This window comes from Manis javanica, chromosome 10 (assembly GCF_040802235.1).
Source record: "Manis javanica isolate MJ-LG chromosome 10, MJ_LKY, whole genome shotgun sequence".
Classification (NCBI taxonomy): domain Eukaryota; kingdom Metazoa; phylum Chordata; class Mammalia; order Pholidota; family Manidae; genus Manis; species Manis javanica.
The window spans coordinates 69,322,697-69,602,891 of record NC_133165.1 but is presented as its reverse complement, the minus strand read 5'-3'; the positions used below and the strand labels follow the sequence as shown (position 1 = coordinate 69,602,891).

General features: G+C 40.5%; 1 protein-coding gene and 1 pseudogene across 1 annotated transcript; one reads left to right on the top strand and one right to left on the bottom strand.

Annotated features, from left to right (window-relative positions):
• Positions 1 to 156,937: 156,937 nt before the first annotated feature.
• Positions 156,938 to 273,878, bottom strand: TPH2 (tryptophan hydroxylase 2). Its single transcript, XM_036999606.2, has 11 exons — positions 273,523 to 273,878; positions 271,287 to 271,439; positions 267,643 to 267,826; positions 267,434 to 267,534; positions 262,690 to 262,757; positions 229,902 to 230,098; positions 225,771 to 225,906; positions 200,163 to 200,289; positions 170,324 to 170,419; positions 161,551 to 161,684; positions 156,938 to 161,422 (listed from the first exon to the last, which is right to left on the bottom strand). Exons 1-11 carry the CDS (start codon positions 273,625 to 273,627, stop codon positions 161,248 to 161,250), a joined length of 1,476 nt encoding a protein of 491 aa, XP_036855501.1. The 5' UTR covers positions 273,628 to 273,878; the 3' UTR covers positions 156,938 to 161,247.
• LOC108400666 (shugoshin 1-like) lies at positions 203,554 to 211,528 on the top strand (annotated as a pseudogene).
• Positions 273,879 to 280,195: the final 6,317 nt, after the last annotated feature.

Genomic DNA, 280,195 nt, shown 5'->3' with positions numbered 1-280,195 from the left:
AAGAAATGAAGCTTGTAATTCCACTAAATTCTGACCTTTTGCCTTTAAATTTTGAACAGCTACTTCTCACAAACATAGAACAAAGGAACTTAACCCAGGAAACACAGACACTGAAAATATTATTTTAAAAAAAGTACATAAGAAGCTCATTATTCAGTTTGCAATTCTGATATATATAAGAAAACATTTTGATGTTGTCAAGATCTTTTATTCTAAGATAGTTTTCAACCTCAATGACCAAAACTTATGCCTGTTTATCTGACAAAGATATTGATAATTAAGGTAGAAAGTGGAAAAGAACTGAGAGTTAAGAAATGAACTTAAAGTTGAGATGCCTATAGGACATCCAGATGGAAATGCTGAATATCAATTACAACAAGAGTTTAGAGCTCAAGAAAGAGGTGACTGGAATGAAACCCATGCAGATACAGTCACCTAGGTTTTTACAAGAATGTCAAGAACAAACAATGGGGAAAAGGTAGTCTTTTCAATGTAATACTGGGAAAACTGGATATCCGCATGCAAAATAATGGAACAGGACCCTGATTTTACACCACTCACAAAACATCACTTGAAATGGATCAAGGACTTAAAATGAAAGGTCTGAAACCATAAAACTCCTAGAAGAAAACAGAGGAAAAGATCTTTAATATTGCTCTTACCATGATTTCTTGGATTAGACATCCAAAGTACAGCCATTCAAAAGCTAAAATAAACAAGTGGGACTATATAAAATTAAAGAGTTTCTGAATAGCAGAGGAAATAATCAATAAATTGAAAAGGTAACCTACAGAAGAAAATATTTGTAAATCATATATCTGATAAGGAGTTAATATTCAAATTATACAAAGAACTCATACAACTCAATAGCAAAAAGGCAAATAATGTGATTTAAAAATGGACAAGGGACCTGAATAGACTTTCTCCCAAAGAAGACATACAAATGCCCAAAGAAGGCCATACAAATGGCCGAAAAGTATTTAGAAAGATGCTCAACATCACTGATCATCAGAAAAATGCCAATCAAAATCACAGTGAGGGTATCACCTCACACATGTTAGGATGGTCATTACTAACAAGACAAGACATAACAAATGCTGGTGAGGATGTGGAGAAAAGAGAACCCTTTGCACTGCTGGTGGGAATGTAAATTGTTACAGCCATTATGGAAAACAACATGGTGGTCCCTCAAAGAATTAAAAATTTTATTACTATGTGATCAACAATCCTACTCCTGAGTATATGTATATGAAGGAACTGAAATCAGTATCTCAAAAAGATATTTGCACACCATGTTCATTTCAGCATTATTAACAGTAGACAAGATATGGAAATAACCTAAATGTCCTTTGAAAGATGAATGGATAAAAGAAAATAGCTAAACATACACACGTTTATAGATATATATTGATACATATTATATTATATTATATTATATTATATTATATTATATTATATTATATTATATTATATTATATTATATTATATTATATTATATTAATTATATTAATATTATAACATTCCATCGTGAATGTGTGTGTGTAAAAAAGAAGGAAATCCTGCCATTTGCAACAACATGGATGAAAGTTGAAAACATTGTTCTATGCAATCATTTATACGCGGAATCTGAAAATAAACAAACAAGGCTGATTTCATAGAAACAAATAATAGAATGGTGGTTATCAATGGATGGAAGGAGGAGAAAATGGGGTGATGTAGATCAAAAGGTACCAATTTTCAGTTACAAGAAGAACAAGTTCTGAGCATTATAGTTAGTAGTCAACTATAATAATATGGCTATAGTTAATATAGATATTATTGTATACTTGAAAGTTGCTGCAAGTGGATCTTATGCATTCTCACCATGCACACCAGAGTTAATTATGTGAATTAAGGGCTGTGTTAATTATCTTGATCTTGATAATCATTCCATAATGTATATGTATACAAAATAACCTTACACACTGTACACTTTTTGTTAAAACATTTTTAATAAATTTTTAAAAATTAATTTAAAAATCTTACTAGTTTAGGATTTGACACACCAACAAAGAGAAAACAATGTGTCTGGGGTGTGTGACATGAGAAGTTACAGCTGGCAATTCTCATAAAGTCAAGCCCCTCAAAGTGTTGTAAGATGAGTCAAAGGAGAGAGTAGGAAAAACCCACCCACCGCACAGAGAGACAGTGATGTGACTTACTAGACTCAGTCTGAGCTCTGAGTGGGTAAACAACCAAGAAAATTCTTTTGAGATATCAAAATAACTGTCCTGTGTTAAGTGTTTGGTGTCCAGAACCCCAAAGGCAAGAAGTTAACCTAAAATGATTTTACTTCTGATATTCCTGAGTCTCCTGGGAGAAACAGAAGCTTTTTAGAGACTCTCCCACAATGTACACCACAAAGCCATTCTCTCTGTCTCTCAGTCTCTCTCTCTCTCTCTCTCTCTCTCTCTCTCTCTCTCTCTCTCTCTCTCTCTCTCTCTCCTTATGTAGACATCACATGTTTATAAAAATTTACCAGGTACTAAGCCACAGAGAAAATCTCAACAAAGAATAAAGATTGGATGTCATACAGACCACCTTCTCTAATTAAAATGCAGTAAAATTAGAAATGAGTAACAAACATATAACTCCAAAAGACTCAACATTTGAAATATTCAAAATGACTTCTACACAATTCATGGATCAGAAAGAATTCATGAAGGAAATCAGAAAACATTTAGAATAAAAAGTACTCATTACTTAACATTTATGAATTTGGCTATTATAGTATTTATAGGAAAAATTACAGCCTTAATGTATGTAATAAAAAAGGAGAAAGCTTTCAATAAAATTAGGGGGAGTGGCAAATAAAGAGTTGTGTTTTGGCCTTGTTAAGTTTGAGATAAGTATGAAACATCTAGGTAGAGATTCCAAAAGGCAAATAAGTACAGGTGTCTAGTGCTCAAATCTCAGGAGATAAATGTAGCAATCTTCTCCTTATAGATGCTATTTTAAATCAAGGCTATGGGTGAAATTCCCCATAGGAAGACTCTATAAAAAAAGATAGGCAAGGACAGAGCCTTGGAGCACTCCAGTACTTAGCAGGGAGGAAGAGGGTGAGAAGCCATCAGAGGAGGTGGGAAAGTTTCAGGCAATGAAAGAGGAAGGGAATCAGTAAAGTGTACTGAAAAGGGAGACAAGAACAAAAAGTATTTCAAGGAGGAATTAATCAACTGACTCATATGTTCCTAAGACGTAAAGTGAGATGGATGCAGGGAATTGATCATTGCATTTTGTAAGATGAAAGTCATGTTTCAAAGGCTTGGAGGGAGGTGGGCGCCTCAATTGACCACTTGGGGAAAGGGGTTCACTTTGCTTAAGAGCAGGGCCCTAACTCCACCTGTGGCTGGAGAAAGGCAAGGGTAGGTATAGACACAGGGGCAAACAAGTTAAAGAGAAGATATAAATTGAAGCTAAATTAAATTGACAGTAGTAGATTGTGAGGGATATTTATTTGGCACACGACATACTATTTGGCATCTTAAACTATTTTAATTATTCCTATAAAGAAATTAAGAGTTTTGTTGAGAGCTTACATGTGCCCAGAACTGTACCAAGTTTACATCATTTATGCTGTTCTCAACAACTCTATGATATATATTATACACCCTGAGAAATCCAGGGGATTAAATACCTGACCCCACTCTCTCTTCCTTCAGCACTCCTGTCAGAACCAACAGCTAACCAGAGGACAAGGCGTCACACTGAGGGAAAGAGTCTTAGCAGCTGAGAAACAAGCAGAACCTGGGCACATGCTAGGCCCATGGAGATGGAGCCAAATTAGAATCTAAATCTGATTTCAATCCTCTCCCCAAGCAACCATCATGACTAACTAGCTTCCCATACAGGTTGCTGGTGCAGAAGAGGCAGCCCTATCGAGGCCAATGCAAATACCTCTTCCACTTGTTATTTTATATTCTCACTCAGAATCAATAGGACAGTGCTCTGGAGTTATTAAAAATGGAAACTCTATGAACTGCTGGTTATTTCTTAGTGAAAATTCATAATAGCTCACATAGCTCTCACAGTGTTATGACTAATGATGCATACGACAGGACGTAGCTGTGATATCAACAAAGACAAAGAGCAGAGGAAAGTGTATTTAGTTGTCGATACTATACAAAAGGGAAGATGTGTCAATACCAGGCAGGGGGGCTGCAGAGCAACAATCAGCTGGAGCCCAGGAGCTGCTTCTCCCTTTAATGGCACATGCTGGTCCCGGTTGCTCCCGTCCCAGGGCTCTTCACTCCATTAGGGTAACTACCCCCTCCTACAAATGCCCACATGCTTCCTCCTGTGGTCCATCTGAAATCATCCAGGAGGGCCTGGAGCCTAGAGGGGTCCCAGATCATCCCTTGTGATTCCATATCCTCCTCTGCTCGTACATGCAACTGACTTGGAACTTAACAGATTTAGGCTAGACGGGGGAGAATCTAACTTCAAAAACTTAGCCAAAAATATTGATCTCTCCTTATTCCACCTTTTTTCTTTTGATCTTTCTCAGCTCCCCTGCAATCATTTTCTAAAAACACTTGTAAGTACAAGCTATGGATTTGGACTTTATGGTTCTTTTTGTTGTTATTTACAGTGTCAGCACTTTATTTTTCTCCTTTAATTATTTCCATTGCACTTAGATTCCTCCAGCTGGTTTTATGAGGCCTTCATGGTCAGGACTCTGCTTACTGCTCCAGCTGCATTGCTTTCCATTCCTTCCTTGTTCTACTCCCACACTGACCTCCTCCACAGGACATCAGCGAAGGAGAGAGAATGAATCTCCAGGAACACTAAGGCAAGTAGTTAACCACATGCAATTCTCCAGAAGTTTACCTCCAGAAGTGTGGGTCTGCACTACCTCTTCATCACTGTCCTACTCCAAACTGCCTGCTAACACTCCATGTAGCTCACGGCCCCTCCCAAATGCTTCCCTGATGTCCAGGCTCACAGAGTTGGGTTATGCTCCCTGCCTCTCATAAACAGCCTGCACCGTCAGGCCCTGCTTCTGTTCTAGGCATCCGTCTTCTTCACCAGACAACCAGATCTTTGTGAGCAAGACAAGCTGCACAGTGCCTGGATTAATGGCTCAGGCTTAGTCTAGGTTGCCAGTTTGGACAATTGCATCTTCACTGTGGTGCTAGGTATTCACAACAGAGCCTGAATCCTAAAAGTGATTTCTCCATTTCATTCCTCTTCATTCCCTGCCCATTCTGATCCCAACTCAAAGCACACTTTCTAATTACTATTTTAAATATTTTTCCAACTGCCAAAAGCCTCCACTCAGGCTCAGAGAATGCATGTTCTGATTTCATAATAAACGGTGTACACCATTATCACAAATGAGCCTTCTGTGGGAAATGTAGCTGCAAATGAGATGTCAGTTTTCTGAGGCAGCAGGTGTTTGTGCTAACAAGCATCCCTGGGACAGTTTACTAAATGGGGCCTTTTTATGACAGAGTTCAAGCTCCCTAAATACATAGAGGTTTTGCAACTACTTTAGAGCCTCTCCTCCTTACTTTCTCTGCTACCCCACTTTCCCTCTTCTTAACACATAGAAAAGCCACAAGCAATCCTTACTGCACAAACCTACTTGTGACATCTATTACATGAAATGCCAGCCTAATGGATTGGGGCTGATGCTGTTTCTATTCCAGTCCATAAGAAATAAATCTCCACCCATCAACATGCTAGAATTCAGAGGACTCTTGGGTCATGCTGGTATTCACCTAGGAAAACCCTGGAACTCAGTAAAACTACTCAGTGACACCCTAAATTCAGAGAGACACACACTCCTCCCTGCAAAAACGATTCGATGTCAGCTAACCACTGAAGGAGCTATAAGGAGTTCAGGCTTAATTTCACAACTGACCACATTTAGTACAAAGGAGAAATCTCAAACAGGCGAGCTTTTCAGAATTTAAATTCATCCTAGGATCTGAACACCAAAATGGTGTGAGCTCCCTAATCAGAATGGACTGGTGCACAGAGACAGGAGAATCTTCACCTCATCCAGGAATGAAATGGCAAGCCCCCAAACCACTGAGTGAATAATGAACAAAGTAAATTAATCAGATTACCTGCCTCTTGAAGGCTTATTTCAGTTCCTGGTGTAGTCTGTGACTGCGCTTTTTCTTTATTTCCTAAAGGCCATTTTTATCATGTCACTTCTTTAAACTCCCATAGTGGCTCCTTAGTATTTGCAGGAGTTTGTAGGCCCCAACATCACCCCGCATCCAGGACTTCCACAACCCAGCCCTGGTCTATAGCATATTCTCATCCCCCAGGGGGTCTTTTCTTTGCCCCTGCAACATGCTGCCACAACGTGGCACATGTGTTTCCACACAGTTTTGTCAGCCCAATACACCCTGTCCAAATTTACTGTATGTGAATTATATTCAATTAGAAAAGGGAAAAATGTAATCATGATTCAGAGATGTGACTAGGGTACAGTGGTAGAGAATAACAGAGGAAAATGTAGTAAACATGCAGGCCAGGGAAAGCCATTCTGAAAGGTAGTAGCTAATCTCATACCTAAAGTATAAGAAGGATCCAGATACATATAGAAAGAAGGAACAGTACTCCTGGAAGAAGGAACAGCGACAAGACCTTGAGGCAGAAAGGAGCTTGGTGTGTACTAGGAACTCAAAGCAGGAACAAGGCCGAGAGGGACACAAGAAGTAAAAGAGGAAGGAATGCACAGATCACAGAGTTTGGAGGCCATGGTAAATATTTTGGATTTTATCTTAAGTGCAGTAGTAAGTTATTTATAGTTTTAAATAAGGGAATTACACCTGTTCAATCATTCAATAAATTTATTTATCATCTACTATGTGCCATACACTGCTGTGAAACAGGAGGCACAGCCGTACACAACTTCACAGTCCTTTGCCCTCATGGAACTACCATTCCAGTGGAGGGGAAAGTTACCCAATCAGTAAATAAGTAAAGCTTATCATAGGTGATGGGGAGTGTGCTTTGGAGACAAGAAAGTCAGGGACAGGGACAGAATACGCCAGCATATGGGTTGCCATTTTAAATAGGGTGGTGTCATGGTCATCTTAATGTGCCACTGTGACTAGGATATCAGATGCCCAGACATTTGGCCAAACATTATGTCTGTTTCTAGATGAGATTAACATTTGTAGACTAAGGAAAGCAGATTGCTCTCCCTAATACAGATGGGCCTCATTCAATCTGCTGAAAACTTGAATAGAAAAAAAGACTGAATAACAGGGGACTTAGCCTGCCTGAAGTCCACCTTTGCTTGAGCTAGGACACTGGTCTCCTACTCTTGGGTTGGGATATATATACCATCTCCTGCTTCTCAAGCCTTGCAACTCAGACTGAACCTACACAACCAGCCTCCATGGGTCTACAGCTTGCTGACTGCAGATGGACTTCTCAGTCTCCATAATGGCATGAGCCAATGTTTATAATAAATCTCTCTCTCTCCCTCTCTCTCTGTCTCTCATAGATATATATCTTCTTGGTTCTGTTTCTTTGGGAAATCCTAATACAAGTACAATAAGAAAACCTCACCATGATGTGATATTTTAGCAAACACTTGAAAGAAATAAGGAAGCCAGACATGAGTGTTTATGAGCGAATCCAAGAAGGAATTGGATTGCCAGGGAGGTAGGAGGAAAACTGGAAATCATATTGGCCCAGAGTTTACTAAAGATAGTATTTCATGGAGCAAGGAGTGATCAGTTGTGCCAAATGCTGCCTGTAGCTCTGTTAAGATGAGGACTAAGAACCGACTGTTGAAAGTAGTGGTGGGTATTGGCCTGATTGGAAGGCATTCAGAGACAGGGAGAATGGGAGGAAATGAGATAAATTATTATTTAGAAGAATTTTTCTGACATAGGGGCAGGAAATGGGGTGATAGCAAAAGGAGGTTTTGTTAGATATGCTCATAAAAATAATCCAATGGAGAGAGAAAAAGCAATGGTGCTAGAGAGAGAAAAGAGAATATCTGTGACGGGATGGTGTCTCATCCACAAATGGAGGGCTGGCTTTGGGAGGGAGAAGGACGAAAGGGAGGTTAGAGTGACACAAAGTAGATGCATAGATGGTGGGAGGAGCTTGAGGATATAATCAAAATCAAGTTTAGAAATTAATTCCGACAGCTCTGTGGCCAATGGACAAGTGTGCAACCAGGGATACCAGAAAGGAAGGTGGTGTAATTGTAGACAACGGCAATAAAATCTTATATTATGATTAAAAAGCATATATGTTACCTCATTTCTGTGTATCATCAATAATCTTTCTACACAAGTATGTAGGTGTTCATTTATTTTGAAAATGAACTCAAACCACTAAATTATGCCCCAGAATGAAGACATAAAGAAAATTTTAAGCTACTATCACAAATACAGCTAGAAAAGAACTTTCCCATAAGTTTTTATGTTCCGTTGGATGTTTATCAAATTCCTACTTCAACACGATATTCTATAGTAAGAAAAGAAACAAGCAAATAATAGATGACAATATTTCTGATTACTCTCATCTCCCTCTTACTTCCCCCAATTTCCACAATAATAGGCATGTGACAGAAATAGTCTCTGCTTTTCAAGAGATGTTACTATATATTATTGAAATTAAAAGGTTACTGATGGGAGGAAAGGTGTAGATTCTAGTCATAAGCTTTGAAAGGATTATTATTCAAGGCAAAAATTTCTGTAGAATTGAGACTGAGAAAATATATCTCCTATTTTTATTTTCTATATATTCTTGATCATTTTGAACTCCTCCATAATGTGCATTTATTCCTTATTCTTTCTGCTGCTTGTAAAGTTTCAACAAATATGTTTGTAACCATTTTGCTCTTTAATTTAGTCCTGATGTGAAACCACCTCATATACACAAAATATAAGATTCAACCCAACACTTCCCAGTGAGATTTGAAACATGCCTAGACTCTCTGGTAGAAAATAGGTAATTCCCAGTGAGGGAAAATGTTATGCTGTAAATAGCTGCCTCTTGTATTAATCCACAGCCTTTACTATTTGCTCCATTTTCTTTCATAAGATTAACATTTAAAAGCTTCTTTGTCACAGACTGAAATTGAATTGTGAAATGTGCTCCTGAATAAATAATTTCTTCCTGAATGTTAATTACATAGGCAATTATACTGAAGTGTAATTTTACATAAATACAGTGTTAGAAGTTCTACAGATATGAACAATTGCACAAATGCCTCCTCGATGGAAAAAAAATTTTCTGAGGTTGAAAGTGCCTAGCATGCTGGATAATATGGAACATTTGATGTACCAAATATTAATCTGTGTATATTAGAACTCCTCATAAGGCTCTAGAGCAACTATACAACTAAATATTCATAAAGACAAAATATACATCCTTTTATTTTCCTTATATATTCATGGCACAAAGATAAGTATACTGACAAAGGTAAGTATACTGATACTTAAGAATCTAAGCCAAAAGTTATAAATGAGACAACTTCCAATTATAGATAACATGAAAACAAAATTCAGCCAATTTTTATCTGCACAATTTCTTCCAAGTGAAGTAGTTGATATGTAATTATCAGCTTCTTATTTGTTAATGATATGATGACACAATGATGATGGCCCAGACTGGTTTTCACAAGAAGTCAACTTCATTACCTGGTGATAGCCAACAGACTTTCAGTCGAGAATTCCTGTTCCAATAGAGTCACAATCTGACTGGACCTAGACTGTTTGATCACTGGATAGTTACTGATAAAGCAGGTAATATTTATTAATCACTTCCTATGTGCAGGCACTCTACAAAGCTTTACTTGCACTGTTTCTTTTAATCTCACTGCAACTCTGTGACTTTATAACAACCACCCAAGGAAGTCAAGCATAAGAGTTTTTTAAACTTGCCCAAGTTCACACAACACTAAAGTTCAATCCAGGATCCAAATCCAGGTCTTGCTTCAGCTCCAGAGCCTACACTATGAAGCAGATTCTGCTTGGTGACACAGAAAGAAAAGCCTCAGAGTCAGCCCACAGTTGAAAATTTGCCAGTATTTGAAATCACTACTTTAAATTTGCTGCCTCTTTTCTTCATTTATAAATATTTATCCTGTGTTAACACTGAGACTAGGTTAAGGGCAGTATCCAAATAATCTGTCTGAATTAGAAGAAGGAACCAATTGAATCATTGGGAGACTTTTAGGCAGACAGCTTTTACTACTGCTCAACTTCAGCGGAAGGATTCTGTTTCAAAGTATTTCTGTCACTGATTTTAAAAAATAATGAATAGATAGGATTTTTACATGATTTTAAGGCTTGCTTATACCTCTTCTGTAGCACTGTTGTAAGTCATAAAATACCACATTAGTATCTCATAACTGTTTTATCACATGTTTAAGAAAATTAATTGTTATTCTAAATTTGCAAAATATTCGATGCCCTGTCCACATGGTTGCATACCCAATGAACATCACTATTAATACCAGTTTAATGTTACATTTTTTTACTTAAATTCTCAAAGAATTCACACCAATACTCTTCTTTCCCTTCCTCACACTTGCTTAGTTCTAAGACAACAATGAAATATTTTGGGGGTATATTATAATCAGCTGTTATTGAAACTTTCTCAAAATACTCCATGTTAAAAGTTCCAGGTTAAAATTGCCTTTACCTGTGCATAGAGTCAGTTGACCACATAACTCTAGGATTTAAGGAAAGACTTAAGTTTCTATGTGGCAGTCAGGGCTCGGTTACAGAAAACAGAATCAGTTCTAGCTAACTGAAGTAGTATGGAAATGACTTAGTCTTTAGGAGTGCTACAGAAACTGAATGTGGGCTGGTGTTCGTGCAATGACTCCCAAAGTCCCATCACAGAACTTGGACGCTAGGGGAGTCACTGTTTCTGACAGAATCAGGAACCTGGAATGAAGCTGCCCCTTGAAGAAGCTGCTGGAGGAAGCCACTGCAATAGCGAATGACTTGAGAATCACACCACTTCTGCCAGGATCCAAACTAAGCAGTCTTCAATAGAATCTGTTAAGCATTTTACAAAGCCATTGTCAAATGGATCCAGAAAATGTGGATTGTTCTCAGAGTATTATTAGGCCTTAAAATTTAAGAAGGAAATCCTGCCATTTGGGACAACGTGGATGACACTGGAGGGTATTAGGCTACGTGAAGTGAGCCAGACAGAGAAAGACAAGTATTGCATAGTACCACTTATGTGCAGAAGCTTAAAACAAAGTCAAACTCATAGAAACAGATCATACAAAAGTGACTGCCATGGCCTGGAGGTGAGGAAATTAGGTAACTGGTAAAAGAGTAAAAAATTTCAGTTAAAAGATAAGGTCTGAAAAGTAAACTCAAAATGGATCAAAGACCTGAATGTAAGACATGAAACCATAAAACTCTTAGAAGAAAACATAGGCAAAACTCTCTTGAATATAAACATGAGCAACTTTTTCCTGAACATGACTCCTTGGGCAGGGGAAACTAAAGCAAAAATGAACAAGTAGGACTACATCAAACTAAAAAGCTTCTGTACAGCAAAGGACACCATCAGTAGAATAAAAAGGCATCCAACAGTATGACAGAATATATTCATAAATGATATATTCAATAAGGGGTTAACATCCAAAATATATAAAGAGGTCACATGCCTCAATACCCAAAAAGCAAATAACCCAATTAAAAAATGGGCAGAGGATCTGAACAGACACTTCTCCAAAGAAGAAATTCAGATGGCCAGCAAGCACATGAAAAGATGCTCCAAATCGCTAATCATCAGGGAAATGCAAATTAAAACCACAATCAGATGATCACCTCATACCAGTTAGGATGGCCAACATCTGAAAGACAAGCAACAACAAATGCTGGCAAGGATGTGGAGAAAGGGGAACACTTTTGATGGGAATGTAAATTAGTTCAACCACTGTGGAAAGCAATATGGAGGTTTCTCAAAAACTAAAAATGGAAATACCATTTGACCCAGGACAAGCAACAACAAATGCTGGCAAGGATGTGGAGAAAGGGGAACACTTTTGATGGGAATGTAAATTAGTTCAACCACTGTGGAAAGCAATATGGAGGTTTCTCAAAAACTAAAAATGGAAATACCATTTGACCCAGGAATTCCCAAAGAAAACAAGATCACAGATTCAAAAAGACATATGCACCCCTATGTTTATCACAGCACTATTTACAATAGCCAAGAAATGGAAGCAACCTAAGTGTCCATCAGTAGATGAATGGATAAAGATGTGGTACATGTACACAATGGAATATTATTCAGCCATAAGAAAACAAATCCTACCATTTGCAACAACATGGATGGAGCTAGAGGGTATTATGCTCAGTGAAATAAGCCAGGTGGAGAAAGACAACAAGTACCAAATGATTTCACTCACCTGTGGAGTATAACAACAAAGCAAAAACTGAAGGAACAAAACAGCAGAAGACTCACAGAACCCAAGAATGGACTAGTGGTTACCAAAGGAAAAGGGGTTGGGGAGGATGGGTGGGAAGGGAGGGATATGGGGATTAAGGGATATTATGATTAGCACACATAATATAGGGGGACACGGGGAAGGCAGAATAGCACAGAGAAGACAAGTAGTGACTCTATAGTATCTTACTATGCTGGTGGACAGCAACTGTAATGGGGCATGAGGGGGGGACTTGATAATAGGGGGGAATGTAGGAACCACAATGTTGCTTATGTGAAACCTGAGCATAAGACTGTATATCAATGATGCCTTAATAAAAGTAAATAAGTGGATAAACGCTCCCCTAAAAGATAGGGACCTCTGTCTACCTTGACTCTGGCCCACTCCTCCCTTGGAGTATATTCAAATAAAATTTTTGCTCTTCTTAAAAAAAAAAACATAAGGTCTGTGCCTCTAATGTATAACATGGTAACTATAATTGATAACACTGTATTGTATAATTGAAATTTGATAAGCAAGTAGAATGTAAATGTTCTCTTCAAAAAAAAAGTAAATATGTGAAGTGATGTATGTGTTAATTAACTCGATGGGGAGAATCCTTTCACAATGCATAATGTATATCAAATCATCATATGTTATACTTTAAATATCTTACAGTTTAGTCAATTTTACCTCAATAAAGCTGGAAAATAAAATCTGTCTGTGAGCAATAGAGTATATGTTACAATTAGTGTATTCCATAAAAGCTACCCACTGTCTTTTATTTTTTCTGTAAAATAAATTACTTGGTCAGACTTGTTCTTTGGGATACTGTAACAGAGGTTAAGACCTTCAGACAATCCATAGATTATTATACTTGCAGAAAAGATGGCAACAGGAAGGCAAAATAAAATCTAGAATAAATAAATACAACAGTGAGAACAAATTGCTGTCCCCTCCTCTAACAGAAAGGGTCTGATTTAATGGACCTGCCACCCAAGGGGCTTCCAGGTGTCCATCAAGTATGCCACAGACCAGACGTAAGGGCAGGCATTAGCCAGATCAGATCAGGTGAAGGGAACTCTGGTTTTGAGCCCATGCATTACTTCCATCCCCTCCACCAGAATCACTTGCTCTTTAGCCCACTGTCACTAGTGTAGTTAGTGACAGGGACCTACGAAATCTACAGGGAAATTAATCTTGTACACACAGTTACTGAAAGGAGTATGCAGTTACTGAAAATGTTTTCTATAGAGGGGGTACTGGAGTGAATTACCACAGGAGATAACACTCTTACCTTCTGGGTCCCTTTGTAGAGGTCTATCCGTATGTCTTTCCCAAACCAACTCATTGCCAATCATCCAATCATGACCTTTCTTTCAAATTCCTGACTATCTGGCCAAACCTCTGTCCCTGAATTGGTATAGATCCATGATTCTGACCATGTATCCTTCCAGCCAAACAAAATGGAAAATCAGTTCCATCTCACAAACTTCTGCCCACTAGAAGGATCTTTTCTTCCTTGTTGTCCTTCAGGTCCACCTCTCTGTGGGGTCATGTTGCTGTAGCAGGTCACTTGTGCAATGCTGTATTATTAGACAGAGCCATCTGCAAACCAGAATTGAAACCACCCAGCCTGGGTGGTTTGATAGTAAGGTGACACTGCAACAGAAGGAAGCATACTGGGGATGTGAGCCACCTGCTCTTAAAGCTTATCAGTGGCTACATGAGCAGGCCTGCTCTCACATGTTCATATATGCCATTTCCACCCAATGATGGAAGGTTGGTAGACAGACTTAACATTAGTACTCATGGAGTGGAAAATGCCTAGGTCATTACTGGAGGCTAAGTTCACCTGGTCGGGCTTTCAACGTCTAACAGGGCATATTTGCAAGCCAAGAATCTATCAACAGTAGAATATTTATTTCCAAATATTACAAGCTTGCCTTGGATATCATGTTCCAACAGGTGTCTGCTAAAGGATGCACAGGGCATCGCCAACTGCCACAGACATGTGAAGCCCCAGGGGGCCTGCTGGCTCAGAAGGACTAAATGACAGAGCTTTGCTCTGAAGCCTGGACCAGCTGTAGCGGCTTCTCTTCCTCTTGGCATCACTCAAGCCGGCTAAATTTATGGCTTCTTTTAGTAAATGGATTCCAAATGTGGAACGTGTGGCCTCAAAAATCCAAAATGGTCCTCAATGCATTGTGCCTTCTCAGAAGTACTTTGGAGAGGATATTGCTTCTTAACCCAGATTGCTAGTCTCCCAGAAACTCCACCAAGTGCCTGAATTTGCTTTGTATTTTTTTCCCACTCAAGTCACATATTTCCTAGCAGAACATCTAGAGGACCTCCTAATGCCTGTTTGCCAGGCCCTACCATCATGAGGTCACCAGGGACACAGGACAGCATGCTTTCCTTTGAAATGGTGAAATGATCAAGACCCTGCAGAATAAAGGTAGTGAAGACAAGTTTCAAAATCCCCATTTTAGATAGGAGAAAAAATGAGTAGGAATATATAAGTTTCTGGAATGACAGATCTGCTTGTCCCCAAAGGCTTTTCTCCTGACCATTATGGGGTGAGCATCTGAATGGGGAAGAGATTTATAACTTTAGCACAGCCAAAATGAAAGGGAGTCTCGGTGAGATAAACGGGATGAGTACTAAGGGCACAGACAGTCCCCACTGGTGTCTGTTGACACATGGCCCATCACCTTTACTTAAGTAGCCCACAGTGCTCGTATAGGTACTTAAATTTACTCTTACTATCTCAGCTCACTAGGTGCAGAGTCAGGGAAGTGGGGAGGAGTGGGGCACAAGTAATTCCATCCAAGCGAGATCTTGATAGCTGGGATACAGAAATACTCTCTTCTGATTTGTTGCCAATTGTTTTAGGGATCCATTTTCATGGTGGCTTGCACTATTTAAATAAACTGCAACTTGTCTAGTTTGATTCTAAATATCAATGCAATTGAGTGAATTTATTTAAAACTATAATGAATTCCATCTTGTTCAAGACATTTAGCTACTGACTACTGAAACTGTCCCCAAAATCATAATAGTATTAATTTAATCAGTCTCCACATTTGTTTTAGCAATCCTTTTAGATTATATACTCAACAATATACATCATTGTTGCATAAATTCTGCTTAGTCCTGCTTTGCGGAAGAGTATTTATCAGGAGCCACCACTGTTCACTACATTTATCAAACATCAGAACATCTGTTCATTTAGCCAGTGTTTTCTGTTCTCCTCTTCTTTGTACTGATTATTTTCTATCACTTCCTTAGGTTTATGTGTATAATACAGCCCTAAACTTTATTGACCTAAACTTGAGAATTGTTAATTTACATTCTTAGCCCATTTAATTTGGTAATACTGTACACAATAGTCAAAGGCAGGGGAATCCCGGTTCTGTCTCTCAGAAGTAGGGGGTCTTGATCAAGTTACTTCAGTTTTCTGAGCTCTAGTTATCTGTAAAATGGAATAACTTATATTTCACAACATAACTCAAAGGTCAAATGAGATAATAAAAATTAAAACACTTTTCAAACTGTCATAAACTAATTCTATATGACTTTAAAGTTACCTCACTATTAAGGTCTGGTATTGAGTACCTAAATTCTGCTTTCTGGCTTGTATACTGCTTAGTACAAGATTATATAAATGGTTGTAATCGTTGAGTTCTGTCTAGACTGTGAGCTTTTTAAGAAGTAGTTTCATACCTTATTCTTCTCTGTATCACCATGCCAAATATAGTTCCTTCCACATAAGTGGTAGTATAAAATGATAACACAATCTCTCTGTCCTATTTCTATTCAGTCAGGAGTTTTAAAAACCTAGTGGAAACTAATTGGAACTGGTGCCACCCCTCCAGACTGGCAAATGAGAGCCATTTAAAACTACAGTCCAAGAAAGAGTCAAATCTTTTTAGTAAAGCAATCCTACTTGTTGATATTGTTTTGTAATGGACAAGGTCACATCATGCTAACATACTAATAGAAGAAATATATTTCACTCATTTGAGGTAATACTATATTGTCAAAAAAAATTAATTCTTACCTTGTTTCTTAGAGAAAATTGCTAAGAAAATCAACCACCACACCTGCTGGAGAGCAGACTGAACCAAATTTAGAAGATCTTATTTTTCCCCCATGCATAGGGCAAAAAGCCATCCCATCTCCAAATCAGACACAGTCATGCCTGAAGCCCCCAAGAAGCAAGAAGAAATGGGGGATGTGGGCATGAGAACTCTATTCTATGAGGGAAGAAATTGCAGAAAAAGAAGGAACCTTAGAAAAGTTCACTGCAAAATATTGAGGAAAGAGAAGTCAATCAAGAGAGAAGGAGGCCTTCTGAAGGCTTAAAGAAGATTCTTAATTAAAGGCTACCAATTAAAGGAAGCTAACTCCTTTCCATAGGAAAAGGAAATGAGATAGGCTTCACCTCCATTCTTCCTTTACACTTCTGGTATTTTGAGACCCACAGACTCTTCATTAGAGAACTTGACAAACCTCTGCAATAATCAGGTAAGTGCTTGTGCTGGGAAGGGAAGGTAGGAGGGAACAAGGATAAAAGGGTAACTTCTCCATAATTATCTTGCTCAGGTGTCAAGGGAGAAGGAGCTGGAGGGACATTGCCCTCAAACAGTGGATCACAAGGTGGAGCTATGCCTGTTTATCAAGCAGAGGGAAGATACAGGGACAGCAACAGAGAAGACCTCAGCACTGAAGATATTTTTCCCCTAAGGATAGCAAGAAATCAGCTTTGACGCTCCAGAGGTTAATCCACGAATAAAGAAAGAAGAAAGAATTCATGATGGGTGAATGGCCCGTACAGCCTTCAATTTTCGCTAATCGCCTGTGTTTGTGTCATACCGCTTCTGGTTATTTTGTTTGCTCTGGTTGGTTCCAAGGCATTTGGATCTTACAAAACAGTGAAATAGCAAGAACCATCTTCAATGCTGATTTGCACCTGCCATGATTTTTTCCAAGTAGATTTTTAAAATACCCCATCTACTAAAACATTAATTTGTTAAAGAAAAGTTATTTTAAGTTTCTATGATCTCTAAAATTCTATAATCTCAGGATTTTAAAATACAAGAAATTTAAATTTCTTGGAAAAATCTTCATACTGTTATTATTTATTTATCTCATTTTGTACAGATAAGTTTTAACTTACTCATGAACTTAGCCATGAACCACTTCCCTAGGCTTTGGACCAGAGGCTGGACATTTCTCTGCACGAAGAGACACTGTATCTCTCAGATACACAAAACCATCAACACTATCCTGGTGAATAATGAGGTTGACTGACTAGAAATTGCCTATACTTGACCATTTTGATCTACCAAAATAAAAATAAGAATTTCATATGGCTCAACATAATATCATGATCTTTTTGTCTGCACTTGATCATTTTATAATGTCAAATAAATGTTAAAACTATTACAAATATATTCAAAGCAATTCTGTGGAATTATATCTTTTCTGAAGAAAACATTCAGTAATTCTCCACTCATGTACTAGTGGTTTTTTTTGGGGGGGTTAAATTTTTCTAAGTGGTACTTATCATACTCTACACAGTTGCTGGAGTCTATATTAGGGCAAAGGAACTATTAAAATACTAAATATTTTAAGTATCAAATCTCAAATTACTAAATCTTTGTTTATGTACATTATAATAAATCATTCTTTCACCAAATTAACTAAAGTTTATCAGGATTGAACACAAAATAAACTTTCTAAAACCACTAAAGATTAGTTAGTGTCTTAAGGTTGGGAAGCTCATAAGCCAAATAAAGTAACAAAGTTTGTTGTAAGGAGTCAGAGCATAGCAAAAACTCATAGCAAGAAGGGGCTGGCCTCATGAGAACAGAGATGTCAGGCAATTAGTTCCTCCACTTTTTCTCTCAGCTGTATGATCCTTCCCCTCTCCTGCCCTCCTCTTTCTCTCTGCATATGACTAATTCCTACTATTCCATAACATTGGCTTACAACATGGTCCCAAGGTCACACAGGAGAAGTGTCTTCTGTCCACAGACTCCAACCTTGGCCCATAAAACTGGAAATGTTTCCAGTCTAGAGAATTTGGGAAAGAAGCACACCCTCTCATGAAAACCTTCTCTCACTCCTATTCCTGGGAGTAATGATCTTTCCAGACCTGCTGTGCCCATATATTTTGCATTCTTTCCCTCTACAGAACCCTCATCCAACCAAGCCTGGCCCCTGGGGCTGGGGGTCATAGAATTCAAACTGCTTTCTGTTGCCAGAAGGAAATTTCATCTACAAGGAGTCAGGAGGAGGAAACCAGCCCATTTTGGCTTTGGGTCCCGATGGTATTTTCCAGCTCAGACTTACTAATAAACAAAGCTAGTATTTTGATACCTATTTAAGTCCTGAGTCTCTTTCTTGGCATAATTAGTTGAACCATTCATTTCCTAACAACAAAGACCTCTGGAATCTCCAACTATCTAGCTCAGTCTCTACAGCTCTTAGTTCATACAAAAGACAGTGAGATAACTTGGTTGGCTAAGTTTAAATCAACTATCTATTCCTATTATGGATAGTGACTTCGGTTATGGCCAAAGGGGTAAGGTTGGTTGAGGCCAGTTCTACCTCTTCAGCAGAAACCAGGGGAAAATTCCAAAGAGTAGTAAGTTGAGTAGACCCACCAGGAGCCAAAGGTCTTTTGGGTTCTGATGTCCCGGAACTCTAACAGAGCATTCACCCATAAAGCTGTTATTATTTAATGGGTTCCACATAATGAATTCAGTAAAAGCTCACTCTCAATTTGGTATATTTTCATCCAAACTCCACATTTAAGGGCTTTCAAGTATTCACTTTTATTGCAATGTGTTTCTGAAAATTATGTCATAAAGTGGACTTCTATTAAACAAGCTATAAAAACAATACTACAAGTAGGGATTGTATGTCATCAAGTACATTATAGCCACATATAATGCATCAAAGGTCAAATGGATTGGCTTGTTTTTATCCTCCACAGTAGTAAGTTACCTGCATAGTAGAAAGAAGAGCAACTAGAAATTTCTAGACCTCTTTCCACAGAGGCCTGCCTTGATGAATACTTCAGACAGTGATGATAGAAACGAGTCTCTGGTCAATTAAAATAAAGCTTCAAATCTTATAAATGGGTATGATGTTCTTTGCACAATGATTATGATAAGACCAATATATTATTAGCATATGTAAATACATAGTTCTAAGTCATGTTGTACATAAATAATCAGTTTTAGAGCCTCAAAATTTGACCTAAAACTAATATGCAAAGTAGAATAAACATCAAATACTTAATTTACACTAATTTTGTTTGCAACCTAGTAATTCAGAAAGACCTAAGTGAAATGGTTTGGCTAGTTCAGGGCTGTGTATGTAAGTAGAACCTGAGGTTTTCTTTTTCTGTCAACAAATTTCAATAAATCTAGCAGAGAAATACAAAATCATTCTATCGACCTTGGAAATGAATTCAAAGCATTAAACCAGGTGCTCAGTAATATTTGCTGTTGACACTAATGATAGGGCTTCTCTGAATAGAAAGCATTTTAAAAGTCAGGGATTGCCCAACATCTTTCTCCCCTTACCCTCCTGCTACCAGACTTTATCAAGAGGACCTGCACACCGGGCACTCAGAACCAGTAGTGCACCAGGAAAGATAAGTCATTCATTCTCATTCTTCCTCTGCCTACTTAACATTCATTACCAAGGATCAGATGCCATGAACAATTACTAGGTTTTAGAACACTGAAATACTTAGGGTAGGCTAACCACAATTTTAAAAAAAGAGAAAGAGAAACACCTTAAATGAATAAATTTTACCATAGAAGAGTATTTCTTCTGTGCTACTTTAAACCATAAACCTATATATAATTCCAACAGCTATAAAATAAAAGACTAGAAGTCATAGTACAAGTCTAAGAAAAACATAACTATAATTTTCCATCTCTCATACATATTAAAGTTTAAAAATTAAAAAAAAAAAAGAAGAAGTATATCCTTGTTCACACGACAGTTGGAGCGATAGCAGCCAGTAGGTGAGCTCTCCTGCAGACAGCCACTGAAGGATCCAAGCTACTTCAATTTTGAGGCTCTGCCAATACATAGGGCCTTATGTCATCTGCATCTAGCTATTTGGAGAAAGACAATAGAGAAGTATGCATGGAAAGTTTGCATGGAGTAGGCTGGAGAGTGGCATATATTACTTCTCCATTTGTAGGCTACACAAATCTCATGACCACATTTAACAGCAAGGGAAGCAGGAAAAATAGTCTAGCTCCATGCTCAGGACAAAGAAACTGATTTTAATGAACAGCCATTAAGTAGTCCCTGCCACACCCTGTATTTTCAAAAGAAGCTTCAAAATAGCAATAATGAACTCAGAGGCCTACAATGGCCAAATAAAGAACATAAATCAGTGATAGGGGCCTGGTGGAAACTGTCCAAAACTAGAAAGGATTCCATGTCCTCATATTGAAATCCAGCAGATTGTTGCTCTGAAAAAATGGGGACAGAGTATTGTCAGATTCAATTTTTCAAGAAAAGCCAGAAACCCAGTGTTTCTCTTTAATTGTGAATTCTTCCAATATTAAAATGTTGGCAACCACTCAGTGTTTTGAAAAAATAATATGCAGATCATACAAATGTTTCTGCATGCCCTATTTGGCCCAAAAGTATGTAAACTGCTAACTGCTTTACAAATGTAACTAGGCTCTAAAAACAAAACTTATGTTTAAAAAAGATACGACTTAGTACCATGAATCATATTTGCATAGGCTGAAACTAATAAAAAAAAAACAAATAAACTTCAAAATGAAAGCTTGAGTATTAGGTAGCATTGATGAGCTACCATGTACTACACAGGTAACATAATTTCATATAAAGCAACAAATGGTGGAGACCACCCATACCTTTATGAATCCTATAAATAACTAGAAGAATCATAAGTAGACTCAATCGTATTTCTTTGTTTACTAATTATTTGGAAATTGACTATGATTTGTTTAATCATTTAATAAATGATTTATGTACTTACTATATCCTGATTATCTACTTGATATGTACAAGATATTTTTAGCTGCTGCAGAGAAAATAAGAATGATTCAGATTAAACTCTTTCATTGAGGAGTTTATGTTTTAATAAGGCAAGGGTATAAGTACATAACCAGCCACAATTTGAGGTCAAAAGCAAAAGAACCGTGAGTTATGACTGTAAAGTTCAGACAAGGAAGAAATTATATCTGGATAGAAATTATCAGAAATGGCCTCATGGACAAAGTGAAGGTATGTGAAGGTAAAATTTGGAGAAGTAGAAATGGGGAGGTAGGGATTCCATAAAAGCAGAGATCATTAGCAAAGTCTGGGAAACGGAAAGGTGTGTGGGAGGTGGTAGTTTGGCTCAAAAATGCGGTACCTTAAGGCAAATAAAGAAAGTCTATAATACTTTAAATTATTTATTCTTTCAGGAATTAGTAACATCCTGGAAGCTTCTCAATGGGACAAGTATTCTGTAGCAAAACCAATTGTTACAGAAAGTAGGTGTAATGTTACTGATCTATATTTCAGTGACTTCAAAATAGTGTTACTTACAACTGTTAACTTGTTTTTTAAGTCTTGTTAAATCCAGTATTCTTATTTGCTCATGATAAATCGTGCAACAACTTCAAGTGTTGTCATGAACTTCTTGTACCAGAAATCTGCAGTAAGTCAAGACCTGAGCTTTCTGGTTACAGGCTGCTTTTATTACATCAGTCACCTCCTGTTCAGATTTCCAGTAGGTGACATTTGCATGATTCCATCTGTCTAATTTATTTCTTCTCAAGGCCATATTGTTTCAGCGACATTTGGGAACCTTCCAAATTGTGGTTTCCATATATCTTCAGTGGGTGGAAATTACTTCTGTAGTCAATTTCCCATGATTAGTCTCAAATATATTTCTTTTCTCTATTTTAAAGAAACATTTTGATATTTCATGGCCTGATTTTATAATTTATATTTGTTTTTGCAGTTGAGATAAATCTGCTCTCAACTCAATTTAATAGTACTAACCAAATATAATATCTTCTATTGGGGTTAGAAATAGTCTGATGTATGACAAGTAGTAGGAAGTATAACTTTTTAACTGTTGTCACAGTGTGATAGATTCTCAGTGTGTAAGGTTTCCCATTAGCCACTCTGAAAACATTCCACTCAGCAAGATAACTACCTCAATTTTGCTATTTCTCAATTTCCATCTCCCATCAAATCTTATGTCAAACCCACAGGCTATACTAATATGGTTCCCTTCAGTTATTGAGATGTTTCTATTTTGAACAGTTATAAATGTAGGTTCTTTTATATTATTAGTTTTGGGAAATAAAATATTCAGTCTATTGGGAAAGATTTTTTAAATCAGCTTTTGTAGTGCTAAACCAATAAATTTATCGTCATTACTTCTTTTTGCATTTTAAGTGTTGGGCTTCATATTATCAATGCTGTTGTTATTGTTGTTATTATAAATATTATTATTTATGATAGCAATATGTTATCTCACTATTCAATAGCTGAGCGTGAATTTCTTGATACAGAATACAGTATATGGTCCTTAGAGGACCATCCGCTAAACTAAGTTGAAATAAGGACCCCTTCTATGTATTTTTCAACTTAAAAACATAAACTATTTAATCAAAAAAGCTTCTGGATCAAGTCAGCGAGGCAAATTTATCAAAGCAAGGGCACAAACATTTCAATTAATGGTGCTTGACATCATACAAATTGCTTATTTTCTGAAATGTATATTAAAAAATCATCTTCAAAAAAACTACATAACACTTTTCTTGTCTATCTTTGGCAATTATAACCCCCAGACTTATCTTTCAAAAACATCTTTGTTTTTTCCTTCATGAGAAGGCGGTGGGGCTTCTTTCCTCTGCAATGACTGGCATATATGTACCTTGAAGCTTACTCCGACAAAATATGCTACTTAGTAAGGTTAGAACACAGCTCTGAGTATTCAGTATTAGTGTAGCCTGTGGATTATATTTCTTTGTTTTCCTCTCGTAGGCCTCTCAGAGAAGCAATAATTGCTGGTTAATACAAATACATAGTCTCAAATGATAGTTTATCATTTTACACATTTGAGGCACAGGTCAATAGCTGTCTGAAGCTTCAAGGAGCTATGCAGTAAAATACTCAGATTTTTAAAAATGAAAAAAATCTTTTCATTGTCTAAGCCCACACCTCATTGTGGCATTCCATAAGCCTAATTTTGGCAATTAGTCTTTGTTCCTTGTGTAGAATTTATAATGTATATTTACCTATGATACTATTTACAGAAATTTCACGATTTTGTCCCTACTAGTCATAGTTTTGCTAAACTGTGGTTTAGAGCATTTTTACTGCAGCTACTTACTTCATCTCCTACATGCCTGTGTTTAGTATACATTACTGGATAAATGTCACTGAATTACCTGAATTTATGAGACCTCTTGGTATCAATGTCCAGGCACAATGCATATTTGCCAAACTGTATTTATAAAATCAAGTCTCAAAAGTACTTTATTTTAATATATTTTGAGCTAACATGCAATATTGTAGAATTGTTGCAAGTGGAAACCTTCCATGTTTGGTGCTTTTGAAAGAACTATAAATATAAGCAATCCAATTTAGCAATGATAAATGCTGCCTTCCAAATTCCAATCATATCTGTCCTTAGTTATAGCAATTTCCAATAAAAAAAAAACCTTTTGGTGATGCTCAGACACATATCATTTTTAAGACCTAGAAATAAAGACCTGGACTAAGGCCAGTCACTTGAATTGTGGGGATATTCATTCCAAGAATATCTTTTATTGTTATCACCACTCACTTCCCGCCATGATGTATTGGACAGCCCAAGCTTCCTTACCACTGGAAAAAAAACTTTTTTATTTTCCATTATTTATCTTGTTCTTTTTGCATGCTTTCTGCCTCTCTGTAAGGTAGTATTCAGTATGCTCTTTTAAATAAATCCACAAGAACCTTGGTATCAAAATATCAAAATGACCGTTTTGGTTTTGCTACTATCATTTCCTTTGAATGAGAAGTAACTCTTTTAAAAGTAGTTTTCAGAGTTCCTTTATATGCTATGAAATAAATGGAATAGGAGAGGAAATTTTCAAACAAGTGAATGACCACTTTTGATTTAACAACTCACTCCCCATTGCTGTGTCTTTGCCTTTTTAAGCTGACATTAGAGATGCATACATCATAAATTCAATACCAGCTCTAGAGGAAAAAAACCTACCTCTACATTCACTCACGCAATTAATTTTAACTAACGGAGGACAGCATATGTTTACTCATAGAAACACATGCCCCTCATATTTTGAGTATCTTTGTGTGGTAGACACAGAGATGAACTGCCCACAAAGACTTACTGCCCAGGTATCAGGAGGGTGGTCAGCAGACAGCCCCCAACTGACAGCTCCTTTAGGATATGCCTGAAATGCAGAGTCACTCAACCTGAAGTCACACCCTTCTCAGGCTGCAAGTATAAAGGACCAGCAATTTTGGTCCAGCCCCAGACTCTCTGTTAAGCAATACTCAGATGGTTTGCACGCTTAGAGGTTCCTGGGTGAAATCTGAAACTAGCCCCCATACATGAAAGGTAACAATATATGGGAAAAAAAGGCAGATCAGATTGGTGGGAGCAAGTTTAATAAGCAAGGGAACTTACACACCCGACTTGTCATGAGTGGCCACACAATGAGTAGATCTCGGCAATGCCTGTCAGAATCTTGAAAGTCCATAGAGAGTTCTCAGCTGAGTTCAGTCCCACATACCACCCAGAGGGTCTCAACCCCACATTGCTCTTTCAAGGCTGCATCCTTGAAAATGGCTCCCACTGTGGTACAGTGAGTAAAACATACATCCCAAGGACAGGGGAGAGGGTGAGGGTCCATTTTGCAATCCATCATACTCTAATTAAGAATGTTCTTGTTCTTAGAAAATACACATTGAAGTATTTAACGATAGAGGTGTCTAGTGTTTGCAATTTACAAATAATCGAGGACAAAATGATAAGTGCACGTGTATAGAGAGAGAAAAGCAAATGTAGCAGAATGGTAACAACTGCTAGGACTGCATGATGGTATAAGTGGTAGAAGGGAGTCCCCGTACTATTCTTACAACTCTTTTTAAGTTTACAATGCTTTCATAATAAAAACGCTTTCCTAATCCCACTAAAGTACTGGATCACCTCAGTGTGACCCCAGGATAATAGGATCTCTGTAATAAAAAGACAGCGCATATAGGAACAATGTGGTGATGAGAAGTAGGTCCTTGAAGGAGAGCCCTAGAGAGGCCACTAAAAGGGCTGTGCTCTGGGTTTGGGGCGCTATCCTTTTTACTTAAACTCATATTTGCATCTTTTTCCTTTTTATGAATTCTGTGTCTCAAGAAGTTGATTTTTAATGTCTTTAAAACCTTTAAAACCATCTCTCTTTAATGCCACTTTGAAACCTTTAGTTAGAGAGTTAGTCTTTCTATAACATCTTCCTGTGTGGACAGATAGTAACTGTACTAGTCAGGGAGAAGATTTAACAATATGGGTAACTGTTAAACCACTCTGTTGTATACTTAAAACCAAATTAAGGTTGTGCATCAACAATACTTCAGTACAAAAGAAAACCTTAGTTAGATAGCTGGTGAGCACCTGAATGATAGCCCTTCATGCTCACTTTCAGGTCACACCAACCTCTCCCAGCTTTGTTTCCATTTCAGTTCTGCTGGCCACAAAAATCATACCATTTCTACCTCACCTTATTCTACCCAACTGTAGCACCAGCATAATGATTACAAATGCCACTGGGGTCCCTAAACATATACATCTAATTATTGATACTTAAAGATATTATTTAATTATTCAATTGAGTATTAGAGAAACAATAAAAGAAGTAGTTAAAATGACTTACTTTGATATGAACTATTTATAGCTCACTAGTCAGGAGCTTAAACATAAATTTAAAAATAAAAATTCTAAATGCAATACAATAATAAAAGATAATATTCTGATATAACCTCAGCATGTTTCTGAAGTTGTCAGTTAATCTCATTTCACAAGGGCAGTAGAGCCTTCTGGGGAATCAGCTGTTGAACATAAAAGAGATCTGCACCTTAATATGTTTGAAAAATGTTGGGTAAAACCAACATTAAACAGGTTCTGGTAATTAGCTAATTTACACTGTGCATCTTTAAGCAAGAGCTATCCTCTGAAGCATCCAGTAAGTGTGTTTAACAATGGAATTCTTTTTCTATGAAGCTTCTTGTGGGACTGATTATTAGGACACCGATGAAAACATTACCGTGAGTGGCCTTCGTATTATCTTGGGTTTGGTTCTACTCCATGTCACTCTCTCTCTTTTCATCTTGTGGACTTGTAACCTTCTTTGGCCTATTCCCCCCTCCCACTCTTGTTTGCAACCCTCTCTCATGAATAGCAGTCCCTGTCATGTCAGTCATACCCTTGACTCTAAACTAGAAGACAATAATCTCCTGGTGCTGTGCTCCAGAGTCAGGCAGACCTGAAATCTGGCTCCATGACTCCCCAGCTGTGTGACCTTCACAGGTTACATACATGACCTAACCTCAGTTCCCCCACATTTAAGATGAGAAAGTTAAAGCATGCAATGTCACTGTATAGGGTTGCTGGAAAATTTAGGGAGATGATACTCGTAAAAGACTTATTAGCATCATGTCTGGCACGTAGTAAGTATGTTCAATAAATGTTAGCTTTCACAAAGTGTTCTCAGTCTGTCTGTCTGCAACCACACAAAGACCAGTACATCCCCAGTACTTCAACCAAACGAGATATTCTGGTGCTGTATGCTACTGAATAGATGAATGAAATGGCAAGATTCTGGCAATGCAGTTATTAACATGTAACAGAGACATGCCCTTTTCCATCTGTATCTTTCTTGGATGATACTAATGTGTCCTGCCCCCTGCCCCAGTGGTAGAGATGCAGTATCCTTCCCAACCCTTTACTAAATGTTCAGGGTCCTCTTGTAGCTTAAGAGGATTAATGCATGTTGCAGGAAAACATCTTCCTAGAATAGCTGAACAGCAGCTATGACAAGACTCAAGGTTCCTGCAGGATTTTACTCCAACTAGTTTGCTGACTCTGCATATGGGCAGCTTAAGGTCTCACATAGTCAACAACTAGAAAATTGACAAGTCATCAGACATGAGCAGGGCGATGGCATGACTCAGACAAGGGTAGGACAATCAATAGCAGAGCTCTTGGAAGTCATAGACACCTAACTATCAGTAACTGTGAATGCCCACTTCGGGTAAGCTGTGCCAAGGTGGTGGATTTGGCTGGTCCTCTGGTCCCACTCAGCTCTGGAACATGAGGGAGGTGCCTCTCCCTTTGGTCCTTCAGACCATTCACTTGGCAACTTCTGGGCAAGAAAACAAACATGAGAGCACTCCCAGAAACAGGGTCTGGGCATCTGGACAGTCACATGAGACTCCAGTCCCTCTCTCTTCTTTGCCTCACCAATTTCCCCTCACCTGAGAGTCTGCTGGGCTTGCTAGCCCAACTACTGTCTTCATGAAAATTAAGCAAAGGTCCTCTCCTTATGATATTTTTCCTGCCATCTTTCAGAAAATTATGCAAATAATCGTTTAAATCTAAGGTATGTTAGAAAGAGCACCCCTTGCATTTGCACAAAGCAGAATGGGCATCTTTGTAAGCAGAAGCCCTGGGTCTTATCTCCACTTCTTTCAGCCCTTGGACCAACAAAACTAATCCCACTCTTTTCCTTGGACATTTGGACAATGTCCTTTTTTCAAAGGGGCCTTCCCTAAATCCCTAATCTCCCCATTGAAGAGAGTGTGTCTTTGGTGTTTTAAAGAGGCTGACCAGGATCAAAGCAAACACCCATTAGCTTGTATCAAATAACTGATTAGTACTTGCAAAGGGCCTGTAACCCCTGTGAAAACATGCCACTACCGTTAGGATAGGAGAGGTTCTGCGGGCCTCCCTGGCTTCAGGGAGAAATAACAACTTCTTAGTTGAGTGTTACCGGGACGATTCTTTCCCATTACTCAGAAGCTCTAGGATGGATTTAGGTTCCTGAGTATCTATATAGCATCTGGTTTCCCATTATCAAAAGTTACCCTCCTGCCTTTCTGAATTGAGCTATTTATTTAAGGGGAAAAGAGAAATTACAGAGACAGGCATGTATATCTGACGGCTTACATTTTAGAGAATTTACAATGTTAAATTCTAATATATGCAAATAGAATAAATGATTCTCAAAGTAGTCCCCAACCAGCAGCACCAGGACCACCTGAAAACTTGTTACACGTACAAATTCTTGGGCCCCACCCCAGACCTACTGCACCAGAAACTTTGGAGGTGGGGCCAAGACATCCCCGTTTGAACAGCCACTCCAGGTGATCCTGGTGCTTACAAAAGTTTGAGAACAACTGTTCTCAATACTAGACTAATGAGGGCCACATTGGAGGTTAAAAATAATTCTTTGCTCCACTAACAAGTGAGATTCAGCAACAGTCAGCAGTTCCCACATCAGTTAACCATGGGGATAGACTAAGGTTCTGCAGGCTTTCTCTGACCTCTCCCTCTGGGCCCTGCTTGGTTCCTGAGTCTTCAAGACTTACTATCTAATTTCACACAAAGTCAAAAACTTCACCCTGGAAACCAGTTTGCAGGACAATGCCTCCATTTCCTACTGCTGCTCTTGGACCCTGATTCTCATATTCTTGTTATTTACTTCAGGATTCATGACCCTTGCTCTTACAAGTCTCAGTGTTGTAACTCATGCGGGGCTATAACACCTTAAATACCTTATGCCAGCTTGAACTGGACTTGAGTGAGCTATCCTCAGACTAAATGCTTAGCTGAGTAGGTTGGCTAGCTCCTGTCCTCATCCCATGCTTTTCCCTACTTAGTGCTACTTCTCTCAACAGAAGTTGCCAAGTTGCCACATAGATTAAACCTAGCACATCGCTGTGATTTGTCTGCTTTTTCTTATGTCCTAAAAATCTACTCCACAAACAAATGATTCCACCAAAAAGTGATTGGCACTCACTATTATTATACACAGAATTGTGTCCACCCCAAAATTCCTATTCTGAAGCCCTACACCCTAAGGTGGCTGTATTTGGTGACAGGCCTTTAAGGCGGTTACGATAAGGATGGGGCCCTAATTCAATAGGACCAGTGGCCTTATAACAAGAAGAACAGACACCAGAGATCTCTTTCTCTTCATGAGCACACAGAGTAAAGTCCATGGGAAGATATGGTGAGATGGCAGCCATCTACAAGCCAGAAAAGAGAGGCCCCACCAGAAACCAATCCTGATGGCACCTTGATCTTGGACTTGTAACCTCCAAAACTGTGAGAAAAAAGCTGTCGGTTGGTTAAGACATCCAGTCTGTGGTATTTTGTTATGGCATCCAGAGGAGACTAATACAATCATCTGTGGAGGTTTTTTTTAAAAAAAAAAAGAATGATTACATTTGTCTGAGCTGTGGTTCTTGCATTAGCACTTTCTAGAATCTTCTTAGATTATTCTGTAGCCAAGTATTAAGAACCACTGGGACTGTCCTTGGTTTGTAAAATTGAACCCTTTAGGCTTATATTTTTTTAAGTCTGTCCCATTGACATCATTTGAGAGGATATCTTTGCGTTACATAAATCTGCTTTCCTATTTCAAGGAATCCCCAAATAGATAAGGAAAACATGGTTATGGACTGCCAGCTTGAGCAACAGAATGCAAATTGAGCTTGAAATTAAAATAATTTAGGAAGAAATCAGTCTAAGGTTTTTAATATAATAACTTAGTAAAGAACGCTTATTTTTCTGCTGAAAGTAACTTTGAAAGAAGCAAAATTAGTAAAGAAACCCTTAACAACCCTGTAAACAAACAGGGTCCACACTTTAAAGAACAGTATTTGAGAAACATTGTCTAAATTTGGCCTAAATTTTAAAAAGTTTACAAATAATGTACATAATTCACCTTCTCAAGAGACTAGTACAGCATGGTTAGAAGTAAGTGGAAATTTTTCTGGGGAAAAAAATACCACCAATATCTCATATTGGAAGGAGAGTATATTGGATGGATTCAGTTGCAGAATATAAAATCCACTCCAGTTAGTTGAAGCAGAACAAGATTTGATAAAGGACTTAAGTGCTTACAAAATTGTTGGGAGGTCAGGAGAAGCAGGATTGAATCTGGCAGCTCCCAAAGCCACATTGCCTCTGCTATAATCAGGAAAGCTGCTTCTGCAGAAACATGCTGAATCAGGGATCCACATGCTAAATTAGGAAGCTTTAGCAGATGCCCCCAGAACCATGCAACCTCTAGAATCCTCTATCTATATAAGCAAAACACTGCTCCACATCCCATCTCTCTATCCATGTGACTCAATTACTAATCAGTGTATCACAAAAAGGCTTCTGATTGACTTAATCTAAATCATGTCCAGAACCCTAGCTGCAAGGGAGCCTGGGCAATGTGGCTTTTAGGTTTGCAGTCTTTGGTTCTAGAAGAAGACTGGAATATTAGTTTATAAAGCCACTTTCTGTATACTTCACATACATATTTAACCTACTTTCCATACCTGTATTTTCAAACAACAAAATAACTTCCACAACTTGCCTATCTGCTGCAGTTTCCCAGCTGTAGACTAGCTATCACAGGAGGCATTCGAGAAGATTACTAGTGTTCCAAACATAGTCCTCTGGTTCCCCCTGATAAGTACAATCAATTATGTTAGCTAACACAGGCTTAGCCTCCTTTTCCTAAAATGGCCAGTTGGTAGTCTCATCTTCCAGTTAAATTCTTATATCCCCTGGATAATGCAATCCTCTCTTAGACACCAAAAGCTCTCAACCAGCAGAGGCTAAAGCTTCAGCAAGAAGAAGCAAAATTATATAAGTAAGTTATTTGGTATAATATTGGTGTCACAATTAGGGATGCCATTCCCAAGCCTCTCCTTTTGTTTTCAGATGTTGTGTATCCCCCATAAAGACAAAACCCCTGTAAGATAGCCCACCAGACTCACAAGGTGCTATTCCTTAGGTGCTGCCATGACTGAGTCTTCAATAGTCCATTCCACCATTTTATAAGAGCAACTGACTCTGGAAGAATATTTCCAATGAATCTCATAATTATGAACCTGATGTCTTATTTCTTTTGCTATAAAAGTTCATTTTATGATCAAAAAAATGTATTGCATGGGATATCATAAATAAGCTATTTACTAAGTCCTCAGATAGTTGGTGGCAGAAACATAGTAAGCAAAGAAGGCAAATCCAAATCCATATTGAGTAATCCATCCAGTGAAGTAAATCACTGCTCTCTCCATGATGGACAGGGTTTAATGTAATCTTTCTATTAAGCCACATGGACATTACTCTGTTTCTGGTAGTTTGGACACTTAGTTGATATGTAGCCACATCAACTATGATAGAGGAAAATTCTTGTTATTGAGCTGATATAAAACACCACTTGTGTCACCACAACCACTTTATTCATTAAACCATTGAGCAAACACTGGAGTGGCTGGAGAAAGATGTTCTCTCTCATCTACTGAGTGACCATGATTTCACTTGATCTTGATAGCCTCATCATCAAAGTGGACTTTCTGGGAAGCAGTCCTAGAAGACACATGACTCAGCCTCCAAATCCATCTGAAAGGTCCATCTACCAACCTTTTAATTAGGTTTCCTTGTCACCAATCCTCCAATCTTGTATTTTCCAACCTCCTATCTTTCAGTAGCACCCCTGAGAAAAGCTGTCATGCTTCAGCAGACAGTCCACTTACAAAGAACATGCAGACTTAATTTTTTCTGTCTCAGGTCATACAGAACTTCCCATGAGGGCTTGAGGGTGGGTTGAGGGAAGAATGGACTGCAGGGAAAGGACTTGCACAAGCCATTTATTACACTTCCACTTGATGATAGAGTGCTGCTGGATGGGCCCTAATTTACACCTTAACAAATTGGACACCACTCAGTTCATGAGAAGCAGCTCAGTTTGCATATGTATCTGGGTCCTGTGGCCATATATCCAATCTCTGTTAGAGGCTAGTAGCATACCAAGAGCTGTTTCTCAAAAGAATAGTTACTTGCCAGAGAGAGAATGGCATGTGATGATTCTGCTAGTTGTTATATATATAAAATTCTATGCTCAGGAATTGGAAAAATAACCACTGTATATATACATATACCCACCAAAAATACTCTGAGGTGAATACCCACCAAACACATTCTGAGGGGCAAAATACCATTTATAGCTGGAACTGACAAGCCACCACTCTGACCAGTAGACCATAGTGGTCACTGGGTCCCCATGGACTACTGTTATCTCAGAACTTGAAGTATCTGAGGTATCAATAATATCTCAATAGCTTAATATCAGTAATAACTTATTATCAGTATCAATAATAACTTAAAGTTCTGGTATCTTCCTTTACCCCAAACACCAGTACCCTGTTATCAGCAATGGGAGGAGCATGTACAGTCTGTCCTTGCAATGCTTTGGCTGTCTTTCTTCAAGTATACTGAGCATCGGTTGACATAATGATACCCAGGATGAATGAAGTAAACATGCCGGAAATGTCTGGTTGTAATAAAGAAGGAGGAATCCAAAATCACAGGGAGAGTAAACAAAAATTCCCCTTCACTTGTGAGGTGCTGGTTCTAGGTACTGTCAGGTCTGAGAACTGGTATGGGGGCTGTGGTTATCATGATACCATGGGTTCGGCCTCTCTTCTCAGACCTTGAATTTTTAGTGGGATGTCCATATATTTCATTCCCAAGGCTCCAAAATCAATAAGTCAACACTAAAAATGTCTGACATCCAACAACTTCTGTCTATTGAGATAACTATGTTCAGCCTCTCTGACATGGTAGGTGCCACACTTGGCCCCTACCACATAAAATTTTATCATTCCCACTGACATGGGATTCTGTCTGAATGGTAGCATGTTCTTTCTTCATTTTCAGCCTATGGAGGACAGCTGTGGCTGTCCCTCATCAATATATACCCATGATTGGGTACTCTTGAGAGACAGTAATGGGGAAGTTAAGTTGAGCATACATGTTAAACCCATTCTAACATTCCTAATTCCCTAAGGTTGTAATTAACTAAGGAATTTCTGGCAGCTCAATTTCGTTTAGCCTGAGCCTCCCCCCCCATTAAGTCTAGGATTTGGTTAGCCATCAGGCTGAACAGAAATGCTCTCAGATGTACAAGCTATACATTAAATCCAAAATCTCTGATAACTGTGTCCATATCAATAAATTCAGTCTTATCAAAGCCTTGTTCCAATATATTCCAAATCCATTTCCTACACATAATCCCCAGCTTTCTGCTGTTATAAACATGTTCTCAAAATCTTTTAACCCCTTTTTTTTGTAAGCCTTTTTCTTTAAAGCTTGATTTGCAATTGTTCCCTAGGACGTTCAGGGATCTGATCTGGCTCTAGGTGTGGAAGCAATAAGGGTCGTAAGTGTGCTACAAGAGAATCGTCATCCCTTTGCAAGGGACCTGCCTCAGAGAAGGCTCTTCAAGCAAGATCAACACCATCTGGGGATGATGGGCAAGGCAGGAGCACTTTTAGTGGCAAGGGAGCCTGAGTGAGGTTCAGGGGTACAGAGTACACAGCCCAAGTCCTTCTAAATGACAACATTTCAACAATAGAGTCTAACTTTTTCTAAGACAATGTTTTCAAATTTGTGAAAAATCACAAGCAAGACTGTAAATTCAACCTACCACACAATTCAACAACCTGCAGCATTAAACTTTCCATAGGATTCCCATCTAAATTAGTTTTCAACCTGCAAAAGATAAGGGATTAAGGACAGTTACAAAAATTTCTCAATAACTAGAGCTGAGAATATTAAATACTGAGCCTATTCCACTCCTTCTTTTACCTCAATTTAGAAAAAAAAAAATCGCACTCCTGTAAGATAAATTCTAGCTGAAATAAGCAGGCAAAGAGAGGTAACAAAGGGCCAGGTAGTTTATTTGAACACAAATTCCCAGGTGATGTTCCGTGGTCTGGCTATCACAGGCCGGAGAAGTCACACTCAGCAGTGCAGGCAGTGAGTTTTTAAAGAAGGTAGGGGGAGGCAGAGCTTAGATTTACAGCGGCATGAGGATTGGCTAGCCTAAGACACATTTTTCAGGTTGGGAGGGGGCAGCAGCCGGAGACTTTGGCACGTCATCAGTGTCTGACATGCTCACCCCTTCCCCCGGTGCCTCCAACCTTACATTCCAGCCTTTTGGTCATAATGGGTGATGACTTGATCTGGCTACTTCTGGCTGACAAGAGGCGTCGCAGGGAGTGGGGGGGGTGTTCATAGCATGTAGTTACATTGCTCTGACTGCAAATATCTTGCCTTGCCTTCTCCAGAGGCCTCCACCCCACTCTGTCTAAGCTCATGGTCCTTGTCTCATTTTCTCTTCTATAGATAGAGACTTTAGCTGCTGCCAAGGAAAAGGGGCGATGGCCACTCTGGCTGCTTTAGAATGGGGTACAGCTGCAGGGCCAGCTGCGGTGTGCTGGGGCTAGAGCTCCCTGTGGACATGGTGCTTGGAGGCACCACTGGAGACTGGGACCCCGAGGATGGGCTCTGCCCATTGGTCGCCAGTGGGGCTGCATGGAGGGAAGGGATCAAGGGTCTGAGGACCTCCCGGTGCTGGCTGGCCACAGCCAGAGTGCAGCAGCAGGGGCAGAGCCCTGTGCCTGGGGTGAGCTCTGACGCTGCCTAGTATCTGCACACCTGGGCCCGGGGGCTGCACCGCAGCGGGAAGTGAGTGCGACTGCCCAGCAAGCAGGAGCCAGCAGTGACGAAGGTGGCACCCGCTCCAGTAAGCGGCCTCGCGGCCTCGGCCCATCCCTGAGAAGCACTGGGGTGGCTGCCCTCCGCCCCTCCGGTGAGTGCCCTAGAGCTCCTCGTAGTCCCCACTGGCGACACTGATGACATGCTCACCCCTCCCCCGGGTGCCTCCAACCTTACAACTCCTAAGTCCTTTTCTTCCTCATGTTCCCACAGTGGTCTGAAACAGAGGTAATTCTGCCTTTCAAACCTTCACCTTCAATAGGCATATTATTTCAAATGACCCGAGGGGATAATTTAAGAAGTCTCTTACTCTGTGCCACAGTGACCTTTAAACACGATCAAGTCCTATTCCTTAGAGGTTTCATGCCCATAACCACTTCTGGCACTAATTAATTACTCAGGTCTCAGTTGCTCACAACAGTATCCCCTTCAACTGGTTTAAGCAGAAAGGATTTTATATAGAGAGTTATGTGCTTCCATAAATTTTGAGGAGCTGGATGAGGAGGCTTCAGGCTAATCTCTTAGGACCAACTCCCAGCTGTGAGGACCACTCTGCCTCTGCTGTGACTGAGAAAATGATCATCATCACTGCAGTAACGTAGCAAGTCAAGAGTCCATATGTGTAACTGCTGACTGCAAAACCATAGCTGACATGACAGGGAGCACTCCACTACTATGGCAGGGAGTAGCTGATCAGGAAGCCACCTGCCCCATTAGATGTCACCATTTCACATGTTGGCTACAGAACCTGTCACCTCTCCCACAACTTGTGCTTCTACACTCTACTTCTCTTGCCTGTGTTCATTTTTTAATAAAGTCTCAGGCAATGCTCTTGTATATTTATTGCAGCATTATTTACAATAGCCAAGTTATGGGAGCAACCTAAGTGTCCATCAGTAAACTAATGGGCAAAGAAGAGGTGGTATATATATACTGTGGAATATTACTCAAGCATGAAAAATGATGAAACCTTGCTATTTCAACAATATGATGGACCTAGAGGGCATTATTCTAGGTGAAGTAACTCAGATAGAGAAAGACACCACCATATGATTTCACTAATATGTGAAATCTAAAACAAGCAAACAGAAAAAGAAACAAAACAGAAGCAGACTCATAAACACAGAGGAGGGAGGGTGGTAAAGGGCTGGGCAAAATAGGTGAAGGGCATAAAGAGGTACAAACTTCCAATTGTAAATAAAATAGCCACAGGGATAGAAATACAACATAAGGAATAGAGGCGATAATATTGTCATTTCTTTGTATGTTGACAGAGACAGATGGTAACCACATATATCATGGTGAGCAATTAGTAATATATATAATTGCCAAATGCCTATTTTATACATAAGAAAACAATATAATATTGTATATCAGCCACAAAAAAACAAGAACACACACACACAAAGGCTCAGGCAACAGCATCTGGTTGGTGAAACATAGATCATATCTGAAATTCTGACTTCTGGAGATCTGGAAATATAATTTTAGCTTTCCATTCTCAGCATCCGAGAAAGGACTTGGGGTGAATGTTGAGTTAACCATCATCACTTGTAGTTCACCTTTTCACTGGGTATCAGAAATAATCAAAATCATGATGATAGGACTAGAAAATCCCTCACATCATGTCATATTTTTTCCTCCTCCTAATGAATAAGTGGGAAAACAGGTAAAATTTACTAAAAGCCATAGTTAGAATCAATGGTCCACAGCCACAAACTCAACTGTAAGGTAAACTATACTGACTGGTCTACAAAACCCCTGGTGCTTTTTTAACAGCTTTATCATAGCATAACTGATGTGCAATATAGTATATATATTTAAAGCACAATATGAGTTTTGATATATGTATATATCTATGATAATTGACATATCAGGATAATGAATATGTCCATCAACCTCAAAAGCTTCCCCAGATCCCTTTATGATCCATCCCTTTGGGAGTTCTTTCAAGTTTACACTGCATCAAATTAGCCAATTCATTCTCCTTTTTTATTTTTTTATTGAAGTATAATTAATATACTATATTATACTGGTTTCAAGTATACAGCACAGTGATTCAACAGTTACATGAATAATTAAATCCTCACCTCAATGAGTGTAATTACTGTCAACATAGAAAGATATTACAGAACTATTGATTATATTCTCTATTCTGTACTTTCATCCCTGTGGCTAATCTATATTATGACTGAGATTTGTGCCTCTTTATCCCCCCTTCACCTATTTTACCCTTCCACCCCAACCCCTCCCCATGGTAATCACCAGTCACTGCTCAGAGTCTACTGCTGTTTTGTCCATTTTGTTTTGTTTTGTTTTGTTTCTAAATTCAAATTAGCCAATTCATTCTTATATAGGGGAGAAAACCAAAACCCCCTCCCAGCAGAGTAGGATATGTTCTCAAATCCAAAAAACTCATCTCCCAACACAGAAGTTCTAATTTAGTCATAGATAATCAAGAAAAAAGCTCAACATGTTGGGGCATAACCCTAGTTTTCTCCTTACCTAAAAAAAAATCAATATAATTAGACATTCAATATAGACCACTGGCTCTTAAATGTGTTTAAGAGAAGACTGTGTGTAAATGTGTTTAAGAGAAGACTGATACACAGTTAATGCCACAGATGTATCTCCAAATTTGGATCAGTATGAAAAAAATTGTATTTGTTACACCTGAGAACACATACTATTGACAGCAATGTCTACCAGCCCCTGAAATGAGCAGGTCATACAACAGAGGTACAATTTGCAACCAGTAAGACATAAAGATACAATAAATGATAGATGAGAAGAACCAAAAAAAGATTTTGCATTTACTAAAACAAACCAAAAATTTATGGTAGTAAGTATATGAGAAAGAATGCCAGGGCAGCACACAGTTCTACTCAAAACAGCAATATAACACTGAACACTACCAAGGGAACAGTGCAATACATTTCAAATATATTGCCCCAAAGTTGTAGTATTTAGAAATGTGACATGCCATAAATAGGATGGGAACCTGGGGGCAGGAAGGTGGGGGAACAAATCTAAACTAGTGGTTCTCAGACTGTTCGTTTCAGAATCACCTGGAGGATCTCTTAAAATACAGAATTCTGGGTACTACTCCAGAGATTCTGATTCAAGAGATTTGGGGTGGGGACCCAAGAATTTGCATTTCTAATAAATCCCCAAATGGTACTGAAATGCTGTTGGTTTGTGGACCACACTATGAGAGCCACTGACTGACCTAAATTTCCAGTTTAATGGCTAGAAGTATTCAACGGGGGGTCAGAGAGGCAGGGTCAGAGAGGCTGTCAACAAATCTTGGTCAATGATGTAAACATGTAACATAACCATAGAGACTGTCCCCCAATTAAGGAATAAAAAGCTGAGTAAAAAAGAAAACAAACATGGAATCTGTGCAAAAATTCCATCCCCCAATAAAAAATAAGTAAAAGCATAGCACCAAATTGATAGAAAAGAACACGATTGGGAAGCAATTCAGGTGAAGAAAGAAATGTTTGAGAAAATAACTACCTTTGACCTCCAAAGGAAATTAGAGAACACCAGAACTCTATAAAACAGGAGACGAAAGATAAGATGACCTGACAGAAAAAGATGGAGTGGGTACTGGCAAAGGAAAGTGAAGAAATTAGGAGAAAGAAACACCACTGGAGAACTTAACATCACCTTCGAAGCAATGAAAAGCAGAAGAAAAGTAGACAAAACAAAACCCATAATGTAGAGGACAGGCTTGAGAAAGCCACAGAGAAATAAAGAGGAACAAGACAATGAAAAAAAAATTAAGAGAAAATGGTGGATATCAAGTAAAAGCCACAGAAATCCAATACATCGCTAATGGAGATGCCTGAAGAAAACTACAAAATAATTGGAAAAATGAAACTTTTTTCAGTAAGCTATGCTGCAGTTAGATTTCTGATTTGACCTTGACTAGGTCCAAAATAATTACACATTCTCTTGAAGAAATGAAAATTCAAGATTAAAGAATATATGAGCTCCTAAGCAGAAGAATCATGTCCCCTCCAAGCACATGACTGAATCCAGACTTGGGGTTCTGCCTCAGCCCCATCTCTTCCCACCCAGCTGAAGTCATGCAGATGGCTGGGTCATTCTCATCCTTCCGGTTCAGGTCTAAAGTCAAACTCCCAGAACGCTTTCCTGACCTTCATCTGTAAAGCAGACTGTTGAATTATTATCATTTCACCCTATTTGCTTCCTCACAATTAAGGGTGTTTTTTTCAAAATATATTATTCTGTTAATTATCTATAACTTCCCAGAAGAATTTAAGCTTCACAAAGACAGAAATCACGTCTTTCTTGTTTGCCTTTGTGTCCCTAACATCTACTACAATTATTGGCTCAGAGTATCTAGCCAATAAAATTGTTGAATGAATGAATGAATGAATAATTATAAAGCCACTGTAATTAAAACCATATTTTAGACTGTCGGAACTGCCACATGGAAAAATTAACAAGTCTGGAATTCGATCCAAGCATATCTGAGAGTCCTGAATACATTAAAATGGCTTCTAAGTTGGCAGAGTGGTGTTCAGTACCTGGCACAGTCACTGGTCATCTGGGAAAATGAATAAAGTGCAATCCCATATGTGAATGACTTTTGAGGAAATCAAGTAATGGAGAATAAGTTGGCATAGAGCAAAAAGAAGAAAACAGACTCAGAAAATGAGACGTGCATGAAGTTAAAAGTTTAGTGAGGCAGGAATGCAGAAAATGCTATGACATATAAGCCATCAGGAATTTGCAGATGTTTTAGGAAAGGCTTCCCATGGGACATAGAATAGAGGATTATACACATCTTATTTAATTCTGAAAGGAAAGCTGACATCTGGATTACATGAACATAACACTGAAGCAAGAACTTAAAAAGGAAAAGATGGATAGTTTTTGACTCTTTGCGAGTTTAAAACTCTTACACTACAAAAGTAATGTTCACCACAAATAAAACTGAATAATAAATGACAAACCAAATGAAAAGTTGTAACATATTTGGTAAATGATTACTGTTTCTGATGTGTTCTCCTGATCAAACTTTCCAATCTCTTTCCACTATGTTTAAAAGAAAACCAAAATCCTCTCCATGGCCTTCAAGACCCCTAGCTCCCACTCTGAGTTCATTTTCTAGCAGTCCTCACACACTATGCACTGAGTCTAGCCACTCAGTTCTCCTGAAGCGTTTAGGCCTATCAGCCAGATCATTGTATTCCCTGATCCCTCTGTTCAGAGCAGTCATCCCCCAGATATCAACTTGACTCACTTTTCATTTCTTGTAGGTGTCTGCTAAGTTTCATCTCTTCTAAAAAGATTTGCAGACTACCCAGGTAAAGTAGCATGTGCACACACATGCACACATACACATATACCACTATTGTGCTTTAATTTTCATAGACATTGCTAACTGACATTATATTATATGAAGCTACAATGTCAGCTTGAAAAAGGCAGGGACTTCCTCTCTTTGGGACATTATTGAGTCCCTGAATCCTCTATATTCTAGGGCCTAGAGCATGGTTTGCATGAGACAATTGCTCCATAAATATTTGATGATGGATAGCCTGATAAATGAATGGTTCTCTTGTTCCTTCACCTAAAATCAGTGCCCCCACCACACTTAAATTCCTCAAACAGCATTTACAGCTGAAAAAAAAAATCTACTCAACAATAAAATCTAACTCCTAATTACCCATGAGATCCTAAAGGATAAGTCTCTGCCTACTTTTCCATTCTTATTTTCATCCTCTTCTCTCTCTCTGCAGCTCACTGCACTTGGAGGCACACCAGTCACACGTCTATACTTCAGACACTCAAAGTCATCCCAAATCAGGCTGGGACACTTGCCTGGAAAATTCTCTGTTCTTGGCTTGGGTTTGTGTTTCTGATAAGATTGCATTTCCTTAAAAAACTTTTCTTAACTACACTAGCTGATGTGCCCTCTCTCTCATTCAGGTACTATCATATTTACCTATTTTTGTTTCCTTCATGCACATATCACTATCTGTAATTATCTTGGTTACTTATTTGACCTCCTCTCAAGAATGTTAGTTCCATAAATGCAGCGGTCTTAAATGTCTTATTTGCTACTATATTACCAACGCTTAGAATAATAGCTGGCACATAGAAAAGACCCAATAAAAATGTATTGGATGACAGACACATGAAAAGGTGCTCCACATCGCTTTTCATCAGAGAAATGCAAATTAAAACCACAATGAGATATTACCTCACACCAGTAAGGATGGATACCATCCAAAAGACAAACAACAACAAATGTTGGCGAGGTTGTGGAGAAAGGGGAGCCCCCCTACACTGCTGCTGGGAATGTAAATTAGTTCAACCATTGTGGAAAGCAGTATGGAGGTACCTCAGAAAGCTCAAAATAGAAATATCATTTGACCCAGGAATTCCACTCCTAGGAATTTACCCAAAGAAAACAAGATTGCAAATTCAAATGACATATGCACCTCTATATTTATTGCAGCACTATTTATAATAGCCAAGATATGGAAGCAACCTAAGTGTCCATCAGTAGATGAATGGATAAAGAAGATGTGGTACATATACACAATGGAATATTATTCAGCCATAAGAAGAAAACAAATCCTAACATTTGCGACAACATGGATGGAGCTAGAGGGTATTATGCTCAGTGAAATAAGCCAGGCAGAGAAAGACAAGTACCAAATGATTTCACTCATATGTGGAGTATAAGAACAAAGAAAAACTGAAGGAACAAAACAGCAGCAGAATCACAGAACCCAAGAATGGACTAACAGTTACCAAAGGGAAAGGGACTAGAGATGATGGGTGGGAAGGGAGGGATAAGGGCAGGAAAAAGAAAGGGGGCATTACGATTAGCATGTATAGTATTGTGGGGGGTGGGGGAAAGGGGAAGGCTGTACAACACAGAGAAGACAGGTGGTGATTATACAGCATTTTGCTATGCTGATGGACAGTGATTGTAGTGGGGTGTGGGGAAGGGGAATGGTGAGGTGGGGAGCCTGGTAAACAGAGTGTTCTTCATGTAATTGTAGATTAATGATAGCAAAAATAAATAAATAAATAGAAATAAATGTATTGAATGAATTGTACAATGATATATATATATATATATATACACATATATATATATATATATATATATTTGTGTCTTTGAACCAACATTATTTATAAAGGCTCACAACTGAAAATTATTTAAAATCCATCAGTGGGGAATTAGAGTATTTGTGTAGTACTCATATACTAGAACACTCCGCAACAATTAAAAATGGTGATACAAATGTAAATTTCTTGATATGGAGTAATGACCCCAAAACACTAACAAATGAAAAAAAGATTGTGTATTTTGTTTGATCCCATTTTAGTACACACACTTGTATTTGTCACCGTATAGTCAGTCATATGTCTGATAAGATATTTGCCAAAACATTAGCAATTGTTGTCTTTGAGTGATAGGACTTCACATACTATTTACTTTATATATGCAGTATGCAGTTCAGGTTTGTTTACAATGAGCTGATATTATTTATAATCAGCTTTTATTTTGAAAGAGGGAAAAGTTCATGTATTCTTCCCTGTGAATATACAACACAACTCTAATCTTCTTGCTTTATAACAACATACAAATGCCAAGCTGAGTGACTTTGATTTTTAGAAATAGAGAAACAGCAGTGGAAATTTTTTTAATATATACCATTTTCTATTTGAAACTGTATTTGCTTCAAAATTAGACACTCACTGGATGGCTTATATACAGTGCCTTCTTCTTAATCTATAGTGACTAAAGAGTTGAATGGAACATTTCATAGTAATATCTTTTTTGTCTCATTCTTACTTATATGAAAGTATGAACTATAAGACTTTTTCACCAGCTTTGAGTTTTCTTAGTACACATCACACATCTTCATGCAGTGCACCTACTAAACTCCAAATTACATGTTAGAGAAAATATTTAGGTCCCTGGACTCTTTTCAGCAAGGTCTGTAGTTTACTTGGAACTCAGAGAGGTTTTTTCAGGTTTGTTTATTTATAAATTGTTTGTTTGTTTATTTATACATTCATTCGTCCATTCATTTCTTTATTGCAATTGCTTAGCCACAAAAATTAATGCCAGAATTCACCAAAAAGAAAGCACAAAGCAATCAGACCGCTTTTAGTCTACATTCAATAATAGCCATGTAATTACGGAAGCAAAAATCTCAGGAAATTTGAGTAAAACCATTTTTGTAAAAAGGCATTTGTGCATATACACTGTCATAGATGGAGGTGTCTACTCATCACAGCAGTATCACAGCAGTTCCTATAAATCATCCTGACACACTTTGTTCTAGTCCAGCTTGCAAGAGAGCTGCTTTCTCGACATCCCAAAATCACAAAACAAGTAGCAAGATGTAGTCAAATTACTTTTCTGACAAACAAAACAGAACAAAGAAAACTTGCAAGGATGAATTCATATGAGATTGGAACGTGCTTAGAAGACCAAAAACAGAGAGGCCCCTGCGATTCCTGTGGGCGCCATGATATGCCAAGATTGTTTTATGACACTTAGCCATAATTGCAGCTAACCACACTGTTGGGGCTCTTTTCTTGGCAGGAGCAGAGCCTATGAATATGCGTGTGTATTTGTGTGTGTGTATAAATTAATTTCCTTGTGAAGATGTGATGGCTCCACCTGTTATAGTCTGTCTACATCTTAAATTTTCATCAAGTGTTGCCAATTAGCTCACAAAACAGAACTGAAGAGTGAAAATTGAGGCACAAAATGTCTGATTTATGGAGGAAATTTGTTATGCCCAGTGATTTTTGTGGCTGCTTTAAATATTCTGTTATTAAATCGATTAAATAATTAAAGTTGCTGCAAACATGTCAGATGGAATTTCACATCAAATGTCAACTGGTGCCTTGGAAATGTCATATATTTTCTAATGCTGTGGGATTCTTTACATTTCTGGAAAGTCACCTGAGGCTTTCGCCGTCATATGGGAGACAGTTGAAGCAAGATGAAAGTTATCTCCTAGGAATTAGAAGTGCTAGGTTTTGTAATTTATAAGGACCGTGACCCTGAACAAGTAACTCACCTCTCTAAGATCTTCTTTTGTCACATCTAAGAAATGGAAATAAGATTTGTTCTGCCCATCTCATAGGATTCTTTAAAGATTAAATAAAGTAAGCCATGTCATTTGAAATGCAGTTTGAAAACTGTGAAGTATGAAACAAATTCAATAACATTATTGTTTAAGAGAAGTCACTGTAACAGGAGCTAGTTTGAAGTAACCACAAAAGAGCCATTCAGCACAACTGATACCACTCAATGTCTACTGAACAACCACTCTTTGGAAAACACTTCAGGTGTCCAAAAATGCCAAAAGCTCTGTCTTCCTTCAACAGCTTCACATGCTAATGAAGACCACATAACAGAACATGGCAATAAATAAGTGCCAAGTGATGGGTATCCATGGATAGTGTTGGGAGGTGGAAAGTGAAAGATTTCACCACAGCCATCCATGGTGAGAAAAGGGTTCAGCCTTGCTGGATAGAAGTTTTATATTTTTCCTTTTTTTTTTAAATAACTTCTTGGGCTTGGATGCTGATATTTTAGACTGATACATAATCATATTCTTTTCCTACTCCAAGTGCAAAGCCAAATGATAGGTAGATGCTGCTATGAGAGCATATTTTTTTTAAATCAGCTATATTGCAGATAATATAAAATCATAAAATGCAGTTTAACCCATTGCCACTATGCATTCCCTTACATAAACTTAACATCCAGCTCAGGCAGAGTTGGACAACTGGGGCCTCCCTAGCAGTAGCAAGGCAGAATAGAACTTGTACATCCTGAGAACAGACCACTCCACACATGAGAGGGGCCCTGAAGGAGCTGAACTGAGCCTGAGCCTGCTTCTCTCCTTCCCATAATTCCTCCACCAGGTAAATCTCACCTTCTTCCAGGGGGAGGGGTGAATGGAGCAGGCCAAAGGGGGCCAGGAGGGTTGCGCTATAGAAATAAATCCTCTCAGGAAGCACGGGTCCAGATAAATAGGGGTTCCTCGCTAGAATGAAGATGAGGTAAAACTATAGCTTTATTTTTCCAGGTGAGTAGCCATGGGAATAACCCAACCTTGACCATTTACTGTGAAAGCTACTTTTTCACATAAATAAATTTTCTGTGTATTTGGATCTACCCCTTACCTTTCTTTTCAATGCCACTGATTTAGTTTTCTCATTTCAAATATATTTAGATCTGGAAAGACTAGATTCCCCATGTTATTATGTTCTGCCTTGAGAAATAATTAGGAATGACAGATGGGACTAGATTCGGGAGGCAATCCAGACGGAGGAGATGGCAAAGGGAACAAGACGTGCGACTGGACATCACGGACTCAGGGAAAAGGGAAGCGTCCACACTAACTAGAGAAGAGTTTCTGGGAAAGAGTTGGAAACGTTAAACTTAGAGTAGTATGTGAAGCATTAACATGACAGAGTAAGTAATGTTTCCCTATAAATACTGAAAGTTTTTGAATAAGGTACCAATGTGACCTGAAGGGTAGGTGTAAAGATTGTTGCTGTATTATTTCCTCAATAATTTACAAATGAAAAATAGAGAATGCAGCTTATTAAAATAGTGTTAAGAGTAAGAAAATAAGGGCAGGGGTGAGGCTGAATGTGTTTCCTTGAATGTTAAACAAGACAAGAATTTGGTTTCTCAATGTAGTCTAGCCAGTTACACAGCTAAGGTATAAATACATCTCACTCCTAAATACCTCTAACAGCACACAGTCCTTACTGTAAACTGTTTCCTTATTGTGGCACACTTCTAATAGTGAGAAGTACCTATGAAGAGGGAAAGAATTTTAAAATACGATTAGTACCAGGAATGTCCTTAGAGGAAACTTCAAAGTAGGAAAAGTTTACTTTTAGGAGTCTTCACTTTACCTCCAAAAGCCCATAAAGAAACCATGCTTGCTTTGGGTGGAAATCATGTATTATTACTTTTTGTGTTTAAGATATTTGAGTATTCCTTGACTGGGGGAACAGCTAATAAAATAAATTCTCAAAGAGAAATTCTAGAGCTGGGATGAATTAGTTCTCAGAACTAGAAAACTTCCAACTTGCTGACTTCTGTCAACCAAAGGAAAGCAAAGCTATAAAACAATCAGTTGTGTTTATCTGGGGCCTTAGGGATTGTAATTGAGAAGACACAGATTAAGGGAGTGACCCAAACTGAGCTCCAAAGTGTTGACAAAGTTTAAGATTTTTAAAGGTGAACAGTAGGAAATTAATTCATTTACGTAAATGGTTTTGAATGTTTTGTGACTGGAGCCAGCAGAAAAGTTTGTACATTGTTTGGTTTCAAATTAGTTGCTAGGGCTAGAGTCAGGCAAGTGTCCACCCAAGTCCCTAACAAATGGTGGTCTCGGGAATATTGTTTGGCAGCAAGCTATGTCTGGCATTCTTCTGAGATATGAGACTGGATATATGTGCAGACCCCATCTCCTTAATGCCCTCCTGGCTCCATCTTAGTTGTGTCCCTTAGCAATGCTGACTCCATTTTGATTTTAGTCTGTCACATTTCACACTTCAAAACTCACCTCTACTCCCCAAATGAGCTGAGGACCGAAAGAAGCTTTCATAAAGGAAACAGAATGAAATGGATCCTATGGAAGAGATGGGGTCTTTGAAACAGGAGGAACCAAGGAGTCTTCTTTTGGCTGTTATGTAAAATTGATGCTGTGAAAAAACAGAAGTTCCAAAAAAAATGGTATTTCCCATCAAGCTCTTGGGGACTATTAGTGAGAATTCAGAAAGGTACAAGCTTCAAAATAGATCTATGAAACTTCAAGGGACTAATCCTCAGTCAATAGTTTCAGATTATACAAAGATGAAACTATACTGATGACCACTTTAGTATTTTTATAAGTGTTGGAATTAAATGCCCAAAACAAAAAGAGAGGTTGAATAAACTATGGTTCCTCCTTAAAATGAAATCCAAGACATATTTTTACATGATGTGAAAGAGAAACACTCTTGAATGGTGGTATTAGCATCTCTGTGGACCTTCTCCCCAGCAAAACAACCATACTTGGAAAAAATCATATTTAAAAACAATAGTTTAAAGTCTGTGGAAATTGTCCTAAAGGCATATAGCTAATGGAGAAACACTTATCCAAGAAAATCTAATAAATCTTAGTAAGAACAGCTGTGTGATTGAAGCTCTAGTCTAGGAAGGTGGAGCCAAGAAGACTGGGCTCTTCCCCCACCTCCCAGGCTGGTGGTGGTGGAACACATTGTGTTTCCACAATTCTTGTCTTCTCAGAGGGTTGAGAGACCAGATAGCAAGAAAAAGCAGCAAGGAATGTATTGGGTTAAAGTGAAAAGTACACTTTCCAGACAGGAGAGCGGGCTGTCTGGAAAGCAGAAGCAACCTGGCTAAGTTGGCTAAGTTGTCTTTTATTTCTTCTTAAGATGCAAGAAGTCCTGCCCTGCATCTTATGTCCATTGATTGACAGATTGATTGACAGACCTAGTTATATAACCCTCTACTCCATGCACAGGCACCTTACCCGTAAGTCCCTAAGTGAAACACATAGAGGGCCAAATCCACAGTGCTAATTAGATTTAGATGTCATTTTAATGAGATAGGGTTACTTCTGGACAAGGTCTTCAGACCCTGTGCATGCCCTGTAATCAGGGAAGCCGCTGTGGCCCTGGGCCTCCTGACAATCTAGGTGCCCTTGACTATGGAGCTGGGAACTCAGGAGGGCTGATGGGGTGTCAGAGAGGCGTCTTCCTTGTTGGTGGGCTGGCCCCTTCCTCCTGCACAGGGCTAACTGCCTGCCTGCTCTAACAAGGCCAGAGTGCTGGCTTTGCCTGGGAGGGGAAGCTTGGCAGCATTTATCACACATACCTATCCTAACTGCTGAACTGTACTGCAGAAACTCTTTTCCAGGCAAGAGTGGCAGAGAGGTCTAAAGCACCCTTCCTCTGCCAGCCCCCACTAGCAGTGCAGAAGCTCTACCACAAGCAGGCAGGCAGGGAATGCTGGGCCCCAATCACCTCCCATCTGCTCTCTCATAGGGGAACATACTACAGCCACTACCACACATCCCATTGCCCTCTGGTGGAACAGGGTTATCCCTCTGAGAGAAGTGAGCCACTGTTCCTGACCCCAGCTCCAGAATAGCTGTATAGACATTATTCCCAGAGGGAAGGGAAGGCCATTGGAACAGAGAGCTCTGTAGTTCTCTCTAAGAGGACTGACTTAACTTGCAACAGAATGAGATGATTTCAAGCCTAGAGGCATTTTTTTAAATAATGGAAATCTTGGTGGTAAGCAATTAAGAGGAAATTGGTGGCTTCCTTGACAGCCACAGGTGAAACACTAGACTAGCTAGAAGTTTAACAGAGAGAACAAGGGAATGAAAAAGATAAGTAGAGCTCTCCTGGGGCCAGAGAAGATCTCAAATACTACCTGGGCAGAAAGGCCTGACTTTAACTGGATCAGACTATGGAGCAAGTTGTGCTCCAAGGCATTTGTCCAAAAACATAGTACAATCAGCTAGCAATTAACAGAAGCTAATAGCTGGATGTGATACTAGTAGAGACAGAGCAGCCAAAACCTTAACAGAGAGAACAGAGAAAGAGGGACTCAGAGAGTGTCAAAGAGAGCCTTGCAAAAACCACTGTCATCCCACTGCATCTTGCCATGGCCCTCCAGAAATTCAGCCTCCCCAACTTTATGTCTTCCCTAGAGCAATGCATGCAGCCTGTCCCCACTATGTCTTACCTGGATGCTCCAGAAACTCTGCTTCGAGGTTTGACAAAATGCCACAGGTCAAAACTTTATAAGAAAATAGAAAACTTGAACTTCCCAGGACTGGGTCTAGGAAATTGGCTAGAGACTGTTCCTTAAAAAGTGTTCATCTGTCCACTCTCTAGTTCCAAAACAGGTGATCAATTTAAGTCTCAGTAAATTCATCAGCAGTAGCAATGAGTCTGGTGATTGAACATGCAGCAGTAGTGAGCCAGGAAAGACACTTGAAAGGTATTTTTGGGACGCAGGGTTGGGTTTCTCAAACCTACACCGACATCAGGGCCAAACCCTGCAGTTCAAGGTAGGACCCTAGCCCACTCCTAACCCTACCCCTGGCCACCCATGCACACACACACACACACACACAAACAACCACAACTGCCTTCATGACCAAGGAGAGATGTGAAAGAACCAAGCAGAATGATACAACTCCTACCAAAGGGATTAGAACAACACTCTAGCTACCAAGAAAATTGCCAAAAATACTGAAGGGGAAACTGAGATGGGCCTCATCAGTCAATTTGAGGTGGAGCAGGGATATGGGACAAACATCATGATTAATTTTTCCTTCCTATAATGAAAAATGCCAAGATATAAACAAAATAGTAGGAACAGGATCTCCATCTTAGGGCTAATATTCCTTTTTAAAAACCAGGGAGTTAGGAGGTAAAATTCCCAACATATTTTATGGTAATCAGCCAATAACCGACCCTATGTTAAGGCAGGGAAAGCAGTTCTAAATGATATGTTCCCAGTGCTTGAGGGTAACCCCTATCTTAGAGAAGAACAGGATCAAGAAACTCCTTGTGATGTTTCTTACAGTATATCTAGAGGACTGGCGATGGATGGTGACATAATGTCTCTCACTGAAGATTGACATCATGAGACCATGAGTCAAGCCTATGCCCACCTCCCACCCCCTGGCCCTTTGCCACATTCCTGGAATCCTTAAAAGACAGAATCCTAAACCCTTAAGCACGCCTCCTTTATGAGGCTGCCTGCACTCCCCTTTCTTCGGATATGTACTTTGCCTTAAACAAAGCCTCCTCACTGCTCAACTTACTTTTTGTCTCTGCACTCTTCCAGTGGTAAGTGTCTTTGTTACTTCATGATTTCATTCTGTTTTCTAGACTTAAGCACGAGTCTTCCTCTCTCTCCTAGGGATGGGCTACTGAGATCTCTGATTTGGGCTTGCAAGTTCCCATTGCCTGGGGGACCCAGACAGGACTGCAGTTGTAAGATTGTGCTTTTTAGTAGCCTGCCCAAAAATATCCTTTCTTTGCCTTTGAAAAGTTCTCAGAACATAATCTCACTCCAACCAGTGCTCTGCGACTCCCCCAAATCCTACATTTGTAAGGGCTTAGTTCCCATGCCATGAAGATTCAAGTGGATACTGGATGCTAAGTGACCCAGGCTTTAGGAGTTGGCAAGGGATCTGCCTTATGCTGAGCTTCCCTTTCTTCCCTTTGTTCTTTCTTGCACTCTGATACCTGCACAGCTGCTACCATTAGCTACTATTTCACTTCAAGGATTTCCTTAGTTACCGACACTCATCCCAACAATTCAAGAATTCTTTCTCAGACCAGAGTCAATAACTCTCCCCCATCCAGGTTGAGGTTTCACCTAGTGCACAGGGAGAAACGCTCTCCCCAGATGCAGCTGCCTGACAACAAATTCAGCACGGGAATGGTGCATAAAGAATTCTCAGCACAATAAAGCTATCCTCATGACTATCTCCTGCTAGTCCAACACTACCTCTCAATACCCTGTACCCCAAATCTAATAGACACCCTAGATCTCAGCATAACCCACAACTTTATTTCTCTGAAAACATATTTTCTCCCCTTTGTTTTCCTGCATGTGCTAATCCTTGCTTAGAAGGTCGTGACCTCCTTTCCCACCCTCACCTGTCCAATTTCTAATCATCGTTTGAACTCTGTTGAAACATTAGCCTCTCCAAAAACCTTCCCTAATACTCCAGTCTGGCTGGGGGTTCATCTCACATATTCCCATGGCATCCTAACTTCTATTGTAGTCTCTGTATTATAGCAGTTTTCCATTATTGATGTTTTTTACTATAAATTTACTAAAGACTAGGACTATTATTCATTAGTCCCCCTTATCTGTAATACTTAGTTTAGCAGAGCGTCAGGCACAGAAGGTGTGGACAGTGAGCAATAGCAACTTCAGGGACACAAAACTGCCAAGACACCTTTAAAGACCATGACCACAAAAATAATTGCAGAACCCCCACTGGTCATTCTAAGCCTTCAAATATACTGTCTGCCTTCATCAGGACTAATTAACAAATGGCCAAAGCTAAGCCTACTGGTCACAAGAGAGCTATGGGAAACTGTAGAACAGAGGGGACTCACAACATGAATCACTAGTAAACTAAATGAAAATAATGTGCTAATGTGACACATTTACATTTAAACAAAGACACCTTGGATATTATGCCTTAATTCATAAAAATGGTTTAACAGTGGGATTTCAGGTACAAGAGCAGCCAGTGAAAAAGATAATATTTTATACATAAAAACCTTCCTTGAGAACCTGCTTGAATCTCACTTCACAGGTGACTGCCTTTTAGGGTCACCAGATAAAATACAGGGTGCCCTAAATTTTGGTATAAATATACCCCAAATATATAAATTTATATCCCAAATATTGCATGGGATATACTTACACTTTTAAAAAAATTGTTGTTTATCTGAAATTCAAACTTAAGTGGGAATCCTGTATATGTATCTGGTGAAAAAAATTTTTTTGAAAAGGCATACTATTTTATTATAGTTTACTGATTAATTTAAGCTCAGACCATTACATCAAGAGTTACTACCCCTTTCTCATCCTCCCCCCCAGGTTCAATTAAAAGTTTAAAACATTTTATATTGTATACCCTCTCCACTGACTGCTTCTGCCAAAACTCTTGTGCTATCCATTGAAATGACTGTCCTAGCATGTTGTTGAGAAAACTAAAGCTTGTGGAGAGTGGGCAACCGAGATCTCCCAGCCTGATTACCAAGCCAGCCAGCTCCTTAGCACACTCTGTCACTCGTATTACGGTTGTTAGTAGTCATAATAAAAATAATTATATTCTCATTAAATAAGACTATTTCTCTTAATAGCCTAATTTGCTCTCCAAGAAGGACCTGATCCAACAGTGCTTTGGAAAACACAGTGCTGTTGATCTCAGTCACAACCTACTTGGCACAAGGCACAGAGAATTATGTCTTCCTGTTCAGCATCACCACCACCTGTGACATTCCTAAGACTCCGTTATAAAAATAAAATCTGCTCTGGCTGAAAACATTCTTACTTGAAATAGTTACATGTGGACACTGAAGAGGATCCAATAAACCCCAGTTTCCCTTAGTGAGGTTTTCTGTGGCTTTCTTTAGATATATTTTGTGCATCTTGATATTTTTATCACTCTATTAAGATTAAAGTCATGACAGAATAACTATTATCATCTTTATGAACTTTTCATCACCATAAATTTTTCAAAAACCTAAATGTTGTCTGCAAAAAAAAAATTGTCTTTTGAATTTACCCTTAAAAGCCATTTCTCCACATTAAAAATAAGAATCAGTTCTGCCACTGAAAATTCAATGGTGGAAGTGGAAACATTGCCACTGCCTTCATTTGTCTCTCTTCCTTTCACACTCAGTTCTGCTAGTTATAATTTTAAATGTTCTTTGAAAAAGAATACCTCAATTCCACCCAGCTGGAGAGCTAAATCCTAACATATGCCCAGGTGCAACAAGCATTGTTTCAAAATCACCATGGTAACCCCTAATTAGGAGAAAGAAACGCAAGTCAAAGGCTGTATTCACACAATTCACTTTCTAACGTAAACCTAGTGCCCATCATTTGATTTTATTGATACGTTCTTCAGAAAACAAGAGTGAGTTTCAACTTGGTCTGGCCCTGCCACCTCCAAGTTCAGGTGTTGCCCTTTGCATAAACCTCACCTTGCCTCCAAGTTAACTTCCTTCTGCTTCAGGGCCAACGAAAATGGGAATGTCCCCCAGGGAGGTCTGGATAGGACTCAGCAATGTCCGGGTGCAGGTGAGTGCCACTCTTACTGTTCAGCTGAGGATGACCTCCACACACTGAACTCGGGAAAGTCCTCTGCAGAGAGAGAGGAATACAACTAATGTGACTCCGCAGAGAGTCACACCATCCAGTGACATTATCACTGGCCTGTGGATGTTGCCTCAACTCCACACAATTACCTGATGTTAGCAGTACATGCACTTGGACAGTTTTTTATTGATCCTCTTTACAGGGTCTGCCCAGACCTTCTCTCCTGATCTCAATCCCTCTGAACACACACATTATCGTCTCCCAGATCAAAGCAATCTTGGTATTCTGTTTTATTTCTTCTCAACCCTGGCAGAAAATCCAGAGAGTTTTATTTATTTGTTAGGTTTGTTTCATTTTGTTTAACTACCGATGCCCAGTGACCACGCTGAGAGATGCTGCCTCATTTGGCCTGGGGCAAGGCAAAAGAACATTTTAATAGCTCCCACAGATGATTCTAACATTCAGCCAGGGCTCAGATCACTGCTTCTTCCCTTTCTCATCTACTGTTTTGGCACAAACTATATGCCAAACTTCCTTCAAGGTCTTCGCTTTGGAATCTCAAGATGTTTTTCTTACGTTGTGCAGAAATTGGCTCTTGAAAATAGAAAGCTTTGACTTTTAAAACTACCGTTTCTCATGTGGACTTGAAGGGCCTGTTTTGGGAGTCACAAACACAACAGTGGCTGTTTTTGGTCTCTGGCTTGCTGCTATCACAATCCTAACCCTGAAGGAGGGTCCTTCTGGTTGATCAGGATATGGTCATATCCTATGAAGGGCAAGAAAGAAAAGCATAAAGATGAATCCTCAAAGATATGAATCACTCCACGCTCACTCCCTTACTTAATTTCCTTTCCCTTATGCACCCTTCCATGGAGGGAAGATTCTCATATTGATATTCCTCCTAGCGAACATTACCAGGTTAGGCGGGCACCAGTGGTTCTCTCCTAAGGACAAGCGAAATGATTATTCAGGAACTTCAAGGTTCTTAGCTCCCTGTTACTAAGGGTCCCTCAGAAAGAAAATGAAGACATTTTTACAAGCATATAAGGAAATGAGTCTATCCCATAATCGATCTTACTTATTAGTGCAGTGACCTATGGTGAGCACAGTTACTAAAGGGAGCCTGCCTCACATATGGACCTTACCAAAACGTCTCACAGGCTTGGGGTTCAAAATCAGGCCACTGCTCCTAGAATATGCAGCTTTAATGCTCTGTGTCCTCAGCTTGCTACCTTGAGAATGTCTTCCTGTGATAAGCCCCCATTCTATGGTTTTACCCTTTCCGAGGGGCATGGACCCCAGAAAGGAAATGGAAAATCTGTTCTCTTCCACTTTAGTACATCACGGTGAAAAACAGGTGGTCCAGAAACCTGTTGCAGGAGCCACAGCCCATACCACAAGCATGGTGACGTGTGCTCAGGCTGCAGAAGGAAGACGCTTCTCCCCACAGGTCTGACGATCCACGGGTAACACACCTGAGAACACCCAGCAGCAGGGATGGGTTTGGCCACCGCATATGCCATAAAGCGGATGCTGGGAGCCTTCCCTCCGTGCAACTACTGCCCCCTAGCGGTCAAGGAACCATGAGGGGGCTTGTCAGTATTACAAACTGGTAGTTGACCCAGTTCACTCAACTGAGACGCACAGGAAACCATTTATTTCCGAGCATATACCCACAGACACACCAAGTGGAAAGGAGTTTTGAGCTATAGGCACATCCATGTGCAGACTGGTCTCCCCACAACCTCGACGATGGAACACTGTTTTCCCTGGGGATGGAGGCCAGTCATGGCTTCTTTCTGAACTGTCCTGTAGGGCTAGATCCAAGCCATGCTCCTTGTACATGAAGGCTCAAACACGGAAGTTGCTTCTTCCATGACTGGTGTCCAAGGGAGGAAAATAAATGTAAGAATCCTGGAGGGTCAGAGTTTGCATGACTCTACACCTGCCCTCAGAGACCCTGCTCCCCCAAGGTCCAACCCCAAATTTGTGCCTGGCCAAAGTCTACAGCCCCAGGCACCTAAGGTAAACCTCTCCTTGCTCTCCCTGCAAGCCTCCCTCTCACCCCAAAATGACAGAATCTTAAATTCCACTGCTTTGTTCCCAATCACTCAACAGATGATCACATGACAACTTGAAGTTGACTGTTTTCCCAAGACCCAGACCAGTAAGTCTTAGCAATTGTCACCTTATTAGATGTCACAAAAATGGTAGAATAGAAAGCAGATGAAAAATACTGATTTAGGTCAACTCCAGTAATGTATAGATGGAGAAACTGAAGCTCTAGGGAGTCTGTAAGAGTGCGTGCAAATTTAGTACATTAAACTGGCCCTTTCTCACCCAAAAATATAGCTGTCTGTCTGTAAGAAAACTCCCCTTCGACTGCATATTCAATTGCATATTCCTCACTGTGGAATTCATTTGTGCCTATGAAACGACTTAATGCTATAAGCAAATTGCATTGCCGTACACAAAATATTTACCGTTAAAAATTTTACACAAACTCAGGTATGGTTAACAAATATCTGTACCATTACCAACCATATACTGGCCAATCAATCCACTAAGTTCATTTTCTTTCATCCCTTTTTTTTTTTGTTTTTACCCTTCTATAGGTTAATGGGCAAGTAATAGCCTTAATTTAAATTCCCTGTTACTTTGGACATACATGCTCTACTTCATATCATTTCAGCATAACCTGTTTAATTGTAAATTATGAGTTCTGTGAAGAGAACTTTATTGCACTTCCCATTTGCAGTTGTTTACACTTTCCTATCAATATTTTCCCACCAATATGCAATTCAGAGGCTGTTATGCTGACACTAATGCTAATGGGTTATATCATGCTTCTGTTCCACTACAGTGCACGTTTTTTAAAAGACATAAAGAGCCCATTTTGCAGATGTTCATATAGCCTTACAGCACAGACTTGCTTATTTTCTGCATGGAAAATAAACCTAGACATCCTCCCTCTGTCAACCAGCTGCAATTCAATTCAGAAATTTCAGAAATAACAAAATGAATTGAGTCCTAACTCGTTCACGACATAGTCATGGTCCGAACGAAGGACAGGCGTTGGTAACCCTGTCCACATGAGTGGATGGCATGCTTACAGAGACATCAAACAAAGCAGAGAGGCAGATGTCTCCAGAAAGAAAGAGCCCCAAGTTTACCATTACCGAACCATCCGGTGCCTCGGTGTCAGTACTGATCACAAAATAAAAAGGAATCGTAATGAGTCAAAGCCACAGGGGCTGCAATCCGTCCCAGCAGCAGATCTCAGCCAAAGACCTGGATGTAAGCACAAAGCTCCTATGGGGAGACAATCCTCAGCGAAGGCAGAACAAACCTAATCTCCCCGGGATTCGGCGGGAAGTCTACAGAACACTACGTATTGATCTCACCCCATACGAGGCACTTGTATCTTATCACCAGTAAATAACCCTTGTGAGTCTTTTCATGAACTTGAGGCAGCTAAGATAACACATTTTTCCCCAGTTCTTCTATTGAAAAATAACTTGTAGGTTAAAAATCATACACATGCCAGAGAAAAACCATGACAGCAGGATGTCCTAGCGGCCAGGTACAGGGCAGGCGGGTCCACCCACTGGGCTGAGCTTTGTCTAGGATGTGGATAGACTCTGAGACCTAAGAGGAGCTTCTTTACCTCACCTTGTCTCCACATCACCCAGGGAGAGGCCGGGCTGACAGAGCTGGCAGGGTACCTCATGCAGGTTCTGCCCAACTCATAATGAACAGAAATGTGCCTCAAACGAGAAGATGGTGTGGAAATGCTTGGAAACAACATGATGAATTAATAATAAACAGAAGAGAATTGACAATGCTGAAAAGGCTATGGAGACGTGGTCATTCCTATTGGAAAATGATGCTTCAGTGCCCATTCTGAGTGACTGACCTAAAGTGCAGCCCCCGTCCAGGTGTTAGGCCTGTTGCTGGTCCTCATCTCCTTCTTAGCTGGAGCTCAATGCATTTTTACATCCATACTCCTAGCCTTGTCTTTCTTTTTCCCTTTTCCTTTTTTTTTTTTTTAACAGCACTGTACATGTTGTGGTGACTAATTTTGAAGCTCACACAGGTATCCAAAATAGGGCAAGCATAAAGAAAAAGTCTAGCATCAAATGACATATTACCATTTGTCAGTTTGAAATAATTAAAGCAGTATCACAGTAACTATTAGTCATAGCTTCCACCATTTGCTTATCTAGAATCATGCAATAACAGAACCAAATCGGCCAGCTGAAAAATCTATGTCCCGCTCCCTCCTCTACACCGGACCCCCAGATGTCCCTGCTTTGAAAATAGCTGCATTTAGAACTGTAGGATGATAGCGAGCCAGATAAAGCTAACATGTAGTAGAGAAGGAGCACAAAGAACTCTTATATATTGGGATTTTTTTCTTTCTCTTCTTTTTCCAGGGCTATAAATTAAGAGCAGATCCAGGTTCTACGGAGCCTATAAATTATGCAGTTTGGGGGCCCTCTTTGAGAATGAGAATATAGAGTTTTAAAAACATATATGTCCATGTCAACACATGGCTAGAGCCTCTCCCAGAACCTTGGAAGGGGCCCACATAAGGGAATAATTCTGAAGCTTAAAATAAACCTGCCTCTAGCCTTGTGCAACAGGGCTGGCAGGACTCCCAGGTTCTTCACTTGCCCGCATTGCCTTTTGCCTACTCACTATGGTCCGCTCCCCCTTTTATCCCCATGATCCTGTCCCCTTTACTCTGTTTTTTTCTGGAGCCTGGGGATAGATGAATTCTGCAGGTATGCCAGAACACACCCTATTTGTGGGATGAAACCTATTAGGGACCAGCCCTCTTTCCAGAAACTTCCAAGAAATAACCTTAAAGTAAAAAAGGACCAAGAACAATGAAATTATTTCCTTGATTTGAATTTTCAAAACTATGCCTACTTTTCTGACCCAAATTCTACAGGGAAGAAAATCAGAGATCAGCCTGTGCCAGTGACAATTAAAGAAACCTGTCGGCTCCATCACAAGCTAGGCGTGTTTATTCCGACAAAGAATTTGACCAAGGACCTGGCAAATTCTAATTTTAATTAGAGTGAGGAATGAATTAACAACTTCAGCTGCCAGCACATACAAAAGCCTAGAGAAGCCAGTCTGCTCCCCTTGCAGTCAGCAACGTCACCTGTCACTAGCGCTTGCTGTCTCTCTGCATATAGAACAGCCACCCAGGGACAAACTGAGGAGGAGGTGAAAGGAGGTGCAGCTGTCGTCAGAACAAGGGCCGCAGCAGCTTTTGCAGTCCCAGCAGTGTACCTAGCCCAGGACCAACCAGGACAGTAAGTCACTTAAATACTGACAGAGAGCCCAGCATCCTCATTCCAGCACAGGTCACAGATGGGCAGCCTTTTGGGTGCGACCAGGTATACCTCATGGTGCAGCTCTGGCCTCTGAATCAGCATCCACGCAAGTTCAGCATCCACGCTCTGACGTCAATATCATTTTAGTCCACCTTGAAATTCCACCAACAGATGGCAAAATACTCTAAGAGGTTGGAAAACTGTTGGAGTGCTTAATGTTCCAGCCCAGGGATCCTACAATAGGACTTCTTCTGGGATAATGAGATCTCCTTCCCCGGCACATCCCTGCTCTCTTCAGAGCCTGCTCTTCTTGTGATCCCTCTCTGTCCTCCCCAAGGCAGCAGCCTCAGCGACTGCTGCTTCCTCCCTCTCCTACCCGACACATCCAAATTGTTGTCAGACCTTGCCAAGTCCATCTCTGATCTATCCCATGAATCTGGCTCCTTCCTTTCTATTTTCACTGCTTCTGGTCTCATTAGGACCCATGCTACTTTTTCTCTGGACTGTGGCATTAGCTTCCTATTGGTTTCCCCTTTTTCATTCTTATTTCTCTAATTTGTCTACAAATTGTCAATAGCTATTTTCTGAGGCTCAGATCTATGTGCTTGGCTCTATGTGTATATTTACAAAAAGTTCCGTGGCTCCGCATTGCCTAAAAATAGAAATCCACTGTTTGTCTTGACTGCAATCCACCTCTGCAGACTCGCCTTATACCACTCGCCACCACGCTCTCTGCTTTGCCCAGATGAGGCTCTTTCTGGTTTTTCTTCTTTTTATTTCCATGCCTTTGCTGTCTCTCTTAGAAAATCTCTCTTCTTTACCAAGATCTATTTATAAATGTAGCTTTTTCTGGGAGACTCATCTGGCCCACCCCTCTGCTAGCCGAGTTAATACGTCTTGCCTCTGACCTCTCTTGTAGTATCTGTCAATCTACCTTAAAAGATAATTATCTGTGTTCATGTCCACAGGAGGCAGGTTCCATCCATCTCTGTGTCCCCGTCACCCAGCACAGAGCTGACACTCCATAACTACTTACAAAAATAAATAATCTCTCCAAACACCAGAGACTGGTGTGTAGAGCAGATTTACAGCTGAGGACTGTGCTCACTTTTTTTGTGACATTGCTTTTGTAGTGTTGGAGTACGAAGGCCAGGGTGTTGGGTGGTGGTCAGAGTCACTCACATCCAAAGAACTTTCATCAGAAAAGGTTGGAGGACTGGCAACAGGAGCTGCTTGCAGCTGGAGGCATGCTCCTTTTCTTGTTTTTGTTTCTGTTTCTTTTTTAAAATCCTGTACCCCAGCATGTCTGACGTGACTTTCTAGTCTGGTTCCTGTTGGGCACCAAAGTTCTCTCCAACTAGTGCCCCCTGGAAACCAGAGAATGCCATTATCTCCCACAATTGATACATCCTTTAAGACCTCAAAGGCCTTCTTGGCTATGAAACTCCAGCTCCTTTCTTCAGAGGTTGTTAATTGCCAGGACTTCTACAGTCAGCCAGCTGGCTCACTGGTCTCCAGCAGAAGCACCGGCAGGCTTACCACATATCCTGCTTCAATTGAACAGCCCAAGTTAGCTTCAGGCTGCCAACTCCAAACGCTACAACAGGATAATCTTACTGTTCAAATATACTTGCCCAAGTCATTCCTGTTCCATTATTACATCCATGCAAGGTATAAAATTACTAAAGTTTTTTTTATTGATATCTGTAAATAAGCTGTGTATTAGGGTACACTTTTGTTCCTATCATTCATTACTCCATTCCTGCTGATAGGATTATCCAGCCCCACCCACTGCTACATGACTTCCTGGGGAACCCTATAGGTGAAGTATTATTTCCCCCTTTGCTTTGGCTAATGATATAGGAGTACACATGCCAGATGCCAGTTCAGAGCAGAAACATGAAGAGCCAGTATATATCTCCACCAGTTCTCTTGATTTTTACCCTCCACTGCAAAAAAAGACCTGCCCCAGAGTGGGGCTGCTCCCTGAGCTGGGGTCCTAGAATGATGAGCATGTGTGGAGCAGAGCCTGGTAAATCCCAGAAGAGCTGTCACCAATGGCAGCCAATGTATAACTGATATTTTGGGGTATTTATAACTCTACATAGTTGACAGATAAAACAGGTCAAAATATTTTGATGCAAAGATATCAAAATAAAAATGCATTCTATATGAAATCTCATAGGAACCAATAAGAAGAAAACACCAAGTTCCCAAAAAATAAATGGATAAAGGAGAAATCTATTAATTAACAGATTGTAAAATATTCAGGTTTGCTATTAATTTAAAAATTAAAGGAAAGTAACACTATGATTTTTTAATAACTTAAAATATATATATATATGTTAAAAATAGTACAAAAGAAACAGTACCAGACACCACCAGGCATTGCACTTTTGGGAAACCAGTTGGCAATGTATAGAAAAAGCCCTAAATTCTTATTTCTGCCGCATTGCTTTTCAAAATGCCATCTCCAATTTATAAGCCCACAGGGAGTACACAAAGGTTCTAGTTTCCCTTTTTCCTCTTCAGTTACTGGTATCTCCCAGCTTTCTTTTTCACACAGTGGTATTAAGTACATGCTCACATATTAATTTCCATTTTTCTGATTAGTGGTGAGGTTGACAATTTTTCATACGTTTATTAGCTGTACACTTTGCTCATTTTTCTATTGCACTTCTGGATCTTTCCCTGTTACTTTACAAATATTTTCTGTTACCCCATTGTTAACTTGGTAGTGTTCTTTGTTGGACAGAAATCTTACATTTTCATGTAGACAAATGTCGCCTCTCCTGGTTTTGTTTGTTTGCTCTCATACAGCAAATCCTTCCACTTCCCAAGGCCACAGAGATACATTCTCCAACATCTTCTGTTCGGTTTCTTCATCTGTTTGGAGACTTTTTCTGAATAATCTACCCTCTTCCCTCTTATACTCTAACATATATCAAGTTGCTATCAGTCTGTTTGTTGGGTTCAATACCAGTACCATACTGTCGTTTTAACTATGGCTTTGTTTTATTTCTTAATACCTAGAAAGGCAACCCTGCATATCTGTTCTTCTTTTTCAATATTATCTTAGCATCAAATTTATAGATTCATAGCAAGTAAAACTTAAGTCTTTAAAATGATGACTTGTGCCAACTCTAAGTATGATACCTCTTTCCATTTGCTATTATTTATGTTCCTTAATAAAAATTTTTTATGTTTCCCTACTAGGGTCTGTGTTATACTTTATTAGGTGATTTACTAAGTACTTTATAGTTTTTGTTCTCCTGAAAATGGTATCTCGTATTTTTAATTGGTCTTTCTGATACAGGGAACTACTAATGAGTTTTGTATCCAGCAATCTTACAGACCTCTGTTGGGTTGTCTATGAAGTAATTGTTTCATCTGCCTCTTCAAGTAAAAGTCTTACTTACTTTTTCTTTACTTATTACACTATTCAGAGCCTATACTGCTCTGTTGGAAGTAGAAGTCAAAGTACTCATCCTTGTCTTTCTCCCCAACATTAAGAGGAATGTATCCAAACTTTCTCTGTTAAATATGTAATTCTTGGTAAAGACAGCTTTTATCATCTGAAGTTTCCTTCTAAATCTATTTTTCCAAGTAGATATCCTAGGGAAATCTTACACAGACACACAAGAGAATATGAGGAGCTTTATCACAATTGTCAGAGTATTGGCAAAGTGTTGGAGGCAATCTAGGTATTCATCCCTGTAGGAATGAATAAGTAAATATGGTTTAAAGACATTTAGATAAAAAATCAAAACTCATATATTTGCCCATGTTACCATTTTCAGTGCTCTTTATTTCTTTGTGTATATCCATATTTCCATCTGTAATCATTTCCCTTTTGCCTGAAGAACTTGCTCCAACATTGCACTTAGTTCAGATCAGCTGATAATAGATTTTTTTCAGCTCCTGTATATCTGAAATAGTCTGTACATTTTCCTTTGTTTTTAAAAGGCATATTTGCTGGGTATGGAGTTCTAAGTAGACATTTTTTTTCTTTCAGTACATTAAAGATGTTACTCACACTCTTTCCAAAGAAAAATCTGCTGTCATGCTTAATTTAGTTCCTCTGTATGTACATACATGACATTTTCTCTGGCTGCTCTTAATGTCTCCTATTTAACACTGATTTTGAGCAGTTTGATTATGATGTGTGCTTCCTCTTTCTTTTGCTGGGGTTGAGCTTCGTAGATCTGTGGGTTTACAGTCCGCCTCAAATTTGGAAATTCTTCAGCCATATCTTCAACATTTCTTCTGTTCCCCCTCCCCCTCTAGAAACACCCATTACATGTTCATTAGACTTCAAGTTGTCTCACAGCTCACACTATGTTCTTTTAATCCCTTTTCTTCTTGTTTCTTTTTGAAGAGTTTCTGTAATAATGACTTCAAATTCATTAATCTTTTCCTCAGCAATGTCTCATCTGCTGTTAACATCATACAGTGAATTTTCATCTCACACATTTTCGTTTTAATCTCTAAAAGTTCAGTTTAGTCTTTTTTTTATCATCTATGTCTCAACTTCACTTTTGAACACATGATATTGTTTTGATAACCGCTTTGATGTCCTTGCCTAGAAATTTTAATAACTGTCGGTTCTTGTTCAGTTGCAGCTGATTGATTATGGGTCGCATGGTCCTGCTTCCTTTGCATGCCTGGTGATTTTGATTGGACGTCAGGTATCCAGTTCTATCTTACTGCATATTGGATGCGTTTATATTCCTGTAATTGTTGCTGAGTTTTGTTCTGGAATGCAGTTATTTATAAACACTTTGATTACTTCAGGTCTTGCTTTTAAGATTGTTAGGCAGGGCAAGACAGTGATCATCTTAGGACTAATTATTCCTCACTAGTGAGGCAAGACCTTTCTGAGTACTCTACCCAATGTCCCGTGAATCATGAGGTCTTCAGACTAGATGGTGGGAACACTGTTCTTGGCCCAGGGTGAGTGCGAGGCATGGTCCCCTCTAATTCTTTCTGTTGGTCCTTCCCCTGGCCTCACACCCATGCACTGATGTAGGGGCATCCTCTGCAGACTCCAGGGTTCCGTTTCTGTGCAGCCCACTCCTCGTCCTGCAAACTAAGCCACCTTGGTCTCCCAGATTCTCAGCTCCATCTATCCAGCTCAGGGAGTCTTCCAGGATCCACCTGGGTTCCACCACCCCTGCAGCATGGTCCAGGCACCTCATTTGTTTCCCCATCTCTCAGAATTACTCTTGTTTGTTGTCTGATGTCCAGAGTCTTGAAAACCATTGGCTAAAATATTTGTCTGTTTGGAGGGTTTTTTAACTGTTTTTGTTGTTAAAGGGTGTTACTCTTGTTACTCCATCTTTGGTCAGAAATTATGTGAAATTTAAAAGCATAAAAAGTACATATATATATATATATATATATATATACTTTTCAAAAATGAAAATACATAAATGCCTGAACAATGAATGGAAGAGCATATGTTAAATAGGAGTGAATGTTGGAGAGACAGGGAGGATCAGAGATGGGACATGAGTGATGTTCTTGCCGGCTGAGGAGCACTTGCCCTGCCCCCAGGAATACAATCAGCTCTGTGATGATTGGCACCCGAGGTCCAACTTTTTAATGAGGTAAGTATTCAGCACAAGTAACTAGAAAAACAGAAACAACTGTAAGAAAGTACAAGTGAAAGAAAAATTAAAGATAGATTAAAACAATATGAAAGGAATCTCCCCTACTGTCAGGATCCGGGACAGAGGACTAACAGGTAAGCTCTATCACACTTTCAGAAGAACAAAACTCTCTCCCCAAAACTATTCCCAAGAATAGAAAAACAGAGGAGGAAGCCACCCATTTTATGATGACAGATTAACCTTAATACCAATGCTGAAAAAAAAATAGCACTGAAAACTGAATTATAAATCAATTTGATTTTTTTTTAGTAAATGTAAAATCTTAGATTAAAATATAACAAATTGAATATAACATTATTTTTTAGGAAATAATATCACATCCAAGAAGGAGTTGACCTCAGGTATACAATAACGGTTCAACACTTAAAAATCTAAAATAGTACCAGGAAGAAAAAAAATGTTTATGTCTTTGTTCATGCTCTCAAAATCTGTCCTAAGTAAACAATACACAAGTTGAAAGCTTTATTCACAATGATGTTCATAGTGATATTATAAATAGCAGTAAAAATTAGAACTAATCTAAATTTCAACTATAGCTCTAATTAAGCGAACTATGGTATAACCATTCAACCAAATATTATGTGGCTGTATAATATTTACAGTGAAGTATATAGAAAATGCTTTGATAAATAGATCCTTGATACTGTCAGATTTTAAAACTCAGACCTCACTGAGGCTTCCTCTGGTCACTCTACTTATCTTACAACCTACTTCTGTGCCCCTGAAGTACTCCTTGTTCTCCCCATCTGCCTTACCCAGCTTTTATGTAAAGCTTACCAACTTCTAACAAACTGGATGATTTACATTTTTACATTTAATATTTATTAGAAATACAATCTTCTATCATCTCCTATTGCAATATGATCTCAACAAGGAAAAGTCCTTTGGTTTCTGATGTATCTCAAGAACCTAGATGTGCCTAGGGAATTTACATATCTCAAATGATTAAATGTATGAATGAATGAATTTAACATTAGGGTTTTATTATTTGTAAGTAACCTCAAATTCTGTGACTTATGGAAATACATAATTATGTTGAATTTAATTCACAGGCACTATGAATCAAGTATCAGAGGTGTCTGGCATCTGAATCTCAGTGTTGTTTTGTTGTTATCTGCACGCTTTATGGAGAAAATTACATGTTATAAACAACATACCACTAAGTAATAGAAAGGAACAAATTACTGATACATGTAACAACATGGGTGAGTCTCAAATGCATTAGGCTGAAAGAAGCCGGACAAAAAAGAGCATATACTGTAGAATTCCTTTCATGTAAAATTCTAAAAAGTGCACACAATGGAAGAAAGTAGATCAGTGGTTGCCTGGGGATGGATGATTGTAATAGGGCACAGTAAAATCTTTGGGGGTGATGGAAATGTTCAATATCTTGATTATGATGGTAGTTTCATGTGTGTATATATATCTGTTTTAAAGCTAATGAAATTACCTACTCACATCTGAGAAACTTATTGTACAAAATTATACCTTAATAAATTTGTGACAAAGAAAGGTACAAATATATGCTTGAATGATATTAATGAATTTAAACATTATCAAAGATTTCCATATGAATCCAATAAATTTCAAAGGTATTTGACAATATTATATTTTTATAAATCATGGTAAAAATCACATACATATCATTATTACAACTATGCAACCATAAACAGGAAAAAAATTAAAAGAAGTATACCAAAATAGTTTGAGCTTCCGTGATGACGACTTATGGCATTTCATTTCCTTCTTTTAATTTATGTGAGTTTTTCAAGTCTCCTCTAATGAGAATATATTATCTTTTCAATAAAAAAATATTTTAAACTCTATTTAATTACTCTTCTACTCAAGCATCATTTCAGACCTATCTTTCATGTCTCTACAGGACTAATCATCCTGAAAAATTGCTTTCGCTTCTCTGCTCAAGAACCTACAATGTTGATAAGTGTATAGATTTTAAATGTTATCACTGTAGAAAACAAAAAAGAGATAACTATGTGAGATGATGGAAGTGTTAACTAACCTTATTCTGTCAACCCCTTCACAACATATATGTGATTCAAATCACTACATTGAACAGCTTAACTTATACAAGGTTGTATATCAGTTATATCTAGATAAAGCCGGGGGATAAAAGAACCTACAGTGGCTTTCCATCACTCAGCATATCCAATCCAGTTCACTCTGGTGCACAGACCTGTGTTAACTTGTTTCCAGTAAGTTGGCTAAGTGTCAGATTTTTTTAATTAACAGGACCCTACAGTATTTGTACACTATAAAATAAACTTAATTTTTAAAAAAATTTTAAGCCTCAGATGCACAAATGTTGGGTTGTCCACCAGCATAACAGTTGCAACGAGACATTAGAACTGAATATTTTCCTTTTTAAAATGTATAATTCCAGACAGTATTACCTTTTTTCTAGCTTTCACTTTCTTCCCCCACCATATTCTTTAAGGTAAGAAATATTTGTGGTTATATTTTTAAAGGTTGTTCATTATCTTCTTAAATATATTTTTAAACAATATTGCAGTTTGAAATTCCTTCTGAAAAACTGGAAAAACCTAAGTTCAGGATCAGAAATTTCCATGTATAAAAGACCGATTTTAGGAATATATAGTGAATACCATTACTGCCACAGTAATGGGTACATTAGAGCTTTCACATACCCAAAGAAGAGACTTCCTTTCAAATGTCACCATATGATGCTTTAAATATTTTGAGTTTGGCTAACAGTGAAAAATCACATTCTTTAATAAAGCAATTAAAATATAAACATTATAATGGAAATACATCCCATGCTCACAGGGTAGGAAGAATTAATATTGTCAAAACAGCCATCCTTCCTAAAGCAATCTACAGATTCAATACAATCCCTATCAAAATACCAACAGCATTCTTCAATGAACTAGAACAAATAGTTCTAAAATTCATATGGAACCACAAAAGACCCTGAATAGCAAAGCAATCCTGAGAAGTAAGAATAAAGCAGGGAGGATCTCGCTTCCCTACTTCAAGCTCTACTACAAAGTCATAGTAATCAAGACAATTTGGTACTGGCACAAGAATAGACCCACAGACCAGTGGAACAGAATAGAGAATCCAGCTATTAACCCAAGCATATGTGGTCAATTAATACATGATAAAGGAGCCATGGACATATAATGGAGAAATGACAGCCTCTTCAACAAATGGTGTTGGCAAGACTGGACAGCTATATGTAAGAGAATGGAACTGGATTATTGCCTAACTCCATACACAAAAGTAAACTCGAAATGGATCAAAGACCTGAATGTAAGTCATGAAACCATAAAACTCTTAGAAGAAAACATAGGCAAAACTCTTGAATATAAACATGAGCAACTTTTTCATGAACATATCTCCTCAGGCAAGGGAAACAAAAGCAAAAATGAACAAGTGGAACTACATCAAACTAAAAAGTTTCTGTACAGCAAAGGATACCATCAGTAGAAAAAAAGGCATCTTACAGAATGGGAGAACATATTCATAAATGACATGTCCGATAAGGGGTTAACATTCAAAATATATAAAGAGCTCACACACCTCAACACCCAAAGAGCAAATAACTCAATTAAAAAAATCGGCAGAGGATCTGAACAGACACTTCTTCAAAGAAGAAATTCAGATGGCCAACATCACTAATCATCAGGGAAATGCAAGTTAAAACCACAATGAGCTATCACCTTAATACAATTGCAACCAGACGTTAGAACTAAATATTTTCCTTTTTAAAAATATATAATTCAAGACAGTATTACCTTTTTGCTAGCTTTCACTTTCTTCCCCCACCATATTCCTTAAGGTAAGAAATATTTGTGGTTATATTTTTGAAGGTTGTTCATTATCTCACACCAGTTAGGACGACCAACATCCAAAAGACAAGCACCAACAAATGCTGGTGAGGATGTGGAGAAAGGGGAACCCTCCTACGCTGTTGGTGGAAATGTAAATTAGTTCAACCATTGTGGAAAGCAGTATGGAGGTTCCTCAAAAAGCTCAAAATAGAAATGCCATTTGACCCAGGAATTCCACTCCTAGGAATTTACCCAAAGAAAACAAGATCACAAATTCAAATGACATATGCACCCCCCTATATTTACTGCAGCACTATTTATAAAAGCCAAGATATGGAAGCAACCTAAGTGTCCATCAATAGATGAATGGATAAAGAAGAGGTGGTACATATAGACAACGGAATATTGTTCAGCCATAAGAAGAAAATAAATCCTAACATTTGCGACAACATGGATGGAGCTAAGAGGGTATTATGCTCAGTGAAATAAGCCAGGTGGAGAAAAGACAAGTATCAAATGATTTCACTCATTTGTGGAGTATAAGAACAAAGCAAAAACCAAAGGAACAGAACAGCAACAGACTCACAGAACCCAAAAATGGACTAGTGGTTACCAAAGGAAAAGGGGTTGAGGAGGGTAGGTGGGAAGGGAGATAAGGGGTTTAAGAGGTATTACAATTAGCACACATAACATGGGGGGGGGGCATGGGGAAGGCAGTATAACACAGAGAAGACACGTAGTGACTCTATAGCATTTAACTATGCTGATGGACAGTGACTGTAATGCGGTGTATGGTGGGGACTTGATAATAGGGGGAATCTAGTAACCACAATGTTGCTCATGTGAGACCTGAGCATAAGACTGTATATCAATGATGCCTTAATAAAAAATAAAACATTATCATTTTTGAGAAAGAGCTCCCTGGAAAATCTTTTTTCACAAAAGTCACTTTCTTGGACTTGACATTCTACTACAGAAAACATTTTTTATTCATTTTTTTCTGCAAAGAAATTGCTGCTTCTGATTTGTTCAAACTGTCCAGTATATTTATTCACGTCTAAAATTCCTGTATTGAGCAAAATGTTAATGTCATAACTAATCAATGAATCAATTAAACCTATAGATGAGTGCCAATTTAATAAGGAGCTATGTCAGCGTTCAATTGGAGGAACAGAAGCCACAGTGAATGATATAGATAAGGAATTGATTGTAGAGATCAAAACCCATGCACTTGTGTGAGCTGTCGCTTCTGCCTTTGGTGTTGGGCCTGAAGTCAGTAGGGCTGGTTGTACAGAAGAAAACGTGGGTGTGAAGTGCAGAGAGCAAATGCGAGCTGGAAGCTGCGAGGACAAAATGGTCTAACAACAAACTGGAACCTTCTCGTCTCTCATCCCCTCCATCCTCGATGGTATGAGTGACATGCAGCATGATCAGTAACCTTCACCACAGAGCCCAGGCTAGGATTCAGAGAATCTAAAGGAGGGCAGGGAAGGGAAAAATGAGAGAGGAAGCAGAGCTGACCTTGCTACTGCCCCACCCCACCGGGAAAGCCTGCAAATTAGGCAAAAGAATCTGGCCCTAGAGGGACATCTAGCTATTGCAGCGATCCCCCTCCTTCCAAATCTCAGATTTCTCAGGCGATTAACACTAACCTTGCTGGAATCATGCCAAGAAAAGAATTTTGGGGAATGTAGTTCCAGCCTATTTAGGTTGCCAGGGAACAGTCCACCACAGAAGCAAACTCCTTAGCCTGTTTTCTGCACCCTTATCCCTACATTCTTTACTCTCTCCCCATCCTGCACTACTTAATAGGTGTCCAAGCTGGATCTGCAGGCCATCTTCACTCTCACCTCTGAACCACTGCACATATTTTGGCATGCTAATCAGGTGTCTGTGAAATACTTAGGGGAACGTTTGACAGAGAGTTTGATACTGGAGTCTAAACCTGGAGAAAACGTTGGAGGTGAAGATTTTAGAGTCAATCAGCACAGACGGCAGCATCCTCCAGGGACACAGATGCTAAGCCTGTCCAGGAAGAATGTGTGCCCAAGGGAAGAACAGTGCTGAGGTTTTTAAGAGCACCAGCACCACGGGGAACAGGGTGGCAGGAAAGGGGAAATAGTGCTGTCATGTAGAATAATCTGGCACACCCATATTTGGGAGTTCAGTAAATTATGGCAAATGTGTTCTAACATTTGACCCTCACAACAGCTCTGTGAGGTAGATAAAAGCTATTCCACACATTTTACAGACATGACTCCAAGAAGTTAAGTAGCTGGTGGCTCCTGACAACTTTCTTTGGTTAAAGCAGCACTGTCGCTTTAAGGCTACTGGACAGCCAGAAAGGGACACACTGAGCTAACAGAAAGTAAGCTCCGTACCATGCCTTCCTCTCCTTTATCCCCCACGATGAGAGTTCCAGGAATCCTTAGCATGTAACTAAGCCTCTCAGAAGCCAGAGGGTATCACTTTGGGCCCCTAATTTCCCCAAATTCATGATGTTACAGGCACATCTGGTCTGGTACCTCAACCACATGGAGCCTGGAAGATCCTGTTCCAAGAACTCTAAGGTAAGGCCTTAGCAGATGACTATCCACTTGGAACATAAACTGCTGGAGGGCAAGGATCCTGCTGTCAGCCCTATGCTGAGCAGCACCTAAGCGCTGTGGTGGACAAGGAAAGGAGACCCATGTCACAGATAGTTGATGCCATCTACAAGGCAATTGCTTACTTCCTCCTCCCAAAGCCATGATGTCATTTGCTGCAACATCACACCTGGGGAGAGAAGTTCAGGCCCATCATCCTCTTATGAGTCACTATTTTCATTGGCAAATGTGTGTCATCCCAACATCTCTTGGACTCTTTTGATGGCAAGGAACAAGAAGCCGTTTAAGTCACATCATGAAATAAAAGGGTGCATTATAAAAATGCACACAGGTAAAAAAAAATGCACACAGTGAAAGAGGAAGTCATCACAATAATTATTTCTTTCTCAGAGACCTTCCATTCTCATTGGCACTGTGTGATGTCTCAGATTCTCTGTATATTTTGTTCCCTTCTCTTCATGACCAAGCAGCTTTCCCACTCAGGTCTGCCAAAAGCATCATGTGGCTCTGGCTTGCTACTGCCAGCAGCTCTTTCTTAACTCATGCCCTCATCTCCTTTTCAGCTTCCCTGATAGCTAGAAACTTTTTTCCATGTTTCTGATCTCAGATTCTTAAGAGAAAACCCACTTCACTGGACTCTTCTTTGGAAACAGAGACACAGGTCAAACATCCCTGGCCAGCCTTTGCAATGGCTGCCCTTGGGTGATGGACCTGCTCCCAAGGCCCACAAAATCCCAAGAAGCTGACTAGAGAGGCAACAAAATAGAAAAGGATCAAATGGTTTAAAACATGGCTTGATAGGCAACGAGGTCTCTGAACCAGGCAGTGACCCACAGCCTCAGGTGTGAGCAGGGCAGACTTTGGAAGGTTTATCCATCTAGGAGTACGAGTAATGGCTTGCCATAGAGAGATAGAAATGATCTTATTATGATGAATTTCTCACATTAAATTCTTCTGACACTAACAATATCAAATGAAGTCCATGATAATATCCATGAAATCAAAAAAGTTGGTATCTATGAAAGTACATTGAAAAGTACCCATCACCACATAAATGTAAAGGCTATTATAAGAGTGCAACGATTTTATTCATTCATTTAATAGATAATGCCTACTGTGTGCCAGGCATGGCTGCATTGGCTGGAAAAAATCAGTCAACACTTTTCAAATTCCAGTTACACCAATGCTGGGAATGTACATGGTTTTTTTTTTTAGCAATTAAATGATTTTATTTATTTTCAGATGAAATTTGAATGGCTAATCACAGTTACTTATCAGCTCCTAAAACCTAAACAGCAGGCATGGCCAGTCCTTGAGTGAGATCTGAAAGGAAAATAAAGCATGCTACAGGAAGTATATTGCTAATTCAATGAAGTGGTGTACATTGCTTTGCATCAGTGCTGATTGGATGCCCCAGTCCAGCACCAGGAAACCCTGCTGCTGACAACACCATATTTCAAGGGTACTTTAAAACCAACTTCACAATCCCCTCCTGGTACCCCGATATTCCATGGCTCATATATTAGAAGCAAGGATAGGTATATGCTGAGCAAATCCTTCTGCATATATACACATTTCTGCCTTCCAGATTCTTCCTAGAATATTAGCACTGGGTTTTAACTTTAGGGGTTTTTTTTTCTTTTCTTTCTCTTACTTTATACCCCTCAAATGCTGTGTAGCTTTGCTGGATAATACTGAACAGCTGCAATGTACTACCCAGTGGGATTGCTGAAATTTTTGGCGATTGTTGAAATGACTCTGTATAGACACATATTCACACATGTGGAGTTAGAAAAATTGTTTAAAAACCAGGGGACCCATCAGAATGAAAGATGCTAGCTAAGTGATAAACATTATTATTTCATCTGAAAGAAGAATGAGGCAGAGAAAAAGAATTTCTGATAAGGCTAAAAATGCCTCAGAAGTATTATGTTAATTATTACCGCAAAAGTTCAGGAGCCTTCAAGCTCAGCAAACTTGATCAGAAACCCATTTCCCCACTGACAGGCCCTCAGCCTGTACTACCACTCTTGCTTCTAATTACTTCAATTAGAAGTACTTCATAATAAAATGTTGTCATTTCTCTTCCTCAGACCTTAGAACTTATGGAGATAATTGTCAAAATGTTCCTTCACACCCTTAAATGAGATTTTCTTCCCAGCACAAGGAACTGTTTCATCCCACTGTCTACTTACAAAGACTCAGGAAAATAAGTAGCCTTTTTTAATTACTGAGGGAAAGTTTACATTTTTGTCTATTTATTCTTAAATAGTATGAGAAACAGAGCAGAAACTGTTAATACACAGATATATTTCTCCTTTTATTGCCAGGGGCTGTCAAACACACTCACACTCAGGTATCTAGCATAAGCCATCAGGATGCAGAAATCAAGTCATCAATAGAACCAGTCTTCCCACTCTCTGAGATGGACTACTTCATTGTTTCAATCACATCTGTAGTGTGAGTTAATGTTCAGCAGCAAGCAAACATTTGTTCTGTGCAAGAGGGACTCTAATAACTGAACTGTGCCACAGAGTCCTTGCAGAGGACAAGGACTAGCTGGTAATGACAATCCCCGACTGTGACAAAGTTGACTTGGTCAATTACCCTCTGATAAACAGAAGTCTATACAATGCACCTCACAGACATTGCATGGGAGTGACAGGAAGACAGACACACTTGTACTTGCCAACTTAATAGGATATAGCTCTCATTTGAGCAAATTGGAATTTCACCCTATTTTCCACCATCTCCTCCCATTAAAACAATAACACTAGCCATTTAGACACATTTGCAAAACAACAATTTCTACTGCACTTACAGATTGCTATTTCTTCCCTTTTTCTATATTGAAAGAGCTCTCCTCATCATATCTTCTAAGATATGATGAACCATGGGGTTCATAAGAAATAAATCATTGAAAGATAGCAATGATGGCATCGCCTAGAGTCAGAATAAAACTTCTGTATCTTATCGAAAAATCTACTCTGATTTCATCTCAGATATTTGATAGGTGAAGTTTAAAATTTTTCTCCCAGTGTGTTTGTAATCTTGCTGCATGAGGAAGGTATGTTATACAGAAATCAGCATTGAACAACAGGATATTCACAACAGACAGAAAAACCTAATAAATCACAACCTCAGATTCAAATGACTTTACTTATATGCTGGGCTTTGAGAGGAAACAGGGTGCAATGGGGGAGAAAAGTGGACTTTGGCATCAGGCCTGGATGAGCTAGAAGCCCTACCTGTTATTTAACCTCTCTGTACCTTATCTTCCTCACTTGTAAAGACAGTCACATTCTGAATGTTACAGAAATTAAATGCCCACAAGATATAGTGCTCTACAGATAATAGATGTTCAATAAATATAACTTCTTTTGGACAAGGTAATCAAATTCTACATAGAAGGTTGGCAAAATTATTATATAAGGAAAAATGTATCTGCAGAACTATGAAATTTCCACATGGTTTTCCCATTTTTCAATACTAACCTCATCTTAAATTTGTTGACTCCCTGTGATTGCATGGTGTCCCTCCCTCTCCTATTAGTGCATCCAACAGACTGAAGTATTAGGGACTTGAGTCAGTACCATTCCAAGAAGTATTTGCATTTTTCTAGAAAAATACTTGAAAGATTATTTGACCCAGAAAGAAAAATTAGAAGTGTACATGTACAGGATAAGTATCTGCAGGCTTTCCCATCATCTCTGATAACACACAGATGCCTGTACAATCAATACCACTTCCCTCTTCCTCAGTTACTGAAGTCTGAGTTTGATGGAGTAGGGATGCACCTCACCACAGAAAATGAGTGCCGATTTGTCTAAACCAATACTATTCCCATTTGGTAATTAAAGTGCTAAGTTTATGCATGTGACCCAGTGTCTTGCCAATGGGTTTCAGCCCTGAGCAGGTTCACTATGGATTCAATGCAACCAAAGAAAATGACAGTAAAATATTCTTGGGGTGAAAGGGTTATACCCAACTTTATTTCCACGGTGGCAGTCAATCACTAAAATCCCCTTCACTCAGAGCGAGTCTACATGCAGCAAGCCAGTCTCTGCCCCTGGGCTTTTCTGTCCCCGCAGCTGTCCTCTGGGCCTCTCTGCCTGCACAGTTGTCCTTCACAGCCATCCTCTGGGCCTCTGTCCTTGGTGCTGACACCACTCTAGCCTCTGCTCTGGTCTCCTGCAGCCTTGCAGCCGTGCCACCATGTTGCCCAGAGCACTGGGCGGAGATCCTTATATAGAGTCAATAACAACATATTGCCCACACATGTGCAGTGAGCTAGCTGACCAGGGCCAGGTGAGAATCCTGGCCATGGGAACTCTCATTTCATTCACACCCAGTGAGTCTCCTGGTAGTTTCTGGGGAAAAAAATTCTCCCCTCAGAATAATTTTTCCCCTAAAAGGGAAAAGAGTTTTTGTTCCATCCCAAAAACACTTCTTGCTTGGAACATTATTCTATAAAGACATGAGCTTATAGCTCTGGTAAACATTTTGTTACCATTAGGGAGAAATGGCCAACAAAGAGACAACAGTGGATCAGAAAGAGCAGACACCTGGACTGTGGGTGATTCCGCTGACCTACTACACTAATTCTGGAATTTCCTACTTATTATGTGAGATTCATAAACCACACACATACACACTTTCAATCAGGTATTTGGTTATTTGCAACCAAGCATATCCTAATGTGGATAAAATGAGAATTCCTGGGGCCAGGATTCTCACCTGGCCCTGGTTGGCTAGCTCACTACACAGGTGAGGGCAATACATTGTTACTGACTCTATATAGAGCTCCACCCAGTGCTCTGGGCGACACGATGGCACTGCTGCAAGGCTGTAGAAGAGCAGAGATGAGACTGGAGTGGTGTCAGCACCAAGGACAGAGGCCCAGAGGACGGCTGTGGGGAAGTTGGGGTTCCTATGGCCAGGATCCTCACTGAACTTAAACCACCTGATGATGTAACTGGCCTGTTGCTGGGCTACCGCTTCCACACCTTTAGGCAATAGGCTATTATTGTGCTATACAGAGAGCTCGGCCCAGTGCTCTGGGTGGAGGCCGAGACTCTAGTGCTCAACCTACCGCCAGGACAACAAGCCAGGTAATAAACGCTTTCACTCCAAAGAATGTTTTGCTGTCAATTTCTTTGGTCACATTAAATCCATAGTGAACTTGCCCAGGGCTAAAACCCATTGGCAAGACAATGGCTGTGCAGGCAGGGAAGCCCAGAGGCAGAGACCAGCTTGCTGCATGCAGACTCCATCTGAGTGCACGGGATTCTAGTGATTGACCTGCCACCGCGGAAATAAAGTTGGGTGTAACCCTTTAACCCCAAGAACATTCTACTGTCATTTCTTTGGTCACATTGAATCCATAATGAACTTGACCGGGACCAAAACCCCTTGGCAAGACACCTATTTTATAGGCACTCTGCTATCTTACTATCCTTAGAGACCTCAAGAGAAATCACTAAGGCAGAAGCACAATCTAACGGATTAAGAACTAAAAGAGCATTTTTAACTCTTCCAGGATGAAGGAGGCCAGAAACATAGCTCTGGATCTAACAGAATACTTCTCCGCCTTGAAGGTTGAGTGTTTTGCACTCAACTGGAAAAACTCTGTGAGGACAGGACCTTGTCTTATTTAGAATCATTAGCACCTAGCATGTTGCCTGGCACATAGTAGGCAAGCAGTCAACATTTTGTTGCATAGACTGCATGAACCATACAGAGTGATTCATCTCGTCTCGTAGCTTTCCAATGCTTTGGATGGTGGGGGCCTTTGGGGCTCTCTGCAACAATTTGATCTGGAAATGAAACCTGAAAACAAGAACGGCTCTCTCTACTCCGTCTTGCTGTTGCAAATGGCTCTGTACTGCAGACCTACAACAGAAATACTTAGCCTCCTTGGTGCCCCAAACAAAGCTGTGATTTTCTTCTGAGTTCCTATTTTTAAAAAGTCTGAGCCCATCAGTGTGTTTGTGTTTCTTTGTGTTGACTGTGGGTTTTCATGTTGTTGCCAGTTCCCTTCTCACTCTGTCAAATTTTGTTTTATGTACCTTTATTCTTTCAGCCATTTCACGGGGAAAATGCTAATTATCATGGGCTTAATAGCAGTTCTGAACTGCACCAGAACACTGGGGTCTCACAAATACCTGTCACCGCAGAAGTTTTCAATTACCATAATTTCATTCCTAATTCAAATTACCATAATTGCCCTCCATTAATGCAACTTTCTTAAAGCTGAAACATCAAAGAAGCCCACACTCACATTAGCTGAGTTGACTACTTGCAAAAATAAACAGCATCCATCCATTTTGCAAATAGGATGGTGTTAGCCTGAAAAAATGTATGTACCAGTGCTGTGAGTTCATAAGATCCATCATATTATACTTTGACTAGTCTGTCAACGTTTGTAAAATCTGAAAGCCATTCTATCTTCTTATTTCTACTCTGCTCTTCTGATTGTTTCAGCATTTACCACAACAAGAAAATTCAGCCTGTCAGCTCCTTAACTAACTTTGCTCTTATAAATCCATCTATTTGGATAAAAAGCAGTTTTACTACCCTACAATCATCAGTTCCACTGTTAATGATCCTTGTTTTCCTTAGTAAGTCATGCTTGCTTTTTTTACTTACCGGTATGGGACTAGACCACCTGCCAGCACTAGTGGGACTGAACATCAGTGCTATACCATCACTGGACTGTCCCTGGCATTTTACCAGAAAGCCATAATTTTGTCATTTGAAATCTAGACAATTCTTTGTACTTGAACACCAAGAAACAACCAGAAGAGAGCAGGCAGAACAAAAGGTCACATTATTCATTGGAATGTTAGATTTCCTAGTTCCAAGGAAGCAAGTATAAGTTCTTTAAGGCAACAAGTGACCCAATGGAGCATTCTTCCATACATTTACCTACAGCAACCCATTAGGTGACATGGTGTCTAAACAAGCAGTGTAAGTTCCTTCTAAATTTCCAGCAAATGATCAAAGCCACTGATAATTCTCAGTCCTGTGGAGTCTCTCTCTGGTATACAGAAGTTTAGTCAGACATTCAAGAACCACAGTAGCTTTGAAGGTTGAAAATCCTCTATCTCCAAATGCCACACGCACCTTCAGGCCTTAGCTCCAAGCTGCATCCACGTAGAACTCTGTCATGAGAATCAGAAAGAGAGGAGAGGTCTGCTGGCAAGTGAAGGGTACAGAAAGTGAGTTCCCCTGATTACCTACAGCCAGTCAACAAGAGGATTCAGTGATAGAGTCACAGGGTCTCAGCTATGCCCTGTGGGCTTCTCAGACTCCCTGTGTTCCCAAGCAATTTAGCATATATTTCTATCATTGTTGCATTTCACTTCTCAAAGCTGAATGGAAAATAAACGTTGGTACCCGAAGTGCTTTAGTACCAAAGAATTCATAATACCAGATAGATTTCTATCAACAAGAAGTCTCAGGATATTTGGAAATGATTTACAGACAAGAAAAAAAAAAGCACGCTTCAAGGAAATTTGTGGGGCTAGAATACTGTTAGACCATCATATCTTAGAAGGATGATAGCAAAATTTATGATTGCCCCTTGCTTACATTTCATAATTTTTTATGACTAAAAAGTAACTTGGTTCATGGATGCTTTGGATCATGACAGAATGAATTATAATAAATATGACATTACTATCCTTTCAGCCAAACCTTAGAATGTGAACAGGGAATATGCCAATCAGAGATCAGTTTCAGCATCTGGCTTGATTCTATGCAGCATCGGGGTGACATTACACAGATCAGATCTTTAGAAGTTCAAGCCCCAATTTCTAGGTCTGAATCTCGGGTTCCTCATCTCCCAATATACTTTGGGTTGCTTTTAACACATCGGGAAGTATTTTATACAGGGCTTTATACCTGAAGTTGAGGGCCAGGACCTCTTGGGATAGTATATGGCAAATGGAAGGAGTTTGTTGATGAGAAAATAAATGCATTAGTGAATGAATGGAGTGAATACATTATCAATGCTTTTATAATGTGGAAATGTCCACTATATTGGATCCTTCAGCCTACAATTAAGAGTAAGATTCATAAATACTCAAGGATTTGAACAAGATCTCTGAGGAATCAACATTATAAAAGTTATTTACTTTGAACTTTATAGGCCAAAATACATCTAAAAATGTGCTGAGCTTCTTTAAATATGTATTTTTAGTGTGCCAGAATCTGTGCTAGTTTCTTTCAGGTTTATAATCTCAGGCATCCTGTCTTCTTCTCCCATGTCCTTCCCTCTATTATTCTCTCAAAGTGTATTTCCTTTTGACTCACCTCTTCTTTTTTCCACTTTTCTTCTTTTGTTTGCCTTTTTAAATAAAATTAAATATATAACATGATAACTAGAGCTAACACTGCTATATGGTATATAGGAAAGTTGTTAAGAAGGTGAATCCTGAGTTCTCATCACAAGGAAAAGGGGTTTTTTTTTCCATTTTTATTTCTTTCCTTTTTACTGTATCTATGAGAAGATGGATGCTAGGTGATCATTTTGTGGTTATCATTTAACCACATACATAAATCAAACCATCATGCTGTGTGCCTTAGATTTATACAGGGATGTATGTGAAGTATTTCTCAATAAACCTGGAAAAAATATCTCTAACTGAAAAGTATTTTGTACTTATTTTCATACTTATTGAATTAAATCTTAGATTTTCAATGTTCAGTTTTTTAAAGTGGCAATTTCACTATTTTAAATGATTTTTCCTCAGTAAAAATCTGCATATGATCAGTTTTGCTTTTTCAGGAAATCAGAAGACATTGAATTTAATTTTTTTCATAATTTTTCAAATTGAAGTATAAACATTGAGTATAATTTTTTCAATTACAAAATTCCCTCCTTCTGATTTGGAAAGTAAACAGAATTTCTATAACTCAGCCTCTTACCACCTCTCCCTTAGATGTCCCCAGCATCCTGAATCATCCGTACATACTGGGGTCCTCCCCCAGCCTGCAGTACAATGTCATCTACCAGTAATACATTAATGTTTAGGCAATGAGGCAAAAACACCTTCCAGACAGAGGACCTTTGCCCTCTCGTATGAGTCCAACCACTTTGCAGCCATGTGAATTCAGACAAATCACTTGAGATGACAGAGATGTATTTCAGCAGCATCAAAAATAAACAGGGAGAGAGTAAATACCTGTCTTGCTGAACTGACAGGATTTTTGTGAAACTCAAATGAATTAATATGAATAAAAGTGCTTTGTATTGCGTCAAACACTGTACAAATACTAGGTGTTATTCAGCATTAAGCTCAACATATATTACCTTTAAATGTTATGATACAGCAGTGAAAGCACAGGCTTTAAAGCCAGACTGTCACTCATTAGCTATATGACCTTAACCATATAAGACCTCCTGTTTCCTACTCTGCGAAAAAGAGAATAATTGTACTTACAGGGTTATTGTGAAGACTGACTAACTTAATATTATACAAAGCACTTAAAATAGTCCCCATGAGTAAGTGCTTTTTGCTATTATTTGTATTTGCTATTATTACCACTATATAATCAAAATTCTATCATGATTTTCCTGCCTGGCATTTATAGCTGTCCATAATCTCTCCTCTACATTTTCCCTTCTACTCCAAAGAACTGACCAACTCTGCTCTAGCCAGAGCAGTCTCCTTAATGCCCTGCATTCAATCCTGAATTCTTCCCTTTTCATTTAGCATCCCTTATCTAAAATGCCCTTTTCTCTCCTATCTACCATTAATCAAATACCAGTTCAAGTCCCACCTCCCCAGCCACTTGAACCATCCTCTTCCCCTTCTCTGAATTACAATGGCAGTTCTCATCCAGACTGTTCACCTGGATTTTCAATCATGCACTTCCTTGTACTGCTACTTAATCTGTTGTCTTGTTTTCCCACAAGGGCACCTCTCCCTTCTTCTGAGAAGAAGGCTCTAAAGACCACGGTCTGCTCCCTTAGCCACATGACTGTCATGGCCATTTTGTTCATCCTTGAAGCACTTCAAACTTGAATGGACAAGAGCCCTCTCCGCCTATCAAAGGGCTGTTGTGAGTCTCAGCTACCAAGAGCCAAGGCCCCACACCCACATTTGTGTGAGAGTGTGAGAGAATGAAGGAAGCACAGAGAGAGGCAGAGATGAGAGATGGAGAGTGGGACTCCGACGGTGTCTACTCCCTGGTTCCAAACATCCCTGATGCTGACTCCCCCTATCCTGCTGTACCTTGGTTATTGGATTATATATGTCAATAAGGTTCCCTCTTATGCTTTTAACTAGTTTGACTATTAAAAGTGTGGTATGAATACTGGCAAATATAATATCTTTTCCAATTAATGGGATGCTGTCCCACAGCCGGGCTATTTTCAGCTTTAATTATATGACTTGTCCTTGTTCATTATCTATATACCATTAAAGAGCAACAAAAGTAAGTGATTCATTGCTGACACATGGCATTTCTCAAGAAGCCATTAATTAACAAATAGCACTTGAACATAAATTGTTAAGGAGTGTCAGCAAATAAAACTGTAATCAGAATTTTTTCTCCCTTCCTGTGTATACACCTTGGTGAATTGCACTAGGCAGTTTCCAACTTTAATTTAAAGCTTATCAGGGACACCGAGTACTGCATTAATCTTTAAGGACTGAGTCTAAGCATGCCCAGCCTTCTTCATTCTCTCTTCCAGAAACAAGAGATGACCTGAGCCACAGTACATCCATCTTCTCCAGCCTCCCGGGAATCTCAGCCCCTGGCACACAAGGACCACGGAGCTGAGCTTGGTCTCATCTTGAAGGAATTCAAAAACCACTGACTGATCACATATATGTACCAGGCACCGGTGGGCAGGTCAGGGGAAAATAGAAGAATGAATAACATAATTCATGCCTGAACAAATATTGTCAGCTTCTCCCCCTGCACCCATATATTTTGGACCTCACCGATTTTATGTGCTCCAACTTCCATCTGCTACTATCTACATCTTGAGCCTTAGGAATTCTTGCAGAGCACCGAAGGCCTCTCGAGACCCAGGGAATTAACACCTCCCGATACCTCCTCCACTTTCCATACTGCAACCCTTGAGTAACAGAAAGATGTGTATGAATACTCCAGTGCCCTTGACACTTGGGGGCATAATGCTGAGACACATAAGTGGTCCATGATAACCAACTTAATAATGAAATAATGGACATTTTATTAGCCTCCTTTCCTTTGTTCTATTACTTTTCCACTTCCTGTCAGTGTTCCCTGCATCTCCCCTGGGGTGGGGGTGGAGGTGCTCCTTGCATTCAATTCTTTGTTTCCTGCTCTGCTTCCAAGTCACCAAACTGAGACAATACCCTTAAAGAACTTACAGTGTCATAGGAAAGGCCAGACTGCAAATAATATTCCTTTAATAAAGGAGTAAAGATGTGAAGACAGAAAAATAGATGCTTCTATTTCTCATAACCCTAAGTGCTTCTTCTCCAGCCACCATAGTCACAGTAAATGGAAATCATCTCATGGGGCTTTGGGCAGGGAATGCTGTTTGCCATGTCTTTTACTGCTAGTTATTAATGCCTAACTCCCTTCTGCCGTCCAAGTCTCTTTTCCTTATAAGCAGGCTGGAGGCTTCTTAACTTCACCTCCTAAAAGTAGGATTCCTTTTTGTGGTAGACCTTGCCATGAACTCACTAAAAAAGATAATAACTTACTCATATTCTAAGATGATACCTTCCTGAGATAAGATTCAGCTGGGACATAGGATCCGATGACCCAGAAGGCTCAGGTCTAAGAATCAAGTTTGGTTAATTGAAGAAAGTCAAGATATTTGAGTATTCAATGGACTCATCAAATTAAGAGCATTCCTCTGGAATTGGGGAGGTCCCTGGGTGACTGAACCAGCCTGGCTCCAGAGAAAGCACCTTTGTGGTGACTGGGAGCTTAAGAATGTCACTCTATCCCTCTCCTAATGCCTTACTCAAAGCCCTTATTCAGCCAGGGGGAAAGGGGATCCCAAACTGCCTAGTACCTGGCATGTGGGGTAAGCATGTCCAGACACCTGAATATACCTGAAGGCTATGCAAAGCATCATTTGTACCAAGTGTCCTCATTCCCCCTTGGGCTCATTATGCACGATTACTGCTTTATAAAGATTCCCTCTGTGGCATCACAAAGGTCCTTGCTTTAAGCAAAGATTCACACAGGAGAAGAGATGAAAAGAAAGAATCCATGCATTTAACAACACATTTTGAAATTTGAAGTGATCTAAACAAAATAGGCTTCGTTATAACTAATTATGTTTTTAGTTTGGAAATGAACTTTGCCTCTAAATTCAAAGTAAAAAATTGCATACACATTTATCATTTTCTAAGGTACTCACCCTGTGCCATTTCAAATTCCACATTTTTTTCAGTCTGTTCTCTCTTCATCAAAACAGTCAGACAAAAGAAACAAAGTTAATAGCACAATAACAAAAGGACATGAATAATTGGAATGTCTCTCTAGTCAGAAGTATTCTAGTTTCTACTAAAGGATTTCACTATGATAAATATTATTACCCTCAAGATCAATGGAATGAAGGATCTGCCAAATCTAATTCAATGCCAGGAAAATCTATATTGCATTTACAGATTTCAGATGGAAAGATCCGGCATTTATAGCACAAAGCATTTGTATTCTCTTTTCTCCACTCTCCTCCCAATTTCCTTCCAGAACCAAAACTATTTGCAAGACTTAACGGCAAATAGCTCCTGTTCGTAAGGACGATACTGTAACCACCAAACAGAATACTTTGACAATGGCGTATCAACCATCCTTAAAACCTGGACCTAAAACAACTGATCATCCTGTGTCTATTGCTTCATTCCCTTCATGCCATTCTCCCTAAAAGAACTAAGTTGTTACTGAAATATAATCACTCCATCTAATAGTGAGCAGGCCAACTGAGTAGATCGAATGGATTTGTAAGCATTTATTGGTTGTTTCAGTAAAGCTGTGCAATGTAATTATGGACACTGAACTCTGCCTTCATTAGCCATGCAAAATTCCCCAAGTCAGTATTTACATTTTAGCAGCTTATTAAGCATCTAGATGCTGTGATTCAATCAGCTTCACAGAATCCTCTTTGGTATGCCTACACTGACACAGAAATGATGGAGGGCAAATAGATGCAAATTCGTCAAGAGCAGTCGCACTGGCATACCAGTTCACCCTTGATTTACTCTGAATCTGGATACATCCCATGCACCTTTATTTGCATCCAGAAGACCCAGATTGTATGTATTTTGCAATGAATATCACAGCCAAAATGAGTCATGGCTACTCACAGGAAAAAATGAGGAATCTTACTAAGAACTGAGCTGTCATCAATTCCCAGACTTATACAACCCTAACATGTATGTGAGGGGGTCAATGACACAGCCAATGATTCAATAAGTGAGAAAACAAGCCTCACACTTTGGTGGAATGACTAGGTCATGATCACAGTATGTCTTGGAGAGGTAAGTACAGCCAGGAGAAAGAGAGGTCATTTCTATTTCAAAGGGACTATTTTTCACCTGATCCCAAAAGGACTAGGAGGAAGGAATTTTCAAACATCTTCGTTTCTGTATCTGTTCCCTCAGAGGAGGTAGAAGGGATATGCAGGGAAGATAAATAACTATGGCAACAACATACCTGGTGACCCATGTGAACCCATGGAGCTTCTCTCATGCTACACACCAAGGATGTCATAAATACCCATTAACTGTAATAAGCAAAAGCTTTAACCAGACAAGTCGTTAGCTTTGCGTTAAAAGTTCACAGTCTGAGCATTATAAGAAGAAGCTAGGAATAGTTCCTGTTAGTGGTCAACCATGGAGAGAATACAGAATAGTAATGGTAGCCATCAGAGGAGAAGAAGTAGGAGAAATAATATTAAGTAACATCTGAGTGATTACTATGTGGTGGGGATTGTGCATTTTCCCATGCAATCCCCATGACAAACCTGAGATAAGTATTATTATCATTACTATTTTACAGATGTAGGAACTGAGGCACAAGGAGATTAAGTAACCTGCCTAAGGCCCTATAGTCTCTAAATGATATAAATAGATTTAAAACCTGGGAATCTAACTGCAAAGATTGATATCTTAACAACTAGGCAAAGAGAGATCTATTCACTGGTTTATTTGATAGTCTTTAATATATCTAAGAGAGAAATGTTGTAAAGAATTGGTAAATATAAATTTCTTTCACTATCTATAGGAACCTCTCCATGTCCAGTTATTTTATTGGGATTTCTGAAATAACATATCCTTTCAGACTATAGCCAGTTAAAGATTTATCATTGCTATTAACATTAGGATCAACACAAAAATAAAAGTAATAGGAGTTGAATGTTTCTCAGAAAGCAGAGTCTTTAAATTGTCTTCTTGAGCCTAAACAATGGATTTCAATATTTATCTTACAATATGATAATATGGATTTTTCTACTGAAACATACTTGGCTAGATTTGAGTCTATATAAATATTAACCTAGGAAACCAGGCTTGGGTCTATATCTTCATGAAACCATTAAATTATTTTGTCAGATACCATTAAGATTGCTCATGCTAATAAAAGAGAGAGATGAAGTAATGCTGGTATTAATCAGATTTTCTTGATATGTAACTGAGCAGAAACAAGGTGACAAAATGAAAGCAACTGACAGACAACGTATTGAAGGGAAAAAATTCAAACTACACATAACTGTTCCTCACCTAGTAGCTATTATACCATAATCCAAGAACAAAATTGAGACTTTACCCCTAAAGATTGTTAATGTAAGATGCTGTTGTCCCAGTTAACCTCTGCCAAATATTCCAAACATTAAAGCAACACTCGTTTATTATTTCTCACAATCCTGTGGGTTTTGATTGAGCAGTTCTTCCACTTGTTTCAACTGACCCAATCATACATTTAGCAAGAGAGTTGGCTGGCCTGGCAGGTCCAAGATGGCCTCATTCACATGTCTGGCAGTTGGTTCTACCTGTTGCTGGGGACCTCAGCTTGCCTCCTTATGGACTCTCTCCTCCAACAGTCTAGGCCGTCTTCTTCACTTGGGGTCTCAGGAAAATGCATCAAGAGAGAGAAGGTAAAATATGCAAGGTTTTTGAAGCCAAGGCTCTAGGACCCACACAACATAACTTCTGTCACATTCTATTGGTCAAAGCAAAAATTAGTCTGGCCCAAATCCAAGGAGATCAAACAAGAAAATTTATCTCTGTGATTATATGAACAGCAAAGTCATATTGCAAAAGAGCATGTACAGTCAATGGGAACAATTTGTGGCCAAACAATTTCTCTCTCTCCCTCTCTCTCTCTCTCTCTCTCTCTCTCTCTCTCTCTCTCTCTCTCTCTCTCTCACACACACACACACACACACACACACACACACACACACACACACACACACAGAGTCAGCCATCTTAATTGCATCAATGTCAATATTTCAGTATCCTAGTCTCACAAGATGTTACCATTGGAAGAACCAAGATAAAAAATACATGAGATATTCAGCAAAAGGACTAACCTCCTTTCCTCATGGAGCATACTTCCCAGGATCTCATTTGAATCTATCGTAAACCACAGAGAAGAATGAAAGAGAAGGCCCAGGAGCTGATAATAATCAATCAGAAAATGACACAACAAGGTAAGGAGAGACTAAATATTACTCAAAATCTCCATTCTAGAACTTTAAAACCTTTCAGGAAATGCAACTTGTTTCTAAAACATTGAGGATGCCCTGTAGTATAGTCTTCTTTCACCATTTCCAGGTCTCAATTATCCAGAACTACAGGATATTTCACAAGCACTTGCATATGCACATCAAATGTATATACACGTATATATGATATATTTGTATATCAAACTATCCCAATGTATGCTTTAAATGTATTTCAATTTTATATGTCAATTATACCTCAGTAAAACTGAAAAGAAATACAAATCTTAAAGATTAATAAAAGACTTGAACTATTCAAGACTGAGCTCCTTACTCATCCTCTCCACGGCTCCTCACCCACCTGCCAGACACAGTCTCACAGCCCAACTTGCCAAAGATGCTGCAGTGTATTCTATTACTTTTGTTTACCTGGCATCCATCCCCCTTTCTTTTATAGAAAACTGCCTCTTCCTTGCTTTCTCCACATGGGTTGATTGAGGCCAGCCCTGACTGAAGAATGAAGATGGGCAACGGTCTCAGAGTAAGCTAATCAGCATATGCAGGAATAGACATGTGATCTGTATTAGCCAACAGTCAGGTGACTAATAGCCAAGGACAGGCAGGTCCAAGACTTGTGTTAGAACTCTCAGGAAACACTCCTTTTCTCCTGTGGTGTTAAATGAACAGGCTGTGAGCTCAGAACTCTTGAGTGTATTTTGCCAATACTAAGTGTGAGCCAGCCTGAAAATTGCACCAACATGTAGGAAAGCCAAGCAGAGAGACAGGGAAAGAATGGGTCTTGAGGACAACATTTGAGGGTCTGGATTCACCTACTGTAGATCTCCCCTCAGACTTTTTTGTTACATAAACAAATAAAATTCTCTTTTGGCTTAAGCTAGCCTAAGTTGGGTTACTGTCACTCATGACCAAAAGTGTACTACCCAATACAAAGAAAGAGGATGAAGAGGTTCTGGGAGTGCCTTGGGAGAGCAGAAGAGAGGACTAGACAGGAGAATAACTACCAATTTTTCAGAGAAAGAATGGAAGCTGAGCTGCTATGTGCTTGCTTCCTGACACCTGAGCCAAAAACTTGCCTCACCCTGCAACAGGGAGAGCCAGCCACACTGGTCTCAGAATTTGATGAAGACATATCAGAATTCTTATGAAATGGTCTTTGTTATCATGAAAGAAATAAGAGCACAATTTTTAAAGGTTTTCTCTAGTATTAAGACAAAATAGAAGAATTTTTGTGTTTTCAGATCATGAAAAATAAGGACAATAGCACATGATGATCCAAAACATCAAACAAGATGCTCTGGGTACAAATATTTGAGGTCCAAATGCTGAATTAGAGAAACAAAATTCTACCAAAAAATTAGCGTTCTCCAAAGTAACAGAACCAATAGGATGCACATACACACACACACACACACACACACACACACACACACACACACACACACATATATATATATATGCACATATATGTATATGGAGAGAAACTGACTGATAGATTTTAAAGAATTGGTGCATCCAGTTGTGGAGACTGTAAAGTTCAAAAGGGTGAGCCATCACTTCAGACCATTTAAGGAGCCACAGAGACCCATTAGGACTTAGTATTGCAGTTCAAGTCCAAAGCCCATCTGCTGGCAAAATTCCCTTTTACTTGGAGGCAGCATGGGGCAGAGGGAGGGTTTCTGTCTTTTGTTCTATTTAGGCCTTCAACTGATTGGATGAGGCCCACCCACATTATGGAGGGGAATCTGCTTTACTCAAAGTCCACCAATTGAAATGTTAACTCACCTGAAACACACTCACAGAGTCATTCAAAATAATTTTGACCACATATCTGGCACCATGCCCAGCCAAGATGACATAAAATTAACTATCACACTAAGTACAGGAACAAGTCTTAGCAAATTCCTCAGTGTCATCAACTAAATTTTTTCTAGCTTACAAAATTCAGACCTATCAAAAAATACCCTCATAGCATGTTATCATTGAAATATCATGTTATCAAGTCTGAAATACACAGGAAGCATGGTTGGATATGATAGGAAAAGCATTGACCCAAGAGTAAGAAGGACCAAGCTCTAGTTACATGTCTGGTGCTAGTTTAACCATTTCCCAAACTGGATTTCAGTTTCCTTATTTCAGAGGTGAGGGTGCTAGGGCAAGTGACCTCCAAAGTACCTTCTAACATTTAATTATGCCATGGTTTTAATCTCTCTCATCAAGAGCCATCAACCTCACTCTTTCCTAGAATCTTTACAGTCTAGGTTTATAATATCTATTTCAAATGCCACATTTGATATTGTTCTTTTTCCCAGCTCCAACTTTTATGCTATTTAAACAAAAGTGGGGCATGTGCTACTGAGAATAGTGGTGACAGGTTTGTGGGCGTTGGCAACAGCCCAGCCAAGGTGATGCTGAATTGTTAGAGGCAGCCCACACTAAAAGGTTTTCTCAGCTCTATCAGGTGAAAATTTTGCTTTTCCAATGGAAAACAAGCTGGATCCAAAAGACAGAGATGGTGACAAAAACATCTAGTCATTCCCTTGAGGCTGGTGTATTCTTGAGGTATTTCTGCTCAGAGGGAAAAGGTATTTCAAGATGATCAAGAAAGCACACCTGAGGAAAGAGGATCTGGGTTAATGCCAAAGAGGAACCCACTTCAAACAGAATTTTCACTATTTCTGGCAACCAAGAAATGCTATTTTATTCTCTGTAATTTCTATAATAACACATTTATGTTTAGCACCTAGGATGTGATAAAAATAAAATAAAATAAGAGAGTTACACTGTCGATGGGAATGCAAAATGACACAGCTGCTATGCAGATCACTCAAGATATTAAAAATAGAACCACCATTTGATTCAGTAAGCCCCCTTCTGGGTATTTATGCAAAGGAATTGAAATCTAGGATTTCAAAGAGATTTTAATACTACAATACTCATTGCAGCACTATTCACAATATTAAGATATGGAAACAACCTACATGTCAATCAATATAATGAAAGTGCTGTACATACACACAACTGAATATTATTCAGCCTTTAAAAAGAAGAAAATCCTGCAATATGCAATAATATGGATGAACCTTTAAGATACTATACTAAGCAAGATAAGCCAGTCACAGTACAAATACTGCATTATTCCTCTTCTATGAGGTATCTAGAATAATCAAATTCATATAATCAGAGAGTATAATGGTGGTTACCAAGGACTAGGGACAGAGGGAAATAGGAAATTGCTAATCAATGACACAAAGTTTCAAATATGCAAGATGAATATGTTCTAGAGAGCTGCTGTAAAATATTATGCCTACAGCTAACAATGCTATATAGTAAACTTAAAAATTATTAAGAGGATAGATGTCAGGTTAAGTGTTCTTGTCACAAAGAACATTTTTTTAAAAATTAGAGAGTTTCAAGAGATATACATCTAATGAACACGCATTCTAAAGGGGATGAAATAACATGTAAAAAGTGACAAGTATTACAAAAAAGATATAACAGCAAATTACAAAGAAGGAAGTGTGAATTATCATAGACTACTCTGAATTATAATTATTTTTATGACTGTTTCAGGGATCTTACTTAACTACAAGTCCCCAAGGAAAATGATTGCATGCTTTGTATTGGTGACTTTCCTCAGTACGTTGCTTTATGCATGACAGATATTTGACCTGCTTGTTGGGGCAATGATGAAATGAATGAATGCCACTCCAAGCCACAGCTGTCACTTTGACTTAAAATTTCTGTTAGCCAACATAAAGTCTTTCTAATACTCAGATAAAGCCTTTTGGAAATCTAGTAGTGAATGATTTACTAATAGTAGTAAAAGTGTTTTAAGTATATAACCCTCCAACTGTGATAGACATCTTTGGCTGAAATTTTGAGAGACATATAATGCAGGGCAAATAAAGTATTCAAAATATTTTATTGTCATAGTTTGTTTCATTATATTATTATGCCCTTGCTTTTATTGCAATATGCAATAAATGCAGCAAAAAAATTATAACAAAAGAATGATTTCCAGTTTTCAACAAAGTAGCAGGAAGTTCAGGACAAGGTACTTCAGGTACCAACTGATGGCTTCCGCTCTCAAAACCTAATCTTCTTCTCACACGAAAAATAGGGAGGCTGACAGATCTCAGAGCCATGCTTATACATAAACAGCAAGAAAGCTCTGGGGGATCAGACAGTGGTTAGGTCCCATGGTAAGGAAGAGGAGTAAGCTAGAGAGGGAGAGTCCTGAAGCCACAGATCAAAATAGGTTAAGAGAGCTTTCTATCAATTCTCTTTCTCTCCTCATTACCTTGGGAGAACACTCACTACAATAGTGCAGATACAGATGGTAAAGAAATAATATGGTAGCACTGGAATACAGCTGCAATAAAGGGCCTGTAGCAATGAGACCTAGCAGAAAAGCTGGCCACTGAATCTTCCTTCTTCTGCTTCCCCTCACTACTCCTCGGACTAGGAAATTACATGAGAAGGTGCTGATCCCTAGATGGAACAATGTACGGTGACACCCGTAGCAGAGGAAACTAAGATGGACAGAACCCAGTTAATACCAGGGTCTCTCCCCAAGCACTGAAATCTTAAATTACCTAAAGGAGTACAAACTAGGGCCTGGTCTTATGCCCATCCTCCCATGTCAACATTACAAGACAAAGAATCTGTTATCCATAGAGGAATAAAAGATATATTCAGAAAAATATTAGAACAAATCTGAGGAAAATATATATTCTGAAAGAAAAATAACAAATGAAACATCCTATACTGTGTTAAACTTAAACTATATTTTAAAAAAAGAAAAATTAATGAAACTGACCAGAAAAGTATTAAACAGATAAGGTTTTTTAAAAATTCATACCTAGTGAAGTTATACTGAAATGTTTTAAAATTTTTTAATCTTTTAAAGTGAAAAGGCAGATAATTTACAATGTAAAAAAATCAAATATACATAAAACTTATCAACATCATTGGTACGTGAAGATATTGTAATAAATACTTCAGAATGTTGAAGAAAATATTTTGAATCTTGAGTTTTATATCCAGCTAAACTATCATCAAAATGTAATGATGAGATAAAGATATTCACAGGCTTATTGAGGTGATAAAAATTTATTATACAAAGACTCTCTTCGAAATAACTGTTGAAAAATATACCCTAGCATAATAAAGAATAGATCCAGGAGAAAAGAAAAAGGGTGTGGGAACTAAAAATGAGACAAAACTTAATTTATTGTTATCTAATAAGCAATAACCAGGAAAGTATATGCATAGAAACCTAAAACTAAAATTCTAAACAATAATAGTATGACAATGAAGTTTGAAGGAGGATACCAGAGGGAAGCAAGAAAAGTTAAAATGTACTAAGGTTCTTGTCTTGGTCAGTGAAAAAAATAGATACTGATAAGTTTTATAACTCCTTGATGGTAAAAATAAGCACAACTATAAATCTAAGTGATTGGGAGAAAACACCATAAAAATAAAGATAATTATGTATAGCTTTCAAAAGAGAACAAAATTTTTTTCCATGTACTTAATGGAGTATATAAAGGGAGGAAGGGTAAATAGAAAACAAAGACTAGATGACAGAAACAAGTCTTAAAAATAATTACAGTGAACATATGCAGATCAAACTTATCAATCAAAAGGCAAAATCCCAGTGACTATTAAAGAGGGGGAGAAAGCAAGCAAAGAAAGTATACAAAGTATACAAAAATGTTAATAATAGGAATGGAGAATATATACCAGAAAAATATGAAATGAAAGAAAGCCAGTTATAGAACCCACCATGAAAAATGTCTTGAGGGAAAAGGGGAACATCATATATTGGTAAAAGAAACATTATATTAAGAAAATATAACAATCATTTTATATATATGTATATACACACATACATATGCACACACATATATATATATAGCCTTGAAATGTATGTACTTTTTAAAATATATATGATTCCTATGATATGATTCCTATATATGATTTAAAATATATTTACTTTTTAAAATCACTGAAAAATTAGGAGGGATAAAGAGCTGAATCAACAAGTGTAGGTGAAAATTTTAACACATCTCAGAAACTGCTAGATCAACATGCAAAATAAGCCAAATGGAAATGCATAAATCCCACAACAAATAAGCTTGATCACATAGAACATTATAACCAGTAACTCAGATTGCATGTAATTTGAACCCACAGGAACACTCACAAAAATTCATATTTTAGTACATTTCTTTCAAAACTTAATACTTTATGAGGATGGCACTTCATAAGTCAATGTTGCAGATACCTCAGGAACTTCATAATCTCCTTTTGAAAGATGGCTTTTAAGAACACAGGCTAAAAGTCAACACTTGCTTCAACATAAAGGTTTGTCTTACTGCTCATTCCTTCTGTTTTGTTTAAATTAGGAGATAACTCCTCTGAGTAAACTGTATTTTCCCAAGTACGATTTCTGCCTTCCTTGGAATCGATATTACAATCTGAAACACATTCCTTTTTAAATAGCTCTGATGGTGTAAATTGTCTTTATTGTTACCAAAAGTTACTTAGGGTCACGTCTGGTGAAGAAGGTGGATGTTCTGAGTCACAAAGAAGTTGTGGCCTTAGAAGTATCATACCAGCTGTAGATGAGGATTCTCAATATCCTTTTCCCCTTCTCCCAACAATAGCCACCCATTGCAACACTTAACCTCCTCCCCGCTCTTAGTCCGTGCATACTGGGTAGACCTGAGACTCCATGGGAAAGTACATGCCCAGAACTAAACCAGAAACTACACTGCATTCCCCCTGGCCTCAGGGATAGTTTCAGGCTGGGCACTCAGTCTAGGTCTTGTGATTTCTCTAGGAGCTATCAGAAGTGATGCTCTCTGCCTCCAATGGACTTCAGCTTGAAAGGATGTTATAATCACTTTTGCTACCACATAGAAAAAACCTGTCTGAGGCAGACAAATAAGATCTTGATGACACTATTTGAGTTTCTCCATCCCACTGTGTTTGAAAACAGAGCTCCCCCTTAAACTTTTCCAGTTACACAGACCAAAAGATTCTCTTTTTGCTCTGATCCTTTGGGTGGAGTTTTCTGTAATTTTAACAAAAGCTCTATAATGTGACTTGCTTATACAGCTCATGTATTTGCTTTAAAGGCAATTCCAAAAGAGAAGCAAAAAATATCTTGAACTATCACAATGTAATTGAAATTCAATTTCCCAAAGTGATTAGAGTGGAAAAGAAACATTCAACTGCATAGATTATTACATATTTGGTAAAATGTCAGTATCCGTTTGACTTTAAATCATACTTTAGCTATTCTAAGGTCAGAGATCCTTCTTGCTGCAATGTGGGTCACGTGCCCATTCTTGTTAACAAGGTGATTGGGCAGTGTTACTAGAAGAGAAGGATAAAATGGGTGGTAGGCAGATAGAAACAACAGATACTCACTATTATCAAAGTTACCTTTGAATAAGTATGAGCATTATAGGAAAGCATTTAAATTTTTCATCATTTATTACACTGTTAAAATTTTTTAAAGGAGCATGTGCTTTATATCAAGGATTTAAACCTAAAATCCATAAACTATTACTATCATAGGATTCAGATTGTCCATAAAATCCCTGATAATATGTAAAATTTGTGTTGTATGACCATATGGAGATTTGGGGGAAGGGAATCTATAGCTTATTAGATTGTGAGCAGAATCCTAACATAAGTAAGGGTTAGGGATCACTGCTGTGCAGATAATAGTGATTTTGTTGCTTAAGAAATAAATTTCAAAAGAAATATAGCCAACTTTTGAAATGACTCAAGACAGAACATGCACAATATACCAATAAACTAACAGGGTTATTATCTCTGGTAATGGAATGTGGGTAATTTTTCTTCTTTGAGGATTTCTGCATTTCTGACATTGTCAATAAAGAGTATGAATTAGATCAGTAATATAAAACATTAGTTTAAGAAAAAATATGTCTGCCTATATCCCTGGGTCTATCATAAAATTCCCAGGTCCACCATAGCAATTAAACCATTTCAATATTTAAATCAATGGGAAGTACAAGAATGAAGCATCAAAATTCAAAAGGCATAGAAACTCAAAATAATCAGAAAATCCCATGTTCTCTGCACTAAACTTCTGCAATTCTCTCTTAAATTCACTAATTGCCCAAACATTCGAGATCTAAATAAAAAAAAGGAAAATGTGAACCACCACTTCTAAATCAATCCTGCTATCAAATCCCATTCTCATTCAAATGCTCCCCCAAGAGCTTTAAAACTTCAGTGGTGAACGGTGTCTTCCAATAAAGTGCACCACTGCGTTCAGTGCCAAAAGATTAATAAAACTTTACCAAGATAATTACTTAAAAGTAGTCTCCATTGGGCACGTAAGGGTGAGAAAAGGCTCATTCCTGCTAGTAATAATTATCACTGGGTAAATTATTTCCTAACTATGCTCTCCCAATGGTGCCTTCTTCCAAGGAGTTCTTACAGAGAAACCAATAGCCTTCTGGGGTGTATTGTAAGGTCATAATCCACTTGCCAGTCTATGTCAACCTAACAGTCTTCCTCTCTATCCTTCTTCATTCTTTTCAGACCTTTCTAGAATGTATTCTTCATTCCTCTCCCCCAACTAAAGATGTATAACAATAACGGTAGAACTAATGAAGTGCTTAGTATAATGTCCAGCATATAGAAAGTGTGCTGGTGTCATCCATTTCTTTACTCATTGTTTTATTCACTTAAGAAGTATTCATTGAGTACCTACCACTTACCAAGCACCCAACTAGGTTCTTTGTACACACTGGTAATGAAAGCAGATAAAGACACTGCTCATATGACATTTCATTCCATAGTGAGATGGGCAATGAAGAATAGACATAACAAGTAAAGGGGAGAGTAGGTAAGGAGGTGATAAAAAGTAAAGCAGGGTTAGGGGATTGGGAGTGCCTTATGAGGGGGCTGGTACATGGTGCATTGTTAAAAGGTGAGGGGTCAGCAGTCTTCACTTGAGAAGGTAAGATTTGAACCAAGATTTGAAGGGAAGGCAGTTAATGAGGAAACACTTGAAAGAAGAACATTCGAGAAACATGGAAGCTGCCAGACTGTGGCAGGAAGAGAGCAATGGGTGATGAGGCCACAGAGATATGGAAACTGCAGACTATATACACATACTTGCAGGCCTTTGTAAGGATGTCAGTTTTCTGCAATAAATGGAATCCACTGGACAGTATTAGAAGAGTGATATGATCAGACTTACATTTCAAAGATCCCTTAAAGCAAAAAAAAACTCAGGCTACACTGAGAAAAAACTTGGGGGTTGGGGGCAATGCTGGAAACAGCGTAGGGTGGAACTCAGATCAGGATGTAACAGCAGAAGTGAAAAGAAGGGGCTGGATTCAGGATATTCTGTACAGACACAAACAACTGGATGTGGGGTCTGAGAGAGAGAAACAAGGATGATTTCAAAGGTTTTGGTGTCAGCAACTGGAGAGAGTTGCCATCGGTGAGATGGAGAAGGCTGTGGGTAAAGCAGGTTTGAGGGTGAAGTTGAGGATTTCAGTTTTGAACATGTTGAGTTAGAGATGTAAATCAGCCATTCAAATGGAGTTGTCTAATAACTCCAGGTGAATATATGACTTTGGGAGAAAGGTCAGTATGAGAGATAATCATTTAAGAGTCATCAGCATATGGATGGCATTCAAAACTGCAAGACTGGCTGGGGAGGGAAGGGAAAGGAAAAAGACAAGACAAAGCAGAGCGAGGTCTGAGCCCTAAGACACCCCAGCAGTAAAAGCCTAGAGAGACAAGAAAAAAATAGTAAAGTAGCTGAGGGTGAGAGATCTGTCAAGTAGGAGAAACACACCAGAGCATTTAACCCACATAGTAACCAGGTACTATTATTATTTCCATTTTTCAGATGAGAAAGCCAAGGCATAGTAAAGTCATGCTGCCCCAGGACATCCTGCTCGTAGCCTGGATTTGACTCAGGTTTATCTGATTCTGAAATCCACACTCTAATCCAGCATGTTAAACTGCTACCTGCCTGATCTTCAGGCATGTCTGTCTCCTAAAAATATTGCTTTCTTACATACCTCTCAGAAAATCTCCTATAGCACATGTACTCTAGGCTGAAATATTTGACTTGCACTCTTCACTCTTCTACTGTTTCTTGCAGATCTTTGCTCTTTCCACCCCCACCTTTAAAAATGTGCCTTGGCTTCTTCAAGGTACATTTGATTCCTCTAAAAGTCCTTGCAGCCTTCTCATTATTATAATCTACTGATCTCCAGAGCACTTCTCACAATCCAGTGAGGACTTTGGAAGTTGAGTTAATTCAGTTAATTCATCAATGTGGATGACTATCAGCAGCTCCCACTGAGACCTGTGAGTCATCTCACAGCTAAAACCTCACTAGCCTACGCACCCAAGATTCTGACACTCAACTCTGCAAAAACAGCCTCTGGGACTTCCACATAGCCCACTCCCTCTTTCCCATCAAATGGTCAACTTCTTGGAGCCTTCCAATTCCTGACCCCTCAATTTCCTTCTTCCCCTTGGGCACAATTTAATTTCACTTTCTTCCTTATAGAGCTGCAGCTTCCAAGACAACTCAACCTTGTAGCAACCCTGCAGTCTTGCCTCTCTTCTGCTCATACACCTCAGCTGCTAAGGATTGCAGAGGGAATCACCTGAAAAAGAATTCAACTGCATCTATACCAGTCCTCCTCTACATGCCTCAGAGAAATACATGTCCTTTTCTTATCTAAGATTAATTCCTCTGACTGCCTATGCTCGGAATCCCATCACCTCTTACCTCTTCCCAAGCTGTACTCTATTATTGGTCCCCTCTGTCTCCTATGTCTTCAGCCTTTTTCTCTCCCCTGGCTCTTACCTGTAGCTAACAAAGATGTTCTAAGTATAATAAGACCAGCTAGTATATACAGACTTTCTTTCTCACACTGTGAATCTTGAATGATTCTCTTGTATCTCTCCACTGGAATCTATTTTTTACAAGCTTGGCTCAAAGGATTCTCACCTGGCCCTGGTTGGCTAGCTCACTACACACACATGGGCAATACATTGTATTTGACTCTATATGAAGAGCTCTGTCCAGTGCTCTAGGCGACATAGTGGCAGAGATGCTGCACAGCTGCAGGAGAGCAGAGGCTGGAGTGGTGGCAGCACCAAGGACAGAGACTGAGATGGCTGTGGGGATAGATAGGCCCAGAGACAGGTCCGCCTTGCTGCATGCAGACTTGCTCTGAGTGGATGGGATTCTAGTGATTGACCTGCCGCTGTGGGAATAAAGTTGTGTATAAATCCTTTCATCCCAAGAGTGTTCCATTGTCATTTCTTTGGTCACATTGAATCCATAGTGAACTTCTCCAGGGCTGAAATCCATTGGCAAGACGATACCAATGCCAAAAATGCCATATCCTGTCTTGTTGTATAAAGTGAAGACACATCTAACATGGATTTTTAGTTATAATGGAAAAAAATGATATATAGATTTACCTTTGAAAACATCTCAGAAAGGTGCCATGTGTTTAAGTCCTTCATGTTATCTTTTAGTAAATTGAGGAAACTCAGTGTTCCCTCTGGTGTTGCAGATCTGTTTACCCTCTTGAAGGCCAAATGAGGTCATTGGTTTTTATTTGTAAGACAATGACGTAGCTTTAAGTCCTGGAATTACTTACAGCTGGTGAGATGTTCCCACAATGAGAGGCAGGTGGAAATTGAAAACCAAAATCAACCCACAAAACTAGATTCCTGTTTCCTAACCCACAATCACTCAAAGAATATGCCTGCATCAAATGTAATACAGGCAAACTTGCCCAAATTTCTGATGCTACCAGATCTCATTGAATCTGAAGACATTAGCTGTTAAGACACAATTTTATTTACCATTAAGACCTTGATGGTATCCCAATTAAACTATTCCATGCCATTAACTATAAAAAAGAATCCCAATTTTAAAAGTACAAAAATGTGTATCTTAAAATCAGTAAGTACGCTATTAACATTTTTAAGCCAAACTGTAAGAGCCTCAAGAGCAAGGAAATTCATTTTGTATAACCTATAGAATCTTGTATATAGTAGACAATAATCCTTCATTTAATTTAATCAAATATACATAACAGCCAGTTCAAAGTTTTCTGGTAGGTATTAGGTACCTTCTCTCAATCAAGCACATGTGAAGATTTCTCTTAAAAATATAAAACCCAGAGGCGGGAGCCAAGATGGCGGCGTGAGTAGAGCAGTGGAAATCTCCTCCCAAAAACACATAGAGCTATGAAAATATAACAAAGAAAAATCTTCCTAAAATAGAGACCACAGGACACAGGACAACATCCAGACCACATCCACACCTGCAAGAACCCAGCGCCTTGTGAAGGGGGTAAGATACAAGCCCCAGCCCGGCGGGACCCGAGCGCCCCTCCCCCCGGCTCCCGGCGGGTGGAGAGAAACCGGAGCAGTTTTTTTTTTTTGGCGAGCGCTTTTTGGAAGCCTTAGAGGGACGGGCCCCCGTTGCTGGGGAGGCAGGGTGGCGGGACCGGTGAGGAGGTGCCTGGGAACGGCGCCGGAGGACAAAGAATATCCCGCGTTTCTCCCTGCGAGACCTGGGGGCGGGTGCCTGAGACCTGTGCCTGAGGACGGAGGAGGTCGCGCGTTTTTCCCCTTTTTTTTTTTTTTCTCTTTTTGGCAAGCGCTTTTTGGAAGCCTTGAAGGGACGGGGACCCCAGTGCTAGGGAGGCACGGTGGCGGGACTGGTGAGCGGGTGGCTGGGACCGGCGCCTGAGGACAAAGAATATCCCCCGTTTTTCCCTGCGGGACCGGTGGGCGGGTGCCTGAGACCGGCACTTGAGGACAGAGGAAATCGCGCGTTTTTCCCCTTTTTTTTTTCTCTTTTCTGCGAGTGCTTTTTGGAAGCCTAAAAGGGACAGGGACCCCTGTGCTAGGGAGGCAGGGCGGCGGGACTGGTGAGCGGGTGCCTGGGACCAGCACCTGAGGACAAAGAATATCCCGCATTTTTCCCTGTGGGACCGGTGGGTGGGTGCCTGAGACCAGCACCTGAGGACGGAAGAAATCGCGCGTTTTTCCCTTTTTTTTCTCTCTTTTTGCCAAGTGCTTTTTGGAAGCCTTGAAGGGACAGGGACCCCGGTGCTAGGGAGGCAGGGCAGCGGGACTGGTGAGCGGGTGCGTGGGACCAGTGCCTGAGGACCAAGAATATTGAGCGTTCCTTCCCTGCGGGACCGGTGGGTGGGTGCTTTTTGGAAGCCTTGAAAGGACAGGGACCCTGGTGCTAGGGAGACAGGGCAGCAGGACCAGTGCGCGGGTGCCTGGGACCGGCACCTGAGGAAAAAAAAAAAAATCGCGTGTTTTTTCTTTTTTTTTTCCTTTCTGTTCCCTCTCTCATTGTTGCTGTTGTTGTTTTGGTTTGGAGAGTGCTTTTTGGAAATCTTAAAGGGGCAGGACAGGTCACTTAGACCAGAAGCAGGGAATCTGGGGATCTCTGGGCACTCTAACCCCCTGGGCAGCAGGGAGCACAGAGGCCCCTTACGGAGATAAATAGTCTCCTGGCTGCTCCCCCTCTAACGGGGCTCCACCATTTTGGAGGAACAGCCCCAGCCAGGCCAAGCCCACAGCAACAGTGGAGATAAACCCCAAAGCAACTGGGCAGGAAGCAGAAGCCCTGTCTGCGCACAGCTGCCCAGCACAAGCCACTAGAGGTCGCTATTCTCCCAGGAAAAGGCTACAAACCAACAAGAAGGGAAGCTCTTCCAGCGGTCACTTGTACCAGCTCTGCAGACTATCTCTATCACCATGAAAAGGCAAAACTACAGGCAGACAAAGATCACAGAGACAACACCTGAGAAGGAGACAGACCTAACTAGTCCTCCTGAAAAAGAATTCAAAATAAAAATCATGAACATGCTGACAGAGATGCAGAAAAAAATGCAAGAGCAATGGGATGAGATGCAGAGAAAAATGCAAGAGCAGTGGGATGAGATGCAGAGAAAAATGCAAGAGCAGTGGGATGAAGTCCGGAAGGAGATCACAGATGTCAGGAAAGAGATCACAGAAGTGAAACAATCCCTGGAAGGATTTATAAGCAGAATGGATAAGATGCAAGAGGCCATTGAAGGAATAGAAGCCAGAGAACAGGAACGTATAGAAGCTGACATAGAGAGAGATAAAAGGATCTCCAGGAATGAAACAACACTAAGAGAAATATGTGACCAATACAAAAGGAAAAACATTCGTATTATAGGGATACCAGAAGAGGAAGAAAGAGGAAAAGGGATAGAAAGTGTCTTTGAAGAAATAATTGCTGAAAACTTCCCCAAACTGGGGGAGGAAATAATCGAACAGACCATGGAATTATACAGAACCCCCAACAGAAAGGATCCAAGGAGGACAACACCAAGACACATAATAATTAAAATGGCAAGGATCAAGGACAAGGAAAGAGTTTTAAAGGCAGCTAGAGAGAAAAAGGTCACCTATAAAGGAAAACCAATCAGGCTAACATCAGACTTCTCAACAGAAACCCTACAGGCCAGAAGAGAATGGCATGATATACTTAATGCAATGAAACAGAAGGGCCTTGAACCAAGGATACTGTATCCAGCACGACTATCATTTAAATATGATGGTGGGATCAAACAATTCCCAGACAAGCAAAAGCTGAGGGAATTTGCTTCCCACAAACCACCTCTACAGGGCATCCTACAGGGACTGCTCTAGATGGGAGCACCCCTAAAAAGAGCACAGAACAAAACACACAACATATGAAGAAGGGAGGAGGAGGAATAAGAAGGGAGAGAAGAAAAGACTCTCCAGACAGTGTATATAACAGCTCAATAAGCGAGCTAAGTTAGGCAGTAAGATACTAAAGAAGCTAACCTTGAACCTTTGGTAACCACGAATCTAAAGCCTGCAATGGCAATAAGTACATATCTTTCAATAGTCACCCTAAATGTAAATGGACTTAATGCACCAATCAAAAGACATAGAGTAATAGAATGGATAAAAAAGCAAGACCCATCTATATGCTGCTTACAAGAAACTCACCTTAAACCCAAAGATAAGCATAGACTAAAAGTCAAGGGATGGAAAAACATATTTCAGGCAAACAACAGTGAGAAGAAAGCAGGGGTTGCAGTACTAATATCAGACAAAATAGACTTCAAAACAAAGAAAGTAACAAGAGATAAAGAAGGCCACTACATAATGATAAAGGGCTTAGTCCAACAAGAGGATATAACCATTCTAAATATATATGCACCCAATACAGGAGCACCAGCATATGTGAAGCAAATACTAACAGAACTAAAGAGGGAAATAGACTGCAATGCATTCATTGTAGGAGACTTCAACACACCACTCACCCCAAAGGATAGATCCACCGGGCAGAAAATAAGTAAAGACACACAGGCACTGAACAACACACTAGAACAGATGGACCTAATAGACATCTATAGAACTTTACATCCAAAAGCAACAGGATATACATTCTTCTCAAGTGCACATGGAACATTCTCCAGAATAGACCACATACTAGCTCACAAAAAGAGCCTCAGTAAATTCCACAATATTGAAATTCTACCAACCAATTTTTCAGACCACAAAGGTATGAAAGTAGAAATAAATTCTACAAAGAAAACAAAAAGGCTCACAAACACATGGAGGCTTAACAACATGCTACTAAATAATCAATGGATCAATGAACAAATCAAAATAGAGATCAAGGAATATATAGAAACAAATGACAACAACAACACTAAGCCCCAACTTCTGTGGGATGCAGCGAAAGCAGTCTTAAGAGGAAAGTATATAGCAATCCAGGCACACTTGAAGAAGGAAGAACAATCCCAAATGAATAGTCTAACATCACAATTATTAAAACTGGAAAAAGAAGAACAAATGAGGCGTAAAGTCAGCAGAAGGAGGGACATAATAAAGATCAGAGAAGAAATAAACAAAATTGAGAAGAATAAAACAATAGCAAAAATCAACGAAACCAAGAGCTGGTTCTTTGAGAAAATAAACAAAATAGATAAGCCTCTAGCCCAACTTATTAAGAGAAAAAGAGAGTCAACACAAATCAACATAATCAGAAATGAGAATGGAAAAATCACGACAGACTCCACAGAAATACAAAGAATTATTAAAGACTACTATGAAAACCTATATGCCAACAAGCTGGAAAACCTAGAAGAAATGGACAACTTCCTAGAAAAATACAACCTCCCAAGACTGACCAAGGAAGAAACACAAAAGTTAAACAAACCAATTACAAGCAAAGAAATTGAAACAGTAATCAAAAAACTACCCAAGAACAAAACCCCGGGGCCGGACGGATTTACCTCGGAATTTTATCAGACACACAGAGAAGACATAATACCCATTCTCCTTAAAGTGTTCCACAAAATAGAAGAAGAGGGAATACTCCCAAACTCATTCTATGAAGCCAACATCACCCTAATACCAAAACCAGGCAAAGACCCCACCAAAAAAGAAAATTACAGACCAATATCCCTGATGAACGTAGATGCAAAAATACTCAATAAAATATTAGCAAACAGAATTCAACAGTATATCAAAAGGATCATACACCATGACCAAGTGGGGTTCATCCCAGGGATGCAAGGATGGTACAACATTCGAAAATCCATCAACATCATCCACCACATCAACAAAAAGAAAGACAAAAACCACATGATCATCTCCATAGATGCTGAAAAAGCATTTGACAAAATTCAACATCCATTCATGATAAAAACTCTCAGCAAAATGGGAATAGAGGGCAAGTACCTCAACATAATAAAGGCCATATATGATAAACCCACAGCCAGCATTATACTGAACAGCGAGAAGCTGAAAGCATTTCCACTGAGATCGGGAACCAGACAGGGATGCCCACTCTCCCCACTGTTATTTAACATAGTACTGGAGGTCCTAGCCACGGCAATCAGACAAAACAAAGAAATACAAGGAATCCAGATTGGTAAAGAAGAAGTTAAACTGTCACTATTTGCAGATGATATGATACTGTACATAAAAAACCCTAAAGACTCCACTCCAAAACTACTAGAACTGATATCGGAATACAGCAAAGTTGCAGGATACAAAATCAACACACAGAAATCTGTAGCTTTCCTATACACTAACAACGAATCAATAGAAAGAGAAATCAGGAAAACAATTCCATTCACCATTGCATCAAAAAGAATAAAATACCTAGGAATAAACCTAACCAAGGAAGTGAAAGACTTATACTCTGAAAACTACAAGTCACTCTTAAGAGAAATTAAAGGGGACACTAATAAATGGAAACTCATCCCATGCTCATGGCTAGGAAGAATTAATATCGTCAAAATGGCCATCCTGCCGAAAGCAATATACAAATTTGATGCAATCCCTCTCAAATTACCAGCAACATTCTTCAATGAATTGGAACAAATAATTCAAAAATTCATATGGAAACACCAAAGACCCCGAATAGCCAAAGCAATCCTGAAAAAGAAGAATAAAGTAGGGGGGATCTCACTCCCCAACTTCAAGCTCTACTACAAAGCCATAGTAATCAAGACAATTTGGTACTGGCACAAGAACAGAGCCACAGACCAGTGGAACAGATTAGAGACCCCAGAAATTAACCCAAACATATATGGTCAATTAATATTTGATAAAGGAGCCATGGACATACAATGGCAAAATGACAGTCTCTTCAACAGATGGTGCTGGCAAAACTGGACAGCTACATGTAGGAGAATGAAACTGGACCATTGTCTAACCCCATATACAAAGGTAAACTCAAAATGGATCAAAGACCTGAATGTAAGTCACGAAACCATTAAACTCTTGGAAAAAAACATAGGCAAAAACCTCTTAGACATAAACATGAGTGATCTCTTCTTGAACATATCTCCCCGGGCAAGGAAAACAACAGCAAAAATGAGCAAGTGGGACTACATTAAGCTGAAAAGCTTCTGTACAGCGAAAGACACCATCAATAGAACAAAAAGGAACCCTACAGTATGGGAGAATATATTTGAAAATGACACATCCGATAAAGGCTTGACGTCCAGAATATATAAAGAGCTCACACGCCTCAACAAACAAAAAACAAATAACCCAATTAAAAAATGGGCAGAGGAACTGAACAGACAGTTCTCCAAAAAAGAAATACAGATGGCCAAGAGACACATGAAAAGATGCTCCACATCGCTAATTATCAGAGAAATGCAAATTAAAACTACAATGAGGTATCACCTCACACCAGTAAGGATAGCTGCCATCCAAAAGACAAACAACAACAAATGTTGGCGAGGCTGTGGAGAAAGGGGAACCCTCCTACACTGCTGGTGGGAATGTAAATTAGTTCAACCATTGTGGAAAGCAGTATGGAGGTGCATCAAAATGCTCAAAACAGACCTACCATTTGACCCAGGAATTCCACTCCTAGGAATTTACCCTAAGAACGCAGCAATCAAGTTTGAGAAAGACAGATGCACTCCTATGTTTATCGCAGCACTATTTACAATAGCCAAGAATTGGAAGCAACCTAAATGTCCATCTGTAGATGAATGGATAAAGAAGATGTGGTACATATACACAATGGAATACTACTCAGCCATAAGAAGTGGAAAAATCCAACCATTTGCAGCAACATGGATGGAGCTGGAGAGTATTATGCTCAGTGAAATAAGCCAAGCGGAGAAAGAGAAATACCAAATGATTTCACTCATCTGAGGAGTATAGGAACAAAGGAAAAACTGAAGGAACAAAACAGCAGCAGAATTACAGAACCCAAAAATGGACTAACAGGTACCAAAGGGAAAGGAACTGGGGAGGATGGGTGGGCAGGGAGGGATAAGGGGGGGGAAGAAGAAGGGGGGTATTAAGATTAGCAGGGAGGGGTGGGGGGGAGAAAGGGGAGGGGGGGCTGCACAACACAGAGAGGACAAGTAGTGACTCTACAACATTTTGCTAAGCTGATGGACAGTAACCGTAATGTGGTTGTTAGGGGGGACCTGATATAGGGGAGAGCATAGTAAACATAGTATTCTTCAGGTAAGTGTAGATTAAACATTTAAAAAAAAAAAAAAGAAAGAAAGAAAGAAAAGGGGGATTACTCCTTAACAGGATAAAACTATTGGTAAATCAAAGATCAACGCATGCTTTAAATATCCTTAATGTTGATCACTTAAAGGGTGTCAGATGATCAGCTATGGAGGTACTCTTTTCTGATAATATTCCTTTCTCTTAATTAAAAAAAAAAAAAAAAAAAAGCAGTTACTGTGTGCTGACCTCCAATGAGTTCTGCACAGTGGTATAGAGGGCATGTCAAAGTGTGGGCAAAGGGTCTGTTTGTTTCTACGCAGAAGATCAAGGCCTAGCTTGGATACCCAGAAAATGAACTAAGATACGATATGAGGAGGAGCTTCCGGCATCAGCACTCTCTGGAGGACTCGTGCCGGGGGATGATCATCAAAAAGCCTCCACAGGGATCCGGACGATGCTGCGGTTGTGGCTGCATCCAGCCCACCATCTCCTGGACTTGCCATAAGAAGGAGGAGGGAGATGTCTAGGCTGGCATGTGCATACAGTGAGACAACGAATTTGACTGGATATGTACTGTTGGAACTCAACCAGGAGTTGGGAGGGGTGCAAGTTGTAGCACCCCAAAATCTCATGACTATAGACTATCTATGGTTAAAAGAACATATGGGATGTGAACAGATCCCAGAAATGGGCTGCTTTAATTTGTCTGATGGTTCAAGTACAGTTGGAAAATATCCATCATATCATAGATAAATTTTCACAAATGCCTAGGGTGCCTAAATGGTTTTCTTGGCTTCACTGGAGATGGCTGGTAATTATAGATTTGCTTTGTTTATGTCACCGTATTCCTATTATGTCAATATGTGTGTGCAAATTAGTTAGTAGTTTAAAACCTATACATACTTAAGGTACTATACTAGAAGATATGTCAAAGAAATAATCAATCCTCCCAAGTTTCCTTCATATGCTACATCTATAGCTTTTCTTCTTCCTTCCTAATTACAAACTTTAAATAGAATTCGTGCCTCATATCGAATTTACCGAGTATCATAATTCCTCCAGGTGGTAAAGATACCTCGAGACAAGTGCTGGGCATAGAAGCCACAGGGCATAAATCTGCAAAGAAGTAAAAAGCTAACCTTTGCAAACAATATGGCTTCTCTCTCACTTACCAACTTTACATTTCCCTGTATGGCCCCGGAAGATGACTGGTTAGCCAGAGACGGGTAAGATTCCTCAAGGGAGGAACAACCTAAGACAGGCACAGTCGCAGGGGGGCCATCAGGTGAGAATTTGGGGATCAACAGAGGTGAGGCTCAGAACCTCACCCCCCCTGCTTTGAGAGAAATCTTCTGCATCCGTGGATGTCTTGCTGCCCTTGTCTAGCCTGGATTAATACTTAGTCCATAGGCACACACCTGATCATCTGATCATCTACATTTGCCTTCTTACAGCACTAAACTATGTTTTCTACCTTTATCTTGCATCTACCTACCATTTCAGCATTTTATTAAAAATAAAAATAATAATAATAATAGGAGAAATGTGGGATCAACATATAAATCAAGTACAAAAATCAAATGAATATTCATATTTGACCTGACGGTTTATAGGTCATATTGCATGATCAAAACCGAAAGTTTCTGTGATGACTGCCCTTGTACTGTTCACCATGTAAGAATTTATTCACTCTGTAAGAATTCGTTCACCATGTAAGAACTTGTTCGTTATGCTTCAGAAGATTGGAGACTGACGAGAATTAGGCTTGAGATGGATTAATGATTGTACATTGAGCATTGACCCCCCTATACTGAATTTTATTGTTGTTAACAACCATTTGATCAATAAATATGAGAGATGCCCTCTCAAAAAAAAAAAAAAAAAAAAAAAAAAAAAAAAAAAAAAAAATATAAAACCCAAAGCATAAAGCATTTTAATTATCAATACCCAGTTGTAAGCAAGTGTGATTTCATTAACATAAACCCTAAAAACAGTCTGGAAAAGTAGGCAACAGGTTTCCTGAGAGTTATAGGTAGAACCAAGACGGTGAGCAATTGACCAAATTCATCAAGTTCACTACACATGAAACTTCTGGGGTTTGGGGGCATCTCTGCCTCCATCCTTGTATTTCTGCTCTGCCCACAGGGAAAACTTCTGCCGGTGCTTCCACCACTGCCCACTCCTTTACTAACAAAATTCCACCTCCCCACACCATTCCCCTGGGCCCAACTGAGGGATAAAATGCTACCAGAGATGGTCAGAGCCTGATAAATTATGATATTCCAGCCACAAAACCCCACCCAAAGCTCGAAGGGATCCTTCTCTCTCCACCCCCAGGATCGTCACTACTGCTTCACCATTACCATACAGCTCTAACCATCCGGGTCCACATCCATGTCATCTGAGTCCCCGACCCATATCCCTTCCCCTCACACCCAATCGTGCAAGGGAACAGTGGGAACAATATCCTGGCCTTCTTACCACATGTGAACAGCCTTGACCTTCACACACAGAAAAGAAATGAAGCCTTATTACATCTCATGCAACTAAGCCATTTAATGACCTGTCTTGCCGATGGGTGTCAGCCCTGGACAATTTTATTATAGATTCAATGTGACCAAAGAAATAACAGTAGAATGTTCTTGGGGTGAAAGGGTTATACCCAACTTTATTCCCACAGTGGCAGGTCAATCACTAGAATCCCATCCACTCAGAGAGAGTCTGCATGTAACAAGCCGGTCTCTGCCTCTGGGCCTCTCTGCCCCCTCAGCCATCTCAGTCTCTGTCCTCAGTGCTGCCACCACTCCAGTCTCATCTCTGCTCTCCTGCAGCCTTGCAGCCATGCCACGTATCGCCCAGAGCACTGGGCAGAGCTCGTTATATAGAGTCAGTAACAATGTATTGCCCACACGTGTGTAGTGAGCTAGCCAACCAGGGCCAGGTGAGAATCCTGGCCACAGGAACCTTCACTTTATCCACACTCTAGCCCTCCAGGATTCTTGCCTCTCAATCTATGTGCCCTCAATACTCTGCAATGGTCCCTGTTCAGGGAAGCTGGAACATTGTAACAGAACAATGGGTGGGCCTTACAATACCCACCTTCTCCAGCCTCTCCAGCAGAAAGTCTTGCAGACCCACAGGCCGATCTTGTTGCTTTATCTCTGCCTTCTACTTCATCCTCAGTGGCCAGAACTGCTGCTCCGGTCTCAGTTGTTGCCACAGCTCCAGTCATCCAATTTCTTTTTGTCTGCCCCTGTCTTTCAAATCAACCCACATCTGGGTCCTCATGACCTTCATGGGGCCGTTTAAATTCTTCCTTCAAGAAGCAGACTGTATTTCCTTTTGCACTTGAGCCTGAGGATTGAGGCAGAGCATGGAGTGCTCCACGACTTGAGGAGTAGGCTGCACCTCTCCTGGAAGAACCTGTGGTCCCAAGTCCTTTGGGCTTTCCACCAGCTTTCAACCAGGTGGGGTTTCAATGGAGGAGGGGCTGATTCCTCCGATACTGGCAAGGCCTCCACCCCCACCTGTTCATCAAACCTCTGTCTCCTCCATTTCTGGGGCTGACAGTTCCACTCCTGGCGCCTGGCAGCCTGCACTTTCGTGCTGCTCCTCTCGGGCTACCATGACATCCTACACCATTTCCACAGCACTTCGTAGTGACGCCATTTCAGTCACCAACAAATTTTCTTTCTCTTGAGGTGGAGCCCAGTCCTCCCTCACCTTCCCAGTACCACATGTCCACTGGGGGACACTCAAATGTCTCCCCATCCACAGGGGCAGCCCGCTGAAACACTCCTCCTGTGAGGGCAGCCTGTTGGTTTTTGCTTGGTCAACAATGAACCCTGCCAACTATGTCAATTGTCTTGCCAATGGGTATCAGCCCCTGGCAAGTTCACTATGGATTCAATGAGACTGGAAAATGACAGTGGAACGTTCTTGGGGTGAAATGGTTTATTTCCATAGTGGCAGGTCAAGCATTTGAATCCTGTCCACTCAGAACAAATCTGCATGCAGCAAGCCGGTCTCTGCCTCTGGGCCTCTCTGCCCCCTCAGCCATCTCAGTCTGTCCTCAATGCTGCCACCACTCCAGTCTCATCTCTGCTCTCCTGCAGCCTTGCAGCCATGCCACCATGTCACCCAGAGTGCTGGGTGGAGCTCTTTATAGTCAATAATGACATATTGCCACACATATGTAGTGAGCTAGCCAACCTGGGCCAGGTGAGAATCTTGGCCATAGGAACCTTCACTTTATCCACATGACCTCAAAAGAAACTTCATGGATGGATAGAGAAATATAAAGATAGATACAAATTTGTGATGTAACATGGAATATGATAAGGGAAAAAAACAGAAAAATTAAGGAAAGCATATTCATACTATCCAGAGAGTATGTCCTTATCATCAGTGGGTGAAGATTTATGTCAGACGTTATTGTTCTTAGATTTTCTTGGCAATTTTCCTATATATCATTAATTCTATGTCATCTGCTCAGATAAAAGTTAGAGAATGTTATACCACTTTATAGAGGCATATACAGGACTCCATTTTCTTAGGATCCTGGACTTCTAGAGACAGAAAGGACATTAGTGATCATTAAATTCCCTCTGAACCTCTATCTTACAGATGGGGTAACATCAAGGAATTATCCATGACTTGCCTACTGCATTATTTAGTCACTGATTGAGAACCAATGCATTAGGAAAAGATGCTTTCACTAAAGAACCCCAGCCACATAGCCCTGACCAGAGGTAATAATAGAATGAGATTTTTTTACTCTTTCATTATTTGTGTGCAGGGAGTGTGCACTGGGAGAGGATGAAAAGAAGCACAGAATACGGACAAATGAATGTTAGTGGGGACACTTGAAATACTGCCCAAAGAAACATTCAAGGGGACTGGGAGGCCCACATACTTACTGTTTAATAAAATCAGCTTGATATTTCAATATAAAAGCAAGAATGGCTGAAAAGTGAGGAAGCATCTCATTAAAAACCACTCTTAAATGTCATTTTTCAGGCCTCATCAGAATATCAAAGGAAACATCACAGTTTTTTAATCTCTCAACTCTCAGATACTCTTTTGCAGTCATCCTTGACTAATTCTGAAGGCCCCTAAGTGTTCTAAGACCAACTTTATCAGGGATGTATCCGTATTCTGAATCTTTACATGCATATATTCAAATATCTATCTAAATATACAAACTATTTTTGCAATTTGGTGTTTCAGATACTGAGTAACTAGGGCAGTGACATGAACTTTCGTGCTTTTTTTAAAAGGCTGCTATGCTTGCATGGACAGCTACACAAATAACATAGGTTTGCCTTTCTGGAAAAAAAATAATAATCCCCCAGGTATATTCCTCTTAACAGAATCAATTTAATTTCATTTGACATTGTCCTTTCCAGAACTGCAAATTCAATGAACGCAGCAGGTCCTGATCTTGGTTTTTAACAGATGGCCTCAACAATATGACAGTAATAGCATCTGACATGTGTTGTTTCAATGATCTGTTTTACTTTTGCAAAAGTATGGAAGCATTAGATCCCGTGTGTTCCTTCAGATTGTTATTTCTGGCATGCTCTTCTTGGCATATGTTATGATGAACCATTCATAACAGATTAAATTTTCATTAAGGTTAAAAAAACAGCTTTATAATCCATAAGCCTACAATTTATCTCAGTTCCCAAGGTAACGTTCTTTGCAAAGGGGTCAGTTCTACAAATGATTGTGTGAGGGGCTGGTTTAAACTTATTTTTTAAGAATTAATTGTTTTGCTAGATCGGGAGGGGGAAGGAAGGAGGGTGGGTGGGGAAAGTCAGGAATCCCAGGAATGGAAAAGGAAGTTGATGTCTGAAAGATTTGTGGCTATGCTTGCAAAGCATTTTGCAGGGATGCAAAAATCATAGGATCTGAGAAGACACATCAGAAGAGACTTAGCCACATAATACCATTTGAATGGCACTGCCTGGGCTGGATATAAAGTAAAGACCAGCTGGAGCAGGCAGAATTCCTGCACCTTTAAGGTAGACCTCTCGAGCTGATTGTAGCTGTAATTAACAGTTTCCTCTAACTGTGCAAGGGAATTTTCCTGAAGGGCTCAGTGGTTTTACTTACTGGAGGGTTTAGTAAAATGGGATTTCAGGCAGCACCGTGCTTTCAACTCAAAGTAGCTAAATCTAGTTAAAGCAGAAACATCAATGATTTTCAGTCAGCATGCATCATAGAAATGTCTGAGCATCATAAACTACTGCTGATTGCTTCTTTCAGAAGCAGGCTGCAACTAAATAGGGACCAGAGGAGGCGAGAAAGCTAGCGGAGCCTCTCTCTTCCTGAGCTGGTTCTTAAACCCCATATAATTTTTTTCCTACAATAACATATTCAAACCTACTTAGTAACTAGTCAATTACTTTATTTTCAATGTACACTAGAAATATTGGCTACCACTTGGGGAAAAATTTGAATTTAATTCTTTACATTGCCTCTCCTTTAGCACAACCTTCCCTTTGATATTTCAGAGATTGCAAAAAGAGGAAAATCTCTTCCTACATGAGCTTTTGGCTATAACAAACTTCGTTAGACTATTTCAATACTTCATCTCTACTGAAAATTGAGATTAACTATGCACAAAAAAGAAATAAAAGTGGGTAAATTGAAGCATAGTGTAGAAGAAACAAACAGGTTTACTCTTGAATATCTTATTATAGTGAGTATAAAAATATTACCTATGCTTGCAAAATAAACACTTTACACTTTGCCTAGTAGCTCAGGTAGAGAACTAAGGAGAAAAGAAAACCAAAAAAGAAATTAGGTGAATACAACGAGAATTAAGAGTTTAGCAAGAGTTCTCTCTGCTTGACCACTTACTAAGAAGAGAAGAAGCTAAAAGCCTATAAAAAGTGACAGTGACAAGACTTTCACTCTATTGTAGAGCAGCTGCAAAATATTTTGCTAGAAAAGGAAGCTGCAAGCAATGTACGTGCACAAGATTCAGTACTTCATAGATGCTATCAAAGAACTCACAAAAATGAGGGCTTGTGAAAGAAAGACATGAGAACATCTAAGGGAATCAAAGTACACAGCTGAGAAGGAATCGGCTGTGACAGAAAAAGCAGCACGTCCCTGGATCCAGCAGGTTGTGCAGGGGCTCAGAAGAGGGTTGGTTATGTTATAAGAACATCCCGCACCCTGTTGGTGACCCTCCAAGCTTCAGCTACCACTTAACTCCCTTGGAAAAGGTCAAACTTCTTTGGACAAGGTCCAAAATGAAATCGCCTTTGGTCAAAGTTGTATCTAAAGAAAATGGTTCTATAGCAAATGTTCACTGTATTCTCTTGAAAACTCACAAGTGAAAAATAATATGACATTACCTTCTCTTGAGATTAATTTTGCATTAGGCATTTTCACTGGCAGAGCAAATCAACCATTAATTCTAACAGAACAATAACTCTTTCTTGAAGTGGAACTGGATAAGAAACTCTGATTAGCCTTTTGAGATGTTAAAGCCTTGGCAAAATGAAATTGAGATAAAATGGGTGGTTTTGGAAAAACCACCCATTTTATACTAGATACAAAGAAAGTCTCAATTAATTTACAAAAGCAGAATTTGGACAGAGTCCATTTTCTAACCACAATGCAACAAAAGAAGTCAGTAACAGAGCCAGAACCACTCGGATATTCCAAAATATTCTCCTAAACAAAGGTGGATCAAAAAGGAAATGGAAAAATGTAATAGGTTATTGAAGGGAAACCACCAAAAAATAAAAATGACAATCTTGATAGGGTCAAACAGAAATACCCCCAATTTTAAAAGAAATAATAAGTGAACTAAGCATTCGATGTAAGACACTGAATAAAGAACGTATCCAAACTTAAGTTCTGATTCTATCCAGAACTTAGTCCTTTTCCCTGTTCATCATCCCTGTAGATGGCACTGCCATCTACCCAACTGTTCAGACCCAAATCAGTGAGACATCCTTGATTCTGCCCTTTCATTGTTGATCGTGACTCAAATGCTTCAACTTCCATTACCAGCTGTGCATACCCAGGCCCATCAGCCCTTACCTAGACCACCACCATGACCTTCTTCCACACTTGCCCACCTGGAAGCCACCCCCACAGCATGATCAGGAGGTTCTCTTGGGAATGTAACTTAGATTATATCACTGCTATTAAAACTATTCAACGATTTCCCATTGCATGTCCATTAAAATCCAAATTTCTCACCAAGATCTTACCTCAAACACTGTAGACTGGGACCTGTGAACAGAATTTGAGCCATAGATATGTTTTGCTTGCCCTAAAGAGTATTTCAAAAGATTATTAATTCATAGCCAATATTTGGGGTGGGAGGAAGGATATTGCATATTAAAACTTGAAATTTTGAAAAAATATGTCTAAACTAGACCCATGTTTCCATATGGTGAGTAGTAACTACAGTTCCTACCAGCCCCTCTTGTCTCCAGACCCCAGTCTGGGTATCAGTGGTTCTTTATTATTAAGCACACACAGTCTCTTTTTTATGTCACAGTCATGAATATTTTTCTATGTGTAACTATCTTTTACTAAATGAGAAAATGAAATCTGGACTGAGCACACCACATGGTTCTTACCCTTGGGGACTTTGTTTATGATACCTGTTCCAAAACCAGATTGAAATGGAATGCCTGCATGTTTTTCAATAATACACCAAACAGACTCTTCCAAATCTCCAGATGCTTAAGAATATTTAGATATTTGGAACCACATAAAAAAAGAAAACTTCCATAATAAAAAATTTCACTTTTCATCTCAGTCAACGTATGCCTAAAAGGAAGGAAGGAAAGGATGCATAGACAGAAAGGGGGGAAGGGGCATGCTACAGAGAGAGCCCAGGAAAACTGGTATGACAAATGCAAAGGTGCTTAACACAATGTGACAATACAACGGCATCTCCAGATCGGATATGTACATTAACATGCATTCATTTGCATTTCTACATGCAGGTGCTGGGGGAGTAAATGGTCTGCCTTCCTCAAGTTTCAGGCCCCTGGATGATGGGCACTACATTGTCCCTGACCTGTCTAATCCATTGGTACCATCTTCCAAAATCTCCCTAGACACAAAGCAGAAAGAAATGGTAGTAACAGTACATTGTCTTTAGATAGTACTCCTTGTGAAATAGTTGGAAGAATCTTACAACAAAAATTACATGTATTCTTATGTCTCTATAAGGTGGGTAGATAAAAAGCTTTTCTCTGATGCAGACAGGATGAATAAAAGTGTTAAGTGACTTGTCCATGCTACGTTTCTCTGGCTAAATTTCAGGTGACTCTCTATAATTATTTCGCTTTTCAGGTGGCTTTGGAAATTCCTCCTCTCTCCCAGCAGAGTGTTGCCATTGTCTTTCCCGCTCCTGCCGCGGGCCTAATAGGTCTGTGATAGCAGGCGGCAAGGGTGTCATTAGCCTCTCCCTAGTCCTTCAGTTCATCTCTCATCCAAAAAGAGCTTCAGAAAAGTTGGCTAGGAGTTTCTATTGGGTTTTTTCCCCTATTTTTTTTTACTTCATATGCTTTGTTTTTACTGAATTAAAGGCTCTACATAGGAAAATTCAACTGGAACCCAAAGATACAATTCTATTCATTCAAGCATCCTTCTGTAGTTGAGCCCATTTCGGGCACAGACAAGATTTTCAACAACCCTCAAAGACAAGAAAAAAATGCTTCCATTGTAAATTATCAGTCAACCCATGTTTTCAGCTCAAGTGAATCAGGAAAGGCACTGAAATTTTAGATCCTCTCTTTTTCAGTCAACCCATGTAAATAAAATTACAGTCATTTTTGTCATACTGGAAATAAAATAACCTAGAAGTCAAGAAGACTATTTTAGACCCAACTCGACCATAACTGCTATTTGTTCAAGTGTCAATCACACCGACAGTGCTGTCTGCCACAGAGGGGGTTACTTAACTTCTCTGACCCATCTGTAGAATAGATTATGCTATTTAATTCACAGGGTGGTTATAAGGATCAGAGGGATTCACTTACAAAAAGCAATTAACAGGTGGTTTTCCATAATAAAATCTTCTTTCCTGCAAAATGAATGAATTGAATCAGTTGAGCTTAAAGGTCCCTTCTGGTCCTAACATTTTATGTTCCTATTATTTTTCCCTAGGAACTATAAACTGTATACCAGCCCATAAGCTGCAAAAAAAAACTCCCACCTATAGACTCAAATAAGCTCCAGACTCTGAGATGCTTATGACCAAACCTTTGCACTGTTATGAATTGAGGTGCTAATTTCCTGTCTTGCATCCTATTCCTCTAGGATTTGAATCCCAGCTTTTCCTCCCATTGCTCTTGTGACAGGCCAGTCCCTGAGTCCTATTTGCATGGCATGGTCAGAACTACCTGCTGTACGTCTTCCGTGCACCGACCACCTGCCTGCTTTGGACACTACCCGCCTGTCCGCTGCCAGTGTGAGAGCCCTAACCCACCAGCCAGGACATCTGTCTGTAGACCACTGCCAGGCCTCCTGGATCCCGGCTCCCTGCCTGCCACCAGCCGCGCAGGGATCATGGTGTGAAAGCCAGCCCTGTTCTATCCTGCCCAGCTGGGCCAGCCCACGTCTGTGTCCTGCATCACCAGCCAATTCTCACCTAACACAGATGTAGACGCTGGTATTCATGCATGGATATAATACTGCTTCTTCTCTCTGCAGAAATTGCATGCTCCTTATACATTTGAGATGAACTACCTTAATTTCTACATTTAGTCTGTTTGGTAACCTACTTTTTATTATCTAATTGGTTCTTTTCATTAATTTGCATTTCTAGGGAGGTAAAACACACATTCAGAAAAGTCCACAAAACTGAAGTATGTAGCACAATGTATGATCACAAAGCAAACATATCCATGTAACCAAAAACCAGGTCAAGAAACAGAACACCAGCACCGCGAAGACACCCTTGTGCCCTCTCCCAGTCACTCCTCAGCCAAGACAGCTACTATCGTGACTGCTAAACCCACAGCTCAGTTCTGCCTGTTTTTCAACTTTATGAATGTGGAATAAGACATCATATATTCTCTTCAGTCTGCCTTCTTTTGCTCGACTTTGTATAGATGAGATTAATCCGTGTTTATTGCATGGCTGTAATTCATTCATTTTCCTTATTATAAAAAATCCCATCCTATGAACCTACCATAATTCATACACTCATTCTATTCCTGACAGTTACTTGGGCTTTTTCTTTGTTTGGGCCATCACTAATAATACTGCTGTGAACATTCTCAGGCATGTCATTGAGAGCACATGTGCTGGTTTTCTGTTGGGAAAATACTAAGTTTTACAGTATCCATTTCTTCAACTTCAGAACACATACCAAACTGTTTTTCGGTAGTTGAACTCAAATGACTACCAGCACAATGTAAGAATTCCTGTCACTCCACATCATCACCAGTCCTCTGTATTTTTTTAATGTTTTGAATTTTAATATTTCGATCAGAGAGTAATATTATCTCATGGTTTCAATTTGCATTTCTCTGAAAACTAATCATGTTAAGCACCTTTCCATATGTTCATTGCTCGTGTATATGTCCTCCATTTAAAGTGTCTATGCAAATCTTGCAAACTTTTCTAGCGTCTGTCTTTTTCTTATGTTCCTGTTCTTTGTAGGGGTTCTTTGTACATGCTGAACCAGACTATGGACTTTCTGTACTGAAAATACCTTCTCCCACTCTGTGCTTGTCTTTTCACCCTCTTAGTGGTATCTTTTGATTAACAAAAATTAGTCCAATTTTTATATTTTCCTTTTTAGTTGCTAATTTTGCTGCCTTGTTTAAGAAATCTTTCCTTATCTCAAGATTATAGTCTCTTATAATACACTTAAGAACTGCATTGTGCATTACTGTAGCCACTAGCTATGTGTAGCTATTTAAATTTAAATTTATATCAGCAGAAATTTTTAAGAAATACAAAAATTCAATTTCTTATTCACACTGACACCATTTCAAGGGCTTATTAGACATGTGTCTAGTGGCTACTATAGTGGACAGCACAGTTACAGAATATTTCTCTCATCATAATTTTCTATAGAATAGCCCTCTTCTAGATGCTTTATTGTTTATTGTTTTTCTTTTTCATATTTACACCTATAATTCATCTGGAATGAAATTTTGTGAGATACAGGATATTGTTTTCCATATGATTTCCAATTGATTCAACTCATTGAGAAGACTTCCCTACCTCTCTGTAATGAAGTTATTGTCTTAAATAAAAACATGTATGTATATATATACATTTTAAATATTTTGTATATTTTTATATAATATATAAATAGAAATATATATTTATTTTTATTTATAGCAACTATCAAATAAATGAATCTTCCTATCCTGTTCTTCAAAGGCATCTCGGCTATTTCTGGTCCTTTGCATTTCCATATGAGTTTTAAAATTAGCTTGACAGTTTCCACTAAAAAATAAAATTTAGATTTTAGTTGATATTTCATGGAATCTATAAATCAACTTGAAAGTTTTCATATTTATTATATTGAATCTTCTAATCCATGAATATGGCAAATCCATCAAAATATTCAGGTCTTTTCTCATTTCTGTCAATAATTTTTTATATTTTTCTGTGAAGAGTTTTTACACACTTATTAGATTTACTCTAGAGTACTGAATGCTATTTGATGCTGTATTTTCCTGCACTCTGTTGCTGTTACATAGAAACATGGTCAGTTCGAAAATTTTTGTTGATGTACCTAGCAACCAATCTGGCTAAAACTGATTTTTAGTTGCCCATGCATCAATATGTCATGTGCAAATAATTCTTATACCTTTTGTTACTTTGTTGTAACTTATCAGATTGGTTAATACCTATAGTGCCTGAGTCTGCTGGGGTTCCTCAAGAGCACCCCCTAGGTTCTCTAGTCCTGCATTCCTAGGACTCTCAGAACTCAGCTGTCAGTCATACTGAATTAGTGCCGCAAAAAGACACAAAGCAAATCAGCAAAGGGAAGGGGAGTGAATGTGGAGGAAACCCAGAGCAAGCTTCCACATCCTCTCCCAGGACAGTCAGGCAGGATGTGCTTGATTCCTCCAGCATGTGCTGTGGCCCACACAAGGTGTTGCCAGGGAAGCTCATTAGACACTCAGGGTTTTCACTGGGGCTGGTCACATTGCTGCTTAGCACATAATAAATTCCAGATTTCTGGAAGTAGAGTACTGTTCGGCATAAACCATGGTGTTTGTACAAACCATGTGAGCCCAGTGAGTCACTCTCATCAGTTGGAAATGATGGGAGTACTCCCAAAACCCAAGTTTCCAGATGCCAGCTAAGGACCAACCTTGCAAGCCAGCCTTTTGAAGGACAGTGGGCTCAGGCCTCTATGTTAACTCCATTGCACAATGTCTGAGACTGACTAGTAACATCTCTCTCTTTTTTTTTGGTAATATTCTTGTCAGGATTTGTTATTGTTATGTTAGCATAAAACAAATGGAAAGTATTCTCTCCTTTTCTTTGATCCAAAAGAGTCTGTGTAAAATTGACTTGATTTCTTATTGTTTTCTGGAAGTCATCTGAGCTGGAGTTTATTTCTAGGAAAGTTTTAAGTTATGGATTCAACTTATTTAATAGTTGCAGGACTATTTAGATTTATATTCTTATGTCGATTTTATTAAGATTGGTTCTAGGATTTGGGGCATAATCATCATCATGTCATTTATAAGATAAACTGAGGCAAATAATTTGTCCAAAATTACATAGCTAGTAAGTAGTCTTACTGGATTTCAGTCTGTAAGTTCTATGTCCAGACGCCATGTACAAAACCATTCTATTATACAGCTTCTTAAAAGCATGTTGTATATAGAGGAGCTTCATAGGAAGCCCATAAACTCTAAGTTTAAGCCATCAGAACCTCCTCAGGCCTAGTGTTCTCAATATAGCAGTCTGATCTATTTGAACACATTTTATCAATCATTTTAGGTCACTAAGGAATATTCTAAAACCAATACATCCCAAACTTGGTAGAGCATTTGAGGTATTTTGTCAAAAATGCATATTATAGGGCTCCATCCCTGAACTACTAAATCAAAATCTCTGGAAGCAGAGTCCAGGAATCTATCATTTGTAACAGTCTCCCAGTCATTATTACATGCAGCCGGACTTGTAACGCTTTGTCCCAGAACTAATGAACCTAAAGTCATGACTGCTTCGTTCACGTGCCCAGAGTATTAGCTAAAATAAACATTGCTCCTGCTTCACGTACATGGACAATATCTCTGGCCAGTGTGTCTCCCCACATTTTGCTCCTCCTCATTAGAAAACCAGTTGAGAATAGAGATTACCCATCCAAACTCATCACCAATAAAGGCCTGTGTCTCTTCCCTTCCTACTCTTCTAGGGGCACCAGCCCTACCAGATCAGAACTTTATCCTTAGGACCACATTTAACCTTAATTACCTAAAGGCTTTAATTCTGAATATAGTCACACTGGGGGTTCGAGCTTCAACATATGAGTTTTGTGGAGACACAATTCAGTCCAAAGCAGCTATAATAAAAACCACATTAATTACAGAAAAGTAACAATAGTTCACTTTATTATGTGGTTATACATGTCAGTGCCAAGAGCTTTATTTGCAATATCTCACTTCATTTTGGCATCCTATCAGGTAACTTCCATTATTGTTCACGTTTTACATGTAAGAAACAGATCCCCAAAAAGATTAAATAATAAAATCAGAACATGTCTTTCTCCTTATTAAAATTTCCCAGTGGGTTCCTATTATTCTTAAAATTGTATCCAAACTCTTTACCACGGGTACAAGGTCTTCAGCTGGCCCCTGCCACTCTCCCCCTGCTCACTGTACCCCAGGCACACAGGGCCCTTTCTGCTCCTCAGCCACACCAACAAAGCATGTGTTTAAACTCACCAAGAAGCCATTCTCCTTAAGGCTTTGGCACTTACAGTTCTCTCTATTGAGAACACTCTTCTCAAAGATTCTTGCATGTTTTGCTTTGTGATTTAAGTCTTAAAATTGAAATACATCTTCTCAGACCTGGACACCCTACCTAGTGGGTGCCACTCCCAATTACCCCCCAACACAATGGCCTATTTGTACTTTCTTTATAACACCATTTCAAATTATTTTATTATTTTGTTATATATTTTGTTATATTTTGGTTGTCTAAAATATCTTAGAATGTAAGTATCATCTGGATAAAGGCCTTGTCTTATTCACTTTTTTATCCCAAGTGCCTAGAACCTGGCATATAATGGCGCAAAATTACACTGAATAAATGCATAAGTAGATGAATGCGTGAATGAATGAATGACTTCTCCGTGACGATACAGTTAAGTAAAAGGCAGAATTTAGATCTAACTATGCAATCTCATTTCAAACCCTACACAGTAGTGCCTGAAAGAATTTATTAGAAAATTATACATCAAACTTAAAAACAAGGAATAAATTAATTACTAGAAAAAAAATGGATTCAGAAATAATTTTAACTACCATTTATTAAGGGCCTACCTAAGTCCATGCCCTTTGCTCAGTGCTTTCCAAACACTCCATATTTAATCATCAAAGGCATTCTGTTGCTGTTATCTTTATTTTACACTGAGGAAACTGAGGCTCACAGAGGTTGAGTAATTCACCCAAGTCATACCTAATAGGTGACTGAGCTAAAATGGAGCCCAGGTCCATCTGTCTCTAGAATTTGAACTATCACACAATTTTAAAACTTGAGTTGTTTTAAAATAATGTGTCACATGGTATCTATCTATTTCCTGATCTAAATATGTATTTGCTTGATAACAATAAATTTAAAATAATTTGTGTCAAAAAAAATGCATGTAAACGCTCCTGACAGCGTTCTAATCTTCAACTCTTTCCCCTACTAAAGAAACAAAATGTTACTTGATGATGACATTTTCCTAGTGCTAAAGTCTAATATGCTATACAGAAGAGTAGTTCCACTAGGTAGAAATTAGAGATGACAGATGTCCAGGGCTAATTCATTGACTTTTAAATGAAATAGCAAGAATGTCTTTAAAGGGACATTTATACCACCTAATAAGTAATCTTCCAAAGTGCAGTATATTCGTGATTATTAACCAGCACAAACTGCTGAGGTTAATGAATAATGCTAATCTGAATGCATCTGCATAAACTCCTTCCCCTCAGGATTTTTTTCCCTAATTTTCTCATGAGATGGCTATTTACCAACTAAAGAAGGAATTAGAGACTTGCAAAGAATTATCAGATACCTACATTTATTAAATATCTCTGGATGCAAAATGCTGACCTAAACATGGAAATAACACATCACTCAGAGTCTCCTGACTATTTCTTATCCAAGAGCCTGTCTCTAGCAGACCTGGAAAGCCAGCTTTCAACAGAAGCAGATGAGTTACAGTCTCCTAGATAAAGGATTCTACAGGGGAAGGAAACCTTAAAAACTTAGCTAAAACCACCTGCCTAAGCAACTCAGCAATGGCTACAAGTCAGTGTGAATTGCTAAACTGTATATATCCTAAAGCAAGTGAATAAAGCAAAGACTTAATTATTGTTATTAAAAAAGAAGCGGAAGTTTTAAGAGCTTCCCCCCAACAGCCTAGAAGAGCATGCCGTCACACAGCCTGCACATAAATCTAGTGCCCTGGATTTGGAGAACATCAGAACATTGAGTGATACCATCAATATGGAGTCTTCTTTATATAGTTGAATTTTTCTCAACAAAAACTAATGTTTATTATTCTTCCCAGAACTTTCACTTTCCTCGGTTAAATAGCTAGTGACAAAGGATCAAATTCAGTAAAACAGAAGTCCTTCAGGTTCTCCAGGGAAAATCTACAGCCTAGATCCAAATACCTCCTTTATTCTTCTTTAATGTGAAAGCAACATACAAATCCACCTTTACCAATTTGGCAATTTCCTGCCTCTTCCAATATGTGTTTGGTAGCCCCAACCATGTTCCAGTCACACAGTTATACTCAATTCCCTAAATGAACCCTAGAGCTACATATTTCGGGGCCAACATTTCTCAACACACACGCTCCAGTAGACTTCCTAGGAAGAGTTAAGGAAACAGTGCTCTGGCCTTGGCCCGGGCAGTTCCCACTGCCTGTGACACCCCCCTTCCTCCAAACCTCCAAAGTCCATCCAGCCTTCTAGGAGGTCATGTCAAAGTCTATCTGCCCAGAAAACAAGTGAATCTCTCTTCCCCCAACCTTTGCAGAGAATATGGGAACTCTCTTTCATCACTTTAAAAATGAGTATCTATACAGTGCTTTATGGTTTACAAAAAGCTTTCTTATATATTATCTCTTTACATTTCCACAAAATTCCTTTGTTTTCAGCACTCTTCTGGAGGGAAAAGGGGGAAGAGATTCTCAGAATCTCAGACAAGTCACTTCTGTCGGAACCTCATTTTTATCTGTAAAATAATAGCAACAACATAATTAAGGACACAAGGTACTTACTCCCAAGGACCTTCCACAGTTTTTACATGGAGAATACAAACTGATGGACTGTAAACAAACAAAACTGGCATACATATTGAGTATGGTCTGCACAATATTTTTTTAGTTGAGCCCACATTTAAAGATTATGCATATAAAATCCAGATCAACAATCCAGCTTCTCTCTCTCTTCTAAGAAGAAGGAGGAGGCAGAGGAGGAGGGGAGAGGATTTAAAGTTCTGATGCTCCGGACCTGCCCTGGAATTGGGTCGCTGGTGTTTCCTTTGAAGGGGGAATTCATCTCCACTGTATCACAGTCCTGATTAGTCCCTATTACCTCCCTGATAGTAAAGCCAGGTGTTAGTCCCCATTTATCATCATACATGGCTGTTTTTCTCACAGGAAAGAAATTTATCTCAAATGTGTCTCCAGCCAATTGGAAAAGTAAAGGGCAATCCAAGAAAACCAGGAAAGAGTACAAACTCTGGAAGTGGAAACTATTTTCACACAACTAGGAGTCAAAACAAATGAGTTTGTATCTCACACCTGGTGCTATGGCCCAGAAAACTTTTTTGCCTTTTCTGCTATATGAAGTTACGACTGTTGATGAAGAAGCTAGCTCTCCAGACACCAAATCTGCCACTGCCATGATCTTGGACTTTCCAGTGCCCAGAATTGTGAGAAATAAATGTTTGTTGTTTATAAACCACCCATCCTATGATATTTTGTTATAGCAACCCAAAAACACTAGGACACCTGGGCTGCTTGACTCCTCTAGATTACCAGCCTGGTCCCTGCAGACATTTGGATTTGTAACCCCAGATCTAGACTCTGAACTCCATGGAGAGACAGAGAGAGAGAGAATGTTTTATTGTACTTATTTATTGCCTTATCTTCCATGACTAGAACAATGCCTGGCACAAAGTAGATCCTCATTAAGTGTTGAATAAACATAGTTTAACACAAGGGCAACAACTATTTAAAAATAATACCTGCAATTGCACTGTGACAAGTGCTATAAAAAAAGTATATATAGGATGCAATGGAAACAAAACAGGCTTTGCTTTTTCATCTAGCATGACATCTAATAAAGGTGAACAAAAAGGCATCTATGTCTCCTTGACCACTATTCTTCATGCCATTCTCCACACTAAATGTTAGCTTCAATAGCAGGGGTTAGTAAACATTTTCTGTCAAGTGCCAGGGAGTAAACATGTTAGGCTTTTGGAACCATAGAGTCTCTGTCACAACTATTCAACCATGCCACTGTAGCACAAAAGAAGTCATAGCCAATATGGTAACAAATGAGCGTGGTGGTATCCCAGTAAAGCTTTAACTAAGGGCAGTAAGCCATATTTGGCTTACAGGCAATTTTTACTGAATCTTGTTCTAGAAAACCAGAACCATTTTATCATCTTTCCAGTTTGATGAATTGAACTATTTGGAGGACTTTACTCTGGTTTTTGAATTTGATCTTTGCTGATATATACATACATATGTATTTCATATTCACTTGAAGCAATGGTAACTGACACTAACCACCTCCAGAAAAATGCTGCTACAGAAATGGATTTTGTATGTGTGTGTCTTCCTAATGGAAACAACAATATTTAGACTTTCACAATTAAAGTCCTGACCTCAATACTACTGTGTGGTCTTAAAAATATATCCAAGGGACTATCAGCTTAGAAACCTAAGTACTTGATATGGTGTAGAGAAAATTGACCTTATTTTCTCTGATGAGAACTCTAGGAATGATATTTACTGATATTATGTTGCTTCCCTAAATTATAGTTTCAATATCTAGAACAGGAAAAGAAAGAATAATAAATGGACACTGTATTATACACATTTTATATTCTCATAATGAGAAAATAAATCAGCTCTTCAGATTAAAGAAATGAAAACAGCTACACATAGAAATTAACAGTCTCTTTAGTCCTTATCGTTCCTAATGAAGCTAGAAAATAACTATTCTGTAATAGAAAATTAGGAAAAGTCAGAAAAAGGGGCAGAAAACATACAGATATAGAGTAAATTGAAAGGAAAAGAATGGAATAGGAGGGGAAAAAATAGTAAGGAAAAAAGAAGAGGAAGAGATCATGAACCCATAGGGAGGGTAGGTTAACAGGGATTCCTTCAAAGTCACATGAGTAATCGAGGGTGGTGGATGAACAAAGCCTGGTTCACAGTATTTTTTAAAATCTAGCAATAGTACTTTACAGAAGTAAAGGTAATTCACTTATTTTAATTCTTTGGATTGTCTTGCAAACTTGCTCCCATGCATGGAGGGCAAAGAGAGATATAGGCAGGCCACTCCAGACTGGTAGGTGGCAGGTTTAATTAGCAAAGGAACTTACTTGACCAGGCTTGTGTTGGGCGGTCACTTAATAAGTAGCTCTTTGCACTGCCTGCCAGAATCTTATAAGTTTGTATAGAGCTACAATTGCATCAAAAACAATAAAATACTGAGGAATAAACCTAACCAAGGAAGTGAAATATCTATACCCTGAAAACTACAAGACACTCATGAGAAAAATTAAAGAAGACACCAATAAATGGAAATACATCCCATGCTCATGGATAGGAAGAATTAATATTGTCAAAATGACTATCCTGCCTAAAAACACGTACAGGTTCAATGCAATCTTTATTAAAATACCAACAGCATTTTTCAACAAACTAGAACAAATAGTTCTAAACTTCATATGGAATTACAAAACACCTCAAATAGCCAAAGCAATCCTGAGAAGGAAAAACAAATCTGAGGAGATTATGCTTCCTAACTTCAAGCTCTACTACAAAGCCACAGTAATCAAAACAATGTGGTACTGGCACAAGAAAAGACCCATAGGTCAATGGAACAAAATAGAGAGCCCAGATACAAACCCAAGCATATATGGTCAATTAATATATGACAAAGGAGCCATGAATATACAATGGGGAAATGATAGCCTCTTCAAAAAATGGTGCTGGCAAAATTGGACAATGACATGTAAGAGAATGATACTAGATTATTGTCTAACACCATACACAAAAGTAAACTCAAAATGGATCAGACCTGAATATAAGTTGTGAATCCATAAAACTCATAGAAGACAACATAGGCAAAAATCTCTTGAATATAAACATGAGCAAATTTTTCCTGAACACATCTCCTTGGGCAAGGAAAACAAAATAAAAAATGAACAAGTGGGACTACATCAAACTAAAAACCTTCTGTATAGCAAAGGACACCATCAGAGGAACAAAAAGGCATCCTACAGTATGGGAGAATATATTTGTAAGTGACTTATCTGATAAGAGGTTAACATCCAAAATATATAAAGAACTCACTCACCTCAACACCCAAAAAACAAATAACCTGATTAAAAAGTGGGCAGAGGATCTAAACAGATACAGTGAGATATCATCTCACACCAGGTAAGATGGCCAATATCCAAAAGACAAACAACAATAGATGCCAGCAAGGATGCAGAGAAAGGGGAACCCTCCTACACTGTTGGTGGGAATGTAAATTGGCTCAATGGTTATGAAAAGCAATATGGATGTTTCTCAAAAAACTAAAATTAGAAATACCATTTGACCCAGGAATTCCACTCCTAGGAATTTACCCAAAGAAAACAAGATCCCTGATTCAAAAAGACAATATGCACCCTTATGTTTATCGCTACACTTTACAATACCCAAGAAATGGAAGCAACCTAAGTGTCCATCAGTAGACGAATGGATAAAGGAGATGTGGTACATATACTCAATGGAATATTGTTCATCCATAAAAAGAAAACAAATCCTACCATTTGCAACAACATGGATGGGGCTAGAGGGTATTATGCTCAGTGAAATAAGCCAGGCAAAGAAAGACAAGTACCAAATGACTTTGCTCATTTGTGGAGTATAAAAACAAAGTAAAACTGAAAGAATGAAATAGCAGCAGACTCACAGACTCCAAGAAGGGACTAGTGGTTACTAAAGGGGAAGGGTTTGGGATGGTGGTTGGGGAGGAAGGGAGAAGGGAACTATGAGCCATTATAATAGCACTCACAATATAGGTACGTCACAGGGAAGGCAGTACTGCACAGAGAAGACAAGTAATGACTCTATAGCATCTTAATATGCTGATGGACAGTGACTGCAATGGGGGACAGTGAGGACTTGGTAATACAGGTGAATATTGAAACCACAATGTTTTTCATGTGAAACCTTCATAAGATTGTATATCAATGATACTTAAATAAATTTAAGAAGTTTATATAGAGGCCTTACCTGGGTTCAGCCATATATTCAGTCCAGATGGTCTCAACAACACATTACTCTCCAAGGCTTCATCTTTGAAAATGGCTCGGCTTTGGGCATGGTGGGCAGGACATATGTTCCAAGGACACAGGCGGGTGAGGAGCCTCCTAGCTGCCTGATCTGTTGCCCCAGCCAGCTTGCAGGTCAATCGGAGGTTATGTTCTCTCAATGACCTCCTCGAACACTATGAAACAAAATGTTTCATATTTTAAAACTCAGACCAAATATAATGATTCAGTGTTACCTTGGTTGTTTGGGTACCTTAGATGTGCACAGATGTTCACTGCACTTCTGCTGTTTGAGATCTCTGTTGTGAGAAGAATCATGCTGCTTTGCCAAAAGAAACAAATGGGCCAAAAGAGGCCAAAAATTACTAACATTGTATCGACTGCCATTTAACATGACTCGTTGATTTCAACGAGCAACAGAGAAGATGGCTCTCACAAATGTGACAAGAGTGTACAAGGAGCTCTAGAGAACATCAACACCCATATTTCACACTCTGAAACCAATGTTGAAACCAAAATGGTGAGATTAATATGTGTTTTCTTTTTCCTATAGTCTTCTCTCCCTGTTCCAAGATAGCCACCAGGTCTTCATGTTTTCTTCTTAGAGAAGTTCATGTTACAAGTCCCAGGAGAAGTCGCCCAAAGATTATGCATCGTTCTGAATTCTGTCCTAAAAGCCTAAAGTCATTCAGGGAGTTATGCCAGGTCAATGGCAGAAGAAAGGGAGTAAATGAGGTAACTGCTTGGAGAGAGAGCTTTTTACAAGACTAAGAAAGGGACTGAGGTCTATGGGTTCCTCAAGGGGAATATCTACAAAGTAGGGAGATGGCGGGACCCCAGAAGTCACAACAGCTCAGTGTATGTAGGGATACTGGACAATAGGTGCCTAGAAACCAGCCTCACAAAAAACTGGGATTTTGCTTGTAACAAAAGCAACAGAAATAGGACAACAAAAACACTGTGCATCATTTATAGTTTCCAAAAAAAGTCAACTTCATAGAAACAGAGGGTAAGTAGAATGGTGGTTGCCAGGGGCTGGGGTGGGGGATGGAAACAAACAAACAAAAAAAAACTTCCAGTAACAAGATGAATGAGTTCTGAGGATCTAATGCACAGCAAGGTGACCACAGTTAATAATAACACATTGTAAGCCAAGATATGGAAACAACCTAAATGTCCATTAATAAATGAATAGATAAAGAAGATGTGGTACATATACACAATGGAAAATTATTCATCCATTTTAAAAAATCCTGCTATTTGCAACAACATGGAAGGGTCTAGAGGATATTATGTTCAGTGAAATAAGCCAGGTGAAGAAAGACGAATACCATTTGATTTCACTTATTTGTGGAGTATAAAACAAAGCAAAACAGAATGAACAAAACATCAGCAGACTAATAGACTATGAGAAGTGACTGGTGGTTATCAAATGAGAGATGTTCGGGTGATTAAGTGGGGAGGGTGAGGGGAGTAAATGGGCACAAAAATTCGCAATCATAATGTAAGTTGGTCCCAGGGATAGTAGCACAGCACGGAGAATACAGCCAAAGGTCCTGTAACGTCTTTCTATGGTGACAGATAGTAACTGCACTAGAGGGGGTGAGGATTTAATAATATGGGTAAATGTTGAACCACTGTGTTACATATTTGAAAGCAATATAAGACTGTATATCAACAATACTTCAATTTTTTTTAAAAAAAAGGGCAGTTTTTCTGGGATCAAAGATGGTGGTGTGAGAGGTAAGACAGAGAACTTCCAAAATCACATATTATATAAAAATATAGTTAATACCACTAATCTGAAAAGAGCAACAGGAAAGAAGGCTGCACCAGACTGCATACACCTGGAGAACAGAGCAGACCTCATGAAACAGGGTAACGTACCAAAGCCTTGATCCAGCAGGATCCAAGCCCTTCCCCCATTCCAGCTCACCAGCAGGAGGAAGAGAAACAGAGTGGGGAGGGGGTAGAAGACTCAGACTGCTGAATACCCAGCCCTGGAGATGTGCTTTGGGAGCACAAACCTACATTGCATGGTGCTTTGGAAATTAGTGGAGTTGGAAAGGTAAGACAGGTAGAATATTTGGAGAGACTGAAATTCCAGCCATTTGTGGAAAACAGGGATCCACATCCAGCTGCTCTGGGACAAAAGAAAGGCAGGCAGTCTGAGAGAGTTCCTAACAGCAACACATATACTAAAGGGGCAAGGATTGCACAGAGCTTGCTGCTCAGGAGAAGGGATAGGTGGACAAAATTGTCTGGGTGCACTCTGCCCAGCAGGTTGGGAACTTTCAGGAGCTTCAGGTGCTCCATCCCCCTGGCTGGCTACTCAGCTCCGAGGCCCCCCACCATGATACACAGGCTGCTGCACCTTTCTCCTGGCCTGGGGCACAGGCTCACAAACCAGAGGAAGGCCCTGCCTACAGCAGCTAAAGTGCAAAGCACAGAGGCTTTCACCTGTGTGTTCTCCCCACTGGTTCTGACAGTGGAGATAGCACAACAACCAGGAAGCAGGAAACAGCTCTTTCCTCCCCTCAGGCATCAGCGCCACTCCCCTGCAACTACTGACATCACTCCAGAAGCTGAGCAGCTACAGAGACTAGAGCTTCTCTGCACTAGAGGGTGCCACATACAAATGCAAAATGACAAAGAAACCTGGTTCAGACCAAAATCCCACAAATACCAGAAAAAGAGCCAAGTGAAACTGAACTCATCGATCTTCCTGAAAGAGAGTTCAAAATAAAAATGATAACCATGCTCATGGAATTTCATAAAAATATTTAAGAACTCAGGGACAAATTTAGGATGGAGATCCAATTATTGAGAAATAACATATCTGAAAAGAAACATACAATGGAGGAATTTAAAAGCAGATTCGATGAGGTAGAGGAGATGGTCAATGATATAGAAATTAGAGAACAGGAATGAAAAGAAGCTGAGGTAGAGAGAGAAAAGGATCTCTAGGAATAAAAGAATATTGAGAGAACTGTGTGACCAATCCAAACAGAAACAATATTAGAATTATAGGGATACCAGAAGAGGAAGAAAGAGAAAAGGGGAGAGAAAGTATCTTTGAGTAGGTAATTGCTAAAAACTTCCCCAATTTCAGGAAGGAGATAGACTCTTGGGTCATGGAAGTGCACAGATCTCCCAGCACAAGGGGCCCAAGGAAGACAACATTAAGACATATAATAATTAAAATGGCAAAGATCAAGGATAAGGACAGACTATTAAAAGCAGCTAGAGAGAGAGAAAAGATCACATACAAAAGAAAACCCATCAGGCTATCATCAGACTTCTCAACAGAAACCTTACAGGCCAGAAGAGGGTGGCATGATATATTTAATGCAATGAAACAGAAGGGCCTCGAATCAAGAATACTCTACCTGGCAAGATTATCATTTAAATTTGAAGGAGGGATTAAACGGTTTCCAGATAAGCAAAAGCTGAGAGAATTTACCTCCCACAACCCACCTGTACAGTGTATTTTGGAGGGACTGTTATAGATGGAAGTGTTCCTAAGGCTAAATAGCTGTGACCAGAGAAAATAAAACCACAGTAAAGAAAGTAGAACAACTAATTACTAAGCAGATGCAAAACCAAATCAACTACCCCCAAAGTCAGTCAAGGGATAGACAGAGAGTACAGAATATGATACCTGATATATAAAGAATGGAGGAGGAAGAAAAAGGATGAAAAAAAAAGAACCTTTAGATTTTGTTCGTAATAATATACTAGGTGAGTTAAATTAGACTGGTAGATAGTAAGGGAATTACCCTTGAACCTTTGGTGACCACAGATCTAAAGCCTGCAATGGCAATAAGTACATACCTATCAATAATCACCCTAAATGCAAATAGACTGAATGCAGCAATCAAAAAACATAGAGTCACTGAATGGATTAAAAAAACAAGACAGGTCTATATGCAGCCTACAAGAGACTCACTTCAAACCCAAAGACATACACAGACTAAAAGTAAAGGGATGGAAAAAGATATTTCATGCAACTAATAGGGAGAAAAAAGCACAAGTTGCAGTACTTGTATCAGACAAAATAGACTTCAAAGCAAAGAAAGTCACAAGAGACAAAGAAGGACATTACATAATAATAAAGATCTCAGTCCACCAAGAGGATATAACCATTATAAATATATATGCATCCAACACAGGAGCACCTACATATGTAAAATAAATACTAACAGAATTAAAAGGGAAAATAAAATGCAATGCATTCTTTCTAGGAGACTTCAACACTCCACTCACTCCAAAGGACAGATCAACCAGACAGAAAATAAGTAAGGAGACAGAGGCATTGAACAACATATTAGAACAGATGGACCCCAAAGATATCTGCAGAACTCTACACCCAAAAGCAGCAGGATATACCTTCTTCTCAAGCACACATGGAACACTTTCAAGAATAGATCATATACTAGGCCACAAAAAGAGCCTCAGTAAATTCAAAATGATTGAAACTGTACCTCTCACATTCTCAGACCACAAAGCTATGAAATTAGAAATAAGTTATTCAAAGAAAATGAAAAAATCCCACAAACACATGGAGGCTTAACAACATGCTCCTAAATAAACAATAGATCAATGGCCAAATAAAAACAGAAATCAAACAACACGTGGAGACAAATGACCACAATAACAACATCACAAAATCTGTGGGATGCAGTGAAGGTCATGCTATGCGGTAAGTATATTGCAATATAGGCCTACCTCAGGAAAGAACAATCCCATATGAACAGTCTAAAATCACAATTAGTGAAACTAGAAAAAGAAGAACAAATGAGGCCCAAAGTCAGTAGAAGGAAGGACATAATAAAGATTAGAGCAGAAATAAATAAAATCAAGAAGAATAAAACAATAGAAAAAAATCAATGAAACCAGAAGCTGGTTCTTCAAGTAAATAAACAAAATAGATAAACCCCTAGCCAGACTTACCAAGAAAAAAAGAGAGTCTACACACATAAACAGAATCTGAAATGAGAAAGGAAAAATCACTAAGGACACCACAGAAATATAAAGAATTATGAGAGAATACTATGAAAAATCATATGCTAACAAAATGGATAACCTACAAGAAATGGACAACTTTTTAGAAAAGTACAACCGTCCAAGGCTGACCCAGAAAGAAACAGAAAATCTGAACAGACCAATTACCAGCAACAAAAATGAACAGGTAATCAAAAAACTACCTAAAAACAAAACACCTAAACCAGATAACTTCACTGCTGAATTTCATCAAACATTTAGCGAAGACTGAATACCCATCCTCCTTAAAGTTTTCCAAAAAGTAGAAGAGGAGGGAATACTTCCAAACTCATTCTATGAGGCCAGCATCACCCTAATACCAAAACCAGGCAGAGACACCACAAAAAAAGAAAATTACAGACCAATATCCCTATTGAACATAGACATAAAAACCCTCAACAAAATTTTAGTAAACCGAATTCAAAAATACATCAAAAAGATCATCCATCATGATCAAGTGGGATTTATTCCAGGGATGCAAGGATGGTACAATATTAGAAAATCCATCAACATCATCCACCACATCAGCAAAAAGGACAAAAACCACATGATCATCTCCATAGATGCCAAAAAAGCATTCAACAAAATTCAACATCAATTCATGATAAGAATTCTCAACAAAATAGGTATGGAGGGCAAGTACCTCAAATAATAAAGGCCATATATGACAAACCCATAGCCAACATCACACTTAACAGCAATAAGCTAAAAGCTTTCCTTTAAGATTGGGAACAAGACAAGAATGCCCACTCTCTCCACTTCTATTCATCATAGTTCTGTAGGTCCTTGCCATGGCAATCAGACAACACAAAGAAATAAAAGGCATTGAGATTGGTAAAGAAGAATTTAAACTGTCACTGTTGCAGATTGTCACATTGCAGATGACATGATACTGTACATAAAAAACCCTAAAGAATCCACTCCAAAACTACTAGATCTAATATCTTAATTCAGCAAAATTGCAGGATACAAAATTAATACACAGAAATCTGTTGCATTCCTATATGCTAACAATGAACTAGCAGAAAGAGAAATCAGGAAAACAATTCCATTCACAATTGCATCAAAAAGAATAAAATACCTAAGAATAAACCTAACCAAGGAAGTGAAAGACCTATACTCTGAAAACTATAAGAAACATGAGAAAAATTAAAGAAGATACAAATAAATGAAAACACATCCTGGGCTCATGAATATAAAAAATTAATATTGCCAAAATGGCCATCCTGCTTACAGCAATCTACAGCTTCAGTGCAATCCCTATCAAAATACCAATGGCATTCTTCAATGAACTAGAAAAAATAGTTCTAAACTTCATGTGGAACCACAAAACACCCTGAATAGGTTAACAATCCTGAGAAGGAAGAATAAAGCAGGGGGATTACATCCCCAACTTCAAGCTCTACTACAAAGCCACTGTAACCAAGACAATTTGGTACTGGCACAAGAACAGACCCATATACCAATGGAACAGAATAGAGAGCTCAGATATAAACCCAAGCATATATGGTCAATTGATATATTATAAAGGAGTCACGGATTACAATGGGAAAATGACAGCATCTTCAATAACTGGTGTTGGCAAAACTGGGCAGCCATATGCAAAAGAATGAAACTGGCTTTATTGTCTAACCTCATACAAAGAAATAAACTCGAAATGGATCAAAGATCCGAATGTAAGTCATGAAACCATAAAACTCTTAGAAGACAACATAGGCAAAAATCTCCTGAATATAAACATGAGCAACTTTTTCCTGAATGTATCTCCTTGGGCAAGGGAAACAAAAGCAAAATTTAACACATGGGACTACATCAAACTAAAAAGCTTCTGTACAGCAAAGAGTACCATCAGCAGACCAAAAAGGCAGCCTACAGCATGGGAGAATATATTTTTAAGTGATGTATCCAACAAAGGGTTAACATCCAAAATATATAAAGAACTCCCACATCTCAACAACCAAAAAGCAAATAACCCTATTAAAAAATGGGCATCCAATCGGAACAGACACTTCTCCAAAGAAGAAATTCACATGTCCAACAGGCACATGAAAAGATGCCCCACATCACCAGTTACCAGGGAAATACAAATTAAAACCACAATGAGATATCACCTGACACCAGTTAGGATGGCCAGCATCAAAAAGACCAAGAACAACAAATGCTGGCGAGGATGCGAAGAAAGGGGAACCCTCCTGCACTGCTGGTGTTAATGTAAGCTAGTTTAACCACTGTGGAAAGCAGTATGGAGGTTCCTCAAAAAACTAAAAACAGAAATACCGTTTGATCCAGGAATTCCATTCCTTGGAATTACCCAAAGAATACAAGCTTTCAGATTCAATAAGACACATGCACCCCTATGTTTATCGCAGCACTATTTACAATAGCCAAGATATGGAAGCAACCTAAGTGTCCATCAGTAGATGAATGGATAAAGAAGATGTGGTACATATACACAATGGAATACTATTCAGCCATAAGAAAAAAAACGAATCCTACCATTTGCAACAACATGGATGGAGCTGGAGGATATTATGCTCAGTGAAATAAGCCAGGCAGAGAAGGACAAGTACCAAATGATTTCCCTTATTTGTGGAGTATAACAATGAAGCAAAACTGAAGGAACTGAAGGAACAAAACAGCAATAGGCTCACGGACTCCAAGAAGGGTGTAGTGGTTACCCAATGGGAGGGGTGGGGGAGGACAGGTGGGGAGGGAGGGAGAAGGGGATTGAGGGGTATTATGATTGGCATACACGTTCTGGGGGTATAATGGAGAAGACAGAAGTAGTGATTCTGTGGCATCTTACTACACTGATGGACAGTGACTGCAATGGGGTATAGCAGGGACATGATAATATGGGCGAATGTAGTAACCACATTGTTTTTCATGTGAAACCTTCATAACAGTGTATATCAATTATACCTTAATAATAAAAAAGCAGCAATGGGCTGCTCCTACTGCCCCCCAAAAAAATAATAATAATAGTAAGAATACTGTATTGTATACTTGAAATTTACTGAGAATAGATCATAAGGCTTCTCACCACCAAAAAGAAAAGAAGAAGAAAAAAAAGGTAAGTATGTGAGGTGATGGGTGTGTTAATGCATTTAATTGTAGTAATCATTTCACAAGTAAATATACATCAAATCATCACATTTACAGTTTAACTACATTCAATTTTATTTTTCAATTATATCTTAATAAAATTAAAAAAAAAGACATGAGCTTTGAACAACAGACATGAGAATCATCAGCAAATATTCTCACTGTACTATTCACCTCCCTCCCCTGTCCCATCCTTATAAGCACCTTTGCCCAGTTTAGAAACAGAGAAAACTCCAATAATTACTGAAATTGAATTTCCAGCCAACATAATGAGCTGAAGGCTTGAATCAGATTAAATTTGATTCAGCAAAGTAAAAGAAAATTTTTACACCTAAATGTTGAGGTAGAATAATATTCACTGCTGCTGCCCCACTTTTTAAACAGTCACTTTAATTTTGGAGAGTTGAGTCACATCTCACATTAAATGCAAAGTCGTATTCTCATCCTCCTCCATTCCTAGCTCAGAGACACTGTTCTGAGCACGTTCCTGCAACATTCTGAGGGAGACTCTGTAATTGCCCCCATTTTACAGATGTGGGAACCGAGGCACAGAGAGGTTAGAAAATTCACTAAGGTCCCACAGCTTATGAGCAAGAGAGCAAGGACTCAAATCCCCGGCAGTCTGACTACAGACACCAGCTGTTCTGCGGGCCCTTCAGGCTGGGTGGGGCCTCCCGCCTTCAGACAAGGGCTGACTCAATCACGCAGAGCACCAAGTTCCCAGCGCCCTCAGCATCCTGGCGCAGCCGTATGATAGCAGATGTGAAAATTGAATATTAAAATAAAATAAGCCCCAGTGAATAGCTGCTAATGAACTGAATGTTTTCTTTGGCAATCTCCAAAACAAACATCCCTCCTTCCCAGGACCGGTGGGCGGGGCTCCAGCAAGGAACAGACAAGCGAGGACCGCCTGGGGCAGTACATGGTGCAAGTGGGACATGGGAGGAGGAAGTGGGCGCGATCTACCTTGTCTCTGAAGTGTCAGGCTCCCCCCACTTTAGACCCCAGAGGAAGACCACAGCCTGCCTGATTCCTAGAGGAGGAGGTTTGAGGGGTACATAGAAAAGAAGCAAGATCCGATTTAAATCCCACAGCATATTCTCAAGCTAATCTCTTTTTTTCCTTTCCAGCAAAATTTCAACAATTATGTTTATAACTTAAATGCCTCTCCTTGTTCCTAACTTTGATGATTCTCACATGGGCTGTAGACTGTTTACTTTAATTGTGTTCTTATTAACATTCGCATTTTAAATGGCTAAAAATAAGACTTTGACCTTCCAGAGTGAATGCTTATTTACTGCCCTTCCTCTGGGGGAAATTAACTTTGGAAATATCTGCAAAGTATGTCCAGAGTGATAGGTCCATTTATTTCCCTTCCTATTTGTTTCTTTAAGGTAGTCTCTTATTTCCGTTCTGGAGGAGACATGGGGACAAAGGATCCCTGGGCCCCAGAGAAAATATCACAAGATAATAGTGACACACGGAAAAGATTTTCATAGGAGAATGCTAAAGTGACTTCTCCTCACAGACCCACCAATCTATTGCTTTTGGTTCTAAGAAAGAAGATCCAATAGTGAACACAAAGTTTTCTTAATATATGCTGGCCATTAAAAATTATACCAGTTAAGTTCAATTTTTTAATGTAAAGAACTATCATTTGATCATTTCAGGTTGGGGGATAAGATTATGCATCCCTACTCTCCCCCCCACCACCCTAAAAAGAAAAAAACTCTCATGGAATGCAAGACATGAAAAAGCATGATAGTGGGGAATATTTAACATTAACAACAAATAATTTCATATTAATATTTAAATATTAAACAACCAAAGATCAAAAGAACTATTTGTAAAGAGTGGGAAAACCTAGCCCTACATACCCCCTGTGCTTTTATAAATGTCTGTGATAAGCAGTGAATGTCAGTGCCAAATAATAATTCTATACATTTTATTGGTAATTGTCTTTAACCTGACATATGGAAGGAAACATAACAGTTGTAGGAAATTGCAGCAATATATTTAGTTCCTTTAAAGTTCTACTTGAGTCACCTTTCAAAAAGTAAAAGAAATGAAAGGAACTTTGTAAGATATACAAAGGAAACTAAACTTACTGATATATGCTAGGAGACCCAAACCAATTCCTTTCATCCAGACACACATAATTCTTACTGCACAACAGGCCCTGGTTTGTGGACAAGCAGTCAGCCCCTCGCATGAGTGCTGGGGGAGGAGTGACTTTCTTGGCCCATGTTTCACTCTCATTAAAACCAAGGAAATATGCAACCATCCCTTGCATAAAAAAGCGAAGAAAAGTAAAAAGTCATCCGCAGCAGCTTCCAAGCGCCGACTTTTTATATCTTTCACAGGGATACATGAATCTTCCAAAATTAATGACGATGGATAAGCTCCCTCAAAGATTTTGCAGGATGCTGCTGGTGCTTCCTGGCAAGGTAAAGCGATTTATTTTGCCCCCAGAGCAGGAAGGAAAGGGAGGGCTTGGAAAAATAAACACGTTTGAACATAAAATTATAAAGCTGAAGAACTAACATATGAAAGACACATCCCACCTAGTCTCAATTTTAATCATCTCAAAACCTAAAGGAGAATTAAACTTATTTATTTCTCCAACAGAGGCCATTTTTGCTGAAATTTCAAAATCAGTCAATTGCAAAGGAGAGGGAACAAACAATAAAGAGTTCGTGCTGCCCAGAATGGATGCTGTGGATTGAAGGAGGTGGAAAGATAGATGAAAATGAAGCTCAGTTGAAAAGAAGTAGTTTCAATGCATAGACTCTCTACTAGGAAGTTTAATAATAATTGATCAACATCCAAATTATAAAAATTTTCTGACAAAATAATTCCTAAGTCCATAGCTGACTTCAGGAAACTGCTAAATAATCAAAAATATTTTGAAAGTTAAATATCCCTAAGACATTTACCATTAATTGTTCACAACTAAGCAAAGGAATGCTCTTTCTGCCCATTACAAACTAAATACTGATGAAAGGGTAAAATTCATTCTTCTACACACTGCAAGTACAGCTAGAGGGGGAAAACTCTCAGGTAGAAGAATGTTAGAATAGGGCTTTCATTCCAGTAAAGAAAGACCAAAAAAAATGAAAAAAATAAACTATATGTATGCTTGATAATGATCAGTACAATGGAGAAACAAGGCAGGAAAGGATGGTGCTGGGGGAAACAGGATTTGGAGGAGAACTGGGAGGGGGAGAAAACTGAATACGTAAGGCTTTGCCGAGGAGGCAGCATTTGTGCAAAGACCTGAGGAAATAAGAGAGCAAGATATGTTGATATCTGGAGCAAAACCATTTTGGGCAAAAAGAATAGCAAGTTCAAAGGCCCTAATGCAAGCATTCAGTTTGCATTTTCAAGGAACAGCAGAGGGCTGTATTTCTGGAGCAACATGAGACAAGAGAGAGTAAAGATGATATCACAGAGGCAAAGGCATAGGATTAAGATTGTGTACATTCTTTAGGACCACAGTAAGAATTTTAGCTTTACTCTAAATTGGGATGATTTGAGGGGGTTTGATAAGAATGACATGGCCTGACTTACATTTTAACACAACCCCGTTGGTTGCCATGTAAGGAGGACCACCAAGAGAAAGGGGCAGTAGCAGTGAGGCTGGATAGAAGGCTATTATGATTACCCAAATAAGACATAATGGTGGCTGGGACTTGAGTAGTAGAAGTAAAGCGGGTGAGAAAGGATCAACTTTCGGATATATCTTGAGGGTAGAAGCAACAGGATTAGATGTTGGAGGCTAATGTGAGAAAGAAGAGTCAAGTAGGACAATGAGGATTTTGGCTAAGTGTGGTCAGTTGAATTATGACCCTAATTCTTCATGTTTTCCCAGCATCAATGTTCTTCTCATGACCTCAGGATAGGCAGCATCTGTTTTACCACCCGTTGGCCATGGGCTCAACCACACTTTTAACTTCAGCCAGTGACATGTGCACAGAAGTGACTGCCTGCTGGTTCTGTAAGGCCTTAAGAGGCCTTACACATTGTCTCCTTTCCTCTTACACCCCTGCCATCAGCAGGAAAAGTCTAGGTACTGCACTGCCTGCCTGCTCCAGCAAGAGAGAAACAAGTAGAGTCCAGCTGCTGGAGTGACTAACAGACCTGCAACAGAAAACAGAGCTGTCTTTGCCTCTAAAGCCTAAAGCAGAGGTGCCTGGCCAAGGCCTGTCTGGATTAACCAACCAACTGTAAATCAAGCTTTAAACATGTGAGTAATAATAAATTATTATTATTTTAAATCATTGACAGTGGGTGGTTTGTTATAAAGCAATAGCTAACTGATACACTAAACAACTTAATGGATAGAGTTATGTTTACTGTACCATGCAAGCCTGTAGGAGAAGCAAGGAAAATCAGGGTTTTAGTCTTGGACATATTAAGTTTGAGTTTCCCATTAGACTATAAAGTGGAGATTGAATAGGAACTGTACATGTCAAGGAAGACATCTAGGCTAAAATATAAATGTAAGATCCATAAGCATTTAGATGGTATTTAAAGCCGTAAGATAAGATCTCCAAGTAAGTGAGTATAGGTAAAGAATAGAAGAAATCTGAGCCTTGAGACACCTCAATGTGAACAGGTGAAGGAAATGAAGAAGGACCAGCCAGAGAGACTGAGTAGGAGCAGCCAGAGTGTGGGAGAGGTCCCAAGGAGGACGGCGCTGGCAAGACTAGCAGGTAAGTGATGCTCAGGGTGAATGACCCACTGGACAAATGCTGTGCTGAGAGATGATGTAAGATAAAGACTAAAACATCACCATGAGATCCTGCGATATGGTCTGGAGACTTCGGTACGTTTTGGTAGAGTAGAAGAGGGGAAAGTTTGATTGGAATGAGTTCCAAAGAGTGGGAGAAGAGGAAAAGGGTCAGTGTGCCTAGATGCTCTTTAACAAAGATTTGCTATATAGAGGAGCCAAGAAATGGGAAAGTAGTAAGAGGGAGAAATGAGACTTTAAAAGGAGATTGTTTGGTTGTTGTTTTTTTTAAAGGGAGAGAGAATGGCTTTTTTTTTCACATGCTGAAGAAAATGATCCAGCAGAAGAGGAAAACTTGATGCAACAGAGAGGCAGACAACAGATAAACAAGAGAGAAGACAGCACAGATGAGTGCTAATGCTAGAAGCTGAGTAGTTTGGATGGAAATTATCTTGATTGCTTATATTTTCTCAGTGGCATAGCAAGCAAAGCCTCCTAGGAGAGGGGATGGGACAGGAGATATGAGAGCTTAAAGAGAGAGAGGAGAAAGTATGAAATAACCTAGAAGAATGGGAAAGCAAAAGGACATACAAGGTCAGGCTGCTAAGGCCTGAACGGAACATGAGACCAAATCACATGGCTGTGTGCTTGTCCACAACCACATTCTGAAACAATGGTGTAGGTGCGCAGTAGGAAGACAATAAGATTTATCCACGGTTGGGATTTTCCCCAACAAAACTTAGAAAGTAAGAGAGTGTATCAGGGGATTTGAGGGTGTATGCAAGGTAGTGGCGGTGATTGACCGTGGAATGTAAGCTGGAGAAGAAGGGAAATGTGTACAAGAGGCAAAGCGAGGGAAAGGGAAAAGGCTGGGTGGCAGGACTTCAGAGCTGAGGGTATTGAAGGTTACTGCAGAGCCGGGGTGGCGGGAGCAGGAAGGAGCTGTTTGAAACAGAACGTCTGGAGAGGTTTCAGTTACTGACCACAGCAGAGTTGGAAACTGACTTTGAGAGTGAAGAGCTGCAGGAAGGTGGAGGAGAAGATAAGTGGGGCAGGGGAGGTGAAAGAAATGAGAAGTCTGTGTACTGAAAGGTTCATCTGGGCTCCAATAATGAAATTGCCACAAATTCCACCAAGGGAACTGTTAGAAAGAATGCCAGTGAACTCAAAGGTAAAATCCTCCAGGAACTCAAAGGGTTTTGGGTTTCTGCAAAATATTCATTTCACACCTTAACTGAAATCACAGTAACATAAATTTTCCTAGAAAACATTTGATAGGGATCCTAGAAGTACAGTAAGAACTCTCTTAACCGACCCCTACTTAACCAACTTGCCAGATTACCTGATGCTCCCTTTCTCCTGGCCCTGCTCTTGTTGCAGCCCAGGGCAGCAAGAAGGCCCCGACAGAGGGCGCTGTACTCGGCTCCCTCAGGTCCGCTCCCATCAATTGGATGCAGTCGGAGCCTATTGAGTTTGGACGCTTGCTAAGAGTCAGCTATGCTTGTTCCTAACCCTATTTGTACCTCTTAAACTTATTTTTATAATTGAAAAACTACATAATTTAATGAGATATCATACCAGGCAATGATATTTGATTATGGCTTCTTTGAAAATCATATTGAATGCTTTGGAAAGATTTTATAAAGTTGTGTCACTAAAAACTACGCTATCAAATTAGGTGTGAGACAATCATAAAGTATTGTTAACGAATCATAAAAATGTAGATATCAGCACCTGGGTTGTTCTGCCCATATTTTTAGGCTATTTCTGCACTTGAAGAAGCAGAACTAGAACTCACAATGAATGATGGGTGTGGATGAGGCAGGAGAGATGATGCACAACTCCAATCAGGGAACCCATACTTGAAATGAAGACTGTGGGTCTACATGAAAATAGTCGTAAATGTATACAAATGTGTCTGTTCTTAAGGTAAGTAAAATCTTTACACTGTCTTGTTTTTTTCCCCCCAAATAATTATCTGCTTTAACCTACTTCTTCAATTAACCATTCTATCTACTACCCGGATTGCATTAGATTAAAGGGCTTCTGATGTTACTTGAAACTAGACCAGAATTTAGACACGCAAACTACAGAGGTCAAATGATTTACTCCTAAAGTAAGTCCTTTACAAACATGGGGGAAAATTACCTGGTTGAACTGGGCAGTGACTTTGATTTTCGTTATTTGTGTAGTCTTATAATTAGAACGGGAACAATGTTACAAGAACATCAAGGCCACACGTTTGCCTTTAGGGCAGGCAGCTCCTGGATTCCTAAATAAATGAGAATTCTACATTGAAATTTCCCTTTGATTCCTTTTATATCAGAGTAAGAGTTTTGATGTAATAAACTGTGTTGCAGCATTACATTGATCATTCTCTAGGGCAGGCTGCATGAATGTGGCTGTGAAGTAGGTAAATAATTAAACTGAACTGCTCTAGTCCAGAAGGATATATAACAATGTGACATAGGAAACACAACAGCGATTATGCTACTGCACAGTTTGACCCAGTATTTCTGCCCAAATTCTGAACATCAGATGAAACCACCATAACCAGGCAGTCCACCGAGACTCTGCAGAGGACCCTAAATCCAGGCAAGCTCGGCAAAGGTAGTGAGAAACAGGTGAGAACTAGTCAGCATGGCAGCAGAGGAATGCTATCTCTTTTAAACACAATGATGGACTCTATGATTAAGAAGAAGGAAACTAAAAATTTGTTGCAAATAGTAAGAAATGTCCTATGCAAAGGAAGTATGCAACGCCATGAGATACACAGAAAAGGATCAGCAAAACTTGCATGGTACAAGAGACAAAACTGGAACCAAAGCTCTTTGCTCATTTAGCTAAGGTCTGTACTCATTCTTTAGTGAGGTTGAATTGAAATTCTTCTCATTATCATCACTTAAAACTTATCATAGGTGATTAAACTTAGGTTAAGCAAATACTAAACTCCATATAGTTTCATCTCATAGCATGAATTCAGTCACAATTGACGTTCAAAGTTCAAGAAGCCTTCCAAGTATTATAGAAGGTATGACTCAAGACTGAGTTGTAATGCTATTAACTACTGCAAGCAAAATTCTGGTACCCATTGCTAATACCTCTTTCAGAAGAGTTTAGTCATATTCTTCATACCTATTTGCCAAGTGATATTACATCTAGGAATTTAGTCCATAGAAATGGAGAGTGAACAGACCTTTATATACACAGAGTTGGAAACAATCCAAATTAACAACTTCAGAGAAATGGTTAAATTATGGTACATTTATATGTTACTGGGTCTTCAATGGGACCAGAGAAGTTGAAACATGGGCAATGCATATGTGTACAGGGAAGAATAATTGTTATTTTGGGAGTTGGACACTGAGTTCTTAGCAGATAGAAACTGTTTCCAAATGGGAGAGAAATAGCAAGCTCATATGCCTAAAGGGGTGAGGCAAGTGACATAAATGAGTGAAATGGTCCATGGCTAAGAGACAATATGGAGCAGAGATACTGGGGATGTGGCTCACTGAAGAACACTGGCCCATCTTTAAAGACAATTAATAGTCAGCTCTATCCGATTATATCTGGGAATGTGCATTCTCTTCCGATTTGCTTTTTTTTTTCACAAGGAAATAACAACCTCAGTTTTGCTATGCTTTTTGTGTAGTGGCCAGTGCTTTCAAGGGTCACTTGTAATTCAAGGGCTGCCAGGGTTTTTTGTTGTGTCTGGTTGTGAGTTCAAGATAAATTAAGACGACTTAGTGTGTCTGCACACATGTGTGTGTGAGAGAGAGATAAGGAGGCTCTCTGAGGGTAGCTTCCACAGACTGGGACTAGTCAAAGAGTAGCTAGTTAAATAGCCCTGCAAAAAAAACACAGGTTAATTGGGGGATGTGGGAAAGTAGAAAAAGGGAGAGAGGAAAGGAAATAAGAAATCAAATAATACTGGAGTAAATGGAGGTAAGACTTATAGGAACATGGATTTTTAAATATCCAATTCTAAGGGATTGCTACAAACTTTCAACAAAGTATGCCATGCACACAAAAGCTTTAAGATGGTATTTTGGGAAAAGTGAAAGACAGGAGCTGTTTGTTCTTCCACCTGGATTCATGTGGGTGAGGAAGAAGAGAATCATGGATACTTTATATATTAAAGGTTTAATGCTGCATGGAGGATAAAGGATTTTACTGTATGATCTCACTTATAAACAAAACAACAAAGTCACAGAAAAATAGACTTTTGCCAGAGTTAGGGTTGGGGGAGCGGGGGTTGAAGGAAAGTGGTCAAATGATATAAACTTCCAGTTTTAAGATAAATAAGTACAAAGGATACAATGCCGAATGTGATGGCCAAAGCTGACACTACTGTAAGACATATAGGAAAATTAGGAGTAAATCCTAAGAGTTCTCATCACAAAAGAAAAATAATTTTTCTTTTATTCTTATTTCTTTTCTTTTTATTATATCTATATGAGCAGATGGATGTCAGCTGAACCTACTTGGTAATCAGTTCACAAAATATGTAAATCAAACTCTCAAACCATATGTGTGCCTTAACTTTTTACAGTGATGTATGTCAATTATTTCTCACTAAAACTTGAAAAAATTGTCATAAAATAATTTTTAAAGTTTTAAATAAAAATACAATAATAATAATTTGGAGCTATGCATATTTACTACTCCTCTATTCAGAAGCAGTAAGGAAGAACTTGAACATCAATCTGAATAAGCTCAATAATACTAAAAGAAATGTTTTTGAGTTAATTAATGAGGCCTCTGCAATCTCTATGCCATTAAAAAAAGCAACATTGCTCAAATAAACTTTGTATTCTAGGAAGAGAGTAGGTGAGCAGAAAGCAAGGGATTCCCTCCTTGCTGGAAATTTGTTCATTTTGTAAAGAATTGGGCATATGAAGAGGTCTTTCAAACCTAATATTACCAACCTGAAAGTTTTAGCAACTCTTAAACCAGTGTCCCTATTGATTCCTTCAAACCTCTTTGCTACTGGATCTCGTAAGGAAGTATTAAATGTGGTTGGAGTTGTGCAGAAGGCCTAGAAGGTGAAGGTACAGCTTTAGAAAATGTTTCCATCTGTTTGTGGTAAGCAGAATAACGCCCTCCTCAGCTTTGTCCATCTCCCAATCTCCTGAGTCTGTGAATATTTTAGAAACAAGAAAGAACTAAGGTTGCAGATAATCAGCTGGCCTCAAAAATAGGGAAATTAGCCTGGATTATTCAGGTGGACCCAGTGTATTCACAAGAGTCTGTAAAATTAGTAAAGGAAAACAGAAGAGTCAGAAAAACAGACATGATCACAGTGGCATGGGCAGAGCGATGCAATGTAAGGACTCAAACCATCATCGCCAGCTGTGAATACAGAGGCAGCCATGAGCCAAAGAACACAGCAGTCATTAGAAGCGAAAAAAGGCAAGGAAGCAGATCCCCCCTCAGAACTTCCAGAAAGGACCACAGCACCTAGATTTTAGCCCAATGAGACTCATGCCAGACCTCTAACCTAGAAAACTCTAGGTCATAAATTTATGTTGTTTTAGCCACTTAGTTTAGTATTATAGAGCAATAATACTATTAATGTGACAGCATTGATTATGGACATGAGTAGATAAGAAAGCAAAAATGAAAATGAGACTGAGGTGAAACAAAATCTACCTGCCTGTGTGGTTCAAACTGGTCTTTGAAAGGTCTCCAAAAAGCGGTCAGAGGGAGTCGCAATCAATGACAGAGCTATAGAAGGGAAGGGGCAGGTGTGATATGGTGGAAGGCACTGAGAAAGGTTCACAAGTATGAATACACTTCCTGGCACATTTATCCATTCCAAATACCTTTAACAACCATATGACCCAGGAGTAGATGGGTTTTGTGGAGTCTGGGGACAATCTGACATGTACTGACACAGAAACAGAATCACAGGATCATATGTTAAATGAATTTTAAGTAGTCTTAGAAACCATACAAGCCAATCCTCATTTTTTCCAATTTTTTCGTTTATTTTTATTTGTTAACAACTCTAATGAGGTATAATTTGTATATTAAAAAAACATGTATTTAATGTGTATAATTTGATGATTTGGGATATATGCAGATACCTTTGAAGCCATCATCACCTTCAAGGTAATAAAACATATCCATCACCTCACAACGTTTCCTCATGCCCCTTTGTTTATTTGATTTTGGGGAGGGTTTTTTTCTGGTAAAAACACTTAACATGAGATCTACTCTCAACACAACATTTAAGTGCACAATACAGTGTTAAATATAGGCACAATGTCATATAGCAGACCTCAAGAACTTATTCATTTAGCCTAACTGAAACCATACACCCACTGAATAATTCCCTATGTCTCTCTCCCCACACCCCAAGCCTGGGCAACTACCATTCTACTCCTGCCTCTATAAGCCTGAAGATATATTCAAGAGATACATGAAAATACAGTCATCACATCAGTAGCATCATGCAGAATGTGTCCTTCTGGGACTGACTTATTTCACTTAACATAATTCTTGCAGGTTCATCCATGTTATTGCATATGGCAGGACTCCCTTCTGTTTAATGCCTCATAATATTCCATTGTGTGTGTAAACCACAATAAAATTAACCTTGCTTTCCAAAAAAGGGAAATTGCACTCCCAGAATGAGGCAGGAATCCCAGCAGGAACATCTTGTCCGTATGCATGCAACTTGTTCTATGCTCACAATTGTATCCAGGTGCTCCATCTATATCTCTGGGGGCCGGGGCTCAGTTCCTTGGAGTCCCTACCTCCTTAAGCCATAAAGCTCTTCTTTAGTTTATGGGACCAGAGCTCCTGACCCTCCTTTTCATGACGCCCCTACTCTGTTTCCACTGTCCGTCTTCTCTGCCTACAACTGTAAGAGCCCTGCAGGGGGCCATTCCAGACTGCATGTGAGAGGACATCCATACAAAGTGGGTAGGGGCTAGAGAGATGGGAATAACAACTGGCCAAAGGTGGTGCTTACCACTAGTGTGAACTTACCTCACCTAGTCCAAAAACTGGGACATCTGGATGAGAAGCCAACAAGTCCAAAAAGGAGTGATAAAAATTAGATATCAGAGATAAAGGCCCACCCCATGTCTGATCATTAAGGATCTTTGGACAAGCTCCAAAGATTATTATTAGGCAAAATAATTTTTGACACAGGACAAGAGTTCCAGTCTGCACTATAAAAACCTATTTGGGTTTCTGACCAGCCCATCTTCTTCCAGAACTGCCTCCCCACCCACAGGAAAGGTCTCTGCAGTTACATTTTAATCTCCTTACCCTTCCACTCCCACAGCTAATTGGACCAGGAATGGACAGCTGATGCACGATGGATCAAATCAGATTCTCCTTCCTTCCCCAAAGTTAGAAATTAGAATTTAGAGGCAATGAGTCTGTGGCTAAAACTATGACATTTAAAACTCTGGAGTTTTAGTGTAACCATATTCTACCATGCAGATGGGTAAGTAGAACAATCCCATCTGCAGAGAAAAAAGAAAAAAAAAAAAAAAGAGTCACAGAAAGTAGAATGAAACAAATGTGCAGAGAAGGCAAAAGTGAAGAGAGAAAGAAAATTCTGACATCTTTCCAGGTACCAACCCTAGTTTCAGAGGCTCACCACATCCCTGCTCTTGGGTTCATGAGTCATAAGTAATAAAGCTCCCTATTGTTCACCATGCTAATCCAAATTACACAAATAATACAAAACCAAAAGTCAACAAAGCACATGTTAGAAATGGGGGGGCAAAGCTAATAGTTGATCTACCTTGATTATAATACTTACTGGAATGAGAATCTACTTCAATGCTCATGTCAAATGTCAGGTCGCCCCACATGTCAGTTCTCCTCACACCAAACCTAGGTCTTCATGGAAAGGCAAGCCACAGGCAATTGCTCTGTGTCTAGGTGGTACTGAGAACAAACATTCCAGTCAAAGTTGTTTTATTTACGACCAAAACACAAAGGTGGCAAGAATAAAGCTCAGAGTTAAATTGAATCTGGCTACTCTTTGTCTTCCCATATTCAAATATTTTTCTGAAAGTGTGTTCTCCAGAGAAGAGGACATCACACTGGAAACAGATGTTTATTTTAAGTCAAGTAGGAGACACTCCACATTGCCTTTCTCTTGCTCCTTCCTTTAACCGGAAGGTTGCAATAAGCACTTATGGTTATTCCTCACATACATTTCAGCCATCATGTTTACGAAATGCAATAGATAGATAGATAATTGTGCTAACACACTACAAAACAAGCAGCTGAATGAGGAATGGGACTCTGAAATGGAAACCTTGTCAGTTAGCGTTTGTGAATCATCACATGAAACAAATTGTTCACTTTTTGTTCAGCCCATTAGCTGCGAGGAAGAAAGGAATTGCTCTCCCAATACATAATATTCCAATTTCCTATTTGCACTTAGCACTTCCCTTACCTGCTCTGCAAATAAAATGCGTTTCTATTCTGGACTTAATTTGTTCCCTCTGACCAGCACTTTATTTTCATCAGAGACAACCCTCAGCAATTGCTGTCTGAAAAGGAGCCTTGGGAATACAGTACCTCTGACAGGGGGCTGGTTAGACCTGCCTTTTATTTAGTAGATGGGCTGGTGTCTGATACATACACCCACCAACCATTTGACCCCGTATTTCAGTTTTTCTGAGATAGACAGCGGTGGAATGGCTCAGAGGCAACTTGCCACAATTCAATGAACTATGAGTAATTGTGGAATTTGCTTAGTGTCTTTCTTCCAGTAAGTTCCAACCTTTATACTGTTTCATTAATCTGAACAGGTTTTTATCTTTCTATTCCCATTTCCCAGATATAAATTTTGATGTCCAGAGAGAAATACAAAATTTGTCTGAGGTCACTGAATCAGCCAAGTATCCACGGCTTTTGAATTTCCAGGGTAGTGATTTAAGGCCATCATGCAAATGGCCATAGCCTACAGATTCACATCTGAATGAGATTCATTAGTTCACTAAAATGTGGCCAAATGAAAGTATGAAAAGTCACAGATATAAAAACAATGACCCATTACACTGGTCTAGTCCTTTGGGTCATTAAGGTTTAATGATTTCATCATCTGAAAGCATAGGAAAAGCTGGAGATATTTAAGGACTGACAGATTTAACAACAAGCAGAGAAGGAAATTAACATTTTGTTAAGTAATTTTATGGTTAGACATATTCATATAATATCTAATTTTCATGGTAATCCTATAAACATGGTGTACTCATTCCCATTTGCAGAAAACATAACTGAAGCTCAGAATGTGTAAGTCTGCATAGATCACCCAGCTAGTAAGCAGAAAAGCAAGAATTTGTACCTCTGTTTACCTGATTCCAAAGCCCATATTCTCTTTACTATGCTCTGAATTTTGGTTTAAAGGTGCCCAACCCTAATGAAAACTAAAACTTCCCAAGAGTTATAGTCAAGGAAAAAAAAACTGTAACAGAAAAAGTCCTGTCCAGCTACCTTAAGTTTAACTTGCCTTCATATTCTTTTTCATGGAACAAATCAGTGGCCTATAGATTGCATCTCAAGGAGTCACCTCGAGTCCAATTAAACATTTCTATTGAACAGTTCTGCCAGCCACATCTCATAAAAAGAAGTTGTACCACCCCCAGAATCTGAAGAGGATGAGTGGGTCAGACACCCCATATTTCTATGGCACGACCTAACCCAAAAGGACATAAACAGTACTTCTTCAGGAAGTTGTGAGTTCCAAAACCAAGAGGAGAAAAAGTGAAGAAAGCAAATCTAACATCTCCTGCCTTTTCCTTTTAAGCTTTTATCCTGGGTGTTAGCTCTTGTTTGGTGCCAGTGAGAACAGCAGGAAAATGAGGACAGCCAGGGGAGGAGCAGCCACTTATTAACTCACAGACACAGAAAGTCCACAGGTACATCTAGATTCAGCCACAGCTAAATCCATGAGCTTGAAAATGTCATTAAGATGTTGCCTTTATCTCTTGACACTGAATTCCCTATATGGTGGCACCTGGAAATTCTAGACTGTGGGGAAGTTGGGGTTCCTATGGCCAAGAACCTCACCGAACTTAAACCACCTGATGATGTAACTGGCCTTTGGGTCATTAAGCTTTATACTAAGGATGAAGGGGTGGAGCCGGAGGCACTGACCCCTCCTGTATTGGAAGCATGCCCAGTGGTTGTAAAGAAAATAAAGACCCAGCAGCTGAAAGTTCCCCAAGGAGAGGAGCAGCCCCCTCCCCAGGTCACAGAGCACTCTATCGTCCGCCCCTATACTCAGGCTGAGTTGGTGGATTTGGGCTCCCAGTTTAGGCAGAAGCCCTCAGAGTCAATATCAGCTTGGCTCCTGCATCTGTGGGACTTAGGGGTGGATGGAATTGTTCTGTCAGAATCAGAGATGGGAAAGCTGTCTTTACTGACAGTGCAGCCTGCCTTGAGGCAACAATTACAAAAATGCACATCAGACCCCAGGGAGTCACTCCCTCCTCGATTGGCTTATGGCTGTACTATGTGCTGTGTGGCCCAATCAGGGTAATCTACCATCCCCTCCTGTTAGATGGCAGACATATGCTGAACTCCAACAGATGCTACGAGAGCTAGGCATAAGAAATGCCATCTATAGTTCAGAGAATTATGGCCCAGATGAAGAGATTTTCACTACTGGAATGAGAAATACTGTACTTCAAATGGCTCCTACATCCCACTTTGAGTCTCTAGTGGACATTCTTTCCCCCCCTCAATTAGGGCATCCCATAAGCAAGGTAACACGTCCAGTAGCAGACTTAGGAGAGGCTGAAGCAATGAGAATCTGGAAAGATATAAGACCTGTTACTCACAAAGAAAAATTTACAGGGCCCCATGAAGATTAGGAGGACCCAGATGTGGGTTCATTTAATATGGGCAGGAGCAGATGGAAGGAAATTAGATGGGAAGTCAAATAGGATCTTACTAGAGCTATGGCAATAGCTGAAACCAGAGCAGCAGTTTCAGCTATAAAGACCAAAGAGGCAGAGGTCAGAAACAGAGCCACGAGTCCGGCCTGTGTGTTTGGAAGACTTCCTGATGGGGAGTGAGCCAACCTCACCTGAGCCCACACAGGAAGGTGATTGGGGAACACAGTTTGACTGAGGGGAAGGTCAAGGTATCAGCTCTGAGGGACCAGGGGGGAACCAGAGGCCACATGTTGAAATAGCTATCCATTGGTCCCCAGTGAACATACCACATGTTCTGGCTCTGGTAGACACTGGGGCTGAATGTTCACTGATTCATGGTAACCCTGAGTGGTTCCCCGGGACCCCCACTATCATAGATGGATACAGGGGTAAGGCTATCAGAGTGAAATGAGCCCAAATCACTTTGGGAATAGGGCATCTACCCCCAAAACTGTATACTGTGTATAAATCTCCTATTCTTGAGTATATTTTGGGGATTCATATCCTGCAGGATCTATGGTTGCAGACCACTGCAGGTGAGTTCAGACTGAGAGTAGGTGTGGTGAAGGCAGCTCTGAGGGGACATGCTAGGCACATGCCCATAACTTTGCTGTGCCTTGGTGGACGACTAACACCAAACAATACAAACTGCCTGGAGGGCATAAGAGATTGGAGAAACTCTCCAGGAGCTGGAAAAGGTGGGTATTATAAAGCCCACCCATAGTCCTTTCAATTCCCCAGTGTTGCCAGTAAAAAAGCCAGATGACTCCTGGGGTATGACTGGATTACAGAGAACTGAATGAAGTCACACCCCCTATGCATGCTGCTGTCCCCTCTTGTAGGCCAGATGGATGCCCTCAGCCATGAACTAGGAACATACCATTATGTGGTAGATCTTGCTAATGCCTCCTTTTCCATTGACATTGAGCAGAAAAGTCAGGAACAGTTTGCCTTCACATGGGAAGGACAGCAATGGACATTCACTGTCCTCCCACAGGGATACCTCCACAGCCCCACCATCTGTCATGGACTTGTAGCCCAGAACTTGGCTACATGGGAGAAACTGCCAATGGTGCGGCTGTACGATTATACATATATATATTCGGAAGCTCACATCCAAATCTCTTTCAGATCTAGAAGGTGTAGCACCTAGACTGCTGCAACATCTACAAGAGAAAGGATGGGCTGTGAACAGTACCAAGGTTCAGGGACCTGTTTTGTCTGTCAAATTCTTAGGGGGTCGTTTCCTCGGGTAAGACCAAAGTTATACCAGAAGCAGTTACAGATAAAGTCCAGGCCTTTCTTACCCCTACAACTGTAGCATTGCTACAGGAGTTTCTGGGTCTTCTAGGCTGCTGGAGAGTGTTTATTCCACACTTGGCACAAATTCTGAAGCCCTTATACCAGTTGGTACGAAAGGGCGTCAGGTGGGACTGGGATGAGACATGTGCATCTGCCTTTACTATAGCAAACGGGCAGTAAAGGCCGTGCAAGCCTTGAGTGTGATAGACCCATCAAGGCCCCTGTGACTGAAGACAGTTATGGCTGGGGTCTCTGGCAGTGGCTTGAATGAACTCGCCAACCTGGTGGATTCCAATCACAACTCTGGAAAGGGGCAGAGGTATGATACACTTTGATAGAAAAGGAACTGGCTGCCACGTATCACGCCTTGCTGGCTACAGAATGCATCATTGGAATGGCCCTGATAAAGGTAGTAACCACCCTATCCCATCTTTGGGTGGGTACAAGACTGGACCCAAAAGCCAAGGAGTGGTGTGGCACAAACACCCACACTAGCCAACTGGGGTGCTTACCTACAGCAGCATAGAGCCCTCTCTAGAAGCCCCTCGAGTGAAGAACTCAAACGCTTATTGGGGCTAGTGACATATACTAGTGAAAAGCAGGAAGAACTTGATTTTGAACCATTAGCAGCAGAGAGTTCCTATCAGGAGGGAAGAGCCCCTGTACTGAAAGATGCATGGTACACAGATGGCTCTAGCCATGGGCAGCCCCCAAAATGGAGGGTTATAGCTTTCCATCCTAATACTGAGACAATATGGATGGAAGATGGTGAGAGGAAGAGCAGCCAATGGGCAGAGTTGTGGGCTGTGTGGCTTGTGATCAGCCAGGACCCCTCCCCTATAGTTGTCTATACTGACAGCTGGGCTGTCTATCAGGGCTTGATCCTGTGGCTACCAACCTGGTACCATGCCAACTGGCTGGTTAGTCACCAACTCCTTTGGGGGCAAGAACTGTGGCAAGACATATGGGTCTGTGGTCAGACTAAAATAATTACAATATACCATATGACAGGTCATTTGCCACTGGCATCCCCAGGAAATGATGAAGCAGATAAATTGGCCCACATACGTTGATTAGAAGGAAAGCCTGCCTATGATGTAGCCCAATGGTTACATCAGCATTTGTTGCATGAGGGTCAAAGACAATGTGGGCTGTAGCCCACTGGTGGGACTTGCCTTTGACCTTTAAAGAAGTTAGTACAGCCCAGCAGGAGTGTGTCATGTGCTCCAAAAGGGACTTACACTGAGTTCCACAGCAACATAGGACAATAGCTAAGGGGCCTATACCCCTTGTCAGGTGGCAGATAGACTATATTGGGCCTCTACCTGTGTCAGAAGGATATCAGTATGCTGACTTGTGTGGATACAGCTACTGGACTTCTGGTTGCTTTTCCTACCCATTGTTCAGTCCAGCAGATGACCAAAAGAGGCCTGGAGCATCTCTTTGCTACCTATGGCTGACCACAGGTAATTGAGAGTGATCAGGGCACCCATTTTACTGGACATACACTGCAAGAATGGGTACAACAGCTGGGAATCAAGTGGAAGTTTTATGTGCCATACAATCCTACCGCAGCAGGCATGATAGAGAGGCACAATGGCTTGTTAAAATCCGGACTAAAGTCAAATACCAATAGTCTGCAGGGATAGTCAGTCCACTTATGGACTGTGCTACAGCATTTGAAAGAGAGACCCCAAAAGGGAGCCCTGAGCCCCGTAGACATGTTAACACAGATGGCTGCCTCCCCTATACAACTCCAAGGACAAACCAAGGAAAAATCACTGAAGCCGAGGTTTGGCCACCAGAATAACATCTTACTGCCAGCACCAACTGCACTGAACCCCAGAGACTCCATTGAGTGGACGTGGCCTTGGACCATTCGACACATGGACCAACGATGGCTGGCTCTCCTGGCACCTTGGGGACAAGGCCTGGAAGCTGGCCTCCTGTGTATTCCTGGAATAACAGCAGAGTGGCTGCCAAAGGTCACAGTAGTATATCCTGAACGGCCAGAAGGTAGGAGCATCTTACCAAGGAGTTTTGTTTTATCATTATGGCCAGTGCGTGCACCTCCAGTATATATATATATAGACCCTTCAGTAACCCCCACAGGGAAAGGAGTAAAAGTATGGTATACTAGACTTGGAAGGGACCCCCTTCCTGCTACAGTCCTATCACAGGACCACTCTCTTGCATGCATCCTACCTGATGGACAAGAATTTGCCTATGTTGGTGGAATTAAAATATGTCTTATGGCCCATAAAGTCTTTGAGGATTGGGAACTTCCTCTGGCTTGAGAATTATTATAAACTTTTTTATTATTCGGAATCTCCTCTGGCTTAAGGATTAGTATAATTTTTGTTACCTGTATCAAAATCTTGCTGTATCTTAATTTTTATTATCTCTAAGTTGTTGTTATCCTCTGTTGCTATTGTGGAATCTGGTTACAGTGCTCCAGCTTTCTCGCACAGGGATCCTTGCAGACGATTGAGAGAATGTAGATTGTAAGGCAAGAATCCTGGAGGGGTGGAGTTTGGGGAAGTTGGAGTTCCTATGGCCAGGATCCTCACTGAACTTAAACTACCTGATGATGTAACTGGCCTGTTGCTGGGCTGCCACTTCCATACCTTTAGGCAATAAGCTATTATTGCGCTATATAGAGAGCTCTGCCCAGTGCTCTGGGCGGAGGCAGAGACCTACCACTGGGAGAATAAGCCGGGTAACAAACCCTTTAACCCCAAAGAACATTTTGCTGTCAATTTCTTTGGTCACATTGAATCCATAGCAAACTTGCCCAAGGCTGAAACCCATTGGCAAGACACAGACTCGCCTACTAACACCTTCCTATCACAAAGGCGGCACACCTCTCTCCCAGTGATTCCAGAAGAGTCCAGGGTTTGACTTTAACTAGCCCACCTCAGGAAATGGCTCAGCCCTGCTCCAATCGTCATGGGCAGGGGAATGTAACATCTCGTTGAGCCATTGATCATAAGTCCATCTGTGGATCTGGGATACGGAGTCTGCTTCCCCCAGTGTATGAACAATGCATAGGGGGTGTTCACAAAAAGAAAAAGTGGGGTGCAGTTACCGGATAAGGAAGGCATGAATGCTGGGCAAATAACAGTTGGCCAGGGTAAACAGAGTGACAACCACCCTACCAGGAATTTTTCCAACATGGAAAAAAACCTCAGACCCAGGCTACATAGGAGTCATGGCAGTTTTTTCCTCTCTTCCCAGGCAGCAGCTCAAGAGGCAAATTCAGTCTGGCAATTAGCCGTCAGCTGATCACCAATTCAAATGTGCGGGAGTGGGCTGTGCTGATGATCTGCACTTGCGGTAATCATTTGGCTGGACGAATCAAATTATACTTTCCAATACCACTTCAAATCAGGATTGCTCTGTCTGCACTCGTTTCCAGCAGGAAGTATTACCTTGCAAGATATTTTCTTGATATTGACTATATGTGGGAAAGGGAGGAATTTAGGTTTCTTTTAAATTCTGCTCAAGAAGAAAGACTAAAAAGTTTTAGAGATTTGTTGAGGAGGCTAATTAGGATCCATTCCAACTTAATGGCTGGGCTTTCACACTGAAATGGTTAGGGGAACATGTTCTGCCCTTGCAAGGTAGAGATTTTTTTCCAAGTACCTAACTGATTTGGGAACCTCATTCTTTCATAATGCCAGTGCAGTGATCAATCAGATGTAATGATCAAAAGGAAGCTTGCGTCAATCAATCCCAATAAAAAAAATAACTGCTATACTGGCAAACCTAATGTGTTCTTCACTTCAAATTCACTTGCCAATAATTGGCCTCATTAACGTCTGTGAAGTTAGCTGTTCACTAACATTGGGCAAGCTGTACATTAGATGTGTTCAGTGGCTTGCAAACCTTTGGGAATAACAGACCTACTGAATCAGCATCTTGCTAGTTCCATGCAAATTAACAAGCTAAAAAGTAAGGCAACTGCAAGGGATCTAGAAAGAGTGAAGGAGGTACCAGGAAACTCCTAACTTTCCTATAATTAATATTATCCTTCTCAACCTATGAAATGAGAGCTAGCTTTGCATCTTCTTTAAAGATTTGATTTTGACAGCAAATGAACTTGATTTCTTTATGCCACTAGCTTTCAAATTACCCTGCCCACATCTGTCAGATGTTTTTGTTGTTTCAATTATAAAAAGTGTACCAGGCTGGATTATGAGAATGCTGTTCTGCAGGCACCATAACCACAGATGCCCTTAGGTTGAACATCAAGCTCACTATGATCTTCCCAAAGAAGGAAATATCCTTCCAGCTGCTGCGCCAGACCCATCTTTGGAGAGAGGAAGAAATCAGAGCAAGCAAACCTTTCTGGGGTATCTGAAAACACATCTGAGAAGATGGAAGGCATGGAGAAGAGTGGAAACAGACTTAACTAAATCACATTTATATGGCCTATTCCTATAGAAGTACCCAGAGGGGACAGTGAGCACAACTATTCAGTTTGCCTGGAGGTAAGGGAGCTTTTTATCCTGAATTACCCTAAATGTCAGCACCACCAGTATTCACCAATAACGCCCCATTCTCTGCCTCATTTTTGTTTATGCAGTTAATAACTGTGAGTCACAAGAAAAAAAATTGCACTTGCTTTCCAGTCTGTTTTTTTTTAATCCTTAAAAACTGGCATGGGAAACAGCATAGGGAATGTAGTCAATAATATTACAACATTCCTGTCTAATGACAGATGGTAACTACACTTATTGTGGTAAGCATTTAGTCATGTATACAATTGTCAAATCACTATGTTGTACACCAGAAAGCAACAGAATATTGCATATCAACTGTATTTCAATTAGAAAAAAAAGCTGGTCAAGGAAAGTTTAACATGGTGCTTTGTCAAAGGAAGCTGAAGTATTTGCAAAAGATGCAGGGTGTCATTAGATGTCTGTTTCTCCAAGCAAATTATAATCAGCCCAGGCACCAGCTATTCCAGTTTGCCCCAGTATTTCACCTGACAACTTTTTCACCCACTCAACTTTATAACTTACTCAGTTACAACCATTTTTAGTAATGTCCACCTTGATCCAGCAACATACTGACTTTGCATCCCCAGTATTGCAATGGCCTCTTAACTGGTTTTCCCCCACCTTTCTACCCCTCCACAATTGATTCCCACACAGCAGCCTGAGTAGCCTCTTAAAAATGTCAATCAGATCTTGTCACTGTGTTGCTTACAGCCCTTCACTGACTCTCCCCTGCATTCAGAGTACACCTGCCTCATACAAGGACCTGTATTTCTTCATTCTTGCCTCCCTTGCTGCCCTCTTTTCTTTCCTCTCCAGCCCACTAGCAATCTATCTCGTCCTTGAACACATCCATTTCTGCCTCGGAGCCTTTGATCTTGCAGTCCCTTCCTGCAGAAAAACTCTCTCCACAACTCCCCATATCTGGCTTCTCATCCCATGGTTCTCCATCAAACGCTATCTGCTCAGAAAGGTTTTCCCTCGCCACTTTACTACATCCACCTGCCCCCGTTGTTCTTTATCACATCACCCAGATTATTTCTTCATAAAATTTAGTATAATCTTGTTTATTGCTGGTATCTCTCCACTAGAATGTAAGTTCGAAGTGGGCATACACTTCCGCTGCTTTACTCATCACTAACTCCTCAGCGCATGATACGGTCCCTGATGTGGTCGAAGCCATGGAATGAATGTTCTGAGACCCCAAGTCACATTAAAAAGAATCACCATTTCATGATCCAGACCCGGTTTATTGTGAACACATGCAAATCTAATATTAGAAAAAGCAGTATCTATTAATTCCCTTGCCTCCTCCCAGCACACAATAGTCTGCAAAAGAATCACTTCCCAAAATAAGAGAATGTCTTTGGAAATTGAAGAACAAGAAAAAAACTGACATACTGGAAAACTCTGGGCTGCTTTCTTTTTCATTATAAGTAAGACAAGGTTCATGAGAGTAAGCATCAGCGCTTGATTCTTTAGAAGTTGAAAATTAGATCAAATGAATTGGAGGACAACTACATCTTGTGTTAATGTTTTCCTCCTCGAATGAAGAAAATGAGATGATGTGAGCCATGACTCCATTTGAAAATGAAACTTTGTATTTCTATTTGCTTCCACGTTAAAGCACACTGTTTTTCATTTTAGACTTTTCATGTTGGTAAATGTTGCAATACTTTACATTCATTAGGCTCAGGCCCATTTACTATGTGCAAGCGAGACAAGTACAGATATATCATCCCCATAAAGCATCATTTCTAAATTACACAGTAAATAAATGAGACTAAGCCAGAAACTCAAGTTTCGCAACCCTTACCACTAATGTGAAAAAAAAAATTGCAAACCACCTTGGGTCAGATTTCCCTACTCTTAAAAGATGTACCTTATGAACAATCTATTATGCTCTTATGATGCTGAGTAAAGGATCATCCACCAATATACTGGATGCCTGACCCTAACTCATCTAACAGTCAAAAAAGGTTCAAGAAAACTGAACTAAGAAAGTTCTGGCTTTTCTGCAAAGTATATTGTGTATGAAACCTGGTCTTGCTAGGAATCTTGGGTTGATTTCTGATTAGCTGATTACAGAAGTCAGCAGCAAAGCCAAAATAAAGTAGTGATTCATAGTGAGATGACAGTGAGCAAGTGTCTTTAAATTTATAATTGCCCTTGGATCCATTTAATTTCACTTGAAGTCATGAAGCGTAATTGAGACAAATGGTTACACTAAGCAGGTATCAGATATGACAAGAAGCTGGCTATGATTATTTTTGTTGTACTATTTCCATTGGGGACTTTTTCTACCAACACTTTTCCTATGATAGCTATTAAATTTTATGGGATTTTTTTTCCCATCATTAGTTGTAACGGCATTTGCATGTTAAATGCTCAGAACAAATGAAAACCATGATTCCATTGTTTCACACAGCGAAATCCATGGTTACTGCTATTCTGAATGGAGAACAAATCTAAAAAGAATCAAGTAATTCCTCCTCCTCGTATAATACCCCTATAAGCTCTGTGGGAAAGCCTATTTACTTTGCAACTCTTCTATTTTAGAAACAACATAGATTTTGAACATGCAGGAGAATTGAAGATGCCACCATAAGCCAATCAGGAGATAGCTCAAATGTTATTTTTGTCCAGGGAATTTGTTTAGAATTTAATATAATTATTCCTTCAGTGCATTCAACTAAGAAGCTCCCCTATCTCAGGAACAGAAAAGAAATGCTTGATGGCTACTTGAGGGTTTTTTTTAACGGTGTCTAAAGCAACATCAAATTATGGAAACAACACAGAAGGCAGACATGAAGAGTTTCTTAGCCAATTTTCTCCTTTGAGAAAACTCAGCAACTAGTTCTAGAAATTTCTGGACTTACTGTTCTGAGTTATAATTGTAGCTTAGTATTTAGAAGTAAATAATTACTCAGGCTCATCTAGATCTAGCAAAAGTTACGAAACTATGTGTTTATGCATCTATAAAACTATTGAAATATACAACTCCTTTAAGTTTAGTCCAGTTTGCTCATCATTTTTCTACCACCAGTTTTTCAAGGCACTGTCTCTTTCACCTAAAATTGCACTTAAACTGCATTGTTCTCACATCCTATCTGCCAAAACCCTTTTCAAAAACTCAGTTGTTCTGAGAATCCTTCAGAAATTGGAGATCTTAAAGAGTTAAGATGGCCAATATTCAAACCTCTGCTTTTTCATTTTAATTTTACCTCTCTGCATATTTTAACTCTTTCTCACATTCTTCCTGAATATACTTAGTCCACAGATTTCTGACTCACAATGGGCCGTGTTTAAGAATATGAATTCATTTGCAGTTATACGTATTAAAAGAACATTCTTGGCAAAAGATGACTAAAGATTTGTGGTGTTACTGTTTTCTGCCCAGATTTATCCCAACTTCGGGCACAGGAGCAGACTCCCAGAGATATGGCTTGGTTTTGAGCCGTGACAGGCAATAGCTATAATTTTGGCAACCTTTGATCATAAACCAAGTCCCATTTAGTGATAACGCACTGGTTTCCCTTCCCTAACTACTCATAAATACGTGCATAGGCCAAGTTGGATTTCTTAGCAATCCAAAAGCAAGATGCAATGGGCCATAAATGTTGGTGTAAAACTAACCATGTTGCTACTTTGGGCAAATCATGTAACCTCTCTGAGATTCGGCTGTCACATTTTTTAAATCAAAGCACTATATTATTGTTCTCTCAGAGAAATGGGTTACACACCAGAGCAGGATAATTCACCTTATTCCAGCATAAAATTCATAGTCCCAAGATTTATTCCCTCTGTTTAGCCTTTCCTAATGGCCTCTCTGGAAGTTCTTCCAAAATGTTTGGGAAGCATGCCACAACTCAGTTGTTAGAAGGTCAATGCAACCTATATATTCCATCTATAAAAAGTTCTTTTTTCTTATCTTGTATAAATACTCAACCCACAAACCATCCCAACTAGCATGTTCACTAGTTTCAGCCGAAACAGAATACTGAGTCTTTTGTTAATGTGATAGCAAGTTTCACAAAATTCTGGGTTTATCTCAAATAATGCTGGGAAAACACTGATACTACAGAAAATAGAAAGTTTCACTGCTATTTTTCATTTTATCTAATGAACATAGAGGGAAAGGTTCAGATCTGAGAAAGGAAAGGTCATACATACGCTAGAATCATAAGAAGACCATTTGTTACAAATTTTAAATAGCAGCAATTAGGTTAAGGACACAAAGCAGGAAAGTCAAATCTATTTAACACATTAAACATGTTACAGCCTTTCATACAATGAGGGTTATCTGTCACTGGGTTCTTTATGGTGTTCTCACACATTAACACAGTAGGTTACAAGTAGGTCTAGAGATATACAGAATTGCATGCTCACTAGTCAAGCCATGACACAGAAAGTTATTGGTATTACATGATGTTGGCTGAATTGCTGCTAAGCCCCAAAAAGATTGTGCTGGCAACGACACTGGTCCCACACATCAAATCCCCAGATAGCGGTTCATTTTGTTCAGGGCGTCACACACCGTGTTCAAATCACTGCGGAGGTCCTGCACCACATTTTCAATAGTTCTCGTGTCTTTCAGAATGTCAATGCTCTGTGTATAGGGATTGAAGTACACGGAGAAGGGACGAGTAATTGACTTAGCAAAGTCCCTGCAAAATAAACAGGAATAGAAGGATACAGTATCAACCCTCATTAGCAAAAGAGGTAGAGAGAAGGAAGAATTAGGGCCAGAAAAATAAGAAGCTATTTTCTCCAGGTGGAAGAAAAACAAGTTTACCTCATCTTTTCTTTGGCTTCTTCAAAACTTTCTGAAACAAAGTAGGCTTCCTGGAAGGTCGTAATGAGGCATTCCTGTAAGCAAGTTGTCTTTGGGTCAAAGGCTTTCACACACGCCTTGTCAGAAAGCGCATGCTGCAAACAAAACATGCCCCAAAACCTGTTAAACTCCACAATGAGACTTCCAAAGTGCCACAATGTCACATTTCTATGACATAACACGGTTGTTTCACAGAACGGCTCAGTCACAGGTCCACCATGACACTGGGAGCTCTCCCTTATGCGTGGTAAACTCAGAGTTAGGGGTTTTGTTTTTGTTTAGGTCTGTTGGGTGCGGATGGGAAAAATGAGACTGTGGTATTACGTTATTATCAGCCAAATTCATACTGAAGGACAGTTCAGAGCTATATCCCAATAGGAATGGAAATTTAAATCTGTGCCATGAATAGAAACAGGGAAGGCATAAATGTGGTCCTAATTTATTGCTATAAGCAATGTACTGAAATTTCACTTAAATGGCAGAAGTAATAATTACCTGCGTGGAGAGGTAATTGGGATTCTGACTGAACTATTTGCGGCCTCGTTGCGAGACATTTGGGGCCAGGTACTGTGTGTCAGCAGAGCATGGAGAGGGCCTGCATGTTTGAGGATACTTGCAAAGCATTCATTTACCTTCCACTAAGTACAACAGAGGAATATACAGCAGATAAATAATGCCGGGTGGGAAAGCAAGAGCTAATATTAATAGTTAGTTATGCCCCAAGCAGGTATTAGGAACACAGGAAAGCCAGTTAATTACTCTCTGAGCCATCATTAACTCATTTCAACTCACTACACGACTGAGCTAAGAGCAGCATGGATGGTGAAATGATTGTATTCTCGAGATAAATTCAGCGATGCTCAAAGTTAGTGGTCATCTCCTGCCATATGCCACTGCCTACCCATAGAGCCTGGACAACGTTTCTCAAACCTAATATGCATAAGAATCACTGAGGAGCTTGTGAGAAATGTAGATACCCAGGCCTCAATCTTTGTTAGTAGTTCTAAAGAAGGATGAATTCCAAGAATCTATATTTTATAGGCATCCCAGGTAATTCAGATGTTAGTAGCTGTGAACTTTATTTTGAGAAATGCTCCTATAGATTCTGTCTCCTTCCTATTTTAAAGGGTTAGTTAGGAAAGAGGCAGAGACATGAAAAGCAGTAGCACAAACTACCTTGAACTGAGAATTAGAAAACTCGGCCTCTAGTCCAAGTGTCACTACTGTCAAACTGGGTAACGTTGGTGAATTATTTCACCTCTCTGCCTCTACCTCCATGACTGCAAATGAGAGGTTTGGCTTGGTGATTTCTGAAGACTCTCTGTTCCAGCCCCTGAATTCCCCCGAGAGCACTTTTCTGCCTCTCAGTCTAAGAGGTAGGTTGGTATGGTTTCATGGGGAAATGCTGGAAACCTTTTCCTGCTCAATATCCTTGGTGCATTCCCCCAATAATTTCAAGATGCATGGAATGATTTTCAGCCTTCCATGAAGAAGGCTGTGGTCCCCTACGTTTGAAAATATGATTGCAACCTGAAGGACTAACGTGCAAGGGCACATGGCCCCATCCTGTGTGTGATGTGCTGTCCCCCAAACTTCCTTTGTCCAGATCAATGCATATAGGAATGAAGGACTGCAGAGGGCCTCTCGAATGCACTCATTTCTTTGGCCCACAGAACAACTTCATTAAAAGCAGAAGTCACTACCCCTGCAAACACATTTGTACTAGATCAGCACATGCAGCGAACATCAGGGGATTGAGATGCACGGCTACTAATTCTGTCCACATTTTATAACCAACTTCAGTTTCAAGAAACAAAATGTCATTTTCTAAGAGCTGCTGCTCCTCTGCACAGAATAAGCCTCCTATTGGCTTATGGTGACTTTCAGAATTAGAAGTTACTTTCTTTGCAGCTGTGTATTCAGGGTGCATTTCACTTCAGTATATTGTTCTAACTGTTCATTCACCCATCAGCACACATGCAAGGAAGGGCAGTGGCTGACTCAGCAGCCTTGATCTTTCTGTTCTCTCAACCCTGCATTCAGGGATGTGGGCAGGTGGTAACAAAAGAAGCTACCAGAACATTTAAGCCTGGCCCCTTCAGAGGGACATCCCTGCTGAGTCGAAGGGTTTTCACTGGGTCAAGGACAAGCACAAGAAGGGGATGAAACTCATTTGCATGGGTCCAAAATGCTCTGATAGGACATAAACAACCTTAGCAGTTGCTATGTGCAGAGGAGGCCTCCAGAATGTGTGTGTGCAATAACAGAGACTGAAATCAGTGTAATTCAGAGTTTATCATGCAGTGACTCCACTGGACCCTCAGATGAGCATATTAAGACATTTTTAGTAGTAAAGGGGCTGAGAGTAAACCAAGAATAGCCTAGAGAGCAAGGTGCTCTGCCCCAGCCCTCAAGAAAAGTCAGTGGATTCACACCATATCATTCGAGGCAAAGACCATTAGGCAATAATTACACCTGCCTCATATAATAATCAAAGGAAAAACTGGAAGTTGATGGTTCTAAGCTCTTGACAATGCTGTCTGCCCTCAGGAGCCTGCTGGTAACCAATGTGCTGGTAACCGGCCAGGAACCTCTCCATCCTTAACAGGACCAGTGTGGCTCCTTGGCTCTCAGGATTGTGGGGGTGATAACGGTCCCCAAGAATCAGCCTGGAGAATGACCAGAGCCTGGAGCTGGGGAAGCAGCCAGTGAGTGAGGCCAATAAATGAGGTGATGCTCACACTTGACATGGTCTCATTTATCTGACCTAGGTGATGACTGCCAGGAGCATCCGTGCGGCCCATGTGGCTTCCTGATTCTGAAGTGACTCAAGGGCTAAGAAGGAGCAGCTCTGTCTCCGCGGAGTGAAGTCTGGTGGAGCGACGGCTGCTGAGTTTGCTTCTTGACTCCTGTCCGTGTCTCTCTAAGCCACCTTGGTTTAGAGGAGCAGCTCTCATGCCCTGTCTTCTACTTTCAGACTTTCTGTGAACTTGGAGCCAAACTGTTTGACATCCCCAGGGAACTCCATGGTGAATCCTTCCCAAAGTGTTAACAGTATGATATGTTGAATTAATCCAACTTCTTTCAAAGAGAGGCTTTATATACCTGGCTGGCAATCTTTTACTCTCAAGCCATTTTAAAAGTGCAGGAATGCTTGAGAATCGCCTCCTCTTCTCTAAAGGCTCTCTAAAAGGACTATTTTGGATTTACCCATAGTATTAAAGACAAGGGCACAGGACAGGGAGCCAGGACACCTGGGTTCTAAATGTAGTTGTCCAAGCGGCATGAGTGAAAATTCCCTAGGTTGGGTCAAAGTTTCCTCTTTGATAAAATGAAACAATTGATCTACATGAATTCTAAAGCTCTTCTTGCAATAGTTTTAACAGGGCTTGCAAATACACAGCACTCAATTCACAGCCCAGGTCCGCCTCAGCCAGCATAAACTGGCCCTAGCCACCTCCCAACTGGCCTAGGCATGGCCTCCCCACCCTTCCCAACAGAGATGGCCATTAACGATTAATTAGTTTTAGTGCATAAATTAAGACTTACTGGCCATTCCAGCCTTTTAAATAAAAAATCTCTTTCAAGCATCAAAAATTTCCCAGAACTCAACCGTTACCTAAAGTTCCTACATAACTTTGGACAAATTATTCCATCTCTGTAAGTCTATTTCAATATTCAGCTAGAAAGTGGAAATATTAATTATACCTATCAGTAGAGGAATGGATAAAGAAGATGTGGTACATATACACAATGGAATATTACTCAGCCATAAGAAAAAAACAGATCCTACCATTTGCAACAACATGGATGGAGCTAGAGGGTATTATGCTCAGTGAAATAAGCCAGGCAGAGAAAGACAAGTACCAAATGATTTCACTCACATGTGGAGTATAAGAACAAAGAAAAACTGAAGGAACAAAACAGCAGCAGAATCACAGAACCCAAGAATGGACTAATAGTTATCAAAGGGAAAGGGACTGGGGAGGACAGGTGGGAAGGGAGGGATAAGGGCGGGGAAAAAAGAAAGGGGGCATTAGGATTAGCATGTATAGTGTGGGGGCAGGCACGGGAGGGCTGTGCAACACAGAGAAGACAAGTAGTGATTTTACAGCATCTTACTACATTGATGGACAGTGACTGTGAAGGGGTATGTGGGGGGGACTTGATGAAGGGGGGAGCCTAGTAAACAATGTTCTTCATGTAATTGTAGATTAATGATAGCAAAATAAAATAAATATTAATTATACCTATAAGCCAGGGTTGGGGTAAGAATTAAACAGGGTAATACATACAAAGTGCCTGGCACATGCAAAGTGCTCAGGATATTTGGGTATATCACTGCTCATTCAGTCTTGAGATGATGCTTGGTATGCATACGCACCCAGCCACACCTGCCACCACTGCCCTAGCTGCAAGGCTTCCCTGTTTTAGACTGCAGCATGTTCCGTCCTGAGTTTGTCAATTCAAAATCCTCCTTCCTCCCAGCCACCTGCCTCTGCAGTGACACAAGAGTTATTATCTCAGCTATTCTAGATGTAAACCCTGTGATCCTCACCCTCTATATTAGGACTGGTTAAAGTTGGGAAAAACTCAAGTGTGAATTTTAGGTAGTTTGGGCCCTGGATTCTGAATAAGAATTTGCAAACCATCCTAAACTTACACTACAATCATCTTTCCCCACATCCAAACAACAAATATATACATTCGTACATGTGTATATGTATGCATGTATATAATATTTTTTGAACCTCCCTCAAATGTTCTTCTGGCTAATCAAGCACAACATGGCATTGATAAGCCTATTGCCAAACTGGATGACTGTGGCATTACACTTTTTCTTTTTAGTCAGTAATGTTGGAAGTTTCAACCATTTGAATAAGAGGCAGGGGACAAGAGACGACTTCCCTCTTCAAGCATCTCTCTGTAAAACCTGTGCTCCAGGGTTTGCTGTCATTACAAAGTGCTAGCTTCAGGACAGGGGAGGGGAGCAGGAAGAGAGGTCTGCGCCTCTCAGCAAGGTAAAGGGGTGGGCTCAGAAACAGAGCCCTGACTCCAGCCACACCCCTGACAAGCCCAATGACCTCAGAGAACCCGCACATGTCTCGAACCCCTTCTCAACAGGTTGGCAGTAGTTCTGCCCACCTCACAGATGTGCTGCAAGGGGGAGTTAAGTACAAATGATTGCAATAAATACAACCCCGTGCAGGGAATGCTGAGCAATGGCTATAAAGAAGCAGTGCAATACATTCACCATTCACCATGCAAGGATACCCTAACACTAACCCCCCCACAAAAAAATCATTAACATTTTGTAAACCATCAGCTTTGTCAAAACCTGAAAAGCAGAACAGATGTATTTATATGTAATATTCCAGCAACTGCTATGGGGTAGGTGCTAAGGCCTTTTACCAAAAAAAAATCTGCCCTCTGCCCTTAAAGAAATAAAAATTAGACCTTGTGCTTATTCATGAGAAAGGAGAAGTCCCATTCTGTTTTTGAGATGGATCACCTTTTTAAGATAATACTTGGCCAATTCATCGATTAGAAATCATCTCCTTACCATCTAACGTGAACAAACTTCACTGCTCCCCTTCAAGAACTGGATTCAACAAAGAACCATATCAACCACTTTCTGAAAACATCCCTACTAGTCTCCAGGGTCCTTGAAATCTTAGACCTTCTATTTTGGGTTTGTTAAATAAAATGAATGAATGAATGAGTCAATACTACATTTTAAAATAAGACACTTCTATCGTTAGGGTCAACTCTGGGATGGAGAGAAAGAGCATGGAAGGGAAGACATACAAGACTGGGGGTGAATGGTAATTAATCATCCTATTTTCAACCTTCTTTTAAGGTCAATTTTCTAGATGATTTAGCTCATTATTAACTGCACAGTGATGAAAATATGACAAACCCCTACCCAAACACACCTTTGGAATTCCTATAAGTACATCCCAGAACAAATCATTGGAAGAGGGAGAACAACCACTGTTGAGGATTTAAAAAAAAAAAGGTCTTGATGATTATGAGATTTGTGCTAGCTTTTACAAGCTTTGCCATATTTATTGTGTTTCTGTCTGCAAAGATAAAAACAAACATTGTCAAAAAAAAAGAAGGAAAATGACAATTATCCTCCAAACTGTAGCTACATTGCTAGGAAATACCTGGCCAGCTCTGCAACATCTACACCCAGGAAAATTTAGCCTCTAGAAAGTACACATTTTAGAACATGCTCTGTTCAAGGAGAGAAGGTAAATTGTGGATATTTTGAAAGTTATAAAAAGTACACCAAAACCTCCAATTTAGCTGGTACCTACATTACGGCTGCCTTTGGAACAGCAAAAAATATTTTACTGCAGAAGGGTAACTGCATGCCAAATGGTAAGCATGTTTTACATAGGAGTTATTATAATGCTATTAATAAAGTTATCCCTACCTAGGTTCAGGAATATCATTGGTCCATTCAAATACCAGTTAGACAGAAGTGTGCAGACCACTGGGAGTGGGCTCTGGGCGCTTGCACAGGGGGAGGCTGGATGGGGGCGGGGAGAGGGCGACAGAAAACATCTCGTGTTATGCATTCTCTGTGAAACATCAGGAGGTATTTCTTACGGAAAGAATTTCTGAATTGTGAAAACAATCCTAAGTAGCAATCATAGGGATGTTGGAGTGTTGAAATTTGAGAACGGAAGAATGCTGATGAGCAGAGGTGATGGACCAGAGCCATGCCCTTCCATGTACATATTTCTGACTGATTTCCATTTCCAGACAATTCTGTCCACACCAACAGGAACAAAAACAACAGATTCACCCCAATGCTGCCTACACATGCCTCATTAACCAGACCAGAGGACCTTTCCAAGGTTGGGTCAGTGAGAGAGATTTGTTTCTTTTGTTCCTGGTGTAATTTATAAGCCCTCTGAGGAGAATGTAAATAGATGCAGCTCAGGAGCTACATCGTTTTCTAACTAATTCTTTTGGCCGGGAAATCAAGAAGCAACTCCATAGACTGCAGGGGCCTAACAGGAATCTGACGTCATGTCATTACTGTGGGCTTTGGCCACTGAACTGAAATTAACGCCAAATGGAATTTTTGTTATTGAGAATTTAGTTTAAAAAAAAATTACCTCAGGCTTTTGTTATGTTACATGTGATCATGTACTCCAGCCAGGCTGAGCCTCAGGCCACTCCCTATGCGGACCAGGATTTGACAAGAGCATACTCACCATGGTGGATGCTGATGGATCTGTGCCTCTCACCCTCTCCTTATTACCCTTTCCACGCCTCAAGAATCAGCTTGGGCAGCCCAGCCTTCCTCAGGAAGCCTTCCAAGGCCTAATGTGGGCCAGACACACTTGTCATACTGTTATCTGATCAGCAGTTTATCTCTTGCACTAGAATGTAAACTCTGACAACAAGGATCCCAGGCAGCGGCTAAGAGCTGCCTGGACTGGGGTCCAGCTCCACTTACCAGCCGTGTGCCCTCGGGCAAGTTCCTTTATGTCTTTATGCCTCAGTTTTCACTTCTGTGACAATACTATTGCTTATTTAACTGGGTTGTTACAAGAATTAAGAGGGTTAATATGTCTAAAACACCTGAAATACTGAGGTCTATGTAAGTGTGCATTGAGGTAATTGTTATTTTCTTGTTATTCTTATTGTTCACCATTATTATTTACCCTGTATTCCTGGTGACTGGAAAAATACATAGCACATAGTAGGCACCCAACTGAATGTTTGAGGAACGGAGGAAGGAAGGGTGTCATAAAGTGAATGGACTCAATAAAACTACAGTTAAATTGCATCTTTCAAGAATACAATCAACTCAAAAGTTCTCATAATCATGTATTTCCCAATTACATTATACAGGATAATCATTACTCAAAATTAAAACCCTAGACTAGTCCATACTCCTGATCTTAGTCTGAATAATCAAAGGAATATTAAATTATTTTCAGTACAAGAGATAAACAGCCAATCACATAATAACTAACAGTATGGCAAATGTGCCTGGTGCATATTGGGCCAGTATTATTTTCAGTACCATTTCCAGGTTATGTATCACATTGCATTCTAAATTCTTCAGAACGTGCTATCCCCCAGTGGTATCGATAGCGATTCTTAAGAAACCAAAATACTTAAATTATTAGATGCTCCAAATCCCAACATCTCTGAATAAATTATCATTTCACTATATTTTAAGGCCAAAAAAAATCACTACAGGAATTAGATACTTCTCTGATCATATGTTTGTTTAGTTTTCTGTTTTGGTACATGTTAATTTTGAAGTTGCTAAACTAATCTCATATTCCCCTTTGAGAAGTTGAGGGGTCCATGGGAGCTGTGTGTGTGTGTGACAGGGATGGAGTAGCCAAGCCACCCTCATGTGGAGATTCCAATCGGCAGGATCACTGCCAGCTCATTGCCCCCCTTTGAGCACTAAATTTAGGCCAGTCATTTGTTACCCAGCATGCAAGCAAATATATATCATTCCTGTTGAGTTCTGCACACGGCTACTCTTCCATCTGAGTCACACCACTAACCCAGAAAGGCATGACCCATTTTCAAAAGTGCAAAAAGTTAGGTCAGCACCCACATCTGGGGTGCCAGGTCTTCTGTATTAAATATTTATGGGGTATCTGAGTAGAAATATTCAAACAAATCAATACTTTCCATGACCTTGAGCCAGTTTGCTTGGGGAGGATATTTCCCATTCATAGATTCATACCTTTAATTCTCCAATGGAGGAAAGTAGTCCTGCTCCATAGGCCCGCAGCTGCCCTTCTTGTTTGCAGAGGCCAAACTCAATTGTGAAGAAATAGCACTGGGGAGAAAAACAACATGGACGCACATCTAGTGAACAGGTCAACACTATGCTGCAGAATGAAATGGCACCCCAGGTAAAATGGTGCACTGTACATCATCTCTCCAACACTGTCTATTTCAGTACATTTGAGTCAAGAACATTTATTGAAATCTATTCTCTTGCTTAATGATCCCTCCCTATGTTAAAGATATGGAAAAAGCAGTAACTACTAAGAGTCTAAGCTTACTGGATTCAGAAACCCATGAGTGAAATCCTATCTCCTGCAATAATTTTAAAAATAAAAAAACACAGATTTAGAAATGAATGAATATGTCACAATGAAAACACCATAAGAATATGCTACTTTATTTACTAAGCTGAATTTCAGTGACTTAAGTTCATGCAAATGTAGGAAAATAACTTGGAATCCAGCAATCCCAAACTGATTTTTGCCGTTTGTTTATTCATTCAACAGACACATGTTGAGTACCTGCTAGCTGCTAATGCTTGGCAAAAAACTGCGGTAAGGGAACAAAAGAGAAACCAAGAAAGCAGGTGCATGCCTACCAAATTACCAAAACCACAATTTTAGTATGATTTTTTTAGTGAGATCTTATATGTACAGCTATGTGTGTATGTAAGAACATATAGTAAGAACCATTTCATTGACCTGCATTTTACCAGCATCAACTTCTACAAGCTTTCCCAAGATATTAAAATCTACAATTGTGTCTACTGAATTTAGAAAACTAACATAGACAGACAGAAATCTCTGTACAAGCAAAAAACTCACTACGTTCTTGAGAGGGGTTGAAATCACACTATTTTTGCTGTGAGACAAAAGTGAGAGGCTGACAATAAGCAATAAAAATTGCATCAAATTAACACTGTCCTGTGTTAGTGATGATGGAGCACTGAAGAGGTTGAGAAAGACAAAAATTTAAACACCCCTGGAAAGGGGCAGAAAATGCTCATTATTTCTAGCCCTTGGCATTTGCTCTATTTTTACTTGGAGGGTAAGATGTCCCTTGGTTCAGGAGGGCCTGTATTTTTCAATGTGGAGATGATCTCTGAAGTCAGGCCAGCCAGTGCTCTGCAGCTCTGGGCTGGCCCCGAAGGACTGGTCATTCTAGGCCATGCAGCTGAACCTCCTGGGGCAAGACTTCCTTTCCGATTCACCTCCCAAAGAGCCTCCAATTGCAGTTCTTCCCACCCAGTCCCCACTCACAGCACCCACCAGCTCGCCTCCTTACTCTGCTGTGTTTTCTGTTCCATCACACTGGTTTCTGACATGGTCTCTCATTTCTTTATATATGATCAATACCATCCATCACCCATCTCCCCACCCTAGACCACAAACTCCAAGAGAGCAGGGCTCTGCCGGGTCATCTAGAACAGGGCTTCCCAACCTCAGCACTACATGCTTTACTGGGGGCTGTCGTCTAGGTGGGATGCTGAGCAGGGCCTGGCCTCTGGCTCTGGATGCCAGAAGCACCTCCATCCCAGCTCTGACAACCAACAATGTCCCTAGACATTGAAAAGTGCTCCCAGGGGAGCAATGCCACTCTTGGTTGAGAACCAATGATACAGAATAGTGCCTGACACATACTAAGAGCTCAGTAAATATTTGGGGAATAAATAGTAAATGAAAGAATAATCTTGAAGGGAAGCCTGTTGTGTGGCAGCTTCACCTGGAAGAAAGAAACACATGAGAAGACTCGAGTTCTGCTTCCAACGAGCTACATGACCATAGCCTCTCGGGCTCGTAATTTCCTGCCTGTGACACCCTCTCGGCCATTCACTTCTTCCTCAAACCCTCCTTGAGCACCTGCTGTATGCCAGAATCATGGAGGGGCTTGAGCTGCTCAGGCTACACAAGGGACAAGGCTACAAAGTCCGCAGACCCCTAAGGCACATATGCTATAGGATGAGACAGGCAATAACGGGAACAATGACAAAAACCTATATACAGGATAATTCCAGGCAGAATATGCTGTATAAATAATCAAGCCATGCACTGGGTCAGATGTTAAGCAGAAGACATGGCTGTATAGGACGCAGTGGTCTGGGAAGGCCTCTCTGAGGGAGTGATATTTAAGCTGCATCCTGCTTGGAAAGTAGCTTCTCATGCCAAGAGCTAGGGGAAAAGGTGTTTCCAGCAGAGGAAAGAGCAAGTGCAAAGGCAGGAACAGATTTGTATTTCCAGGGGCAATGGGGAGCCACTAGAGGGTCTGAGGCAGAAGAGAGACATGCTCTAACCTGGTTTTCAAAAGTTCATTCTGGTGCTGGGTAAAGAAGTGATTGGGGCTGGAGGCAGGTGGAGGGTGCTGAGGGGCCAGATGGAGGCAGAGAAGCCAGTCAGAAAGTTGAAAGTCAGCCAAGAGGCAAGGGAGGTGAGTCACTTGGGGGTCATCAGGGATTGGGAGAAGTCAGTACCACAGAGATCTCATGAGAAGAAACAAAACAAGACACATGAAAATGTATTGAAAAGTTAAAATTTAGCCCTCAAGTCTGTCCTCCAAAAATTTTGCACAATTTGGGGCAAAATGAAGAGAAGTGATCATACATAGTCACAGAAAAGAGTCGTGGAAACTCAGCCTTTCATTTTCCAAAAGGAAAAATCAAGTTTAAGGCAATGAAGTGAGTTCCCCAGGACCAGTTTAGATGGTGACATTTAAGAGATCTAGAGCTCAGTATCTTGAACAGCTTAACATCTGTTATATTTTAAAGTTTCTATGTAAAAGATTGACAGATGCATGATTTTCCCTTACAACCAAAAAATGGAGAAATAAGTGTAAAACAGAGGAAAACTAGACATTCATTCATTCTTCTTAGTGTGTCTTTGGCTCATTTCCCAAACTTATATTGCATTATAGCACATGATGTGAAATTCTTGGAGCCTTATCATTGAATACAGTGAAGTTTGTGAAAAAATGTTCCATTGTGTTTTAAAGCCACCAAAATATGCATATGGAGCCAACACATTTAGGTCAGCCTATTAAGAGTATTTTTAATTTTCCTTATGCTACATCAACACATACATAATACTTGGTCATGGTTACAATCTAAAATCAAAACAGGCTGAAAGAGCCCCTGAGAAAATTTGTGTGCCACACACACATGGTCACATAGATTTGGCATCCCATTCTGCTTTAAGGCAGGAATTAAAAGGTCTGCATCAACTCAGCTGAAGATTCAAAGCCAAATCCATCAGGGTATCTTTGGTCCATGTGTTTCTAGATCAGAGCAAGATCAAAGCAAAGAGCCCTGTGCATCTTTCTTCCTACCACCCAGAACGCTCTGGCCCCATACCTTGTCTGGAGTCCTTCCAAGAACTCTCACCTTACACAGCTCCATCTGCTCATTCCCCATCTACTTTTCCCTTCGCTTTCTGCTGCCTTTGACCAATGAAGGTGCCTAGATGCTTCCACAACTCATCTCCCCAGAGAACTAGACCGTTTTCTTTGAGACAGATTTCCATTTGCAGCTCCATGTGTGGCTAACAGATCATGAGAAACGGTAAATGCATCTGAACCTCAGGTGTTAGCAAAATTTGAATGGTGGACTTGCTCAGGATAATTTTTTCTCTTTCTGTTTTCAATACCTGTGGAGACCTCAGAATGCAGAGCTCCCTGGCCATGGCCATTAATGGAAAGGAGAGGACAACTGCACATTTCTTCTGTCTGGTTCTAAACGCAGAGCCTGCTTAGTGCTGGAATGGATGACCCCTTGAAGACGTCTCAGAATCCAAGGATAACTAATTGCTTCTGCCATTTTAAGAAAATGTCATTTGTTTTCCCCAGAGCACTCTCCAGATGTGAATCTATAATATATTCCCTAGAGATTGACTAAATAAATATCCCACCTATTATCAAAACACAAAGCAAAAATAATAACAAAAAACCCTGACCCTTATGAGAACACCTGTAAAAGAAAATTGTAGATTTTTGGCCAGTAACATCTTTTAAACAAAAACAAATAATAAAACCTAACACCTCCCAAACTGAAAGGTACCCTTCATCAGGACTGACATTCATGAATTCCAAATTTTATATACTACTAATTATGTCATTATTTATAAATATTTTATTTGAATATAATTACATGGAATGATTAACTGAAAACCAAAACAGGAATGATAGATCAGAAGAAGAGCAGAGTCATTTACATACACACAATCGTTAAGCAGAAGAAAAGTCTGAGTGACAACCTAAAATCCAAACCCTGCCCTGGAAAGTAGCCACAGGATGTGCTACGGGGAGTGAGCAAAGGGAAAGGCGATAGGTCGCCCAATGCTGCCATCTTCAGATCACTGCTGGTAGTGCACCACTCTCACCACAGCTTCGACCGAGCCGGATGGGCTGCAGGAAAGCTCGAGGACGCAGGATCTTGAGACCCTGAACACACCAACAGGCACACACTCGTCCCACGTGGTGATTTACAGAAGCACACGACGCCCCATCCTTCGTATGCTTGGGGTTAGGTACCTGAAGCTCTTGCTAAGGAACCTACCTACTCCAATTAAGGAGATACATGACTTCTTCAAACTACTCTTCATGGAAAAGAAACTCATTATTTCCAATTTCCCTCTTAACGGGTCCTTTTACCTCCCACTCCCTGCATCTCTTGAAATAATTACATAACCTCTTCCTGAGAGTCACTCTATGTCGTTAAATATAGAGGGATTAAAAGGAGCCCACAGACTTCCGGGAAGAAGCCCCTGCATGCTCCTTTCACTTTCTCCAGGAAACTGGCTTACACACGTCATTTTCGAAATGCCCTAGTGAGTGATATATTTTCCCTACCGCCTTTACTAAAAACTTGATCTTTACATGCTGGTAGTATATATTTTTAAATAATCACATACATCATTCCACACCTAGAATTCCACTGTCCCCATAGCCAGGACAGAGGCAGAGAGCAAGAAGCTAGCAAAGGGAGTTTGAAAAAGCCCTAGCCGAGATGTGCTGAACACAACAAAAAGTGAGGTGATAAATTTGATTTCCTTTACATATAAAAGAATCCCTCAAGCCCTCACTTAAGTCCTATTTATCCTTGTCTTGTATACAGTTCAAGTTTACATATGCAGCTTCCAAGCCCATCCCCTCACGTACGAAGGGAACAAGAAAACTATACAAAAAAACAGAACCAACAACTCAAAAAGCACAGAAATACACATATGGTATTTGAGTACACAACCCTAAACACTTGAAATTATTATGAAACAATAGAATTCAACAATGATACTAAAACATCAAGATAATAGGGAAACTGAGCCACAGGACTTCCCAGTGTAATAATGTACTCTCATATATGTTAGCTTACTACAAACTTGTTATCTTACAACTAACTAGAGATAGAGCAGTTAATACTATTTCCATTTTATAAATGAGAAACTGAGACTCAATGCTCGAGTGACTTGCCCACATTCCACAATGCTGGCAGAGCTGGGAATCAAGCTCCAGTTTCCTAACTTCAAATACAGCATGCTTTCCTCATTAAAAAGTGTGCTGATGGATACAGGGCCACTATCAGCCATTCCCACGGGCACCACAGGCCCTATTGCTGATCCTGAAAGACTCCAGACTGGGTATCAATAGCTACATACCCCACACACACCTCCCCACCCTACCACTGTTTCATAAGCTAGCAAATAAATGCTCAATGCCTGTAAAGCTGGGACCCCCGGAACCCTGCTCCCAGACTAGTGTACCAAGCACCTGTTCTCTTTGGTGTTGTATCATAACAAAAGAATAAATCCCAGAAAGGAAGAATGCCACCCAAAGATGTTCTAACATGAGCAGACTGCATCCCTGAAAGGTGCCGAAAGGAACATATAAAAGGGCCTCTGGCTCATAGCCTTGCTTTCAGTCTTCTCAAGCATCATTCCATCATAGTTTAAACCACTAGCATGTCAAAATACACACTTGAAAATTTGTTGAAAAGATGGAGATCATTCTAGGTCCCACTCAACCCTCTGCCCCTCATCCTCAGCTTCTAGATTTTGAATTTTAGCTACAGTTCAATTTACGAACAGCAAGTATCTTCTCACCCACTGCCAAAATTCCCTTAACCTTGATTAAATTGCAAATGATAATAGGATTGGAACAGGAATGAGGTTTGATAGCTAAAAGCAGGAAGCTTTGGGACAGAAATATTAAAGAAATACACATCAATTTTGGGAAACAAAGTAAAAATGGAGACTGAGTTGCTTAAGCTGTGGAGGTCTCCCTGCTCCCCAAATGCCCTCCTAGCCACCCACTCAAATGTCCTAAGAAAACTTTCCACCAGACATCAATTGTTGTTTTTTGACCATTTACACTGCAAACACTGCCAAGAGCCACACAGAAAGCCGAATCATTCTAGGATTCAGTGACTACCTGATGCTCTGTTTGCAGAGCACAGACTGCTGATGGAGAAAGTTCAGGGACTGGGTTTCCTGAGATAGCAGAAAGGGGGATTTAGCATGCTTCATTAGTTTGCCCTGGGATAGTCCTGTGGAAAATAGAGTGTAAGAAAGGCTAGGAACTTGGAGCTGGCAGATACTGGTCTTTGCTGTCCTGGGGCAACAGCTGCTCTGTTAACCACAGGCTACTCACACCATGTCTCAAAGCGTCCCCTAGCCCATGATAGCTGCAGCTCCCTCGCCCCCAGATTTGGGGGCCAGCCACTGTACAGATTCCAAGTACCACTGTGGAACACCTTCTGGGATTGTAGCTACACTGAGATTTCTAGACTCATATTTTATCATGAGCCCCCCTAATGATAATTGCCATAGCTCTCAGCAAGTCACACTTAATCAAAATACATTTTTTAAATTTATATTTATTAAATTCTATCATGCCAAACTCCAGTTGAGATTACAAAAGTAGCTAAAGAGATGGTCTCCATGTACAAGAAATGTCAATATGGATGAAGAAACAAGATTAGCATAAAAAAATACTAATAGCCTCTGCTGCTGTTATCCTACCACAAACTTCTCACTCTGTCTTGAAATTGAAGTGTGCTTATCTGCCCAAGAACACAAAAAACATGAAACTTGTGTTGGACTTTGAAGAATACACGGGATATTAGAAGGGTTTCGGGAAGAGGGGAAGTTACGGGAAAGAATAATGTCAAGGGTTTGAAGGAGGCAGGTGATTTAGGGAAGCCAAAATGAGCAAGTGGGGATGTAGAGGGAAGTCAGATTATGGAACATCCCAGACCACAGGCTCCACTCCACCCGGGAAACACAGCCTCTTTAGCCGATGGTTCTCCTCAAACCGAGGCAGACAAAAGCAAGTACAGAAAAAGAGGAGGTTTGGGAGTTGAGTAACGTCTTGTCAGCTACAAAACAGTGACACTGACTTGTGGAAACAGCATATATTGTCTTAGGTTAAGAACAGCCATCAAATGAATTAAAATGTAAAAACCTAAGCTCTGAGGAAACATTACGGCAAACCTTGTGGAAAATTGATCATCAAATATAAGAGGAACATCCATAGGAAAAAAAAAGGTGTCAGCAGAAAACAAGTTTTATTGAAGAATACATTGACATAGGTGATCTGCTTGAGTCTGGATTTTTCTGTTTCTTAACTACTGTTTCCTGTGTCTTTCTGGTTGCTCTCAAGAACAAATAGATGATTTTGCTTAAGTGCCCTCTGGTCATTTCAGCTTTACTGTCTCTTTTTCAGCTTCTCTGAGAGTATTTTCAACTTCAAAGAAAGCCACCTGACTTATTATCATTTAATATTTTCTTGTTTGTAGACCAAGCTTTATTGGTATTTGTTTTTTAAAAAAAGAAGAAGAAAAAACATCCCCCATCCTCTTCCTCCCACCCACGGACTAACAGGAGTGACAAGCTTTCACTTCACATCAGCGCCACCCAAAAAAGTTGGTTCACTCTTAAACCCTGCAAAATCCATTGTGAAACACTCCATCTCCTGGGCTCAATGTCAGGTCACAATGTGATGGCCCAATTGCAAACCTTCACTGTCCCCACTGCCCTTGAGTAAAGGTCCATACTTCCTCACATGGCAGAAAGGACCCTCCATGACCTCACCCCTGCCTCCTCACACCTCATCTCCCAACCCCCTACCTCCCTACCGCCCAGCCTTCTGAGAACTATGCTGTTGTGCAGACTGACCGTGTTCTCTTCAGCTTCCCCACCCCACAGGCCACTGCACACCACTCTTCCTCTGCCTGGAATGCTCTTTGCCATCACTCAGTCTCTTTGCCTAACACCTGCCCATCTGCCAGGTTAGGGGATTTCTTCTCACTCCCAGTGCACCATTTATGCCAGTTTTCTTGCCTGTCCCCTCCACTAGATTCTGAGCTCCCTAAAATCAGGACAGGGTCTGACTTGTTTTCTGTTCTTATTGTTTAATGTCTAGTGTCAAGCACACAGCATGAAATGTAGCAGGTGCTCAGGAGTCAGGAAATGGTTAAGCAAGAAGAGTTTCCCCCCCGCCAAAACTACTAGAATGACTGAATTCAGCAAAGTTGAAGGATAAAAAATTAATACACAGAAATCTGTTGCATTCCTATATGCTAACAATGCACTAGCAGAAAGAGATTATCAGGAAAACAATTCCACCTACAATTAGAGCAAAAAGAATAAAATACCTATGAATAAACTTAACCAAGGAGGTGAAAGATCTATACCCTGTAAACTACAAGACACTCATGAGAGAAATTAAAGAAGATGCCAATAAATAGAAGTACATCCCGTGCTCATGGATAGGAAGAATATTAGCAAAATGACCATCCTGCCTACAACAATCTACAGATTCAATGCAATCCCTATCAATATACCAATGGCATTCTTCAATGAACTAGAATAAATAGTTCTAAACTTCATATGGAACTACAAAACACCCCAAATAGCCAAAGCAATCCTGAGAAGGAAGAATAAAGCTGGGGGGATTATGCTCCCAGACTTCAAGCTCTACTACAAAGCCACAATAATCAAGACAATTTGGTACTGGCACAAGAACAGACCCATAGACCAATGGAATGGAATAGAGAGCCCAGATAGAAATCCAAGCATATATGGTCAATTAATACACAATAAAGGAGCCATGGATATACAATGGGGAAATGACAGCATCTTCAATAAATGGTGTTGGGAAAACTGGGCAGCTACATACAAAAAAGAATGAAACTGGATTACTGTCTAACTTCATACACAGAAGTAAACTCTAAATGGATCAAAGAACTGAATGTAAGTCATGAAACCATGAAACTCTTAGAAGAAAATGTAGGCAAAAATCTCTTGAATATAAACATGAGTAGCTTTTTCCTGAACACATATCCTCAGGCAAGGGGAACAAAAGCAAAAAGGAACAAATGGAACTACTTCAAGCTAAAAGCTTCTGTACAGCAAAGGACACCATCAGTAGAACAAAAAGGCATCCTTAAGACAAGGAACAACAAATGCTGGTGAGGAGGTAGAGAAAGGGGAACCCTCCTACACTGTTGGTGGGAATGTAAATAATTCAACTGTTTTGGAAAGCAATATGGAGGTTCCTCAAAAAACTAAAAAGAGACATACCATTTGACCCAGGAATTCCACTCCTAGGAATTTACCGTAAGCATGCAGGAGCCCAGTTTGAAAAAGACATATGCACCCCTATGTTTATCACAGCACTATTTACAATAGCCAAGAAATGAAAGCAACCTAAGTGTCCATCAGTAGATGAATGGATAAAGAAGATGTGGTACATATACACAATGGAATATTATTCAGCCATAAGAAGAAAACAAATCCTACCATTTGCAACAACATGGATGGAACTAGAGGGTATTATGCTCAGTAAAATTAGCCAGGCAGAGAAAGACAAGTATCAAATGATTTCACTCATCTGTGGAGCATAAGAACAAAGCAAAAACTGAAGAAACAAAACAGCAGCAGACTCACAAAACCCAAGAAGGAACTAGCAGTTACCAAAGGGAAATGGGGTGGGGAGGGCAGGTGGGGAGGGAAGGAGAAGGGGATTAAGGGGTGTTACGATTAGTACACATAATGTAGGGGGGAAATGGGGAAGGCAGTATAGCACAGAGAAGACAAGTAGTGACTCTATAGCATCTTACTATGCTAATGGACAGTGACTGCAATGGGGTATGTGGGAAGGATGTAATAATATGGGTGCATGTAATAACCACAATGTTGCTCAAGTGAAATTTACAGAAGATTGTATATCAATGATACCTTAATAAAAGAAAAAAAAAAAGAAGAGTTTCCCAGCAGACCAAGCCAACAGGGTCAGTGCCAACCTTTCAAATCAGTAGCTACTACTCTCAGCAAATTTTCCAATATTACAGACTTTTGAAAAGATGGAAAAACCCTCTACTATAGCCTTTAAATCAGTTTTCACCATAGCTTCAGAAATTGATCTGTCCCTTGACCTCTCTCTATTTCCTCCTTCAACAACAGCCAGTGGCCCTCCAGGCCAGTGAGGAAGGAAGGGAGAAGCCAGTCTCCCTGCAGGCCTTTAGGGGCGAGGGTGAAGGCCGACTGGCAGGGGTCCCCTGCGGAAGCTCATCCGTCTTGTGGCTAAGTGGCTTCTGGCCTCCTTTATTAGAAGCAGCAACTCTGAAAACCCACTGATTCTGACATCTGGATCCTCATCCGAAAATATCAGAGGGAAAATTTCTCAGTTTGCCATTTTGGAAGGTAGTAGCCAACTGGAGACCAGCCAGAGAAAATACAAACTGTGCTCAGTCAGGGAAGGGAGGAGTCTGGTTTTGAGAGATCCCAGCCCAACATGTGTCCCAGCCCAGACTCCTCAGAATTAGCAGCTACAAGAGTTGCTATTAGCATTACTGACCAGACCTTCATTTAGCAGATGATGACACACAGGATCAGACAGAATATATTTTCTACTGGAGATGAACCTGAGAGATGACCACCCATCCAATTCTGTTTTCCACAAAATTCTGTGGCTCTTTAAAAAGGGTATTATGAATACAAATAGGCTTCTTTTTAAGGTCTTCTGGACCTGCAGGTATTTTGACTTGCACAAATCAAAAGCCGCTTTTATATTCAGCAGCATTACTCCTTGGACCCTAAGTGTAGTGCAGGCGCCTCAATGCAAAATCTCCATAACAAAGCAATTCACATAGTTTGGGTCTTCTCTGAAAGCAACTCCATCTTTTCCAAACACCCCTTTGCTGAACTTATCATATAACCAGCTACCTTGAAATGGCCGAACTTCACTCTGAGAACACACACACAAACACACACATGCATATTTTCATACCAGCATTTCATTTATATATGCGCTTTATCTACTTTGCACAGAAGACCTACTTAAGCAAACGCTATAGGTTTGGAAGTGCCCAAGAACTGACTTTTATAACCTAAGCAATTCTGAGCTCCTTGAAGGAGAAGAAAACTGATGAGCACATTTCTCAGCCATTCATCCTTCGGCATGCCCTAAAATGTTCTGCATCAAATCACACATTCTCCCCAGCTGTGGTGATTTTAAAGGTCAGCTCTCAAATGCTAGCATGAAAAATGAGGTTTTTACTGACTCCCAAGTAAGCTGTGGGTAGTCACCACTGCCTGTAGAGGGTCCTGTTATTTTTATCCCTGCATTACTAACAGCAACACCCTCCTAGACATGAGGGCAAAAGAGCTTGCACTTGCTCTCCTGTTTCTTTCCAGGCAAGACCACGAATCCTGGAGATGATTATATATCTAAAAATTGGCAAGAAAGGTATGTTTAGCATGGAGAGCCATTCTTGCCACTCCATTGCACGGAGCAGTCTATTTTAAGTTTTTATTAATGAAGTCATGTTTCTTTCCTAGTCAGTAGCCATCAGCACTGCCATCATCGTCTCTCACACTCAGGGTTGACACTAACCATCTGTGTGTGTAAATGGGGCTGAAAAGATTTACCTCTGAATTGGGGTCCCTGTCACAGTGAGGGTCTCTAGGTAATTGAGCCTCTAGATAGCATTTCAGCTCAGCTGAGCTCCCCTATCTCTAATGATAACCACTGCCAGGTGCTGAAATAGTGCTAAGTGCGCTGCATCACGTTCCCAACAGCCCCGAGAGGCAGGCACTGTGACAGTACTGTAACATATAATGGAATATGCTCATTTTGAGCACATTGACTTTGGAATGAAAGACCAAGGTTCAAGGGCCGGCTCTGCTATTTACTTAACCTTAGAAAAGTTATTTAGCCTTTCTGAGTCTAAGGTTCCTTGTCCATAAAATGGGGAAAATAAAATGAGTAACTAACATTTATTGAGTTCTTACTCGGCATGTGTGAGTCGCCCATTTTACACCTGGGGAAACTGAGACTCAGGTTGAGTAACATGGGCAAGTCTAGGGGTGAGAGAGCCGGAATGAAATCAGCTATGCCTGGCCCCCAGTGTCCAGCTCATTGGCACTAACCCACACTGCTCACCCTCCCTTCTCAGTGACTGAATGCTGCAAGCCCCTAGAGTTGATGCTTATGCCATGCTCTTGAGAATCAAGCTGGGTGTGTGCCGGAGGACATGGGGGGCTGTCTAGCCTGCCTGCAGCCACCGTTTCAGGGCTTGTGCTGGGGTGGGTGCCTGTATTTCCTGTGCAGCCCCCATATCAGCCAAGTAATGCCTCACAAACCTGCAGGAGCCAGGGCAGAGCACTCGCTAGGAACCAGCCATGAAAGGGAGCCAGGCACAAAATAGGTAAAGGGGATAAAGAGGTACAGATTTCCCATTATATAATAAATAAGTCATGGGGATAACACATACAGCATAAGGAATATAGGCAATAATATTGTAATAACTTTGTGTGGGGACAGATGGTAACTACATTTACCACGGGGAACATCTTGTAATGTATGATTGTCAGATCATTATGTTGTATGCCTGAAACCAATATAATGCTGTCTATCAACTAGACTTCAATTTTTCAAAATAAAAAGAATGAAGTAGGTCAGAAATTTTAAAAATTTAATAAATTTAAACTAAATTTAAACTAAAAATAAATAAATTTTTAAAAAGGAAGCCAAAACTTGTGAGTCTTGCCTGTGGGAAACAGCACTGAAATTAGCCCAGCTCAGGAGAGCTGAGACTCGATAAATGAGGCCAAGGTTGGAAATAAAATACATGGTGTTCACATTAAATCCTATTATGAAACACAAAGCTAAATGCTATATAGTATTGCTTTAAAATATAGCCATCTACTTATATTTGATATAAATGCATTACTTGATGGGCACAAGATAGATGTGGTAAAAAATAGTGAGAATTCATGAGACTGTAAAGAATGAAATGACCTGAAATATTTCTGGTGTCGCATGACCAGCTATTTTGCCAGACTTACTCTCTGGCTCTGGCTACCAAGAGAACTAGTATGTTCGCTGCTGCCTGAACACCAGTCCCTCCTTTCTCCCTCCCTCCCTCTGGGTCAGCAGAGTTTCCTAATCAGCCAAGGGGACAGGCAGGTGACTGAGGATGGAATTTTGCTTCCCAAATTAGAATCATGTACCACATCTAATGGGACAGTAATTCAGCTGGCCAATTGTCTCCTCAGGTAAACACAGCCAGGCTGGTCTTATTAAGAGAAGCTGGGAATCTGGATGTTCATGTGATAGCCTCTGAGGTCTAAATGCAAGCCACTTTTTATATTTAAGCAAGGTACAGGCAAAATATTTTTTTTTTTCCACAGACATTGGTCAGAAGAGAGCTTGCTAATCTGTAATCACTTTAGAGGACAGCAGGATTTAAAGAGCCTGAATCCCACTTTTGTATAATAACTTGTCTCCAGGACATGGAGTATATGTTCACTGCTGCCTCACCTGGTCACACCTTGCCCAGACACCCTCAGCTCCTGAGAAGTGGTTTGGTGCCCCCAATCAGGACTCAGAAAATCTGTGAGCTCAGTCTCTGCCATTATTTTACCATATGGTCTCAGGCAAGTCATCTCACTTGTCTGAGCCTCCCTGCGGTCATCTATAAAGTGGGGATCCCTTTCCTCATCAAATTTTTAGTGAGCATCAGTTGTGTGAACAGCACCCTGTGGATACAAGGAACTGTTAGGAGGTAATGATATGAGTCGGGCCTGTCTTGAAATGCCATCGTAAGATGCAAATGCCAAATCGATGTGAGAGCTGTGACTGAGGCGAGGGCCCCCACTCCAACACGATAAGACCATAGCTCTCTCCATGGCAGACTCATCCCCCTATCCCAGGGCCCTGACTCTGCGGAGAAATTGCCTTCAGGGTAGGTGATTAGAGGCTTAATTACAGGTCAACAGTTGCTGAAACCCAATCTAAGGAACTTCCCAATATGCAGACAGTCCACTGAGATGCAAAATTTCCTAAAGGATTAACATCTGTTCTATCAGTAAGCATATAACACAACGAGTAAAAAATGACCAATCTAACTGCTGAGAAAGTCTTCCCTCAAGGAAACCAACCATCTTTGACACCCATTCCTCTCCCTGCACCAGGCCTTCGTGCCCTCCCCTTCCCCTATCTTCTTACTTACTAAGTTGCATTTAAATCTCTGTTCACTGATCTGTATCCCTCACTAGACCGTAACTCCCCAAGAAGCAGGACCATGTCTACCTGCTTCACAGTTGAATTCCAAATGCCTGGCACACATTAGATGCTCAGTAAATATTTACTGAGTGAATAAATGAATGGGCATAATTGATTCTATCAGAGTTGTGGAAAGGATATTTCGTAGAGTAGGAATCCAGCAAGGTCGTGCTTTGCTACAACACCTTTGCAAAGAAGGAGAATCCACTGCCCATTTTCTTGCCGATTATAGCCTTGACTTTCATCTTGGAAGAAAGAAGCCTTCTTAATTAGATTTAGGGGGGAAAAGGTGCATTGCCCAAAAGAAGCGTTTGTGAGAGCTAAACATTTAAGTGTCTCTAAAGGATGCCATTTTAAGGTATCTCCCCTTGCTTTATTACAGAGAACTTTTAAACCTTGCTATTTAGACACCAACATAGGACCCCTGTGTACTGTGTACAGACAGGAAGACACATCCAAAATGGATCAAAACCAGAACAAACAACATCTCTTGGAACTCTTCCATGAGCTTCCTTGCATACTTTCATGTTACTGCACCCATCTTAGAGCCAAACTGCAAACACCTGGCTTAAATTCTCAGCAATCTGAACTCGTAAGGAGCAGCAGCCAAGTTTTGAAAACCCTTATTTATTGCTTTCTTTAGTTATTAAGGGAGTGCTGCATGTATCAATGAACAGCATCACTCCTAATCTGCTTGAAAAATTTAGTCAGGAATTCATATTTCATGTGCTCTCACTGGAACAAACAATGTTTATTCATTTATCTCCCAAGCTGTTTCCTGCAACTTGCCTTTCTCTAGGTTCACTCAGGGGAGGTGTACTATTAACTCAGGGGAGGCCTCCTCCATCTCCGGGGAGGAGCTTGACATCTTTTAGGGGAGGCTTTGCCTTTATTATTTATGGTTAAAACACTTTACATTGCAAAGTAGTATGTTGTCTCCACATAAAACCCCTTTGTAATATAAACTGCACAGTCTGCATTTCAGAAGGGAAAACCTGAGTCATTGAAAGTTACAGAATTCCCGAGGTTGCATGGAAAAGTAGAAATTCTCTCCAGGGGCCTTTCCTGCAGTTAGTCTTACTGATGTGGCTGCCTAGGTATCTAAGCTATCGTGTCAGATGCCCTAGATGGCAGTTACTGAACACTTAGCATGTGCTAAGCAGCTTTACAATGATTATCTCATTAATCCTCCATAGCTCTGCAAGACTTGATAGTATTATTATTCTCATTTTAAAGATGAAAAAACTAGGGCACAGAGAGGTTAATTAACTTATCCAAGGTTTCCCAGCCAGTAAACCTGATGTGAACCCAGGTAATCTGACCCACACTGCTCTCTGGATTTCCCTCTCTACTGTACTGCTTTGCAAGCAGGTCCCTAAGGTGTTCAGGCTCAAAGAAAACCACTCTATTTAGTCTATTTTATTCCATCATTCCCTTTTACTCCCTACCAGTATCATGATCTGAGATTGTGAGCTACGGGAAGGCATGTTTATGACCTTACTCAAAAAGAGAACAACAGGGGTGATAAATATCTATTAGGTAAATAGGGACTCACTAATGGGGACAAGACAAATGCAAAATTTGAAGGTTGAAGATTACAGTATGTATGGAAACCTATTTTTTAATTTAAAAGGGCTATCTGCTAACTCACAGAAAAAGGAAAAGCAAAGAAAATTCATTAGCTACATATGATGTTCCCTACAACACTTCACAACTTATCTGAGTGAAGTCATAAACCCCCTATTTCTAGAGAACTTCCAATTTATCCTTTCTTCTGCAGATGTAAAAGAAAGTCTCTCCCGGCAGCACGAGTGTTTGATAAACGGATGAACACCTCATTGCTCCTTTTTCCAAAGCCAGGACTCCCTTTTACTAAGTTCTTATTTGACGTGGCAAAATGGCTTCAGAAAAAAACTAGAAAGCTACATACCAAAATATTGACAGTGGTTATCACTGCTGTGATGTTACAAATGATCTTTATATTCTTTTCCTTACTTCGCCACTTTAAAATTTTTCTACAATTAGTATGTGTCACTTGTGGTAAAGAAGAGAAACAAAGGTTTCTGCAATGACTTTTCAGCAAAGGAGCCCCTAAGTCACCCTGCATCAGCCTTCCCTTCATTGCTCAGAGTCTAATTCTTTAAGGACCCTATAAAGGGCAGACTTGCAGACCCAGGAAAGAATGATGAGCCCCCACCCCCACCCCAGGCATTTATTCCTCTCAACCCTCCCAGCATTTCTTACTGACACCTACTCAGGATTTAAGCTCTCCCATGACACCATTTCTATTTTCTGGGAAACCTTTCTAGGATGAAATCTGCCCACCAGAAATATTACAGAAATGTCCATGTTACAGTGACAAGCATCTAAAACTCTAAGCAAATTACAATATTTCTAAGAAGGGAGCAAAGAGATTTTTAATCACCGTGTGTTCGATCTCATGCCGCGTTTCTTATTGCGCTCCCATTCACTGTGGTGGCTCAAAATGTACAGTAATACATTTTACATCTACTAAATGTGTTCTGGGTTTTTATATCACAGTTCAGAAGAGTAGCTTTGGAAATCCTTTTGACTCCTTTATTTGAAAACTACATTTGTAGAATGGGGTAATTAAACTCCTATAGTTTGATATAACATTACCTCTGCTCTTCTAGCTCATAAAAAAATCCGAACCATCTTCTCTCTGCTTTTGCTAGAAATGGAATTACACCACAGATATTCCTGTTAATATAAGTTGAAGATTTTGAGAGCAGACTCCATTGTCGTTAAACCAGAAAATGCCTTATTTTGTACATCTTTATGGAAATTAAAATGACTGCAGAAATCTTCTGCACTTGATGAATGCATTCTAGTGTACTTTGAGAAGAAAAAGTAAAAAGAACTCAATGTTAGGAATTTGAATCCCAAGAAGAAGTTAGCTCTGGATGAAGAACAAGAGAATTTAAGGTCTGGAAATTACTTTAAATGATGTAACCAACAATATAGCTCCTTGGGAACAGTTAGGATTTCTTGGGTAATGGTGAGATCAAATACTACCATACCCAGCACGGTGTGGATAATAGCATGGCATACATCACCAAAATGCTTTATCTCATTTATTCCTCATTCAGCATCAGGTGGCAGGAGAATATCCCCTCTTTAAAGAAGACATGTGACATACAAAAAGGAAATGTAATTTGTCCCTGACTACAAGGTTAGGAAGTAACAAAGCTGGCACTCATATTATCAAAGACAAGACATAACAAATGTTGGCAAGGATGTGGAGAAAAGGGAACTCTTTTGCACTGTTGGTAGGAATATAAATTGGTGCAGCCACTGTGGAAAACAGTATAAAAGGGCCTCAAAAAATTAAAAATAAAATTACTATAAGATCCAACAATTCTACGTCTGGGTACACACCCAGAGAAAATGAAAACAGGATCTCAAAGAGGTACCTGCACTCCCATGTTTACAGCAGCATGATTCACAGTAACCAAGATAGTTAAACTACCTAAATGTCCATCAATGGATGAATGCATAAAGAAAATGTGAGATATAGATATATATTCAATGGAATATTATTCAGCCATGAGAAAGGCAGAAATCCTGCCATTTGTGATAACACAGATGGTTTGTGATGGCATTATGCTAAGTGAAATAAGTCAGACAGAGAAAGACAAATACTGTATGGTATCACTTATGTGTGGAATCTGAAAAAGCTGAACTCATAGAAACAGAGGTGAGAATGGTGGCTACCAGGGACTTGGCAGATGTTGGTCAAAAGATAAAAACCTCCAATTATAAGATGAGTCAGTTCTGGGGACCTAATGTATAGCATCGTGATTACAGTTAATAATACCATATTATATACTTGAAATTATATACTTGACTAAGAATATCTTAAATATTCTCACCACAAAAAAGAAATGGCAATGATGTAATATAACGCGGGTGTCACTGACCATTCTGCAATATATAAGCACACCATCAACACACTGTACACCTCCAACTTACACAATGTCATATGCCAATTATATCTCAATAAAGCTTTAAAAAAATTCAAAAGCTGGCACTCAAACCCCACTGGACTAATGTCAGGTTCCGACGCTTTCCACCATATCACACCACACCACATACTTGCCCATCAAACAACCCTGAGAGCAGCTTCAAGTTCTGAAAGACCTCCAGCTGCTGATTCCTGGTTCTTTCTACTGTACTGATAAAATGAGGCATGCACGGAGCTCACCCAGCACACAGAGAAGGAACAGTTACCAAAGCAGCTCTATCTTTATGAGTCTCAAATATCTAAAATAGGTTATTGAGGTTTTTTTCCCTCAGCCGCAGTTATTTGATGGCTCTCTGAAGCCCCTAGGTCACAGTTTTAAATGATGAAAGATTTGAATCGCAGGAACATACAACTTTTCCAGATTGCAAATGGTTCATTTCTAAACATAGTGGGCAATGTAGAGCTCACTTTTTAATTCCAAATAACGATAGTGTTCTCATCAGAATATAAATAGATGGCAAACACCTCAGAATGGCAACGATGAATTATCATAAGTGAAGCATGCACAGAGCAAAACAGCCTCATCTTCACAAAATTCTCAGGAGAGAGGAATTGTTAGAGGAAATGTGGCCTTGGAGGACACACACACCAAAAAGTAACAAACAAGAAAAGGTAGTGGTGAAAACAATGAAAAAGGACAGAAGTTAAGCTCTCTGGGGCTAGTTGAAAAAAAACAACAGGGTTCCTCACAAGGTGCTACTATTTTTCTATATGCACAGAAGACATAAAAGTGAAAGTAATGAGTTGGAACAGATATTATTAACTTTTAATTAAGTTACCCTTAGAAATAACACAAAAAGTGATCACCCACCCAAACATCTCAATGAAGAATGTATAAAAGTTATCTTCCTAACCTTCTGTCAGCTTTGTAGCAAATGAGCCAATCAGCTGAACTGGTTCAAAGACTCTACATGGAATAAATATTCCTGCAGCTTGTTCCAAGCTTTCTGTAGAGACACTAAAATGGTCATTTTTAAATGTCATCCATCTTCAGAAAGAACTAGAGCTGAGCAGAAGTCTGTTTTAAAAGCATCCAAAAGTGTCTTACCTCAAGCTAGGTAGGTAAAGACCTGGGAGACGAGGAAACAAGCTAGAGTCCTCTCACAGGCAGGAAAATATTAATTAGCAATTCATAAACTAAGGTTTTCTTTACAATTGCACTTCTGATGTGAGTTAGAGTTCATTATCAGTTTAAGACCGACTGTACATTTCATTACCACTCCCAGCATGAGAAAGTCCTGGTTATAGCTGGCAATTCAAACACACTTGATTCATAGCCATCAAAAGCCCCAATCAATGCAAACTCTTAATCAAAACAAACAATTGATTTGTTCCAACTAAGTACAAACAGAACCCTATATTATTAATTTTCCAACAATCCTTTCCTTAAAAAAATTTTAAAAATTAAAAATTTAAGCTAGTGACCAGGTTTCTGCTCACAGTGAATTCTATCATTTTAAAACACATTCTAGATTTGTATCTCCTAACAGCATCTTAAATTTTACAACTAAACAGCATCTTAAAATGAAGGAAACATGAGAATTATTTTTCCAAACCTTTTATCACCTGTGAGGATTCACTCTGCATATTATCTAATTAAAAGCTCTCTAAACACTTTACAAAGAAGGCTGTTTATTTAACCCACTGCTTCCCAAATACATCTGCCCATGGATCCTTTCTTTTACAAAACCCATACCACCATTTCACAAGACTAATGTTCTGTGAACACATTCTAGGAAAGACTGCTTATTTCTTCATACCCTTGGCCAAGATGCTTCTCTCATCAGCTTTACCAAGGACCCAGTGACACAATCCCTTCCATCAGAAGGTGAAGGGAAACGTGTTTCAGGCCCAAGAGAACTGAATGGATGACCTAAAACTCTGCAGAGGGAAAATTCCAACTAGGCCAGAGGCCGATTTATTCTGCTCAGGAAATATCTGTAGTGTATTCATACTGATTGCTTTCCCCTACAAATGCTGCACAGCTCTGTTTCAAATGTTTTTATGATGCAAGAAACGAATACCTAATTGAAGTGTCCTGCATCATAGGACAGAATACACCATTTTGGCAAGAGGTGCCTCTTTACATTTCCCAACGTTTGCGGGAAGAAAAATCAATATTTTCTAGGATTAGTTCCTAAATTTACCTATTAGCAATTTCTGTTTGTGCCATCCTATAAAACTGAATAATGTAAGTCACTTGGCAAAATAACAGGCAGCCAGAGAGCATGAGAGCAGAGACACACAAAATGGGAGCACTGGCTATCACAGATGCAGAGTCCATTTTCAGGCGCAGGACAAGTTCTAAGTAAACGTGTCTCACACCACACAATATTTATCTGGCAATACCCTACTCATCCAGTTTTTAGAAAAAGTATCAAAATATGAAATAAAGTTTAAAAATTACCATCTGACTTTTGAGAGATTGTCTTGCTGTCTCACCAGTGGGTTTCAGCCCCAGGCAAGTTCACTATGGATTCAATGAGACCAAAGAATGACAATGGAATGTTCTTGGGGTGAAAGGGTTATACCCAACTTTATTCCCACAGTGGCAGGTCAAGCACTAGATTCCCATCCACTCAGAACGAGTCCACATGCAGCAAGCTGGTCTCTGCCTCTGGGCCTCCCTCTCTACCCACGCAGCCATCTCAGTCTCTGTCCTTGCTGCTGCCACCACTCCAGTCTCTGCTCTCCAGCAGCCTTGCAGCTGTGCCACCATGTCACCCAGAGCACTGGGCGGAGCTCTTTATATAGTCAATAATGACGTATTGCCCACATGTGTGTAGTGAGCTAGCTGAGCAGGGCCAGGTGAGAATCCTGGCCATAGGAACCTTCACTTTATCCACATTCCACCCCTCCAGAATTCCTGCCTATCAATCTATGTGCCCTCAATCCTCTGCAATGGTCCCTGTACAAGGAAGATGGAACATTATAACCAAATTCCATAATAACATAGTAATTACAACAAATTATTAAAACCCTCAAGCCTGAAGAGATCCATTGCTACTAAGCGGTCATCCTGGCTGTATTCAAACTAGTTCTACTCAAACAAGTTAACCAAAAGGACCGTGGGTGGACCTTATAATACTTACCTTCTCCAGCCTCTCCAGCAGAAAGTCTTGCAGACACACAGGCCAGTCTTGTCACTTTGTCTCTGGCTTCTGCTTCATCCTCAGTGGCCGGAACTGCTGCTCAGGTTTCAACTGTTGCCACAGCTCCAATAAGATTCTATTTGACTTTCCATCCAATTTCTGTCTGTCTGTGTCTTGCCAATGGGTTTCAGCCATGGGCAAGTTCACTATGGATTCAATGTGACCAAACAAATGACAATAGAACGTTCTTGGGGTGAAAGGGTTATACCCAACTTTATTTCCACGGTGGCAGGTCAATCACTAGAATCCCATCCACTCAGAGCGAGTCTGCATGCAGCAAGCCGGTCTCTGCCTCCGGGCCTCTGTTCTAGGCACTACCAACACTCCAGCCTCTGCTCTGCTCTCCTGCAGCCTTGCAGCCGTGCCACCGTGTCACCCAGAGCACTGGGCAGGGCTCTTTATATAGAGTCAATAATGACACATTGCCCACACGTATGTAGTGAGCTAGCCAACCAGGGCCAGGTGAGAATCCTGCTTCACTTTATCCACAGTCTGTTCCTGCCTTTATCAAATCAACCCACATCTGGGTCCTCGTGACCTTCATGGGGTCCTTTAAATTCTTCCTTTGAGAAGCAGACCGTATTTCCTTTTGTGCTTTCATTGCTTGAGCCTGAGGATAGAAGCAGAGCATGGAGAGGCTCCTCTCCTGGAGGAACCTGCAGTTGCTGAGTCTTTATTTTCCATCGGGCTTCCCACCAGCTTTCAGTCGGCTGGGGTTTCAACTGAGAAGGGGCTGATGTCTCCGACACTGCAGGGCCTCCACCCCCGCCTGTTCGTCAAATCTCAGCTCCTCCATTTCTGGGGCTGATGGCTTCACTGCATCCTTCACCTGCCTCACAGCACCTGGCAGCCTGCACTCTCGTGCTGCTGCTTCTTGGGCTGCTTCCTCTCAGGCTACCATGACATCCTTTACCATTTCCATAGCACCTCGTAGTGACGCTGTTTCAGTTATCAACAAATTTTTTACCTCCTCAATGGCACCTCGCAGTCACGTTCTTGTACTTCCTGCAGGAGGGCGTCTTTCACCCTCACAGCCTTCTCAATATTGTGAGAAGAAAACTTCCCCCCATTCCCTCAGCCTTGCGGGCACTGTTTCTCTAAGGAATTCCCTATTTTGCTGAGTACCAACTTTACTGCCTCAGGCGTTGCCTCCACCCCTTCCCAGTTTTGGGGTGGGGCCCAGTCCTGTAGGAGGAAAGTCACCTCAAACCACATATCCACTGAGGAACACTTGAATTTCTCCCCATCCATAGGTGCAGCCCGCTGAAAAACTCCTCCCATAAGGGCAGCCTGTTTTTTTACTTGGTCAACAATGAATCCTGCTGATATCACCAACTGTCTTGTCAGCTGGTTTCAGCCCCAGGCAAGTTCACTATGGATTCAACGAGACCGAAAAATGACAATGGAACATTCTTGGGGTGAAAGGGTTTATACCCCATTATTCCCATGGTGGCAGGTCAATTCTTAGAATCCCGTCCACTCAGAGTAAGTCTGCACACAGCAAGCCATTCTCTGTCTGTGGGCCTCTCTGCCCCCAGAGCCATCTCAGTATCTGTCATCAGTGCTGCCGCCACTCCAGCCCCTGCTCTCCTGCCGCTGTGCAGCCCAGGGCACTTGGCAGAGCTCTTTATATAGAGTCAATAACAACATATTTCCCACATGTGTGTAATAAGCAAGCCAACCAGGGCCAGGTGAGAATCCTGGCCATGGCAACCTTCACTTTATCCGCAAAGATATACTCGAATCCCTCTATCTTGTCTAACAGCATGCCTGCCTCTCCTGGCCGGCAGCATCAGGCCAGAAATGTCATATCTCAGGCCCCTGTCCAGTCGTACTTGACAAGAATCTGCCTTTTAACAAGATCCCTAGGTTATTTTATTGGCATTTCCATTTAAAAAGCACTGATCTAGGGGAAATAACCTTTGTCTGACTTCCTATTTACTATTGATTAGGGCCCAGATGCTATAAACTTAGATGCAAACTTGTGAAGACTGATATATCACAAGTTATCTTTGTCCACTAGACATGCAAATGATTTTTGCCCAGTAGAAAAGATGACTTCAAAGTTACGGCTTTTTTTGCCCTATAGAACACAAACTGTTCTCCACCTTATTCCAGGATTCTTTTTTTCAGTGACTATATAGTCTTCCTTGAGCTAGATTTACTATCCTGCTTTTCCCTCATTAGTGAATTAAATAAACCGTTGACAGGTGCTCAGCACAGATGCATGACAGTCATGCTTGTAACTGTTTAAAGAAATAATCCAAAACCAATCATCTCTCAACAGCAATAAGATATTCACCTCTAGAGAACACTGCAATAGCCATCTTTCTTAGGAAAAATAGTCAGTTGTCCAACAAACACAACTGAGAATGTCCACTGTGATGTACAGATGAATCTAGCCTGGCTGGTCCCTCAGGGATGGCAGGGTCTAATGTATTCTCTAACTTCAGGTTCAAGGGCCGACAACAGAAAGCCTACAGTTCTGTTTCAGCTGGCAGACATGGTTTGTAGCTAAAGAACATTTTTGTTTTGTTCTAATGTTTGAATCGGAAGGCCTTTCCATGTGATATGTACTCTCCAGTTCTCCACAGACTCCCGTATGCCTTATTATCTTATATTAGGCTGTTTCACGCACATTGGCTACCTGTGTGGCCCCTGAAGGCATTTAAGTTTACAGCCCTTACTGGTGACAAATGGTAACTACACTTACCATGGTAAGCATTTCATAATGTATATAGTTGTCAAATCGCTATGTTGTGCACTTGAAACTAGCATAATATTGTATGTCAATCATACATCAATTAAATAAATAAGTTTATGACCCTAAGGAAGACACGAATCTATTAAATCCACTTAAGCTAGCACTATAGTGGGAAATTGCTGGCTCAAAATTCTTGCACACTCTTATCAGCCCATACTGGGAATATTTTTGCAATTCTATCATGCACAGACCCTGGACAGCTACGGTGAGTATGAAAGGGGTGTGGCTGCCCTATTCACTACCCACCAGAGGGCAAATTATTTACCTGTATAACCATGCATCTGAAACACATTTACCGAGCACCATCCTCAATTTCTTCAGACACAAAAGAGTTTAATCTAAATGGTTTGCAGAGTGTAGAAACCATGGCCCACATGAAACAGTGGGAATACCTTCATCCTCAAACCCGAGCATTATTAAAATGTCAAAATAAATACCATGCAGAAATAAAACAAGAAAGAGGCTACAGCTTTCGGCAAGAGCCTCGTCCCTCTGAAATCAGACCCAGAAGCTCAAAAGCAGCTTTGAACAAAACAAAATTTGGCAGAGCCAATTAGTCCTCATGAAGGCTGTTTTCTCCCTTAGACAGACTTGTTGACCGCACTTCACAGGAGGTTATTAGGTGTCTGTTTTCGCCAGGCATGACTTTCTTTTTCATAAGTCCTTAAATTCACTAAACAAGGAAAACCAAGCACTATATAAACAGTCATTAATAATATAAATCTCACCTAGAATAAAAGAATTCTATGGCCTGTCTCATTGTTCCACATAAATAGTAATTTCTGTGGTTTTCCGTTTGCCCTCCCCATGGATCTTTCTCCTTTGGTACATCTACCTCATCTCTCATTTTACTCCAGTACTTCTTCAGAGGACATACTGGGAACAACTTTGAGGAAATCAGCTACTAAAACCTTCATTTCCCATCTGGACAGCTAAGAGGGCTCACAAACCACCACTATACCCCCACCATTGGACTTTTTACCCTCCTTGTGAGGATTTAGCTCTTAATCTCTTAGTCTTTGCAACTGGATTCTTAAATTGGGCTTTTAGCTTCAGTCAGGTTTGAGGGCCATTAATATTCATGTTATCCAATAGGTTATTTTTTTCCAGGATTTACTTTGAAATTGCCTGGCTGGATTCTAACCGTGTTTTCTTCCAAAACCATCTTCAGCCATTTTCCATTCACTCTGTTCTTAATTCAGGGATGGGATGTGGTTCTAGAAGTTAATTTTCAGGAAAAATCTCCCTAGCAACCTCACACCATGAGTCTACCCTCCCCCTACTCTCCACATCACACAGAAAAAGCTTTCCAAGTTTCTTTGGTCTGCAAAACACTTTTCTAAGTAAATGGAGAGCCCACAAAATTAGAAAGAACAGGAAATGTAAAGTTTGTAAGAGGTAAAAAGTCAAAGGGCGTTGGGCTGGGAGCTCATGCAATATCAGGAAAACAGAAATGAGTGAATCAGACAAAACCAGGGTGAGACACCACTCCTCCCACCCTGAAACTCTCCACAGCACTAAGAAGAGATTCAAAATCTTTTGGGTTAAAGTCTCCTGCAAGTTTACACTCTCTTGGCTTTTTAACTGTCAAAACTACTGCAAGATTCCAGGCAGGTTGGCCCCTTAGGGGACATTCATTCCTCCCTGACCTGTTACCAGTTATTTCCTACCTAGAGCAAAACCTCTCTGCTGGGCCCTGCTCCCAATTCTGAATCCCAGCCTCTGCCATTGAACTTGGAGCCCACACACACTTGGACGATTCACCCTAGCTCCACTTCTCCCATACATCTGCTCATGTATGCGCACAAAGGCTGGCACTGGCTCTGGGTTTTCTGGTCTCTGTGTACTCAACTGTGGGCTATTTAAAGCATGCGCTATCTCTTTTTCTTTTCCCTATGCCTACGTCATGGTACCTAGGATTCTTAAGCTACTTAACGAATAACTGTTGACTTGAATTGGCTTTTGCAGAATGGCAGATACTTCCCACAGAAAGGGCAATGAAAAAAATGACAGAAAAAGAGAAAAACATGATTATGACCTAATGATCCCTAATCGATGGAAGCGTTTTTGGCTGTTGGAGCTACAGCAATCCACAGCCAAGGGTATTAGAATCATGCTAAGGAATTTAAATTCCAGAGGAAAACATACTCATCCTATAAATTTATTGGCCCTAGGAAAACAGATTTCAAGGTACACATATTGGTTTTTTCTTATGTGTGTAAAAATAGAAACAAAGACTAACACCCCCAAGGTGCCCACGTCCTAACCCCCAGGACCTGTGAATATGTTACCTTTCCAGATACAGCTACAGGTATGGACCATGAGACAGGGAGATTATCATCATTATCCAGGTGGACCCAATCCACTCACTGAAGTCCTTCAAATCAAAAGACCTTTCCCAGCTATAGTCAATGGGAGACACAGAGAGATGTGACAAAGGAAGAAAGTCAGAGACAGGCAGCACTGCTGGCTTTGAAGATGGAGGAAGGGGCCATGAGCCAAGGAATGAGTGTAACCTCTAGAAGCTGAAAAAGCAAAAGAAATACATTCTCCCCCAGAGCCTCCAGAGAGGAACACAGCCCTGATGACACCTTGATTTCAGCCCAAATTTCATAATTTTAGCCCAATAAGAGATCACTTTGATTTTAACTGTGTCAGACTTATAATCTTATGAAACTAGGAGATAACGAATTTGCATTGCTTCAAGCCATGTGTAATTTGTTAACGGTAGTGGTAGAAAACTAATGCAAAAGGCTTCAGCATGGCCCAGTTTAGAGCAGGCATTCTCTGCTGAGCCCCAAATCCAGAAAGATTTCTTATTCTGGCTGAAACTGTCCTTTATGCGCCTCCCTCCCCCTTCACAACTTGACTTATTTTTTGTCATCTTTCTAGACACAACACAAACTTCCTCTCCTCTGAAAAATCTTAATTTTACCTAAATTTTTATGTAAATTTCTCTAAAAAGTAAGGACCATATCACAGTCTTTGTAAATGTTAGTTTGAGTGATGGAATTAATTAATGATCACTTAATGGAATCTAAAAATAAGGGACAATAAAACTGCTTTCTTGTCACTGTTTTTAAGAAAGGAATAATATCACTCATTATGATCTACCTACAGTCATATCTGTGAAGTTCTACCTTACTCCTTCTCCTCCTCCTCTCTTTGGACACGGACACGGACACGGACAGATACACACACACACACACAAGGCCTGGCAGAGTTGGGTCCCAGTTTGTGGCTGTTCAGAGTCAGACTAGTAAGCAATACAGTCACACCTGATCAACAGTATGAGCTATAGGAGGTCAAAAGCTGAAACCAGAAAATTTCAAGGGAAATTTGAAAGGCACTGAAAAGTTTCCAAAATGTAAAGTTTAAAGGCAGAGCCAAGGTTTGAGAATGAAATAACAGGACTCATGGTGAAGTGGTTTTAAAATAGGTCGACAAATACTTTGACACACTTTTCCCCAAAAGATGGAGTCTATTTGCCCTCCCCTTGAGTGTGAACTGAAGTGAGTCCTTTATAATGAACAGAACATGGGTGTGAGCAACACGCCATCAAGTCACAAAAGATTACAACCTCCTTCCCACCATCCTCAGTCTCCCTACCTCCCTCCCCCTCTCTCTCTGTTTCTGTCTCCCTCTCTGTCCCTCCCTACCTCTCTTTCTCATTACTTGCTCTGGAGGAAGCCAATTGCCAGCAGCCCCTTGAATGAGCCGCCTGAGGAGCAACTCCCACATCTTCAGACAACTGCAGGCCAGCCTACATCTTGACGGCAACCCCAGGGCAGTCGCTGAGCCACAGCCTCTCAGCTGAGCCGCTCCTGAATCCCCCAAATACAGAAACTATGAGATAATAAATATTCATCATTTTAAGCTGCTAAGTTTTGGGATTACTCATTACACAGTAATAGGTAACCAATATACATGAACTACAATTCGTTGAGCAGAGGTTACAAACTGAAGTCAAGATCCTGATTCCATCTATGAATATTTGTTCTTCATCTTATAATGGTGTAATTTCTTTTATGAGCCAAAAATTTTAAATCATTAAATTCCATTTAGAAATCTAGATGTCCGGTTTCTTAAAAATTTGGAGATCTGGCAAAACAAAGGCCATGCATGTCCATGGCAGCCGTGAGTGGGAGCTGAGGCCCAGCCTCCTGCGGAGTGAGGCAGGCTCTCCCAAGCTCACTGCGGCCCCCTCTGACCCCTGCCCACCCCCGCACTGACACCGGCAGTGTGGTGTTTGCTCAGCTGTTTCTCTCTGAGCAGAAAAATATTTCTCAGTTCCTATAACTCTCTCAAATGCAGGAAACAAAAGATATGCAGAAAGGAAGGACTGTGTGTCTTAAGAAATCTAGGAGAAAACTCATTTCCTGGCAGGAGTGAAGATATTCCTGCATTCCTGATAAGCCATCAATGTATATCTGTGTCAAATACACACAACTTAGGTTCTGATTTTTCCTTCTCCCCGTAGCTTTGCTCCTTTAGGCTGACAGACTGGCCCCTGTAAGTGAGTTTGCTAAACCTGCTCTTTCTTACCCTGGGACTTTGAGAGATGTAGCTAAGGTAGGGTAAACAAGCTCACCTAATCTGGCTCTTCAGTGTCTTAACAGTAGCCGCCAACATTACACCTCACCTCTCACATTGCTTGTTTTGAGAAGACCTGTGCTGAGACCATATTACCCATTAACTCTTTTTCTGCTCTTGCACTTAGAATCCTTGTTTAGACTGTATTATTGCTACTCCAGCTGTGTGTTCTCACACCCATTTCAATTAACTATAGGTAGCCCCAAGCACCACCCCTCCTTTCCATAAATGTATAGCTCTCACTATTACTAGTGTCTCCAGGAAATAAACGTTGACCTAGAATAAGAGTCAGCAAATTTCAGCACGCAGGCCAAATTTGGCCCCCAGCCAGATTTTATAAGTAAAGTTTTATTGGAACACAGCCACATTCATTAATTTACATATCATCTTTGGCTGCTTTTGCACCATAGTGGCTGAGTTAAGTGGTTGTGACAGAGATCTTATGACCTGCAAGCCTAAAATATTGCCATCTAGCCAATCCCTGAATAGGAAGGATAAAATACAAATATTTTGATGGTTAATAAGCAAAGAACACATTGTGCTTAAGGAACACAACATGGGAAAAGGTAAAGTCACCATGCCCTCTCCAGAATGTTTGCCTTATAATTCATAGTATCTCTAAAGCCTTCTGTACCTTATAAATGGACATCAATGTTGGAAATGGACAAAAAGTTGAAAATGAACTCACTGTGGCTAGTTTCTGAACATCTTCATCTGATGCTCCCAGAGATGCCAGGCCTATTTCTTGTGAAAACTGAGCAAACTTAGGATCCGCAAGTAGTGGAACGTGTCCCAAGAGTTCATGACATGTGTCTCTGACAACACAAACATCACAAAGAAATGTTATGCAAGAAGCTTTAAACTACCACTGGTAGAGTAAGACTTAAAATCCTACATATAACCTCATTACTATAATTAATTGATATTACTAAATTTCATCAATTCTAAGGCTTTTTATCACATTTTAATCTCTAAAATCCAGATGCACCTTAAAATCAGTGGCATTTTAATTATATGATATACAGTATTTTTAATAAATAATAGCAACTACTATTTTCAAGTGCTTTACCACATGCCAAGAATATGGTGTTCTATTAAATACATTATCTCTTTTAATCTTCAAGAGAAACTTAGATAATTAAAGTAACTTATTAGTGCAAGATCTTATAGATCAGGGGTGGGTGAACTACAACCGCAAGTGACATCTGGCCCACTGCCTGTTTCTGTAAATAAAGTTTTATTGGAACAGAGCCATGCCAATTCATTTATGTATTGTCTATGGCTCCTTTTGACCAAAACAGCAGAACTGAGTAGTTGTGACTAACACCATACGGCCTGCAAGCCTACAATATTTGCCAACTGGCCCTTTACAGAAACAGTTTGCTGACTCTTGCTATAAGTAGTGATAAAGCCAAAATTTAAATCCAGTCTGTCATGATTTCTAAACTCTTGCTCATAACCCTAAAATTGCACTGCATCCCATGTTACACTTTGCAGGCACCAGCAAACAGCAGAGGATCATAGTGTCATCATCAAAATGCCCCTTCCCATAGACAATTTATCTGCCTGTAACACAAGCAACTCCCTTCAGTCTGCACATTGGAAGACTCTCCCAGTCCTCAACTTTTGTTAGCCTAAAGTAGGAAATAATAGAAGCTTAGACCCTCTCCCATTTGCCTGAGCTTCCATTCAGAACCAGATGCCCAGGCAAAAGCAGATATGTGCCCCAAAGAAGCAAGGCAGACGCCTTCCTGAGTCATTGTCATGAATCACGAACGGGTCCCTGATACCAAGCTATATTGGGATGAAATCTCCTGTAATTCTCTGGGAATGGATCAAGAGGCAGCAATATTTGATTTTCTTGACAAAAACTAACTAGCCAGGTAGTAGTTGAAAGACGTCTCCTGATTTCACCTGGGCAGCTCTGAAGTGTATCACTTCAAATAGGTGCTATAACATAAATGCCAGGTGCTACCACCATTATTATGAGTATAAAGTAAGTTGGATGGTTGTGCGGTTGAAGCAAATGAGTGGTGGTCAAGGGCACAAGATTAATGCCCACATTAAATGGATGGCATTACTCAATCAGAAAATCTTGTTTCCACAACTCAAACCACATCCCCAACCGTGGCCAGCCAGTTCATAGATGTGCCGGGTTGAAAGGGCCACCAAATGACAACATGTGGACACAATACTGAAAGAAACTCCAAATTCATTCCCTGTCAACTGTGTGCCAATAGCTTTCTTCTTGCACATAAACTGAATCTGTAGAAAAGAATATGTGACACTCTCCAATCACATCGTTTAAGGCAGAGAATCTGACTCCTTGGATTTTAGGGCATAGAGGTAATTTAAATGTTTTCCAAGCCCCTTATTTTACCTATGAAGAAACTGAAGACAGAAGGGGGTGAAAAAGAAAGACTGCTAGATATCCTGAGGCCCTATTACAAGCTTGGTACGGCACTCAGTGTTTCCATATCACATGAGTAACTTGATCTTCATCTACATGAAAGTCCTATTATTTCCATTAGGTAAATGGGAAACTGAATTTGGTAAATGTAAGCATCTTTCCAAGGTCATGCCGTTTACAAGACGCAGACAAGATTTGAAATCACATTTCTCTGACCTAAAGCTCTGTTCTTTCTGCTCTGTTGTTTGAGCTTGCAGAAGCAGAGGACACACGAAGGGGTGAGGCAGGGGACATGCTTACGTTGTGGAGAGAGAGTGGAACAAGTCAGGTTAGCACAAGTAAAAATGAAGTCAGTAGGTCCTAAGTCTTTTCCTGCCACTCAATGGTCCTCAATCCTCCAAATTACTTGAGGAGGCTTTTTAAAAATACCACTGACTGAGCCCTACTTGAAACCAATTCAATCAGACTCTCTGGGATAGACCTGAGCATCTGTAGTTTTAAAAAAGCTCTCAGGGTGATAAAAAAGACACAACCGGGGTGGAGCAAGACCTGCTGTCCTAATGGATGATGCTAGGACCTCCCCCCAACAGGCCTTGAGCACCCCATACACCAAACTAAAGCTGAATGTGATGATGGAATTTTGAGCTGCCCAAGATAAATTCCACTAAAATGACACCGTAACACTGGGGGATAATGAAAGGTAGTAAAAGAAAGTTCACTAGGTAGCAGATTACTCCTCCATATGCATTTGATTCAGTTAAATGCTGGGAGTGGGACCCTCACTCCTGTGATCAGTTTTTCAAAAGGCCATGCAGTCAGCAGTGATGTGGGACTTAGGATCAAATGACCAACGCTGGAGAAATCTGAATCCCACATTAGAGCCTATGATATAAACACTGAAACACCCCTACTATTCCAGGCAGAAAATATGACAACAGTAATTCCAAAATGAGACTAGACATCCAGCTCCAGGGAAATACTAGAAACTAAAATAATAATTACTATATAGCCAACACCTATTGAATGCTTACTATAGGCCAGGCACTGTGCTAAATGCTTCATCATGTGAGAATGAGACAGTTATGGCTACAGTGGTGGTGAATTCTTGATGTAAGACTGGATTTACTCTTGAGTTTATGAAATATTTGAAGAAGCTGCTGCAGAAGATTGTCTTCTATCTATCTACCTACTGATGGAGTCCAAAAGCTTATAGGGGGAAGGGAAAGTGAAAAGTGAGCAGCTAAAAAGGAAAATACTAGTGATCCCAGACATTAATGAGTCAATTCTCCCTGGCAGAAAAGGAGCTATCTCCTGGATTTCAAGTTAAGGTGTCATTATTAGAAACCTGTCACTCACAACCAACTTAAGACCCTTTAACAACATTACAATGTCAAGGTAATCCAACTATACATAGAAGAGGATAAAAGAAATCATGAAATTGAAAGAAGGAAAATCAGGCAATACAGCAAGCAGCATAAGGTGTACTGTTTCATTAAGAATGAAAGCCTGGTGAGAATTTCGAATGTGGCTGCGGTTGTCGGCGGGTGAGCAGAGACGGTACCTCAGGCCTCGGGGTCCCGAGCACGGGGCGCATGGCGGGACCCTAGCGGAGCCATGGGATGTAAGGAGCAGGGTACAGCCATGGCAGAAGTGGGGCCCAAGGCAAAAGATGGCCAAGGAAAGGTGCTTTAAAAGGTCCTTTCCAGACAGTCTTGAAGACATAAAGAAACGAATGAAAGAGAAAAGGAATAAAAACTTGGCAGAGATTAGCAAACAAAAGTCTTTTATAGCTGCTCCATGCCAGATAATCACCAACACTTCTACACTGCTAAAGAACTACCAAGACAACAACAGAATGCTGGGTTTAGCTCTGGAAAATGAAAAGTCCAAAGTGAGAGAAGCCCAAGACATCGTCCTACAGCTGAGGAAAGAATGTTAATACCTCACATGTCATCTCTATGTACTGAAAGGAAAACTTACTTCACAACCAACAGAACAATCTGCTCAGGTATTTTCTTGCCAAAGACTCAATTTCTCAGGGAAAAAATGTCAAAGCCATGAATAGTTTAGATTGATTATTATTGAAATGGGTGACTGATAGCTGTGATTAGTGAATTGCTCAGCACGTCTTTCCTCAGTGCTCTAGCACAGCTGTGTGTGGCCAGTGAACAAGTCTTCAAGCCTCTAGATGATTGTGGCTTGTGCTTGTATAACTTGGTTCTGAAAGCAGGCAGCAAAACAGATACAGAAGGAATAGTTTAGCCTTTTGTACCACTGGTCCCTTGAATAGTCAGAACCAGGAAGTATGTCCCTCCAGAATGGACTCCAGTATTAACAACTCCAGGGATTTATTTGTGAAGGATTTGCCACAAGTTCCTGTTCAGGAAGTTCACCCTCTAAGACAACAAGAATCTTTCCAAATAAAAGAACAAATACCTACTATTTCTCAAGATGTACTAGGATTTGATTTGGATTAAGATGAAGATAAGTCTACTGATAATGTCTTATTACCTAGAACTGTACCTCTCCATCGCAGTTTAAAGAAACATTTTAATGATTTATGTCAATTCAATAACTTAGATGATCTTGAAATCAGTCATTTCTCAAAGCAGTCTTTTGAATTGGAAAGAACTAGATTTATAGACCCACTAGTAAACATGCACATACCTGAAAATGTAGAACAAAATGTTTCTCAATGGAACAAGAATCAAATTAACTTATCATCAAAGCTGATTCATCCAGGAAAATCTACTAAAACCAAAGAAGATATTTCAGATGATAAATCTGAGCAAATTAAAAGTAAGCATAGAAAAAGATGGTGGCATGAGAGGTGAGACATAGGCTTCCTCCTAAAACTGCATATAAAATGAAAATACAATTAATACAACTAACCCTGAGAGAGCAACAGGAAAGAGGATGGCACCAGACTGCATACACCTGGAGAAAAGAGCAGACCTCATGGAACAGGGTAACATACCAAAGCAGTGGCACAGTGGGACCCAAGCCCTTCCCCCACCCCAGCTCACCGGTGGGAGGAAGAGAAACTGAGCAGGGAGGGAGTGGAGGTGTAGGACTGCTGAATACCTAGCTCTGGAGATGTGAGCTGGGAGCGCAAACCTACATTTCATGGTGCTTTCATCATACTCTCATGATTACGGGGTTGGAAAGCTGGGACAGGCGGAGTTCCTGGGGAGATCCAGCTGCTTGTGGAAAGCAGGGATCCATATCCGGCTGCTCTGGGACAAAAGCTTATACCTGTGTGCTCGGCTCACTGGCTCAGGCAGTGGAGGCAGGCATACCAGCCTGGAAGCAAGAAACAGCTCTTTCCTACCCCCGGCACCAATACTGCTCCCCTGCGACCCTTGACATTGCTTCAGGGGCTGAGCAGCTCCAGAGAGTAGAGCTTCTGGACACTAGAGGGCACCATATACAAATATGAAATGCCAAAGGAACATGGTTCAGAGTAAAATTATTAATACAACTCCCAAGAAAGATTTAAATGACATAGACCTCATGACTCTTCCTGAATGGAAGTTCAAAATAAAAATTATTAACATGCTAATGGAGGTATGGAAAGATATTCAACAACTCAGGAATGAATTCTGGTCAGAGATACAATCGTTGAAGAGCACAATGGAGGGTATTAAAAGCAGATTGGATATGGTGGAGGAGGAGATGATAAATGAAATAGAAACTAGAGATTAGGAATACAAAGAAGCTGAGACACAGAGAGAAAAAAGGATATCTAAGAATGAAAGAAGATTGAGAGAACTGTGTGACCAATACAAACGGAACAACATTCACATTACAGGGATTCCAGAAGAAGATATGAGAGAGAAAGGGATAGAAAGTGTCTTTGAGGAGGTAGTTGCTGAAAACTTCCACAATCAAGGGAAAGAGATAGTCTCTCAGGCCATGGAGATCCACAGATCTCCCAACACAAGGGACCCAAGGAGGACCACACCAAGACATATAGTAATTAAAATGGCAAAGATCAAGGATAAGGACAGACTATTAAAAGCAGGCAGAGAGAGAAATAAGATCAGATACAAAGGAAAGCCCACCAGGCTAACATCAGACTTCTCAGCAGAAACCTTACAGGCCAGAAGGGACTGGCATGATGTATTTAATGCAATGAAGCAGAAGGGCCTGGAACCAAGATTACTTTATCTGGCAAGATTATCATTTAAATTTGAAGGAGGGATTAAACAATTTCCAGATAAGCAAAAGCTGAGAGAATTTACCTCCCACAAACCATCTCTACAGTGTATTTTGGAGGGACTTCTATAGATGCAAGTGTTCCTAAGGTTTAATAGCTGTCACCAGAGGAAATAAAAACCACACTAAAGAAAGTAGAACAGCTAATTACTAAGCAAATGCAAAATTAAATTAACTATCCCCAAAGTCAATCAAGGGATAAACAAACAGTACAGAATATGATACCTAATATATAAAGAATGGAGGAGGAAGAAAAAGGAGGAGAAAAAGAAAAGAACCTTTAGATTTTGTTTGTAATGGCATACTAAGTGAGTTAAGTTAGACTCTTAGATAGTAAGGAAGTTAACCTTGAACCTTTGGTAACCACAAATCTAAAGTCTGCGATGGCAATAAGTACATACCTATCGATAATCACCCTAAATGTAAATGGGATCAATGCAACAATCAAAAGACATAGAGTCACTGAATGGATTGAAAAAAAGACCCATCTATATGCTGCCTACAAGAGATTCACTTTAAACCCAAAGAAATACACAGACTAAAAGTGAAGGGATGGAAAATGATATTTCATGCAACTAATAGAAAAAAGCAGCAGTTACAATACTTGTATCAGACAAAATAGACTTCAAAACAAAAACAGTCACAAGAGACAAAGAAGGACATTACATAATGATAAAGGAGTCAATCCAACAAGAAGATACAACCATTATAAATATCTATGCTCCCAACACAGGAGCACATACATATGTGAAACAAATACTATCTGAATTAAAAGGGGAAATAGAATGCAATGCATTCATTCTAGGAGACTTCAATACTCCACTCACTCTGAAGGACAGATCAATCAGACAGAAAATAAGTAAGGACACAGAGGCACTGAACAACACATTAGAAGAGGTGGACCTAACAGACATCTACAGAACTCTACACTCAAACAGAGCAGAATACACATTCTTCTCAACTGCACATGGAACATTTTCAAGAATAGATCATATACTAGGTCACAAAAAGAGCCTCAGTAAATTCAAAAAGATTGAAATTGTACCTCCCACATTCTCAGACCAGAAAGGCATGAAACAAGAAATAAATTATGCAAAGAAAATGAAAAGTCCCACAAACACATGGAGGCTTCACAACATGCTCCTAAATAACCAATGGATCAATGACCAAATAAAAACAGAGATTAAGCAATATATGGAGACAAACGACAACAATAATTCAACACCACAAAATCTGTGGGATACAGCCAATGCCGTGCTAAGAGGAAAGTATATTTCAATACAGGTCTACCTCAGGAAAGAAGAACAATCCCATATAAGCAGTCTAAACTCACAATTAATGAAACTAGGAAAGGAAGAACAAATAAGAACCAAAATGAACAGAAGGGGGGACATAATAAAAATTAGAGCAGAAATAAATAAAATCGAGAAGAATAAATAGAAAGAATCAATGAAAGCAAGAGCTGGTTCTTTGAGAAAATAAACAAATAGATAAACCCCTAGCCAGACTTATTAAGAAAAAAAGAGAGTCTACACACATAAACAGAATCTGAAATGAGAAAGGAAAAATCACTACGGACACCACAGAAATACAAAGAATCATTAGAGAACACTATGAAAAATTATATACTAACAAACTGGATAACCTAGAAGAAATGGACAACTTTCTAGAAAAATACAACCTTCCAAGGCTGACCAAGGAAGAAACAGAAAATCTGAACAGACCTATTACCAGCAACAAAATTGAACTGGTAATCAAAAACCTACATAAGAACAAAACCGCTGGACAAGATGGCTTCACTGTTGAATTTTATCAAACATTTAGTGAGGACCTAATACCCATCCTCCTTAAAGTTTTCCAAAGAGTAGAAGAAGAGGGAATACTTCCAAACTCATTCTATGAGGCCAGCATCACTCTAATACCAAAAACCAGGCAAAGACACCACAAAAAAAAAATTACCGACCAATATCCCTGTTGAACATAGATGCAAAAATACTCAACAAAATATAAGCAAATCGAATTCAAAAATATGTCAAAAAGATCATCCATCATGATCAAGTGGGATTTATTCCAGGGATGCAAGGATGGTACAACATTCGAAAATCCATCAACGTCATCCACCACATCAACAAAAAGAAGAACAAAAACCACATGATCATCTTCATAGATGCTTAAAATGTATTTGACAAAATTCAACATCCATTCATGATAAAAACTCTCAACAAAATGGGTACAGAGGGCAAGTACCTCAACATAATAAAGGCCATATATGACAAACCCACAGCCAACATCATTCTTAACAGTGAGAAGCTGAAAGCTTTTCCTTTAAGATCGGGAACAAGACAAGGATGCCCACTTTTCCCACTTCCATTCAACATAGTACTGGAGGTCCTAGCCATGGCAATCAGACAACATGAAGAAATACAAGGAATCCAGATTGGTAAAGAAGAAGTTAAACTGTCACTATTTGCATATGACATGATATTGTACATAAAAAAACCCTAAAGAATCCACTCCAAAACTACTAGATCTAATATCTGAATTCAGCAAAGTTGAAGGATACAAAATTAATACACAGAAATCTGTGGCATTCCTATACACTAACAATGAACTAGCAGAGAGAGAAATCAGGAAAACAATTCCATTCACAATTGCATCACAAAGAATAAAATACCTAGGAGTAAACCTAACCAAGGAAATGAAAGACCTATACTCTGAAAACTACAAGACACTCATGAGAGAAAATGAAGAAGATACCAATAAATGGAAACACATCCCGTGCTCATGGGTAGGAAGAATTAAGCCTCCCTCCAACCTTTGTGTCAATTAAGCTCTGTCAGACTGAAATCACACTATTTCTCCCTGTTTTACAAAGTTCAATAGCTATTATGTCCTGCATGTAAAGTAGTTCGTGCTCCCTACCTTGGTTGTGTTATCCAAAGCTGGACCCCAAGTAGGGACTAGGTAAGTGACTAGCTCGGAGCAATCTATAGATTCAATGCAATTCCTATCAAAATACCAACAGCATTCTTCAACGAACTAGACAAAATCATCCTAAAATTCATATGGAACCACAAAAGACCTCGAATAGCCAAAGCAATCCTGAGAAGGAAGAATAAAGCAGGGGGAATTATGCTCCCCAACTTCAAGCTCTACTACAAAGCCACAGTAACCAAGACAGTTTGGTACTGGCACAAGAACAGACCCATAGACCAATGGAACAGACTAGAGGGCCCTGATATAAACCCAACCATATACAGTCAATTAATATATGATAAAGGAGCCATGGACATACAATGGGGAAATGACAGCCTCTTCAACAGCTGGTGTTGGCAAAACTGGACAGCTACATGCAAGAGAATGAAACTGGATTATTGTCTAACCCCATACACATAAGTAAACTCGAAATGGATCAAAGACTTGAATATAAGTCATGAAACCATAAAACTCTTAGAAGACAACATAGGCAAAAATCTCCTGAATATAAGCATGAGCAACTTCTTCCTGAATCCATCTCCTCAAGAAAGGGAAACAAAAGCAAAAATGAACTCATGGGACTACATCAAACTAAAAAGTTTCTGTACAGCAAAGGACACCATCAACAAAACAGAAAGGCATCCTACAGTATGGGAGAATATGTTTGTAAATGACATATTCAATAAATGGTTGACATACAAAATATACAAAGAACTTACATGCCTCAACACCCAAAAAGCAAATAACCTGATTAAAAAATGGGCAGAGGATATGAAGAGACAGTTTTCCAAAGAAGAAATTCAGATGGCCAACAGACACATGAAAAGATGCTACTCATCCCTAATCATCAGGCAAATGCAAATTAAAACGACAATGAGATACCACCTCACACCAGTAAGGATGGCCAGCATCAAAAAGACCAAGAACAACAAATGCTGGCGAGGATGCAGAGAAAGGAGAACCCTCCTGCACTGCTGGTGTGAATGTAAGCTAGTTCAATCATTGTGGAAAGCAGCATGGAGGTTCCTCAAAAAACTAAAAATAGAAATACCATTTGACCCAGGAATCCCACTCCTTGCAATTTACCCAAAGACTACAACTTCTCAGATTCAAAAAGACATATGCACCCCTATGTTTATCGCAGCACTTTTTACAATAGCCAAGATATGGAAGCAACCTAAGTGCCCGTCAGTAGATGAATGGATAAAGAAGATGTGGTACATATACACAATGGAATACTATTCCGCCATAAGAAAGAAACAAATTCTACCATTTGCAACAACATGGATGGAGCTGGAGGACATTATGCTCAGTGAAATAAGCCAGGTGGAGAAAGACAAATGCCAAATGATTTCCCTCATTTGTGGAGTATAACAATGAAACAAAACTGAAGGAACAAAATAGCAACAGACTCAGAGACTCCAAGAATGAACTAGTGGTTACCAAAGGGGAGGGGTGTGGGAGGGTGGGTGGGGATGGAGGGAGAAGGGAATTGAGGGTTAGTATGTTTAGTACACATGGTGTGGGGGATCATGGGGAGATCAGTGTAGCACAGAGAAAGGGCATAGTGGATCTGTGGCATCTTGCTGCACTCATGGACAGTGACTGCATTGGGGTATGGTGGAGACTTGATAATATGGGTAACTGTAGTAACCACATTGTTTTTTCACGTGAAACCTTTATAAGAGTGTACATCAATCTTACCTTAATACAAAAAAAGCAAGCATAGATATGCCCAAGGAAGAATGCAAAAAGAGAAAAGAAAAGCTAGCAAAAGGACAAAGTTGAAATCTATCAAAGTATAAAGGCAGCAAAAGTGAAAATAAGAAAAGTGTTTCCAAAAAAAAGTTGGCTAAATCTGTCACTTCCAGTGATGCTTACAATTTTAATTTGGAAGAGGGTGTTCATCTCACCCCTTTCTGACAAAAAATGAACAACGATTCTAAAACGGAGGACAACAACAATGAATCTGAAGAGAGCAGCTGTGAATCAAGTGGTTAGGGAGATAATTCTGGTGATCTGTACTTGCCCACTTGCAAGTACAGTCAAGATATCACCAGAGAATCAGAGAGAAGCCCAGTCACCAGGCCCCAATCTAAAAGAGCACCAAAACATAGGGATGAAAAAGAGACAGAGGGTTCTCAGCACATTACCTGAAACTCACCAGTCACCTCATCTTAGTGTGAAGGATATCACAAATGTCCCCTGTATCCTGTGTTAAGGAGCAGAAAACTTTCTCTTTCTCCAAGAAAGAATAAAGACAGCCCAGTGTCTCTGCCTAAGTGTAGGTATGCAGCCAGTGTGAACTATAAGGAGCCCACACTCACCTTGAAACTGAGACAAGGGAACCCTTTCACAGATTTGTGTTTCTTGAATTCACCTATTTTCAAGCAGAAAAAGGATTCTAGACGCCGTTCTAAAAAAAAAAACGTATGAAGCAAATACAATAAAGTGTTTGTTGGGTGCTGTTTAAATTCGTCCTACGCCCTCTTCTATTGCCGTAGGACAGTGCACAAGTGAGTCGGACTGCTATAAGGCTATTCTCTTAGCAGGACTCTGCATCATGGACATTTCTTCAGAACTGCTTCAAATGTGGTATTTTGTCTTAAACCTTTAGTATTTTATTTACTTTTTGTTTAAGTATGAATAACTGGACTTAAGCATTATATTAGTTTAGATTTCTTATACTGACTAAAACCCTTAATTTTAGTAACAATGTATCTTGTACCAACATTTTAGAAATTAATAATTTTTCAAATTAAGGTGTTTCAATTACAAGTTTCTGTCATCTTTATTTTTCCCTTAAATAGGGAATACTAGAATAAATCATTTTTGAAGAAAGACTGAGGATCTTTTGAAATGAAATAAATCCTTGAAATTCCCAGTAGGGTATATATTCTAAGGTGTTTGTGGACCCCTTGTACCATTGTTGTATTTAATTTTTCAGAAAAAATTTATACGAGATCATGGTTAGAGAACTGATGGTTGCTTAGGCTCAGGGACTAGGTAAGTGACTAGCTCTGAGCCCCAAGCTCTAAGGGTACCTTGTTCAAAGTGATACCTCCCTGAATCACAATTATTAGGTCATGGACTTCCAGGGTACCTCCTTATTTAATCAAAAATCTCAAATATTAAATGTGTGAATACCAAAGCCTATTTTGTATTTTTGATCAACCAATGAGGGAATTTACTCAGTTCTAAAAGACTGAAGCCTGTACTTACATATACCTCTTCAAACTTTAAAGCACAATGTTATCCATTTTTAAAGAGCAATAAAGTTTCTCTAAAAAAGAATGAAAGCCTGAAGCAAGCTGTCTAACAGAATTGTTAATGGAATGTTGGGGATGCCCTTTCCCCAGTTATAAGTGCCATAATCACACTACGTCTCACTAGCTGGCGCCCCCTTCTCAGCCCCATCCCCACACAGAGACCCTGAGAAGGAGCACCTGCTCAGATCCCTAAGTGTAGACGCAGTATGTACAGTAACCCTACTTCTCATTGAGCCACGACTTTAAGCACCTAAATGTTGCTTTTTCTTTAAAACTTACTTCAGAATAATACTTTTCTTTTGTTTAAGTATCATTGATATGTAATTTTATGAAGGTGTCACATGAACAACATTGTGGTTTCAACATTCATCCATATTATTTAGTCCTCATGCCCCCATGGCAGTCACTGTCTATCAGCATAGTAAGACGCTACAGAGTCATTACTTGTATTCTCCATAAGCACCTATATTTTCAAGACCAGAAACAGGGTTACATCATTTTTCATGTCTTGGGTGGAACAGTCTCAGAAATAACCACCCAACTGGGTTCTTTACCTCAGTGTCTCTGGCTAAGACACATCATGTGGACAAAGGAAACGGAAGTGTCTGGAAGACCTTCAGTCAGACAGCAAAGACAGAGTTTTACTGTTCCTAATAAAAGCAACTAATTAACTTTGAAAAGTTGACATACTCTGTAGCTTCGTTGAGACCTAAGGGCTTAGAAGCCAGTTGAATATGACTCTTAGGGGCGGAAAGAGGTTCCAGACCCCTGGGAGTGTGAGAAAAGGCTGAGCCTTCCCTCCAACCTTTCTGTCAATTAAGCTCTGTCAGACTGAAATCACACTATTTCTCCCTGTTTTACAAAGTTCAATAGCTATTATGTCCTGCATGTAAAGTAGTTCGTGCTCCCTACCTTGGTTGTGTTATCCAACGCTGGACCCCGAGGATCTAATTTTGAATATGTTTCCAGTGCTAGTCTACAACTACTGCCTTATCTCACCAGATCTCTCTTATAAGATTCAATTATTTGGTTATAATTGCACCTGTCAGCACATGCTGCCCTCCAATCTCTACATTGGCAAACTTTTCTCTTTTTAACTCACATTGCTTTGATGCATTTTCGCCTGAATAATGCTGCTTTTCAGAGGCCTTTTCACAAAAGTGCTCTGTTCACTGGAAATATAGGACCTTTCAAAACTGTTAATGCTGTAAAACATCATGTCTCCTTTTGAAAAAAAAAAAGGGAAGAAGAAAAGCCAGAGCTGATATCAGACACTAACCTTTTGCGACTCTAAATTGGAATCTTCCCTGATAAGCCCTTTTAGGAGGATTCTAAAGCCTGCCGAAATGGGCCTACAAAGGGGCCTGGGCAAAATGCCTCCAGGGAATTCTTAAATCATTCTAAGAAAGTTGTGATCATTTTGCTGCGGGGAAATAAGGATCCTGGTCGTTAAGTTCAAATTCAAAATGAGTATGGCATTTTTCTTGTCTTATAAGTTTTCAAAGCTGACTCCTTGAGATCTATGTGTTGAACAACTCTTCTTAATTTTTGCTATAAATCAAAGCCTTTAAGAAGCCGTGAGTGAGCATCCAACATTTGCTTCCCATCCCAAATCAGTGCATCTGTCTTTTCAACCATTTTTCTACAGGTTTTCTTTGTTCCAAATGACACAGGAGCCAACACGTTAGCTAAATCATGAAGAGAAGAAAAGGAAGATGAGTGGGAGGGGTGGAGAGTTTGCATTGATGAAAAGAAGCAGGAGATGAGCTGGGAGCCAAAATAGGGTATTTTTTTCAGCTTTCACACAACATTTGGTGGGCAAGTGCAAGTAAGCTGGGATAACACACCGGGACACACTGAAAGGTGGGTGGGGGCGGGTGACTTAGTTTGTTTCCACTGCAGTAAAGGGAGGATAACAGGAATTAATTTGGTATGGAGGCTATTTTTTTCAGTGCTTGCTTTGGAACCATATATGGAGTTTCTTTAGCTTAGACTTAAAATAGCACACTAAAGCCTGGCCCACATAAGATTTTAGGCTGCTCTTATGATCACTCCCTTTTATATCCTTATCAGAGTATAGACAACGTATATGGCCCACTTTTTATGAAGCCGAGCACTTGGATCTTGCCCTGGAGGAAATCTTTCTTACTTTTGCCCCCCTAGGAATCATAAGGCAGGCCACCAGTGTCACTCTTCTCCACTACAACTCTTTAGAGACTGGCAGAAGATATTACACTTGTCTTTTTTGAACTTTAGCTCAAGACGCAATTCCTGTGTGCCTGTTATGTACCAACGCTATGTTAGGAACTGAGGTCGCATATACTAGAATAACTCTTAGCAAAGTCATCTTATGGCTCCATAAAAGGGCATCCAGCAACCACTAACTTTCCTGATCCAGTGAGAGACACAGTTTCCATTTTTCAGAAGCAACACAAAAGGGCTGCAGGGAAACTACTGATCTGTCTCTAGTTCCCCATCATCTAGATAGTTCTTATTTCTTGAAGAAATAAGAGATTTCTAATTCTTTCCATGCCCCTCAAAATTTCACTCAATATTAAGGAGGTACTATAAGATAAGGACAACAGTGTACACTCTGCAATCAGACCTAAGTCCATTTTCCACTTCCCCGTGTAGGCGAATCACCTGGAGCAGTGCTATGCAATCCAGCCTCCCGCAATGATGGACATTCTACAGCTGATCATCCAGTGGGGTCACCCCTTGGCACAGGGGGCTATTGGACACCTGGAATGTGGCCAGCACTACTGAGAAGCTAAACATATACTTCAATTTCATTTTAATTAATAAATGTAAATAGCTGCATCTCTACCATGATGGACAGTGTAGATACATTGTTTTCTCATCTATAAAATGGAGAGTAAAAGGACCCCTAACTCATGGAGTTCTTGAACACTATAGTAAGATAATGTACTGAGAATATGAGCTTCCCACAAGGGATGCAGTATCAGTCAGATTCTATTGAATTACAACTACACTGAGGTCTATTTACTTCAAAAAGTTTTGCCCATTTGGAAGCAATTTCATCACTTAAACAAGAAGCAGTAAGCTTCTCCAAGACAGAGGTCATGCCATGTTCAATTCTGGGTTCCTGGTGCTTACAAAGCCTGATACTCAACAAATGCTCAAAAACTGCTTTTTGAGCTCAACTGAACAGACCAGTGGTAATGGGGTTTTGTCACTCCACATAGGGGTAAGTCCCTTTGACTCCCAAGTAAAGTTTGCTTAATTTCAAGTGTCGCAAAAGGGCTTTGGACTAGATCTTGGTTTTGCTGCTTTCCAGTTGTGTGGCCATAGGGATTCTGGCTTCTTTGAATTTGGGGACTGCCATCTGTAAAATGGCAACAGCCCTGCCTACCTCCCTGAGCTAAGTGGAATGATGCCAGCTGGACAGAACATGGTGGGAAATGTCGGATCCCTTTTTCCTTCTCTCTTGTGGTGGCTTCCGTACCTGTCAACAGATGCAATTCTCTACCTAGCTGTGAAGCGCTACGACCAGGGGTCACCTCTCATTGCCTAAAATTCCATCATTTTGAATTTATTCTTCTGAACTTGCTATTTAAAAATGCAAATTTTCAAAAAAAAAATGCGAATTTTCCTGAAACATTTTCTCCCAGGTCAGTCTCCACACCAGCAGGTACCTAAACGAGGTCCTCCCTGACTACACAGCACCAGGTGAACATGAATTATGATTCAGATGCTGGTGCTAATTTTAGATTACGGGCACCACACAAGGAAATCAAACCTGAGGTGGGGATGGAAAAAAAGGAATCCTGCTTTAATCTACTAAAAGATATACAAATATATATACACATATATCTGAAAACTTTACCCCAAGTCATTACGGTAAACAGCCTAAAACAACAAAACCAGGGCTCCAGCAGCAGGCACTTAGGTACAAATTTGTTCTCAAAATGCACAGGTTTTAAATAATGTATAGGGCCCCTTTCTTTGTATGCAATGTCTATTGTTAGAGTGCCTGGAGTTCTTGAGAGGAAAGGCTCTGTAAAAAGTCTTAGGGGGTATTTTTGCTTTCAGGCACTTCACAAAACTAGACCCACTATAATGATTGAAAACTTGGGAGTCCAGAGCTGGGAAGACGGCCTCATAACAAAGGACATGCTGGAATTTACGCAGCGGATCAGCCTCCCCATGAATTTAAGAGGTACCAAGAAAGACAGACTATTTGGTATTTATATAAAGCATTCTTCTGGCAAAGATCAAAGCATTGTTTCATTACCTGGCACGTGGGGAGATTAAGTGGCCTGCTGACAGTCCCACCAACAGCTGAGGGTGGGGCCTGGATTTCAGGCATGTGGTCCATCTGTCCTTCTGTCTAAGGGCAAGACTCAGCGTCCTCCTTCCTATCTGCATCACTATGCGTGGTGAGGAGCCTTCCCCTTCTCTCTACTCTCTCCGAGTGAAGTAGGAGATGTGTCCTCCTGATAAATAGGTCAAGCTAACAGTAGCCCTGTGAACATCAAAGGAGAGGGCGGGCTTCTAAGAAAGCCTGGCAGTTGGATCAGAAAGACAAGACAGGTTAGCACAGCACCAGGCCAGCCAACTGGCCCATATGGTCCGTAGGTTCTGACAAAGCAGGGCCACCAAAGTAAGGTAAGAAAGTGTCACTCTGGACAATCTTTCACACAGTTTGTGATTAGAAAACCAAGGAAGAAACTATTCAACTTCAGCACACAACTAGGTTTTGAGTTTTTCTGTTTAGTGTTGCTGTTTAATGGAATAGCAGTTAATCCCACAAATGCTGCACTGCTCCCTGAGTTCAAATCCTGACTCCCCCACTGACCAGCTCTGTGACTTTGAGCAAGTTACTTAACATTTCTGTGCCTCAGTTTCCTCATCTATAAACTCTAAATAATAATAGTAACTCAGAGGGTTGTTGTATTAAATGAGTTCTTCTACATACAACACTGGAAACAGTGCCTGGCACATGGTGATTGTTATGCATGTGTTTCCTACTAATAGTAAAAAATACTGTTGTTTCTGCTGTTATTGGTCTTGTTGAAATTATCTCTGTTAGAGGGTGGAAGGGACAACAATATATATATTTTCGGGTCTCACGGTCTCTAATACCTTACCTGGCCCTGAGTGTAACCCTAACCAAAGTTCTCCTAGGGAGGAGATGGCTGCTGTGCTGGGGTGTGAACTCTGGGCTAAAACACAGAGGAAGCCAGCCAGGATCGACTTCTGAGAATGTGCCATTTTCTGAGAACTGCTGGTAGTAATGCTGCTCTGCAATCCTGAAATGCAAAGATGATTATAGTGCTGTGGAGAAAGCCAATTGGCTGGGCAGGAAGCCTGGCACTGACTTCCAGTGTCCTGTGGGAAGGAGTACATTTAAGCCAAACAGAACTCAGAGGAGGGAAAGTTAAACTCTGTAAAGCTCTGGCTTAGCTTCCCAGCTCTGCCATAAGACCTGGCCCAGACTTGACTTCAGCAAAGCTTGATGCTAATAACACAACAGTCAGGACTTAACCTAGCATCTCCCAGATAGTAGCGAAGTTGGGAATGGAAAGATCTGATTTTTCTTCTCATTACAGACCTAGTGAGAGGCATCTATTCAATGAAGAGAAGGGTAGCCCACCTTTCTTATAAATTTGAAAGCCTGTGTCTTTCCCTACTGGTATTATTACTTAACAAATGAGGATTAATGTCTGAGCCACAAGAAAAAGAAATAAATGACATCTTCTGCCAGTTTCAGAGAGGGTTCTATTCTAAAAGCAAGGGCTAAGCATAATGTCATTTACTTAGAAACATGAAAAAATATTGTCAAAAATAATTCACTTTTATTTTTCTTGTAAAATTGAAACAGCAGAATTATAAGAAAAATCACCTCACTGCAAAGCCTTTTTAAAACTTTAAATCAGTTATATTTAAAAATAACATTAATTGCCCCTAAAATGTTCGATGACGATGAGAAAGATTTTCTTTAATGCAAAGGCATTTAATTGTATTATGGCAATAAATGTTGCACTATTAGTCAATGGTGTCCTGAATTATTTCCTAATGGTGAAGCCTGCTCTTCGATTTGGAAGTGGCATACCAGAAAAGATCAGAGCAAGACATACTCCCATCCGGACGTACTAAATCATGTCATCCCAATACAGCCCTGAGTCTGGAATTCCCTGATTGAATAAGCTTTTCTATGTTGTGCTAAGTATATTTTTGTTACCAGTATGTTCAGCCAACATACTCTGAAATATAAAATAGAATGAATATTTTTAAGTGTTTTCACTAAAACCTTTTTTCAAGGGATTTCTGGTACAAAATTGCTTTATTATATTGGCAATAGCTCCTCTGGAGAGACAGATCTTGCACTGGCTTGACCTCAAAGAATTGATGCCAGAGAATGTACATCAATATTTAAAACTCCTGGTTACTTGTTCCTGAGCAATGGACAAGAGGTAGGGGAGTCACACTATGGATGTGTATTTTAACACTGCTCTGGGCAATGTTTTTGGCTTCAAAGGGCACCCAGCACAGAACCATGAGGCATCTGGCCACCTCTAGTCTCCATCTAGAAATAAGATCAGGGTGGATTTAGCCTATATTGAGGAGAACAAGACTAATTATCCTATATATAGAGAGAGAGAGTCATACCTTAGAAAACAGGGTCTTCTTGTGCTATCTTCCCTCATTTCCAAGACCTCAGTCAATCCATACAGCTTTTGGAGGAAAGCAGGAAATTTGGCCCCAGGAGAATATAGCTTTATTAAACTATGCTCCTTAAAGAGCTCTGCATTTCTAAGATACCACTGACCATGGGGACCACAGATATGATTGCAAATCATAAGCAAGTACACGCACATGCAAATTCAGTCAGCAAGTGTTCAATACCCACCCTGCACAAAACACGTTCAGGGAGTCTGTAGAAATCACGGAGAAAGAGACCACAGGTGTCCCAAAAGGAAGTGTTCAGGCAAGAAAAGCCAAATGAACTGAAGCAGAACTAGGGAGAATGGGATATATAAGACATCTGAAAATCCAAAGCACCTTCCAAAAACCAGAAGCCTGGTGTCAGAGGCCAGATCAGACCAAATGCGACCAGAGGAGGGAACGATCCCTTTCTCCACGTCACTTCTCTTCCCGGTATGTCCAAGACATCCCTAAACTGAATCACCACCATCCCCACTCTAGCCAGAAGCTTCTAGAGACAAATCCAGAGACGTTCCCACCTCTCTGATCAACGTTCCTCCCTGGGAAGGAGTACCACCCACTTCTCACATGGACAACACATCCGCTCACATGACAGTCGCTTGGCAGAAGCTGCCAATGTGCTATTTTAAATAGTTCCAATATACTTTAGCACATGTCACAGAGTGACATTATTTTTAAAGCTAGGGAGATGAGCTTTCCTGCCTCTTAGGTGGGACAATATTCAGAGTTAATAACCTGAAGGGGAGAAAATAAACCTTTTCTTAGCACCCTATCTAGTGCAAGTGGTTCTCTTGTTCTATCCCTCCTTCCCTCTCTCCCTCTGTCCCTCTCATTTGAATAAAGGGGAGGTGGGGAAAACCTTCACTTTCCTTTTGCTCCTCTTCTTCAGCTTCAAAATGAATAACCACTTCTTTATTCTGAAATGATCTTTATCCCAAAACAAAACAGACAAGCAAAATATGTTGCCCCTTACTGGTGTGATTTGAAGAGAAGGCTAATCTGGTCCAAGTGCCTATTCTTACAGCTTCAACTGCTGTCTGAATTCCACCACTGAACTTTTACGATTTGCCTGAAGACACTGAATGTGTAAAAATGCTTTGTACATGGACAGGAGTCCAGATCAGTCCCTGAAATATTGGAAGGCACTCATGAACACAGGGCCACAACCCTTCAGAAATAGGCCCCACTACTGCCCAGCACACACAGGGTCTTCAAGAAAACTCACAGCATAGACTTGCCCTGGGCTCCCTTTCTCCACAATCTCAGATTCAGTCTGGGGTTCTGAGTATACCTCGAACCTGGCACCTCCTGGTGGCCGTTGTTCATGGCTTCAGCCCACTTTGAACTCAGTTTTCGCTTTAGCTGCCAGGCTCCAATCTCAGTCTGGGTCCCCTTGCTCCTGTATTGCCTTTGCCAAACTGACTTTGAGTTAACTGCTGTCTTCGTGAAGGAAACCTACACACAAACAAAGAACGACCAAGCAGCGCTGTAAGTGCTAAGATACAAGTGAGGCAAAGTGCTCCAGGAATATCTAGCTCTGCCTGGAAAAGTCCTTACAGAGATGGTTGCAACAGAGCTTTAATCCTAGAGAATTAAAGGGATTTCACCACAGGCATTCCAGGCAGAATGAGCCTCCTGTGCAAAGGGATGGAGCCATGAGCCAGCAGGCTCGCTGGATGGTGAGAAGTCCAGGGTGGCTGGAGCATAAGGTTTCAGAGCAGCAGACAAAGAAGCAGAAAACATGATTTGATGAGCTCAGACTTTTTTCCCTGTCACAGGGAACTAACAGAAGTTAAACCAGGGAATGCTGCACTCAGATTTGTGTTTTAGAAAGGAAACAAAGTCTGCAGACTGCTTCTAAGAGAAAGGAGTGCAATACCTGGCAGGTGAAGCAGCAATGCTAGCACATGACCTGTCAGATTTTTTTTCTAGAACAGAGCCCAGGGAACATTTGGAAATATCTGGAGACATCTTTGATTGCCACATCTGGCAGGAGCAGAAGGATCTCTTGACATCTAGTGGATAGAGGGCAGTGATACTAAACACCCTATGATACACAGGACAGCCTCCCACAACAGTGAATTATCTGGCCCCAAATACCAATAGTGCCAAGGTTGAGAAACCCTGTTCTAAAAGGAAATGAGGTGGCCAGAGGGTGCGATATGACACAGACAAGGGCAGACTTCCCAGAGAGGCAAGGAGACCAGCGGGATCATGGGGCTTCTCAGATCTCTATTCTGCTACATCACATGCCAGGTGATGCCCCCACATCCATGCAACCTGGAACTCGGCATCTTTTCCTCTCTTTCCACTGAGTGAAAGGCTTGCTATTATTGGAATACCTTGAATTGGACCCAATTGATTTTTTAGAGGAAATCATTTGCACACTTCAATACTTGATTAATATTGAATAAAGTTGCTTGCGATCATCCCAGCTGATCAAAGCATATAGTCATGCAACAATGACTGGAGGAATCGCTGCCTTGGGTGTGCTCAAAGGGAGAATACGCAACCTCTCTCCACTCTGAGCAGAGCCAGCACCCCATCAATCAGGGAGAAACACGTGAAAAGCAACTCCTCCCACCAAGAAAACCAGGTGTCGCTGATTCTCCAAGAATCTCTCTGCTGGTCTCCAGTCCAGAAAACTTTCCCCTGGAAACCAATCCAATCTGCCACCACTTTTCAAACTCAAGTCCCACTATCCGGCCAAGTTTAGAGAACCCAGACTCTTTAAGATGTGAAATGCTAAAACAAGCCAAAAACATGTTTAAAACCCACTATGTGTCTCAAGTTGTGATATCAAAATACATACTCCCCAGACTGGAAACGAAAAAGAAATTCTTTTTCCAGACACTGTCTTTTTGCTGCCTTCCCTCTCATTTACACCCACACCTTCAGGGCTCACCTCTGCTTCATCAGCACTGCCTGCACCCAACAGACCAGCTGCTGTAAGTAGTCATTTGGAAGCAGAGTACAAGCACCAAATACAGGAGCCAGGCTGAACTTCACAAACTGGGGAATCTGCCCTCTTGTGGGTTTTCAATTGTGGAAATGGGATTCAATTACAATGACAAGGCCTGGGGAAGTGCTTGGGCATGAAACTGACCTCCCAGCATAGGGTTCCAGCTGTTCAAATTATGTAGCCGGGCAGGGATTTAGGACTTCCATCCATAAGGAGTAAAGGGATCTTTACAGAGAACTGTGTCTGTGTAGCATATTTCTGGAAGGATGCAATGGACACTGGTAGCTATGGGTGTCCCTAGGGACAAGGGAGAGAAGAGGGATAGAAAGTCACTCTTCACAGTAGACCCTCTTGTATGCTTTAAATTCCGAATCATACATATGTATTACCTACTTGTAAAATAGTAATAACAATTAAAAAAAAAACAAATGAATGATATAAACCCACCTAAAAAAAGAGCCTGTGAAAACAACCCCAGGTTAGAGAATCGCAAGTTTCTGTCCTTTGACTTAGCCTCCTCTTGCCTGTAGTCACAGGAGTCAAAGAAGAAAGCACTCACATCCATAGTGGGAGCTTCAGCTTCACTTCTGAACTCCCAACCCTATTTCCAACTGCCAAGGCTTTCTCCATCTGGAAATTCCACCCATGGGGACCTCAAAGACAAGACACTTCAACCCAAATCCTCCTCTTTTTTCCCTTTTTCCTTCCCTCTACCCTCCAAACCTGATCCTCCTCCAATATTCTCAATCATTATTAGAAAAACTACCCATTCAGCTTTCCAGTCTAAAAATCCAAGAGTGACCTTAGGGATCCTCTCCTCTCCGCATCCTCATCCAGTCACCAGATACTGTCAATGCCTTCTTGATGATGTTTGTCAAATAGGTGACCTCTTGTCCTCTCCCACTGACCTCTAGTTCAGTGCCACCTAGTAAACTGAATTCCTGCACTGGAATGTGAGCGCCAAATGGTTTTCTAGCTAGTTCATTCTCCGCACTGTCCAGCCTCATCCCCATCATCTTTCTGAAACACCATTATCTGATCCTGCTTAAAAACCCTGGATAGATCACTAATGCCTACAGAATGGAGCCCAAATGTCCTGGTTTAACAAATGACCATTTACATTGCAGACTGAAGAAATAGTTCATCCCTAACACATGACCTGTGCCCTGGCTGGTCTGGTGTAACAAGCCTTGCTCATTTTTCCCTCCTGCATGCCTTCACAACTTTGCATTTGCTGTTACCGTGACTTGAAAACTTTCCCTTCCCTCCCCACTTGCCTTGTCCAGAAAAAGAAATTCCTAGCCATCCTTCCAGACCCCCACTCCATTTATACCTTCTCTGAAAAGCCTCTCAGAACTGCTCTCTCCTCTATGCTCCTCTAAGGCTTTGTATACACCCACATTATAGCCCTAACCACACTCTTTCATAATTATTTATGTTTCTATCTTCCCTGCCAGAATATGAGCTGCTTTAAAAAACAGCTGCTGTATTTTATTCATCTTTGAATCCACTGCACCTCCCTGCTAGCACTGCACATAAATGTTTGCTGAATGAATTGGCTGAAAGTACTTTGGTAAAAATTTAACACATTATCCCAAAATTTTATAGACCTCTGTGGCTAAAATCTCATTTCTTTGCCCTCTCTCTCTCTCTCTCTGCATACTTACTGGCACGCCATCACAGGTCTCTGGAGGGCCAGTTATTCAAAGGGAACTAACAAAGTGCCTGCTATTTGTAAACAGGGCCATTTGTAAACCCTCTGGGCTAGATTTAGAGATTGCCTTTCTAACTCTGACAACGCTCCTTTGAGCAAACACTCCACTCTAAGCATTTCTTTTCCAAATGCCTTGAGTCCTATAAGTAACCTTTGCTTACCTGAAAACACTTTCAGGGAAGCTGAAAGGAGCTAAACAACAATGAAGTGACCCTGTGGGGACCACCCAGCCAGTGAGCCTCATGCCCACGGAGGAGGCTGAGCAGACGACGCCAGAGACCCACTCCCATCCCTGCCCACTTCCACCACCATCAGCGACTGAACTGCTTCAGCCTCCAAGGACTCTCTGCTCTCCTGTGATGATCACGGTAGCCCATTAATCACAAGATTATTCAAGTAAAACAGCATCGTATGCAAAGTGATAACCCCAGTGGCCTGTAGAACAGTCCGTGACAAATGAGAGAAAGATTAGGGGGAGGCACTTATTTGAATGGAGCCCCAGGGGGCAGAGACCTGATGACAGCTCCCAGCCACAGGGTCTCTGCTTTTGCTTTTCTCTCTCCACCTGGAATATGCTACCTGTAGACAGTCACATCCAGGTCTCTGCTCATATGCCACCTCCAAAGAGGCCACCTGATGCCTCCACCCCAAAGGCACCATCTGTCACTCTTCGTCCCCTCACCCTGCTTTGCATGTCTTCATGGCACTGCTGGTACCTTGCAGCCCAGTCCCTGCCACCTTGCTCCCTGTCTATCTGGTTGTGTGAGGACCACTGTCTCCCATTCAACCAGGAGGTCAGGGACTTTGCTGGATTCCCAGACAATCCAAGCACATAGCAGTCTTCCAGTAAGTGATTATTCATTAAAAAAAAAAAAAAAAAGCATACAGGGAAAAATTCAGGGCACTGCTCTCAAGTAGTTTGTAATTTCACAAAAGATGTAAAACACACTTAAGTGTAACAAGCTAAAAGCTAGCAGGGTTAAATACACATCACAGATGAATAATAAGAGAAATGACAGACTTTCTGAGGAAGGAGAGGAGTGGTGTGTGCAAGACACACGAGAATGCTTCCCAGAGAAGACAGAACTTGCATCTGCCTCGAAGGCAATGGAGAATTCAGCAAGTTTAAGAAAACAGGCCAGAGTGTTTCACCCTGGGGGACTGTACAATCCCAGTATGATAAGGCCAAATTATCACCACATGGAGGCTCACACTTCACGCACTGCTCTCTACCCACACTTCTCTCCACGCCCTCGGCCCACCCACTGTCCTGGAGAAAAAGGATAAAACTCCAAAGGCAGAATCTCTTGAGGAAGGAGCCAGAGAGGCACCACAAACCCCACGTAAGTCTAGAGGTGGTCCCAGGACTGAAGGAGCATTCGAGAACCTAGGATGGCAGAGAGCAGAGCACAGAGCTCTGACTCTGGGGGCGACAGGAAGGACTGAAACCGAGGGGACTGGCGACAAGAGTTGCCGGGGCGTGTGCATGACCATCTCCCTGACACCAGAGGCGCCTCCCCATTGGGCGGCGTGTGTCCTGGCTCTGCACGCACGCTTACTTCATCCCTCCGTGCCTGCGCCTCCTCATCCGCGAAAATGGAGATGATAACAGTGCCTACACCACCTGGCTGCTTGGGGGTAAATGGGCCGCTCCTGGCGCATAGGGATTAGCCTTATTATTAGAATTTCACTGTGAGTCCTGGCTCTTGAAATGCAGCGTTGTCCTAATGGTCTACAGGGATCATGGCTTTATAACACCTACACACGTTTTAAGGAGCAATGTCACCAACAGCCTGGCCAGAGCAGTAGGTTCAATGCTGGGATCCACTGGAGAGACAAGCTGAGCAAGAACACGGGGCCCCACACCCGGAGCCGGGCACTCGGCTCTGTCAGCGAGCCCTGCTGCTGTAGGTGAGCACGGGGGCTCCCACCGGCTAGAAAGATGAAATCACTTGGGAGGCAAAAGAGGGCCTAAGTCATTTCCAAGTAAAGTGTGCATTGACCACTCCACGGTACGGTGGTCTCCATCCAGTTCAGCCTTCCCAAGGGGCACTCACGGTTCTGGGGTGTAGAGGGGGTCCGAGCCATGCCGGATGTACTGGGTGCAGTGGAACACTCGGTAGGCCAGGCCTGCCAGGAAGTCTCGTGGGCTCAGGTATCCAGCCACCGGCCTCACGGTGAAGCCAGACCTTTCTAAAGAGGCAACAGAAAAAGCCAACTAAATACTGACCTGGTGATACCTGAGGGCCCAAGCAGGGCATCCTATTATTTATAAAGATGTGCTAGAAACAATGTAACCCAGATCTTAAAACTCTTGACAACTGAATAATATACAATATCAGCAGCTATCATATTCATAACTTCTCAATGCTAAAATATACTCTCGAATGACGGTTTCCAGGGGAACAAGACATTCATTAAAATGGAAAGAAAAGTGAAAAAAAAAATAAGGATTTAAATTCAGAAGCCTGATGAGGATCAGACACAGGAGAGGACATCTCCAGCGTGCCTAGCATGGTGTCTGCTGTCTCTCTGAGGGGCACATCCAGGGAGGGAGGAAGGGAGTCCCCCTGGCTGTCTGTGCTCAGGTCACACCGAGCTGATTCACTCCCTTCCCTAGCAGCGTGGAATCAGTTCACACTACAGCTTTCTGTAGTCCAATACCACCTAACTCCTTCATTCTACAGGATTGTTTTCTGTGATATTATGAAAACAATCATATTAATTACTGCCACTGGAAGAAGTACACTAAAGAGGTCCATGCTCCATTAGTTTATGGTAAGAGAGAATAAAATAAGCAGAATACAATAAACTTTATGAAACTGCCCTATACTGCTAAATCAATTAGGCTGTGGGCCATCAGTGTTCTAGTTTAAGGGATAGTGCTTCCTTCTCATGAAGGCCCAGAAAATTTACCACGAAAGCCTAGTCTTATCTCTGATACCCGCATTGTAAAGGCTCCCATTCTGAACCCCTCAACTCATTAGCAGAGCACCTGAGAATGGTTAGAATGGTTTTAACAGGCAAGAACCAATTAGGCTTGTAAAGCAGGTCCATCCTGGGATTGCTGGAATCTACATGGAAATCACCCTGTTCCCAGGCCTCCTCAGACCCATAATTCTAACAGTATTATGTTCATTCCTAAAGCTTTCACTTTGGATTGCTTCCCACTGAATATCAAAAAGATAAGTGTATTTTCTTCTTTTTCTACTTTACATCAATTACTCCAGTCTATCCCACATGTGGCACACGAGTGGTGGTACACAGAGGAACATTATTTTAATAGTTATGTATTTTATTTTTATGCATTTTTTTAAAAAGTAGCTATCACTTCAAGAACTTTGAATTTGTCGACATCATTGCTTAGAAAGTTTCCTTTTTAAATATACTAGGTGTTTTAAATGTGACCCAATGAAAGGAAATAAAAACACAAACATTTACATTGTGTTTGCCAATCTGCTAATTAACAAAGCAGACTGAGATCCCAGCATCTGGTTCATGAAGGGTTGGGAGAAACAACAGCAGCAAAGACAGTAATAATAATAATAATAACAACTAAGACTCTGCTCTCCTTACTGTGAGCCAAGCAGTAACTTTAGGGCTTTAAGGGATGTCATTTAGTTTCCCCTCCCAACCACGTTTCAAGGTAGATATAATTATTATCTCTATTGCAAAGAAAACTGAGGCACAGAGAGGTTAAGGCTACTTGTCTCAGCTCACACAGCTAGGAACTGGCAGAGCGGAGACTCACACCTAGAATCTCTTCTATACCATACTCCCTCTCAAAAATACTAAGCTGGGAGACAGATACGGCAAAAATTATGAGATGGGATTCAAATTCCTGGAGTTTGAGGAACAATGCAATAAAAAGCAATTCCCGTATGTGAGCAATCAAGCCCATGGCAATAATATGCACATAAATCCAGGGGATAAAAAAGAGGGGCATGCCAGGGCACAGCCATTTGGGAAAACATCACCCAGTTGAACAGCATAAAGCAGTATGTAGTTAGGTGCTCGTCAGTGGTTCTCAATCTCTTTTCCTCCATAGCAAATATCATGGATGATGTTCACCACATGTGGGGTCCTCCCGAGACCTGGGTGTGGTTCTCAGGGTACCAGCTGTCAGACCATGCCTACCTCCTGAAACACACATGGTCTAGAGTGAAACCTGAGACAGGAGTGGTCATGGTGGTGGTTATGAGGATCCATAGAGGAAGCAGCCCTACTCTGAGTCTCGAAGAGTAAGTAGAATTTGAGTAGCTTTCTATCAAGAGACAGAGCCTAAGCAAGGGTCTGGAGAGCCCCCAGCTAGAAGAGAGGGTTTGTACAGTATAGTCACAGCAGGAGACAAACTTGGAGAGCTGGATCAGGGCCTTCAGTGAGGCTGAGTAGTTCAAAACTTGATCATATAAATCAGAGGTCAGCAAAAAATGGCCCATAGTCCAAGTCAAACTCACTGCCTATTTTTGTACCCCATGAGCTAAGAATAGTTTTTATGTTTTTTAATGGTCACATTTAAATGGTTATCTAAATACCTATAAAGCAGCTGCTATTTCACCTCAGGGCCCACAAAGCCTAAAATATTTACTATGTGGACTTTTACCCAAAAGAATTTTTGCCAAGTCCAGTAAAGTCAGAGTCACTGATAGCTTCTGAGCAGAGATGCCAGGAAAGAAATAATGCTTTAGGAAGATTCATCTGGAAGAAGTGGGCAGGAGAATAGAGGGGAGAAGATACAGGAGTCAAAGTTGTAAAATGATGGGACCTCAATTTGGCTGGTGGCTGGAGAATGGGGAAAAAAAAAAAACAGGTCCGTGATGGGTCACAAAGCTGCAAGCGGCAATACTTAAAGACTGCAGTAAGTTGATAATGGCCCTCCAAAATGTCCAAGTCCTAATGCCCTCAACCTGCAAATATGTTCCCTTTTATGGCAAAATGAACTTGGCAGATCTGATTAAGTTAAGGATTTTGAGGTGGAAAGATTATCCTGGATTATCAGGTGGGGCCAGTATACTCCACAAGGGTTCTTCTAATCAGAGTCAGAAGAGCTCTGACAAGGGAAAGAGAGGTTGGAGCGACAGGAGGAAGGGGCCATGAGCCAGGGAATGCAAGCACACTCTTAAAAGCGGAAAAAGGCAGGGAAAACGAACCTCCAGAAGGAATGTACACTGACGTGACCTCACCATTAGACATGTGATCTCCAAAACCGTAAGATGACACATTCGTGGGAGTCACTAAGTTTGTCATTATGTATTAGAGCAGCACTAGGACACTCAACGAAGACTGATTACATATGGGAGGCGGGCCGAGGTTCAGAGGAGGATGCTTAGAGGGGAGCCTGATGGGCTAGAGAATTAATTCTCACCAAGAAAGAAGACATTTACACCTTTGAGGAAATGAGTTTCAGGAAAGAAATCAGGCAGTGAGGCTTTTACTTTTAGAACTGTTGCACTTCAAACTGCGTGGGATGAGGGGGTGGCTTGGGGGGTGCAGAGACCCTGAGGGCTTAACCACAATGAACAGAGGAGGAAGCGGGCCACCAGGAAACTTTGCACCCCCACCCCTCCAAGAGTCCCGAGTTTCCTCAGTCACTGTCTCAGGAGGGTCCATGAGGAGAGTGACCACACAGAGGCTGTGACCCCGAGGTGACTCTCTGCCTCATCTTCCTCACCACAGTAACAGCAGCAATGGGTACAGTCCCTGGCACACATTTCATACATCAAACTATTGGTTTGATTGACTGGTTTCCCCCAGAGGAAAGTCACTAGTGTTCTACATTATCCATGATATTTCTTCATCCAGTACATAATTTTTAACAAAGCAAATAAAAAGTCACCTTGGAGATCATTCCGTGCCTATGCAGCCCAACAGAGTAGTACCTGGATCAGGAAAAGCTCAAAGTGGGACTTGCAAATATCCTCTGGGGGTTCGTAGTACAAAGCAGCCTACCACCAAGAGACCTCCCCAAGCCCGGAGCTGTGCACACAGCTGAGTCTAGCTCCCCATCCGAAGCCCCTGCTCTGCTGTCCGCAGGTGGCCCTGGGTAATTGTTGGTTCAATGCTTCTCTTTTAAAATCAGAGACGGTTCTTCATTTTGTGCAAAAAGGGCCCTTGCTGCAACACATGTCCTTGGAAGGCAAGCTGAGGATGTTGTCTAGAAAGAGAAGAGAGCCTGTGGGCAGCCTTACCTTTTAGAAACACAGAGACATCTTCAAGCTGAGGCACGTTGTCCTCCCTGTAGTCACAGTATTTAGTCAGCAGAGGGAAGTTTTTCAAATACTCCCGGCAAGCATGAGTGGGATACAGTTTGGAGAGCTCCCGGAACACAACACCCCAAGTTTTGGTTTCTTCCTCCGTGTACTCCACCCTGGGAATGGGCTGACCACTAGGCAGGACAGAAGACAAGTGAATGAATCTGACTCTAGACCACTGAGTTCAGTGTATTCTCACCCTCAAACCTATTACAAGTCAGATTCTTATAAAGTGGGACACCAGAGTGTCTGAAAGGTTCCCATTAATATGATTTTTTAAAAGCAAATGCTAACCTTCTAATTTTATATAAGTGTACTTATTTGGACTTCCATATAAATAATTTGATTAAGTAACATCTTCACACATCCTTAAAGAAATTTGATAAGCTTTATGTTCTTACACTAAGATCGCTTTGTTCTTACACTAGTAAACGTTTTGGGTTGGAGGGAACTAGTTTAGGTAAAAAGCTATGCTCTGAGAGCCTTCTTTGCAATCGTGTGACAACAGTAATAAATGGATGTTGACTCCTGAGCCTGTGTGTGCTCTTTGCCCTCTTGGGGAACTCACCCCCATCTCCAACTGTAACTCTGAGATTATTTGTTCAAAGAGCAAAATGTCTGGGAAGTACTAAAAATCTCTGCTGAATTCTAAAGTGAGTTTTGTAAACTGTAAAATAGGAGCAATTATTACACATTATGCTGGGTGGCACACACATTAAGCCTTCTCAGCTTAGGAGAGGAGTCAGCAAACTTCTTTTGTAAAAGTCCAGAAAGTAAATATTTTAAGCTTGTGTGCCATATGGTCTTTGCCATAACTGAATTCTGCCACTGTATCTCAACGTCAGCCAAAGACAATATGTAAACAAATGAATGTAGCTATGATCTCAGAAAACTTTTATTACAAAAACAGCAGTGGGCTGGATATGGCCTACAAGCAGTAGTGTGTGGGTGCCTGATTTAGAATACTGAGAGGTGTCCCAGGACTGAAGTAGTCAGGGAGAGCTTCCTGGAGGAGTCTAAGTTTTGTTGACCAGGTAGCATCTGCAAGTCCCCAGACAGAAAAGTGAGGAGGAAGCTTTTCCAACAGCAGTCAGCAACCATGAGCAGGGTACATAGCTGAAGGAGAAAAATATGGACATGTACTTTTGCAAACTATTGCTTGGGGGAGCAGAATCTGAATTTATCCTCTGATTAGGACACGGATTTTGAAAGTGAAATTAGGGTTTGAGAAATCCTGTCATTACATGCTCAACAGCCAGCTACAGCATGTCCCCACTGCCTACCTTGGCCCCTCGTCAGAAATTCCTCCCCTGCAGGCAGCAAATAGACACTCACAACATAGGCAAGTCCAAAGATATGCACACAAAAGCTGTCCTTCTGTCCCTGCAGTCTACACAACCCAGCCTGCAGCAGGCAGCCTCCACAGGAAGCCGAGCACATGCAGCAACTAGCAACTGCCACTCAGGGCTGCCACTACAGAGCCCCTCCACCAGGCTGGGTCACTCAGTGCACCCCTGAGATACTGGTAGAAACCAGGGAAGCGCAGTAACGAGAGGCCTAAACAGATCCTCCTACCCCAAAACGCTCCAGTACTTATTTTACAGTAGTCCTACCAAAATGCTTTCCATTAAAGTTCAGGTCCAAATGTAGTTCCTGCTGCCCCAAATTATTTTTATTTAAAAAAAAATTACTGTACAAAAAGAATGAAGAATAACATATACTGAAGAAAGAATAAGAAATTAGCATTTGCTTTTGCTAAGTACCAAGACTAGGGATTAAACAAACCAAATTAGAACCAGATTAGCCTTGTTTAAATTTGGCTGTTGATAACAAATAAAAAATTACCACCTGGCAAATATTTGCTGAGAAGATCAAGACTGAGAAGGCTTAGCATATGTGATGACTGTAGAATGAAAGCTTGAAATGGAAAGATAAAAATAGAAGGATGTAAGGAAATAAATACACAAACGGTCTACCTCTGGTTCCAGAAAATCCAACAAAATCAATCTGAGTTGGGTAAGCCAATAAAACTAATAAGAGCTGTGCACACTCAGAAGATAGGCAAGCGATGAGGCTGAAACAATTAATGGAATATTGAGAACCCATTTGAAAGGAATCATTAGGTCAAACTTTTCCCTTAGATATTAATCTGTAAATGTGTAGCATCTCAAAGGGGAGCTGAGTATTGCAAACAGGAAGCAGGAAATATGTGAGTTAGGGTAGGAAGAAAGAGTCACCAGGGCCTGTCACTTAATAATGCATTTCCAGTGTGGCAACCTGAGAAATACGGATGGTCATTATATTCTCGTTTGCTTCCTCCTGTCTGTCCTGCCTGGCTAATTAGCCTGCTCTTTGAGTCAATGGTTGATTCTGTGTATTGCTACTACCCTGATCACAGGAAAGTCTGACTCTGATCGTATCAAGGGATCTCACACCACTACCCCTCGGCCTGCAGGTAACTAAGGTAAATCAATGTTTAAAACTCAACTTACCACAAAGTAAAGGCCGGTTTTATCCACTTACTGCTACTAAAAATATCCAAAATACAGAAAAAATAAGACATTTCCCATTTTTAGGCACTTAATATAGGTATATAATAGTAGTTCATGTTTGAAAGCTTATGATGTTTCAGATGCTTTTTTAAGGTTAAATGTTTTTACGTGAACAAACCCATTTGATGCTCACAACAACTCCTTGGGGTAGACACTGTTATTATCCCCATTTTGCAGATGTGGAAGTGAGGCTCAGAGGGAGATTAAGCTGTTTGCCTAAAATCACAGAGCCAGCCTTAAAACTGGGCAGTCTGGTTCAAGACTGACTGCAGTCTTAATTGATTAGTGTGTATCAATGAAATTAAAAATTTATTCCAGACACCAACTTATTTTCATATTCTAAACTAGAATAAGGCTTATAAATGTGTATACCTATACACAGAAAATCTCATACACGATCATATGCAATCATGATACTAGCATATATTTGTAGATCACATAAAGTACTTGCAATAATTTATTCACTTGTTTAATCTTCTCAATAAGACTGGATGTAGCATTTGGGCACCAGGATGGCAGAGGTACCCACATACCTTTTTAAAGCTTGGAGTCTGACATTTGGAAAAAGAAAAATCATAGTCATGGGAAAAATCAGAATGGGTTGTACTTCGTCTTTGTTATGGGTTAATGGGGCTTTTGTGTGAATTGCATATGAGAAGGATGATCCATGGTGATCTTTTTAGGGCCTAGGATATTTACCCATATATTGGTACACCTATTTATGGGTGCACACTATAATGTGCACATGGCAGGTATCATATTTCAGCATCTTAAAACTCTGCTCTGACCCAAAACTGAAGCCATGTAAGAGAAAGCCCCCAGCGGCCAAAGCCGGCTCGCTGTAGGGCTTATTAAGAGGCAGCCGAAGCGGCCCTCGCACCAACGAAGTCCTCTCAGAGCACCCTTCCCAGGCGACTCCCAAACCCCACCTCTAGTCTAACAGGGAATAAGAGGTGTACAGGGCTGTGGGGAGGCCAGCATTTGAGGGAAAGGGCAGGGTTCTCGCCCTCCCTAAGGAAGGAGGGTATCATGAGAATCACTCATAGGGACTGCAGGTGTCTGCCCACAGGAAGTGGGGCCTGGCATCGCCATTTCCCAGTGGACCCTGTGGCGCGGCAGGACCACAGGCCCTCCATGGTGTGGCCACCAGGTGGAGCAGTACAGAAGGTCCCTGGGAAAACATCTCGAAGTCCGTGAGTACAGTGGGCCATGGGGGAGAAAGGGGGCCCTGATGTGCGTCCACTGAAATTTTAGGTTCATGTGAACATGGAACCCAATACCCAGTGAAATCTAGAGATTTCTGTGGGACCCACTGTGGTGTGTCTGGAGGACACAGGTGTGTCTGGAGGAAGAGGGAGCCCCACCTGTCTATTCTGCTCAGTTCTCAGGAGGCAGAAGCATGCGCCCGTGGCTCATATCAGCCCTGGTGAAGAAGCACTGAGGGCAGGTTTGTGAGGGGTTCCAAGCTACGGTGTCCCCAGCCTGGAGAAGGGGTGGGTGGTGTGCCCTCTGACAAGGCCCAGGGGATGCAGGGCACGGTTTCCTAGGGATGGAGGTGGAGGGAATGGTCCTGCCCCAACTACACACAACACTATGTTGACATCATTTCAGTAGAGACCACCCAGCAGGCAGAAGGCGTCTGAACCAGTGTGAGTATGGCCTGAGGCCTGCCCACCACTGACACTGTACCAATTCTGCAAGGCCCTCGGCCTCCTCCCTGCCTCCTCGCAGGCCCAACTCCAGAGGAATCAGGTCCTAGAAGAGAAGAAAAGTGTCTCAGAAGCACAGCACCACCCCAGACACATACACACTCACCCAAACAATGGAGCAGGAGGGAGAGCACACTTTGAATCAAGGTTGAGGTTAATCTCTTTTTTAAATGAACAGACTAGGTTTTAAATACCCAAATGAGACGATACTAATAATTGAAAATGACAGGAAATTAGATGTTGCTAAGAAACTTGCTTCCCAGCAGGAAAGTAAGATTCAACACAGTACGGTGGAAAGCAGTGAGTGGGGAAAATAAAACCATTTTACATTGATATAAACCCTAACAAGGTAAGACTTCTCAACAGACTGATTACATGTATATATGATACTTGGATCTCTAGGGAGTCTCCTCTATTGATGTGGAATTAGTCAGGATTCCGGAATTCTCAACAACCATCCCAATTATTATTCACAGATTCCTAATTCACAGGAGAAAAACAGATGTGCCTTTCAGTTTCCATTCACTACAGATTCTGCCCTCTTGCCGAGGAGTGGCAAACCAAGGCTCTGCCGACAAAGTAGGGAGCCAGGGCTCCGTGAAGATGGTACCAGGAAAAGGACTGAACTGGTCGCCATGGGGATTGAGGCTTGACAACAGGAAAAAGTCCCTGATGCAATAATGCTCCTCGAAATGGCTAAGAACCTTCTTTGGAAATAGGGAAGGCTGTGGGAGGCATCTCTCTGTCTGTAAAGTTAAATCCTACTCTTCCCAGAGGCAGGGAGATGATTCTGAAAAACCTGCCTTACCCCTGCAGAGAGGAGAGAGTGCGAAGTGCATAGACAAACATAATCAGGGGCAGGTTCAGACAGAGCTATCCTATGTACATCCGGAACTTGGAAGAGCAAAGTTGTTTAAAAATACATTTTTGACACTGAAATCCAGAAACATGTACCCCACTGAGGCTGAAATTGTGGGAGATAGCCAGGTGAATACACAACACTTTCATTTTAACTATTTTGTTTTATCTTCTCCTCCAGCAGGTCCAACAGCAAGCTATTTTTCGTATACATATGTATTTTTTTTTAATTTGGGGAATTGGAAAATGTTTGATTATGGTGGTGCATTCTGGCTGTCTCCTGGAGTCCTTGTTGTTAGACTTGCTAATGTGAGATGCAGTTTCTCTGCCCTGTGTTATCTTTAGAGGAACTCCCGTGTCAGGAAGCAATTCCCTCATTCAGCGGAGGAAGATGTGACAGACTGCAGTTGATAGTATTTACATCAAGATGGCAAGATGGGCCAAAACACAATGCAGATTGCTTCTTTGAAAACAGTTGGATTTCCTCAGAGCAAGGACCAAACAGAGCAGAAGGCAAACAGAAAATTGGTCGAGGATGGGAGAATCTGATAGAAATAGTTAGGAATGAACTCATTGTCTATTTTATTTCATTACACCGTCCTCAGGGCAGGAGACATCTCACATATTCAAGAGCTGTTTACCTGCCTAAAAGAGACTGTCTTTCTCATTCCTGCCCATCTTTTCTCTCCTTCCCCACCTTAGGTGTTCCTCTCTTGATTGACACTTCCACCTGGGGATTATGGAATGGAAATGAGAATTGGTAAAATGTAGAAGTCCATCAAGTTTGCAACTCATTAGCAGGTAGTGGCACCTCTCAAGGTCTGGACAGGGCCTTCAGAGAAAGACTAGAGGAACATGAAGGCAGGAGGTTTCTCTCTTTGTTCTTTCTTGACTTATGAGACACATGTGCTGCCCTCCTCAATGAGCATACCCTCAATTCAGCATAATTTACAGGGAGCTGGCTATAATTCATCCTCTTTCCTTCCCATTCAAGAAAGCGTGTAAGAATACAGAAGGGTGAGACTGACGTTATCCTAACATTATTATGAGAATCATCTTGATTTGATCTAATGTAAGATTTTTAAGGGAAGCATTCATCATTCAGAAAATTTACTATTAACTGTTACCGAGCCCTGGTTCTACGTCTCACAGCTGAAGTGACACACTAGCGTGCAGAAATTTCAATTAGTACTGTGACTCTCATGATAGCTGGTGACCATCCTGTCACCTAGTACTGTGCTGGTTCATACCACCTTCATGGAACAGTACCACCTGCAGCCAGGTGCCTCCAGAGTAAAGCCATACATACAGCTAAGGAGTATTCAACAGGAAGATGGCTTATGCCTCTGAGACTGGAAACAATGTTGCCACCAGCCAGAAAATAAAAAAATTCCCAAATGGAGTAGATAAATTCCATTGAAATTGAACCAGAAACAAATGTCATATTTTTCTTATTTCCAAGAGTCTATGAGAAAAGTCTAACACTCCTGTGCTTGATAAAATTATACCTCAGAATTCAGACCATAAAGGACACAAAATAACTTTAGGATAAACAAGTGTCCATAACACCCTAGAGGGAAAAAGACCAAAAGGTAAAATATCCAAAAATATTACTCTGCCAAATCTATCCCCCCCTTTACAATGCTTGCTCTTTTTGAAGGCAGAGATTTTTACCTGCTTTGTCCCTTTCTATATCCTGGCCACCCAGATTGGAGCCTGGAATATACAGGTGTTCAATAAATAACATTTGTTGAATAAGTAAATTAAGCAATCAAGCTAAAACAAGCCACAGAGTTAAAGCTTGAGAAAAACTGTAGTTGTGTATCAGAAAGCCTGCCAGATAGGTATGTATCTTCCTCATCCCTGCCGCATATACTCTTAATTGCTAGAGGAAAAGGTACTCCAAAACTGAGATTTTAGTAAGTGTTCGGTGGCTTCCAATTATCTCTAAGTACTACCTGCCTTGAAAATCAGGGTTTCTCTTGTCTACTTTTCACAACTCAGGTTTCCTAGGCACCGTCACCCATCACACTTGCAGCCAGAATTTTCACCAGGAAAGAAAGCATATAAGGGGACATAAAAGCCAAACTCAGCAAAACACCAAGATGTTTCTTTGGCTGGACATCTTAACAAATGCACTTTCAAAGAGATTTTCAAAGCCCTAGGGCACAATGATTGGATGCTGGTTTTCAAAAAGGGGACTCACGAGTCAGAACAGTGACTTCACAACTATCTGAGTTATACCAAGATTTCAGACCATCCAATTCAGCGTGATGAGGGTTCATCTGGCGAGGAGCCTGGGTGGCCCGAGACTGCTGAGCTACAACCGTAGAGCAAACATTCAGGCGCAAACTCGCTTTCAACTGGTCCCCGAGGCCACTCAGGTGAAGAGCATTTGTGATGACATATTTTATTTGCTTTTGCAAACAAGTTTTGCGCATATGAATTTTTGTAAATGAGTCTATGGGCCCTAAGGAGCTTTCAGATGGTAGCAAACAAAGACGTTTGTTTGTTTTGTTCACATTGTTAATATTGGTGCTGCCTTTACAAGAGACATCACGAAATAAACTACTGCACACAGGGAGCCTCAGGGAGAGTGAAGATGTAACTCCTGGAAATGACCTGTCTTTATTTGTCCTGTGCACCCCAGAATAGGGCTTCCCACAATTTGCTCACCTTGCAGAAAGCCCTTTTCACATTCCAGAGGAATAATTTTCTTCAGCTAAAACTACCAGGAATTTAAGTATGAACAGCAACAACAATGGGTCTGCCATCCATCTGCACACATGTGCTCAAAATACTCAAGGAAGCAGAACTCAGAGAATGCAATCCAGAAGAGCGCTGAAACTGAACAACAGCCAGTGATCCCAGGCCACTGGGATGAAGAGACCCAGGCTGGGGTCTCAAGAGCTCCAACTGCAATCCCATGTATCTTACATCTTGACCAAGAGGGACTGAATGTTGCTAACCACTGGTCCCTGACCTCTTCCAGCAGTAGACGAGGGAATGAGCACCCACGGCTCATGACACTAAGGAAATTCATAATCACATCCATTCATTCATCCATCCACTTCACCATAACAATAATACTAGAGCATGTGACATGGATTATGTCACAGAATGCTCACCTTTTACGGTGATTAAATGACTTTTAATATCCCATTTTATGCTTGAGGCAACTGAGGCTTGCAGACATAGTACTCTCTCCAAGATCAAAGAGCTACAAAGGGGCAGAGCAGGGACTCAGATTTAGGAAGGATACGGCTAGAGACCTCGCTCCTAACCGCCACACCTCAGTGCAAGGTACTGAGTACCTGGTATGTATATAGCACTGAGTTGGCCTCTATTTTCCTCATTTGAAACTGAGAGAAATAAGACAACTGCACAGCACTGAGGATTAAAAGAAACATCACCTGTGAAGTGCCTGGGCCAATGCCGAGTATCTCACAGGTACTCAATAGACTTGGTTCCTGCCCTCCAGGTGCATGGAAATGAATAAAATGTCATCAGTTCCCTGCAGGGTGGAGAATAGGTCTGGAGATGACAAAACAGTACTCTTCTGTATAAAGTCATTCACCTCTCAGACAGGACTTGTGCAAGCAATTTCTATCCTTCATGTGCATGGAGATCATTTTAAAGGAAAAATACTCATACCTCATTCCCTGTGAAAGACGTTAGAATTTGGTGCACCTTCCTGTCTTTGTCAGGAAGTGATATCAGGCCATACTGTGTTAATGTTTTCTGCAGCTGTGGGAGCCATGCTATAATCAGACAACATCCTACTGAGGCATTCACACATGTCTAAAAAACCCAGTAAGCCCAAAGAGTGAAAAGGAGAAACCTTTTCCAAATCAATTTTCCCTTTTGTCTTTCTTCACAGCTCTCAGGCTCCCTTCCTGTCAGCCATTGAGCTGAACTTCAGGTAGAGAGAAACATTTGGCATGAAAATGATTCTCTCATAAAGCCTGGCATCTTTTAAATACTTGCAAGAACTGTGCATTTCAAATATGCTGAGAATTCTGTAAAGAGCAGAATAACTTTTAAAAAACCCAAGTCATTTAATTCTGCCGCTCTTGTTTTCAAAGTGTGTGTTACCTCCTATGTCAAATGGAAGCTGCTATGAGGAATTTTTTAAAAAAGAAAATGTGTGGCCTCTTGGTCAGAAGCAGATATTTAGATTCTACAAAAGAGGCATTTCTGAAACCCCAAATGTGACCTTCTCAGAAACTGTCTAGCCATTCTGGGAAATGACCCCACTACTACAAATATTTGGTTTTGTTCTGCTTTTCAATTTACTGCTCCACTTCAGAGAAATTAAAGCATCAACAACTGGTGTTTATGCAGGAGCCACAAAGTACCCAAACAGCCACATAGATCTCAGTTTCATTCAAAACCTGGGAAAGTGAATCAATAGAGATTAATGGAATGGGATAAAATTAGTTTATTCAGGGAGAAAACATATTTGCCTTTTAAGGTGACTCTTCTCAAAAATGGCAGAAAAGGAAAAAACTTAAGAGCTTGGCCTCACATTATAGTAGAGCACATGATGCATCAAGGTGACCATCTGCCAGGGAAACAGATGAGGAAAATGTCACTAAGGATAAAACCTTGCAACTACCAAGTTTTTCCCCCCGTTAAGAAAGACTAACTTTTCCCTTTCATTCTTCCTCCACCTTCTATTTGTTATGTGTCCAATTAAGATTCGCCTATCTAAAAATAGTTAATGTGGCACTCACGACTCCTGTTAGTAATGTATTCCTTTAAGCTATATTCTGAAACCAAGCAGGATTCATAAATCATGCCTCTTCTCACATGAAATGAGAAATGCTAAGGTCAACTGAAATTTCTGTAAAGGTGGAGAGGTGGAGCCACTACAGTTGTCTCTGCAAGTTGCAATAATTGCAAATGCCTCCTAGGAAAAACAGCACTGGTAATCCTCCAGCTCAAACAGAAGCTAAATAGTCACAGCTACCTGTGAGCAGGGTAACGCCGCCCAGTACCGGGCAGCCAGAGGTAAGAGGCAGGGCAGCAAAGGGCTCTAGCCGACATCTGCAGCACAGTTCCACTCCAGGTCTGAAGCCTGCCTTTGTCTGTCTCTGGTTATCCATCTTCATTTTCTTTGCAAACCTGTGGCTGACTCCTGGCGAGTCATCTAGCAAAAGAACAAACTGAGAAGACCTCCTGAGAAGGGAAATGCTGGCTCAGAACCCATATGTTTATTTCAAGACATCTATTCCATCACTACATATCTATTCAACATCTTAAAGTGTGTGGCATATCACTGAATCTCAGTCCCAGAGGGTTTCATTTTGACAACATGTGGTATTTGGGGCTTAAGGGTAGGGGAGAAGTGTGCAGCCAAAAAAAAAAAAAAAAAAAGTGCCCTTCTCTAATCTGATGGGGAGAAGAGGTTAGAGCATTCACCACTCCATGTTGAAGGAGAGAGTTCTCTCTCTCTGATGGAGCTGAGTAGAATATTCACAAACTCACTCACGTTGGATGTACGTGCTGGGCTGGTGATTACACTTTTCAAATACACTAGTACCCACATGGGGCTATTTTGTTTCAGAGTCTCTGTTTAGCTCTGTACTTACACTTAGAGCACATGAATCACAAAGGGTGCAATTTTGTAAATCAAAAAACCAAGAAATAAATAGGCTAGCAACTAGAAAAAGCCAGAAAGGGAGAAATCCCTGGAAATTGTTTTTCAAGCCTCAGCACTGCTGTGTTTATGTCCACCCATTATATATCCCCTGAGGGTCAGGGTCCGGGTAGCAGAAGAAGAGCACAGTGCCTGAGAGAGCAGAGCAAAGTCACCACCCAGGGCCAGGACTGGTTCTGCCATGCCAGGGCCAGGCAGATGTGCCAAGCCCCTTGAAACAGAATTGCCTTGAAGTCAGGGCTGATTTGAGCTCTGGCTCCATAAATTCTTAAGTGTACTGAATACACAGAATTGTGCATCTCAAATATGCTGAGAATTTTGTAAAAAGAATGACTTTTAAAAATACCAAGTCACTTAGTTCTGTCACTGTTATTTTCAACTTGTGTTGATACCACCTGTGTCAATGAAAGTGCTATAGCCATGTACAAAGAAACAAAGAAAAGAACAAACATGGCTTTTGAGCAGAGGAAGACATTTAAACTCTGTAAGAGAGGCTGAATTGTAACCCCTAAAGTACCCTTATTCAGAAGTTCTCCTGGTCATCTGGGAAACGAACCTAGGACTACAAATATTAGCTTTCAATCTACTTTAAAATTTACTGCTCAATATCAGAGACATTGAAGCATCAGCAACCAGGGTTTATGCAGGTGATACAATAAGCTGTGTCCTTTAGTAATTTTCTTAATGTCTCTGAACCTTAGTTTCCTCATCTTCAAAATGAGTGCAATAACAACACATACCTCAAAGGCTTCTATTGTGAGGTCAGTGAGAGAACACAAGCAAAGTGTGTTTAACACAGTGTCCTGCACATGACAGGAAGAGACAAAAGGAAACTAAAAACACCTGAACATGCCAGCAGAGAGATGACCTCTGATGAAATTTCTACCACCATTAGCCATTCAGGGATGAGTCAACACAGCCCAGCACCAACGTGCATGTACCCTCCAACCTCAGCTTTGACTCACTGGCCCAAGAAGGCCTAGCTCAGTTTTTCAGACTGAAGAAGCAAGCTATGTGCATGAGATACATGAAATTGAAAGGCATACCTGAAACTGAAAGGCGTACCTACAACATACACACACACACACACACACACACACACACACACACACACACACACACACGGTTTTTGAAAAGCTCCTTTAACGCAACCCATGAGGGAGATTGAAATTCCTTAACCCATTCACTCCTTAAAGTCTATTATTCATTTTAAATGAGGTTAACAAATGATTATATGGAATACAAAAACCATTAGCTAATTAACATATGATAAAAACAATCCTATCTGAAGGGAGAGGCTTAAAGATGGTGGCATCAGCAGTGAGATAGAAACCTCCTCCCACAACCACATATAATATGAAAATACAGCAAATACAACAAATCCTGAAACAGTGACCGGAAAAAAGACTGCAACAGACTGGTTCTATCTGGGGAAAATAGAAGACCTCACGGAAAAGGGTAAAGTAGCAAAGCCATGATCTGGTGGAACCCAAACCCTCCCCCACCCCAGCTCACCAGCAGGAAGAAGAGAAACAGAGCAGGGAAGGGGTGGAAGCCTGGGACTGCTGAACACTCAGCCCTGGAGATCTGCTCTGGGACCATGAACCTACTTTACATGGTTCTCTGGAGATTAGTGGGGTTGGAAAGCAAAGACAGGCAGAATACTCAGAGAGACTGAGATTCCAACCACTTGTGGAGAACAGAACAGCCACTTTGGGACAAAAGAAAGGCAGGCACTATGAAAGACTTCCCAACAGTGAGAAGGCTGCCACAGGAGCAAGGATTACACAGAGCTTGGGCTCAGGAGAAAGGACAGGTGGACAAAATTGTCCCAGCACACTCAGCCCAGAAGATTGGGAACTTTCAGGAGCTTCAGGAGCTCCATTTCACAGGCTAGTGATGTGTGCCAAGGCCCCCCACGATGATATACAGCCTGCCACTCCTTCCTCCAGCCAGCATTGGTTTGCAAACCTGCTGCCCCAGCCATTGCATCAGGCCAGCCAGAGGGCAGCCCTGCCTACAGCAGCTTCAGGGGCATAATGCAAAAGCTTCATCCTGCATGCTTGGCAGACTGGCCCTGGCAGTGGATGCAGGTACTGCAGTAAGGAAGCAGGAAACAGCTCTTTCCTCACAGCAGGTAGTGTTACTGCTCACCTGCAACCCCATCATCACTCCAGAGGCTGGGAAGCTCCAAAGAGTAGAGTTTCTGGGCACTAGATGGCCCTGCCTACACAAAGTTTTTTTCCATAGTAGTCATTACAAATATGAAATGGCAAAAGAACCTGGTAAAAACCAAAATCCTTGAAACACCAGAAAGAGGGCTAAGTGAAACTGAAATTACCGATCTTCTTGATAAAGATTTCAAAATAAAAATCATAAACATGTTCACAGAGCTACAGAAAAATATTCAAGGGGGGCGGAGCCAGGATGGCGGCGTGAGTAGAGCAGTGGAAATCTCCTCCCAAAAACACATAGAGCTATGAAAATATAACAAAGAAAAATCTTCCTAAAATAGAGACCACAGGACACAGGACAACATCCAGACCACATCCACACCTGCAAGAACCCAGCGCCTTGTGAAGGGGGTAAGATACAAGCCCCAGCCCGGCGGGACCCGAGCGCCCCTCCCCCCGGCTCCCGGCGGATGGAGAGAAACCGGAGTGGTTTTTTTTTTTTTTTTTTTTTTTGGCGAGCGCTTTTTGGAAGCCTTAGAGGGACGGGCCCCCGTTGCTGGGGAGGCAGGGTGGCGGGACCGGTGAGGAGGTGCCTGGGAACGGCGCCAGAGGACAAAGAATATCCCGCGTTTCTCCCTGCGAGACCTGGGGGCGGGTGCCTGAGACTGGTGCCTGAGGACGGAGGAGGTCGCGCGTTTTTCCCCCTTTTTTTTTTTTTTTTCTCTTTTTGGCGAGCGCTTTTTGGAAGCCTTGAAGGGACGGGACCCCAGTGCTAGGGAGGCACAGTGGCGGGACTGGTGAGCGGGTGGCTGGGACCGGCGCCTGAGGACAAAGAATATCCCCCGTTTTTCCCTGCGGGACCGGTGGGCGGGTGCCTGAGACCGGCACTTGAGGGCAGAGGAAATCGCGCGTTTTTCCCCTTTTTTTTTTCTCTTTTCTGCGAGTGCTTTTTGGAAGCCTAAAAGGGACAGGGACCCCGGTGCTAGGGAGGCAGGGCGGCGGGACTGGTGAGCGGGTGCCTGGGATCGGCACCTGAGGACAAAGAATATCCCGCATTTTTCCCTGTGGGACCGGTGGGTGGGTGCCTGAGACCGGCACCTGAGGACGGAAGAAATCGCGCGTTTTTCCCCTTTTTTTTCTCTCTTTTTGCCGAGTGCTTTTTGGAAGCCTTGAAGGGACAGGGACCCCGGTGCTAGGGAGGCAGGGCGGCGGGACTGGTGAGCGGGTGCGTGGGACCAGTGCCTGAGGACAAAGAATATTGAGCGTTCCTTCCCTGCGGGACCGGTGGGTGGGTGCTTTTTGGAAGCCTTGAAAGGACAGGGACCCTGGTGCTAGGGAGACAGGGCAGCAGGACCAGTGAGCGGGTGCATGGGACCAGTGCCTGAGGACAAAGAATATTGAGCGTTCCTTCCCTGCGGGACCGGTGGGTGGGTGCTTTTTGGAAGCCTTGAAAGGACAGGGACCCTGGTGCTAGGGAGACAGGGCAGCAGGACCAGTGAGCGGGTGCCTGGGACCAGTGCCTGAGGACAAAGAATATTGAGCGTTCCTTCCCTGCGGGACCGGTGGGTGGGTGCTTTTTGGAAGCCTTGAAAGGACAGGGACCCTGGTGCTAGGGAGACAGGGCAGCAGGACCAGTGAGCGGGTGCCTGGGACCGGCACCTGAGGACAAAAAAAAAAAAAAAAAAATCGCTTGTTTTTTCCTTTTTTTTCCTTTTTTTTTTCTCTTTGTTTCTGTTCCCTCTCTCATTGTTGCTGCTGTTGTTTTGGTTTGGAGAGTGCTTTTTGGAAATCTTAAAGGGGCAGGACAGGTCACTTAGACCAGAAGCAGGGAATCTGGGGATCTCTGGGCACTCTAACCCCCTGGGCAGCAGGGAGCACAGAGGCCCCTTACGGAGATAAATAGTCTCCTGGCTGCTCCCCCTCCAACGGCGCTCCACAATTTTGGAGGAACAGCCCCAGCCAGGCCAAGCCCACAGCAACAGCGGAGATAAACCCCAAAGCAACTGGGCAGGAAGCAGAAGCCCTGTCTGCGCACAGCTGCCCAGCACAAGCCACTAGAGGTCGCTATTCTCCCAGGAAAAGGCTACAAAACAACAAGAAGGGAAGCTCTTCCAGCGGTCACTTGTACCAGCTCTGCAAACTATCTCTATCACCATGAAAAGGCAAAACTACAGGCAGACAAAGATCACAGAGACAACACCTGAGAAGGAGACAGACCTAACTAGTCTTCCTGAAAAAGAATTCAAAATAAAAATCATGAACATGCTGACAGAGATGCAGAGAAAAATGCAAGAGCAATGGGATGAGATGCAGAGAAAAATGCAAGAGCAGTGGGATGAAGTCCGGAAGGAGATCACAGATGTCAGGAAAGAGATCACAGAAGTGAAACAATCCCTGGAAGGATTTATAAGCAGAATGGATAAGATGCAAGAGGCCATTGAAGGAATAGAAGCCAGAGAACAGGAACGTACAGAAGCTGACATAGAGAGAGATAAAAGGATCTCCAGGAATGAAACAACACTAAGAGAAATATGTGACCAATACAAAAGGAAAAACATTCGTATTATAGGGATACCAGAAGAGGAAGAAAGAGGAAAAGGGATAGAAAGTGTCTTTGAAGAAATAATTGCTGAAAACTTCCCCAAACTGGGGGAGGAAATAATCGAACAGACCATGGAATTACACAGAACCCCCAACAGAAAGGATCCAAGGAGGACAACACCAAGACACATAATAATTAAAATGGCAAGGATCAAGGACAAGGAAAGAGTTTTAAAGGCAGCTAGAGAGAAAAAGGTCACCTATAAAGGAAAACCAATCAGGCTAACATCAGACTTCTCAACAGAAACCCTACAGGCCAGAAGAGAATGGCATGATATACTTAATGCAATGAAACAGAAGGGCCTTGAACCAAGGATACTGTATCCAGCACGACTATCATTTAAATATGATGGTGGGATCAAACAATTCCCAGACAAGCAAAAGCTGAGGGAATTTGCTTCCCACAAACCACCTCTACAGGGCATCCTACAGGGACTGCTCTAGATGGGAGCACCCCTAAAAAGAGCACAGAACAAAACACACAACATATGAAGAATGGAGGAGGAGGAATAAGAAGGGAGAGAAGAAAAGACTCTCCAGACAGTGTATATAACAGCTCAATAAGCGAGCTAAGTTAGGCAGTAAGATACTAAAGAAGCTAACCTTGAACCTTTGGTAACCACGAATCTAAAGCCTGCAATGGCAATAAGTACATATCTTTCAATAGTCACCCTAAATGTAAATGGACTTAATGCACCAATCAAAAGACATAGAGTAATAGAATGGATAAAAAAGCAAGACCCATCTATATGCTGCTTACAAGAAACTCACCTTAAACCCAAAGATAAGCATAGACTAAAAGTCAAGGGATGGAAAAACATATTTCAGGCAAACAACAGTGAGAAGAAAGCAGGGGTTGCAGTACTAATATCAGACAAAATAGACTTCAAAACAAAGAAAGTAACAAGAGATAAAGAAGGCCACTACATAATGATAAAGGGCTTAGTCCAACAAGAGGATATAACCATTCTAAATATATATGCACCTAATACAGGAGCACCAGCATATGTGAAGCAAATACTAACAGAACTAAAGAGGGAAATAGACTGCAATGCATTCATTGTAGGAGACTTCAACACACCACTCACCCCAAAGGATAGATCCACCGGGCAGAAAATAAGTAAAGACACACAGGCACTGAACAACACACTAGAACAGATGGACCTAATAGACATCTATAGAACTTTACATCCAAAAGCAACAGGATATACATTCTTCTCAAGTGCACATGGAACATTCTCCAGAATAGACCACATACTAGCTCACAAAAAGAGCCTCAGTAAATTCCACAATATTGAAATTCTACCAACCAATTTTTCAGACCACAAAGGTATGAAAGTAGAAATAAATTCTACAAAGAAAACAAAAAGGCTCACAAACACATGGAGGCTTAACAACATGCTACTAAATAATCAATGGATCAATGAACAAATCAAAATAGAGATCAAGGAATATATAGAAACAAATGACAACAACAACACTAAGCCCCAACTTCTGTGGGATGCAGCGAAAGCAGTCTTAAGAGGAAAGTATATAGCAATCCAGGCACACTTGAAGAAGGAAGAACAATCCCAAATGAATAGTCTAACATCACAACTATTAAAACTGGAAAAAGAAGAACAAATGAGGCCTAAAGTCAGCAGAAGGAGGGACATAATAAAGATCAGAGAAGAAATAAACAAAATTGAGAAGAATAAAACAATAGCAAAAATCAACGAAACCAAGAGCTGGTTCTTTGAGAAAATAAACAAAATAGATAAGCCTCTAGCCCAACTTATTAAGAGAAAAAGAGAGTCAACACAAATCAACATAATCAGAAATGAGAATGGAAAAATCACGACAGACTCCACAGAAATACAAAGAATTATTAAAGACTACTATGAAAACCTATATGCCAACAAGCTGGAAAACCTAGAAGAAATGGACAACTTCCTAGAAAAATACAACCTCCCAAGACTGACCAAGGAAGAAACACAAAAGTTAAACAAACCAATTACAAGCAAAGAAATTGAAACAGTAATCAAAAAACTACCCAAGAACAAAACCCCGGGGCCGGACGGATTTACCTCGGAATTTTATCAGACACACAGAGAAGACATAATACCCATTCTCCTTAAAGTGTTCCACAAAATAGAAGAAGAGGGAATACTCCCAAACTCATTCTATGAAGCCAACATCACCCTAATACCAAAACCAGGAAAAGACCCCACCAAAAAAGAAAATTACAGACCAATATCCCTGATGAATGTAGATGCAAAAATACTCAATAAAATATTAGCAAACAGAATTCAACAGTATATCAAAAGGATCATACACCATGACCAAGTGGGGTTCATCCCAGGGATGCAAGGATGGTACAACATTCGAAAATCCATCAACATCATCCACCACATCAACAAAAAGAAAGACAAAAACCACATGATCATCTCCATAGATGCTGAAAAAGCATTTGACAAAATTCAACATCCATTCATGATAAAAACTCTCAGCAAAATGGGAATAGAGGGCAAGTACCTCAACATAATAAAGGCCATATATGATAAACCCACAGCCAGCATTATACTGAACAGCGAGAAGCTGAAAGCATTTCCACTGAGATCAGGAACCAGACAGGGATGCCCACTCTCCCCACTGTTATTTAACATAGTACTGGAGGTCCTAGCCACGGCAATCAGACAAAACAAAGAAATACAAGGAATCCAGATTGGTAAAGAAGAAGTTAAACTGTCACTATTTGCAGATGATATGATACTGTACATAAAAAACCCTAAAGACTCCACTCCAAAACTACTAGAACTGATATCGGAATACAGCAAAGTTGCAGGATACAAAATCAACACACAGAAATCTGTAGCTTTCCTATACACTAACAACGAATCAATAGAAAGAGAAATCAGGAAAACAATTCCATTCACCATTGCATCAAAAAGAATAAAATACCTAGGAATAAACCTAACCAAGGAAGTGAAAGACTTATACTCTGAAAACTACAAGTCACTCTTAAGAGAAATTAAAGGGGACACTAATAAATGGAAACTCATCCCATGCTCATGGCTAGGAAGAATTAATATCGTCAAAATGGCCATCCTGCCGAAAGCAATATACAAATTTGATGCAATCCCTCTCAAATTACCAGCAACATTCTTCAATGAATTCGAACAAATAATTCAAAAATTCATATGGAAACACCAAAGACCCCGAATAGCCAAAGCAATCCTGAAAAAGAAGAATAAAGTAGGGGGGATCTCACTCCCCAACTTCAAGCTCTACTACAAAGCCATAGTAATCAAGACAATTTGGTACTGGCACAAGAACAGAGCCACAGACCAGTGGAACAGATTAGAGACCCCAGAAATTAACCCAAACATATATGGTCAATTAATATTTGATAAAGGAGCCATGGACATACAATGGCAAAATGACAGTCTCTTCAACAGATGGTGCTGGCAAAACTGGACAGCTACATGTAGGAGAATGAAACTGGACCATTGTCTAACCCCATATACAAAGGTAAACTCAAAATGGATCAAAGACCTGAATGTAAGTCACGAAACCATTAAACTCTTGGAAAAAAACATAGGCAAAAACCTCTTAGATATAAACATGAGTGATCTCTTCTTGAACATATCTCCCCGGGCAAGGAAAACAACAGCAAAAATGAGCAAGTGGGACTACATTAAGCTGAAAAGCTTCTGTACAGCGAAAGACACCATCAATAGAACAAAAAGGAACCCTACAGTATGGGAGAATATATTTGAAAATGACAGATCTGATAAAGGCTTGACGTCCAGAATATATAAAGAGCTCACACGCCTCAACAAACAAAAAACAAATAACCCAATTAAAAAATGGGCAGAGGAACTGAACAGACAGTTCTCCAAAAAAGAAATACAGATGGCCAAGAGACACATGAAAAGATGCTCCACATCGCTAATTATCAGAGAAATGCAAATTAAAACTACAATGAGGTATCACCTCACACCAGTAAGGATAGCTGCCATCCAAAAGACAAACAACAACAAATGTTGGCGAGGCTGTGGAGAAAGGGGAACCCTCCTACACTGCTGGTGGGAATGTAAATTAGTTCAACCATTGTGGAAAGCAGTATGGAGGTGCATCAAAATGCTCAAAACAGACCTACCATTTGACCCAGGAATTCCACTCCTAGGAATTTACCCTAAGAACGCAGCAATCAAGTTTGAGAAAGACAGATGCACTCCTATGTTTATCGCAGCACTATTTACAATAGCCAAGAATTGGAAGCAACCTAAATGTCCATCTGTAGATGAATGGATAAAGAAGATGTGGTACATATACACAATGGAATACTACTCAGCCATAAGAAGTGGAAAAATCCAACCATTTGCAGCAACATGGATGGAGCTGGAGAGTATTATGCTCAGTGAAATAAGCCAAGCGGAGAAAGAGAAATACCAAATGATTTCACTCATCTGAGGAGTATAGGAACAAAGGAAAAACTGAAGGAACAAAACAGCAGCAGAATTACAGAACCCAAAAATGGACTAACAGGTACCAAAGGGAAAGGAACTGGGGAGGATGGGTGGGCAGGGAGGGATAAGGGGGGGGAAGAAGAAGGGGGGTATTAAGATTAGCATGCATTGGGGGGAGGGAGAAAGGGGAGGGTGGGCTGCACAACACAGAGAGGACAAGTAGTGACTCTACCACATTTTGCTAAGCTGATGGACAGTAACCGTAATGTGGTTGTTAGGGGGGACCTGATATAGGGGAGAGCATAGTAAACATAGTATTCTTCAGGTAAGTGTAGATTAAAAATTTAGAAAAAAAAAAGAAAGAAAGAAAGAAAAGGGGGATTACTCCTTAACAGGATAAAACTATTGGTAAATCAAAGATCAACGCATGCTTTAAATATCTTTAATGTTGATCACTTAAAGGGTGTCAGATGATCAGCTATGGAGGTACTCTTTTCTGATAATATTCCTTTCTCTTAATTAAAAAAAAAAAAAGAAAGCAGTTACTGTGTGCTGACCTCCAATGAGTTCTGCACAGTGGTATAGAGGGCATGTCAAAGTGTGGGCAAAGGGTCTGTTTGTTTCTACGCAGAAGATCAAGGCCTAGCTTGGATACCCAGAAAATGAACTAAGATACGATATGAGGAGGAGCTTCCGGCATCAGCACTCTCTGGAGGACTCGTGCCAGGGGATGATCATCAAAAAGCCTCCACAGGGATCCGGACGATGCTGCGGTTGTGGCTGCATCCAGCCCACCGTCTCCTGGACTTGCCATAAGAAGGAGGAGGGAGATGTCTAGGCTGGCATGTGCATACAGTGAGACAACGAATTTGACTGGATCTGTACTGTTGGAACTCAACCAGGAGTTGGGAGGGGTGCAAGTTGTAGCACCCCAAAATCTCATGACTATAGACTATCTATGGTTAAAAGAACATATGGGATGTGAACAGATCCCAGAAATGGGCTGCTTTAATTTGTCTGATGGTTCAAGTACAGTTGGACAATATCCATCATATCATAGATAAATTTTCACAAATGCCTAGGGTGCCTAAATGGTTTTCTTGGCTTCACTGGAGATGGCTGGTAATTATAGATTTGCTTTGTTTATGTCACCGTATTCCTATTATGTTAATATGTGTGTGCAAATTAGTTAGTAGTTTAAAACCTATACATACTTAAGGTACTATACAAGAAGATATGTCAAAGAAATAATCAATCCTCCCAAGTTTCCTTCATATGCTACATCTATAGCTTTTCTTCTTCCTTCCTAATTACAAACCTTAAATAGAATTCGTGCCTCATATCGAAAATTACCGAGTATCATAATTCCTCCAGGTGGTAAAGATACCTCGAGACAAGTGCTGGGCATAGAAGCCACAGGGCATAAATCTGCAAAGAAGAAAAAAGCTAACCTTTGCAAACAATATGGCTTCTCTCTCACTTACCAACTTTACATTTCCCTGTATGGCCCCGGAAGATGACTGGTTAGCCAGAGACGGGTAAGATTCCTCAAGGGAGGAACAACCTAAGACAGGCACAGTCGCAGGGGGGCCATCAGGTGAGAATTTGGGGATCAACAGAGGTGAGGCTCAGAACCTCACCCCCCCTGCTTTGAGAGAAATCTGCATCCGTGGATGTCTTGCTGCCCTTGTCTAGCCTGGATTAATACTTAGTCCATAGGCACACACCTGATCATCTGATCATCTATATTTGCCTTCTTACAGCACTAAACTATGTTTTCTACCTTTATCTTGCATCTACCTACCACTTCAGCATTTTATTAAAAATAAAAATAATAATAATAATAGGAGAAATGTGGGATCAACATATAAATCAAGTACAAAAATCAAATGAATATTCATATTTGACCTGATGGTTTATAGGTCATATTGCATGATCAAAACCGAAAGTTTCTGTGATGAATGCCCTTGTACTGTTCACCATGTAAGAATTTATTCACTCTGTAAGTATTCGTTCACCATGTAAGAACTTGTTCGTTATGCTTCAGAAGATTGGAGACTGACGAGAATTAGGCTTGAGATGGATTAATGATTGTACATTGAGCATTGACCCCCCTATACTGAATTTTATTGTTGTTAACAACCATTTGATCAATAAATATGAGAGATGCCCTCTCAAAAAAAAAAAAAAAAAAAGATAAACTTGAAAAAAAAAAAAAAATATTCAAGATCTCAGGGAGGACTTCAAGAAAGAGAGAGAAACTTTGAAAAATACAGTGTCTAAAATGAAACATACAATGGAGGGATTTAAAAGCAGATTAGATGAGGTAGAGGAGATGGTCAATGATATAGAAATGAGAGAACAGGAATGAAAAGAAGCTGAGGCAGAGAGAAAAAAGGATCTCTAGGAATGAAGGACTAGTAAGAGAACTTTGCAACCAATCCAAACGGAACAATATTCACATTATAGGGGTACAAGAAGAAGAAGAAGAGAAAAAGGGATAGAAAGTATCTTTGAGGAAATAATTGCTGAAAACTTCCCCAATCTGGAGAAGGAGATAGTCTCTCAGGCCATGGAAGTGCACAGATGTCCCAACACAAGGGACCCAAGGAAGACAACATCAAATCATACAATAATTAAAATGGCAAAAATCAATGACAAAGACAGAGTATTAAAAGCAGCCAGAGAGAGCAAAAAGATCATATAAAAAGGTAAACCCATCAGGCTGTCATCAGACTTTGCAGCAGAAACTTACAGGCCAAAAAGGGAGTGGCGTGATGTATTTAATGCAATGAAACAGAAGGGCCTTGAACCAAGAATACTCTATCATTTAAGTAAGACCATCATTTAAATTTGAAGCAGGGATTAAACAATTTCCAGATAAGCAAAACTTGAGGGGATTTACATCCCACAAACCATCTCTACAGTGTATTTTGGAGGGACTGCTCTAGATGGAAGTGCTGCTAAGTCTAAATAACTGTCACCAGATAAAATAAAACCACAGCAAAGAAAGTAGAGCAATTAATTACTAAGCAAATGCAAAATCAAATCAATTAGCCACAAAGTCAGTCATGTGATCACAAGAGTACATAATATAATACCTAATATATAAAGAGTAGAGGACAAAGAAAAAGAAGGGAGGGGAAAAAAAAGAACCTTTAGATTGTGTTTGAAATAGCACACTAAGTGAGTTAAATTAGACTGTTAGATAGTAAAGAAGTTCCCCTTGAATCTTAGGTAACCATTAATCTAAAGCCTGCAATGGCAATAAGTACATATCTATCTATAATCACCCTAATGTAAATGGACTGAATGCACCAATCAAAAGACACAGAGTTACAGAATAGATAAAAAAAAAACAAGAGTCATCTACATGCTGCCTACAAGAGACTCACTTCAAACCCAAAAACATAAACAGACTAAAAGTCAAGGGATAGAAAAAGATATTTCATGCAACTAACAGGGAGAAAAAAGCAGGAGTTGCAGTACTTGTATCAAACAAAATAGACTTCAAAAAATAAAGTAAGAAGAGACAAAGAAGGACATTACATAATGATAAAGGATTCAGTCAAACAAGAGGATATGACCATCATAAATATCAATGCACCCAATATAGGAGCACCTATGTATGTGAAACAAATACTAACAGAAGTAAAGGGGGAAATAGAATGCAATTCATTCATTTTAGGAGACTTCAACACACCACTCACTCCAAAGGACAGATCAACCAGACAGAAAATAAGTAAGGAGACAGAGGCACTGAACAACACACTAGAACAGATGGACCTAACAGACATCTACAGAATACTCCATCCAAAAGCAGCTGGATACACCTTCTTCTCAAGTGCATATAGAACATTTTCAAGAATAGATCATATGCTAGACCACAAAAAGAGAGCCTCAGTAAATTCAGAAGATTGGAATAGTACCGAGCAGCTTCTCAGACCATAAAGGTATGAAACTAGAAATAAATTCCCTCTTAAATGCTGAAAAAGCATTCGACAAAATTCAACATCCATTCATGATAAAAACTCTCAACAAAATGGGTATAGAAAACAAGTACCTCAACATAATAAAGACCATATATGACAAACCCACAGCCAACATTATACTTAACAGCAAAAAGGTGAAAGCTTTTCTTTTAAGATTGGGAACAAGACAAGGATGCCCACTCTCCACTTTTATTCAACATAGTACTGGAAGTCCCAGTCACAGCAATCAGACAACACAAAGAAATAAAAGGCATTTGGACTGGTAAAGAAGTTAAACTGTCACTGTTTGTAGATGACATGATACTGTACATAATAAACCCTAAAGAATCTAACCCAAAACTGCTAGAATAACTGAATTCAGCAAAGTTGCAGGATACAAAATTAATACATATAAATCTGTTCAATTCCTATATACTAACAATGAATGAGTAGAAAGAGAAGTCAGGAAAACAACTTCATCTGCCATTACATCAAAAAGAATAAAATACCTAGGAATAAATCTAACCAGTGAGGTGAAAGACCTATACCCTGAAAACTACAAGACAGTCATGAGAGAAATTAATGAAGACACCAAAAAATGGAAATACATCCCATGCTCATGGATAGGAAGAATTAATATTGTCAAAATGGCCATCCTGCCTAAAGCAATCCTCAGAATCAATGCAATCCCTATCAAAATACCAACAGCATTCTTCAACAAGCTAGAACAAATAGTCCTAAAATTCATATGGAACCACAAAAGACCCTGAATAGCCAAAGCAATCCTGAGAAGGAAGAATAAAGCTGGAAGGATTATGCTCCCCAACTTCAAGCTCTATTACAAAGCCACAGTAATCAAGACAACTTGGTACTGGCAGAACAACATAGATCAATGGAACAGAATAGAGATCCCAGATAGAAACTCAAGCATATATGGTCAATTAATATACAACAAAGAAGCCATGGATATACAGTGGGCAAATAACAGCCTCTTTAACAATTGGTGTGGGCAAAACTGGACAGCTATATGTAAGAGAATGAAACTGGATTACTGTCTAACCCTATACACAAAAGTAAACTCAAAATGGATCAAAGATCTGAATGTAAGTCATGAATCCATAAAACTCTTAGGAAAACATAGGCAAAAATCTCTTGAATATAAACATGAGCAACTTTTTTCTGAACACATCTCCTTGGGCAAGAGAAACAAAAGCAAAAATGAACAAATAGGACTACATCAAACTAAAAACATTCTGTACAGCAAAGGACACCATCAGCAGAACAAAAAGGCATCCTACAGTATGGGAAAATATTCATAAATGACATATCCAACAAGGGGTTAACATCCAAAATATATAAAAAACTCATACTCCTCAACAACCAAAAAGCAAATAGCCCTATTAAAAAATGGGCAGCGGATATGAACAAACACTTCTCCAAGGAAGAAATTCAGATGGCCAATAGGCAAATGGAAAGATGCTCCACATTGCTAATTATCAGGGAAATGCAAATTAAAACCACAATGAGATATCACTAGGATGGCCAATATCTGAAAGACTAGGAACAACAAATGCTGCAAGTATGCAGAGAAAGGGGAAGCTTCCTACACTGTTGGTGGGAATGTAAATTAATTCAACCATTGTGGGAAGCAATATGGAGGTTCCTCAAAAACTAAAAATAGAAATACCATTTGACCTGGGTATTCCACTCCTAGGAATTTACCCAAAGAAAACAAGATCACAGATTCAAAAAGACATATGCACCCCTATATTTATCACAGCACTATTTACAGTAACCAAATATATAAGCAACCTAAGTGTCCATCAGTAGATGAATGGATAAAGAAGAGGTGGTACATATATACAATGGAATATTATTCAGCCATAAGAAGAAAGCAAATCTTACCATTTGCAACCACATGGATGGAGCTAGACGGTGTTATGCTCAGTGAAACAAAGCAAGCGGAGAAAGATAAGTACCGAATGATTTTCCTCATTTGTGGAGTGTAACAATTAAGCAAAACTGAAGGGATAAAACAGAAGCAGACTCACAGACTCCAAGAAGGGACTAGCATTTATCAAAGGAGAGGGGTGGGGGAGAGTAGAGAGAGTGGAGGGAGGGAGAATGGGATTGAGGGGCATTATTATTGGTACACATGGGGGAGGGCATGGGGAAAACAGTGTAGCACAGAGAAGACAAAAAGTGACTGTGTGGCATCTGGCTAAGCTGATGGACAGTGACTGCAGTGGCGTGTTGAAGGGGGGACTCGATAATATGGGTGAATGTAGTAACCACAACATTGCTCATGTGAAACCTTCAGAAGATTGTATATCAATGACACCTTAATATAAAAAAATAGTTAAAAAAACAATCCTATCTATCCTAGATTCAACACCAGTTTGTGCCAGTTGGCATCTGGGCCCTTTAATCACCACTGATCCTTCCAACCACACAAGGAAGCTGTTGTGCCCAGTGTAAGATGAGGGCACCGAGACTCAGACTAGGTCAGCACTCATGGTCACCGAGCCTGACAAGGCTGAGCAGGAAATGCAAACCTAGCACTCAAAGCCCATGCGCTCTGCCATATGTTCTGCTACCTCTGCTTTCATGAGGCCATTCTATAGATAACACCGAAGCACCCACAGTGCTGGGGCAGTTGGAGCAGGCCTTGAAGAAATAAATCAAACACAAGTTAAATGTATGTGGCAGCCAACTTCCAAGACAGTCCCAAAGACACCTGCCTCTTGGTATTCTCATCCGTGGGTAGTTCCCTCTCACAGTGAATCAGGGTTGGGCTATAAAACCAATAGAGTACATTGGGGTGATGGTATGTATGGCAGCACTCCTGAGACTATGTCATAAAAGGCACTGTGGGTCCTGCCTTGCTCTGTTTGGACCATTTGATTTGTGGGGAGCTGGCTGCAATATCTTGAGAACTCCCAGGCAGCCCAGTGGAGAGGCCCATGTTGCAAGAAACTGTGGCCTCCTGAGAACAGCCATGTGAGTGAGTATATTGAAAACAGATCTTGCAGCCCCTGTCGAGCCTTCAGGTGACTGTTTCCCTGGTTAACACTTTGACCCCAACCTCATGAGAGACCCTCATCTAGACCCACCCCACTGGGTGCAGCCTAAGTCCTGACCCACAGAAACTCTTATATAATGTTGGTTGTTTTAAGCTGTTCTACTGGGGGAGAGGGGGAAATTTGTTACACAGCAATAAATAACTAATACAATAAACATCAGACAAAATTCAGGGCTTAAAGAAAGTCTTGGCCAAGGAACATAAAGAAGGGTGTTAACCAAAGGGTAATAAAAATATAGGGAGCATTAAGGTAGCCAAAAGGAGGAATCAACTGAAATGAGACAAATAATACTATAATAATATTAGCAAATACTTATTTAGCACTTCCTATGTAGTATTCTAAGTGCTGTTAATTAACTCATTTAATTCTCAGAGTAGCAGTACAGATAAGGAAACTGAGGCACAGAAAACTAATAATTTGCAGTGGTGACTGAGTGGGGTCATAAAGCTGGAATTCATTCCAAATAGTCTTCAACTTTGATGCTCTTTACCACTTTGCACATTGTCTCTCAAATCAACAGCAAAACAGGAGAAAGCAACCCCAAATCTTCAAGTGGTCAGTTGGTCTGGATTCTTTGATTACTTTTTCGATAGAGATAAGAATAAAGTACATTGTATAGCAATGCTCTATGGATTTATTTAATCCATAAAATGCTGCTAGGAAAGAGGCAGAAGAGATACTATTATCTCCATTTTACAGAGGAGAAAACTGAGGCTGAGAGATATTCAGGAAGCACTTGGATCCTCAGATTTGAAAACAAATGAGTTTTCTTGGCAAATAAGGGGACTTTCCAACTTTAAGGAAATCCTGACAGATTGAAACTCCCTTGTTTAGCTTGTCCATTGCTGATGCATTTACCTATTTATAGTTCAGATTCCGTGGACTAAAACATAAGAAAATCGAAGAGGAATCGGCCTCATGAGAAGCACATGAGGTTCATGTACCACCTTAATTTCAAGCAGGAGAAAGTACATTCATAACAAAACACAATCAAGGGAATATTTTAAATCAATTTAAGAAAACAAGACTGGCACAATTAAAGTCAGAGCTCAGAGCCTCTTTCCAAGACAGCATGACAGATTGAAATAACGACCACCACCCCCACCAAAAATATAACTAAATTAAATATGCATGCATACTGTTGAGGAATAATCGTTGTAATAGCCCCCAAAGAAAAACGTGTTGATTTATAGTCAATTGAAAAAAAATGTATTACTGATTTTTTTCCCCAACAATACAGCAATCGTGAAACACACAGAAATGCAGCAAAGCGAATGCCAAGGTTAAAATACAAAGGTGCCAGCGACAGAAAGTTGGATGGCTTCAGACAAATCAAACTGTGACCACATCACACTTGTAATTTTCTCTTCCTCTGCATGCCGTCTGCCCCCCACGCACTTCCATTTCCTCTGAACTGCACGGCTATACCCACTTCACATTATCTAATCACGGGGTACTTCTTTTTCTGTTTATACTGGAGTTCCTTTTATTTGGGTGGGAGGAGACAGGGTGCGATCTGCATCCTGTCTCACACGTGGTTTTAGAAACAGCGCCCTGTCAATCCAGTCCTTCTGCTGAGAAAGATGTTAGCACTAATGAGTGTTTCCTCTGCTATTACTGGTGAGGCAATTAGGCCTGCCCAGAGCTGGCGGCCACCGGCTCGGTCCTGTCTGCAGGCAGCGGTGGGCCTCCGGGTAATCAATCATGTTTCTCTGCAGGGCTGTCAATCAGAAACTAGCCTGAGTGGCACCTGCTGATTCATTCCCGCTCCCTCTCCTCCTTCAAGTTCACGGTAATACAGACCTTGAGCCTGCTGTTTTTTCATCAGAGAGTAGAATTTTTTCATTTTTCTCTGCTGTGTTGATTCTTTCCCCTTGCTTTATCCTTTCAAGACTATCACAGAAACTACAGTATTCAACACGAATCCCCCAGAGGGCTTCTCAACCATGATTTCAATATATATTATTCTGTATTTCATTTCTTTTCCTTCTGCTTACCTGTAGATACCCCCAACTACATCCTGCCAATCCAAAGACAACCCCAAAATATCTGTATTCCATCTTCACCTCTATCTTACTTCTCAGTGTCAAGAAAGCCTTAACAATATATCAACAGGGATTTGAATTGTTCCCCCCCTGCCATGTCAGAATGGTCCTTAATTTTATCACCAGTCTATATATTTTCAGGGACCTCACATACTGGACTCTCCAGGACCACTCCAATTTCAAATATATCTGCTTCTCAGACCAGTGGTTCCAAGCTTTGGTTTGGAAAAATCAGATCATAACATGCTACCAAAAGCCATTCAAACGAACGTAAGTAATTACTATATTGACATGTCTTTCCTTTGGTCACTCAGAAAGCCATCAGCACTAACTGAACACCTATTTCAATTAGAAATTGCATCTTTACTTTTGGACACTAAGAGGAAATCATACTTACTACATGGCAAATGAGACATGACTCAGGCCCACTGGGGATTTATTGGTCCCCGCGCCCACCTACCCTCATCACAGGAACTTAACCCCAGTCCTCAGCATGCCTGTGTTACCATGCGCCACGCATGTGCACACACATGAGGGCTGGCCCTTTATCGATCCTTAAACTCCTACTCAGAGAGGCCACAGCAGTGATGGCCTGAGGGCATTAAAGAATGATCCTTTTCTCTTTACCTTTCCCAAGTCCTGGGTTCGTGTTTCCCAGATTTAACCACACCTGGCAGGCATCTTCCTTGCCCTGACCACTTAAAGAAGCACCCAAGGCAACTTGGTGATCTGTTACCAGTATTTCGGCAGCTTCCCACACATACACAAATAGGAATATGGCCGCTTTCTATGAAATGTCCCCATAAAGATGGATGTTAGTTGGCACAAAAAGCATGAGTATATGCAACAGTCTTCAAAGGGGAAACTAAAGGAATTTTCTCCCAAGAGTTATTTCTAGTGACAACGAATCTAGAGCCACAGTATTTGTTAAAGTGTGGCATACACAATGGTGTTCACATAACTAAAGATCAAACAGTAGGTCAACAGGAAACTGAAGATGGCCCATGGGTAAAGAGAAGCGGGAGATGTAATGACTGGCACTTATGATCACAAATCATATTCCAGGCACTGTGCTCAGCCACACACATGCATTCTCCTTCTAATCCTTACTACAACCTGTGACATGGGGCCCATCGCTAGACACACTTCCGGAAGAAATTGAGGCATGGTGAGGTGAACACCTGGCTAGGCAGCAGTGGAGTCAGGACTTGACCCATTGTCTGACCACAGCGCCCCACCTTGTAACCACACTGTTATTCTATACAGTCAGTCTGGACTCAGCACCGCCTAGGAGGCAGGGTTAAAATGCCTCTGGATTCCAAACCCTCTTACTTAAACACCCTTTGCTTTGACTCCACATCCACGCAATAATCTTCAGATGATAATTTGGCCTCTCTGGTATCAGGACAACAGGGCAAGTGTTGCAAGTTGCCTGAGTTTCTCCCTGTGAAATGAAGTGGCTTCCCTCAGCCCCCAGGGGCTTTGGTGCCTCCCTTCCTCCTCCCAAGCCCAGGCACCCTTTATTCTCCTTTTCACCCCCCAAGCCCCGGAAACAGCCAGCTCTCAGAATGCTCCAGCTCCAGCCAGCCAGCCCTCCCTTGTATAAAATCTCCACCGTTTCTGATGTCCATTTTTTAATTTTGTTTTCCACAGACACCGCACCTCACTTCCCTCTTGAGCTATGGGAAGGTGGTAAACGCACACATACGCTTACTCTGTTGAGAGCCCTGCCTTCTGTCATTTTGACTAGACACTCTTTTATTCCCCTTTATGTTTTCTTTAAACCAAAAATCTCCCCATGATCTATGCTCCTTGAAACTAGTTGACTCTTAGACACCAACTCTGTCAGTGTCACCACAATATGGCTTCCCTGTGTCCAGTTCCTGGGCTCTCGCAAGAAGAAATAGATGACATTTGAGCTGGACCCTTTTTCACCGTACTATTAAAATCCCTTATATACACAACTATGTATGTATACATATATATGTTTTTCATATATATTTAATACATTATATATAACATCTATGTATAAAATACGTTTTTACCCATTTGTTTTATCTAAAACCCAAGAAGGCTCTGTCAAGCACTGAGCTTTTACCTGGCCCTGGGGAGGTCATGCCTCAAAGGCCTGCCCTGCCCACACCCCTTCCAAGGACCCACGGGCCCAGGCAACTCTGACTCCACTGGGAGGCCTGTGAGTCGAGGGAACCAGTCCTGAGGCTCACAGCCACGTACCAGGGCCCGACGTGCAAACACAGGAGCTCAGCCCATCAGAGCCCTCTCCAGGAAATCTGACTGGGAGACGTGGATGGACAGGACTGGCGAGCAGTGGTGCTGAAGGGACAAAGGGGCGGGAGGTGGACATGGGCCAGGACAAGCCTATGTGCGCTGACACTGTGAGGGGTAGGAGGTCACGGCAAGCCAAAGAGGGTCAAGAAGCTGCCTGGCCCAGGGAAGACACGAATGGACACATATGGAAAAGCACGTGCCCACTGGTCCTGGTTTTCAGGAAGATAGAAATGGTGGAGACAGAAGAAGAAAGGATGCCTGGGCTGGAGAGGAGGAAGGGAAGGGTACCAAAGCATCAGGGAAAGGCAGGAATGAGCAGATGCTGGCCCATCAGAGGCGTGATGCAGAGTCCTCTCACTTTGCTTTAAGCACCTGTGTGAAACATTCCTTTAAAAAAAAAAAAGGAAAAGAAAAGAAAAAAGCAAACACTGATAACCCTCTAGAACACACATAACGTCCTAAATTCTCCCCCCAAAATACTTGCCCCGCAGGACAGTCAGGCTTCTCGCCTAGTCTCAGCTAGAATAAGAAGAATCCTTCCTACCAGGTGTGGACTTACATTTTGTTCTGTAGACAGGGTTCATGTAGTTGATCACATACCAGACAAAGGGAAGACAGCACCATGGTCTGTAAGTTTCATTAGAGTGAATAACAGAGGATAAATGACAGAATAAACAGGAGCCCAGTATCCACTCCATTTCTAGATATGACCTGCAATCAACATACTACATTACTGCCAGTCCCAAACAGCCTGTCACTGCCATTTAGCACCATGCACTGTGCACAGGCCTTACCCTAATCCTGAGGTTCTCCAGTTTCATCCCAACCGTGAGATGGGATTGGGTAGGAAACTCTTCCATAAAACCTCCAATTTACAGGTTTCCCTTTCCAGGTAAGCAGAAACATTAATTTCTATTTAGGCTGCTTGCATGAGCCTGTTTGTCATTCTTGCTGGATCCTCTGCTTTCACTGGGAAAGCTGGACACCAAAGGTTTACTAAAAAGTCAAGTCAAAAGTAAAATTAAAACACACTCTCCAGACCCTGCAGAGTGCAAAAAAGTGACTCCAGCCTTCGTAGAGCTGCAAACACAATAGTGAACATGTACCACTTGGCATGTGGCCCACAGGTCTCATTATCTTACAGTTATACCCGGATGTCAAACATCAGTGTTGGCATTTAAAGCCTATGGAGTTGGTGAGTGTTTAAAATGGTTCTTGTGTGTCTTTTGCAAAAGTTAAAGTGAAGAAAAGGCAGGTCTGTTTAACACAGCATGCGTTTTTTTCCCAATTAGCCAGTGACAAGTCACAGGGAAGTCATAGAGGTACTTACTATTTATAACCCATGGCCACATCCACAAAATACTTTCTTCTCTGTCGATAGACATTGTCCTTAAATCCCTTAAACATAAAAGAGATTAATTATTTAACAGAGTGCCAAAAAATTAGCTACAGAAGGCCTAAAAGAAAACTACTCTGGTGTTTATTGAGATGTAAATTTTATCCTTGGAGGACCATCTTGATGACAGGCTGAAGCGAACTGTGCTTACAGTAAAACCTCATTAAACTTAGGCTATACTAATTTGGGATGTGTGGAAATTCAGGCTGAAGTGAACAACATCCTTTGGTTTTACAGTATCATCTACATGTAATTGATCTTAATCACAAATGAATCTTATCCTGTTCATTAAAACAGGCCCCTTTAACATGGCTATTCAGTAAGCTAGCCTAAATATAATTGCTTTGAGTAAATAGCCAATAAATGTATTAAAAATTCTATCATTCAAAATAATCATCAAATTCCCAAATTAGTGTGAATTAAAGAGGTTTTGCCGCATTTTACGAGTATAGCCACACAATGCAAAATAGATTATAAGGGATTCATGCACTGGATGGCAGGTTAGCTCCATTCCACTCTGAGTGACTATGATTTTAATTGGTCTTTAGCAACTTCAAGACTTGTATCCATCATCATGCACTTGGGAAATTACACCTTCTGTCTGTCATTCTTCAGTCAAGTGGAATCCTTCTGAGGGAACTTCCTGTTTTAAACAAGAACCTCTCCTCTTGTCAGTGGACTTTCCATTTTCCTTTCTTTCAGGTACTTTCAATCAGCTCTTTCCAGGATTGTCTCTTCAAACTGCTGGAAGCCCAGAAGGATTCGTTTCAATTTAACTTCTTACCTATGTTATCCCTGCACCCTCAAAGGATAACCAGGAGGCAGCAGCCACTCTGAGAATGGAGGCCAGATAAGAACACAGGCTGCTGAGATCATGAGCTTGGAGTGGAAAGCTGGGACAGGCCCACGGAGGCACAGACCACCTCTGCTGCTGCTTAGACACTTCTGCAAGGTGGGCTGTTTAAGAATAATCTCAAATTCATGGAAAATCATTCTCTGCTTTCATATGCCTGAAGGGGAACTGGCCTTGAGGCCAGAAATCTTCACAGGACTGTCTGCCCCACTGATGTGAAGCATCTCCATTGCCTACAGCCTTTGCCTCAAAAGAGAGTTACTAATAGAGGGTGATGCAGAAAGTGTGTGAGATCACCCAGACACCCTTCAGGATGAAATACCCTCTCCCTCAAAGCTAGCACCTTCTTTCTGATGCTATGAGTTTGGGGTTTTTTGACTGGCATCCACAGGCAAGCTTGCGAAGCCTGAAAATGTGTGTATACATGATGTTGTGACCATAGTTACAACATTCACAAATGGGTCTGTGACCTAAGAAAGGGTCCCCTGCTTTGGAGGGTAGATATGGTCATGCTAGAAAGTACATTTCAACACTCACTAGTAATATCACCTAACCTGAGGTGGTAAATCTGAAGAGTCCCCAGCACCCTAATTACTCAGAAAGAAAGCAGGCTGTGACAAAAGGAGAAGAGTCATGTGAAAGCTCCACATCTGTTCCCCTGTTCCTGCCAAACCAGACACCACCCTACAAACATCACAATCTACCGGGCTTCCAGAAGAATCTCAAAGGTCTCTCCTCAGCAAACACCTGCACATTTTCCAGGCATGCAAGAGAGTGATTTACTCATCATGCCTCATTAGGCTAGTTTGGCAGTGATTATGCAAATGTTGTGACGATCCAGAGCTTCCAGGATTGAACCCTGGCCTGGCAAATTACAACAGGATGCGAGCTACACTAGTGATTGCAGAGACACGGTCTTCCTTGGCTATCTATTCTGGACTGAAGCCAGGGATAAGGCTGTCAGATAAAATAGAGGGTGCTCGTGCAATATTTGGGGCATATTGATACTAAAAGATTTTTCCTTATTTGTCTGAAATTCAAATTTAACTGGGCATCCAATATGTTTACTTGCTAAATCTGGCAACCCTAAGGCCCAGAGAGAATCTGCTGCACACCCAACCCTTCCTCTCTCAGTTTAAATCAAGAACTGAAGACTCAGCCCGCATTCTGAAGTGCTCAGTTATGTGTATGTCAGCACTCAAGTAGTCATCCCAAATAGCTCAACCTTAGTGGAATATTACAATCATCTGGGAGCTTTAAATAATATTCCAAACCTAGGCACATTCCCAGAGGTTCTGATTTAAGCACTCTGAGGTGAGACCCTCAGTTTTGCTTTTAATTCCCCACAGATGATTTGAATGGAAAATAAGAGCTGAGAATCCCTTACCTAGGACATTTGGCAAATCCTTTTAAATGCAAAGTTCCAGGGTCCAGCCATGATAGTTCCCATACAACAGACTTCGGGAGATAGACTTTGGGAGAGCCTCTAGGTTGCATTTTAACAAGCAGCTTATGGGCAGACCTTGAACCTGACTTTGAAAGACCCTCCCAGGCTAGGTCCTTGCTGCTCACAGTGTGGTCCCCAGACCTCCGGGGTAAACTTCCACAGGTAGCTAACAAGAAATGCAGAATCTCAGGCCCGCCCTCTGCATTTTGTAAAGATGCTCCAAGTGATTTGCTTGGCCTTTAAACTTTGAGAGGCACTGGTCTAGCTAGATATTTAACCCTTTCTAGGGAGCTTCAGCAACCTGACTTACATTCCAAGCCCCTTCAGAGCCATCCTAACACAATAATTCATCTCAGGACTGGGATTATTCCGAAGCATAAAAAGCCCTTAGACAAATTTATCCATCCTCATCAAATAATAGCTTATAAAAAACACCAGTTTACCTACCAATACCAAATTTTGCTTAAACAAAGATTTGGTGTGCTTAAAGAACAAATAGATGTGGCCTAAAAAACTAACTGTGACATAGGAAATTGTTAAGTACTTGCAATTATTGCAAGTGACTGCACAGAAAGTAGGAGAAGGTAACATAAAGTGGGTGTAATTAGGAGTAACAGAACAAAAATTAAGCACAGGAAAATTTATGCTGGAGGTCAGAATCAAGTTTTTCACAGCAAGGTCAGTGGTTCCTGTGGTTGTCCCATTAAAATGACTGACCCCCCATCCTCCAGATTGAGTGATTTCCTAACTAGACTAAGGAGACCATTTGGAAAGAGGAGGTTAGGGAGAAATCCTTTACTGTCCAGGCATTGATCTGGATGATTTAGTACAGCATTTCCATTCCTGGAAGTAAGCATTTACTCTTGCCAAAATGCTTTCCAGTTGTTTTATTAACTAGGCTTTTCAAATGTCCCTTTGAGGACAATAAGAATTTTATTTCCACTTTTTACATAAAGAATTTGAGATGCACAGGTAGAGGGACTTGCCCAAGGTCATCCTGCATGTTAACAGCTGGTGTCTGGGTAGTTCCATTACTGCTGAACTCTTAAATCAGGCTTCTGGGCTAATTCTGACTCCTCTGGAGGTGGGGAAGGGGAAGATAACAAATGGATGATTACAAAAGGCACTTTTGAGTGTTTCCCTAATGTTCAGGGACCTTATATGTGAATGAATGTACATTATTCCAAAATTCTAGGCTATGCTGGCAAATATAACACAATGTCTTTCAGTGGATTCTATTTTTTTTTAATAATGCTGTCTGTTTGACCATTTGTTTGAATAGTGTGTTATGAACTGGTTTGAATTGGTATATTATGCCAAATGACTGATTGATTGGACATGTCCCTCTTACTGAAGTAGTCCTCGTTTCCTTTAAAGCAGTGGTTCCCAGCCTTAGGTATGGGCCTGTTGAAACAGCTCCCAGGTGACGCTGCTGCAGCAGGTCGGGGACCACACTCAGAAAACCATAGCACAGAGTGTAATCACACTATCAGATTTCCAGATTTCCTCCATTTAAATAAAGTATCTGTAAACCGTTATCCTCAGACCAGAAATCCCTCCAATAAGTATGACCCATCCACTTGGGTCTCACCCTTTTACTTGCCCATTTTTAGATAAGGGGTATGGGGGCGGCCAGGAGGGGGGATGTTGTAATGTACAAGTACACTGCTTACTTCTCCCAGACTATTAACCATACTTCATTGTGACCATAAAGAAGTTCCAGGTCTCTTGTGTTAAATAAAAACTGATGTAAAGAGGGAGGGAGGAAATAATGGGAATGCTAACCTACGTATCATATTTCTTTAAAGGCAGTCATTTTTATTGAAGTAAAAGAGAGATGGCGGTAAATAGATTCAGGGCAGATGTAGGAAGAAATGTGTCTTCCATCACAGCCTTATTCTAAAGCCCTCTGCCTTTCCGTTGAGGCTAAAGTCCATCACATTACTCTACTTCTAACTACCTCCAGTCGAAGAAAACAGCAAAGGGAATTTTATTCTCTCACTGAGCCCCATAATGCCTACTCCTCCCTAATTTTTCAAAGGGGTGATCAATTTCAGTTCATCCTTTTTTGCAAGGTTCACTATCTGAGCATATATTTCAGGCTAATTCTGTAGAAATATTCTCCAAGGTTTAGAATCTCCTCCTCTATCCAACCCTTTTAAAAATAGATGCTATGCAGAAATGCCATCCTTCTAACCTGCTTCAAGCCAACGCGTATGCACAGAGAAGTTTTATCATTCAGAAGTCTGCTGTCCATATTGTGGATAAATATTAAATTGCTCTACAATGAAGCACTGCAGCACAGAACAGGGCACATTGCCCGGCACATGGGCAGAGCTGTACGAGCACGTGCAGAATGGGTTTCACAGGACACTTACTGGGTGATCGGCATCAAGCTCAGAACCATACATGAGAACTCTCTGAGAGCATCTGTCTAACTCAGAGATCTTCCGGGGGAACCAAGGCACATCCTCTAGCTCTGTTAAAAACAGTGCAGGTTCAAAAACATTAGCTCACAGGTCGTGTTTTCCCCTTTGCCACATTTGTCAGATTGCAAAATCACCCAACAAGCAAAACCTGGCCTTGCCTTCTTCTCCGGTCCAAATGTTCTCCGGTGGATTCAGCGTCACAATTGTAGTTTGAAATTTCAGCAACTGAATGAGCTCATTGAATTCGGTTTTGCCACACTCACAGTCCACGAAGATTTCAACCTCCGAACTTCTTCGCCGGGATTTCCTGGACTCAATATGAACCATGTTGACATGTTTTTCCTGTGGAACATAAGCAACATCTCTAAACTGCCTGGAGGGCACAATAAAAGGGATGCCACGGGTTGTTGCTGTTCAACGCTTCAGCAAGGTGCCAAGGACCCAGAAAGGAGGGAGGAAAAGAAAGGAGAGAGAATCCTTGCTCTTTGGTTGATTGAAACATGGAAATGTGTCCAACCAGTCTCTCTATTAATATGAATAGAGACTGTACGTAGACTTTTCTATCTCATTTAAAAAACGGTGGGGGGAGGCAGTAAGGTATATAAAGGCCCTATGAAATGTATTATAATTATGAACACGATCATTTCTCAGAGCAGTCCACATCCCACTAGTGGTGTGTGTGAGTATTTGGGGGGAAAGTTAGCTTATCCTATTATCATATAATCCCCATTTATATTTTTATTTTCTTATTTTTCCAAAGAACATAACTAAAACTCAAACCCCTGGTTTTCTAGTGGTATAAAGTTCCCACTATGAATTAAAATTTAATAATAAAATAATCTTTGAAAAAAATAAGTGAATAGTACAAATGGCAGAAAAAGGAGGCAAAACTGAGAAGGTGGTAGGAAAATGACTGATGTTTGGGAAACAAGGGCCAAAGTGTAGCCCACTGTGGATAAAATGAAGGCTCCTGTGGCCAGGATTCTTACCTGGCCCTGATTGGCTAGCTCACTGCACACGTGTAGACAATATGTTGTTATTGAGTCTATATAAAGAGCTCCACCTAGTGCTCTGGGTGACATGGTGGCATGGCTGCAAGGCTACAGGAGAGCAGAGCAGAGGCTGGAGTGGGGGCAGCACTGGGGACAGAGGCCCAGAGGTAGAGACTGACTTGCTGAATGCAGACTCACTCTGAGTGAATGGGATTTTAGTGACTGACCTGCCACGATGGAAATAAAATTGGGTATAACCCTTTCACCCCAAGAACATTCTACTGTTATTTCTTTGATCACACTGAATCCATAGTGAACTTGACCAGAGCTGAAACCCATTGGCAAGACACCCACATTGTAGGAAAAGATAAGGAAGCAAGGTAAGTGTCCATCAATAGATGAATGGGTAAAGATGTGGTACATATACACAGTGGAATATTATTCAGCCATAAAAAGAAAACAGATCCTCCCATTTGCAACAACATGGATGGATCTAGAGGGTTTTAGGCTCAGTGCAATAAGCCAGGTGGAGAAAGACAAATACCAAATGATTTCACTTATTTCTGGAATATAAAAACAAAGCAAAACAGAAGGAACAAAATGGCAGTAGACTCATAGACAGTGAGAAGGGACTAGTGGTTACCAAGGGGGAGGAGATGGTCCAGGTGGGGGGAGGAGGAAGGGGATAAAGGGGCACAATAATTCGCAATCACAATGTAGGTTGGTCATAGGGATGTAGTGCAGCTCAGACAATACAGTTAATGATTCTGTAACATTTTACTATGTTGATGGATAGTGACCACACTGGAGGGGGTGAGGATTTAATAATATGGGTGAATGTTGAACCACTGTGTTGTATATCTGAACCAACATAAGACTGTATATCAACCTCAAATGGGGTCCCTTTGTACCCATTCTCTTTCAGCACCCTCCAGGCCAGCTTCATGCAAGCATGTGTGGTGAAATTAGCCCACACTGCATGTCAGGGGGAAAGTCTCCTTACAATAAGGTGTCTGAGGAGGGCAGCAATTTAATATTTAACATTTAATTTTTTATTAAACATTCAATTTGATATTTCAACATTAAGTTTAAATTTCCCCAGTGATGTAGTCTTCTTTTCCCCTGAGTTACATGAAAACTAAGTTCTCCTCTCCACCCTAACCCACCCCCAAACAAGCAGATAACTCCCCCAGCACTCCACTCCACAGGGTGTACTCTGATTACCAATGCAATTCCTAAATAAAATCTTGCCTGGTCTCAGAATTTCCAGCACAGAAGCAGGTCAGTGCCAGAGCTAGGTAAAATCAAACGGCATTCTCCTCTATATAAAGAAACTAGTCCTGTGACTGGAAACCAAATGCTCTATTTCTGTTTTTATTAACCTTTGCAGTAATGCCATATTTTCTAAATTGGCTGGTAATAAAGGTAAGATTAATGTTAAGTTCAGTGTTCAAGGGTCTTCACACACTTTGTGTCACTTTGGGCTTTTAATGCCCTTTAGTTAAAGCAGAATGGGATATTTTTTAGACAAAGGAACTGAGGTCCAGACAGTTACGCGGTTTAACTAAGACCCCACGACTGGCTGATAGCCAAGTGAAAACTCTGAGCTGCTCGGTCCTTCTGCAGGGATTTTTTCCACTGCCCCCAGCTGTCTAATTGATTTGGCCTGCCTTTGGGCACTGCATAGGCACAGCGGTAGATGATATCATTATAAGTAAAATATTTCCCCAGGTTTCCATTACCACTGTTTATGGTGCCTGACCTTTCTTCAAGGTCAAGAGAGAACAAGGAAATATTTGCCAAGCCAGGCTGCTAATCCCCCCTTGATGGTCATCAAAGAGGCATCACAATAATGCCTCCTATCTGTGCACTTTACAAAGCACTTTCACACGGAGTATTCCATCACCATGACCTGGTTAGGGAGGAATTACTAGTGCTATTTCAGAAATGAAGAAACTGAATCTAGGAAGCCGCTCGTCATCAGCCAAGCCAGGAGAACACAGGTCGTAATCCTCCGACCGCACTGCCGACCGTCTTTCCTCTGCGCCAGCCGCCCAGTGCGCGCCGCAGAGCAAGGCGCCCTGTCTCCCGGCTCCCAGCGGCAGCCCGTGTGCCCAGGCAGCAGGCAGACGGCGGCTGCGACGGAGTGCTGGCTGAGCGGAACTGGAGCCGTCAGGTGCACGCTGGCAAGAAGGAAACAGCTTCTCTGGGCTTTTCTAACCGCGCCCTCCCCCAGTCTCTTTCTCGAGGATTCAGTCCCCTGACTCAAGCCTCCTGAAAAGGCATTTCTACATAATAGAGAACTAGCCCTGCCTCACTCATTTATGAGGAGACTGACTCATTTGTGCAAAAGACACACTGAGTTCATGAAACGAGGCTGCGGAGAACACCGAGCACCTACACTCAGGTGTCCTATTTCATGCAATAAGTGTGTAGGACATGTGTGCCACTCAAATGTTAACAAATCCAATCAGGCTGCAGGCTTTTGATGTTTAAAGATACTCGGGCTCCTTTGCATTTGCATTTCCAGGTGTGAGGCTCACATTTTTTAATTACTGACTTCCTCATCTGGTAACAGCCTGCAGAATTACTAATAGACTAACTGAATTAATACAAACACAGTTCACAAATCTGAGCATTTCATTGTCTGGCAGACAAACTCCCCTTATAGAGCCTCACGAAGTTTGGTTTCTTTGACCCTTTCAACACATCATCCAGATATTGATTCAGTAATGTTTCATAACAGATGAGAGGTTAGTAACCAGGCACACCGTCACTTTTAAAGTTATGTAATGATATTTCACATTCACCTGAAAGAGTTTCAGAGCTTTCACCAATCCACCAACTTCATTCTTCAAGGAGAAGACAACTGCCATCTTGCCACTTTCTGGAGCAGTTTCACTTTTGCTGTTTCCCTTGTTGCCTTTTTTATCATCATTTTTGCCAGAGTTAGCTTTACTTAGCTTTAAGAGGGTAGAAGCACACACACACAAATATTAGTTAGGATTCCAGCGTTCTCTAGAACCAGTGTTTTCAGCATTCCATTCATATGCTGAAGCCCCAGCAATGACACAAACCCAAGAAGTGGCCATGTCCCTCGTGACCATCAATCAGAAATATTGGCCTAATTCACTCTGGGACACTATTTTCCAATGCTCTAAGATATCACCCAGTGTTTGAAGTTAATAATTTTAGTTTCAATTACATTAGAACATACACTGAAATTAATAACCTTACTTTCTGCAGTTAGATCCATGTCGTCAACGTGAATCTATCTGCAGAAGTTCAGCTCAAAGGAGTGTATTCAACTAAGGTCATCTGTGTTGGCAGATGATACCTGAAAAGTTGCGGTTAAAATTCACCTGCAAACAAAAGGAAGAAGGAAAAGATGGAGAGAGGAGGGCAGGCAGGAAGGAAAGTAGCTATTCTTTAGGAGCAGAGTAAAATTTGAGAAATTAAAAAAGATGAATCCTTCATTAGCCATTCAAGATACTATAACATATGACTAATTAATAACTTGTAGTTCTATTGGCTAAGGACAAAAATGACAGAGTCCTGAAACCCAGGTCACGTGGTCAGAAATACAGAAAAAGCTGCAGTGAGTTTTGTGTTCTTTGTTTGCCAATGCAGATAGGGGCAAAAAGAGAACTTTCTCCCAGGCAAATACTGATAGAGCACAATTGCACTCATCTATTACTTCCTCATGAAACTAACAAATGTACATTTGATATAGAACCCAATGAACAGTCACTCGCCATTGTTTTTGTCTGATTACTGGCTTTATTTTCACGTTAGTATTGCCTTACTAAATTTATGTATCATAGAAATGAATATTTCATTATTTGTGACTTGAGAGAAAGAAGAAGCTTATTCAGATTCTGGCATTTGACAGTATGTTCAGTCCTCAAAAGCTCAAATGTCTTCATACTCTCAACATCTGCCTCCTCCTCACCACATAACTTGCAAATCTATACTTAACTAGCATTTTTACATGAAAGTGTCACACACTAACTTTAACTCTGAGTTTTCTTTGTTTTCCTTGTAGCAGCTCATTCTGACTTCCAAATTCCTCGGTGTAACATCTCATCCAAATATTGGTGATACTGATACTTAAATGTTAGAAAATCTATCTACGTTTTTGGTCTCATTTTTGCAAGTTGATTTAAATAGTTCTACAAAATTTGCCCTGATTACTTTTCAATATTTTGAGTGGTAATTATATATCAGAACAATACAACCTTCTGGCACATATTTAGAGCCACAATACTGAAACAGGATTTTCTATGAAACAGACAAAACTGTAATTGGTTGATAAACTTTCATAGTACAGGAATGAAACAGCATTTAATTCTTTAATGACTAGGAATTCTGAATACATTTTTTTCCTGTCCTTTTTATTAAATCCCACGACTATTACTTCAAATCAGAATCTAAAATTCTGCAAAATACTACTTTCTGTATTCTGTGTATAAATACAAAAGCCACCTTAAATGATGGAACAAGTGGTATATTGCTTTCATTATTCCCGAAATTAAACTGAATAAATGGAGTGATGAGGAAGGCAGGTAAACTTCTGAAAGGAACCAATATTTCTTTCATCTTAATACCCAGCACCGATAGGCAAGAACAGAAAATACTACTGGTGTGTGTAAAAAGACTAGGCTTCCTAGCTGGAAGTGGGTATAGGAGGCACAACCTTCTTGCAGGAACCGTAGGAGTCTGATTTCCTCTCCCTGTTCCTACTCATAATACATGGCTTTTTGAAATTCTGCACACTTTTTTTGGTTGTGGAAATGACATTGGTTCATACAACCTCTTGTTCTTGAAATTCAGCAACTTATTTCCTTTCTACTTGGGAACTTTGCAGAGAGGAAATTTAGCGAAGGAAGCCTGGAGGCAGATGGGGGGCAAAGCGGTAACAGGGTGATAGAGGAAGGCGCTGAGGTGTGCGTGTTTACTCTACACCAGGTGCACATACGGCAAGGATGAGACGATAGCTACCCTAGAAAACACTCCTCCAGAGAGTGCCAGCTACTCAGTACTCACGGTTAAGCTGCCAAGCAGCTGATGCTCTTCAGGCACCGCTGAGTCCAAGGAAAGCCCTCTCCTGGCCCAGTATTTACTGGAAAACATCATCATTGCCGGCTGCATGGATCCCGATGTAATCTTCTTTCTCCGCAGTAGGGGGAGCTCGAGGGGCGCAGCGACGGCGGCGGAGCCCGGGAAAGGGCCTGAGAGCGCCGCGCTTCCAGAGCCCTCGCGTCGGAGACGGAGCAGTGCGAATCCTCCCTCCCCAGGCTCCTTTATATGAGTGACTGGGGGCTGATGGAAAGCTGATTAGAAAGAAACTCATTTCTGGCTGCCGATGGCCACGGTCAGATTACAGACCCGAAGCCTGGGGTTATCTGTGCTCGTGGTGCCGCTTGTTTCATAGGTCGAGTAGCAGCTGGGACGTGGGAGGTGAACAATGCAAAACGGGGTGTTATTTGTAAAAGAAAACATCCGTCCCTGACGCTAGCTCTCATCTCTCAAACCCGCTCTTGGCAAGTTAACCTCGACCTTTCAAAGGTTTTGTGTTCTCTCTCGAAGAGAAGAAAATAACTTGAGAAAGATGAGCACTGCTGACCTAAACCGACTTTTGTTAGTAGGTTTTTCTGATCTGATGTGTTGTGCGCGTAGCATGTGTAGGCAGCTGGAGGGTGATGGTTTTCATAAAAGGCACTGTCCCGTGATGCCGCTATGCGGTATTGTTCAGGCGATTGTATTTCAGAGGGAATGTGACTTCGACTTTGCCACATAAAGAGCTGAGACACTAACTCTGGAATCTTCCTACGTGAGAAGAGGAAACCAAATGTCTGTGTATCACATTCCTTTCATGATATTGATGGAATGTTTCCTCTCCACTTACAACTAGATCAAACCAGCAACTGGAAATGCATAGATGAACTGATGTACTTAAAAGCTATTCAAACTTTGTAAGTCATGACTCACCACATCACAAAAAAATATTACCAGCCTCCTGAAGGATGGAAGACTCTTGACCAATGTGCTTGTTTGACTACAAATCTAAACAAAACCTGGGGCTGGCACTGCTTGTCTCTCTAGGAAACAAGATGAAGATGTTTCAAAACAGGAATGGATGAACTAATATTACTTAGAGTTTAATTATCTCTAGAGTATTGAGGGGACATAATTACTATTTGATGTGATTTTAGAAATATTGTTTGCCTTGTATGTCCTCTAAAAATCAGGTCTGATGAGCTAGTAAGAAAATGAGGTTTAAATAGATTGAAGTAATTGTGATAATATAGCTAATATTACTACGTGCTATTTATTTGCCAACTTCTAATACTTAAGGTAAAAACATGATTCATCATCTCAACACTTACAAAGCAGAAACTGTTATTTCCACTTTACAAATGGGGAAACTGAGGCACAAAAATTTTGGGTAACTTGCCAAAGATTCATACAATTAGAGAGTGGCTGAGGCAGAACTTAAATTCAGGTAGTCTGACCCCAAAATCCATACTCTCAATCAGTACACTATACGGCTTCTTGAATATTCCAACAAGAAAACAAAAGAAGGCTCAAGAGACCTACCTACATAGATTATTTCGGCTCGAACAGGTTTGGGGAAGATACGTAATTCAACAAAGATTTAAATACTCATTTCCTGTTAAGCACTGAAACTTAGTCCAGGCCATGCAAAGATGAATGAAATACAGTGCCTATGCTCAAGGGGTCACAGACTAGCTGAAAGAAACACATGCAAATAAGAATTTATCTACGGAAGAATTTAGAAGCATTAGGGACAGAGGGCTTAATGTCACCTTAGAGAAGTCAGGAGAGGCTTCTAGGAGGTGTTGCCTGTGCTGAATATTTAAGTGAGTTTGTGTTTGTTAATCAAAATGGAATTGGGGATAATAAGGAGGTGATTCCAGGTAGAGGAAACAGTAGTATACAGGGAACTCTTGTAGCTCAACGATGGAGTCTGGGTTTGGGACAAAGGTGCCCAGTGAGAGATGAGGCTGATTGGGAGACCAGGGTCCAAGTCCTAATCAATCTTGAAGGGCATTCGGTGGGCTTTGCACTTTATCACCTTATCCTGTAGGTGGAAGAGAACAATTCAAAGGGCTTATGTGAGGCAAAAGTAGCAGCTTGGAGGATATAAGAGTGAAGGTATAAATCACTTAGGACTTGAAACAGTCTAGAAAGGAGATGATGACCTGGATTAGGGCAACAGCACAAAGGATTCCATGAAAAAATAAGACGTTAAGGGGTAAAATTCATAGGACATCTCTACTTCGAAGTGGAAGAAAAAAAAAGTACCAGAATAACTCCCAAGTTACTAACTTGGGGGACTGAGTAAATGACAGTGTCACACTGAACTAAACCACATATAAATAATAGCATCTTAAGAGAAAAAATTTTTAAGTTAGGTTTTATATATATTGCATGTGAGAATGGCCAAGTGAAGATGTGTAAAATTATTTGGATATGAGTTTAAAATTTGGAATGAGACCTAAGCTGAAAGTCGTCTTGCCCTCTGAGAAGCAGGAATGGGCAGGTGGAGGGTGGGAAAGAGGAAAGACAGTTTCTCATCAAAACAAGTCTTGTGGAAACCACATGCATGTGTGCCACTGATTACAATTTTTTTTAATTTAAATAAAATTATACTGCACAAAAATAGGGCATTCATTTTGAATACACCCGAGTTTAAATCTTGGATCTGCCATTTACTGTGTTTGAGAATATGTTCTTTATCAGCCTCCACTTCTGTAATCCAAGAGTGATCAATAAAAGTACATCTTATATGGCTGTTCATGCAAATTAAATTGGATGTGTGCAGTGTTTATCAGTGTCTAATAGATATTTGATGCTCAGTGAGTTATCTCCCTATCGTATCCTGAGGTAAGTGTGACACAAATTTGTAAATTAGTTTGGAATCTTTGGCAGAAATTAAGGAGATATGGGTATGTAGGTTTTGATTAGGCAGCCATCCATATAGTCCATGATGAGCAGGTCACGATGAGTAAACAGAATTGGTTTGGACCAAGCAGTTAAAAAAGCCCAAGAATCATAAAGTGGGCAAGGGAGTATGACAGTGTAAAATGAGATACTGTGAGACGAGACCTCAAAATACAAGATCTGAATGGTGAATTGGCCATGGATTCATAAATGGGCCTGCTGGGTATACAAAATTAGGGGTTTTACATTAAGGACACCATGAGTCCTCAACATAGGTATCTGACCTCATTGAGGGCAGTTGTGAAAACAAGAAATAACATAAGCAGCTCTTAAATCACCGAAAATGGAAGTGGATCCTGGGAGGTTGTAGACTCCCAGGGCAAATATATAGAAAAGGGGATACAAATGGATGACGGGCACCAAAAAACCACAGCTCAAGGTTGGAATCTCTCAAGGATTCACTGCATGCCAGAAAGCTATCAAATGCATTAAAGACTTGAATATAATGTTCACAATTATTCAAATCCTCTCACAGAATCAACTCCTATTCTCCTAAACTAACCTTAAGTCTAATTCTGAACTTGAGTTGAAGATACAGAAAACTCAGCAACCCAAACACGTGAAAAGCATTGCAAAACTGAATTGACCAAAAGAAATGGGAATTTCTGTAGTAAAGAAACTTTTTTACCCAGTGTTTGAGGGACAGAGGGCGGGTTCTCATGTCTGCAATGACCCAGTTGTAGTCCTCTTGGGACCAAGAGAGAAAAGATTAGGGAAAAGGGTTCTGCTGAGACTGTGATGGCCCCAGGATTCCACCCTCTGAACTCAAACGGCTGGGCCTCGGCCGATATATTTCCTTAAACTCCCTCCTGAGGACGTGCCTCTGCCCAGACTAGCCCACCCACTCTCTTAAGTTAGTTCATGAAGCTAGGGGTTTTTCATCACACTTGTTAAGAAATGTCAATGAAATTTTGTTAAATTTCTCACTTTAAATTCAACAAATTTAAACAAAATTTCACAAAATGTCCTTTCCCCCTCTATCTTCACCAATAAAACCTTGGCACAAATCAAACTAAACGGAAAGTTTAAAAGCTAGTTTGGAAAACACTTAATAGGATGTGAAGGAAACTGGTGAGAACCTTAAGACAGTGTTTCTCCTCCTTTGGGAAGTTCATTAGCCTTTATTTGAGAAATCTTAATAGCTCTGTAAACCAAAACAGAACTGAGTTTAAATTGAGAAATTTAACAAAATTCAGTTTTTAGACTTTTTTTATACCCCTACAAAAGAATGTTATCTTGAATTTTGTCCTTTTGGGGAAGGGGATGAGGGGTAGAGTGTTTTAATAGAATTTACTTGTATTAAGAGTAAAAAAAGTGAAATTAAAGTTCACTTAGAAAATTCATTCACTCTTTATATTAAAATAATCTATTTGGGTTAGATACTATTACACAGCTAATAACTTCATAGTCAGCAAATACTCCATTTTGCTCATTTAACACTTGACTGTCTAACAAAAAGCATGTGGGCCAAATTTGCTTTGGCTGTATCCTGCATGTTTGTGCCCAGCAGACAGCAGCATGCAGTGTAAATGCTGGGCATTCAGAAGCACCTTGATGGCTTCTCCACTGGAGAGCAATTTGCTCTTATAAAGTGAGCCTGTGACAACCACGGAAGATTCTAGGGCCTTGTATGATAAGGCCATACAACATCTAAAGCAATCTAAGAACAGCCTTATTTGTGTTTTAAAGCAGTCTACTAATCCACTGGGTCTAGTGCCTCCAATCAGACTAGTATGGTGTTGGAAATATCTATTACTGTCACAGAAAAAGCTCATCTCCGAGGTTAATTAAGTCTTCTTAATTAAAAAAGCTGAAACCAGAATTAGACTGCTCACTGATCACAACTAAGCTTACTGGAATTTATTCTGTCTTCTTTTGCACAGAGATAAAAGATAAGTGAGGAGCAATATACCATAGATATTAAACAAGCATATATAAAAACTGACCTCCTATTATCTTAACATTCCAATTCTAACTTTAGGGATTGAACTACATTAGGTAAATATGGTATTTCTGATTCCTGATAGTTCTTAAGAGACTTTGATTAGTTTTTCTTTTTAGTGAGTTCATTAACAGCATCATTTCCCATGGGTTCAATGAGTGTTTGCAAATCTCTTGCAAAGAGCTAGAGAAGTATGCCCATACCCAACCTAACTGCCCTATCCAAACTTACCTTTGCAGCCAAGGGCAATACACTGTTGATTCATTTCCAATTTAATCCTGTTTCAATTTAATCCAGTTTAGAAGTAAACTGACACTGAAAGTTAATCTTCAAATGTAAGAATGAAAGGTAAAATTTACAAAAAATTATGCCAAGATGACTGTCATCACTTATAGTGACAAAAAAAACTATGGCAAATTAAAGAACTACTTTTTAAGAACTCAAGGATGTGTCCACCTGACCATTAAGTCTACTGTTTATCTATGAAATAATATAATGGAGTTCAGAAACCACCTGGATCCTACTAAAATGCAGGTTCTTTGACCTCACTTCCAAATATTCTGAATATTAGGACTAAAGTAGAGCCTTAACATGTATTTTGATAACACAGACCAAGATTTGAAAATGAGCACTCTCAAGATATTTTAATTAACGGATATTCCACACACAAAATCACTGGCATGAGTCATAACTTATGCTGTTATTCTCACATTAAACAATGGTTTTCAACTTTTGGGAAAATCAGAAAACCTTCTGAGAAGCTATGTGACCCCTCCCTCAAAATATGTTAAGACTTCAAACATAATAAGAGGTTCAACGCACCTTCTGAAAACCCCAACTAAACTAATCCAAGCTAGAATGGCACTACCTGGTTTCACACAGTTTCATGCAAGTCAGGTGAAGTTCTAAGTTCTTCAATAAACATTTGGGGTTGCTTTATGCAAACTATCTTAAATAGTGGGCATAATTATATGAATTTCCCATAAGAGTTAGTTGGCAGCATCCATTAAAATCCTTGGAAATGTCAGGTTCAGCAAGAATCACTACCTATCCTAAAATGTTATTTTCCTTACTCAAAAAAAGCTTTAGTCATCATCAAGGTGAAATTTCCTAACATACAGAGATGAAGAATCCTAGACACATGAAGCAATTAAAATAGGGATGTTCATAAATGCAAAAACTCATAATTGAAAATACTTTTTACAGTTAAATTGGAAATCACTTGAATTTTTAACAACTTTAAATATCACATAATATAGCACATAACATTTTTCATGTAATCAGGGTACAAACAGTGCACCTTGTGAAACCTGAAATAAACAAATCTTTAAAGTAAGACTAACAAATTTACCTGAACTATTTTTAGCAATCTCAATAGCTCAAGTTTACATAATACTTGCTAACTGGGTTTTGTGGATTTTGATTAAGACTTTGTCTAGCACTATATTACCATCACTTCCACATCAGAAATGTGCCAGATAGAAATTCAGACTGTTTAGTAAAAATATTTTAACAAGTAGCTTTGTAATAAAACTTGACAGACATTTACTCACTAAATGAATTAAAATTTTTTAGAACTCTGAGGTAGACAACACATTACATAGTGGAAAAAGCTCCCCAAAAGCTCCTGTCCAGGAAGAACAAGGACATCAAGATGTTCTAAGCAATTTCCTGAACAGCCGGAAATGAAAAGCTGGAGACACTGAGTTTTTGATCAGTTTACTTTTTTCTGAACAGGCTTACTCATAA

Coding starts and splice junctions, on each gene's coding strand:
- TPH2 (XM_036999606.2), bottom strand. CDS start 273,627: ATGCAGCCGGCAATGATGATGTTTTCCAGTAAATACTGGGCCAGGAGA. Junction 230,099..262,689: donor GTGGCCATGGGTTATAAATA/GTAAGTACCTCT, acceptor TGTCCTGCCTAG/TGGTCAGCCCATTCCCAGGG. Junction 200,290..225,770: donor CCCCTCTACACCCCAGAACC/GTGAGTGCCCCT, acceptor TTGTGTTGTCAG/AGACACATGTCATGAACTCT.